Raw genomic sequence first — 281,749 nt, forward strand, 5'->3', positions numbered from 1 at the left:
ACACTGAGGACCCCTCTACCCTGTACGTCAGAATACCTGCTGAAGGGCATTTTGAATCCACATAGAAGAATTAGAAACATATAACTGATCACATGAATTGGCATTAGCAGAAACGTCCATCTACTGGAACCCAGTTTCTTATAGTTGAACTTTAGAGTTATTACAGGCTATTGTAATGATCGAAACTGTAGAAAATCTTAATACCTCCACCCTACAGCTCCTATAGCTGCAAGTCTGCAGACTCCTGGCCAGTCTTTATATTAGATTTCATAATGCAAAGTGAGGCAATAGATCATCATGTGACACCAGCAGGATTCACATATCTGCCACTGCTTATATCCCTGAAGAGCAAGTGGCCAAAACTTCTAATTACTTCTAATATTTAGACTGGTCAGTTTAATTAGTGTTATCATGACACTACAGTTACACAACCATATTTGTTGTCCAGGTACGTATCGTACTTGTTTGATTAGATATGGAAATAACTGCCAAAAATGTTTGTTTTTTTTTGTTTCTTCTTTAGAGCAAATTAGAGATAGCAGCAACTACAATGAGCTGCTGGGTCATGAGGTCATCCAAAAAATCAATCAAACTCAAAATATCTGAGCAATGGCACTCTGAACTCCTGTGAACGATTGCAAATATCACAAAAACGTAAGGGGAGGTTAAAAAACATGTCATCTGAATCTACTTGTCCTTTACAAGAGACAGTTTAAAGGAATGCTATCCAGTGTTTTTAAGATCCCCTTTCTTACCTGTAATTAGCATTAGCAGTATTAGCATCGGTCCCCTTTTTTTCTCCTATTCTGAAACAACCCTTTTATCTGCAATTCGCTCATTTGCATTTTATTGTGGGTATGTGTTACTTCTGGCTACAGCCCAGGACTAAAAGCCATCAGATCCTGGGTTTATGCCACTGACCCAATCACCGTCACTTGACATACTTGTGCTTCAGTTGCACCCCAGCTGTAAAACAGACTACAGGAACCCCCGCCCCACCCCCAGTGGGGTAACCTTGGCTGTGGTTTTAAAGTGCAACCATATGTCATATGTGAAATGCATCATTTTAGCAACTAGTTGTTACAGTGAATGTGATGTTGGTGTCAACATACATTACCATGATTAATCAATACAATATAACATATTACTATTTTAAACTATGGGCCATAACCTCAAAAACCTCAAGTTCTTAATCTTGAATTTTAATTGTATCCTTACCAAGTAACGTTCTGGTGCAATGCAGGGATTGTAGGGTGTAATTGTAGCACATTACCATGAACAGACACACCATATCAAAACCACTGTGTAGGCCATTGCTGGCGGTCGGCTAACAGTTTCTGCAGGGTAATATGTTGCAGTAATAATTGTATTGTAATCTTATTATTGAAAATATTATTTAGAAACTCAATCAGAAATTATTTTAAATTCCCACAGGACTGTTTAATTATGTAGTAATGCTAAAAGACAAAGACAAACGTTTAGACTAGAAGCCTTTCTTAATGTCTTCTAGTCAAACCGTTAATTTTCTAATTTTCTTTATTACTATATGTTCTACCATTGTTTTATAATCCGGGACACATTTTATTGATCTGTAGACACCATTGTGTAAAGTATGTGGTGTGACATCTCCAAAATGAAAATCCTGGCTATGCCCCACAGTCAGATTATTTTTAAAAGTTGTAACAATATATATTTATTTAATACAGTAATATAGTCAAGACACAAAACAGCAGAGACGTGCATATATATTGAAGTTTTTTATTAGAAATATGCTATCAGATACAGTAGTTAGTTACACCAAAAACATCCCCATTTCTGAGGCATTCACAGCAAAAATTCTCTTTGCAGGGATCACCATCTCCCTGCTAAGAAAGAAGGCATCTTCCATTTATAGCCATACATTAACAGTGCATACATCCAGAGCTTCCAAGCTGTCCCCTCACACCAGGTACCCTTCTCCCCAGCTACACTTGGTAGCTGGCAGCTGCCAAATGACTCCCTCTTCCATATTTGAATGAAACCAAAACCCCTTCCCTCTAATTACGCAGCCCCATCCTCCTGTCCCTTACTGGCTTAGCACAGATTAGAAATATTAAGAATGGGTTAATAGTCTTTTTTTACACAAGTGCTAAAAAAAAACAATACAAAAAAAATATCAAAATATTTCATATATTTTTTTTTTTACATTTTCCAAAATGACCCGGTTGTTACAATATGCTCGCCAACACTCGGCTGGCATGCCTGCAATTAATAACAAGCAAATATTTTGAAATGATTTTCACATAGAATATTTACCTCGTTTTTTTTTATTTTTATTTTTTTTTAATTCAGGTCAATATAACTCTGAGTCAGCCAGCTGTCCCAGTTTGGAATTTCAAAATTTTAAAACTGCATTTATCCTCAGGAGTTCAGTCTTTTTCTAGTCCCAGGATTCTCCTATAGTCTTTATAGTCTCTCTCCCAGCTCTACACCTTAGTTGCCAGTGACTGAACCTCTGATTTCTGGGTCTGTGCGCTCATAGTGGATGAGAGGGAGCTCACCTGGCCATGGACTGCCTTCTTGAGGTTCAGCAGACATAGGCATTGCGAACGAAAGCGCAGGTCAAAGAAGGCGTAGAGGAACGGGTTGAGGCAGCTGTTGACATACGCCAGGCAGGTGGCGTAGGGGTGGGCGAGCAGGATGAAGCGCATAAAGCCGCAGGAATCGGGCACCAGGTTCAGGTAGGCCAACGCGTCGACGCTCTTGAGCACGTGGAAGGGGGTCCAGCAGAGGGCGAAGACCACCACCAGGGTTGTGATGATCTTGAGCAGCCGCCGCTTCTTCTGGTCGTCCTTGCGCAGGTTCTGGAAGTGCTGAGTGACGGTGGTGCCGATGAAGCAGTAGAAGACGATCATGAGGAGGAAGGGAAGGAGGAAGCCCAGCAGAGAGGAGGAGAGGCTGAGCCCTGCGATCCACAGGGTCTCGTGCCGCTCATGGGACACCAGGCTGAAGTCCATGGCACAGGTGGTCTTGTTGGTCATGTCGTCAAAGACGGTGGTCCTGAAGACCAGGGTGGGCATTGCCAGCAGCCCTGACAGCATCCAGATGATCAGCAGCGATACCAGCATGGTCCCCCGGGATCGCAGTCGGCTGCTGGACAGGGAGTGGACGATGGCCAGGTAGCGGTCGAAGCTGAGGCAGGTCAAGCAGAACACGCTGGCATACATGTTGACCAGCACCAGGTAGCTGCTGATCTTGCACAGGGCCACTCCGAATGGCCAGTGGTAGCCCAGGGCTGTGTAAACAGCCCAGAGCGGCAGGGTAGCTACAAAAGCCAGGTCTGCCAGAGCCAGGTTGCCGATGTATATGTCTGCAGCCCTGCGCTTGGACTTGGACTGCCACACTGTAAAGATGACTACCCCGTTGCCAGAGAGTCCCAGAATGAAAACCAGCATGTAAAGAACAGGGATGAGAGAATAAGAAGGCCCCCATTCAGAATAATCGCACCCTGTTGCATTCTCGTCATAATAGTACTCATCGTAATTGTCCTCCTTGTATTCCATCCTTGATAAATCCGCACTGCTCAGTTTCTCAGTAAAGCTAGTAGTGAGCTCAAGTTGCCGTCACTATATGTGTGTGTCTCTGCCTCGGAGTGTGGGCTGCTATTTAAACCCTCAGCTCCCCCCTCCCTCTGGTGTATACATACCACCTCCTCCATCAGTCACACAACCCCAAGCCCCGTTATCCAGCTCCCACCCAGATTCGTTCAGTGGGGGGGAGTGGGGGCTGCTACATGGTTCCCGCCCCCCTGTGAACAGAAGGGTTAGTTCCTCACACATTAACTGAGTTTCTCAGCCGAAACTACCCTAGCCGAAACAAAACCACACACAAAAAAAGTATTTTAACACACACTTAGCTCTTTGGTTTGGTATCAGGAACAATCGATACAGATTTGCAGATTTAAAAACTATGTTACCTAATTCTTGAAATCCATCCGGACCCATAAGTACCCGGAGGACAGTATCCAATTTAGTTAGCCATAGCAAATACCAGTGTGTTTTTTTTTTATAAAGTTATCCAGCTCTGCCCGTCTTCTTCGGTGGTATAAAATTGCATTTCAACATATACCGTAAGCATAGAGTTTAACAAATTAAATGAATATTTTCCTGTGTAGCCTACAGTATGCAACCATGCTTTGCATTTTAGCTGTAATATGTAAATTACCTTAAGCTTTTTCATAAAACACCTAACCATACATTTCTTTATAAATTTACAACGGATAAGAGTTCAGCGACCTGGTAATAAATAAATAAATAAAAACGCCTTTACGAACAGACTTTGATCGTTGCGTTTAGCTCGGCGGTAGTTTAGTTAAGTCTGCCTCACACCTTATGCAATTGATTTACACCTCTCACAACAAAATGCTTCAAAAAGACACCACGTTAAAAGAATACTTTGCACTTTACAGAACCGTAATTAACCGTATTACCTGCTGCGCGGCAAAAAGGTGACAATAATCCATAAAGCTCTATTATATTGTGCCTGAAAAATAACCGTGTTAGGGGGCGAGCTAATTAACAGATCCTATTGCATGAAAGTAGATGCGGGCGCCGTGATTTCTACTTTTTATAATAGAAAATAATGGAAAGACAGTGCCGCCAAGTAGCCGCGTAGTGCAACTGTAAACGGTAAATCTTAAAACAAAAAGATTCAGGAAAATGCATTAGTTACTTAATAAAGTGTAAGAATTAAACTTTATTGTTCATTCTCAACATCCGACGAACCAAAAAATGTGTTATTGTGGTTTGCAGTCCAGGTGCAATATGTCAAGAATAACACCGTCAGAACTACAGTCAAGATATAACACTAGCCGTGTATTTCATGTTTAGTATTTTGTCTGTATCGTTGCTCCGAAATGTAGTTTATGTTATGACATGGCATTCAACTCTGTCTTTTGAAAAGAAAACTCTCTTAAAAGTAAGAGGGTAGTGGCCCCTAACTGATGCTGTTCTGGGAAAATTAGACTTTTACTTATTAAAACTCTGTCAGCTTGCTTCACTTTGTTCACCTGTTGTTTTGGCTAATGTCTGTGATTGCGACGTCCTGCCTTCCTAACTTTCATAGTGTAGAGTTCACACACACTGTCCGTAAAGCTTCGCTAGAGTTTTGAGAATAGGGGTGAGGGTGTCTGTTTTTTCAGGATATTAAGTAACAAGATTATGTTTCTAGTGTCAAGTTGAAAGGAATGTGTATGAATTCCACATTTATATTACCATTCTTATTAATTTGAAATGCCACTATAAATTGTCACCAAATTAAATCTGTGACTATTCCTCACCATGTGTTCTTCAAAACTGTAACCGTTAAAATAGACCACAAGAGGGAGCTAGGGAGCAATTACCTTAGTAGACAATGCTCGACTTCTGGGTCAGCTGCTTTTGTAGTGGAGTTGACCTTGCAGGATGTAGCGGGCGCCAGTATCATCCAGCATGGATGAGATGACTTAGTTTGTAGATCTTTTGTTGTACTTTTAGCAGTGTAGCTAAATAACATCAACCATTTATGTCTATATAGGTTTACAATACAATACAGAAAACCTGCTAAGATTTTAGAATCAGGTCGATTGTAAAACATTTGACCCACACTATGTAGCACAAACTTTTATATAAAATGGGTGTTTTTCAAGTGACTGATTATTATTCTTAAAATTCTGTGATATTTAAAAGTTGCATCTCCCTGTTGGAAGCCAGTTTCAGTCACATTGAAGAAACAGATCTGATTTGCAAGATCAGCTGTGAAAGAATATCAGTAGACTGGTACCGCAGTGGTAGCATGCACAACATTTGACATAGCAATGGCATCAGAATGGTATGACACTGCTCCTGATCCATTGCAGTACCACTGAACAGACAGTATGATGTGTAATATCTTTAAAAACACTCCATGATAAATTGAGTGTTACAAAAAAGTAAATCCAAACATTTCAGCAGGCTGTTTTGTCTTGACCGACTTTAAATCTGACCCTAATTGTTTTGCCCGGGCATTCCAACAATAGGCCAGTTTTTCTATTATCCAGTAGGTGTGTGTGTGTAAGTGTGTAAGACAGTGGGAGAGTGCGTGTCAAGCCGGTTGAGTGTGTCCTGTTTTTGTGTGTATTTATAAATGTCTGTGTTTTTGTTGGGGGGTGTTGACTATCAAAATGAAATAATATTCTCGTCAATTTTAAATTACTCAGCAAACAAGTCGTTCCTTCCTCACCAAATTGTATTCTGGCGTTTCCCCAGCAGGACATCCTCTTTTCTGAAGAGAGCACGTTGAAGAGAGTCACACTCAGCTCTTTGTGTAGCAGTGAGGGATTCTAATCTAGTAAAAAAAAAAACTGTTCATGTTGCCACAGCTCTGCTGTTGCTAGTTCACACTCTTGGGGATTGCGAATGCTGGGGTGAAGCAAATAATTTCCAGCCTCCTTCTCGCTTACTGCCCTGTCACCTATTTATTTTTCACTACTAAAAGTTCACTGCGGTGGACCATGGTAACAGTATGGTAAAACACAGTAAAGACGTAGTACAAGCAGAGGACAAGCATGGTAAACTGCAAAAATACTGTTCCCATTTATTTGTATAAGGGTCCTCATACTGAGCACAGGGCAACTCAAACTGAACCTGCCATTTATAGTACATACTTTTGTGTAGATCGGCTCACATGACTGATGCTATTGGTGCTTCATTTGTTCACCTTTCCCTTGTCTCTTTATGATGTTTGCAATCATTGTGGGTGGTTCTGGTTTTCTATTGCTATAATACTGAGCTTTCTTTTTGAAATTGCTTTGAGCTTGTCTGGGGAAGCCCAGCACTGAGCCCTATTAACTTCTACAGTCTTTAAGATATCTGCGTATTCCAAGTATAAAATACAAATCACTTTCCAAAATGGCTTTAACAGATGAATAGGGGCTGTGATACTATTGTCAGTGTTAATAAGAGGTAAGGAAATGGATTTCAAATCCTTAGTTAGCACCCCTATAATGGGTTCCAAAGGGAACAGCAGGCATTGTGGTTTCATAATGGGCAGTGAGAGGAGAGTCTGGAGAAAGCAGGAAAGCAGAAATAAGGAAATGAACCAGAAAGGAGTAGCACCGCTGCTAAACAGCCTTTTTCCTGTTCCGAACATGTCTTCTGTTCTTATGAGATAAATAAAGAGGCCAGATGCATCCAGTTTCTGCTTCTGTAGTACAGTGAGGAAAAACAAACAGCTGTAAATGTGGTCTGAAACTACAGCAGTGTGCCCACAGCTTCTCTGAGTGGGACACTAAAGAAACACTGTTGTCTTTATGTCTCCTAAACACAGAAGTTATGTTTGTTTTGCTCAGATTTAATGATTTAAGTGAGGAATGAAAGGCGGTATATAAAAAAACAATAGTATTGTATTGTATGCTGATATACAGTCCAGAATCACCCAGTATAGTTTATTTTTTAATATCACTTCAAATAAGAAGCGTTTGATTCATTAGGAGTGCCAGTAACCTGGAAAACTACAACTAGAACATAATCCCAGGTATCACATTGGATACAGGGCTGCTGTTTATTCCAATTATCTTTACTATACACTACATATAACAATGTAATAAATAAAACCAGGAAAGCTGTAAACATACACATGGTAATGTTCTGTATGCTATGCTGTGCTATTGTACTTAATGTGTGGAGCATTTGAACTGCTTCCCAACATGTGCATCTTCTGTAGGCTTGTATTTCCCAAAGCGATATGAAATGATTAAATTAGAGTGATATTAACTGGAGTGTGATTATAACCACAGGGATATTATCAGGAGCTTGTCCACATTCACTGCCATTATATTCTATCTGTGATAAAGCATATTAAAAAACATGGCAAACCATGGTAAATTGCGCTCAAAGCCTAGTGACAAGCATGGGAAACTTGCAGAATTACTGTGGTAACCTTTTATAAGGAATTGGTATAACAGCCATTTACACAACCTTAGTCCTAATGCACCATACACGTTCGGGATTAGAAAGCATGAATCCATTAAAAGGATCTTACTTGACCTTTCTTGACCAACAAAAATCATTACAATTGTACATGATGCAATTTGATGATCCTCTATATGAATCATAATCAATCCTGATTCCCCATTATTTAAAATCATGATTAAACATGATCAATCAACACCTCTTAACATTGACATCAATATTCTTTGCATCAACACATCAATGCACCGTCTCCATGCAGTCCTCTTTTGTTTGCAGTGTACCCTGTAGTTTGGATTTCCATCACTACAGGCCATTATTTGCTCACTTCCTGTTCAAAGTTATTGGTTATCTGCTCAGCAGATGGTTGTTGGAGTTTGATCTTACGTCCTGATTCAAAGACAGTATTTACTGAACGCAGTAACTCACCCTTGAATATCAAAGCCAATTCCCAGAGGGGATACTGCTCAATCCCTCTCTTTCACTTCTCTGACAAGCTCTTTATCATCTCTTATGTATCAGAGAGGCTTCTTAACTATTTCTCCTAAAAACACTATTTGAGAAAAAAAGGGGGAAAACATACAAAGAATTCAAAACCAGCAAACCGCTCTATATCCAAGGACAATCAGGATCCAAATGATACTCATCAATCACTAGAAATTATTAATGAAGAAGAAAAGTAATCGATTAACTGATAACTCGCTATCTGAACTATTAGATAGAATGGTTGAAAAAGGCATTGTTGTTCTTTAAGTTTGCGCAGTGACTTACAGATAAAATGTCACAGCGCAGGTATGTCTCCTTTGTGTCTTGTTTGTTTCATGTTGCAGCTCAGATGTATTTATCTTTTAAAGCAGGTTTTTGAATGTTACATAGAGCTAGATTATCAAAGCTATCGTCATTAGCGCAGTCTTTTCTGTCAGGAAGAAAACTGGAAATGAAAAAATAGTTGAGACTACTTCCTACTACTTCAATTTGAATATATTTGAGTTCTGAGTGAGGTACACTTCTTTTGCAGTGAATTGAAACGCTTTTCTTTGGAAGAGACGACACTGGGGACACTGCTGCTGTACCCTTGAGCAAGGTACTTTACCTAGATTGCTCCAGTGAAAACCCAACTGTATAAATGGGTAATTGTATGTAAAAATAATGTGATATCTTGTAAGTCGCCCTGGATAAGGGCGTCTGCTAAGAAAGAAATTATTATTATTATTATTATTATTTTAAAACTTAATTTCAGCCCCAAAACATGACACTCTCTCATTGAACCAGGACATTTGAAGTATAAACCAGTTACATTCACCCTCGATTACAATCTCCAACCTTGCCCACCTTTAATCTCATGAAACTAAACTGCAGTAACCCTGTGCCCATGACCAATACCAAATCAGCTGTATTTGAGTTATCTCTCTAGTCATTCTTGTAAGTAAGAGGCTTAAACATTTGGCACAGAACCACAGTTTCATTTGTTAAAGCATCAAACCCCACTGAGCAAACTGGATGGGCCCGAGGCCAGAATCAAATCAAAGCTTACAGCACCACCATACTTTCTAATGGCTATGACACCTTCATCAGTTTGATTGAATCCAGGCCGCAGTCAGGGCAGGAACCGGTTTTCTTAACTATCTGAAGCCGTGGTAGTCCTGATAATAATTAGTGCTTCATATTTTCACCATGCATGGTCACCTTTTTTGGAATGTGTGTTTGTAACTTGTGTAGTTTGAGTTGCCTTTGATTGGGTGGATACTTTTTATACTCAATATGCTGGTTCACTCTTCAGCCTCATATATGGGTTATTAGTTGAGAACTAGTTCAGAATTAGTTAACCTATTTTTATATCATCTTGTCAAAGTATTGCTTATATATTCTTTAGATGATCTCCTTTTACAATAACTGAATGTGGAGGAGAAGCTATGGGTGTCCACAGTGGATGCTGTGTGCGTTGTATGCATGTCTATGGACCTCAGGAAGAGGGCCTCTGTCTGTGTGTTGTGTGGCTTTGCTGATACCCAGGCAGCTCTCCCTGTAACCTGACCTCCCCAGACCTCCAGACCCCCTGGAGACCAGACTTAGCTCCTGCTGGGCCATTCCCCGGAAATCCTTTAAACAAATAAATAAACAGATAAACAAACAGACAGCATAATAGACAGATGGTCACAAGACTGACGTTTTCAAAATAACTTTCCCAGATAATCAAACTGGTAACCATTAGCTGCAGTGCCCCATACAATTCTAAATATATTTGTATTAACATGTTTACTTTTTTCTCGGCTGTCCTGCAGTTAAAACTACCTCAGTAAATATAAACAGATACCGAGTTTATTATTGTGTAGTAGAAGTTTATTGTGGGGATTTGTCTCTGTGGTTTCCTATGCTTTTACCATGCTTTTGATATGTATTCCATTTTACAATGCTTTTACCACATCACACTACACTTCACTGCTCTGCTTTAACATAGTAAACACATGGTTAACTTTAATAATAAGAGGAGCAATACATAGCCTAGAAACAAGAGAACAGTGTCTTTCAAGTTGGAAGAGAATTATGGCTGCTGAGGTCATTCAGACAGTAGGAGCGAAGGGCAGGGCTACTGTGGAGAAGTTCAAGTTCCTCAGCTATCTGCTCCATTGTCTCAGAGACAATGGAACGTCATAGAGCTGGATACAGTAGATCTTTACCAAGAAGGGCAGGGTCTACATCAATAAAGACTAGGAAACACACAAGGCAACTTACAGGAAACCTTTTGGGGTATGATTCAAACCCGATACGGGCAACTCAAGTTGAGAATTATTAATATGTGTTGCAGTGGAGCCCTGAAGTGCCTGCTAACACTGAAAGAGACAAGAACGAAACAGAAATCAGGGTTCATCAATAAAACCATGGTGCTAATTGAGGTGCTTGGGATAAAGGTTTTCAGGCTATGTGAGTTTTTTGCAAATAAAAATCGATATGATATCTTATAAATTTCCCCTACAACAGGTTGCTTGAAAAGTTGCCAGAGGGAATTGCCTGAAATGTACATCGGCTAAAGAGGGAAACAAATTAAAGTCTCCAGGCTCATTAGAGTGTCTTTGAAGACAACGTCAGTCATAATCTTTTTAAATCATGCATAGGAAGATTTTCAAACAGGAACCAAATTATTTTAAGAATTATCAAGAAACAACTGCGCTTTCCTGTAAATAGGTTGTAGCTAGTTGTATTCAAACTCTGGGGTATGGGTGATGTTAGTGCTCGTAGATTTGGCCTCTGGTCCCACATCACAAAGGGAGAAGGAAGCCTTCAGAGGAACTGATCTGAAGAGACCAGGTCAGCAGGGAGGACCGTGACAAAGCCACACATCCCCCCCATCAAGCGGACTGCCACCAAATAAAGGGGATGGTGGGGAGTTGGAGGATGAAATGGGATTTTGCTTCAACAGCCAGGTGAGTTTCCTTGAGGTTTCAATAATTTAGAGAGGAGGGATTGATCTCACCCCCCAATTTCAGACTAGGCTTAGAAAAAGGATTTTATCCCTTGCAGACTTTGTTACTTTCTTCAAAATAGAGCTCTGTGGATAAGAAGGACACCAGCAAAAGAGAAAGGTCTGGACAAGTGTAAAAAGAAATCAGTCAGAAGAAGAAAGGTGGCACAACAAAGAAGGAGCATTTGATGTTGAATGTGCTGCTGCGCTGTCTATTGGCATGCAACAGAGTTCACACCTTGGCGCACACACAGGCCTGACAAGCCAAAGTGCTCTCACAAAGATGTATAGAGCCAGCCAGGGTTAACCTGGACCCTCACAGAAAAGTTTGAGATAAAACCAGTGCATTAACCTGAATCCATTAGCAGAGCACACTATAACCAGTGAAGAAAACACAGTGAATTCTCTGCTGTTATCGATTACCAGTGTGTACTGTGATACCATTGGTATGGAAACATGTGAAAACGTTAGCCATTGCCATTATAGTGTATTTTACCAAACATTATTTTTAGGGCCCTCCTTCAAAAAATGTCATACTGTTGAACACAATAACAGCCTTGGTATTCACCAAACCTTTACCATACACTCCTATTACTCTACAGGCATTCGGATTGCATGTGGCCATAATCCGATAAAATATAACCTTTCAGGCACTGTGTGATTATTATGTGATAATGAGCGCCCTGTGTCTATGAGCGAACTGGTTTTCCTTTTCCTTAAAGGGCTTAGAGATCCTGATCTCTGAAATGCCTGCTGCTTAACGGGTTTACAAAATAAACCTCATATATTCTTTATTTATTCAGGTGTTGTGGTCAAAACAGTCACATCATTGAACAGATGTGTTGAAGCCAGATTCGCAGGATAACGGGCAGGGATGATTAGCTGGGGACCCCGTGCTTCCTTTACAGCAGGACTGGGAATGTGAACCAGGGAAGAGCTAGAGTCACTCAGCATGCTCCTAAAGGAGTCGTGTGCTGTAGCATGGGATGATTTAGAGTCCAGGGTGTTAGTTTGGGGTTGAGTTACCGGGTTTCAGTGATTATGTTATCAAATTACTTTTTTTTCTTCTCTTGTTGCAGACATACCTACAGAACATGTGACATGCTACCGGATCTGCCCCTGTCAATGCAAGGCTGAAAACTGACCCCTGCCAATTAGCGTTTCCCATGGCAGTATTTTGCGCTTCTAAATGCCAGATATTGTGCCCAGTTAAACCGTATCTCCCTGTAATTTAATCACCAGTCTGAACATATTTATGTATATGAGAATAAAAGATGTGTAATGATGTGATATCTATAAAAAAAAAGTTTAAAAAATGGATCAGCCATCAAACAAGATCTACAAAGAGAGAGAAATTACCTAATTGAGGACAAAAATGGATCAGCCATCAAACAAGATCTACAAAGAGAGAGAGATTACCTAATTGAGGAATGGCCACACCTGTGATAGCTGGCAGGGATAGATTTAACCCCATCCCTGCAAACCTTACATTCCCACACACACCATTTACAGAAGCAGGAATTCTGCCCTGCTAAAATCCTGAAAACAGCTAACGGCGGATTCTGTAATTTTACTAAGTCATGCAATGCCATCCAAGTCTAAAGAGAGAATACTGTCTTTAGCTCTCTTTCTTCCTCCCTTTCTCGCTCCATCTTTTCATCTCTCTCCCTTTTCTTCATTTGCCCTTTTGAATGCATCCACTCATTTCATTCTAAGCAAAGGCAAGCCTTTATGGTTTCAATGGCAATGCAACAGCAACTTGCTCTTTTTTTAAAATTATAGCACAGAGGCCAAAGAAGTACAAAGAAGATGTGACAGTCGGTACACTCTGGGTGGTGCAGGGAAGAGGAAGCATTTGATGTTAAATGTGATGATGCGCTGGCCATTGAAAGTGAGTTCACACCTTGGCATTTTGCATTTTTTTCCACTTGCCCACCCAAAAGTGTCACAAGAAGATATATGCCTTTGAGGCAGCTGGTGTCAGCTGTATACAGTTTTCCTTACAAAGAAGTTTGTACAATATAATTGGGATACTTTTATATTACCAGTGTATTGAAAAAACTATTAACAGACCACAGTATTACCAGCAATGGCAGTGGGTTTGATACTGCAATGGATTATCAGTGTATATTCGCCATTGTGATCCCATCAATATGGAAATCATACTATTATAACTACCTATGTGCTCCCATTAACACAGTGTAGTGTTTTTAATTTTCCAATGACCCTCCAAACGTCCGAGGCAAACAAAATTGGAATTGTTTCTAAAAGTTTACCTCATGCTGTCTTATTGCTCACAATGCATTGCTTCTAAACACTACCCACTCATAAACACACAGAGACAGTGAGACTCTCGTGTTACGTGTTAAAAGACCATTTTCAAAGACAGTGCTCTCAGAGGAACTTGGAGTCACAAGGTGTTTCCCGTCCCATCCTCAGGAGACCCCAAGAGGAACCCCAATCCCACACAAGCAGCCTCCCCACCCCCTGCCAGCAATGGAGAAAACAGCAGCAGGGCCAGGATGTGATATATTTGGAGTGCTTTGTTGTTTGGCCTAATTTTTCTTGTTTATGTTTACAGTTCAGCTGTATTGGACGTTTGTTTGGAGACAAGTTTGTCTTTTCTTTTTTTTTCAGTGTTGTAAATATTTTGTTTGTTTAAAATTAGTTTTTGACATCCTGACCTGATCTTGAGCAGTGACAAATATAGCCAGGCTTTTGTGGCCTACGCACTCAGGGTTCAGGGGATTCGCCTGAGCTCAAACCCCTGGATCAGATTGCCTTGCTGGGGTCTTCCTTTACATAACCGTACAATGAAAATACTGAACTTTTCAGTATTTGAAAGAAAAAAAAATAACTTTGATCACTGTAAAAGTTACAGCCATTCTCTGGTTAAAGTTTTCATACAGTTGTATACAACATATGAACAAGAAACATGCATCTGGTACTCATTTCTTAATTGCCTTTACTAGATTATTTAAAGACAATGTAAATTAATTTGGGCACAACTGGGAAGATGTGCAGAATGGAGAAAGCAGTTTCCCTGCTGTGTTCAGTGAGAGAGGATTGGGGCAGTGAAGCAGGATTAATCTGTCCCATCCCTCTGCCTTCCAATCTGGCTGATTGAAAAGGTTAAGAAAACAGAAGATTGTCCGGCCAGCTCACTGATAAACACACTGAAAGAGGGATTCTTGTTTTTCCTGGGAGGTAGATAATAACCTCTGACTCCCAGGAAATCTCTTGAAAAACACAACAGAGAGAGCCTTTACTTAAATAAACTACATCACTTCAACAGTCGTCATGTTTAATCCACCTATTGTTGTGCAAAGCCTGTCATCTGCGACAGGAGAATATTCAACAGTTTCAGCCTGCTGTTACTTGCCTTTTCTCCCTAGATGTCTGTCAAGTTATTTGTATCTGCTTTGGGTCTGATTAGTTTCTATAGGGTGTCCACATGGTAATGAGAATATAACTCCTGTAGGATTCTATTGAGCAACACAGACAACTTGTCTATATTCTTTCATGCTGCATAGGTTCATCCATAATTTCAAGGCAAAACTATTAAGAAACCAGGAGGCTGATTTGATCAAACTATACACTGTCTAGATAAGAAACAGCATTTTACAACACCACATTGCGATCCCATTATAACCCCAAATAAAAGCATTGAAGACATGGAGACACGACACTGGACCTGATAAAATACCACATTTGTTCTAAAATGGTACCAAGGTACTACCCTAGGGTGATTGGTGTGTATTACAGTGCCATACTGTTGTGCTACCATTGATATGTATTACAAAATAATATGAAACTCTTACCACAAATAGCTTGTATGAATGTTGTTGGCCATTTCCCATTAGCAGTTTACGGAACCATTACACTATTAATTCGTCATTTAGCAGATGCTTTTATCCAAAGCGACTTACAGAGACTAGGGGGTGAACTGTGTGTCAACAACTGCTGCTGCAGTCACTTACATTAGGACCTCAGTTTTATGTCTCATCCGAAGGACAGAGCACCAGGAAGTGACTTGCTCAGGGTCACAACAGAGTGTCAGTTGCTGAGCCGGGATCTGCTATCAAGCCCGTTTCTTTAACCACTGGACCACCAAGCCTCCGTTGACATAGTAGTGCCACTGTATCCCTGTTGTAGATGACTAGGCAGTGAAAGGCGAGTGTCCCATTCCATTGTGCCTCCTACCCAGTCCTCCATGTTATTGCCCTCTTTGAAAACGAGCAGTCAGTGATTCAGTACAGTGCTCCTGTTACGGGTGAGTGTCTCCACAGCTCTCCCGGCCCTTGATCCTTCACTTCTCGACTGGGCTGCACCCGTCTGCTCTCAGGATCCCTTTGAAGCCAGACCTCAGCCAGTGGGAACATTCACACTTTGCAGCTGTCAGGCATAGGGCTACAAGCCACACAGAGACAAAGGCTGACTTCAATAGTACACCAGCTTACATTATCCAGACATTCCTAAAATATTCTCATGTTTATCACTTCATGATCAAACAGTTTCAACGATACTTAGTAAAATGGTGATCCATGAGAACCCATATTGCACCGTTCAAGGCCAAAGGCATCTTAAAAACTATTTGGAAAAGTTATCTGTTGAGAACATTTCTGGGTAGAGATTCTGTTCATTGTAATACTGTACATTGTAATGACTTGTTCAAAACATCTTAGTAAATAATACATGTAGCGGCTTAATTGACCTAAAAGAAATGATTTAACAATACTCACAATCACTGCTCAGAAAACAGCCAGGCATGTAGAAAAACAAATGACAACCCATATATTTTTTATAAGGCAACACAGACAGATAAAGACACACGCCTACACAGACAGGTATGTACATCTGTCATTACAGACTTTGACTCCCATTAGGTACAGTCCTGTCAGTTCCAGCAGTGACCCACACAGGTCTATTCTGTCAGAGCTGGTCGTGTACTGGTTTGTACTGGTCATGCTGGTTCAAGAGATTTTCCATTGGATTGAATTTGAATTATGGCATCCTTACATTTAAAAACCACCAAATAACAAAACAGACAACAATTGTGATAATGATAACTGGCTTTAGATGCAGTGTTACCAATTAATAAATTAATACATCATCATTTTTATAATTTGGTAAAGGATCTATAACAATACAAGACAATTTAATCTTAGTGGATGAAGAGCTGATCAATTGATTGTACATTCTCAAATTATTCCGATTTCTGTAAACCTTTTTTTATATACAGTAATAAACAAAAAAATATTTGTTCCAATTCCTTTCCCAAATATTCCAACGCCAGCCGATCACCAGCTTGCCAGCAGTAGCTGGAATTTTCAGCAGGGTTTAGATTTACTATCCCAAACACCACAATCCTGGTCAGGGATCACCACAGTATTAATCATTGGAGCTAAACTAAACAGATTAGACTCTGGACTACATAAACCATGTTTTCTCTAGATACAAGCTAATGTCTGAGTTATGATCCTTGTGCTGACCAATTGGTCTACACAATGCAGGCTATACATGCAGACTTTTATAGATATACCACACACACACACACACACACATTGCTAGTGAACGCAATGTCCTGAGACAGTGCTAGATGTTGTGGTGTGTTCTGTCAGCTCCTGTATGCCAGGGTGATAATTTTAGACAGACAGCCCACCTCACTGATGTTAAAAGCAACCCTCCCCTTTCTGATGGTACTCAGCAGCAGACCTACCATGGGCAGCCCCAGCCGATCCCCCTGGTACTCCTTCAATATGATCCCCCCTGGTACTCGATCAATATGATCCCCCCTGGTACTCGATCAATATGATCCCCCCTGGCACTCCTTCAATACGATCCCCCCTGGCACTCCTTCAATACGAACCTTCACCAATAGAAAGGGAGCCAGAAGAAACGTTGTTCCTAATGATGGTTAATCAAGTTTACAACAAAATCCATTATTAAGCCAATTATTTATATTTCTGTACAGATCCTTGTAAGATTTTATAAACTGACCCTTTCATAAATTATGTCATGGTAGTTTTATATATAACTGTCACACATATATCACACCCCACATTAATACACCTCTGTGTACTTTGTATATGGTAATAACAAATTGTGTATTTATTATATATGTTATTTCCACTGATAGAGGAGGCACACCTGTTAAATATGCTGCTAAGTGCTTCTGAGTGATTTTGTCCATATGGAAACATAGCCCTCATTGCTGCCCTGTGCGAGGCTTATTGGACCTGTTGTCTGGACCCCTCCGCTCCACATTGTAAATCTCTCCCTGTAATCAGGTCATTTCATGCTCTGTTACCCCTGAGACATAGGGGCTGTTTTGTCTGTTTTTGGCCTGCAGAGGGGCAGCTGTGAATCAGCAGGAGGGAGGGGGAGTCGAGGGGCAGGCAGACGGAGCAAAACACCGAGCCGAGCTGAGAGTGTGAGATAGAGAGGGAGAGAGACAGCAGAGACCAGGTTGAGCCCCCAGGGCACCTCCTCACTGACGCTGCTGTCTCATGAAGACTGACAGCCTGTCTGCTGCTCTTCTGCCTGGATGGTCCCGGATCGACAGAGTTCTCCCGAGTGTCTAAAAGCCCCTCTTCCTCAAAATCACACTGAAGCTGAAATAGGACTGAAATCGACGAGAAGGAGGGGATCAGCCCATTAGGGCAGCAGTGTGGAGTAGTGGTTAGGGCTCTGGACTCTTAACTGGAGGGTCGTGGGTTCAATCCCAGGTGGGGGACATTGCTGCTGTACCCTTGAGCAAGGTACTTTACCTAGATTGCTCCAGTAAAAACCCAACTGTATAAATGAGTAAATGTATGTAAAAATAATGTGATATCTTGTAATAATTGTAAGTTGCCCTGGATAAGGGTGTCTGCTAAGAAATAACTAATAATAATAATAATTAATGTTTGTCCATTTCCTAGTAGCTGATTGATCCCAGAACTTTGTTTAGTTGGTTCTGAGCAGCAACAACATGGCTTGACATCACTCTCTGTGTAAAAAAGGATGTACTGGAGGGGCCAAAAAAGAGTCGCAAGACTTTTCCTGATGTCACAAGAAAAAAGAGTGACAGTCCAAGATAACCAGCAAAGGTTGGGCCGAAGTTGATGTTGGTGTTGTTGGGCGTTGATTGCAGTCAACCAGCTACAGTGAGGTCAATCATTTTTAAAAAACAGCCATCCTTTTTCTGTGGATGTTTTCTCTATTTTACTCCAATCTACTTCTATTAGTCTCTGTTTCATACCTTCGTAGTTTGCTTTTCTAAAATTGTAAACCTTAGCTTTAGTCATTACTTTTGGGGTTTTAAAAAATATTTCAAATGAGACCATGTTGTGGTCTGAGTTTGCCAATGGCTCTCTGACCTCTGTTTTAGTTATTCTGTCTTCATTATTTGAAAAGACTAAGTCAAGGCATGCCTCCCCTCTAGTCGGTGCCTTGACAAATTGCGTTAGGAAGCAGTCATTTGTCATTTCCACCATTTCAATTTCGTCCGTCGTGCCCCCCATCGGGTTTTCCCATTTTATACAGGGGAAGTTGAATTCCCCCATTAGTATGGCTTCTCCTTTTCTACACGCATTTCGAATGTCATTGTACAACAGATTATTTTGCTCAGCATCTGAATTTGGCGGTCTATAGCATGATCCTATTATTATGCCCTTTGAATTTGTGTCCATTATTCTGACCCATATTGATTCTGCATTGTTTTCTTTGTCCTGATTTAACACCTGGGCTTCAAGACTATTTCTTATGTATAGCGCTACCCCTCCGCCTCTTCTGTCCTGCCTGTCTTTCCTATATAGTGTGTACCCACTAATATTATATTCGTCTCCATCACTCTCAGACAACCAAGTTTCTGTAACACCTATCACATCGTAGTTACTTGTTAGTCTGCTAAGAAATAAATAATAATAATAGTGCAGTAGCTTCAAGTTCTAACATTTTGTTTCTGAGACTTCTAGCATTAAGATAAATACATTTAATAGTGGTCTTACCTGAGTTGTTGCCCTTGTTTTGATGTGGTCTCCCTTCTGTTTTTTTGTTTTCTCCCCCCTTCCTTTCTAGTTTAAATGCTGTTAATAGTTTACATCCAAGCCTTGCATCTATGCTTGTAAAAATAACACATGTTTTATTCAACGCAACCTAACTATGTTATGCCACTGCTGGTGGTTCGATGCCACCTGTTCTGTTGGATCACTATATTATTTCCATTACCATTAATCCAACATTATGAACCAAACATCCCAGGCAACCTAATGATGTTGGGCTACAGTTGGCTCAACGTCACCATGACCAACTAAGAGTTTCTAATGTCATGTACCTTATTGGGATTATGTTAGCTTTATAACATTGTTGTAAATGTACTGTTACTTATTAAAAAATGACAGGCATTGCAGTGTGCAATACTCACAAAAATAATACTGTAACCCAGCAGATCATTAACAAAGGCCAACTTAATCCCAATGAGCAAAAGGACTTTGGTCAACGGTTGCATCCCTTTGTTGGTCAAACAGAATTGGTGACATTGAGCCAGCAATGGCCCAAAATAGTTTATCTGGGAAGAGGCTCCGCAAACTCTTGGTCATATGACCGTGCACTCCACAATGGAGTGCCTTTACTGGATGAACAACTTTTGCTTGCGTATAGCTTGTTTTGAAGAAATAACCTCTTGGTTTTTGTGTGTGATTCCTGCCGTCCTGCTCGACCACTCCGCCACTCTATCACGCTCATATGCAGTGTGGTGCACATATGACAGTTCCGTAAAGGCTTCTGTCACCACAAGAAGGAAACAACCCCAATATAAGGAAACATTAAAACGCAGGTTTGAGTTGAGCTCGCTTTCATTTTGAAAAGCTCCCTTTTGATTTGTGGATTTTCAGATGACACGGCTGGAAAGGTTTCCAGACAGCTGTGGCGGCCTGCTTTGATCTCTGTCACAGGCATCAAAGAAAGCTGTAATTCGGATGACAAATTGTTATAATGCCCATGGAAACAACAGTCTCTAGCTATTAGTTTCAAAGGTATATTTTCTATGTAATGACAGGCACCTGAGAACAAGGCTCCAGGGCAGTAACCCATTCTTATTGTTGATGTTTGCGGGTTATGAAGACAAGTCCATAACTTTAAATATCATTAAATCTGAATAAAAGGTTTTGATCCAGTAGACAAACGTCTCAGCTTTTGGTCTTTGTTGAAATGTTACTAAGGAAGCCAAAATTGTCAGGAGTGAGAATTTACTGAAACCATGTAACAGAATGTGTTTTTGGATTATCAGAAATGTCCTTACCTAATGATAGTCAATGGCAATGTAATTGTTTTTCTACACTAATATAATGACAGCACTGAGGCACCTAAGAGCCATTGGTAGAATGGTCCTACATATTAAACATTTTGAAATAGCAATGGTATGAACCAGTATACACTGGCAGCCCCACTGATGTACCACAATATCAGTGTGCTACTGTATCAGGACCACTGTTTAATGTCTCTACCAGTCATTATTACTTGTTTATTTAGTAGACACCTTTATCCAAGGCGACTTACATCAGCTGCAGAGTCACTTAAAACAATGTCTCGCCTGAAAGACGGAGCACAAGGCGGTTAAGTGACACGCTCAGGGTCACACAATGAGTCAGTGGCTGAGCTGGGATTTGAACCGGGGATCTCCTGGTTACAAGCCCTTTTCTTTAACCACTGGACCACCAAGCCCCCTGTTATACTAGTTTTTTATTTATTCTTCTGTCGTCGTCCCCCTCCACATTCCTCAGGATGCTGCTCTAGAGCTCTTTCTCTTAGAGTAGCTCTTAGAAGGCGAGGGAGGAAGAGGTGCTGACAGGAAAAACAATTGTTTACTTGCACTAGTGAATTTTCTACAGCCGGTTTTATACAATATGTGAAAAAACTGAAAAGAAAAGATGGGCAAAACTCAGCCCATCCTGTGATTGTGCATCTCGGCTGGAGGTGGTGCCACCGATCTGGGACACCTCAAAGACTCTGGGCAGCCCAGTCCTACCTTACCGGCACTGCCTGAATGCTGGGAACCTAAGACATTGTAGTCCATATGGAAGGAAGGGGCATATCTGTATAATTGTAGCACCGGTATGGTATTTTTAAACTAAAGGTGGTTAGGATTGGCTTTAAATGCTGGTGCTACTCTAAGAAACATTTGTTTCTCTGGACTTGGTGCTTTATTACTCTCTTCTGCCTGCACGAAAGTCCTTTTTAGTGTTGTCTGTGTTTGAGAGTATATCAACCTAAGTAGAAGGGACTGCCTATTCATGCACTGCAGGTGTCAATATAACCCATACACAGACGCTTAACATCCTATAACTCTGTTACATGCTGTACTGCTTTACTGTAATATATAAGTGACAAAATCCAACAAGAAGTGTTTCTAATCATAATACACCTTCATTTAGTGCACTGGATTGCAAACCATTCGTCATATTTAGACTTGATTATGTTTTGTAAATGAAATTAGGTATGCAACTGATTGTGATGACTAAATGTAAAGTGTGTAAGGTGTGTAACGATTTTTCAGGCAGGTGACCAGATCAACAGTAACACTATTGAGAATGAAGTACAGGAAAATCAAACTGGTACAGCTTATGTCATGATATGTTGTTTGCGATGTGTAATATAATGTACGGTATACTACAGGAATAAAGATTGAGGTGTGATACTGTTTCTTGGCGTGATTCCTCAGAAGTGCTTTACCAGAGGTTTATGCGGCCTGTGGTTTGGAATGACCTGAATCAGTGGCAGTCAAAGGCCTTTGTTTTGGTTCTGTATCGATATGGTTTAAGAAATGCTTGAATTTATGAAGACTCCCGATCTGTTTGGTCTGGGTGGTAAAGAAGATGGGTGTGTTCCTTAAAGAAGGTTGTTTTTGAAACTCCCAAGGCTTCTTGTTTTTTTTAGCCCAGATCTGCTCAGGGCTGTGGTGAGAGTTCTGGTTTCCTGAGCTGCCGAGATATTTCCTCCTCGGGTCTGTTCGCCACTGATTACTGCCCTGCGTCCATCCATCAGCACGCTTTCTCCAGGGAAACTGGGGCTGCGGCTCATATCATCAACTGCAGACCAGATAACCTGGAGATACTGACTACTGGTGCTGTGAGCTGGGTCCAATTAAAACCCAAGAGCTTGGTTTAATCACAGAGAAACAGCTGTGGAACCAATTTCTAAAAACACAGTTTTTGAAAACTCATGGGTATTCTTATAAATACAAGTACATGTTTACCTAATTAAATGACATCCTTTAGAAACTGTAAATGTGAAAAAGATCCCATTGGGATACCATAAAAATACCAATGTGTTACCCTGAAGAACTACATCCAAATCACAGCATTATCAGCAATGGCCACACAATGGATTTGGAACAAACCCTGATATGGTAGCTCATTGGTAGAAATAAAGTACCATGTTACTGCAAAGGTTATGTATAGGTTTATTCCACTGTGATACCATTGTCTCTTCCCATTTTAGCTGCCTTTCTATGGCCTTTGTATGACACTGAAGATGGTATTTGATGCTATCTCTGCACACTACTTAATACTGTACCTTTGTAAACTGAGTAAAACTACACAAACAGCAGACAAACATGTGAAACACTGAGATATTTAGTAATGATAAACATAATGTTATTTTTTCACACAAAGTCTTTGTCAATGTCCTTCAGTTAATAATGTTTCAAAATAAAGTAGACTAAAGTTTGTTTTTCATGACAAAGTTAGGAAAGATCAGTATTTTCACACCATGTTAAACTAAAGACCACAGCATTTTACGATGATCAGGCGAAATATGAATAATTTCAAATAACATGCTACAGAAAGCTACTCCAGTATTATCAATGCACTTTCACTGCCTGTGACAGGATGGACCGAGGTTTGAGACTCAGAGACAGTTTTAAATTCAAAAATAAAGTTTTTAATAAACAAAAATAATCAAATAAATAGGCACAAGGGCCAAACAAAAAGATTTAAACATAAAATAAACACACAAAACAAAAACTTACAAAAATAAAGGTTTCCAGGCTGGGCGTTGCCTTCACTGGATCAAAACACAGCACAAACAGAAAACACTCTCCTTCCAGAACTCTCTACCAACTCTCTCCCAGCCAGGGCCTCTCCCCTGGCTTTTATCCCCTGTGGCTGGAGCCCAATGAATCAATAATTGCTAATTAGTCAATTAGGGCTCCAGCCACATTCTCACATGTTTTCCTGGCAGGGAGGAATTTTAACCCCCTCCCTGCCAGTCCCAACATTGATCATAAAGACGGGGCAGTACCCCGTCACATATCCCCCCCCTTGTGCCAAGCACAACATGGCCTAAATGGCCACCTCCCCCCTCAGTCTCAGTCCCAGAAGAGGGGGAAGCACAGTGTCCATGGGGGTGGCCATGGTGGGACGTCCGGCACCACCCAATTCTTCGTGGCCAGCAGCTCCCTCTTCCGGGGCTCCGGCCACACACCATCTTGCCGCGAAAGTGCAGCTGGGGGAGCTGGTCTCCTGACCTCCCTCCCCCTCTTCATGGTCAGCAACTCCCCTCCGTGGGGCTCCGACCACAGTGTAGCGACCCCAGGCGACGCAGGATCCCCGAAGACCCCAAGCAACGGCAGCAGCAGCGGAATAACAGCGGCAACTCGTCTCCCTCTAGTGGCGGAGGCGGGAACGGCAACTCGTCTCCCTCTGCTGGCGGAGGCGGGAACGGCGGCTCGTCTCCCTCTGCTGGCGGAGGCGGGAACGGCGGCTCGTCTCCCTCTGCTGGCGGAGGCGGGAACGGCGGCTCGTCTCCCTCTGCTGGCGGAGGCGGGAACGGCAACTCGTCTCCCTCTGCTGGCGGAGGCGGGAACGGCAACTCGTCTCCCTCTGCTGGCGGAGGCGGGAACGGCAACTCGTCTCCCTCTGCTGGCGGAGGCGGGAACGGCAACTCGTCTCCCTCTGCTGGCGGAGGCGGGAACGGCAACTCGTCTCCCTCTGCTGGCGGAGGCGGGAACGGCAACTCGTCTCCCTCTGCTGGCGGAGGCGGGAACGGCAACTCGTCTCCCTCTGCTGGCGGAGGCGGGAACGGCAACTCGTCTCCCTCTGCTGGCGGAGGCGGGAACGGCAACTCGTCTCCCTCTGCTGGCGGAGGCGGGAACAGCAGCTCGTCTCCCTCTGCTGGCGGAGGCGGGAACAGCAGCTCGTCTCCCTCTGCTGGCGGAGGCGGGAACAGCAGCTCGTCTCCCTCTGCTGGCGGAGGCGGGAACAGCAGCTCGTCTCCCTCTGCTGGCGGAGGCGGGAACAGCAGCTCGTCTCCCTCTGCTGGCGGAGGCGGGAACAGCAGCTCGTCTCCCTCTACAGGTCCCTTCAGCCCTAGGCCTGTGGGCTTCCCCTTCTCGGGCCGTGGACGCACCGACTCCTCCCGCTCGGGCCGTGGACGCACCGACTCCTCCCGCTCGGGCCGTGGACGCACCGACTCCTCCCGCTCGGGCCGTGGACGCACCGACTCCTCCCGCTCGGGCCGTGGACGTTCGGGCTCCTCCCTCTCGGGCCGTGGACGTTCGGGCTCCTCCCTCTCGGGCCGTGGACGTTCGGGCTCCTCCCTCTCGGGCTGTGGACGTTCGGGCTCCTCCCTCTCGGGCTGTGGACGTTCGGGCTCCTCCTGTTTGCGATGTGTAATATAATGTACGGTATACTACAGGAATAAAGATTGAGGTGTGATACTGTTTCTTGGCGTGATTCCTCAGAAGTGCTTTACCAGAGGTTTATGCGGCCTGTGGTTTGGAATGACCTGAATCAGTGGCAGTCAAAGGCCTTTGTTTTGGTTCTGTATCGATATGGTTTAAAAAATGCTTGAATTTATGAAGACTCCCGATCTGTTTGGTCTGGGTGGTAAAGAAGATGGGTGTGTTCCTTAAAGAAGGTTGTTTTTGAAACTCCCAAGGCTTCTTGTTTTTTTTAGCCCAGATCTGCTCAGGGCTGTGGTGAGAGTTCTGGTTTCCTGAGCTGCCGAGATATTTCCTCCTCGGGTCTGTTCGCCACTGATTACTGCCCTGCGTCCATCCATCAGCACGCTTTCTCCAGGGAAACTGGGGCTGCGGCTCATATCATCAACTGCAGACCAGATAACCTGGAGATACTGACTACTGGTGCTGTGAGCTGGGTCCAATTAAAACCCAAGAGCTTGGTTTAATCACAGAGAAACAGCTGTGGAACCAATTTCTAAAAACACAGTTTTTGAAAACTCATGGGTATTCTTATAAATACAAGTACATGTTTACCTAATTAAATGACATCCTTTAGAAACTGTAAATGTGAAAAAGATCCCATTGGGATACCATAAAAATACCAATGTGTTACCCTGAAGAACTACATCCAAATCACAGCATTATCAGCAATGGCCACACAATGGATTTGGAACAAACCCTGATATGGTAGCTCATTGGTAGAAATAAAGTACCATGTTACTGCAAAGGTTATGTATAGGTTTATTCCACTGTGATACCATTGTCTCTTCCCATTTTAGCTGCCTTTCTATGGCCTTTGTATGACACTGAAGATGGTATTTGATGCTATCTCTGCACACTACTTAATACTGTACCTTTGTAAACTGAGTAAAACTACACAAACAGCAGACAAACATGTGAAACACTGAGATATTTAGTAATGATAAACATAATGTTATTTTTTCACACAAAGTCTTTGTCAATGTCCTTCAGTTAATAATGTTTCAAAATAAAGTAGACTAAAGTTTGTTTTTCATGACAAAGTTAGGAAAGATCAGTATTTTCACACCATGTTAAACTAAAGACCACAGCATTTTACGATGATCAGGCGAAATATGAATAATTTCAAATAACATGCTACAGAAAGCTACTCCAGTATTATCAATGCACTTTCACTGCCTGTGACAGGATGGACCGAGGTTTGAGACTCAGAGACAGTTTTAAATTCAAAAATAAAGTTTTTAATAAACAAAAATAATCAAATAAATAGGCACAAGGGCCAAACAAAAAGATTTAAACATAAAATAAACACACAAAACAAAAACTTACAAAAATAAAGGTTTCCAGGCTGGGCGTTGCCTTCACTGGATCAAAACACAGCACAAACAGAAAACACTCTCCTTCCAGAACTCTCTACCAACTCTCTCCCAGCCAGGGCCTCTCCCCTGGCTTTTATCCCCTGTGGCTGGAGCCCAATGAATCAATAATTGCTAATTAGTCAATTAGGGCTCCAGCCACATTCTCACATGTTTTCCTGGCAGGGAGGAATTTTAACCCCCTCCCTGCCAGTCCCAACATTGATCATAAAGACGGGGCAGTACCCCGTCACATATCCCCCCCCTTGTGCCAAGCACAACATGGCCTAAATGGCCACCTCCCCCCTCAGTCTCAGTCCCAGAAGAGGGGGAAGCACAGTGTCCATGGGGGTGGCCATGGTGGGACGTCCGGCACCACCCAATTCTTCGTGGCCAGCAGCTCCCTCTTCCGGGGCTCCGGCCACACACCATCTTGCCGCGAAAGTGCAGCTGGGGGAGCTGGTCTCCTGACCTCCCTCCCCCTCTTCATGGTCAGCAACTCCCCTCCGTGGGGCTCCGACCACAGTGTAGCGACCCCAGGCGACGCAGGATCCCCGAAGACCCCAAGCAACGGCAGCAGCAGCGGACCCTCGGAAGGCGACGGCAGCAGCAGCGGACCCTCGGGAGGCGACGGCAGCAGCAGCGGACCCTCGGGAGGCGACGGCAGCAGCAGCGGACCCTCGGGAGGCGACGGCAGCAGCAGCGGACCCTCGGGAGGCGACGGCAGCAGCAGCGGACCCTCGGGAGGCGGAGACGGGAACGGCGGCCCGGCTCCCTCTGCTGGCGGAGACGGGAACGGCGGCCCGGCTCCCTCTGCTGGCGGAGACGGGAACGGCGGCCCGGCTCCCTCTGCTGGCGGAGGCGGGAACGGCGGCCCGGCTCCCTCTGCTGGCGGAGGCGGGAACGGCGGCCCGGCTCCCTCTGCTGGCGGAGGCGGGAACGGCGGCCCAGCTCCCTCTGCTGGCGGAGACGGGAACGGCGGCCCGTCTCCCTCTGCTGGCGGAGGCGGGAACGGCGGCCCCTCTCCCTCTAGTGGCGGAGGCGGGAACGGCAACTCGTCTCCCTCTAGTGGCGGAGGCGGGAACGGCAACTCGTCTCCCTCTGCTGGCGGAGGCGGGAACGGCGGCTCGTCTCCCTCTGCTGGCGGAGGCGGGAACGGCGGCTCGTCTCCCTCTGCTGGCGGAGGCGGGAACGGCGGCTCGTCTCCCTCTGCTGGCGGAGGCGGGAACGGCAACTCGTCTCCCTCTGCTGGCGGAGGCGGGAACGGCAACTCGTCTCCCTCTGCTGGCGGAGGCGGGAACGGCAACTCGTCTCCCTCTGCTGGCGGAGGCGGGAACGGCAACTCGTCTCCCTCTGCTGGCGGAGGCGGGAACGGCAACTCGTCTCCCTCTGCTGGCGGAGGCGGGAACGGCAACTCGTCTCCCTCTGCTGGCGGAGGCGGGAACGGCAACTCGTCTCCCTCTGCTGGCGGAGGCGGGAACGGCAACTCGTCTCCCTCTGCTGGCGGAGGCGGGAACGGCAACTCGTCTCCCTCTGCTGGCGGAGGCGGGAACAGCAGCTCGTCTCCCTCTGCTGGCGGAGGCGGGAACAGCAGCTCGTCTCCCTCTGCTGGCGGAGGCGGGAACAGCAGCTCGTCTCCCTCTGCTGGCGGAGGCGGGAACAGCAGCTCGTCTCCCTCTGCTGGCGGAGGCGGGAACAGCAGCTCGTCTCCCTCTGCTGGCGGAGGCGGGAACAGCAGCTCGTCTCCCTCTACAGGTCCCTTCAGCCCTAGGCCTGTGGGCTTCCCCTTCTCGGGCCGTGGACGCACCGACTCCTCCCGCTCGGGCCGTGGACGCACCGACTCCTCCCGCTCGGGCCGTGGACGCACCGACTCCTCCCGCTCGGGCCGTGGACGCACCGACTCCTCCCGCTCGGGCCGTGGACGTTCGGGCTCCTCCCTCTCGGGCCGTGGACGTTCGGGCTCCTCCCTCTCGGGCCGTGGACGTTCGGGCTCCTCCCTCTCGGGCTGTGGACGTTCGGGCTCCTCCCTCTCGGGCTGTGGACGTTCGGGCTCCTCCCTCTCGGGCTGTGGACGTTCGGGCTCCCCCTCTCTGGGCGACGGCTCCCCCTCCCTGGGCGACGGCAGCGGCCCCCATTCTGGCTCTCGGGACGGCAGCTCCTCCCCTTCTGGCTCTCGGGACGGCGGCTCCTCCCCTTCTGGCTCTCGGGACGACGGCTCTCCCCTCTCTGGCTCTCGGGACGGCAGCTCCTCCCCTTCTGGCTCTCGGGACGGCAGCTCCTCCCCTTCTGGCTCTCGGGACGGCGGCTCCTCCCCTTCTGGCTCTCGGGACAGCGGCTCACCCCTCTCTGGCTCTCGGGACGACAACTCACCCCTCTCTGGCTCTCGGGACGACAGCTCACCCCTCTCTGGCTCTCGGGACGACAGCTCACCCCTCTCTGGCTCTCGGGACGACAGCTCACCCCTCTCTGGCTCTCGGGACGACAGCTCACCCCTCTCTGGCTCTCGGGACGACAGCTCACCCCTCTCTGGCTCTCGGGACGACAGCTCACCCCTCTCTGGCTCTCGGGACGACAGCTCACCCCTCTCTGGCTCTCGGGACGATGGCTCACCCCTCTCTGGCTCTCGGGACGACAGCTCCACCTTCTTTATTGGAATGATTGGGGCGTCTCCCATATCTACCGCCAGGTAATTAACGACCATCAGGGCCAGCTCTGCGAAGGACGTCGGGTGATGCTGTTCCTCCCACTTTTCCCACCTCCCCCCATCTCTACGCCACAGCGTGTTGATAACTATGGGGAGGTCGTGGAAGAGGTCCGCCTCAGGGTGCATCAACCAGTCCCATATTTCCTGGGATGGTGGTGAAGGCGGTGATGTAGGAAGTGGTGGGGTGGCTGCCGAGGACGGGGTTTGCAGCTGCTCCTGGTCCCGATTGTGGGGGCATCCTGCCCAGTTGTGGCCATCCACCTCACAGTACCCACACCAGTCAGCTGGTAGCCCATCTGGACAGGACCTCCACTGATGATCCTCCTTCCCGCACCAGGAGCACCAGGGGAAAAGACTGGCTGGGTCCTCCAGCTGGGGTGGCTGTTGTTGCAGTAGCCCACATTTCTTCGGCTGCTGCTTCTCCTGCCTTTGCCGCTGTCTGCTCTTCTTCCCCATTTATCAAAAAAAAAAATAAAATAACTGCTCTGAGCCTCCAGGTGGCGCTCTCCCGTTTCTGACACCAAATGTGACAGGATGGACCGAGGTTTGAGACTCAGAGACAGTTTTAAATTCAAAAATAAAGTTTTTAATAAACAAAAATAATCAAATAAATAGGCACAAGGGCCAAACAAAAAGATTTAAACATAAAATAAACACACAAAACAAAAACTTACAAAAATAAAGGTTTCCAGGCTGGGCGTTGCCTTCACTGGATCAAAACACAGCACAAACAGAAAACACTCTCCTTCCAGAACTCTCTACCAACTCTCTCCCAGCCAGGGCCTCTCCCCTGGCTTTTATCCCCTGTGGCTGGAGCCCAATGAATCAATAATTGCTAATTAGTCAATTAGGGCTCCAGCCACATTCTCACATGTTTTCCTGGCAGGGAGGAATTTTAACCCCCTCCCTGCCAGTCCCAACATTGATCATAAAGACGGGGCAGTACCCCGTCACACTGCCATATGGCATTCCAGCCTTCAACAGCCATCAGATGCCCAGTCTGCTTCATCACACCTGTCTTTTGCTTTTATTGAGCTCCAATGCCACTCTGCTGGGGGGCCCTCTGGTCTAGACAGCTGTGTGCCATTTCTGCAGCGTCTTCTTTGTATGGGAAACCATTATAACATTAACCGAAGAAACCCAGGCAGAACCAATAGCAGACCAGAGCACTACCAGCAATGGCAACACAATAGATATTGCACAGTAGTCCTTATACGGGAGCACACGTCTGCTACTGACATGGTACTGCAATAGATTAGCAGCGTGAATGGGTTCATCCCATTTTGATTCAATCAAATTGACAGCGAAATCTCCAGACCACAGGCAGTATTTAAATGAAGGAAGATCTTCTTTGCAGTTAAATTGTATTACAATGTGAATGGTGCTGTATGAAGAAGCCTCCCCTTTTCCTTCAGGAAAAGCCTCCAGGCAGGATGACAGTTGCCCTTGCTATAGCAGAGAGCCACCAAAAGACATCTTTACTGCCTTTCCTGCGGGCCTCTGTTGCCTGGCTTTGCTGAGATTTGTGGGGGCTCTAAAACGTGTCATTACAGGATGTTAACTGGCAACGGCACAACTTGATGATAAGAGGAAACAGATGTCACTGTCGAAATTCACCTGGGCTGTGCCAATTCACCAAACCCAACTGAGAGCGCATTTTGGTGAAGATTTTTTTTCTTTATACATTTTGTGTGTTACATTTACTATAAGCGATTTCAGGCCGTAATATAATTAGATAATTATATTGGACTCTCAACAGCGTCACATCAGACTGTTGCTCTTCACAAGCATGTCAGTGTATCTCATAGCAATTATATAGCTCCTTCTGATAAAATACTGGACATTTGTTTATCATTACCATTAGCTCCTGTTTCCATGAATTATTCAAAGAGTATTATGATTTAGTGAACTGTTCTGTGGCTATATCTCCAAACTGATTGCATTAATAAAATGTTCTGGTCAACAATACACCGTCTGGACCGGGTGAGCTTAGAGATACAAGACCACTTGGGATCCACAGAGCTCAGAACCTTCTGGAAACTTCTCTTTTCAACCAACTAAAAAACAGCTTTGTAAGAGAATTTGCGTTTTATTGCTAAAGTAATGTGATATGTTAGAGCTATTTTCAAAGTATAAAATTACTCTCTTTTAATCAAAAGGTAAAACAACTCCTTTTTCAGTTACAAAATGCAGCAAATACTACCTAACTGTAAATAACATCAATGGGTAACGGTAACAGTTCTAATTTCTCTCACCAAAACAAGTGTAAACTTTAATAGAAACAGCAAGACTCTGGTCTTACACGAAGGAACACATTTTGAAACAAGTGCAAAGGCAAATTTTCTGAGAAATAAAACAACAAAAAATAATGGTAGAAAACAAGCAGGGACTAAACACTTTTGTTACAGGAAGGAGAGGGTCACTTAATGGAGTAGTTTCTAGTTTCATATCACTAAAATGGTTTAGATTTATAATAAATAAAAACAATTATACTCTTCTCAGGAAACCTTTTTTATTGTCACAGTACATCAAAGTCCAGTGTATAGGACACCATGTAACACAGAGCTAAAACAAAATGTTGTTTTTAACTTGTCAAAATGCTTGTTATCATTGACACTACTCAGATAGTGGGTGAGGATCTGGCCTGGGAGCCCTGCCTTCAGCAAGAATCAGTGTGTCACACTGGGCTCTGGGCAAGTCTTGACCTGCCTCCTGTCAGTTAAGCACTTTCACTGCTGGTCATTGTGTCAGCATAGTGCACTGTTCTTCTCAATAGTGCTGTAATTACCAGGACAATGAGGCGCCCTCAGCAGACAAGGAAGGGGCTTCCACTGAATAAACACAATGTGCTTAAACTGGGATTAAAAGCAATATAACGGATAACATGCGCATTAACAGGACAATATGATGACAATATGGTAGTAATATGAAAACATCCCCTCAGATAAAGGAACCGTTCTCCACTGAATAGAGAGACGCTAATGTGAGTGGAGCTGGAGGACTGGGCTGGAGGACAAGTCAGAACATGCACCAGTTATCATTTCACTGCGTAGCCATTACCTGCAGAAACACACTAGACTGTGTCTGAATGTGTGAGAAGTGCACGTTCTACTGTATACTTATAAGAGAATGCCTAGATAGCACACAAAACAAAATCTTAATACTTCAAAGCACAGCATAGTACTTAGAGGAGAGAGGGAACAGAACTATATAGTAGTGGCTGTGTAACGGGCAGTGTTGTGTGATTCACTGCCGTTATGGATTCTGTCCAGTCCCCTGTCGGTGAGATGAGATGAGGTTAAAAAAGCTCTATAACTACGGATGCAAAAGAGCCCGGCTTATTAAAAGGACAGTAAGAGCTTTCCCTTACTAAGAGCATGTCAATCCTGGACTGATCACCCTGTGATATTCAAACTAAGGCAGATACTGCTAATAAATGATGTAGTAGCTTTGCGATGTGGACTACTGCCCACTAGTCACCTAGCGCATGTCTTTCTGTTCTGTATAATCAAAAAATGACTTGGTGCCTGTGCAGAATTCTTAGAACTATAAACGACTGAAGCCAGGAAAACAATGTGTTAGCATTCTAGAACCAGGGATGTCACCAGCTGTGTTCTGTAAGTTCACAAAATGTAATAGGAGTAAGAGTCGTTTGAGGTAAGAACCCTACACCCCAGCTGAGCCAGGCCCATAATGGACATAATGCCTCCGAAATCAATCAATCAATCGATCAAGCAATCGCTTATAACTGCACTGCAGATGTCAGTCTATAATGGTGCTGCTAATTTCTGAAACAGAGTGCCGTATTGATATCCTTGCACAATAATTACAAATCCATTAGAGTCAAGGGTAGCCCATTACACCTTTCACCACATGGATCAGGGGTCCCCTATGCATTTTACAGTGGTGGAGATGAGGGCTAGACATTATCCAGGAGCCCAGGTGAGGGCTGCACAGTGAGGGGGTTGCAGCTGCAGGTTCTGAAATTGATTGTCTTGTTTTACAGTGGTGGAGATGAGGGCTAGACATTATCCAGGAGCCCAGGTGAGGGCTGCACAGTGAGGTGGTTGCAGCTGCAGGTTCTGAAATGGGTTGTCTTGTTTTACAGTGGTGGAGATGAGGGCTAGACATTATCCAGGAGCCCAGGTGAGGGCTGCACAGTGAGGGGGTTGCAGCTGCAGGTTCTGAAATGGATTGTCTTGTTTTACAGTGGTGGAGATGAGGGCTAGACATTATCCAGGAGTCCAGGTGAGGGCTGCACAATGAGGGGGTTGCAGCTGCAGGTTCTGAAATGGGTTGTCTTGTTTTACAGTGGTGGAGATGAGGGTTAGACATTATCCAGGAGCCCAGGTGAGGGCTGCACAGTGAGGGGGTTGCAGCTGCAGGTTCTGAAATGGATTGTCTTGTTTTACAGTGGTGGAGATGAGGGCTAGACATTATCCAGGAGCCCAGGTGAGGGCTGCACAGTGAGGGGGTTGCAGCTGCAGGTTCTGAAATGGATTGTCTTGTTTTACAGTGGTGGAGATGAGGGCTAGACATTATCCAGGAGTCCAGGTGAGGGCTGCACAGTGAGGGGGTTTCAGCTGCAGGTTCTGAAATGGATTGTCTTGTTTTACAGTGGTGGATATGAGGGCTAGACATTATCTAGGAGCCCAGGTGAGGGCTGCACAGTGAGGGGGTTGCAGCTGCAGGTTCTGAAATGGATTGTCTTGTTTTACAGTGGTGGATATGAGGGCTAGACATTATCCAGGAGTCCAGGTGAGGGCTGCACAGTGAAGAGGGTTGCAGCTGCAGGTTCAGGCTTGTCCTCTAGTCTGGCCCCTCAGTCACTCACACTCACGCCTCACTATTCAGAGGAGAATGGCTCCTTATCTGCCGGGATGTGTTCATATTAGTGCCTGATTGCTCTGCTAACGTGCATGTTATCCCTTACATGGCTTGTAAACCCAGTTTGAGCGTAGAGTTTACACAATGCATCGCCCTTCCTTCATAGCATCAAACACTTAACACAGTTTGAATCCTGTTGTCCCATGCAAAATATATTCATTTCTTGACTGGTATAAATTCATTTGTGAATTGAACAAACTTTAATTTGGCTAACTTTAACTTTAATTTTTTTATATATATATATATATATATATATATATATATATATATATATATATATATATATATATATTTATTTTATTTTATTTTAAGTACCTTTTTGTACTCTTCAAGCAGAAATGTTTTACATTTGAATCCATTTGGCATCCATTTTGAATCCAATTTGAATATAAATCTGAAATCTGGAATAATAGAATTTGCATTGAAATTAGCATTTTTACTTTAGTGAAGGATGTTGAAGAACAATACATCAATTGCGTGAATGTAAACTGTACTCGTGTCATTGCCTTTCTCTTCTATGGACAGGATTTTTTTTATGCAGTGGTGGACCTGTGTATATCTGGCTTATCTTTTCAATTATATTGTAATATTCATTCCACAAAGATTCAGGTGGCTTGCAGTCACTTACAGCTCTTATTTTCCCACAAAAAGAAATACCCAACAAAATCAATGTTCAGATGTCTAATGTTCCCTACTGAAAATACCATTGGGATTCTATTACAGATAATCCTGTTGTGTTACGCTGAAGAACCTCTTCATGATTAATATGCGTTCACACCATTGTGATGTCATTATATGCAACCACTAGGGTACCATTCTTCCATAGGATATTCTTATACCCATGTAGCTGCCCTTGTGCTACGTTGTTGTAGTAGTGCCACTGCATTGCCATTGAAGATCTTTTTGGCAGAGCGCCTACCTGTGATTAACCCAGGTGGAATTAACCAACACAGTGACTGAATGCCCTTCTCTGTAGTTGGAACAGCTTCACATCCTGCCTAAATAGACACATCAAAGCTAGACAAGATAACCTCTAAAAAACCTGACAGAGGTCTAAGCAATTCAATTTACAAGGCTGAACCTTAATAGCAGAATTCCCAATAGATGTCCGGGAATAATGGCTGGAAGCATATCCAAACTATATTACAAAACTGAACTGGTGGAAAGGGCAGTGATTTGCTGGCATGCCCTCGCAGGGTTTGATGCTGTTGGTTTTGGATTAGTTCCAGTCTTCAATTAAGCATCATTTCCCCTGTCTGAACCCTGACCTGAAAGCTTAGCAAGGGCACAGTTCCAGTGCTAAGGGTTGAATGGCTAGTAAATCATTGGTTTGTTTAGTGATTGCCCTCCAGCCCAGCTCACTATAAGGAAACCTGTCATAGTTCTGGGGCAATCCATGTTCAGCATTCCCTCGATGTTCTGGGTTCAGTGTTCCTCTGGTGCTGGTGTGTAATGTAGTTTGAATTATCCTTTTTAATTAAAAAAATATATATATTACCGCATGGATCAGGGGTCCCCTATGCATTGGGCTACAAAAAGCAATGTGGAAGGCCAATCAGATTTTATGTTTTTTATCAACGATGGTGCTGCATTGATGCTAGTCTGGAAATAGCAAACTGTATAATGGTATTATGCCCCAGCTCCAGTAGTGCACTAACTCTGGTGTATGGAAAAGGACAGTGCTCCACTGTCAGTGGTGTGTGTATCATGTGCAATGTCAGTCTGTGGCACTGATGAGGTGAACTATGCCTTTCTGCCTCCTAACCTGGAGGAGCAAAAAGGCCAGTGTAGTGCTCCCTGTGGATCTCCCAGTGAAGATCAGCAACTCAGCGCTACCGGTATTCAAACAAGGAAGCTCCTGATCACATGACTCATGCTCCATGCAGAAGTGCCTTTACTGGGGAACGTGGCTGTATTTTTGTGTTAAAATATGTTTAGAATGATCTTTAACATATTTAAAATGTATTACAAGGAAGGAAAGCTTTAGGTTTGTTACTAGAGTTTACTGTCACATTTACCATCAAAAGACATTCCCAGTTAAGTGAACAGCATTTTAAACTGCTATATACATAAGCAGATTAGCAGACATGGGGTGAGCTGTGCATCTTCAGCTTCTAGGCTTTCCTTGGGATCCTGAGAAAAGGGTTTTTGACTCGAGAAGAGTCCTCTTGGTAATGTCAAACTGTGTGTGAAACTCTGCTGGAGAAACTGCCTGTGGAGAATAGGATGAGGGGGTGTGGAGGGGAGGAAATTCTAAGAAAACAAGAAAAAAAGACTTTTCACTGCACTAGAAGTTGCAGAAATATAAACAAAATCTTAAACTGAGTCTCTTCTTGCTATGAAAGGCAGTTCAAAAATACAAATCTAAACCACCGCATTTAAAAGCCTTACTGCTAACTAACAGGGAAACTGTTTTGTTGCAGTACTATACTGTTGGAAAAACTACACAGTTTAAATATTTTTGTAAAAAAAAAAGTCTTCACAAAAATAAATGTTTAAACTTATTACTGGAGAAAATTTTTTTTGAATATGGTGTTAAATATGGTGTTAAAAAAGTTAAAGTAAAGTTTAATGTATTACATCACAGTACATGATATTTCAGAAAAGCTATTTTCTGAATTGCATATTTCAGTTTAAAATACTCTTGGAATGCACATGTTTGGGGGGGGGGGACGTCCTTCAGACAAAACTTATGTTTTTAGTGCGATATTTAAACTGGCTACATCTCCTGACTACTCTTTTCTTGACAAACCTTGTAATTCAGGAAGGGGTGGTGGAACGGCTGTCATTTTTAAATCCTGCTACACTGCTACTGCCCTGTCTTTTGATAACTATTCTTTTTTTGAATATCTTGCAGTAAAATTTGCATTTTCATTATGTTTTATTCTTGTGGTACTTTAACGTTCACCTAAAGCTAATTCTACTTTTTATCCTGAATTCTCAAATATTTTAACTGTGCTTTATTTGCTTACCACTAGACTCATCATCGTGGGTGACTTCAATCTTCATATGGACTCCCCCGCTTATCCACCTGTTGCTTCTTTTCTCAGCGTCATTGATTGTTTTGGACTCTATCAACATTTTCGATCCTCAACTCACAATCGTGGCCATATTTTAGATCTTGTACTAACCTCTGGTTTTCAGGTTCTTGACCTCCACATCAGTGACATTGCTGTATCTGACCACTATCTTGTTTCAACTGATCTTAACTTACTAAGTACATCTACTCCCGAGAAACAACAACTTCTCTATATCATACCGCTCTAAGCATTGTCTTGATGATGATATGACTAATCTGATCTCTACATCTCCTCTAGTCAGACCTCTTCCTGTAATTGGGGGATGATGCAGTTGATCTTTATAACAATTCTCTTACAAACATCTTAGACACTGTGGCAGCTTTACAATCTAGATGAATTCGTTCTGATAATTACTCCCCCTGGTTTACTTCTCAGCTTTCTGGAACTTACGCTTGTCCTCTGTCTCAGTATTGCCCAATACACCAAAGCTTATCCATTTCTCCTGTACTAACCCAGAAGAGATTCTTGACTTGATTACTAAATCTAAGCCCACAACCTGTTCCCTTGACCCATGGCCTTCAAAATTGACTCAGCGCTATGGGAAGGATCTTGCTCCAGCCATACCTTATTAATCTTTCTTTATCTCAAGACCAATAGTTACCCTTGTTCTAAAAAAGCCTTCCCTTGATGCCTCATTACATTAGAATGTATTTTGGCCAAACAACTACAAGACCATCTTACCACTAACGTCATATCTGAGCTTTTCCAATCTGGCTTTAAGCCTAATCACAGCACTGAGACAGCTTTAGTTTGTGTTTTAAATGACCTTTTGTTAAATTCTGACTTGGGTGCACCCTCTCTGTTGCTGTCTTTGAACCTATCAGCTGCATTCGATACTGTCAACCCACTCGATACTCTTGTACAGACTAAAATCTGTTGTTGGGATAGATGCTGTTTTTCTTGATTGGTTTGTGTCTTATCTGTCGGGACGAACACAATATGTTAAATTTGGTGAATCTCCACTAGCTCACTTGGATGTTAATTCTGGTGTCCCCCAGGGCTTGGTTTTGGGCCCACTGCTCTTTGACATCTACATGTTGCCCCTGGGTGAGATCATTTGTAAACACAGTGTTCAGTTTCATTCATATGCAGATGACACACACCTATATCTGAAATTGAATACTAACATTTCTTCTGGTGAAACAATATGATGTTGTGACACTAAATTAGTTTAATAAGAAATATAATATAAGCAATAATAATAATAATAATAATAATAATAATAATAATAATAATAATAATAATAATAATAATAATAATAAACAGATTTTGTTTTGTATTGTTTGTTTTAAACTATTGGAGGTCGTACTTTTGGAGCTAGGAGCTTGTTTGAGCGAAATGTTCAATATGCAATGTGCATGTAAATAAAAAAATAAAAAAATGTAATCAATATATTTTCATTTATTAGTAGGGGAAAAGTCATGATTGTCTCGATAATTTCTGGCCACAGAAAATGTAGTTATTTTCACAGCATTAGAATGCATGTGGCAGGTCTGAGTGGAGCTCTGCATGCAGTTTATTAAATTGAGGCCTATCTGGCAATTCATCAAATCCTGGGTTCCCACTCTCTCCTGTTTACACACCATTGCGACCACAACAGCCAGGGGGCTTCTGGATCCAAGCAGTTGTTTTTTCCCTGTGATCACGAGGACCCCTCTATTGATGTAAGGAGGTTGTTTTGTATGCTGTATGTTTGTTCTTGGGGAATAAAAGCAAGACGTTCAAAAAATAACTTTATAATCACAATACAAATAAAAAGATCACACAGGCCATGGCTTTTTCATTTCCTTCAGCAAAGCCTGTGAACAAGAAGGAAACTATTGGACCTCTGAGCGTACAGACTGAAAAAGTACTGCACTTGTTGTATTTGGATGTGGATGTTTCACATAGACAGGAAATTAAATCAGGGTCATTTTGCAGTTGCTGAGAAATCTTCAGAATAAATCATTTTGGTTAATTGAAGAGCTTCTCAATGCGCACTAAGTTCTGTAACATTAATAGTACCGGTAGTAAGTGCAAGGTGAGTCATACCATCAGAAGCGTACTGGCTTGAATCCTGGTCATGCTGAGTTGGCGATGTTGGCTTGAGCCCTGTGGGGAGTGTTGCATTGCCCTTTGTGTTCCCGTGGGTTGGGGTGGGAAATCGTTTTGGGGACAGAGACTTCACACCCTTGAGTCCATCTTTTACATTGGTTGGCTCTTGAGCCACATCTGGCTCTTCAAGCTCCAAAATATGCCTCTCTTGATTTAGAGACTTGCCATTCACTCATCAAAGTGCAGAAACAAGTTGTGTAAGTGTTTAATGCACAAATACTCATGCAGTGTGTAGGCCACTTAAACATATTTTTTACTTATGTTATTTTTTTATTTTTTATGGTTCTTTAAGCTCTCTCTGGTCCTCCATATGGCTCTTTCTATCAAAAAATTTGGAAAGCTCTAGTTGAAAATGTTTTTTTGCAAGTTAAAAAGCCAGAGGGGTTCACCAAGTTGTATAATCTGTGGGAAAAGTTCAATTTCATGCAGGTTTCTTTGGTTCCTGCTGTTTATTTGGTGTTTGTTTCCATGGAGACCGCTGCTTGGTTCTGATCCTGACTCGACCTGGAGTGCTTCACTTCCCAATGTGAATCCTGAGTAAGCAGGGCCAAGGATCATAATGGAATAATAACCGATTGAGCTATTACTCATTCACAGTACATAAAACTAGGGAACTGTCTGAGTAGGTTGTTGGTGTCGCTGTATTGTTTAGGATGAACACAGTAGGAAACTGTTTCCTGTCTGGCAAGGCCCCAAGCAGGAAGTGGGCCATGCGGGACCCTGAGGAACCCCGAATAGTGAAGGAACTGATTTCAGCACACTCTAGTAGCCCCCCGAGACCACCACGGGAGGGGAAATGAGGCCCTGTCTTGAACAGATTTAGAGTAACACTGAAGCAATAAAGCATACATAATGAGAGTTTGGTGCAGTGTAAACGTGGCAGCATAACTGCTACTGTTATTATTTTTAATTTCTTACATAAAACCCTCCTCTCACACAGGAGAAGGAACTCTATTTGGCAAACTCTCCTTTTCCTGTCCAACCGCTTCCAGCTGGAATAGTCTGCCATTACATCCTTTTAAACTGTAAGCAGTGATCCAGCCAATACCTAGGGACTCATTGATTCAGCTTGCACACCCATTGCAAAGTGTACTACATTTTGATGAGGTAAAAAAACAGACTGGGACATTTTCAACAAACAAAATCTAAAATCAGAACCATTAGTAGACCGCAGCATTACCAGCAGTAACCCGCTAGATTTGGAACAGATTAGTGGTCTTGATACAGTAGCACACAATGAAGCCAAATTCATGATCTTTTTCCTTAAACTTACCTTCAATGTATTATTACTTTCTTAATTGTCCCTCATAATAATTTTAAGTTGAAAGTAATGTATTTTCCCCTTAATTTCACCATAATTTCCCTTTACATTTTGTGCACGTTTTACTAGGCAATTACCCCTTAAGTGTGGGTTCAGGGGGTGTTTAAGAAGGTTATTAGGTGGTTAGCATATTTCCATGCCTTAAGTGGTTTAACACCCAAGCCCCTTCCCATCACAACACCTAGTGTCTTTCCATTTGAAAGTTTCCTATAGTAAAAGCATAGCTAAGTGATTAAGCATAGTAAAATCACGTTGACTCATAGGTAAGCACTGTTATGCTCAGATAGGTATGGTGAAACATATTTAAAAAAAAAAAAAAACATGGCAAAACCATGGTAGACTATGGCAAATGCATAGTATAAAAAAATGAGAAAACTGCAAAATTGCATAGCATAAATAACATGGTAAACTTTTTAAAAGGTTTAAACATTTTCACCTCACTTTAAATACATTTAAAAGCAAATTGTGGGAAAGAAATTCGATTTTAAGGGATTTTCATCTCATAGAGATTATCTCCAAACAATCTGTCTACTTTGTTTCTTCTGGTTATTCATCAAAGTTATGAGACAATCAAAACTTGACAAACCAAACCTTGCTAGCCATCACTGACTCCTCAGGTGTAGCCAGGAATCGGCTGCTGTCCAATCCCCAAGTTGGATTAATGGATTTGAACCTTTAATCCACTCTACCTTTCCCAGTAAATAACTGAGGCGTGAGAGAACCTTGGAATGCATGTCATTCCTTGGCTTGGTATGTTTGCAGAATCCAAGACATTCTTAACTTAATGAAAAACAGATTGCTTGGAGGCTGATGTCAGTGGAGAGAGATGACCACCTATCTTAATAAACACATCGCCCGTGGAGTACGTGGCTGAGCCTGTGATCGCTCTCATCGCCGCGGCAACCCAAGCTCCCCACAGCCACTTACCACGCTCCACTTCAAGATATTCAGATTATGAGCTGTTTTAAAAAACATATTAAATTCGTCTTCAGCCATGTCTGTAATTGGAATTGTGGAAATGGAAGACTTTTTACCTCAGGTGTATTCTTGGCCTACTAACATCAATATATTACTGTATATTTATTTTCTTTAATCTTCATTGTTTAATTTTTTAATTTGAAGTGTATTCAACTTTTAAACACAGTCTCTAATTCTTACTATTTGACAAGTAAAAAGTCGTACTATCCCTGGCAAACTTACATCTTTGTGGAAGGAGTAATGAAATAACTAAATACTCTTCCTCTTTGAAAAGTTGCCTTAGCGTTTGCTTCAGGCCGAAAAAACAATAACTCTCAGAATATGAAACTCTATTTTTTTTAAACTAAAAAGGAATAAAAACATGTAATGGTATAAAACTACAGGTAACAAAAAACAACTAGAGGCAGGTACATTTCTGTTGTGAGCAATTCCTTGCAAGTTTTATACTGTTAAATGTTTTTGTATTAATTTCAGAAACTTGGCCTTTGGCCCTGAGTTTATTGATAATAGATGTGAATTGCTCATTCAAAAATAACATATCTTTTCAGACACACTGTACTGAATTGCCACTGGTTTCACTTTAACTTTTATGATAGTGATGCCAAATTTTACAGTATCAGTCATTTTATTTAGTCTCTTATTTTTCTTGCTGGAAGTTGTTGTTTTCTGACACACCCAGGAAGGTGCCAAGGCCCATCTTTGGACCCCGGCCCACAGTTTGGGAACCACTGATTTAAAGGACTCTAAAGCCCTGCAACAGTACAGCTTGCAGTTCTGAACAATAAACAGAAAATCATCAATATCTCAATTAGAACCATTTAAAACAAACTGAGCTAATTATTTAATGATTTGACACAACCAAGATAAAATGTCAAGATTTTGAAATAATTATCATCATAACACATACATCATTGTATTTATGTATTCCTAAAATAGCCATAGTTATACGAGTACAATATTCAGGTAATATCAAGCACTGGGTAAAATTCTATCCAAAAGTAAATTAAGCAATAATTGCACATGAGTGTAGGATAACAGTTCACCAAATGGATAAAATGTGAGAAATGAATGATTTGCTAGCGACGGAGACTGTTGCATTCTATACAACAGTTATAGCTATTATGTGATAAGTGCATTGATCTTTCCTTGATTTAATTTAATTTAATCCTCATTTTTTATTAATTAAGGGGTGACAGGCTGCTGTTGCTAATCTATTAATGGAGTCTTCATGATGTTTGTTTATCCAGACTAGATCGTATCTTTTTTATCGCTGAATATCCCAATGAAAATGATTAGCAGAGAGGTTAAACTAATAAAAAATAAGTAGACAAGTGTTATGGCTAATGTCTTCCACAGTATGAGCGTCGATAAAGGTATTAGCTCTAACATTTATCTGCTTGACCAAGTTTTACCTCAATATTTGAATATGAACAAGGGATTTCTAATTAAAGGATGAGGCTGGGGGGTCCCCGCGGGTCAAGTGAAACTCGCTTCAAGGCCAGCGATTGTGGACACCTGATAAGATGGCTACACTGTGAGGATTGGCAGGTCTCGGGTTTCGGAGGACTCTGACGGGTGAAGCACACTCATTTATCAGAGGCGAGCGCACTGCGGGGCAGGGGAGGTGAGAGGTCACAAACCTTCTGAAAGCAATTAGCTGAGTGGAAGATAAACACATTCGCTGGAAACCTGTCCCTGGTAGAGAGCCTTGCAAGAGCAGGACGGACTCCCCAAGCCAAGGATTTACATCCACACCCGCTTCCTGTTTTCTCTAGCTCGAGTTCAGAGCTAACCTCAGGAGGACTGGGAAGGAGATGGGGGAGTCAGGGAGAGAGAGGAGAAGGTGGTCAGTCAAGGAGAGAGAAAGGGAGGATTGAGAGGTGAATGGAGCGAGGGAGGGAGAGAAGTGGTGAAAGAAGGAAGTGAAGGATAGAGGGAAAGAGATGAGAGTTGAGGGTGCAGGAGAGAGGTGGAGGAGAAGGGGTGAGGGAGAAAAAGTGGGGGGGTGGAAGGAATGAATGGTGAAGGAAAAAGGTTGAAGAAGAGAGAGAAATGAGGGAAGGAAAAACATCATAAACAATCCCATTGGGATACCATTATAATACCAGTGCATTACCCTGAGAATACCCCAGTAAAACCATTAGCAGATCACAGCATTACCAGCAATGGCAACACTAAAGAGTCTGAATAATGTTATGGTCCTGATATGGTACGCTGGTACTGTGGTACAGCAATGGATTACCAGTGTGTATTGGTTAATACCATTTGAACAAATATTGCACATTGGTAAAAAAATGGTACCCAGCAAGCAATATCATATCATTATATATGGATTCATACTGTTGCAAAATGTTCCCACTGTGGTATCCTTCTGCCCTTGTGCTGCCATTATTCAAGGTTCCTAACCTGTGCTCCAGAGACCACTTTATGAGCAAATCCTAGGTGGTTCCTGAAAAATTCCTCAAATCTACCATTTCCACACACTTGACCCGACACACTACATATAGCACAGTATCTCAGCAAACAAGCTCTCTGTCTCTTAACATCAAAGTAGTTTCTATGATGCTCCAGTCCATTCGGAAGATAAATATTAAATATTTCTCTTCTGGAGTTAATTAGTTGCAGCTGAAAGGCACCACTTTTAGAGAACCACTGCACTGCCACACTCTAACCAGCATTACCGCTGTAATTTGCAAATATATGTTATTGGACGGATTTCTGTGCATGCTAACAAAGTGTTACAGGGTCACTGTGGCTTGAAAATGAGCTGAGCAAAGTGTTTCTCTTTGATATTTATTTCCTTTGATATATGAAGGTTCCTTCCCTCTCGCATATGTATAGGAAACACAGAGAGTGCTCCCTCAGGAAAGATGTGCTTCTCCCTAGGATTCCAATGTGTTTCTAAGGACTTGAAAATACTAGGCTGTTACCATTAAACTAACTAAATAACCCCAGTAAATTTGACCTGATACGAATTACCGTCACTCTTAGATTTTTCTATAAGAAAGACGCACACATTAGGGTAAACGTGAAATTTGCAAGATGAATTCAGAGACACTGAAAACATTTGACTCACAGGAAAAGCAGTGGTTGGTTTCTGAGAAGGAGAGCGTGATGTTTCCCCGCTCCCTGCGCCTCGGTTTGTCTCCCCTTCTCACTCCTATTGCTGCTTTTCCTATGACTCACATATTATGTCTTTGTGTTCCTTCGTGCAACCTCTCCAGGGACTTAAAAATGTACAAAAGCACTTGACTTGTTCATTAATCACTATGAGGACAGCAGTGTGGAGTAGTGGTTAGGGCTCTGGACTCTTGACCGGAGGGTTGTGGGTTTAATCCCAGGTGGGGGACACTGCTGCTGTACCCTTGAGCAAGGTACTTTACCTAGATTGCTCCAGTAAAAACCCAACTGTGTAAACGGGTAATTGTATGTAACAAAAATAATGTGTAAAAAATAATGTAATTGTATGTAAAAATAATGTGATATATTGTAACAATTGTAAGTCACCCTAAATAAGGGTGTCTGCTAAGAAATAAATAATAATAATATGAAAAAATGTGCGTTTACCATAATATGTGCATCTTTCATACAGAAAAATGTGAGAACTATGAAGTGACGCTAATTTATATTAGTTATTTGCCATTTACTGATAATGACAATGACAATGGTTCTGTACTATCTAAGACCAACAGAAATGCATGATATGAGGCTGCCGTTGGGAGAATGCTAAACCTTTTTCACACTTTGAAATCCTGTCATCAATAGTATGAACCAATAACTAGCAATCCTGGGGTACAATTAAATCAGTAGTGCCATTGTGCAATATTTCTTCCAAATTCTCTGTGTTACCATTGATGGTAATCCTTTCCTATAATTTACTACACATTTACCACAGTGTCCGACCTTTTCAAGGGTTACCATGCGTGTGAGTAAAACGCATAACAATCGTGAGATGAAGTGCCAGGTGGATCGTGACTTTTCTCACACAAATTGGTCAGTTGGCCTTCTCAGAGCACAGTTTAGGCAGACAGGCTTTTTTGTCGTCTGTCAACAAGGGTTTAATGCGAGCCACACAGCAATGGTGCCCAAGCTTGTGCAGAATCCAGTGGAGCAACATCAAGGGCCTGTTTGTGGCCTCTAGAGACTGGCTAAGCTATTGCTTGCTCTGTATGTGGTGTACAGCACTCCCATGTAGACAACCCATACTTGTTGCATATACTGGTGTGTACAAATGTTCAGCCACCCCTGTGGTCTGTGACCATTCTACCATTCAGATTACCAAGGCTTGTCATGATAGTCTCCATTGCAGAAACCCATTTTCCGTGGGTAAATTAAAGAACAAATATCCCAACCAGTCATTCTGCCCTGAGAGTAAATTTGAGATATTGGACTTCCTTATTAAAATATTTGATCTATTCTATGACAATGATCTATTCAGGGACACCAATACATTTATTAACAGGCATGCAGTCTGAGAGCAGTAAGACAGGTAACACATTCCTATAGACCTCCTCCATTTCTGCTGTCAAGCCAATGGCCTGTTTTCCCCAACAACGGATATTACAAAGCTACTGAACCCTGGAGGCAATGGTCTCCTCCAGGACTCAGTATGTGGTTACGAATGCTCCATGATCTGAACTATTAGCACAGGATCACAAAGCCCAATGCAGCACTCCCTATAGGACCTCAGCCAAGATCGGCAACAGGATTCGAACTTTGCTTGACAAACACTGCAATCCAAGCGGCAGTACTTTCACTGAGTGAGCCAATGGGGACTTGATGTAATGCTTTGAATTATGTGTTGTGCAGCGCAAGAAAATCTCACAAGGCTATCCCGTAGAGCAAAATGTGTAATAAGCAAAGTTATATATATACAATGAAAGTTCCCAGACTATAAAAGATCAATGCTAATAACTAAAGACTCTTCCCCAAGGACGGGGAGTTCACACAAAACTGCAACCACATACTTGCCCAATATCTGTCAAAACCGGAAGCGTGCGGACAGTTTAGTAACAGACAGAACTCTCCCTTCCAGGTACTGTTACTGTTAAAGCTCAAGCAGTGGCGATGTTTTAAATGCTCCAAATGGCTATCTCGTGCTGTACTCCCATTACATCACACGCAGCAGGAGAAACAGCTGCAGTTACTCCAGCACATGGGGCCCTAAGCTTCCACAGCTGGATCTTCAATGCAAACACACTGGAGGGTGTGGTGTACAATGTGACCACAACAGGGGCTAGCTGAAAAACAAACCGAAATGGAACAGTCTATGAAATATGAAGACATACTGTACAGTGGTGCCTATAAGTATTGAGTCTACAAAAAGAATGCATTGCAGCTGAGTGAAACTGGCATAGTCTTTAAGAAAGGGGGATTTCTGGGACATGCCCCTTCTTTAATTTGTTTAAAATAAACACCTAGCCTGCTTGTAGGAATGATTTTGCAACTGTCTTTGTTTTAGTACTTACACAGTATCAAGGCTTGTATTGTCTTTAATTGTATTCATGCACGTTTATCGATAGTTGGCTGAAGACCTTGCACTAACCTGTCTGTCTATAAAAGTGGATTTATAGCTGGATAACTATAGGGTTTAAACATCAAAATAAAAACGACTTGAATGCTGTCTGGTCTGATTTTATTTGCTAAAAAATTCAAACCACCACTTGAATGCAAAAACAGGATGCTTGTAAACCAATCATCTCACGCCTCTGTGTGTGATTTATAGCATGTTTACAGTATTGTTGCTAGCACGCACAGTAATCCAGCAAATATATTATACTTGTCTGAATTAGGGTAGACAGGCGTACAACAACAAAAATGATTACCCGTGACATGACCTTCCACTGCTGAACTGCACTTCACTCGTCAAAGTAACTCTCGCACACAAACACAGAATTCCAAGAAAAGACATGCAGCCACAGACAGTACCACACCCACGACATTAAGCAACAGAATTTGTTTTCAAGGTTCATTTAGAGGGACAGAAAAAACAATACTCTGTCATTATTTTAACTGCTGTTGTTGAATGCACGTTATATATACAGTAACATATATGCACTAGTAAAAGCACTGTTGTTTTTTTTAATATGCATGTAACCCATTGTCAGTAGCATACTTCAGTGTGACAAAAAGTAGGTGCCCATAACATATATCAGCTGTACAGAATAGTATAGAATTAGAATTAGAGATGCTAATGGATTGAAATGAATATTTAAAGCAAAAATGTCATTCGGTAAGCACATGAGGTGTTGGTATCATGGTAAAGTATTTTTAAATGACTCATACAGTGTGTGGAATAACTTCTTGTGTTCTCAAGATGCATGTAGACATACAGAACTATTGCCTGTACTGCACTGATTTGATCAATCTATACCTTGCACGGGTAAGCCATAAGCTTTTTAGAGCATTTTATTGCACCAAGAAATCCACCAGGATTGCATACACTACTTAGTTTTAGTGCTAATCCTGGGTTACATTCACATTGTTTCCCCAGTGCTATAAAATGCTCTAAAGAAATTATTTTCTGTCTCTTGATAAAGTGCAGGCAATGTCTCAGTGCTTTTAAGATGCTAGTTCATGGTCCACACATGTAGCTGAAACAACTTTTGATATTTAACTTAAACCATATGTTCTTCCGAACTGAAGCCAATGTATCTCAGGGAGAAGACCAACTGTACTGTAATTGTGGCACCATCAGTAACCCTGTCCTTCGAAGGGAGTCCTTTGATTTAATGCCAGGGGTCCTTTGATTGAATGAATCCACTTGCATTGCCATCATTGACCCTTTATAGGGGCAGACTTCTCTAGCATTCTGACTTAAGGGGTGTGTCACCTATATTTTACTGTTATGTGTGTTCTATATAATTCAGAAATGATTTACCATAGTTTACTATGGTTTGCTGTGGTTTTTAATATGCTTCACCATACCTCTCTGGGTTTTACAATGCTTACCTAAGTTTTACTCTGCTTTCGCTATGCTTTATTACACTTTTCTATGCTGTTACTAGGCTAAACTTTTTGTCAGGTAAAATAACTTTGCTCTGATAATTGTGTCTGGTGTAGGAGGGGCAATTGCAGCACAAAGGCAGCTCAAATGGTCAAAAGAATCCCAACACATGAGTGTTACCAGCCCCCCTGATTACTGTGTAACGTGTTAATCGTGCTGCTGGGGTTTATACATAACAGCATATGAGTGGCTTTTCAGTTATACACAAAGTGAATGTGTGAAATGCTAATGTGTGTCAGCGTGTTTTATTTATAGCCAATACATCTCTGCTTCACCACATAGCCAGAACACAGCGCTCCAGTTTCACACAATGTTCACACACATTTCTCACAATCAGTGGCACCTCTCATATCTACAGCCTTTCAGAGCCGCACACCAGTCTCATGTATCACCAGAAGCTCTGTCGTCTATTTCCAAATCATATTACCAGGCTGTTCAATACCTTCAGCAACTTCACATAGTTAAGAAAATACCTTTAAAAATAGTACATGAACTACTTGCAGAGCAGACAAATTCACAGTAATTCAAAGTTTTTTAAGTAATTATTCATCATTTTTATTAGTAAGTAATTACATTTTTTATCTGGACTAACTAATTCTGGAGCCAAGTCACATATTTTTTAATCTTATTTTTTAATGAGTTGTGTTAGTTTATGTTGTGTTTCTCACATCCATGGGAGGACAGGTTATTGGTTACACTGTGGTGTACCTGATATACTTAAAGCTGCTTATATAAGAAAATATTACTGAAGATCATTCATACCTGTACCACGAGGTACAATTAGCAACACATTTCTGAATCAAATATCAGACAGGTAGCAAGCAGCAATAATCGCTGCCTCTCTACTAGTTGCATTTGCACTGAAGATTATTATTCAAGGATGTTTGTAACAGCGGGCGCTGAAGAGTTAACATGGTCAGAGAAACCCAGTGAAATGTGTGTGTATATATATATATATATATATATATATATATATATATATATATATATATATATATATATATATATCCTGCTTTTCATTTGGGGGGTGCTGCCCCTGCGAACACAATGACAGGAACTCAAATGTTTATCTGGGTGAGATAAATTAAAACACTCTGCTTTAACAAGATCTCATTAGGGGTTCTGAGTGCTGTCGCAGATTGCGTCTGAAAACGGGCTTCCTGTTTGTCAGTGATCTCTCTGCACTCTGTGCTGACTGCCCTCCACATGCCAAGGAATAGAACTCATTATAAATGTTTACTGTGTGGTATAGCATGGTTAGAGCCTAACAAACTGTAGATAGTAATGTTAATGAGTCTGCAAGTCACCTCTGGAGGAAAACCCCAGCTGTCTTAATACAGAGTTAAAGTGCACTCATTAATGCTACCCTTTCTTTGGTTCTAACACCAGTCTTCAAGAGCGCTTGTTGACTCAACCTGACCAATGTTCATTTTAAAAACATAGATGCATGTTTAATTTGAAAAAGATCTATGGAATAATCAGGCAACAGCGCCTGGTTACCGGGGGAATGCTTACACTGCATTTCAGCTTGTGTTCTGCCCAGGCCAAGTGTAATAATTCCTGAGGCTTGCTGTTCAATTATTTCATTCATGCAATGCTGTGGATTTTAAAGTCTGCAGTTCTTTCTATCTGCACGGTTACAGAGAGGACAAATGTGGTGAGCTGAGGTTGAAGGAGGCTGTGGGGGGTATGGAACTGTATTAACTAAACCGACATGTGCTGTGTTGAACTGAACCAGGGCATATAAGCGATGTCTTGTTCAATGTCAATGGCTGCAGTATAACTGCATGGCTATAATCTTCAGTTTAGCAGTATAAGTGCACGATCGAGGATATATCCACATGGCTTGCATTGGATTTGTGCTGTTATTGCATAATAAATCGATGGCTATCTGTGCTTCCATTGGCTGAAACGACCTTGAGTGTTGCATAAGCATTTCTAAGGTTGTGCAGATTGTAACTGATAACATCAAAAGCATGAAACCCTGCACCACTGCAGTCAGAATCTAGCATGATATTGGTATGGTTAGAAATGTATTCTTTCATCTGCTAAGGGATGAGGCTGGGGGGGGGGGGGTGTCTGTCGATGTTTCTGGAGCACAGATCAGGAACTCTCCCAGCTGGTGCACATCAGCACATTGGGGTTGGTTTGAGTCTCTTGCTGGTTTGGGTTGGAGTGTCGGTTTTCTGTAACATTACTCAGCTTGCAGCTAGGTGTAGAGAGAGGGGGAACACTGGGAGCCTCGCGGCCCCTGGAGACCGTCTTATCTGCCTTTCCTGTCTCTGGGATGGATGGGCCCCCCTGGAGGTTGCAACACTGTCCAGCGTGCCAATCTCTGCAAGACCTCAACATTGTGTCATCTCTGATTCCTAAAGGGTGGCTTAGCTCTCTTTGATTGAAGAGATTTACCATGTTTTCACTGTGCTTTATTACACTTTGCTATGCTTTTACTATGGGAAACTTTCTGTAATGGTACAATGACTTTGTGCTGATAATTTTGTCTTCTGTGCAATGGCAGCTACAATGAGGTGCAATGGCAGCTACAATGGTAAATATGTTTTACATGTATCCCAATATATCAGTGTTACCAGGACCACTGGTATTCTGTGACGTGTTAATCATTCAGTGGAACCCTCGTGGCAGTGGAGACATACATGTGCTTGGTCCATGATATGAACTGTGGAGAAAGCTTTTTCAGAAAGGAATCATATTGTAACAGTATACAACTAGCAGGAAGGAGCAGCTAAATTTTTGTTCTGAGTAGTTTCTTGCTGGTTTTACACCTTTCAAATGATTTTATTCCTCTGTGAATTTGTATTTGCCTGGCATTCAAAACAGTTAAATTATAAGCGAGTCACAAGCAACTCATTATCGTTGGAGTTAATATCTATACTAACAAGTTAAACAGTTGACATTAATTAGCATTATTATAAATCACGTATGAGAAATCAACCAATCACCGTTCAGGAATTGTCAAAATTCCAGAACATCTTTTCCCGTGCATAGAACATACAGCACATTCTGGAAGGTGTGTAGGGTGCTTCTTATTAAACAGTAGTCTCCGCGTATAGGAAGACCTCCTAAGAGAACACTTCGCCTAAGGGAACACCCTTGTGGTGAAATGGATTTTTCCAATTGTAAATGCTCTGACTGAAGGAACAGGAACTTCGCTTAAAAGAACACTTTTTTGGCACCGATAGCGATTTGTTCACAATTGATACAGTTCTGTTTTGTTAAAAAAAAAAGCGCCATCGCGAGAGTGTCTTGAGAGACACTGATTAGTTTATTAAATCTTTCCAGAACTGCCGTCATATCATTGAATTGTTTTGTATTCTGATTTCCACAAGTGCACCGCTATAAAGCTGGAAATTACCTGAATCAAACACAAGTCGCCGAGTAATTTGGTGTTTCCCGTTCTGGTGAGTTGCTTCACCATTCTGTTCAATAATGTGCATGGCTTGTATATTGCTGCTGCATTTTGTAACGTGTGTAGGGGTGCTGTGTTAATTTTGTTGGACAGTTAGTTTATTAACTGTGAACTGACGCTCGCCACACAGGCTCGCATCAGGTTTTTTCTCAGCACTTAGAGACTGACACACACCAGAAATGGATTTTCAAAAAAATATGCAAAAAAATAAAACAAAAACAAACACATAACTCCTTTCGGAGCACTAACTAAACCTTGTCACGAACACCCTAAGTATAAAACAGGACAGCTAGACTGTTTATCTGTTCAAATAAAAACAACCAGAAAGGTTCACAGTCAGGGCTCCTCACCCAGCAGAGTCCTCGAGCACACTGACTGCTCTCCTTAAATATTGGCAGTTGGCTCTAATTTACAATAATGAGCCAACTGCCAAAACAATAAAACAATTAAATAAACATTCATTTGCATGTGTTCTGGCAAGGAGTCTTTTAACCCCCTCCCTGCCGTTACATAACCCTAAGAAACGGCCATTATTTTTGCCTCTGCCCTTGTGATGGCCCGAAACAGGACAAGTAAGACACACATGTATTGTTGATTCATATTGTGACTGGTGGCTAACTCCATCTTCGAGAACACTTTGCTTGCTTCCCAGGGGGTGTTCTCTTAGCCAGAGATGACTGTACATCATTAAGCACAGTTTGGGTAGTCAGAACCGCTCCTCAGCATGATATCACATACTGTGTATTAACTTCAAACAGTAATTCGATTGCAATGTATAATCCATGTATACACACTGCCAACATCTACTCATGTTGAGTCAATGAAATATGTTCCTTCTCTTTTGGAGAGTCCACCTCATCCTTGTCCTGAAGACCCAGACCTGGGCCTCCCTCAAGCAGAGCCTGGCAGTTGTGCTGTATTATATTACTGTCATAGAGACGTAGAGACCACCGCTTGAGCCAGAGATTCAGGCCTCCAGAGGCATGACAGGCTTATTAAGCCAGGTGTGCCATAGTGTTAATGTTCTTAAAAATAGCTCAAGGTAATTCCTTATACAATGAAGGAAACATGCTGGTAACAGCATCATTATAACAAAACTTGGCATTATTATCATTTGAGGCATATTCTTTGGACTAATTAGGCTTCCTCCCCTAGCTGAAATGCTGATAACAGATCCTGAATCTGTGTCTCTGTGCGCTCACAATGGGAGCTGTACCGTGACGTCCTGTTCTGCTGTGGTATCAAAGAGTCTATGAATCTTACTCAAGTGTGCAGGACAGGAAACACTGTCAGCGCTGTAGGTCAAACGCCAACCAGATGCATGTTTCTGGGAATGTTTTTCAAAAAGTGTTATTTGTTTTACAAACAGTGGGCCAGTAGCTGATCTTTTACACAGCCATATGGGCCAGGCATGGGGGCATAGGGGATTCATACCATACAACAGACATGAATTAATGCAGAACGACTTGGGTTGGGCCATCCCACTCACACTCATGAAGTATGTTTGTATCCCTGAATATAACTGAAATTCAAAGACATGCGAAAGATTTTAATGAGCAATCCATTCAACAATGGTATTTGTTTTCCTAATGCAAAACAACTGGTTGGGACATTTGCTATTCATTTTACCCCCCCCCCCCAATGGGTTTCTGCAGTGCCGATTGCCAAGACCAATGTCGAATTATATCAGAAAAGCAACTGTACTGTTGTTTTACCAAGCTACCATTGCCCCTTTATATAGAATCATTGTATTGTGCCACTGTGCCACTGAAGATCATTTGGTAAGGTGAGGGGAAGCAGCCTGGGGAAGGAAGGCAGTAGACACTGTAGCAGCTGGAATTGGGCTGGGGGTTGAGAGGGAAGGAGACAGGCTCTCATATAACAAAGACAGGTAATAATCCCAGCCCTTCCTTCAGCCTGACTGACGGATAAATAGGCCCAGGTGTGCGCAGGCCTGGCCAACCTCCCTCTCTCCCTCGCCCAGGCAGGTACCCTCAGGCTCCGAGCACACACGCAATTACTGAAACTATTTACAGTTTCATTTCACAGAGGACTTCCAGTTCATTAACAACGCTTCTTTGTTGTCAGAAATTCACACCTGCAGGTCGTATGGATTACCTGAGCGCTAAACCAGCAAGAATTGGGAGAGATTTCTAGATAATGAAATAACACCAGTTTGAAGACCCAGCCCATACCTGATCTGATAGTGGGGTGATCCCATTTTGAAAAGTAGCATTTGCCCAAAGGACAACTTTAGACGGTTTGTGACTAGTCTCCTCCCATCACCAGACACTACAAAGTGAAGTCAGTAGTGCGCTCTTTGCTTTGAGAACTGGGAGAAAGAAAGGGCTTCCTAAGTAGTGCCTTGGGCATTTCATTCCAGGCAGGGTTGTTGTAACTGTTACCTGCTTGATATCATATTAAAGGAATTATAGCGAACTAAATAACTCCATAAATCCGTTTTGCACTTCCATTAGCTACAGCTATCACAAACGTGTAGTTTTGAAAGAAACACGTTATAGCACATATGTCCAGGATATCTAGCACAAGGTAAGTTTACCCTCCCCAGCAGTCACGTCTAAGCTTACTCTACTCATAAGCAATGGACACCAGTACTCTAATGTACGGTGGAACAGTGTAGGCTACATGCTACAAGACAGATATTTCATTCTTAAGTTTTCATGAAACGCCTTGTTTATACTGTATGCAGCCTGATATCTCCACCCCATTTACTCAGAAGGAAGTACACATTCCTAAACATACAAATAATCCGAATTTCTTATCTTCATTGTTCACAATTCATGACGAAAGCTTTTACAGCACAGTTACTCTGTATTTTATTTTACTTGCATGTCGTTTGGTGGTTCTCAGCACTCGTTTCATAATGGGGGTGCTCAATAGATAGTGAATATCTATGGCAAAAAGTCTAACCAACCGTTCAGTAAGAAAACACCTTCATATGCAGGGACAATCATGGAGCTGCTACAATAAAATGTTGTACTCAGAATAAAATGATCACAGGTACATCTGCCACCCGAAGGCCAGCAGCTCACAGACATCTGCTGGTGAAGCTTCGGCAGGTAAAGAGTCAGCTGGCTTGGTCGTGGGATCAGAGGACACCCGCTGAGCTTCAGTTCTCCAGAGCTGTTGTGGGGATTGCTGTGGTGAGGGAGCATTCTAAATTATGAAACACAACGGGGGTAAAATAATTGGGCACAATAAATTATTAAAAAATAAAACGTTATTAAATTGTGGGCAGTAGCTAAGCAAATCAATACTGGAAGACTGAGGAAGTCCATGTTCTTTTAAACTAAACATCACAGCGCCACCACCCGCCATCCCAGGTACTGCATGTTACATCACAGGCAGAAATTGAACCTGTGACCCTCTCATTGGGAGGTAACCCTCTTGTCCTTCGTTCTGCACCCCAAATAATAATGAACCTTGAGGCTGCCCTTGTGAGAGATGTGTGACCTGGGGATGTAAATTGCCCCCCAATAAATACCCAGCACATTCTTTGAGGTGATAGATGAGTTTGACCTTTTCGTCACTCCCCATCTATAAACAGCACCCCAGCAGAGTGTGTGTCTGTGGTGTACCCAGGATCTGCTCCATTATGGAGCTTGGGTTTCTGATACGGGCCTGATATATGATACAGTGCTTCCATGTTATCTTTGTGAGATTGTGAACTATTGTGGCCATGAATAAGTGAAGGGTCAACATGATCTAAATGTGCATTAACTGAACCTGCTGTCTTGGTGCATAATGAAGAGATTTTGGTTGGAGATTTTCCATGTATTAACTCACAGTTGCAGAAGGTGCAGAAATTACAGGTTCACACTCCTAAACTTCTAAACCAATCGTTAGTAAGCCTGATAAATACTGAACCATGCAGTAACCACCATGGAGGATGATACAGAACACACTAAACTGGATATTAAGCAGGTAAGACATCTACTGAATAGATGAACTTGAATTAGTCTCAGGTGTCTTGGAACAGTTTGCATCAATGTTGTCTAATTAATTTTCATTTGTGATATATATATATATATATATATATATATATATATATATATATATATATATATATATGTATATATATTGTATGGATTTATAAGATCAAAGTTGGACTGCTCTGCATGATCTTGGAAGACTGCTAGGTTTCAAATACATTACAGAACGTCAATTTAAAAAAAAAGATCAAAACAAGAAAATGAAAATTTCTTGTAGGGACAAACTAGACTTTTTTTTGTCTCCCATTTTGTAGGCCAGGAAACGGCTGCCAAAGGTCTTCCATCTGAACGGAGGGTCTGAACATTGAAGGAGCCATAACTCACTGTGAGGGTGCTGAGTGGGGCACTGTGGATCTGTTTCCTGTGGATTGTCCGAGAGATACAGGGTCACTCAGAGGCAGACAGGGCTAGAGCAGAGAGCTTCAGAGGGCAGAAAGGAAAAAACAAGCAGACACAGCAACTCACGACATGGCAGTAAATAACACAACTCCATTTTATTACCTTGTTCCTGGAGCCCCACTGACAGAAAAACTAAACCTGTGCTAAACTGATGAAACACCTCATCCATCCACTGTGATGCATGCCGGAGCTCCGACGGTACAGGGGAGCCAAGTCAGATATCCTGTTTAAGAAGCAGTGCCATTGCACTCATCAGTGGGATTTCCTTGCACACCGCAAGGATCTGTTGCACTGATTGATAACAGTCTGCCTCCCCTGTCCTGCTGGAGATTAGATCATCTACTGTACATCTGGCTTTCAAAGCACCACAAGGTAAACTGCTTGATTATCTTCTGGCTCCAGTTATAACAGTTTCAGCAGCCCTGGGGAGGGTAATATGCTTTGTATCTGTGAGATACAGCACCTGCATTACTTCACTGCTCGTTAGCTTCACTCCAACTGTTCAGAGTTGCATGGCACACACACATATACTGTATATAGGTGGGAATAGTTACCAAACTGTGTGATTGTCTCTCCACACAGAAGAGGATTATTTCATGAGTGAAATAACCACAACACTCCATGAATGAATTTTTCTGTCTTTAGAACAAGTACAATGTAAGGACAGGAAAGCATGCTAAAATCTAATTTAGCAGCTCCGTTTGGAGATATGCTTTCCTTCGATCAAGCTCTGCATCTGCTTAGCAACACTGCATAATTTGAAACAGTCTGTTTCACCCGATCCTTCTGTCGTTGGATTCCAAAATGCATGCAAAACACATTTTACCTGCAACTTCACCTCTCTGCAGCAGGCTCTGCCCCTAAGCAATCATGATGCTCAGCTTGCTGGGAGAAAGGTTACTCAACCATGCTGTCTGCAAATCCTTCACCTCATTGCACACGATGGGCAGTTAAAATCCATAACAACCTGGAGACTGACATCAGGGGCGGGACGCACACAAGATCTTCAACTGAAGAAACCTGCTCTGTTCTACTGAGCAGGCACTTCTTTACTGAGGGGTCAGCGCTGACACCGGGTCATTTGTGTACATGGGGCTCCTAAGCCTGTTTAATTTGCTTTAGTTATTAAATAGCATTCTTTGAATGGAATCCTAGAATGAAGTCCTGACTCATAACCTGAGCTGATGCTGTCCTCATTGTGTTCAGAGTGTTTTTGCCCTTTTCAAATTGTTTTTGTTTCGAGAACTTGGTTACTCAGCCTCTATTGTGACTAGTCAAGCGCTGTTGACTCATTAAGAAATGGTCACAAATTGCAAAACAAATAAATACATGTCTTCTAATTCAAGATATTTATCTACGTCCATTACAAAACACAGAAGGCCATTAAAATCCCTGTGTATTACCCTGAAGAACCCCCTAGCAGAACACAACATTACCAAAAATTGCAACATAATAGACTTGAAACACATATTAAACTGTATTTTACTGTATAAACAGATCAATCTATGAGACTATGCTCATAAAAACATTCAATTCCATGTAATGCAAACTTTAACTGGAGCTTCATCAATCAAGCCCAGTCACTGAGCACTTCCATCTGACAAAACAATACCCCAACAATCATGGAACCTAATATTACAACAATATTTATATTACATAAAGCAGGCGTCTAACTGCAATACCTCATAATAATCCTGGATGACCCCTGATGCAAATCTAAATGAATATTGTGATAACTGCAAAATCAGGGCTGTGTATGGGTAGGAAGCTAGAAAACAAGACATTCTGAACAATAGGTAGCGAGAAAGCATGTGGTAAAGTAGTCTCTGCTTGCACGCCATGTTTTTAGATTATCTTGCACTTCCTGGGTGATTTCATGTGGAGAGTAGAATTGTCCCCACCCCTCAGGACCTGCTTCCCCTAATGACTGACATAGTTTGCAGCCAATAACATGCTTTGAACCCATAAACACTACTGTGGTGAAATGACCTAGCATATAAAGCAGTAACACCTTCTGGAAGGCAAGGCTAGCAAACTGAGAACTTTCTTTAACCTGGTGTAGTACCAACTGTCATGACCTAAAATGAAAATGCACATTTGCTGTAATATGTGTTTCTTTCAAAAAGTGGGTCCGGGTTCAATTGATCCCATTGTGATTTATTCTAAGTTTTCTCTAGATCTGACTTTCCTGTCTGGAAATATTCTAATGCTTAGGACTCAACAAACTTTTTAATGTCATTCCACTCATCTGACAAAATGACCTTTCAACTTGGCTGGCCCCATCTACTCACCCTCTCTCTCTCTATATATATAGAATAGAGCTGGGCCAGCCCAGCAGAGTTGAAAGGTCACATTGTCACATGCTTTGAATGGAATGTCAGTTCAGTCAAAGGGAGTTACAATTTCAAAACCAGGTAAAGACAGAGCAAACTGATAACTTAATATTAGATCAATAGAATTCAGAACCACTCACAATGAAAAGTAAAGGCAAGATAAAGAAAGAAAGACAAAGACTAACCCTCTAATTTAGTGTGCAACCCACTATTCACACCTCCTGAGGCTGATGTTGGTGTAAGCTTTGCTCCCCTACTTGGTTTTATTTTGAAGCTGTTAAAGATACAAACAGACAAACATGAGCAAATGCCAGCAAGCACCCCTTGCTGAGCTGAACTGAGACTGGGTAGAGCCCGGGCAGAGACATACCCAGTGACAGAGACTGCTGGACTGCAAGCAAGAGGGGGTCACACAGCACAGAGAGCACAGAGGGAGCTGTGCCTTAGTGCTGCAGTACAGTAACTATGGAGCTTTTAGAATTGATTCAAGGTGATTTCTTACAAACACAAGACTTAAATAACTCTTTAGTTAACTTATGTTAAATCAATAAACTGATGCCTACGCCTGTAAATCTGAGAGTGCTTGGTTTGCGAGTCTTATCAGTGCTATTTCCTAGTCTTCAAGGCCTCTGCCTTGTTGTTCTGAGATTTATAGTCTTGAGGAGATGTATTGGTTAACTAGAGGATTTGTAACAATGTCAAAGTGCGGTATACATGTTTGGGGAAGTTATTCTAAGATTATGTAATTCTCTAGTTAGACCCCTTCTAGAACACTGTGTCTGTTTTTGGTCGCCTCACTGCAAAAAACATATTATTGCATTGGTACAGAGAACTAGACTGATTCCAAGAGCTATGAGGAAAGGTTAAAATAATAAGTCTTTACAGCCTAGGAGAGAGACATGAAAGAGGGGATTGAAGTTTATAGAATCCTAAATGGTGTTAATAACCCAATTCACCACTTCAAGATTCACAGAGAGCAGGACGAGAGCGCAGAAGTGTAAAAGCTAGTTTAGAACAGAAGGTAGGAAGCACTTTTTTACACAGAGAGTTAGACATGCATGGAATAGCCTACCAGGTATAGCAACGTCTAAAAACACGAGGAACATAAAAGAAAAAAAAATAGATTCTGTCCAATAAAATCAGATCAAAAGCCTGCCATTAGGAGGGGGCAAAAGACATCTCCTCTCACTCCCAAACGTATCTACACTTGTAAAACACCTAGTTTCCCTTGATGAGAAAAATACAAACATGCATGCAGACTTACCTGCTTTTATTCTTTGAAGCACAGTTCATGTTCTATAGAGTGGAAGGTTGTCTGTGGGCATGGGAATCACACGTAGGTCTTCAAAAACCAGCCCAGGATCTTCTTCTAACCCTGTCCTAATAGCTGAAGGGAGCAGTCCGTAGTCTAAGTCTAATTGTTTAATTGTTCATGAAAGCAATTAAGGACCTGGCTGGAACAAGGTCCTGGTTTGGAATGGACTGTAAAAGAGTCTCAAGCGATACCTCCACCTCAGGGAGTTTATTAGGGGCGTCAACACCCTGCCAGAATCAGGATTAGGGGGTGTCAGCTGGATAGATTTACCGCTGCACAAAAGCCAGTTCAATAACAAGCAGGTTTTGAATCTTTTTTTTTTTTTTAATGGTAAAGCAGGGTAAAGTCTAGATTAGCGTGTGATATGGTGTCTATAGACTAGGCTGGTAAAATGGCGTGTTCAGATAGAACAGGTTCATACTTCTGCCATTGACAGCGCTTCTCCATAGGAAAGAGTTCAATGAAGCTGCCTTGGGACCGGAGGCAGACCAGTGCAAGAACCTCACCCCCTGAACAGAGACCAGCTGTGGGGTGTGAGGGGCTATCAAAAATAAACGTAGGGCCGTCAGCTGAGATAAAGCAGGTTTAGATAAAGCAGGGGGACTAATTGATACTAATTAAGAGTTAAACATTCCTGCATGGATTGAGAGGAGATAGGCATTTCACTTGTGTTTGGAGACATCATCTGTAGAAGCAGCAGCCACAGTAAAGGGTTTCAGCCCCTCCAGCCCCCAGCGAATACTCTCTCATCATTTTATCTGCTTCAGAAACATTAGAGCCTTTCCCAGGCAGGTGTTAATTAGACAGTCTCTCCTGTCCCTTCCCGCATGTTGAAAAGCCCTTTGGATTGGACTGCAGCTGGTTTATGGGAAGCTAGACTGCACTGGGAACAGACAGCTCGAGCGTACTGTTTCATGGCTGCTACTTGACGTGCTGCTGCTGTACCAGCTCTGTAATCTCCCTGCGTCTCAGGGCACCCAGGCCTCGTTCTTCTGGCCACTTTGACCTTCCCAGTGGCTAGTCCTTCTCTGAAACACCATTCCACCAGCCAGGCTCTATCTTTCCCATAGGGATCATTCTGCCCCGGGATAGAAGGTGCTGAACTTATTTCAAGACTAAATCAAAGACTTTTACATCTGGTTTCAAAGACCCCCTGTTATCTTTAATATTGGACTACTTTAGGTAACATTAGTGCGAATAAGGGTGTGTGAAAACAGATGTTAATATTTTTAATTCTCTCGCTTCTCGTATTTGGTTTTCTCTGCCTGTTTAGCAGTTATTTTGCAATAACTTACATTATGTGTACGTGTCAGTAAGTAAGTCTACAGCATGTTGGTCTTATAAGAGAGGTTAACAGAGGTTTGGTATGTTTGGGCAGCAGATGGTCTTAATACTGATTACAGCCTTAATATTGAAGGTGACTTTAAGTGCAGCATAAAAGCCCCATTAAACTTCAATTTTTTAAAACAATTCATATATTTAATGAGCAGTAAGCACTTAGTCAAATTGTTGGCCTTACTCAGGCAGAATCTTATCAGTCAGGGTTACTGCACGCAGCCCCTACCGCTACACTGGTGACCACTTCACAAGCACTTTAACGCAATATCGCCCTCTGCTGTCAAACTGGTCCTATTGCATTGAAAAAAACCCAAACAAAGTGACTTAATGGTGAAATTAATGAATTGTATAAAAAAGGTAAAGCTTAACAGAAAACATTTTAATTGTTCAACATTTATAATCCTCCATCCATCTGTCTGCACGTGATACTTTTTTCATATATCTAGAGAACCACTTATCAAATTGTGAATAGACATTTCATTGGCATTTCTTATACTATACATATTGTTGATATTTGTCACAGTCATCAATCTTCTTATCGTACTCTTTCCAGCTGTGGTGGGGGATGTATAGTACTGGCATACTTAAGAGGACTAGGCCTCTCTCTCTCTCTCTCTCTCTCTCTCTCTCTCTCTCTCTCTCTCTCTCTCTCTATATATATATATATATATTCTGAAATAAATTCCAGCAAGCTCTAAAGATAACAATCATATCTGACGTCTTTCAACAGGGATAAACATTTTAAGCACAGGCTGTGACAACGTGCTTCAACAGCACCTCAACCAGGAGATTATACTTCCAAACACTGCCAGCCGTCGCAAAGTGACATGAGGTGTACACAGAAGCTCAAGGAATTCCATCCCATTCTTCTTGTAAAACTCTAATAACAGAAACATGTCTCTCAAAGTAAATATTACACACAGTGTAGTGTCTGCTTGGTTTGAAACAAGAACTTCATGAGTAGGTCTTTCGACTCTCTTAAAGACTCTCTTTGGGGTTTCTTTGCAGGCTGTGGCACGTTTGCCTGGGTTATTAAATGAAAGCCGGGCATTTTTGGAATGTTTTTAAATGGCGGGGGGCGAATTGGCTTTTGATGAGAACCTGCATGATCTTGTATTGGTTCTTTGTGATTTATTTTTCCTCTGAAAAAAAAGAAGCCTTTCAAAACTTAATAGGTGGTGTAGCAAGTGTTTAAAAAACCCCTTCACTCCTTTTTCTTCAATATCCCTTTTCACTTAATTGAATAATTAATCGGTTATGGAACACCATTGCTTTCATTTTGAGAGCCTCAGTTAAATACGTGCTGTCCTTAACTTTGCTAGATTAAAGACCTTTCATTTTGTAATATTTTTTCAATATATACAGTGGTGTACGCATTGCTTCTGCAGTTTTGTTGTGCGTATGAAATCAAACCACTGGAAGTGAAAAGGAAGTGAAGGTTTTCATGCAGGGAGGTATATAAAGGATATGCATGACAGATCTTGGGGTGTTCTTCCACATTTGCACACTAGATATAAATATTATATTATTAGGTTAATATGTTTTCAGTAGAATTTGCAGGCTTTTGCAAGGGATCTCCATGTTGGACTGCAGCTATTATTCTCATCCATCGAAAGTATAATCTCAAACAGTTCAAATAAACACCAACATCAGCCGCAAATGTAAGTTCAATTGTATAACATTCTTGATTTTAATGTATCACTTAGTTTAAGCACAGTAATTCTTGGTCTAGGTGTAACATTCATTACTTGTTTGTAGAACAATTACTGGCTGACAATACAGTTATATAGACCCCACAATATGCTCTAATAGACAGAACACAGACAGATATTAAGTCTCATTTCAGGACTGGCTAATGAAAAATTCATGAACTCTAAACCACAACCAGTAACTGTATCCAGTCAGAATTTTTTTTAATTTTTATTTTATATATATATATCACTGTACTCTAATAACAGAGTAACATAATTTGTAGTTCGCCGAGTAGATACATTAAAGTGGTAGAAAGACGCCTGAATTTAATAAAGTCTATATTTGTCTTGCTCCATTAGGCTTTGTTTTGGCTACTCCCTCAGTATAATGAATGATGGATCACAAACGGTGCCTCGTGTCTTCGCTGTATAAATCTGAAGCGTGCAGGAGTTCCAGGAATGAGGCTAATGATTTCTAATTGTTAAGTCTAGAAATAAGAGAACTATTGTTGTACTAAAACAAGAGGAAACTGGAATGACAATAGAGCAAATGTAGCACCTGCTTAATTATATAGTTACTGTGCCACTTGTGGAAAAAAACCATTCACCACAAGCAATGGAACTTGCCAGGTGAAGGACCCAAATGATGCCAACAAGGTTCTAGGCCAACCAGCACAATCTTATTTTTTGAACTACTGAGTAATGTGACTCAAGGTCTCCGGAGCACTGGCCAGCTGTTTCTCTTCCTCAGTTTGTAAGATGAACGTGTCATTTTCTCCTTTCAAATAATTGGACTGGAGAAAACATGCAATCAACCAAGACCTGAAAACTTCTGGTCAAAACGTTCATCTGCTTGCCTTAGCAGTTTACTCTGGGTTGGGGAGGCAAAACGGTCAGGGTGTGTCACAGCAACCCCTACAGGCCAGTGAGCTCAAGCAGACACCTGCAGGGCTGGCCTCTGTCCTCCAGGGGCTGGCTGCTCACCAACCTCTGCTCTTGAATTTGTGGGTGTAAAGAAAGAATTCGCTTGGGAATCAGAGGATGCCCGCTGATCTTCAGCGCTCCTGAACTGCTGTGAGGGAACATAATTCACATTCGAACTTAGGGAGAAAAATGGGGGGAAAATATATTTATATAGTGGGCCCTGATATTACAGTTTGAATTTCACCAACTCAAGGTCAGAGAGGTCAGCAAGTGAAGTGGATATCAGCTGTATCTTACAGCACTCTATATGGTAATATTTATACATACACCTTGACAACAATGCAATGAATGTAATGTAAATCGTTTTGAAGTAAATCTGTAATTGAAATTATATATATATATATATATATATATATATATATATATATATATATATATATATATATATATATATATATATATATACATACATACATACATACATACACACACACACACACACACACACTTTTTCTGTTTATTAATAAGAATAAGTACTACAAAATAAAAACGAATTTATAAAGCCGAGCATAGTATCAAATTTATTTCAGGTAAATGGAGTTTGTACAGAAACAGTATTAAATACAACAGGACTGATTTCTGAATACACTATATATAAAATCACCCCCTCCCATTGCCCAAAAGAAGCAGCTGCTGGGCGTGTCGGGGGCTCTCTGGTATTTCATCGACAGGGAAACTCAGGTATGCACCGCGGTCTCTTAGAAACAAAGGCAGACTCGCTGGAACCAACCCAGCAGTCTGATTTATGAGGGTCTTGGTTTTGAACAGCGTTCGTGCAGTAATATGTACTGTTCTGTGCCTAGATCAGTGGTACTCAACTCCGGCCCTCGAGATCTAATCCAGTTCAGGTTTTTACTCCAAGCAGGTAATGTAGTTAATTTTAGCTGCTAAGGGGTAATTAACTCATTTAGGACAAGGACTGGAATAGATCTCAAGTACCACTGGCCTAAATGGTCCCATAATTTACTGCATGTGCAGTATAAAATTAATTTTGTACAACTCAATCTAAACTTTCCTCTCTATCACTGGTTATTGTTGTTCAGGTGATCTTCTTTGTTAACTCTGTGGATATGCCCTCTCACTTCCTGGCTGAAGGTCAAGAACACTGTCCAGCTCCTATGGTCCTCATGACTCAGTCGTTTATGTCTGTCGAGTTTGTGATTTTCATTGGTACTGCAAGAAGTAGCTTTGGATGCAGTCAAAAACCAACACAAGAAGTGATGATACCAGGAAGCAGTGGTTTAGACTTTTTAAATCTATAGTATATAGTTTGTATAATCCAATACCTCACTCAGCACAACAAGGAGGACTAGTGATAATGAGGCTATTGAGCACAATGGATGACAGAGCTTGGTTATCATTTATTTAAGAAAATCTGGATTTACCGCTCAACAGACTGTAGAGCTAGCAAACAATACAGCTGGAGTGAATGGTTTATAGTCGTGTCGGTTTCCAGTTTGATAAAGCCGCTATACAAAAAAACAACAAAATACAATACCTGGAGTCTCCATTTAAAAAAAAAAAGCTTATACATTTCTTATAAAAGTGCTAGAAAAGTCATATATTCATTAGTGTCATCATGGCATTCACGTCCAAGCATTACAACGTGAGAACTTTTTAAGTTCCTTTTATTTTGTTGTTTTAGGTATTGCCCATACATCTGTAATAAATCGAGTCTTTCGAATAAGCCAGCAGTCTGAAATTTGGGAGGTCAAAGTGTCTTCCAAAGCACTTGATGGAAAAAGGAATGATTGCATCGTGTGTTTTTGTAATTGAAACATGAAACAGACAAAAAAGGAATGGAAGCAAACTCTTTAAAAATCACCCTTCATTTTCATTTACCACAATAATCAATAAAAGTTAAGACTGTACAGTTTAGTGCACATGTTTACAAACATCTGAGACAATTACTGTGTCACCACCCCATCAGCTCATTCCCTAGTAGCTTCAAACGTATTTTCCTTGTATGATATTTGCAATCATTCCGAGTTGCTCTTCAGTTCTAGTTTTAGTCAAAGAAATACGTAACCTAGGCTAGATTTTGTCATGACAGAAGTTAGAACCAGCGAAGAAAAAGGAAGTGGACAGTAAAGAAAATAAAGAACATTTATTTGAAAGCTACTTTACTGAATTATAACTCGGCCTGTCTGTATTGAAGGAATGGTTACCGAGAACATGAATCTACTTCTGTTGGTTTAAAATGTAACCCTTGCTGTAAAAGCCCTTGTACCATAAACATATCTGAACAATTACAAATCGACTCCACTCAGCTACGGTCACTTTAAAGACATTAAATACTTTCTCTTTCGAAAAACAAAATGGTTTAGTGATGGCGTTTGGAATGTGAACATTTGAATAATTCAACACTGATTGGTCCGTCCACCACAGATAAAGACACACCCTGTGTTTGCTAGAGAATTTCGATCATGCAGCTTCTTTAATAAGGCATCTATTTCTTTGGTCCAGAACTTCCACTTGCACATTATGAGGCCTGTTCTCAAGCTCTTAACTTCTGTTACAAAACCAGGAATACAAATGATGTGGTACTTTATAAACACAGGTTTTAAATTTAATTTTAATATTCTCACTCAATACTATATATGACAATTTGCTACTGCTGGTCAAGATCCCTTCCAGTGGTCTAGTTGCAAACAGACTGAGTGACTTACAGCAAATTCTGAACTGACAAAAAAAAAGGAACCAAAAGATTCTCAGCACCATAAGAATGCTCTGTAAATAGAAGATAAAGCCTGGAGTTCAATGCTTTGAGATCAGACCCCCAGGGGTAACATACAGATACAGTGTGACAAGTAAATGACTGCATGTCACATGTCTGCGGATCTAAATAAACGTTTTGAAAAGCTGCAGTTGTTCCCAGCCCTGAGTGACTGCAGGTAAGAGGAGCCCGCTGTTTAGATCATCATGCGTTGAACAGTGTTCTATACAAATGTGTATATGGTGGCTGCTGAGATCACAAAAACAGAACACTGTGCTAATGCTATGGAAATTATTTTCCTGGCCATTATTTAATTCAATTGATGAGACAACCCCTCTCAGGATAGGAGTTTATCCTATTTTGGTTGTGTGTTTTATTTAGACTTGTTTGTTTTTCAGAGGCTCACAAAATACCATAATAAAGTCAACAAGAGTCTGGTATGACGGACACCTGTTTTATTTGTTGGGGTTTTTCTTAAGTTGGAAATCTCCGCCTGGCCACATTTGATCAGACAATGAGATCACTGGTCAGACTGAATATTATGTTTCAATAAAAGAACACGATTCTGTGAACCCCTGAAAAATAAATGTTGAAAGTCTTGTTTTATTTCACTTTAGAAAAGCAGTCATACCCCACTTCAACCACTAGGGGGAACCAACCTAAAAAATTCCTTTCATCCACTGGATACTTTGTGTAAAGAGACCAGTTCAGATTCCACTGGAAATAATTACATGGAGCTGAAGTTTGCTTGAAGTAGTGACAGGCTGAACTTGAAAACAAGCCACATCCAGATTGTGTCTGTCACTCTTTCATGCACCTAACACATTAAATATACATGCGCATGACCATTTTCAAAGAACTCTCGTCACGGGTTTCTTTTGTTGCTTGTGCATTGAATCATACATCCAGTATCAAAGTGCATGAGCTTATGTTTTAATTCTATACCATGTATTTGAAGAAACAAAACAAAAAAATCTATATAGTTCAGAAAGCTATAACATATACGACTGGGTATCTGACAGCCTTGATCCAATTCACACCCTTACTACCACCTCTTCAACCACGCACACACACACACACACACACACAAAAACAACAGTTTCCATTGCTATTTTTGAGATGCTAAAATACAGTCTTTCCTCATAGGTTAAAAACCTTTCTAGATTGAGTTAATAAAGCAAGTATCTTCTCTAAACACTCAAAAGCCTGTGTTTGTTTGGGGAGTGTGTGTGTGTCTGTGGGTGTGGGTGTGAATGTGCATGTGTGTGTCTGTGTGTGAGGTTGTGTGTGTGTGTGAGGGCGTGTGGGTGTGGGAAAATACCAATTACAACCAACTACCATGGAGAAAAATCCTTTCAAGTTCCCAAAAGAGTACGAGATACGGATCTGGGTAAACACCAAAATGGGGGCATTTGTGGCTGCTTATTGGAGGTGCGTCTGCCATTCACAACATGTGTTCTGTGGGCTACTTCCATCACTGTGGGATAGCTACACACGATTCCATTTAAAGAACGTGGCAGAAAAGGAGATACCCAGCTACTTCCATCACTGTGGGATAGCTACACACGATTCCATTTAAAGAACGTGGCAGAAAAGGAGATAGCCAGCTACTTCCATCACTGTGGGATAGCTACACACGACTCCATTTAAAGAACGTGGCAGAAAAGGAGATACCCAGGTACTTCCATCACTGTGGGATAGCTACACACGATTCCATTTAAAGAACGTGGCAGAAAAGGTCAGGTGCTGGTACCTGGTATTTTACACCTATACAAGCCATCAGGAGACACTTTGTCAAGACACCCTGAGCTTAACCACATCCAGGTAGCAGCTTCATTCCCTCCTGTTCCACCAGAGGCACACAAACTGCAGACAAGCGAATGCTGCACGAGATGCCCAGAACCTCTGTTACATTCAAAATCAGCTATTGTTTCAAATACCTGTATACCTGGATCATTTTTAAATGTCACCATATCATGGGTTTATTGGCACCTTGACAGGGAGCTATTCCATATATGAGCAGGTGTTGGCATTCTTATTCACTACGAGTGGAAAGATCCCCAGCGTACAGATGAACAGACTTCAGAGTTGTTAAATACTAAATGAACTAAATCTCTCGCAGCACTAGGTGACAAAGCCACGCAGGCAGCAATATGCCCCAAGGCTGGTAGGAAATGAGAAGCAGAAGTTTCTAATTAATGGACAGTTAATTAGTGGGGATACCCTGATGGAACAGGGAGTATAATATAAAATAATCGATAGAATACAGGGAGTCCTGAGGGATTCCATAACAGTGGCGTCAGTTGGGGGCGATCCTGCCCCTTTTGATGAAACCTTTGAATGGGAACAGGATGTGGTAACACGGCTCACAATAGAAGGGCTACAGGTAGGTGTCCTGCTCAGTGCTGCTGGAGCTTAGGCTCTGGTTGGACTGCTGCAGGGGAGTGTCTTTCTGGAGGGTGGGGCTTGGAGGGTGGGCAGGGCTCAGGGTCTCTGTGGTGGGATTGCTGGGGGGCTCTCGTTTGTTCTTCCCTTTCTTCTTCTGTTTAGAGCTGGCGTCTTCCAGGGGGGGCTCCACGATGATAGTGGGAGCCTGGAGCAGGTCTTTGTGGGTGGGTGGATCGGCGATCATGATGGCCCGGGCACCATGCATTCTGGGAGGGGACTTGCAGCGCAGCTCTCCGTGCGTCTCCTTCCAGCGCTTCAGCTGCACCAGGTGCTCCTTCTCAATGTCGCGCTCCGACACCTGCAGCTCGATTATCTGAGGACAAACAGCACACACAGCGTTTTAGGCCGGCAGACCACTACTTATTTCCTATAATTTTACTCAAAACTGCTCTCATTTAGAGAGAGTGCCCCCTACTGGCCAACCAACACCACCATGGCTATTCCCCCATCCTATAACAGTACTCCGCCTTTATAACGCTGTAGTGAGAAGCCATTAGTCACGAGACGTAGCTATTTGTGTTCTGCCTTCTAACAAGTATGAAAGTGCTAGTGGAATGGCATTATGGGGCACATGGGAGCCATGACCATATAAAGGGGAGTATTGTGCTAACCAGGCCCAGCCCTGCTTCTAGATCAGACAAGACACACGAGGGAAAGAGTCTCTCCAGACTCCAGATCCTATTTAAAAAGCACCTTAAAGTACATGGAGCTAACATAATAAATCCTAGAAAGCAGACATTGAAAGCACATCATTAGCAAAAGAAAGTGACTGGGTCCTGAGAAGCTAAAAAAAAATAAAAAAATAACACTAGTTATTTTAAGGCCTAATGTTTGCCTCCCAGAATTATAACCAATCGCTGTTTTTCCCCCCCCCATGACAAAGTATCTGTGCTCCTGAATGTGACCTCTTGAATGCAAGGACACAGCTGAAGGGCAGCACTGAGGAGCAGATCAATTTGGTTAATTAAAACTAATACACATTTGCCATCTTTTGAGACCTACGATGTGATGGCAATACATATTACTTAAGGTTCACTGGAATTAATTTGCCAGCTCCATGATCCAGTAAATTATTTTTACAAGGAGACAGACATCATCCGAAAGCATTAGCACACCAATAAAAGCCCAGCGGCTGATAATTAATGCACAGTAAATGTGGCTTTTCTGAGGAGTCAGCAAGAAGGGATGACTGCAGGCCCCTCCTGGAATATCACCAGCAAATGAAATCACAGGTGCTGTGCATGTCCACAGCGAGGGCAGACATAGGAAAGTCCAGGAGGAATCTACAGCGCACAGAGAAATCAGGTTTGGTGTCATTTCCACTGAAATTGAAAACAATTGTAATTGAAGTTACTTTTAGTATTTCTAAATGGTGTTTGTAAAGATTGGTTTATTCATTCATAACTGAAGAACAACAATAAAATGGGAGTTCAAATTATAGAAACTTCACCTATGTTTATTGTCCTTTTAATCTCTATAGCTTTATTTGCTACATTGAACATACAAACCAAAAAAATTGGGGATTTCTACTCAACTGAAGACCATCATCAGCCTTGTGTCAAACGGGTTACATCACTGTGTTCGCATTTTAAACGTAAGCTTTCAGTTTGTAATACCAACCAGTAGATGGCAGTAAACTCATCTATATGGCTTTTCCAGCATGTTCTTACACTGGATTACTCTGACCACCTCCCTCACACACAGGCTCTCTGCTCCAACAGTCTTTGAAATAATACAGCATTCAGCTGCTAATATGCCTCTGGTTCAACAGTTTAAATGTATCTGGGGCCTTTTTACAAAAAGCGATTTACTGATTTCCACATGAAATTTGGACCAAAGCAATAGTGGGCTGTATCAAGAAATCCAGGAATATGGTAGATACGTAACAAATGTTTTTACATGAAACAATAATAATGTGCACCCTTTTAAATGAAAATAGGACCTTCAATGTAATACAAGGCTGCTAATAGGCATGGTGTTTGGACAGTATAACCCAGCCCTCTTATCCACTCCTTCAGCCCCCTCTGGTACCTCTCTCATCAGGAAGCCCTCCTGCATGTATCTGGGCTCCACGGTTCTCAGCAGCTCCATGGTCTCGTACAGGCCCTGGCAAACCTTCAGCTTGTCAGAGGAGCCCAGCATGTTCTTCAGCAGGACCAGCCCCACCCTGAATATGATCTTCACTCCTGTGCGGAGCAGAGAGAGCGAGAGGAGTTACACAACACATCTCGGCGCGTACGCTTTACTTAAGCGGTGTATTAGCAACCGACATCTGCACCTGCATACAAATATAGAACGTGAAAAGGTACATCAGCATGACATACATCCACTAAACAAAATGGTGTACTGGGCGTTGGTTTCTCCAAATACAAAGGATTCTCTCAAGAACAGGTTTTGTCACAATTGGAAAAGTGGTTCTCTAGAAAAAAGTAAAAAAAAAAATACTGACGCACTGACAGATTACCGGACGCACCTCCTACCATCCTCAAATGAATTCTCGAAATGTCTTGTGCTAAAGAATGTCCTGTTCCATCACAATTAGGATACACAGCTCTCCATATACGTGTAAAACTTTGAAGAGTGACATACAGGGATATGCAACCCTAGTGCTAATAAAAACCACAAATGACACAGAAACAGAAGTTTGTAACGCAAGGCTAGTGAAGTGGACGAGGGCGTGGTTACCTTCACAGAAGAACATGTCCCAGACGCGCAGCACGGAGGCCCAGGGCAGGGTGCGGGAGAAGGCACACATGAACCACTCTGTCATGTACAGGACGGGGTCGATCTTGTGCTTCTTCAGGTGCTTGTAGGCCACTGTGGAGACCCTGCGGAGGAGGGCAAACAGGATCTCCCCATCCAGCTGAATCGCCTCCTGCAGGGGAGCAAGGAAACACAACAAAATCCAGCACCCCAATACATTTGTGCTAAAGAATATCCTTGGATAGTTTCATCACCCATATTCTGTCAATAAGCTGCTGAATTAGCGATTCACCAAAAAGTGCTTCTCTAGCTAGAAAATGTATTTAAAGTATTGTTTAAATTTACAAGAAACAATGTACACATTTTGTTGACTCTTACCACATTTTTAATCAAACATCATGGATCATAAATCAACTAGGCAATACATTTGAGTTTGCCAGGTTTGGGGGGGGGGGGGGTACGACAACTTTTCTAAGAAAATTGCAGCGTATCGCGTATCTAGATCACATTCCCTCCTGCAACACTGCTGGTTTCCTGTTCCCACAATACACCACTCATTTCAATCAGAGCACCAGCATTGTTGCAGTAGGGAGCATGAAAAGGATACACTGGAGAATGTTCTTGAGCAGAAGTTAAAAAAAAAAAAAAAAAAAGTAATTCCCTAGTTGATTTGGCTACTAAGTGGGAATACAAATTATATATTAAATCGGAAATATTGTGAAATAAAAAATTGCTGCGATATGGACAGCACAGGATACAAAGTAATGTGTTTCTTGTCCACACTGCAGGGGGTTCTGTAACAGGGTAATAACTGCTTCAATCTGCACTTCAGTGCACTGCTATAAAAAGGGAAACTAATACATTGTGGCAAACATGGAAAGTTTAATGTTAATGTTTAATGCGGTCAGCTATTTCAGTTCCTGGGAACCCTTTTCTGGGGTCATTCTGCATTACCAAGGAGTTCTAGATTTAACATGGCAGTGTCTAATCCTTACTTCTGACATGTTATTAAAACAAAATAAAATGCAATGGAATACAGCCGAATCTCTGTTGTGCGGATAACACAGTGTATAAAACTTTGCTGCGATTTATAATGGGATACTTCTTGGGGGTCCCCAGTGGGCTAGTGAAAGCGCTACAGTGTAAAAATAACCAGACTTCTCTGAAATTGTTTTCTGAAAATGAAAACAAAGACAAAACAGCAACTAGCCACTGTGCATTCAACGCAAAAGACGTTTGGGAGGATCACCAATTCCCCCGGGAGTTTGGTTTTCACGTCCTTGAGCACACAAAGTTCAGCACGAGCTGCTAAAGTTCTTTCATGCAGAAAGAGGCCGTTGGATATGACCGTCCGGGAACGAGAAGCCTGCAAATCCCACGACTCTTCCAATAAACAAATATTTGTAAAGGCACTCCCCGTAAAACTGGCCTTTCTAAAAAAGCACTCCTACGGCTAATTTCCATGAGTAGGATTGGATAATGGCTTCCCTGTCCAGTCACGCTTCCCCTGCTCTGAAAGGCAGTAAGAGAGAGTGTCTGTCCGAGTGCCAGAGGAAATGAACTACCCCAGACACTAACAGAGCTGTTACTGCGAGTCAGAGACAGAGAGAGAGAGAGAGAGAGAGAGAGAGAGAGAGAGAGAGAGAGAGAGAGAGAGAGAGAGAGAGGAGAGAGAGAGAGAGAGAGGAGAGAGAGAGAGAGAGGAGAGAGAGAGAGAGAGAGAGAGAGAGGAGAGAGAGAGAGGAGAGAGAGAGAGAGAGGCTGTCATCTCGTCTAATAAAGCAGCCACTCTCTCCAACGACCAGATACACAGACAACTGAGTCAACTGTGACTGGGCAGTCCTAGAGACCTGAGGTCGTGGAGATAAGACTTGATATACACAGACGGAAGGAAAATGTTTTCCAACAAGCTATAAAAGCAGCTGACTGGTTTTAACCCTTGGTGCCGTCCCACTTTTCTCTGAAGGATTACGGATAGTAAAAGCTTATTGATATTCAGGTTCACTACTGCAGCAGTTTCAATCCCCATCATCACCCATCAGATTGAACATGACACTATACAGTGTGTGCTTGGGGAAGGGACTGCCTTACCAATCCAGCACTATAGTATCCAGGGAGGTACTTCTCACAGATCTGAACCAGGCCCCAGAATGCTTCCTGTTGAATGAGAGAACAATGAAGAACATTACTGGAGAGCTCAATAAAATTACACTACTTTCCACACTGCAGCCCAGTGCTTTTCTTTTTCTTCCACTAACATACTATCACACTCTAACCATTATTCTCAAAATGAAAAGTCGAGCTACATAAGGATTAAGCGTTGCTGAAGACTTTCTCCACTTGGGTGTTGATGCTGCATTCCTGCAAGCGGTCTCTCCCCCTCTCCTCACCTCCGCAGGCATGTGCATGAGCAGCACTGCTGCAATGGGAGCCTGGGCCTGGCAATAGCCCTCCTCCGGACGGTACAGTGTGTAGGCCTTCAGCACCCGGTACAGGTCTTGTTGTCTGGAGTGAGACACAAAAAACAGAGGCACATTTCACATACAGTCACAGTTTAGGGACTAGGAGGCAAGCTGGCATGGCACTTTAAAACCTGCAGATTTTGATGTGGTTTTCTTCAACCACAGTAAGCTGGAATTGGTGTCATTTTACCTTTAAGGAGTCTTTTCAGAAGCATACCCCATAATTGAATAAAAGTTAGTAAGCCTGTCAAATAAGTATCTAAGCTGAAACAAGAATATAAAAGTATACAATATACACAACAGGATATTAAACTGGTAAGGAATTATTCCAAAAATGTACCCCTTTAACTACCTTCAGAAAATTATAATCAAAATTTAAAATCGAGACCCAAATCATCATCCAATCTGCATTTGGAGTGTTAAAAGAATCCAAGCAGTTTCATGCTTTTTGAATTTTTTTTATTTTTTTTTAATAAAAATTTAGTCGTTGCCAATTATTTTTATTATTTTCTCCCAATTTGGAATGGCCAATTGTGATTTGAAGCTCAGCTCACCACTACCACCCCTGCGCTGACTCGGGACGGCAAAGACAAACACACACTGTCCTCCGAAGGGTGTGCCGTCAGCTGACCGCTTTTTTTCACACTGCGGACTCACGATGCAGCCACCCAAGAGCTACAGCGTCGGAGGGTAACGCAGCTCTTGGGCAGCTTACAGGCAAGCCTGCAGGCGCCCGGCCAGACTACAGGTGCGCAGTGAGCCGAGGACACCCTGGCCGACCTAACCCTCCCTCCCCCTGGGCGACGCTCGGCCAATTGTGCGCCGCCCCCTAGGAGCTCCCATCCACGGTCGGCTGTGGAATAGCCTGGACTCGAACTCGCGACGTCCAGACTATAGAGCGCATCCTGCACTCCACGTGGAGCACCTTTACTGGATGCGCCACTCAGGAGCCCCTATGCTTTTTGAATTTAAACTCACCCATGGCCCCCTCGCGACACAAACATCTCGTGGAATGGGAACTGTCGGTGAAGGTCCTTCTCAATGACGTCCAGCCACTTGGGATCCCCTGGCTTACTGTCCAGCTCCTGGGAAACAAGCACACAGCGTTACAGAGACGCCGCACCTCCAAACACTGAGGATCTAACCTTTACAAAAACATTCACACCTGTGTTCTGATCAGAAAAACACCCCACACATTAAAATCAATGGTATTTATTGAGAAGATTTTGCGAATGTCATTACACACACATTTTGGGCTTGAACTTGCTTGGCAGATTCATGACTGCCTAGCCATCAGGTTGGGAGAGGAGGAGGGATGTGAAATAGAACACAAAAGATTGTTATTATCAGTTGCTCAATTAGGTAAGCGACATACAGGTAGGGTCCTATTCAGAAAGCTTAAACTTAAATTAGTTGTTTATTATCTTCCAAAGGGTGTTCTGTTGAAGGTTAAAGAGGCTTAAAAGAGATAATGAAGCACTAATGACAGACTGGCAGGTAATGGCCTGCAGGGGTGGTTGGGTATGATGCACAGTATAGAAATGTTTTCAGCTAACTTCATGAATAAAATGTCTCAACTTTGCAATCCAGCATCCTTGCTTTGTGTTTCAAATACATAAGCTAATGTTGTTCTTCGAATTTAATCAAAGTGTTTTTATGTTTAAACAATCTTTACTGCTGGATAATGACCTGAAATGCTGCACATTGATTGACAAAAATTCAGAGCTCTAGCAAAAGTGTGTCACCATGGCCTCAATTCTAATATCTGCAAGAAATTGCATGAAGGACTGCCTGTATCAAGTTTGGAGCGGCTCTCAAACCATGCAAGGTGTACAGATTCAGCTAATCCATCTCCTGCAGTCATAATCCTGGTTACTACTAAATACAGGATCTGGTTGACCCAAAACTCTGGACTGGATTTGCTTCCCACAAACCGGAGGGGAACAACATGCTTTAGTTTGCAAACCAAAGCTTTTCAGAATGGAGGGAGCAGCAGGTCAGCACATTGTTTTCATGCCAGCGTCAGCAGTTTTATTTTTGGGTTGAGGAAATGAGACATGCCACTAGAGTGCTGGATATGGGACAACAGCGTAATAGCAGGCTCAGAGAGACTGATTAGTGGGGAGCTGTCATGATCCACATATGAAGGAAGCAGAACTGAAGCCAAGTAGTACTTAAAAAGGGACTGTAGCTAACAAAATAACTCCAGAAACATGGCTTGTCGTGCACTTCCATGTGCTGTATACTGCACGTCTCAAATGTGCACTTGTGATCTACAAATGATCTGGTCCTTCACAAGTTAAAGCTCTGTTTGCAAACCTTACTTTCAGGTAGTCTCGCACTTCCTTGGTTATTTCACCTGGAGGGAGAACTAACCAGCTCTTATTTCTTGTCATTAACCAGCCCGCTGCTTCCCTTAAATGACTGGCATGCTCTGCAGCCAGTGACCTGATTGACCCTAAAGACACATAGTTGAACTGACCTAAGAAGTAAGGCAAGGAAACTGGAAACCTAACATCTAGGTTTCAATTTTAAAGGGGCTCTGGATCATTAAAGAAAGCAAACCAAGTTACAGTGTAATAGAATTTAAGTGCATATACACATGCATCTGTGTGTACGAGTTAGTCTATACAATAGCAGCCATTTACAGAAAGTACTTGACTGCAATGTGCATACCACATGGCTGCTAATGCACTACAATCTTAATAGAGCCATACAGTACATAGAAAGCAATTATAATGAAGAGGACAATATGGCTGGCACGCTATAATCCATCGGACACACACATGCAGCAAGTTCTGACCTGGAACTTGCCGTGGTTCTGCTCCAATTTGACCTTCCCCCCAGACAGGTAGAGCCAGGCCCGGCCGCGCAGCGAGGGTGGGATCCCCTTCTGACACCGCAGCTTGATCTGCAGCACATGCAGAAAGAGAGGGGGAGGAGAATGGGGTTACACAGAACTGCTCCTGATAGGACTGTCTCACTGGAACTTTAAAAAGCTAGGCCGCGACACACTTTTTAGAGCATCCACTGTTTCGTTTCATTACAAGGAACTAGTTTGAATGTATAACATTTATTCAAATGTAGTTTCTATTCTAGTACCGCCTGTCAAACTGTAAACCGCACCGTGAACACAACATAAGTAGCTGGTGTTCCTTCAGTGTTTATGGGATATAAACCGGTTTCATTTTGTTATTTTGTGGGGGTGTTACTGTATATCAGCGTTTATTGGTTACCACCTAAAACCAGAAACCTGAATTATAATTATTGCAGGTGTACTGTCGAGTTCATGCTCAACTGTGTTTAGGCCTTTCAGAAATAACCTCTATTCAACAGAAAACATGAACAAAAGCAAATACTTGTATACATAACCTTCTGTTCTCTATGAATGGGTGGAGGAGGCTGTCGCTACGGAAACACTCTGAATAAACAAAAGACATAAGGAAACTGCCGAGAGGCTCAGCGCAGCAAACACAGTAAGCGCAGTGCTCCAGGAAGCTTTGGCCCTGAAATCACACTGCTCAAAAGACAGGGGCCACCCCAGTGACACACCCCAAAAACCACAGGGGCACCAGAGACAGCACAGCTCTTAACTTTTGATGTCACAGCAGTCTTTATTCCAGCCAGTCATTATCCTGGGAAAGAAGTCAAAATGTTATAAGAGAAAAAAAAAAACACAGTGGTTTATAGAATGCTAGCAGATGGCAGTTTCTGGATTGGGCAAGATATGAAATAGTACACACCTACCATATGTAGGACTGGAGGACAATGAAATTGTCAATTTTCGGCTAAACATGATCACAATAACCACAATTATGTTAGATCTTGTTTTAACACCCATTAATTCCCCTGGTTAATAGTTCTCTCTTACACATGCCTTTTTTTCTGCATGCCTTTCTCATGATGGCTTTTTAAAATAATTTCTTACCACTGCTTTCTTGCACAACAGACTATGCAGAAGAAGTTATGGTCATGGATCCCTTCAGAACCCTGCAGACTCATTTCATCAAGCGAGAGCTGTCCCAGCGCCATGGCCCCACACCTTATTGACAGCGCTTTGTCCTTTAAGGTAGGCAGTTCCCCTTTTTAATTTCTGACTTCCTTTGAGAAATAACGAAGCTTTGAGATATCATTTATAACTTCCTACTGTTGCAGTTGGCTTAGTTACATAGTAATATGCAGGTTTTAAAGAGAGAGGAGTGGTCCTACAACTAAACTTTTGGGACATGTAAAGAAACAGGATGGTCAATATTTTGATAATGAGGAAGAATGCGCACAAGTCTTTTTGATTTGCTGAAAATGGAATGCGAGTTTGAATTTGAATTTTGAGTAGCATGTTCTGTGCTTACTTCTGTTTTTTTATCTTATTTGTTGCACCTGGTGATTTTCACTAGCATTCAGTGTTTTATGTATGTAATGATTCTCAGAATACAACTACATTTTGACATGTAACAGAATACAAAAATCAAGTTTAAAGGTTTAAACAAATAAAAATAAAAACCTGGAACAGCATGGTATTTTAGTAAACTGTACTGTACTCCAATACTGTGGGAGAATTGTCAAATACAAAAAAGTCAAATATAAAAGAACACTTATTCCAAATCATGTCAGCATTTTCATTGAACACATGAATGAAGGGTTAAACTACCGTTTACACAAAAGGGTTAAAACGTATATAGCTATAAAACTCAGATTAACAGCATTAGCAAACACCAAGGTATTTGAACACAAAACACGACACTGTGAAATGCAGAATTCCATGTGGTTCGTGGGTGCCAGCTCTCAGAAACAAAACAGAATCAAACCCACTAGCTGCCCACTGTCTTAGGAACGAGGTGGGCTGACAGCACGATGCAGAGCTGTGTGGGATTGCCCAGGCTCCAGCAAGAGAAATGTAACTAATCTTATAAACTGCCATGCCTCTCTATGGATTACAAGTCTTCATTCACGTACATGGCAGTGAAACTAGTCTCCCACTTGAGGTTACACTCATCCTGGGACTAGTAAACTGAATGTTTACATTGCCCTGATAAAGGATTATAAATGTATGATAAGAGTGTGAAGCACAAGCTTGGCTTCTCCCTAAAGGGTATTTCCCGCCCCATTATATGATGTGCTTCAGCCTAACAGCTCTTCGGTTTAAATCATGTGTTCACACATTATGAATAGATTTTTCATTGACCACTTTGTTCCATTGCTTTTTATGAAGAAAACATGGCACCACTTATATGAGGTCATCAGACAACAAAGGTAACACACTATCTCCTAGCCTCGTATACGAGGCTATCACACATCTGCACATTCCATATGTCCCCATAAGATAGAAGAGAGTTTTTATTTTGATCTGTCCCCATATGAGATCACCATGCGCGAGAGGGTTAAAGACAGTGGAATCCTTTATAAAAACTGACAAATAAAATTAAACAATACACTTGGATGTTTTGTTAGTGATTTCTGCACAAGTCCCAGCCTGTCGCAGTCTTTAAACACACACTCCCACTCGCAGATATCAAACTGACTGCTTGACAGCAATGTTACAGGTACTGTCGTCATATGAATATGAGAAGTTCGCTCTCAAAACTGCAGGGATGGGGAGCAATTTAGACAAATGCTTGGATATGTTTGTTATTTAACAGTATCTTATATTTTTACCCTGTTTACAACAACTAGGCATACATCTTACAACATCTCAAGATACACGCGATACAAGACTAAACATACACTCACAATATCAAAATATAATGACACAATTTTGACATGGTTTTGTTTTTGAAACTAGTACACACCATACTAAAACTTTTTTTATTTTTTTTTAACATTACACATAAATGGTCAGCTAGGCCTGTAACAAAACCATACTTTAAATTCCCAAGTGAAGACATTTACTGCGCTAGTTAAAACCCAAGACTAATATAAACATGGTCATTGTGGGTCTATGATGATACAAATGAAATAGGCGACTTCAGAATGATTTCATATCAACATTATAAAAAGGGGCCAGTACATAAAATAAAACAATACCTCCTAATGTCTTGTGACATTATTTACTTCAAAATAAAAACAGCAACTTCACTACAAAAGCAGCTCAGCACAATACAGGCTATCTTCTCAGCTGAGCTTTGGTCTCAGGGATGGAAATAAGACTCCTATTGCATAGCAGTTTTACCCATTCCAGGTTTTAATGCAAGCTTGATCAGACCCAGTGTATAGGTAACAAGCTCAGGTGTGTCTTATTAAACTCATAGTAAAATTGGAATGGATCAAACTGCAATGGCAGTCTTATTTCCATCCCTGCGGTCTGCAGTGTTTGGCACTGGCTGTAACCTTGGATATCTCCACAGGAAACAAGTTGGATCACTCTGAAGCACAACACTAGTCTGATACCCGTAGATAAGGGTGTCCTGGCACTGCTCTGAAGGTCATCGATAGAGCTGCATGACACACTATAGGCAAGGCGTGCTGACTTAACTGAATGACATTTTTATTTATTTATTAATCAATTATTCTTCAGCAAAGTAAGGTCAAGTTTCAAACTGCATTAGTGGTTTCCCCCACAGTCATATACACACTATATCTATCTATCTATATCTATATCTAGATCTATATATTTTGGGGTAGAGTTACATAGCACCGCGGAGCCTATACCCTCTAACCACTGGATGAGACAGTGTAGTCCAATAGCCCATGGACAGGGTAAAAACCACACTTCCCAGCAGGCTTTGCGAGTTTCAGGGAATCCTGGGCACCTGTGGTTGATTGGCAGGTATATTTAGACCCTGAATCCGCTCGCTAGCTGTCTTAAGGTCGTGGAGTGTGGCAGACAGACTGACTGAGTGAAGGTCAGAATAAAGGGGTATTAAATCATTGCATTTAACATTGCAATTGTGTTCAACCGGAAAGGAGCTTAGCTGCCCGGTTATTAGTTAGTAATCTGCTGTTTATTTCGTACTCCGTGAGGGAGTTAAGATTTTGTTTTGGTGTGTTTATATTGTGAATCCTTTTTATTTAAATAATTCAACTTGCATCCTCTGAACAAGGAGTGCAGTATATAAATAAGCATACAGGTACCGTCCTGTTTTGAATTCCACTCTGTTGTCTGAGTATTATTCTTGTTACTAAAAGACTGTGGTATTCATCTGGCTAAACAGCGGTAATCAGGACATGTCAATATATATACACATAAATAAATGAAAGATTTGTAGGCAGTTCCTGTAAAGCATTATCAGTGAATAATATGACATACAGGAGGAGAAATAATATACATTGTGGTTTGCTTCCCGGAGCTGCAGTACAGCTTGTAGATGTTCATAACCTTTTATTGCAGACTGCTGTGCAAGAAGAAAACAAATGGATAAAGCCTTCAAATATATAACTGAAAACATACCAGTGATATAATATATAAGTGAGCCTCCAAATAGGGCACCAGGACTATCAAAGGATTGTTTAATCAGTCAAGCAATGATTAATTGAGGCTTGCAAGCCAATCGATATATTGATCTCCAAATCGTATTTAGAAACTTCATAATTGTGAATGCCCAGATCTGCTGAGTGCACAAAGCTGGACTGCAGATCTTCTGGAGATTTCCCTTTTGTTAGTACAGTGGAATTGGTCCCCAAGCCCCCATGATATCCGCGATTCTGAAATGAGTCTCAAATTGGACAACGAGCTCCGGAAGGAAGCCCAATTAAAGAGGATTCCTGCACAATTGAACTAATCTGACTTCAATCACTGTCCAGCTGTGTGAAAAGCCAAACTGCAGCCAGGCAGTTTACATACAGAGCTGTATCTGCTGCTTCACTCAAACCAGGAAAGCACCGCCCTCCTTTAAACAAAGTGTCTGGAATCAAAGAGCGATTGTCGTCAAGCAGCCACATGCACACAGGAGCAAAACTCCACAATGCTGCTGCCTTCGGGCAACTTATTCTGGCAAGCATTGTTGACGCGACAGGAAGCAAATCCAGCTACTGATTTTGTAGCTTTACATGTGCAAATCTCTTGTAGTTGACCAGCATCATTCAATCATGAGCTACAACTTGTTAAAAAATTCTACTAAAAAAAAGGGATTACAGCTAATGAATAATTTCATAAATCACACCATGTGATTTTATCATATATAGTGTGGTTTTAGAAGAAGCACTTGCTATAGCAATATATATATTTTTATTTAAAAAGAATGACATCTGGTACCATATTGGGTTACATAAAGCTCTCTGTGTGCCTTACTATCAGGTAGTCTGGTACTGTAGCACTCCCTCCAACTCTGTGTCAAAGCTTGACAGCCATAAGACGGTTAACGGTAAGAAAGAAGATGTTAAAGATGGGGACAATAACCTAGGAACTGAAAGACTACTGAAAGTCATGCAAACAGTTTTTTTTTTTTAAAGCTACTATGATACCAGATATAATTTTAATTAAACGTTAGTTTCGTTCAAAACTGCACGTGGGACCAGCATAGCGAATGAAAGTGCATGACAGGCAATGGATTTTATTCATTAGCTTTAACATCAATATAAATTATTACTTAAACCAATTTTTACGCAAAAATGAAGGGAACAAAATGTTGAAGTCCCTTAATGTAAATCTTATGAAGAATATGTGCTTAGGCAATGATTGTGATCCTTTTTCATTTTTGTGAAGCGCATTGAAAAATGGCAGTATAAATAAAGCATGGAACTGCTATTTCTTTGTCACAGAGTAAGATAAAAACAGAAAAAAGTGTTACGTGCAGATTTATGAATGCCCAGTTGCAGTAATCCAACAATATGTACGTGTATGTGTGTTGAAACAACTTTCAGTATCTATTGGGACCACCCTACACAAATATTAAACAAATATATTCAGAAGCTGCAGGTCGAATACTGACCTTCTTGTGTCTCTTTGCCATCCACTTGTCCCAGCTGTTGAGCATGTCCAGCCACTTGACTTCCCTCTCTCTCACCACCTCCGGGGGGACATCCTGAGCTCTGCAAAGACCACAAGGATGTCAGGAACACATTATACACACACACACACCATACATACATACACACACTGCTAAAAAATCTAGATGCTAGAAGTTTCATGAAAGAGCAGATCACCATGGCCTACATCCACAGTATGTAATAAACATGGACATTACAGAGAAGCCTTCACACTGTATACAGTACCCATGGATTAAGATAACAATAAAGAATGTCCTTACCAAGTTCTATAGCAATACATTGGCAGTCAAGATTATGGTGTCATAACAGAAACACAACTAATCAGATCCTTTAATTACTAAACACCTTGGTATTTCTGAATAGATAATTATCTCCTCTTAATGTAAAAGATTATAATGAAACAATCCCACAATGGTGACTGCCAAGAATGACATTCATTTCATTTTGAACCAGTGCAAAGCTGCTTCTATGATTATTGCAGAATTAACCTTCAAAACATACTAGGAATTGTGTTTCTGGGTTGTCCTTCCACCAGCAAACACACAATACTAACACCTGTAGCATACATGCCAACAGTCCCGATTTCCTAGCGAATGTCCCGCGTCCCGATATTTACCCATAGAAAATAAATCATTTATTCTGCACAGTAGCGTTAGTGAAAACCACACGCTGTGCTCTTCGTGCGGCTGACACATCTGCTGATCACTAACTTATACAAAGGTAAGAATGCTTCATTAGGTCTATTTTTACTGTCATGATGGTCATGTTGTGTTGAGTTGGGTGGGGAGATATGTCTCTTATATGATAATGAGTGCCTTTTACGTATGAACCCTCCCATGTGTATGAGGCGTATGATGCGTATGAACCACACCCCACCCCCTGGACGAGCGTCCTGCTGAACAGTTTCCAAATGTTGGCAAGCATGCTGTAGTCACAACGTGTTTTCTACAAGGAATTAATAGAATGTAGTGTACCTTCATATCCCTGCTGTATAAACACAGCTGGCAGACTTACAGCTTTGTCATTCCCCTAATTACATCATAATAGAAGGCATCCTGGATCACATGACTGGAGGCACTGTTTAAACGCTGATGGCGAGGCTGGGCTTCCTAAACTATAATTATAACATAATGGCCAGACTGTATGGATTATCCTATAAGGAACCACAACTGAAGGATGCACCAAGTTCTTCTTTTATTACATGTCCAGAAGATCTTTAACTTCTCCTCCTTAGCCTGTCGTTGTACCACCTGACTGGGGGATGGGCCACTAATCTTATTTTAAGCTGGCAGGTGGGATGGTTCTGTCTCGTTGTAGTCAACAAGGCTGGCATTTACACAAAACATTTTCTTATTGTTTAACAATGGTAATGGTTCTCATTATTACTGATATGATATGCTGTAACCTTAGTAGGTATTGTGCGAAAGAGAATGTGTAACGAAGGGAAATGCTTTTTAAAAAAGCACACTATGTATATTATTAATGTTATAAGAAGGATTCTGGGCCTACAGATTTGACAAGGCCTGAAAGCCTTTCCAGTATTCACAGGGGTGGTATAAAAGCAGCTCTGCTTGCTGGTAAAGAGCTGGTAAAATGGGCGGCTTCTAGAATGGCTTTACAGTACTAGAGAACTCCAGCAAACATTTAGCACTGTATTTGCAGTACTACAGTATATAAACCATTGCTTATTGACATCTACAGCAGGAGTCAGCGTGCAGAAACCCACTACGGACGTTGGTTTATTTTTAAGAAATGATTCTCAAGCGTAGAGTCCTAAAGAATGCGAAAAATTGAAGTTCAAACGGAAGTTTTTTTTCTCCTTAACTCTAGCTTTGTGTCAACCAGGTCTATCTGCAATACAATCTGACATCCTTCATTATCTCATCAGTCACCTGCTATCTATTACTGTTACCTGATCATTGTTGAATGCTTCTTTTTTAAATCAGAAATTACAGTTTTGATTATTCTTTTTTTTTTTTTTTATCAAAATGAGGAACTTGACAGATAGGGCCCGACACCCTGACCTGCTCATTTTTACTGAAAATTTTCCCCTTGGTCACTGAGAGCACAATTGTACCATGCTAGGTTCCCATTTGTGGATATATTTTATAATGCACAGATGTTTTTCAAAGTTTTGGCAGGGCAACTTCTTAAACCCCATAGAGCTCCCACAACTGTGAAAAAAAATATAATTCAATTAAAAACCATGACTGAAGGGGATTTAATCAAACTAGCAGCACTGTTGTAAAGCTGAATTTTCTCTGTGCAAATGCTGGCTAGCACACAGACGGACGGACAGACATAAGTCTCTTTTCTCACTCAGTGGGAGGAGCTCATAGGGGAAGTGCTGGTTTAACACAGGATACCACCTGATAAGACAAGGCAGGAAAAATACAAGCTGTTTCCTCCACCCCGATAACACAGCCTCACTCTCTCAGAGAACAGTTATTATTCAAACTATTGAAGCTACTTGGCTTGTCTAGTGTATAATCTATGACTGTTTAGTTTACACTGGTCCAAAAATCTGAGAATGTACATATAGAAAAAAAACCCTAGACTGCATGTCATCCATTCAAACTATATTAGTGTGCAACTATTCAGCAACAACTTTGGACTTCGGAAAAGCAGAAGGATGTCCAGCAGTCCAAAATCACAGAACTCTAGGCAAGACACACCTCTTTCCATGAGAACAATGCACCAGCTGGCCAGTCAGTGTATAATGGCTGTATTTAGCTTTGGTCCCTTCTCAATTCCCTACTTTGCGTTTACACTCCTAGCCAGAAGCAGTCCAGTATTCATGGTAACAGGGCAGACTTCAGCTGGTATGCTCCCATACCTGCTGCATGAGAACTTGTGTCTATCAGAGTTTCTGAGAACCTAAACTTTTACAAATCAACCTGAGAAACCAATTGATTTTAGGCGTGTGAAAAAAATAGAAACATGACGTGTGTGAGCAAGACATTTTAAGTACTAGCACTGTTGTGCAGGACAGTAGTTAGTCTCTCTTGATGGCAGCAAAATACACAAGAACAAGGGATAGACCACTGCAGAGCCTGCACAGTTTCTGTGTAATTTATATTGTACTGTAGATCTACAATGTATTAAATGAAACACACTGGTGTTTTTCCATTATTTCTGTTTATACTGTATGCATTACGCACTTTAAATAAAATAAATTCATTTATGAAGCAAAATACAATAAGTGACCTGATTTCAACAAACACCACATAAAAACAATTTTTTGTAAGGATTCTATGACAAGCTCTTCCCTCAAAGATACGAATGCTGGGTTTAAAAAAAAAAAAAAAAAGACACTTTTTGTATGACTGCTGCTGTATTAAATACTTTTGAGAGCTTTGTGGACGACAAGTGTACTGTATTTATTTTAAAATGGATTACAGTAAGAGACGTAAGAAATGCAAAAATAATATTAATTTTAGACCTGCAATATTTAAACATGCATTCTCTAGTGTAGCGCCAACACTCCAATTTTATAAAAAGATTCATTCATCTGAATAAGGTCGTTTGGCACGAGCGATATTCCATGCCATACAAAACTCGCTTGAGTCGTTACATGAACTTCTTTACTGAACGTTGAAAGGAGCATCTGCTGACTGCTTGGGCGTGATTTTAAAGAGGCCAGCTTGTTTCTCCTGAAGTCTGGTCCAGGAGCATAATCAGATGAAAATGTGTTGTGATTTGTTTCATAATGACATTTGAGGTTGCTGTACAGACTACAGTGTGTAAGCGATTTGTTGCAGATGAGACACAGGTTTACCACTCCTTTCAGTGAAAGCAATCTTTCTCCCAGTCTGGTTTAAAGCCTCATATGTTCGTTTATTACTTGTGGAAGGTTTGCTAAATGCCATTGTCTCCACGAAACGAATGTGCACTTATTTTATCAAAACAATTATGAAATTTACTTTCAACGGCACATCCGGCTTTCACTCGCTGATCGAAATATTCATGTGCCAGCGAGCGGTGTACAAAGTCAACAAGTGACGAAATATCCTTGCAGTGAACATGCAAGCTCAAGAGCAATAACGAGAGAGAAGAAAGAATAATTAACACAAATGAATACAGCGAACAAAAATAATAAACATGTTGTGTTTATTTGTACTTTCTCTCTCGATTTATTATTCTTTCTTCAGTTCATTCGAGCCGCAAAATGTGCGTCACCCAGCATTTCACCGTGAGCCGCCCTCAAACTGCCCCTAGAGCCTCTGGTATACAAGGAGGTCAAGTTGTAATATCAAATCTGTGTGTGTTTCCAGTACATTACAAAATGCATTAAAACAAAAGCTGATTATAAATGCTGCTTTGTGTGCTATTTAGAGCTTGAATATGTATAGCCTGATACTCCAATTCAAGAAGTTTTAAAAGCCAATTAGAAGTGAACTTTACTCTCACCCAGGGTGCTGACATTTTTACTACCTTACCGAGGCCTTACAACCTCTGTGGAACTGGGATAGGTATTTATTTGTTGAGTTTGATCCGAGATAACAACCTCACTACAATTCACTGCAGAGGTGACGCACTTCTAATGGAAAGTGAAGAAAAAAACAAACAAACAATCACTTATAAAATACGAGTTTTAGTAAACCTGAATTATATTTGAGTGTAGGACTGAACCAGGATGTGGAACTAAAACAGCATTGTTAACATGTGGCACAGTACACTTTCTGGCTTTCATTTAACTTCCCCAGCCTCTTGTGAAAAGGTGCTTGATACAAAGCAAGACTGTGGTTGTTGCCCGAGTCTCATTAACAATGCGGAACGCTTCCCTATTCAGCTCAAACACCAGACCAGAACAGGTCAGGCTGTAGATTCCATACTGAAGGTCTCCCTTATGCTGTGGTTTATACAGTAATTTATACAAAAATCACTTTAGCAGGACTTCAGCTTGACCAAAGGTGGCTTATTGTGTTACTTGCTATTTGATAAGCATGTGATTTTCAGTGGGTCATTAATGACTGCTTAAAAATGACAGCAACCTGTGAATTCTCTTTAATCAAACCACTAAAAATCACGTACTGTATGAGAAATCAACCAACCACTGTTACGGTGAGGATTTTTGAGGTTCCAGTACATCTTACCCTGTTAATCATCCTGTTATGTATAATAAGATACTAAGTCGTGTATAGGGTGTCACTTAATATACTATAAGAGGTGTCATTTGACACAGCTCAGCTACACCTAATCTACAAGAGATGACATTTCTTATAAGGAGACACCTACGACAAATTAACTTGTGTCTTTTTTCCCTTTAAAAATTAAATAAACATTAGAACATTTCAATGGTTTATATTAGAATCCTAGATGACTAATTCAAAGAATCAGCAGAGAATGACAGTGAACTTTAAGGTACACAAGGAATTGAGTGGTTGTTCAAATGGTTTCTTCTTAAAATACATTATAGAGCAACTCAAGTATCACCATTTGGAAGAACCAGATCCAGCCTGTCAGTATATTTTAAACTGTTTCGTGCACCTCATTGCAAAAATAAGAAAGTTAGCATCACTCTTAAAAGGACACATCTCTCTTGTACCTTAAATTAAACATTTTGAACAAACTTCAGCTTCATTGAAAAGTTGAAGATTTGTATCCTCACAAGTCCGATTGCTGGATTGTTGTCCATGAGTCAGTCACATACACGAATGAATTAACATGAGGATTTTCATAAGGATTAGAATTGTGGTGGCTGTACTTTTATACCCGGACAGGATGTCCACTACGCTCAGATTTCTGAATGCAGCTACCCAGTGTGAGCGTAACGGACATTAGGACTGGCCATTAGAAAGTAGTTGAGAATTAGTATGCAAGCCCAGACCAGCAGCACTGACATGAATGAAAAACGCATACTGGTCAGAGTTTAACACATTTGAAAGGTTTTGCTGGTTGTCCACAGAGGGTCAGCTGAACTGCACAAAGTCACGCTGGTGGCCGGATCTGAGAAACACTGGTCAGAACTGTGTTCCTCTGAAAGGAATTAAAACAATGTTACAAAACCAGAAAAGCGCATAATTATTGTAGAGAATGCTCAAGCCCCCAAGCTTCCTAAACTAACTCAGGTATGGAATCAGACCATCGTGGCTGTCGGTTTTATCACAAAGTACTCTCATCCTAAAATGAATACACCCGATCTTCAGATGACCTCATTTTACTGTATCTGGATTGTCTAGGAGATGTTAAAGTAAGTAGCTCCACAGGCTATTTGAATTGCTTTAGTATCTACTGGTATTTATAATCCTTCCAAGTCATTCTGCGCTCTTGCTCCCATACCGAGTTTCACTTTAATTTCTGCCATTGACTTTTCTTTTGAGTCTGTCCGGAGTGGTCCAACCACCTTTCTCTTTCCTTATTCCTTTCTAATCATGTGACCATGTTCAACTCTGCTATCCCCATCTACTCTACATGGATAGACATAGGAATGTGGGGCTGAGAGTTGAAGGGTTACATTGTCACATGATTTCAATGGAATGAGGAAGGCTGTTGGTTTCAGCATTTCTGATTACACAGACTGGCTTCATCACAATAGGACAGTAAAGAAAATCTAAAAAAGCAATAATATATATAATACATGTGAAGCGATTTATTTCATAGTAAATCACCCCAGGTTAAAACAATATAAGGGGTGGTAGTATTTACAGTAGATCCATCTCTGTTTAGATGTGTATTACACATCTGTACTGTTAGTGTACATGTACCGAGTCAATATATTTAACACAATTAACAGCTTGTTTTTATATTTTTATTCACATACTTCAACTTTTAACCAAGAGCATGCAACATGAAAATGAGGATTTGATTTACAAGCAACACAACGTATCCAAATCAAACTCCCACTCACAAAAACACTGATGCTTTAGAAAAATGACTGCATCCCTTTACTGAGTCCAATAGACTAGATAGAAATCCAAGACAGGTGACTGAAATGCAAGTGCTTAGAAACTCTCAAATCCTGATCACATAGGATTGAAAAAACAAACACTCTCTTGTTCAGGTAGGGATTTCTTTGCCACTTTGTTTAGGAAAATTCCAGAATGCAAAATTGTAGGTTAATATATTCTGACACTTCTAACACAGTTCAAAATATACTGGATACCCAGCAAGTACCAACCTAGCACCTACAGCCCTCTATTAAAGACCTTACCCACCATGACAAACTGACCCGCAACAGGGTGATGCAGCTTTTATATATCACACAGTTATCAGGGATTCCATTCCACGTTAATCATTAGGTTCTTATTACAACACTACTGTATGTTAAAGTCTGTTGTTACAATGAGACGGAATTAAACTCCTCTGAAGTCATACCGCAGCTTGACCGTTCAAGTGAAATCCAAAACCTAAAATGTGTCTATCCCTGTCTCTGTCTCACGCGTGCTGTAATAGTGTTACTCCATCCCAGTATTTATAGCTTTCCTGTCTACCCTCAATATAATCTCCTTACTGCTCACTGGCTATAAATGCTGTAAATGTGCTTTCTTCAGTGCTGTAGTTTGTCCCTGGTGTTCACTGCTATAGGTTAGGGACCTGCACAATCACTATAGTCAAATACATTCTGACTGAAACAGGAACACAGCACAGGAATAGAATTTCATTTCCTCTTACAACCTGCTATCAATCTGAGTATTCCCTGTGATGCCACAGCGACACACAGGCAACCTTTGAGCCGGTTTAACATGGTTAAAAATGCAGGGCTTTAAATTCTTACTAGCCCTGCACCCCTACATGAACAACTCCTACTGGTATACCTGCAGACTCACATGTGATCCATGCGATGATGAGTGTGATCAGTTTACAGTAGATTTGCCAGGGGCCTGGCTGTTCAAACTCCTGGTACTAGTTGCACGGCTAGTGCAAGTTCGACTAGTGCCCTAAAAATTATTAGGATACGAAACTAGGGGAATATGAAGGAACTGGTCGTGCAGTCATAACTGTTGATGTGACGTACACAGTGAAAAGGTCCAAAATCGTAGGCTCAGACACGTCACTTTACAGGAGTCATTAAAAAGTAGGTCACCATTCCCCCCTTCCACAGTGCACAATAAATGCCTTTCTATAGCTGAATCAAAGCAATCATTCCCATGCACTGCTCTGCTGTTTTGAATGAAGTTCTCTTTCCAAGTACTCTATATTGATCTGCAGTGAGTAAATGAAATCCGCCTGTGAGAATTAAGTTTTGATTTGTTTTTTTGGTTATGACGGAATCCCTGTTTCAAAGATGAAAATAAGGTCCGAGATGTTTTCAGTATAGAACCAAACACCCAGCTTCATACTAGAAATTTATGTTTATGTCTAAAAAGTATGTGTGCTGCAAACTCCTGGACAAAGTTAACCCTAACCAGAGAACACAGTTGAAAATGAATTAAATGGAGACAGGACTTGGGACAGAGGGTAGAAGCAACTTCATCACACAGAGAGTGGTGAGTGTATAGAATGGGAATACTAGCACATTGATGCTGTATCACTGGGACCCTTTAATCAGATATCAATCTGATATCAATCAGCTACCAGCAACACAAGCATACTGTAGATGGGCTGAATGGCCTCCTCTCATCTGTAAACTTCCTTATGATGTAAATGTGCACTGTTCCTAAAATTAAAGATGAAACATTAACTTACTAATGTATTAAACCTGCTGATAACTACAGAAACATCATCTTTAAAGGGAGTGGTTTTCCCAGTGCAACTGTAGTCAATTGCCTGTCTACAATGTGCTATTAGAACTGAACTGGGATTGCAGGGGCAGCCAACTCAGCAGGGCTCTGTAAATGAGTCTCTCTCGGGGGATTCAAATAGCTGCAAGCATGACAGTAAATAATGAACTCTGTACTGCAGCACAAAGAAAACTACTCAGCCTCCTCTTTGTGGCTTGTATCGTAAGCCCTGTAAACTTGCAGCACACTGTTGGTTAAATCTAAAAATAATATGGAAAAACTATTAGGACTATACACCATTTATAGTCTCCCTGATATGTGTACGATGGGGGGAAATGTGATACAGTACTAAAGGGAATTCATAAAAAAATAAAGAAATCAACAATGATTTTGTGATCAATTATTCATCCATTACCATTCACAAGGACTGCAGTACCACGAGTGGTTTCAGTCACTATGGTTTCAGTCATTGGGTCAAGACCTGGGTGTAGTTTCTATGGCAGATGCAGATTATCTCCTTTATAAAACAGCATTTAACTGCCAAACTACAAACAGTGTGTGTATCATCTGCTGGGACTTGAAAATCAATTTTCACCACATTCAGTTTAGCTAACTTCACCACCAGATCTACACCAATGTAATTACTTTCTTTTTCCATCTCTTTTTGTTTTCTCCAACAGCATTGAAAATCCGTGTTTTTCCGCAGCAAACGGATTCCTAGGATCCCTGGTTATGACTGAGCTGAATAGTGCAGAAAACCTCTTTACACTAACAAAGATTAAGAATGCCGAACTGTTTACACACCTGATAGGAAAGCAACAGTTTCAGAGAACCTCAATGGATGTATAAACAGCTCCAGGCTCCCTGTCTGCCTTCTCCCCAGCCCTGGAGTGCATATCCCAGGGATAAGAGCAGCCTTTCCACTCCCTCAGGATGGAGATTAAATTAGTTACGGAAACAAAGCCTGCCAAGGGACCCTAGAAAACAGGAACTTCCCAATGTTTGGCAGTACATTCTGTGATTTATACTGTAACAGAGGATGGATAGGAAAATACACGATACAAAATCCTTTAATGTTTGAAACTATGCAGTTTCTTGGGTCTTTAGTTTTTTGGGTCCTCATAAATAAGAAAGAATAAATAAAAATCAGGTCCCTTATGCACGGATTGTGTCTGTCCGTCAGTCACACTAGATGGTGAATACGATAACTGCCTTGATTTTACACCAACCTTCACCAAACTTACACACTCCTACAGATGTTTCAGATTGCAATTGGTTATAACCTTTCTGGTACTGTGCAATTACGAGGTCTCTACGTGCATGCACTGTTTTTAACATGTTTAGTTTTATTTTGTTGTGAAAATATTAGTACTGTATTACCAACCAAAAACACATTTGGAAAGGTCCCCATTCTTTGCTTTCTTTTACTACAGTAGATGTAATGTACTGTATAACCTCCTATTGCTGCAAGTAGTAGTAGCAGCAGAATTCTGTCTCATGGTGGCAAACAGTTTTCAATAGAGACAGGAAGCTTGTAGAGCTAAAACTGCAATGTAAACAAACTGGACAACGCTTTGTGTTAAACAATGCTGCATTGAAGGCTAAAGGAAGTGTGAAACCAAGTGTGATTGTGGGACACCGTGTAACTGAAACAGCACCTGTATATTTTCATCTCTTTTCCAGTGTTTATCAAAAGCAAATGTTTGTAAAATGAGGCAAAACAGATGTGCTGTGAATCTATCAAATGCTACTCATCAGGATGGCGTTCACAGTTTTGTTCTTGTACAGCACTGATCTCTGAGCGCCATATAAATCCTCTTTTGTTCATTGCATTCGTGCCTTTGCAGCATTTCCTTGAATCAGAGATTCTCACATTATTTTGTGTGGGGGAACATTTTCAAAATCAATTTTCACTGCAGAGCAACTTGGTTATGAAATGATAACACTACCTCCTGTAATATTGTTGTTTAAGTTCACGCTATCATTTTCTGTTTCAGTCGTCACATCCTGGTGCCTTTTTCAGAAGTTTAACGCACCTCTGTTGCCTACAGCCCTAAGATTCACGTCAAAAATGACATTTAAAAGGGTTATAGCTGATGAAAGTTTGGAGTGAAATGAAGAGAAAAATTGTGGGTTTATGGTTTTGTTCCATCTGCATTTTCTAAATGTATTTTTGTTATCTTAAAATTTGCTACAGACTGAATATAACCTCAAGTTCAGGTTCTAAGTTTAAAGACGCACGAGAGGTAAGAGGTATACGATCATTTAATTAGCATTAACCTCTTTAACTAGATTCAAGTGAATATGTGATGGCTAGAACTGCAAGTGTGTTGAATATTTTTAGGCCTGTCTAATAAAATAAATGCAGTACAAACTGAAGCAGAAGAAAATGTGGTTAAAAACAGGAATACACTACAAGCACAAAGAGAGAAGGCGGTCTTTTCAATTGATCTAAACAGTGAGGGATCTACAAACCAACGCAGTTTAAATATTACATCAGGGCCAAATCTTATTTTACTTTAAAATCAGAATTCCACTGAAGCCTCAGTCACATGGTTTGAGATCTTGGTTTTCCTTTCTTGATTTGGTGGTATTTAAATACTCTTTAGATCTATTGAATAGACCCCAATGCCTTAGTTAAGATTTTTCCACGCCAAAGGCAATAAAAATTGCTTGGCACCAAACTTTTACAATCTGGAGCTGGAACAATGCACAAACACATAATAAAAAAAGATTAATATACAGCCTATATCACATTCCAACAGCATTGTGTCATAACCTCATTTTCACAGTGTTTACATTATGGAATACTGACCAGCACAGACAGCGTGCACAGTACCATGCTTCGACTGTTTAATAGTGCTGAAGGTACAGCACTATTAAACACACTCCATATTGGTGCAATGTTGTCTGTGGGTTTCTTTCAAATCAAATGTAACATGCATCCCTTTGTGAAGTCCTATCTGGCTAGAAGTTTACTTAAGCGATAACTACAGGATACATTAAGTGTAAGAGGAGACACAATCAAAGACAGAATTCAGATTTCCGCATCTGCTAGCAAGATAATTGTTCTCAAAGAACACTTGATTCACCCTGCAATATTACGATTAGCAATTTGGACTTTCTTTCTTTCATTTAAAAAGTTAGACTTCAACAGAATTCAGCGGCAGTGCTGTGAAGGGAAGCCTTTGTGAGGTTTCTTTATTCAAACAGGCTGCAGGGTTTGGAAAGTCCATGGCAGAAGTAATCGTATTTTGCTGGAATTTGTGTTTGTTCTTAATTCTGCTGAAGAATATAAAATGTTTGCAGTATGTTCTTGTTTAGGTTGAAGTAGTTCAATGTTTCCTATCCAGGTAGCAGTAGATGAGGTTGCTTTTCTGGGGGCCTTCAGTTTCCATGGTGGGCAATCCTAATGTGTCTGTTTACTGTTACTTTGACCACAGCACAGTGAAACTTGAGAAAGGCCTTGTGTGAAGTTGTAAGTGCATACTAATTCTGGTCCCTATGTTTATTTTTGTAGCTCGTCAGGTACATGACTTGAGAAGCACAAGCATTTGGCTGACACTCCCCCTCCCCCTTCTCCCAAATATACTGTAGCCTATAATTATACTTAAAATACGCCGTCAGTTGTCTTAGGGGGGTTACTTTTAGACAAAGGGGTCGATTTGATCAAACCGATATAACAGTATATTGTATGGAGGCGTTTACAGTCCTGGGGGAATCACCTTAGATTTCATCAACCATGTTTAGTGACAATCCTGCAATAACTTCTGACTAATGCAATTCTTCAGTGCTGTAAAATGCTTCAATACAATCCAACTGTGGCTTTTCCTTGAGGTATAGGTATCTCCTAAAAGAAAACGAAACACTGCTAAGGCTGTGTGTTGCAAAATAATGTTCCTTATTGTACACCACATGCACTTCGTGCCAGAAATACATTATTCCAAAGACTTTGGTAATACTTAACATACCTAACATAGCTGTAACCTGATGGTCACTACAGCATTCCAAAACAATTGTACTTTTTTTCCTATTACTAAGTAGTATACTGCTTTTAAACCAGTTGATTTTTTAAATACAAAAATCAAGCCAATGACGCTAAAAAAATTCGGTTCTGACACTCACGATTCCTCAGTGTGCTGCTGCGCCCCTCCGATGAACCCGTATTTATCAGTCTGTTTCTCTGTGGTGAAACCGTTGATCTCCGAATCGGATCCGATGGAGCTGCTCTCTCGTTCCGAAAGGTTTTCACTGGTCCCTCTCAAATTCTGTGAGTCGGCCCGCAGTCCGTTTCGGGCCATTGTATTACCAAATGAACCAATGTATTGTAAAAGAAAATGGACAGTCTTTATGTAGTCTATATGTACAGAAAGAACAACAACAAAAAACTTCAGCTATTTAAGTTTTCAAATCTCCTTTCCAGCACGGTTTACACATTTTCACTTCGGTTTTTGACGTTCAATCACTTTGTTGTGTTTCGCTTAGGTAAAGCAGACACATACGATTTGGTAGAAAATAAAACGTTAATATTTTTTATAACGCCTTAATTGTTTCGCCTCAAATTGAAAGCCGACACCGTCTCACTTCAGACATTATTCCCCGGCTTCCTGGGGAATCCCAAACACATCACTAAACAATCAAGCCTATGTTAAATATGACTAACTAAACTGATGTTATGCCTAATAGATATTTAAATCACAATAAATTCCATATTTATGGTGTTCTGTGTGCGAACACCTCGCGGAACGAGTCCCAGCTCCAGGAAAGGGCGATTGCATTTATTAATTAAATAATGTCAAGTTTAATGTTCTCTCAGCTATTGCAAGTGTCGCCTATTCCAATGAAAGTATGTATCAGTGTTGGCATGAACAACAGTACACAGCTCCTTTGAAACGGCTGACTGTCTGTCTTAGCACTGTACTTATGATAAGTTTGTGTATATCCAGTAGCAGCTTGGTTATTATCAGTTGCGTTTCCAGGCCGCTTGTTGTTTCTCGGATGAAAATTCTGCTGTAACTCAGCTAGCTTCACACAGTCAATTCGGGTACGAAGTCCACATTGGTTATAAACATGACTACTGTGTCAGACTGCCCGCAGTTGCTCCTTGTATTTACGACATGTAGGTTTTCCTGTTTCTGCAGACAGGTCGTGTGGCTTCTCCAGATTCTTTCTCGCTAGTTTTAATTCCGGAACTCGTCTCTGGTATCCGTGGTATTTTCACTATCGTCCATTTTCCACTCAAACAGCCATATTGCTTTATTTATTTTCAAAACGTTTTAATGTTTCCAGTGTTTCAAATGTATTTTCTTTCGATGCTTTTCTACAACGCTCGCTACAGATTGTGTTTCGTGCTTTAGAACGGAGCTGACTGTGCACATGCGCATTGAGGCCATCCCTGTCCGGACCCATGAGACCCGCCCCGGGCAGCGTTGAATCGTTCAAATTGCAATCAAAATGAGGTTTAAAAAGAAAGAAAAAAAAAACCCGGAGACACAGCGAGTGGCTCTACTTTGTAGCAAAGCCACGTCTGTCTTGCCCAAAATATCTTGTATTTTAACGCGTCGCTGATAGAAGAACACCACCACACCTTATTGAACTCGGAATTGTTCAACGTTGATGCAATGCCTGGCAAATCAAAACGTTTTCGCAATGGGTAGCACCACCGCTCTGCTGAAATACAACACAAGTAACTTTTAAAAGTTTGCATCAATAGTATGTGTTGGTTTGTGCATTCTCTGTTGTGCCAAAAAAAGTCGTTATAATGCTGTAGATTAGAACATTACCGGCTACAAATTCCATCAACTGCTGGTGACCAGCTTCGCTTTGGAAATTGAAACAAGCAACTGTTTACTTGTCTGTTACTGAGCTCCCAGCTGCTATATAAAATCCCAGACCAGGTTTGCAAAATTAGATTAATTTAGGACTGTAGAAAGAAACAGCTGACTGTAGAAAGAAACAGCTTGGAAACTGCATCCCAGGGGAGACTGGCTGCACAAATTGTGATTGCACACAGCTATATGCACTATCAAAAACATGCAGGTACCTTAATGTAAAAGAAAGTGATCAGAATAAAACTAACCAGGTTCTGTGAAACTAGCCATTAGACTCGCAGATTCAGTTTACATTTACAGCTGGTTTCACAAGCGCTGGTTAGCACTAATTCTGGGCTACCTTACCTAAGGTAACATTAGGTACTCCCAAGATTATAAATAATAATCCGATTGATGCATCAGCAAGCTAAAACTTGCAAAACACAACTGCAAGTTGGAACAATTACATTAAAGATGTTTCCAACTGGAGAACTGGGGAGCAGCTTTTTTTTTTTTCTTTCAATTATATATATTAGGATGGCAACAAAACCAAATACAAGAAGATAAACTGTGGGAAAAGTAGTAAAAATTACAGTGATTAGTTCAATGTAGTCATTTTTTATTGTTTTGGAAATATTGTAATTATGTCAATGTGAATAATAATGAAAAGGCTGTATTAGATTTCATGTTTGAGTGCAGGCCATTTGTCCATTTTATAATTGTTTGTTCATTGCACCAAACTGCTTCACAATTCAAACCCTAAAAAACAAGGTAGAAGAGAAATACAAAATGAAATGTGAATAATGCAGATTCTTTTAAGTACGATTTAGTTTTCTTCAAATCAGGATGTGTTACCACTTTTGTAGCACTGTGGCCTGGATTCACATTGGGTATTGGGGCAGGCCTTCATAGCAGAGAAGCTACAGGAGCTGAATTATTAGGTCTAATAAGCTTCCTTGAATTATTTACCAGAAACCACAAAGGCTACCCTGTAGGATGTAGTATAAAGAGCTCTAAGAGGGGCCTGGATTAATTCATTAATTCATACAGCCTTGCTCTCTCATTCAGCAGCCTTCTACTGGAAAAATAATTGGCAATTAAAACAAACAAACAAAAAATGCATGCAGCTGTTTGAAAGTGGAGTGTTTTTCTATTTCATCTGTATGCTGTTGCCAGCTAACCAGAACAACACCCGTCATCTCCCTAGTATTCAGAAGTTTAAATAAATGAATGGATTAGATTATTTTGCATTTTGTATTATGAAAGGTAAAATGTGCTGCTTGGTGACAAGAATCAGCAGCTGTTCTGCTGTTTTTCAAGTTGTACCGTGGAACACCAAATTAGAGTTACTGCAGGAGGCTGAAGGAAATACAACTTTTATTTAAATGTTTCTGGACAAAAAAAAAAAAAAAGACATTTATTTCAGGGACAGTGTAAATGTGATTAGTTTCTTTCAAAAATGTATCTCCTAATCAAAACTAAAATGTTCAAAGCCACCAAGGTCCCACAGTTTGCTTTCCATGTGTTCCAGCACCACCCCAGCAAAGTAACTTTATCTGTCTTGTCAGGACTGCTAATGACTGGTTTAAGCTGGTCTGGCCCTAAACTCTGCAGCTTTTACAAATCAATATTTCAATATAGTCTATTCACAACACAGGAAGGGTGTGCGGCACTATATAAATGTAAAGCACATAAAACAGTGCATCTTTTGAAGCAACAAGCCACTGGCTGTTTACAGATTCTGGCACTAAACTGAATTAAACACAGCAACCATGCAACTCAAATAAGATATTATGCATGTTTTTCATTTTCCTTCATTACAAACAGATAATAAAATGATCCATACGATATAAAAAGAGGCATAAGGTCCATTGACTTTCTTCCATGGTAATTGAAACGGACAGCTTTGATGTTGCTTTCAGTCTGAGTTGTTGTATTGCGTTGCTCAGCCTAGCTTCCTGCTGCGGCTCTGTGTGGATGGACCCCCAGAGCAGTTGCCCCTGGGGCAGGGCTCACTTTTTCCTGCCGCCTCTTTCCTTCAGGGCCAGGTGTATCATTGAGCTGTTGACCATGTTGTAGTAAGCCAGCGAGTTGGAGTCTTTGATGAAGATACCCTGAAAAAGGAAGCAGAAAAAAAGGTGCCATCAGCTCTCCTCTTCATTACATAACTGCATGGGACCATTGATATTGACTAGAGGTGCGCCCCTGGTGGTTCAATTGCTTTGTTTACACTCAAATTCTATCAGATGTCAAAAAGAAACCAGAATAAACTCTACCAAATGCCAGATTTTCAAGTTAACATTTGTTTCCTGAAACGTTATCAAACAAAATTTAAATTAACATCTGTCGACAGGCTGATCTCTATATAGTGGCACTGGGGATTGCAGTCTGGAGACACCTAGTGGCGGAAAGTCACTATTGAACCATTTGGCTTAATATGCAATATTTCTATAACAAGTGTCCCACATAATCTACGATATAAAAATACTGCACAAGTAAGCATTTGTGAACCAGTTTCACGGCTTAGCTCTAACATTGCATATAATGGTTTTTCATTTCAACAATTATAAATCAACAGCGTGCAAAACTGTAGTGTGTGATATACCAGTACACACAAGCCTCTCACTATTTCACCAGCAGTGGGGTAATAAATGTGTTGCTGCTACAAAGCGATAACCAAGAGGTTTCTTTAGTTTTACTCGCAAGGTCGAAATTATTGATGATGTACCAAATATCCTTAATCGAATGCTTACCTCATACTGCAACTTCTGTTTACCAGCTGGCATGCCGGTGGCTTCGTGGATTTTAACCTTTATAACGGATACCTGGGAACAGAAAGATGATACACTTAGCGTTTGTCTGCAGGTTTGTGTATTCAGCCCTGATTTGACCAATCAAAACCACAAGTCCATATTTCACGTTGAGCCTTAACTCAAGAACGATCTGTCTTGAGAGTTCCAGAAAATAAGAATGATCCACCTCTACCTCATTAGCAGAGCTAATCTCGGCTGCATTAACCCTTTGCAGTCCATTTATTAAGTGCGTGTCAGGCGCGTCAGGTCCAATTTGTTTTCACACGCGCAGTTAATTTTAGACGTGCTGTTTAAAAGTATTTTTTTTCCCCCACAGTCAAACGGGTTTAAAAGGCCCTGCATATCAACAAAGCACTCACTAGGCATCTCCAGCCCCGCCCCACCCTTTTGTTCGCTATCGCTTTCACATATGCTAAGAAATAAAAATAATAATAATAATAATAATAATAATAATAATAATAGTCGTACATACCGATCAATCATCTCCTGATCACTCGTTTTATCACCAAACTCCTCAATAATGCGATCCAAGTTATTATTTTATTACTATAACATCTCAAAAAAGCTCTGCAAATGTCCGCGATATTCTCTGTGCGCTGATGCAGTATCAGCCAGCTTGTTTCCTTATGGCCGCCCCTATCTGATGCCAGGGGCAAGTATGACTATTCATGAGATATGCCCTTTTTTTTTTTTTTTCGGCTTGTCTCGGCTCCTGTCGCTCCCACTCGGCCATTGAATGGTTTTCTCGGCTTTTTCCAGGAAAAAAAAACCGACAAGAAACCCGTTTTTTGGACCGGATAGGAATAATTGCAACGTCGGACCAGGTCTGACATAGGACTGCAAAGGGTTAAGTTTAAAGGCCATCTTTTAATAACGGACAATCTCTTTGGAAGAGTGGTGGTGTTTGTGCTTTACCTGGTCTGTCAGCGGGAGTGTGAAAGTGAGGAGCTGCCCGTTTAGCTTCCATTCTGTTTTGTCCTGCATGTTGGGAACTTGCACCTTCACCGTTACTGGTGCCTGGAAGAGACACAGAAAGTTACATAGAACCAGATAAATATATACATTAAAAATGAAAAGTTCAGCTAGAATCATGTATTCATGCACAGCATACATTATGTTGACAACTTCAAAAAGATACTTTTAGTAAATGGCTAAATGAAGTATTAAACTTAATAAATAGGGATTTCAGGTTCAGGATTAAACTTGACACCCCTAATTTAATGCCTAATGGAATCTTTTTGTTCCTAGTAGATTAGGGTGTAAGGGGGCACCTTGTTTCTGCGCAGGAACTCCTCCTCTGGGATGAGGTTGTCCTCTGACTTCATCTTCTTGCTGGCAGGCTCGTCGTCATGTGGAGGAGGGGGGCGTGCGGGGGGCATGGGCGCTGGGGCCGAGCTGGGGGGCTGAGGCACAGGAGGCGCTGGCACGAATGCTGGGGAGAAGTACGAGAGAGGTCAGGCAGAGTGACACACAGAAACCTAGTCCTGTCAAACATGCAGTTCAGAACAATGCACAGTCTAACAAAATATTTATTGAGGACTAGATCTGAGAGCCTTCATCTATATACATCTGTGTCAAGTACAGGACAACACTAAAATCCTTATCAAAGAACTTGTATTGATGCCTTAAACTAAAGTGAAAGAAACTAGTCTTGTGCAGGTCTTTACACGTCACAAGAGATCTGTGTATTGTACCCACTGGAAATAAGCCCTTACCTGCTGGAACCACCATAGGGGGTGGACGAGGTGCCATGAGGTGTCCCGAGGGAGACATGGGCACCACATTGATACGAGGCGCGTGGATCATAGGTGGCATGGAAGCCAGCACCTGACCTGGGCCCAAACGCACCATTGAGGGACGCTGCATCACTGGCAAAGTCGAGACCAGCGTAGTTCGAACCGGGGGAGGAATCTAGAACAGATTGAAAAAGTCTTAATTTCAGAGGGCAACAAGTGGCAAACAGAGGGAGGTCATTTCGGCGAGATACAACAGACTGTGGCTGGTCAAGGCAGAGTTAAGACAGTATATGCTGCTGCAAAAACAGGGTCTATTTATTTTTACATAAATGATGACAAATCTAAACACTGCTGATGATCAAAGCAGGGACTTTGCTGGCATTTCAAACACTTTTAAAGATTACACTAAAACTACTTATAATTAAGCATGCAGAAATGTAAAACCAAATTACATTAAAATACAAATGTAAAAAATTGCTCCAAAGCAGCGATTGAGAGCAGAGTAGACTGTAATGACTTTAGGTCACAGTCACAGATATGATTTAGATTAAAAGAACTTAAAAGGATTTTTTTTAACTAGGAAAGGAAAATCAAACAACCAAGACAAGGAAACAATTCATCAGTTCAGAACACATTTAACTTTCACCCGATTGCTCAGCCTAACCATTATTTCAACCATTAAGGACACCCGACTGGGTGCAGGGCAAGTGAACGTGCCCACCCCTGTGTTCAATGCCTGGGTGGAGGTTAGTGTTACTCACCAGTGGCGGGCGGGGCACTGAGACAGGGGGTGCAGAGCTGGGCATGCTGGGTGCAGAGGAGGACATGGGCGGCTGAGGCTTGTCGGTGGGCTTGCTGGGTCCGATCTTCTCTTTGCTGTCGTCCTCGGGGACCAGCCCCTTGGCCTTGTGGATGGCCTCGATCTGCTCCTGCAGTGTGATGTTGGCCTGGGCCGCCTGCTGGGTGCGCGCCATGCTGCCAGAGTGACCGTCCCACGTGACCTGCCAAGGGAAAGAGAAGCAATCAGCAACACACTAAGAATACAGTCTACCCAGCAAAGTCAAATCACACCCAGAGCCTAACAAGACCTACCAAGTTTGAGATGGTACAGTCATGACTTTATAGATACTCAATTGGTAGAATTATTAAATAAAATGTAATGTTGTAATGCTCTCATTGCTTAACTCAAGGAGAACAACCCTCACCTTCTCCTCTGGTTTCTGGATCTCCTCCTCCCCGATCTTCTTGCCGATAGCCGTCTCCTCCACACCGAAGATATCGGTACGGCGCTCGGCAAGCTGCTTCAGGCTGCTCTCGATGTCCAGGCCAGGGGCGTACACCTCGTCCTCGATCTGCCTCTCCCGGATGCTGCGGTCTCGTTGCTCCAGCCAGCGCGGGTCCAGCAGCCCAATGCGCATGTGCTCCTGCATCTTGCTGGCTGGGATCTTCTCTCCAGTGATGGGGGAGATGAGGTACTCGTCTGAGACCGGAGCTGGGGGCTGGGGCTTGGAGGCTGCAACACAGAACAGCTGCTTTTACAGGGGTCCTCACCATCTCTCAAACTTAACCTTTTATAACAGTATGTGAAGTTAAAGTCTAGGTCTGTTCAAAAACATTAGATAATAGTAATCCTAATGCTAAGAAATAAATAATAATAATAATAATAAAGTAATCCAAGTTTTATGGTCATCTGTGCAGTTTATTAGCAGAGGTAGATCATATCAGTGAAAATGGGTTAACTCAAAGTCAAGTAACTCTTTAGACCGAGAGTGGACTAGCCCACACAAATCACAGCAAACCACTGTCAGATTCTCATGGCATTCACCAGATGCTCAGCTAGAGGCAAAACAATCCAATAGTTATGGCTAAGGTTTGACAAATAAAGGTTAGCTTTTCCTACTAGGTAAGGGATTAAATTGTAATCCTAATAGCAGACTTAAAGTAGGGCCAAATAAATACTGTGATAAAAACAATTACAATCTGCCATGTTAAAACTGTTCAATTGCAAAAAAATCATCAGGGAGAATGCGACCAGAAATACATAATCCCATCCTGTTTCCAGGGTCATTTACCTTTGGGGTCGTAGTCCTTGCGGATGATGACCTGGTCAGGGGTGGGGGGCAGTGGTGGGGGCATGGGGTTATCTGGGGGCGGCGGGGCCTTCATACTGTCCTCTTCATCATCAGAACCCTGCAGGGGAACAAGACACACAGGGTTAGAGCATTACAATAGGACAGGCTTGCTAGGATTTATTGGAAGGCACATGGAGAAAGTCATATATTTAATAAAAGGGTTAACTAAACATCTGCCAATGCCTTTCACCTCTGAAGGACTGGTTTCAAATCTGACAGCAACATATAAAAAATGAATTGATGTGGTCAGTGACTTCAGATTTGTACATTTTCTGCAAGCCATTGTTCATCTGCCAAGAAGAACCTACCCCAGATGCTCCACCAAGAAAGTGGAGGAAAGTAAAATCCTGGCCACTTCTTTTAACTAGCAGCTCTTCGGAGAACACAAACCCAGGCCAGAACACTTGTGCTGCAGCAGCAAGGTTTCCTAAGCCTGCACGCTACTCCACCCCACTGTACCTCGTCCATGTCTTGGAGCTGAGTGTCCTGGTCCAGGTGTGTCGGTGGAGGCTCGCGCCTCTCCTCAGGTTCATCGTCCTCATCTTCAGACTCCACCTCCATCTCCACCTCCTCACTCTCCCCGAACTTCTCATAGCGCTCCTGGATCAGGATTCGGGCGCCCAGCTCCTCTGGGGTGGTGGGAGGAGGGAAGTGACCTGCAGCAAAAACAAAACAGCAGTTTTAAAACAAGGTTGTTGAGACCAACCTGGCTCCCCATTTTAAATAAATCCGAGGTGCCGTGTGGAGTTTGTTGGCAGGAAGACCTTTTTTGCACATTAATCAAGTTCAGTATACAACTTCTCTCCAGGCTTCTCCCCTTACCTTGCTCATTGGGCTGGAAGTCCACAGTTTCCACAACAACAAAGTCATGCCAGTCAATCTGTGCGTAGGATACCCGCTCCTTCTCCCTCTCCTCCTCCTCTTTCTTTCTCTCGCGCTCCTGAAACTTTGCCCACTCCACTCGATACCTCACCTGCAAGAGGGAATGAGAACGAGGTTTCAGAATGCATGCAGCACACCGCTACTCCCATGCCTCAATGATTTGGAAACAAAATAAGGACAGTGGCGTTAGGTGGCACAGCAGGTCTATAATAGCTCCTTCCCTTGTGATCCCAATCTTCCAGATGTGAAAGACAAGTGTAGTCCACATCACAAAACTATCAGACAATTTGGCACAACTAGCAGGCTCTGCATAAGAGGCCCAAGATTAAATGGCAGAGAGGTGTGCAGTACCCCTTTCAAGAGAATGAAATACAAAAAAAAAAAAAAAAAAAATCTGCTGCCTCACCTGATCAAGCACCTCTCGTGGATTCTCTGCCTCCCTCTTCATTTTCTGCAGCAATCCTTTGGGTGGGATAAGGACCTGAAACACAAGGAGGGAAGTGTAACTAGGCATCTACCATATTCGCGAATTTCACGAAAATTAGGATACCGGATTAGTATGGAGAGAAAAAATAAATAAATACTGCATGCCGCAAGCGACACAAACTACGTATCTTAATTCTGTAGATAGGCTTCTTTTTATCTCCTTCGCTGTCCTGCGTGCATTGCACTTAGGCAAATAAAAATAAAATAAAAAAGTCCTCAGACAAATTTCAAAAAATACTCCAAAGCTGTTAACTTGCATGCATGACAACAATGTTTTAATCAGCCTATCAGTGCGTCTGTACTGGCTTTACTGTGACCTGTCCTGTACAGTCGGAGGCGGGACAAAGTCAGTGTTGCATTGTTATTTTGGATTAGCTTGATAAAACCGTGTCACACAATTTCCCAAAGATACTTTACATGCAGATTGAGGTCAACTGTTTTGCACATCTTGTAATGTGCCTTTGGATTTTTTCAGAAAAAATACTATCAATCACTATTTACCTTGAGAATCACACATTAAAAACAAAAGGCTACTAAACAGAATGTAAAACAAACAGCTTTCAGAAAACCAAATTGAAAGTCAGCACAGACGAAAAGTATTCCTTTCGGTTGTAACCAGGTTAAATCACTACAGGTACAATTCAGCACAGCCACCTCGGTTCAAACAACCTGCTGCTCAAGGATGAGCAACACTTGAAGATAAAATCCTTAAGGAATACAAGGACGACAAGTGTTGAATTGACAACAGAACTGGTAGAAGGCACAGGTGTCGTTAGCCATATATATGGATAACGTAACAGCAGGTGAAAATCTTATGAAAAGTGCATTGTGACATAAGAAGTGAAGTGACTTTTTGCAGCTGGCAGCGTATTAGTTAAATAACTATTTATCTGGTTGTTTCCTACCTTGGTGTACTGCTCCACGAGCTTGGTGAAGTAGTTAAAAAGGCTGTGCTGGGGCCGCAGGAAGTCAAACTGGTAATTGCGCTGCTCTTTCTGCATTAGCTGGGTGAGGAACTGCCTGCCGTTGCGAGCCACAAACTGGGCAGTGAGCTTCACCACATCCAGGTCGAAAGCGGAGATAGAGGGGGGGTCCGCGATGAACTCAAACTCAGGGGGAGGCTCCTTGGGCACCACAGTCTCGTGGATCACCTGGGCCTGAACCTGGAGAGAAGCACAGTGTCAGCCAGGCAGAGAACAAGGAAAAAAAAGAATCTAACAAGATCACAAGCTAAGGAAAAACTAAGGAATGGCCCAGTTTTATAAAAAAAACAAAAAGCCATTTTCTATCATGACCTTCATACTATGCAACTCTACATGAATCCTGCACATGGCTTGGTACCTGGGTCAGTCCACTCTGCTGCAAGCTGTAAAAATTAAAGAACAAACTAAAATGTATACTTTTTAATTTTAAATACTTTTTCATTTTAAATACTTGGCAGTAATGTTGTAGACAGAGAAACACCACAGACTGACCATCTACAGGGCTGTGTGCAAAACCCATGCTGGGAATATTTAATAAAAGGTTTTTGGTTAAGTTACTGTGGATCAATGTAATCCTTCAGATGTTAGTTACCAAATCAACCTATACTGTCTTATGATTTATGGATTAAAATTAGCCATATATAAAAACTACACACCCTTATTTCATGTACACAGGAACAAGCATCAACCTTTAAAACAGAAGTGGACTATGTTAAGCAACTACAAAGGAATTATTAGTTCCAGCCCTAAAACTTGGAGGACTAATCCGTAAGAGAAACTTAATTAGGTTCTAGCCCAAACATGAGGCTGTTTAATAGCTCGGCAAAAGCATTAGACCTGGCCCAACATGTTTAAAGGATGAGGGAGGGCACCAAACCAAACTCACCTTCTGTGGCAGCTGCTGTTGGGATGCGTTTTGCAGTGCCTGTTGTTGCATGACCTTGGGCACGGCCGCCGAGGGCTCCAGCGCCTTCCCCTCCTTGAACTCATTCACCTTGTGCCGGTAGTAGGCATGGTACGGGTCATTGGGGTTCAGGAAATTGAATTTGGGATTGTTAATTTCATTCTGACGGATCCTGGCTTCAAATTCTGGTCCGTTCCTGAAAAAAAGAAAATAATAAACAATTTTAGTTAAGGGAAATGCCAGACTAGTGTAAATTAAATTTGGGGCACATGCAATCTACATTCATTCAAAGTTATCAATAAAAACATTCCTGCCAATAAATCACTATAAAAGGGTGTTTCAGCTGATTAACGTGTGCTACTGCTCACTCTTAGGGTGCCTATGCACCTGTTAACCCAAGGAATACTTATGGTTATGTATTAAACGAGTCAAACTTACCTGGCCACAAAGCTGGCTGTCTTATCCACAATATTCCGGACCTCTGGCGGGGGATAAATGATCCCAACAATGGTTTTCGACACTGCAGGCTCATCCTTTGTTTCCTCAACCTGGGAAAAAAATAAAATCACAAATCCATTCATACAGTTTTCACCCCAGATTCCAATCACTATCAATGAATGTTGAGACAAAGTTGAATCATTTGAATGCTAAACAAGCAAACAGACTCGTTTATTGAATATCCACTGTCACTTTTTTCATCTGTATACAACTCATGAAAAGCAATAAAACCCTATGAGTAGAATAACTACTGAGTAGTAATGTTAAAGTTTACACACAACACGCATTTATAAAGTGGTCCAACATTAGCGGGAATCGGGGTCTGTGAAACCTGACTATTCACACATCCGAACCAAGTGTCCCTGTTTCCAATCACAATCTGTAAACTAAAGCTTTGCATTAAAAACACACACACTGTACTTTACATTACAAACAGCACGCACTACATCATTGAGCTCAGAGAAAAACATACCTGGGTTACCTCAAAGTCAAGGTAAAGGTAAAATCCCTGGTCTAATGTCTACAAAGTTCATTTTCCAAACTTTTAAAGACTGGAAAAGAATGCCAGTAGCACTGGGGTCAACAAGAGCGGACAGAAGGATGTACAGCACTGTTATTTAACTGTGGGCGAACTATTAGACTAAATCACAAAAGGCAGAATAAACTGAACTAAAGCCTCATGCGCTCTCAATGCCTCAATAACGGCTGCCCATACAGTCGAGCACCACGACTATCAGTGCCCATGATCACCCAGACACCCAATAAATAACCTGTTGACCACCCCGAACCAGAGACGGTCCTCGCTCGACTTTAACACCACTCTTATCCCGACTCCCCGTACCTTGTTGTTGCTGTCCGGCAGGACGATCTGCACAGGCCCTGGCGGCATCCTGCTGGTTGGATACGGAGCAGATCAGATACACGACACCGGGCTTCCCTCGCTCGCTCGCACCAGCTGAAGCCCCTTGCTTGTTTTTCTTTAGATTTTTGTCCAATTCCCCGTTTTCCACACTTTTTACGGCGTGCGGTAATTTCAAAATATATAAATACGCCCCGCTTACTATACTTGTTCAAGAACCGACCGCGCTTCAGCTACGCTTCCATTCCATCAAAATGGCGAACAGCACTGATCATTATCAAGATAGGGGGTAGAGATAGCATCAGCTCTGGTTAAAACACGCTTACTGAAGGTAAATAGTTACTATTTCTGTTCCTGTACACAAATATCGATGCAAACACAAAACAAAGATTTAAGAGAAATCGTATGTCTTTAAATATTGTATTTAAAAAGATTTCTGAGCCATTGTATCACCCGGTTCCAAACGGTGGTACTGCCCAAAGTGGCGCGTAGGTGACGTTATCGAAAAGGGACCGTTCGGTGTATGCGTGGCGACGACTTCTGTACGTGGTTCCCATAGAAACCAACGTGTAAACGAGGAAAGAAAGTCATCTGTGAAGAGTTGAGGGGTAAGAAATTGCAAACATGAATACCAAGTAAAAACATCGATTAGGAATTGTAACACGCAGTCAGTTACAGTTGAATTAGCTTTACGAGAGGACACGGGTGTCAGTGAGTGCAACAATAGCGATTCTGTAATCCCAGCATTACGAAATTCACTTTCAACTTTCCCTCGGTATAGTAAGGTCCAAGTAGCTTTGATTTTTATTTCGCTATTTATTCACCAATTAGTAATTATTATACTTTTCTAATGGCGATGCGGCTCCAAAAAGATATTGTGCCGATACATCACCCAGAATTATTGACAAGGTTTAATATATTATTTTTATTTTTATTTTTTTAACTAATGCAAAAAGTGCAGATCATTGAAGAAGTTCACCCAGCAGCCTTTGGAACTCCCTTCCAATCACTGTGTCTCTCGTGGGTCACATGACTACATGTCACTCATCAAAGATAACAACAAAGAAACCAGAGGCAGAGCATGGGTTGTAAACCTGAACATCGCTCTTCAAATTAATCAGCTGATTTTCTAAAAAGGTACATATTAGTGTGTTTCATAGCCAATACTTTGAGCCAGTCTTATAGCATAGGATTAAATTCAAGATAAAATGTGTGTATTAGCATTAGTACTTCAACCATGAATGTGAGCAGTCATATTCCTGATAGACTGGATTTAAACTGAAATTGCTTCAGGAGTGTTAATACAGAAATCTCTCACCTCTCTATAGATTGCCTGTTGGGAGTTTCCAACACAGCTGTCATGGAGAAACAATTTATTTAGCCTGTACATGACATAATCATGAAATAGTTTAGGCCTGAATGATGCCTGGTTAATGTTCATCTCTGTTATATGAATCAGCATTGGTCTACAGAGAAGCAAGGCAAAGCTGGATTTTGAGAGATGACCCACCTGCTGGGCAGACAGGACTGTGTGGACAGCCTGCGGAAGGATGTGACTGACCTCCAGGGCACCATCCTGGACGTGATGTCCAGAGTGGGCCCGGCTCGGTTCCCCTCCTGGAAGTTTCCTGACAAGGTGTCCTGTGATCTGGACCTGGTGACGCTGCTGGAGCACTACGACTTCGTGGAGGGTGATGAGGAGTTCAGCCAGCATTCCCATATTGCGTTGTTAGAGCTGGTCGTGGACAGGTAAAATAGTCAGATGTGATGTGGTCTTGCTGGATTGAAGATGCTGTCAGGAATCAAAGTCCTCTCTCCACAGTGCAGGTATCACCACCCTAATGTGCCCAAACCCTTTCCTTTAGAGACCATCCACTTTGACTGCTGGATCCCGTTAAACTCTCCTGATAGACTACCTACTAAGAAGCATTAACAAAATAACTTACCAGAAAATGTCAGCTATCTTTGATGGCACAGCATTACTGTCAGTGTTATCAGGTGACAGATTTTCTGAATCTTTTTTGTTACTTCTGTCCCTTGGTTATTATTGTGTCACTGCTTGTAGTATTGTTCCTGTGTTCTGAATGGATTGGGGTTGTTTTGGTTCCCTGCAGGCTCCTGTTGCTGCTGCAGTCTTTTACACGCTACACTGAAATCCTGCTAGCAGAAGCGAAAGGATCCTCCCAGTCCAGGGTTATTGGGCCCTCCATGTCCATAGAACTGGTAGTGAAGAGGTACTGGAACAGCCTTCTCAAAGTGGGAAACTTGTACCAGCACACGCTCAGAGAGGTGGGGGTAGATACAGTACTTGTCAATATGGTCTACATTTTTCACTGAGGTCCTAACCTTCTCACATAATCCTTGCTGTTTAGTTTTCCAGGCTTTATTTTCACTTTAACTTTGGCCAGTTTACCCTGCACCCACACTGTAAATTCACTTCCTGTGTAACAGGTATTAGGAACCCATCCGTACTAGTGTGAGGCTTGAGCAAAATGTGACAATGTCAGAATGTTGAATTGTAATAAGAGGTAAAAGATGGGTTATAGCCTTGGTTATTACACCTCAAAGCTGTTATAAACAAAAAATCAGTGACATATAATAAAATAACATAATCTTTTATGTCCAGAGAAAATCTGCAGATAAAGAGGCATCTAAACTTCAAATGAAGGCTGCCGAGCAGGAGTCTTTGAGGGACAAGGCAAATAGCTCTACCGCCTCTTTAATCAGAGCTAAGGATCAGACCAGCACACTGGTACCAGATTCCTGCGCTAGAGACTCTCGCACTGTTGGCTGCCAGACTCTGGAGTCATCACTGGTGCCCTGCGATGCCTGTGCCCACTCACAGGCCAGCCTGAAGGAGGTCAGCAATACCATCATCAACATCTGCCAGAGCCAGAATCTGCCCTCCTCCCTGTGTCGCTTCAGGGAGGCAGTGCAGGGGACACTGGGAGAGAAGCCGCTCTCCTCTACAGATATGGCGTACTGGGCATCCGAGCAGAGCAAGGACTTGGCACGCATCAATAAACACTTCGGCGACCTCCTTAACTTGGTCAGTCCTTTGAAGGAGAACCTGGCAGCCTCGGAGAAGAAGCAGGTTGAGCTGAAGCAAAGCGTGGAGAGCTTCAAGGGGATCCTGCACAAGGAAAAGGGGGAGCACCAGATAAGGATTCAGGAGTTTCAGAGCAGGATGGAGGAGATGAGCATGAAGAATGAATGGGCTGTGAAAAAACTGGAGGGGGAACGAGAGGAGCTGAGGAAAGGTAAGAGGGACCAGGGGGACAGATTAGGGATCTTTTGTCTTTCCTTCAATTATTATTATTATTTGTTTATTTAGCAGACGCCTTTATCCAAGGCGACTTACAGAGACTAGGGTGTGTGAACTATGCAACAGCTGCAGAGTCACTTACAACTACATCTCACCTGAAAGACGGAGCACAAGGAGGTTAAGTGACTTCCTCGGGGTCACACAATGAGTCAGTGGTTGAGGTGGGATTTGAACCGGGGACCTCCTGGTTACAAGCCCTTTTCTTTAACCACTGGACCACACAGCCTCCTTTAGAAGCAATTTCATTTAAGCATGGCAATCTTTTTTTTCATGTGTCAACCAACTAAAAAAAAACCTTTTCTCTTGTTATCAGGTCAAATGTCTCGCTTTGTATTATTAACTTGACTTTTGGTTTCAGGTACCTTGTCTCTGGAGGAGAGAAACTCCAGACTGAAGGAAGAGCTAACATCGCAGCAGGCCAGCATCGATGATCTTGGTAAGAGACATGTTTGATGTAAAAATACATACTTAGATTGTGTGCATTTATAAAATGAATTGAACAAACCCGTCGGTCTGGTTGGCCAAGACTCATGCAAAAATCCCACTACAGCTGCACCCATTGGATGTCATGACCTCATTTCACTGGAAATACAGTAACTCTGTTGTATTTACACCCTTCAAGTGATATTTTAGTTGTACTTGCATACAATAAGTAGAAGTTGAACAAGACATCCTTTTAAATTGTAGAACATGAAACCATGTTAAATTCAGCCACAATCTATTTGGATATCCATAAATCCTATTGATCTGCAAACTGTAGGATGCACTATAATTCCATACTAAAAGCAAGTTTCCTATTTTGTTCATTAACCAGTAAAAACTGGAGCAGGCAGTTCAGATGTTCGAACCATGTGTTCTTACTTGTAACTGTGACGTCACATGCACCAAACCTCTCTGCGTTTTGCTCAGAGCGGAAGCGAGAGGCGCTGCTGGAGGAGATGAGGACTCAGCTGGTGGATAAGGGTGTAGTGCTGGCCCTGGAAGAGAGAGTCCGAGGGCTCCGCACTCAGCTAGACAGCAGCTCCACACAGCTCTCCAGCACCATCACAGAGCTGGACAAAGAGAAGGCCAAGTTCCACAGCATGTGCAGGCAGCAGGAGGTAACCTTGCTTATCAGACAAAGTAGCCTTTGCCAGTATCACACTGATAATTTTAGGGAGTGCCGCACTGCTCCAGTGTTTAGTGATTGCAATCCTGTGTCTCCCCTCTTGCTCAGTCCCTGCAGCTCAAGCAGAGGGCCCTGCTGCAGCGAGTGGATGCTCTGGATCAGGAGTGTGAGGAGCTCAAGAGCAGCCTGGGGGACCAGGAGGAGCACCTCAGCCAGCTTAGTGAAGAGAGGGCGGTGCTGCAGAGCCAGCTCGCACAGCAACAGGTCAGTACAGTGGGGCACCCGGCACTTTCACGCATACATGGTCATTCACTCTACTCCACAGTTAATGTCAAGCAGCAGCACACCTCGCACATGACAAAAACAGCAACCTATAGACTGATAGCAAAGTATCAACAGCTGGACACTCCCTGTGCATTCATGTTTCAGGTGGGATCCTAATACTTGTTGCACAGGGAGTCAATTTACAATGTGGTAGTGACAGGTTAAACGAACTGCAGATGTTAGTAAAGTCTGACAAATTGAACATTGTACAGAATTATGATAAGGTTTGCAAGGTTATGCTAATGAGAGCCATGATGTAACTGCCTAGGACAGAGCTGTTAAGCTGTTTCGCTCTGTCCCAGGTCTTGACAGAAGAGCTGCAGCAGGAGAAGCAGAGGCTGGAGCAGTCTGTGAGTGAGCTGCAGAGGAGCATCTCCCAGCTGGAAGGACAGGTCCAGGAGCAGAAGGAAAGGGAGAAGCTGCTGGTGTCCTTCCCAGACCTCTGCGATACATCCCAGTGTCCGCTCGAAAGTAAGACAAACATCCTTAAACACTACTGCCTGGCAGGGCTAGATACAGGCAGTGAGGGGCAGGACCACTAGGGACAGCCAACACTCATTTGCCGTGACAAGTCAGCAAGGTGTTTGAATGTGAGGGAAAAGTGATCACTGTCTGCAGTACAGTCTGTTCACCCAAAGAATTGCTATAGTAAGCCTAGCTCATAAACTGTGAAACTTTCAACACAAGTGCACAGTTTGGAAAAACAACATCAGTATTATAAAACTAGGAAGAGACAGCTTTGTTTGTAAGTAGGATCTATTTAACTTTTAGCTTACTTTGCTTACTTTAAATCTGTAGTTACAGTGCCTTGCGAAAGTATTCGGCCCCCTTGAACTTTGCGACCTTTTGCCACATTTCAGGCTTCAAACATAAAGATATGAAACTGTAATTTTTTGTGAAGAATCAACAACAAGTGGGACACAATCATGAAGTGGAACGAAATTTATTGGATATTTCAAACTTTTTTAACAAATAAAAAACTGAAAAATTGGGCGTGCAAAATTATTCAGCCCCTTTACTTTCAGTGCAGCAAACTCTCTCCAGAAGTTCAGTGAGGATCTCTGAATGATCCAATGTTGACCTAAATGACTAATGATGATAAATAGAATCCACCTGTGTGTAATCAAGTCTCCGTATAAATGCACCTGCACTGTGATAGTCTCAGAGGTCCGTTTAAAGCGCAGAGAGCATCATGAAGAACAAGGAACACACCAGGCAGGTCCGAGATACTGTTGTGGAGAAGTTTAAAGCCGGATTTGGATACAAAAAGATTTCCCAAGCTTTACACATCCCAAGGAGCACTGTGCAAGCGATAATATTGAAATGGAAGGAGTATCAGACCACTGCAAATCTACCAAGACCTGGCCGTCCCTCTAAACTTTCAGCTCATACAAGGAGAATACTGATCAGAGATGCAGCCAAGAGGCCCATGATCACTCTGGATGAACTGCAGAGATCTACAGCTGAGGTGGGAGACTGTCCATAGGACAACAATCAGTCGTATACTGCACAAATCTGGCCTTTATGGAAGAGTGGCAAGAAGAAAGCCATTTCTTAAAGATATCCATAAAAAGTGTCGTTTACAGTTTGCCACAAGCCACCTGGGAGACACACCAAACATGTGGAAGAAGGTGCTCTGGTCAGATGAAACCAAAATCGAACTTTTTGGCAACAATGCAAAACGTTATGTTTGGCGTAAAAGCAACACAGCTCATCACCCTGAACACACCATCCCCACTGTCAAACATGGTGGTGGCAGCATCATGGTTTGGGCCTGCTTTTCTTCAGCAGGGACAGGGAAGATGGTTAAAATTGATGGGAAGATGGATGGAGCCAAATACAGGACCATTCTGGAAGAAAACCTGATGGAGTCTGCAAAAGACCTGAGACTGGGACGGAGATTTGTCTTCCAACAAGACAATGATCCAAAACATAAAGCAAAATCTACAATGGAATGGTTCACAAATAAACATATCCAGGTGTTAGAATGGCCAAGTCAAAGTCCAGACCTGAATCCAATCGAGAATCTGTGGAAAGAACTGAAAACTGCTGTTCACAAATGCTCTCCATCCAACCTCACTGAGCTCGAGCTGTTTTGCAAGGAGGAATGGGCAAAAATTTCAGTCTCTCGATGTGCAAAACTGATAGAGACATACCCCAAGCGACTTACAGCTGTAATCGCAGCAAAAGGTGGCGCTACAAAGTATTAACTTAAGGGGGCTGAATAATTTTGCACGCCCAATTTTTCAGTTTTTTATTTGTTAAAAAAGTTTGAAATATCCAATAAATTTTGTTCCACTTCATGATTGTGTCCCACTTGTTGTTGATTCTTCACAAAAAATTACAGTTTCATATCTTTATGTTTGAAGCCTGAAATGTGGCAAAAGGTCGCAAAGTTCAAGGGGGCCGAATACTTTCGCAGGGCACTGTATGTGCTACAGTGGGCCAAGTATATTTGTATTAGCAGTAACTGACTGTAACTATTGCTTCACTTTCGTATTGCATTGGCAGGTACAGGCGATGTCGTTACAGACATGCAGAAGCAGCTGCAGGCTAACTCTCTCCGCATTAGTGTTCTGGAGGAGGATAACTCCAGGCTTCGAAACAGCCTGAGCAAGCTGAGAGAGAGTACTCCGCACAGGGAGTACCAGGTGAGTTAGCAGTTATGGTAGCTTCTTGTGAGCAGTTGAACATGTTGGCCCTCATGCTTTCTGTGCTGGATAGAGAGTCCCGTTCTATGAGCAAATGATGTGCCAACCTGCTTTTTGCAAGGCGAATGACACAAAATTAAGAACGCTTATTAAAAATTTAATATTAAAGAGAAAGTATCTTCTGATTACAGTTTCTTAGTTTTATATTGTTCCCTTACCATTCTGCAATTACTCAAATACTGATTTTTCTATGCTAAGGTCTGTGAGTTCAGGCACTGCTCTTCATGTGTAGACATGTGTAATGTAGACTAGATCAAACTGTCTTTATATTAGTATGTGTCAGCACCATGTCGTACACAGCAGTGTATTGCCAGAAAAACAAAAGGAAACCTGATCCGAGGGGCAGATCACTAGCCGGCAGTGGCTCTTACTTCTATAAAGACTTTTTGACTGATCTAGCTATGTTACATATATCTATAGCAGCCAGCTAGAATGGAAGAGCAGCTTCTGAAGTGAGGTGAAAGTACTTTAAAACATAGTGACAGAGAAAGAGCAACTCAGAATGATTGGAAACATAATAGAAAAAAATGAGATTTTCTTCAAATGAAACAACCATAACAACATTAGGATTCAGTTGAAACTGCCTTCAATCAAAAGGTGTAATAATTCCTGTTGTGCTGATTTCATTCCTTTCTGACATCCAGTTGGTAGGTAACAATGTACTGTAGTCTGACTGTGAATGTGCAAGCCTCAGCTAGGGGCTGGTTCATTTAATAGCAGTCGGAGGGAAATTGGATTGTAATTACTGTGAACTAAAATAAAATGTAACTCATTAAATGAATCAAACTTTTGATTAGCGATTTGATTCAAAACGATTTAGTACCTCCTAACCATATAATAGTTAGCTGGAATGAACTGGCCAGAATTTCAACTCATTTCTGGTTCAGTTTATATAGCCAGTCTTTAATAGTTTTCTGTATAGCTGGAGCTTTGGGAATTCAGAGTGTTACATTTTAACATACTGTAGCTGATCTTCCTTGCTTTTTGTGATCCTGCAGCTAATTCCCAAGAAACAACTCTGGTCACATTCAAGTGCCAGCCAGAAGCAAGACAGTCTGGAGAATACAGAGCGCAGCGCAAAGTAAGGATAGGTTTTGAACTGTTGTTTATTTTTGTGACCATTGTTTCTGTGCAATATTCTCATATAATGTAACCTTATAAGTTGTTGTTCCTCATTTGGGGTTTCTAGTTCTTTTTAGAAGATATACAATTCATGTCATGTTTGTAGTAGGGAAGGTACTTTTCCAATACCCACACGACAATTATATAGATAATATTCAGCAAATGGGTTTAGATTTTTACTCATTCAGTTAGTAGCCTTTTTTTGTGAACTAGTAACAATGAATTCTGAAGGTTAATTTAAAGACTAATAATGTGCCTAACTGGTACAATTCAGTTTTCTCAATCGCCCCAATATATCATAGTTGTTCACTCATGCGCACTTTTACAAACTTGTAAGACGTGGAATTTAGTGCCCTTTAATTAATCGTTCTTGGTTGCTTTTCCATTGTTTTGTGGCAGTTTTATTTTCACTTCAAGGACATTGTGAAAATTGCCCATTGGAGCTGAACCTGCCATTGAATCTTCTAATGTAGTCATTGACTTTGTGTCCATAGAGACTCCAGCTCATCCATCATCAGTTGGGAAAATGAAGGCACTGTAAAGATGAGTGCCTCTGCAGGACCCCTAGCTGAACGCTGGGAGAATAGGACTCCTGCAGCAGCAGGGGGATACAGACTGGCCCCTACAGTGTCTTTCCCTGCACATTCACTACTCAAGGGAGCTGCACTTCAGGGCAGGAGGAAATAGCACACCACCACCTGAAACCAAAGTAACAGATGGATTTACACAGTGGCAGGAGTGTCAAACTGCTTTCCTGGAGGACTGCAGTGTCTTCTGGCTTTCATTCCACCCACGCTCTCAGTTACTTAAATGGGCTAATTATTTGATGAACTGAACACCTCTTTCCAGGCCTCAAAATGTTTTATAGGTAGTGTACCTTGAATCAAGTACAATTTTGAAATAACTGTAAAAGGCCTTGAAAAAATATTAAATAGGTCCAATTGAACAAATAATTAAATCAATTAAGTTAATTGCAAGCTTAAGTTGGAATGAAAACCAGAAGACCCTGCAGCCCTCAAGGACTGGAATTTGCCACCCCTGGCTCATAGCGATTCCTTTCGGTATTTTCAGTGGTCTGCAGTTCCCAGTATTCTCACTAGGTGTCACACTAAGGATAACATTGGCAAACCTGATGGTACAGTAGCATTATGCATGAATTCTAAGACACCTATGGTGTCTCAGCAACTATTTGGACTGCATTTTAAAATGATCAGTGAACTATAATAGTCGGCATCTTTGTTTAAAGCTGCATGCTTCTAGTACTTACCTTGCAGATTATAGCTATTGCTCTTTACCACGTTTGAGATTTTGAAGTGCTGTTGTACACTATATGGGAACTGCTGATACTGCAGACTGTGACCACTTTAGTAGGAAATGGATGTTCTGAAAACATTTACACTGGATAAAATATTCACACTACCTATATAGTGCACATTCATTTTGAAAACATGATTGTGAAATAAGTGAATGGAAATCGTAGTCAAGGCATGTTGACCATGCATTAATTAAGTAGTGTTAATATGTTCTATTTATACTCCAAAACCAAGCATGAATTCAGTGAGCTACAACATTGTTACCAGGTTGGTCAACCAAATAAGAATCGTATTGATGTTTCCGTCATATTAATTCAATATGAATAAAAAATAAAAAATGGGTCAATTCTTAAGCAATCATGTTGTGATAAATGGAACTTACAGCTTTACCCTATTTTTAAAAGGGTGTGGCATTGCTAGCCAGTCTATGCCTGGGTGCGTTCATTGCAGCTGTAACGCAGTTTCAGGCAGGCTTGCAAACAGCTATTTGATTGGTCCCTCCCAGTAGGTTAGCCTTTTCAATTTTTCAGAGGACTCTGCATTACAGGCCAGGTCTGCTGACATTAGTTTTCAGTTTTCTCAATCGCCCCAATATATCAATAAAGGCATTAGCAGTATAGAGAGATGTAATCAATCCCCCACTTGCTGCAAGCGTCAGCGCATTCTGTGTAGGGGAGGTTTACTGGTTGAGGAGACAGGCACAGTATTTCAATTCAGCAGATGGTGAACATTGAATTTCTAAGTAATACAAATTTAGGCTATGCTGGGTATATTGAGGGACGACATATTAGGGTTTTCAAAAGTACATTATTACAATTTGATTCTAGTTAGTTTGTAACTAAGATTTTAAATTTAGGTGCCCTTTTTAGTGTCTATTTGTGGCTATCTTATCCGTTGCTGTTGTGTGGGTACACTCATACCCTATTCAGACATCCTGTGTAATGCGTGGTCATCACTGTTTGGATATTGTGGATGAAGTGAATCGCATGCTTCTCACATGATCGCTCTTCATTTAGGGAGTAGGAATAGGATATCAATTGAATCCAGGAATCCTCAATTGAGGAAAATAGCCTCAATCGAATTAAACGTAGAGTGCAGATGGTCAGAAGGTGAGATTTTTGTCAGGTTCGATCGAGCAGTAATTATAATGAATTCCCTGATAAAATGGCCTTAGTGGACCACAGGTCCTGATTGAGGGAGATCTTCAGTGGTCTCAAGTTAAAAGGGAATGGTGAGTCACAAAGAGAGAGCGATCCTTCCTCATTAAAATCACTGAGTACCTGCAACATGCCACAGTCCAGGGTTCAGTATTACATTTCCATGCCTTTTTTATTTTAGAAACCTAGTTCAGCATTAGCGTAATAAAGTCTGTATGTGCAACAAAATCCAGATCACAACTAACCCACTGAAAATCTGCTTGGCGTTGTCCAATTTTTATCACGAAATGGTTTCTATGTGGTCTGTAATTGCTTACAAACAGAATTGAACAAATGCCTGTCTCTTGATAATTTAATGATTACTTGATATAACTGGTTCTTAATGCTGTATGCTGAAAATATCTACAATTAGCATACAACATTACCAAGAAACAGAAAGAGTTTAAGTGGCTATTGCAAAAACAATCAATGAATTGGGACATAAACACAGAGGGACCACAGTCCCGAGTTACCCTAAAAAAAAACACTTTTCTGTTTATACCGTTAATCATTTACTCATTATGATAAATTTGATTTAGCAAATATTTTAGTTTTATGTATTAAACATTGCTGCGGGGAGCTCTGAATGTGACGTCAATGCTCCAAGCTAGCCATTGAAATATGAACAATAAATGTGCTTTGGAGCTCCCACATGTAGTATAAAGGCCCAGGCTGATTGTGTGATGGCTATTGTATTCTGTTTTCAGAGCTGCTGTGAATTAAATTGAATTAAAGCTGCAAGTGTAAGTACCTGAGAAGTCCCACTTATCTGGAAAGAGAGAAGCGTATCTCAAGCATTGGACAGGCTGTGATTGCACTAGAACTAACATCTTCAATACCATAAGTGCATGGATTGGCTTATAAGACAAGTTCTGTGTCTATAGCTTAAGACACAGACCTTGGTGTCCCAATGACATTTTCTTTCTGATAGCTATGTATTAATAGAATGTATTCTTTATGCTCAAAAGCACCTGTAAAAACCATTCTAGATGATTATAAATAGAAGAGATGGTGAGTCAATGCCTTGACAAGGAGGGTTTGTTTTTCGGGCTAATAGTGATAACATCATCTCCATTACTACTCAGGAGATCGATATTCCAAGACTGACGGCTGGGTTTCACCTGTCAATAGGACTCAATAGCAGGCATGGGGGTTTAGTTTTGCGTTGTCAACAGGGCAAGCTACGATTCAACAGACAGTATAACTAGAAATTGTGTAACATCTTCAACAACATTACGCATCATTCATTTGAGCTTAGACTGTGTTTTTTACATTTCTGACAATGTTAGTGTGTTGGTTCAGGAGAAACTTGTTGCTCGCAGCTGCAGCAACCTTGCAGACTGAAAGCATCCTGTATTTTATAAAGCACTCTGCTGTGTATAATAACTGATTGAATTTCAGTGACATGACTAACACAGGCAGGGGTTTCAAAGGGCCTTGGAGTTTCCATGGCAACAGGCAGAATGAGCAGACCAGGTTTCTCATCGAGGAGGAAATGATTTTCAATCCTTCTTGTTTACATTTGCCAGCCGCCTACAGGCCTTTATTTGCAAAGCGCTGCATAAATGTTTACAGCTTGCTGTGGAAATAACACTGGTTAAAGGGAGACCTTACACCATTTGCATTGTCACTGTATTTATCTTCTAGCCTGTAAGAATATGTGTGTGCTCGTGTTCCTGCTTTATGATTTACCATGCTTACTGACTATTACTATGCTTGTTAATATAAATAAATAAATGTTTTCAATTACTGGGTCTGGCTTCTGAGAAGATTCTTGAAAGCTTAATTGCTGAAGTGAGCTGGTTTGAAAAATGACCACCAGGGGTGTGCAACTGTAATTTCTGTCCCTGATGTTACTGTGATTTTGAATTGAGATTTTCCATTTACAAACGATTGTTGCCAAGTTATTTCATCAAACGAAAGCCCTTTTCTTAATACCACAGATTGCTTAGACTGTATAAAACAGTTCTCCTTGGCTCAAGCACTTCTTTTTTTTGTTCAAAAGATCATTAAAACATATGATAGAACCAAAGTTTGTCATAATAGAATAACAAGGAAATAGTACATTTTCTGTTCCTCAACTGGCAGTTAATGGAAATTCATAAATGTTATTTTAAATTAAAACAAATAAAAACTGTATTTTAAACATCACAAACCTACCTTTGAGACCCAATTACGCATACATTACTTGAGAGTACTGCACTCTATTTACTAAAACAGAGGCTCTATGTGTCCTTAGAGCTGCTTTTCAGAAGCTTTAATTACAGCACTAAACACTGTGATCTTGTCTTTATTTGATTACGGCAATGTGCTTCTCAGCAGTGTCACTTTCCCCTCCTCGTAAACATTTAGCATTGTTACAAAGCTAGTACTGAGCCTGATGGCAATTAAAACCCCTCTGGAATCAACATGAGGTTATACTGCTATTATACTGCTAATGCCTTTATTGATGTCGACACAAAACCTCTGCCTTATAGATTGCACTTGTGTTCATCAGTGCATTCTCTGGGACAATTTAAAACAATGCCTCATGTAATCATCTAAAATATAAACTAATTAGACTGTAAATGTAAAGGTATGGCTTTGATCAAATATAACGCACAGAAGGCTAACCTATAGATGAATGTGGCTAAAAAATGCATAGGAATTTCACCAACAGATCATTGAAAAGTAACCAACCAGTTGCTTCCCTAATGACGGACACGCTTTGCAGCCAGTAAGATGCTTTGACCCCGAAGACACTGCTGGGGCGAAATGACCTAGAAAGAGAAGCAGTAACAGACTTCCTAGAAGGCAAAGCAAGCAGACTGAGAACTTTCTTTAACCTAGCGCAGTAGCAGATACCATGTTTTAAAATGAAAATACATGTCTGCAATAATGTGTTTCTTTCAAAACTACACACCTGAGACCTCTAGAGTGAATGAAAGTGCATTCCTGGTAAGATTTGTGAAATGATTTTGTTAACTACAACTACTTTAAGATGTGGTATGGCCTCCTCTGGATTGATCACAGCTGCAAGATGACTTGCCAAAGCATGACAAGCTTTGTGTGCAAGTCACTCTTTATAACAGATCACATTCAACCACTCAATACGGTACTTGATGACTTAATTTCACCAACCTCTTCACCTCAATCCAGCAATGCTCGATTGGACTCAGAACTGGGCTCTGGACCACAGACTTTAAAGCTTCCATCTCAGTATTGAAACACTATTTTTTAAAATGTATTTAAACATGGAATACACAAGTTATATGTCAAGACAATAAAATGTTACTAGCTTAGTGAAAACACCAATTACAGCTATGCCCTGTAGCACAGTACTATATATCAGAGCTATAGATTAAACCAAACAATGAAAGCTATAAACTTGTTCAGTTTTTAGTAAGTAGTATATTCAGCCTTAAGCTACCGTACCTTGTAATTTTTGTACTTATGAGCAGCACTATATACACTACCATGCACTCCGTGTCACAATATTTGTTGGAGGTGTATTCAATATTCTAGAGTTCTAAAGAGGTGGCAGTATTTAAATAAGGCTGGGTGAACAATACAATTAAAAGCACTCAAGCCCTAATTGTGCTTTATTCTGCACAATGACTTCCCTTGGTTACGCTCTTCTAGTACCACGGTGCACATTAAAAACGAATCGCAGGCTCATTCATATTTACAGCCATGTTGTGATGGATATTATACAAGGATTCCTGGCCCCCGTCCAACACGTGGAAGACTTACCTGTCAGCTGTGGGTTCCAGGAATACAGGAGTGTGTGTCAGGGGAGCAGGGGTGCCAGTAGCCCTGCTCACAGTGACACCTGCTGGCCTCTGCTGCTTTCTGTGGAGCTCCAGGGTTGGGAGGAGTGATCGTAGCCAACTCACAACCTCTCCATACTCTTCACCTCTGGAGGCCTAGGTTCAATTCGACTCAGGTCCATTGATTTTGATGGTATCAAGTTAGACCCCTTTGGGGAATAGACCACCTCCCAATTTGATCAGAACAAAAATAATGAAATGAATTAATTCACCTGAAACTGCATTGCATAATGAACTGTATTACATTCTGCATTATTATTTGTATTTAATTATATCCTGATGTAACTATCACTGACACTTATTATTGAATTGTATTTTGTCACACTTGTACTTGCTTGAACCAAAGTCATTGTATTCATCATTGTATTTATCTTGCTCTTAATTGTATTAGTACTTGCACTGTGATTCTTGAAATGTATTTGTTTATGACTGTAAGTCGCCCTGGATAAGGGCGTCTGCTAAGAAATAAATAATATTATTATTACTATTACTATTATTATTATTGTTATTGTTATTATTGATTTTTCTTTCCAGTTCCTAAAAGTCAATTTGCTTAGAGCTTATAAAATACTGAATGCAAATTGCAAAAAATATGTGCATTATTGAACACTTATATACAGGTGCCAGAAAGATATTTTAAATGAAGTTAGTGTAAATATCATATAGGTGGCCATACAATACAAGCGGATATCCTTGAGTTCTGATACAAAGACGTTTGGCTGTATCACATCAATATCAGGGTCTGCTATACTATACATCTGCCTGGAAAGTTTACTTATGGCACTGCTTTCAATAAAGCAGCTTTTAAACACGAACATATAACAAAAACTATGATAGTTGTATGCTGGAAAGATTGCATTGTCGTAATTAAGAGAGAAGGAAACATTAATAAAGTCCTTGGCTTGTATATTCTGTTCCATAAAGTTGTGATCTGTTACAATGGTTACATGTTATTGAAGTGTAGGGAGGTAGGTACAGGTATAAGCTGGGGACGTTTGCAGTAAAACATTGCAGCTTAATTCCAAAAGGGGCTCATTTGACTTTGTGTCTTGGCCAGGGAGTTTGGTAATCAACCTGCTGCTGTTAATCGAGAAGCTCCCAAGCCTTGTACTTGTCATTGATAATTGGGATTGTATTTATGGACAAAAAATAGGAACACCAGTAATAGAAAGCTCATGATGAGCTCATGTATAAGCTAAACTATACAGGTCTACATATGCTAATTAAAAAAAGCATACAAACTATTTTAAAAACATATGAAAAGAAAGATTTTTGAACATGAAATGCTATTGTCTTATAGCACTAAACACTCATTGTCATGTTTATATGTATAACATATTCTTTAATGGATAAAGAAGAGAGATTAATAATAAATGCGATCAACACATTACAGGTGTCAGCAGTACAATCCACTTCAAAAGCTCAGCTAATCAGAAGTAAAGGTGCTGTGCTAAATATAGGTCACTGTGTGAAATAGCTGTCCCCCTGTCCCCCCCATCCCCCCCCCATCAAATTTAGGCAAGGAGCTTTACAGAGAAACCCAGAGTGCCTGGGTGAGCACTAATGTTACCTTGGGTAAGATAGTCCAAGACTAGTGCTAATCCGGTCCTTCTCGTTCCCCAAAACATCTATTGATTCTGTGACCTGTTGTGTGTCCACTCTCCACCTGCTCAAAGGTGAATGAATATCCACAGTACTAATGAAGAAGTCAACCACAATGAGCAGGCAGGTGAATGTGCTCAGTGAAAGCGCAAGGGTAAAAAGAAGGAAAGTGGAGCAACACACCATCACTATGACTGCAAACCTCAGAAAAAAGGGAAGGAAATAAATCATTTACATTTGAAACAGGAAACTACCACATACAGTTGATAGGTGTCTAGGGTTGTATAGCGGTGTATATTAGCTGAATGCTAAACACAAAAGACAGACCTAGTGTTTTCTGAATTGCACTGCATGGAGACCAATGTCACTATTTAAACATGATTACAACACGTCCTTTCCTTTGGTGCTTTCAGCTAACCTTGGTTTCAGTGTTGTGACCCTTATGGGAAAGAAAAAATCAAACCCAGCACGTAAGAGGCAGAATGGGAAGGATTTGAAAGGAGGCCTGTGCTGGAGCCCAATCATCTCGTTGCTTTTTCCTCTTTGGACCCCTTCCCCAGCCCCGTGCCCTCCTGGGGGTCCGGCTGCACGGTCTGGACAGTCTCTACCAGGCTGCCGCTGGGCAGGACCACATAGTGGGCAGCGACGCTGTGGGGCTTGGGCTCACGCAGGTTCTCCTTGCTGTGCCAGATACCGTAGCCAAAATACACCAGGAGACCTGCAAGAAAGACATTTCAACAGAGTTACAGAACAGTATTATACAAGGTGTGGCAACTAAGCTTTCAAATACATTTACCCCGCCATTAGCAATTAACATAGTAGAGATCTGAAATAGCACAGTTGTTATCTTAACTAATGTATCCTTGTTGAAAAACTTTGTAAAGCTCTCAAATATATATTCTCTTTAACTTTAGCTGTAACCAATAACCTGTCCCCATGCAACACTCTGCCCCTAGTGGATCCTGGTAATTAATGATCTAATTCACAATTCAAAATGTATTTAGAAGCACCACAATATTCACATTAATCTTTACAAAAAGTGTAATTGCAAATAAGGAAGAAAATGGGGGTGTCATTGTTATTAGTTTCTGAATGACAGAATGATACTGTTCTGCTGCTGGCTTTATGTTTATTTTCTACTTCTTTGCCTACAGACAGTAATGTTAGCATCACCCTTCATGCGGGATGTAAAGCTTACAGGAAGTAGTGATTCACTCTCTGCAATGAGTCAAGCCAGAGGACAACATCCTTAGTTTTTTCAGTATTAAAAGCGACCCAATATGTTTTACCTTGGAGTGCCTATTTGCCTATCATGTGTACATACACCAAACATCAGCCCCCCACAAAGGCTTAAAGAACCAATATTTAACCTAAAGGACAAACACAAAAATGAATTATCAAAACCATGGCATCCCTGAATATATACATTGTATCCAATCAAATCATTTTCTCCATTTTCCAGGAAAGGACAGTGGCTGGGAAACGGCCCATTAACCCCACTCAGTCCCCTCATATATCCTGGTATTACCTAATAGTCAATTACTACCAATTACTACTGGGTGATAAATCAGATGTGTGGTTTCTGCAATGGTGCTGGCCAACACAAGCACAGGATTCACTGTGATACATTGACTGACAGTTACCATTTAACACCCTTTTGATTCTAACCAGTCATATTCTCTTACCTACTAGAAGCCAGACTGAGAAGCGGATCCAAGTCATTGCGCTCAGCTTCAGCATGAGGAATACATTCATCAAGATGCTCAGCCCTGGAATTAGAGGCACCAGTGGCACCTAAGAGAGGGTAGAGCAGGTAAACAGTTAACAAGGGAACAACTATTAGGGGGGTGGGGGGCTCAAAGTTTCATGTTTTAATAAATGCACACTAAATGCAGAACAATCTCACTTAAGGCTACTTCAGTAAAAAGAGCATCTTGCAATTAAGGCAACAAAGTGACATATTAAGCCCACCCCTCTATTCAGTATCAGGGCCAGGGTCTGCAGTTCAAAATTGTCAAGCCTCTGTTAAATTACTTCTCTAATAACACCTGCATGCTGAAAACTACTTTATTTATTATTAAACTCTGAAAATGTGGTTTCAGCATGACTGAATGGATATACCATTTTGATTCAATAAAATAAGCTAAAACAAGATAAAGTTCTCAATTGATCTTAAAGAAGAAGGATATAAATACTGTTTAAATAATTAATAAAGGACCCATGAACATCACATAGTATATATTATGTATATAGTATTGTCACAAAGACGGCCGGAGTGGGTGGCGTCAGACCAGAAACAGGAACACAAACGACAGAGAGATGGGGTTTTGGTGAGGCTGAACGCGTGATCGCGTTCAGCATTTAATAAACAGAACAGAAAATAAAAGGTTGGAACAGACAAAAACACTGGACACGGCACTTGTAGCCAAAAGAAACATATAAACAAAACGGACTACCACTAAACAAACGGTGCACGGACAGACAAACAGACAAACACGGTGAGTGAAAACAACTACTAATTCTTACTCTTTTCATTAACATTTACCTCCGCTCCAATCCCGTTCTCCACTCACCGAACACCTAACCCTGACTGACTAAAAATGTGCCTATTTATACTGTTGTGCTGGGATTCAATTACTAATTAATTATTCACTTGAATCCCAGCACGTGAATTAATTCTGTGCAACCCCGTGCTCACATATTACATTTAACCAGCACGTGAAGTGATTTGTGCTCTCCTCGTGCCTAAATACAAATCTACACTTTAAATACACGTGAAACACAGACCCGTTTATATCCCGTGTACCAATCTATACACCAACATTTACACACGCAACATACAACACATAACACAAATGCACACAGGGGCGGGGCGCTTTGCCACAAGTATATATTATGTTTTTTCTGCCTGTAAAACTATGACTCTTGAAGGGTTATATTAAAAAGATTTAAAGTAGTGGTGGTATTTAGACCCTACTTTTAATTTACATATATCTGTAATTTTGAAACTGCATCTACCAGAGCCAGCAATGGCGCTACACAGATCTGGTTTCCTTCCACGAAGGAGTATCTTCAGCCACTTAAATGGACCTTGGGGAGTTAGAAGAAGGTGTGAATGCACTTGCATAAGCTTGTGAGCTCACATGACAGGCTTAAGTAAATGAGTTTATAACAGTACCCAGGCCTGATTGAGAGATCCGTTGCCTCTTATTAAAGAGTGTGAGAGGGGTAAGACCGAGAGTATAATACCCTCAAGAACTGAGGAACGTTCCATCGGAATTGGAGGAGCGGTCATCACATTCTAGCAAACAATGTAGAAGCAAAGTATGTACATACTGATGCCTCTACATGAGGCATGGGGAGACATTTCTCATCAGAACCAAAAAAGAAAACTAAATCCAGGTTAGATTTAAGCTCACAAACTTTTACCTAATAATTATTTTTAATACGCAGCAGAGCACACAAGTATTGACAACCCTTTGTATTCTGATAATCAATCATTTACTGGCATGAGTGTGCCATTACTAGTTTATATACTTTCAATGAGAATACATTTACACCTAGGAGCTCAAGAGATGTCCATCAGCTACCACACCCTTGAGGACAAAGGCCAGCTGGGCAATTGGCCAGTAGGGGCCACAGTAACACGGTGAGGTGATTGACAAATCTTCTTCCCTAATGCAGGTGTACCAAAGCCAATGCAGTGTTCGCTGTGAAATCCCTGGTAAAGAAGGGCAACTTCACACAGCCAGGATGTGAACCTGCACTCTCCTGACTGTATAACTCACCTGGAACGCCACACAGTCATGCCTTTACCAGGTGTGCTGTTTGAACCCCGATAATACATATTTTTAATTATCAGACCAAGTACTGAGACCCATCTTTTTTTAAATGTGGTATTTATCACAGCTCCTGCATGACTTGTAAAAATGTACAAGCATTTTGCTCAAGTCTGGGGTGTCTATGCTGTCCCTCTCCTCAATAGATACGTTTCAACTGCCCAATACTTGAACAGTCTTCTTGTTAACATCCTCTAATGCTCTATTAGATTCAGATTTGGAGATGGGCCCAAGTACCTTGATGTTTTCACTCCAGTGTAAAATCACTTAATCAAAAACAACATTTATTGCCTTCTACTGTGAGGAGTAACATGGACATTCACAGAAGGTGCCAATTATTTTGGGCAGCACTATACATTGATTGCATTGTAATTTATGATTTTGCTTTGCAGTCGACTGCCTTCAACAACCCCTCAATGTGAGTGAGTGAGGAATGACCGTATGGTGTGGATTGTGCATGCCTCAAACTCGCTAAACTGAGGAGCTGTCATCAGCTCATGACCAAGGCAGTGAGACACTATTCACAGGTAGTGCTTGATCAGTAGGTGTGTTGGGGTGCTGTCTGAACCTTGGGTCCTTGTTAACTACAGCGCTAAGATTCAATAGAATTAGGGCTTCTATATCATTCAGTGTTCATTTTAATCCACATATACATGTTTATTTTTCAAACTGTTCATAGTTTTTGTAGATGGCAAAAAGTCTGTGTTTGTTGGGCCTTTACTTCTCCATCTGAAAAGGGAATTGTTTATTTTGGTACTGCCCAACAGTACAAATTCTAGGTGATGCAAAACTGTTGGCCATAGCTGTAGCAAGAGAGTCTCCTACCTGAAAGGTCTTGATGATATGCTGCTGCTCGTGGACCCAAATGAAGAAGAGACTGAGGAGATACACGGTTCCACACAGGACAGCCAGCAGACAAACACTCCAGAGGGGCAGCTGCAGCTGGTTTGTCCCAAACACCAGGATGATACACATGCAAATAGCACAGACCACCATGGACACAACAGAGATGGTCACTACCTCCCCAGGCTCAAAGGCATTGAGGAACTTCAGGTAGGGGTCAAAGACAGTCCTGAGCTGGCCTGGCTCCCTCCGCTCCTTGGCTTTCTTCTGCATCTCCACCAGCTGGAGTTTTTCAGAGAAGGACTCGTACTCCTTCAGTTCCCCGCTGTCCTGGGCTGGGGAGCTGGGTTGGGGTGCAGGGGGTTGGGTGGCAGAGGGGGAAGAGTTGGGTTTGTTGGGCTGGAACCTCAAGACGATGACACTGGCAGCCACGAAGGTGTAGGCCAGCAGGGTGCCGATGGAGAGGAACTGGACCAAAGCCTCCAGGTCAAAGATGAGAGCCAGGATGGCCATAAGGATCCCGAATACCACGATGGCGATCACCGGAACCTTGGTTACCGGGTGGACCCGGGCAAAGACCTGGAAGAACAAGCCGTCTTCAGCCATGGCGTAGACAATGCGGGGCAGCGAGAAGAGGCTACTCAGGAGAACTGTGTTCATTGCTGAAAAAGGGAGGAAGAAGACAATTAAAAAACAGAAACCAGCCAAGAAGTCTGGCGACTTGACACAACTCTTTAGCGTGTTATTTAACAACCGATCACAACAGGCTATCTAATAAATAATAGACAGACTGTTATTGATACTCAATAATTATGTAAACAAGGGAAACCAAGGGGCTGCATTGTTTTCTGTTGAATACTCAACAAGTTTTATTCCATTTATTTAATACCTAACTTCAAATATCTTAAAGATAATTACTTGGAAAATATGAGATTCGGCACACCCTTAATAGCTAGTACACGAATCTCACCTTCCAACTGGAAAGTCCAGTAAACTGTAACAAACAAACCCTGTACATCAGGTGCCCCCCGCATTAGACATTAAAATGAACCCTTTACTGCACTACCACCTTGATCCCTTAACAACCTTGTATTGTGATATAATCCTGACATACAATTAAATTCAGTTTTGACTGTGAGCCAGACCATTTTGGCAGTGTTTAGGCTTAGTGTCCTTTGTCTGTGTTTCTATACCTTGGTGGGATTTCATACATTGACGTGTGAAGCTTCAGTTCCATTGAAGACTTTGCGTGCCAGGGCCTATAGCCCCCCCACCACCACCAAATACTAGTATATAAAGCACTAGCCCTTTAGTAACCTACATGTGCTTCTTCCAGTCAAATGTTCCAGGAATATCCATACTAAACCTTGAACTCCAGCCTTAAATACAGATGCTAACTCCTCTATCAGATCAAACTGTGGCTTTACAGTCCCCTGGAGAATGTACTACCGGATACATAGAAAGCCTGCAGTATACCCCACCATGACTGGAAATAAAGAATAAGAGCTATCAGTGTCACAGACCTACGTCCACTGTGTGTGATATCCGCAGATTCTGAGAATCTCAATAACTTCTGGTAATATTATAATGAATGCTATCCCAATTGCATAAGTATAACTAGATGCCTCCACTATATCCCAGGGTAAATATGACAGCTGGAGATGGCTTGCAGTGTAATACCTACCACAGATGGAGCCGATGGCCACTATGAAGCCTGCCCAGCTGTAACCCCGGCGGTAGAAGGCATCAGACAGAGCAGACTCAGGGTCCAGGGTGTGCCAGGGCACCATTAGAGTGAGCACCGTAGAGACCAGGATGTAGGCCCCGGTTGCAATGCCGAGGGAGACAGCGGTTGCTATGGGGATAGCCTTCTGAGGGTCCTTGGTCTCCTCGCTGGATGCCGCGATCACGTCAAAGCCAACGAAGGCATAGAAACAGGTGGCAGTGCCAGCCAGGATCCCAGACATGCCATAGGGAGCAAAGCCCCCTTCCTGCATGCTCCAGTTGACTGGTTTGGCCAAAACGAACCCAAAAATGAGGATGAAAAGGATGACAACCATGCTGACGGCTGAGAACACGTGGTTGAGCCAGGAAGAGACCCGGACTCCAAAGGAGACAAAGACCGTAACTACTAAAAGGATCCCTGCTGCCAGGAGATCGGGGTAATGGGCTATAAAGGGCACGTGCCAGCTCACAATGTGGGTCTCTGTGAAATTTTTAATGGTGTGATTACAAATTGAGTCTAGATAACCGCTCCAGGCCCGGGCCACTGCCGCTCCTCCAATCATACACTGCAGAATAACATTCCAGCCAATCAAGAAGGCCCAAATTTCCCCAACGGAGATGTAGGTGAACATGTAGGCCGAGCCGGTCTTTGGCACCCGGGCTCCAAACTCAGCGTAGCAGAAGGCTGAAAGCAGGGAGGCCAGCCCGGCGATCAGGAAGGATATGACCACAGCCGGCCCCGCTGTTTCTTTTGCCACAGTTCCCGTCAGTACATACAAGCCGGAGCCCACCATGCCCCCGATGCCTAGCAGGGTCAGGTCCACCGTGGTGAGGCACCTCTTCAGCGAGGTCTCCATCATGTCATCCTCTAAGGTCTTGACCCGGTTCAGCTTCTGGCAGAAGCGGATGACCGGGGCGCAGCTCCTGAGTCGGCTCACCATGGTTCTGGTTTCAGATGAGGTCCGATCGCCGTGGGAAACCGCACCACACTCAGATCACTCCAGCCACTTCATGGTCAGGTCAATTGAACGCAGCTGTGGAAAAAAGACACTGAGGCATGAGCTCTTACTGTGGCTCTTACTGTGTTACATACTGTATGTCTATGGCAGGAAACCACAGCTGAAGAGCAAATCCAGAAATCAGGTCAAACACCCTTAACACAGACTTACGAATTTAAAAAAAAAATAATAATTTAACTAAAAACCACTTTGAATTATTACAAACATAATATATGCGGACTGTAAAACAATACTAATGGACTCTAGTTCTGTTTCGTGGTCTATCCCCAGCTCTTTGCATGTGCCAATGTCATTGCTGATACTGTGACAGGATACCTGGGCGCAGCGCATCTGATAAAGTACCAGCTCATTCAGTTTTACTGTACATGTAAATGTGACACCAGATATCAGGAAAACGAAAAATGTTCTTCTAAACGTTGCGTCTTAATTCAAAACATTTAAATACGTGCAAGAGATATGAATGAGCACCCTGTCCCCAGCGGTCACACGAATGATATCCATTTACAGTCAAACCCGCTTCCACTCATTATCACCACATTGAAATTTCCCAGACAGAATAAATTGGGGACAACACAATTGGGGAAACACCTCAAAGCGCTGTACATATAATAAATAAAAAATAAATAAATAAAATGCCTTGTCAAACAAATAGGTCATCAGTCTTGATTTAAAATTGGCGCTGATGCCAAGTCCCCGATATGTTTCGGCAGAGAATTCCTTAAACAGGGAGCGTGGTACCTGAATGCCCTCCCTGCCTCCCACAGTTTGGAGCCGAGCCATCTGGACGGTCAATAGCCACTGCATTAGACTAGAGGATGGGCTGCAAAGTATTCAACCTCCTGATAATATCATTGTGGTTTGTATAACACACCAGTTCACATTCATCAGTCATACAGCTAATTTCTACCCCACTTACTATTACAAATAAAAGAATAAGCTTAGAAGATGTACATGTAAGAAAGGTAGCCTGCTAATTTCACCAGGTTACTGGCGAAGCAGATGGTGCTGATCTTCATTCTGTATGTGAGAGTTTAGATGGAACTTTTGTGTGAAAATCATAGAATACGAATAATAATAAACTGCTGCTTCTTGGAATCTGTGCACAAAGAAGGGGAGAGCCAGTGTGTTCATAACAGCTAGCACGCCTTTAAATAACTCAGGAGTTAAAGCGTTCTGCAGAGGACCCTCTGAGCTCTAAGCACTAGGTACTGTATACAAACAGAACATCTGTACTGCACTGAAATGAACTGGGTAAGCTCATTATATATTATGAAAAGATATGTAGGGCAACACAGACAGATACATTATCAACAGCCCCTCTTTTCTTGTGCTGAAGATTTTTGTTCTCTGATGTTTTGTGTGGCTCCCCAGTCAGCTTTATTGATATCGTCAGACAGCAAATAAGCACAGGTCACAGCTTCATTAAGCACATTTTTTTTTTGTTTACATTTATGCTGTTTTATAAATACAACAAAACTGTGTGTGCAGTCTGTTACTTTATTATGTCCTGTGATCTAGGGCAGTATAGATCACATGAAATAATTGTTCACTAGTATACCATCTGCAAACAGACCATGACCTACAGCAAAGGAAGCCAGCAGGTACCAGGATGGCATGAATTAATTCTGAATCTGTTTGGATGTTTGCACCCCTGGGTCCTGCATAGAAACCGTTTTAACTCGAGGACACAGTATCCTGTATATTTGTGAGTGACTGTTATTGAGCTAGCTGGACAAATTAGGGTTTGCCCTAGAAGACCCTTACAAACTATAACAGGTTACATTCAGCTGCTTAGTAATAAGTAGTTAGCTACTTCTTCTTCTTTGTAGAGTTTGAAAAACACAGGGAGCATGTGCTACCTTTAGGGTACACAAACTGGATAGCCAACAAAGTCTGCTGAAGAGCAGTGCACAGAAATGGAACTGATGTAATATCCCCGTCATCCAGGATGACTAACAAAGAAGTAGATTGCAAGACGCTGCAGCTTGAATATTCAGTGAGAGCACAGGGAGAAAGCGTTTGCCTTCACTATAAAACACCTGCTGTGGGGACAGATATTCTCTAGGCTGTTCCAGGTTTGCAGTGAACATGAAAAGGACCTGCCCCACCCCCAGGTAAGTGCTACAACAATGCCCTTCAGTAGTAACAGGTACATACAGTGCACACTTTCAGCACAACTGGAAACACCCTAAAGCTTTACTTAATTGAACCGATTCTTTTGTTCTTTTGTCAACACATTTTTGTCAGGTCTTCAGCCATTGAGGATTTAAAGAGTATACAAATGGCTTAAACTTTACAAGGTGCATTTTAAAATAAATGTTCATTAGTCAGTATAAACTGCTTCTGAAGCAGTTGTTATTTTCAGGTATAGTCTTTTCCAAGACAGCATGACTTTAAAAAAAAAAAAACTGTTTTTGCTCTTGTGCAAAAAATGATCTTCTAAAAGATAAACATCTGGTTTCATAGACCAATCTTGCACCCTAATCACACTTCCAACAATTAACAAGTGTGGAAAACCAATTGCTCTTTTAAAATAAACAGCTCTCCTGCCCACACATGTGCTCAATAGAAGACAGTAATGGGCTTCTGAAAAAAACTTATGGTTACCAGTACTACTTGCAAATTGTTAGAGGTGTGATAACCACTGCTTTAAAGTCTTTTCAATGTAATATTCCATTATAGTTTTGCTCAAGATTGAAACTGACCTGCCCCAGGGAGATGCAACTTGGGGATTGATTTTGCACAACATCTCTGTGCAGCTGGTGCAAAGCACCTGTACAAAAGTATGTGCTATTTATGGCAGGTATTTATATCACTGGCGTCGGGTTTATTGATTGTACTGCCAATTGGGTAGACAAACCGGGATATCTTGTCAGGTGGGCAGATATGCCTTCTCCCAAATAACTGATAAAGCTGCCTTTTTACATAACAATAACACCGTTTGTCTCAAAACGTACTCTTAGTTTCATGTAGCAAAACCCCTATCAAAAAACGTATTTTATTTCCTGTATTTTGTCTATGAATGTCGGATTAAATGTCTGCTTAACTTTATTGGTTTCCATACAGTAGAATTACAAGCATTTAACTAATCATGTTGTACATAGCTGTAATTAGCCTCGACGTTATAGTGGCCGCTTATCTGACACGTCTTTTCCATATGTGTGAGGTAAGTCCGATACCAGTGTAAACTCTAATTATGATAAACTATTTTCTTCACAATCACTTTGATCCTAAGGATTTAAACCTTCATGTTCGATCCAGCCGGCATGCTGCTCGTTCAAGTACTGTGACATTCTGAACAGAAGGCGAGTGCATCACAACCTAAAAAAGCCCTATAAAATACTACAGTATTAGTAATACTGTTATGCAATGTTTTAGCGCACTGCCCTAGACTGAACGTTAACGCAAATAAGCACCATTTTATTATTTCGTTTAATAAAGAAAACACAAAAAGAAAAAAACAATAGCATCATTAATTATTAAAATCACACCAAAAAAAAAAAAACTGAAATACGTCATAATAATTATCATAGGAAGGAGAAAAAAATAACACACAAGCTTCGGTACCAAGTATAACATATGCGTATCATGTCGTCTATGCTATATAAATAAAAACAGACTAGCTTCGCTTCTTTAACTGCATTGTACATAAGAAAACAACATTTGTTCCTCCGTCAGAGATATTATTTCACCATGAACAAGCGCATAAACATCCTGGAATCAATGGAAAATAAACAACCATGTTACCTCATTTTTCTCCAGGTTGGGTGACGTTTAGTGTTCTCAGTATTTGATTGTCACGACTGCAAAATGCAATCCTGGCTTCTCGGCTGAACAGAAGGTGGAGTGAGTCAAGGATAGCTCTAAAGGAACATGCGCACTGTTCAGTTTGAGGAGGTGATGAAAGAATTCCTATATGGATAGTTCATGGCTGCGACAGGTAGATGTACACACCCTCGACTTTCAAAGGCGGAATTTCGAGTTTTTTTGTTTTGTTTTGTTTTTTGTCTGTTTTTTACCGCATGGTCCTAAGGCAACACAACAGAGCGGCGTCAATGATCATCAAAAGTGCAGACCATCCCTCATGCTGATTTATCGGACCCTTTATGAAAGTTTTCCATAGTAAAAGTGTAGTAAACCACAGTGAAAACATGGTAAAGCATAGGTAAGCTTTGTAAAGCCCAGTGGGGTATGGTCAAGAATATTACAAAAACATGGCAAGCCAGAGTAAACTATGGTAAATGCATGGTGTAACAATGGGGAAAGCATGGCAAAAGAGCAAACAATACCGTGGGAAACTTTTATAAGAGACTAACTCCTTACCAGTTAAAGCGTTTGTGGTGGAATATATAAACCAAACAGATCCACAAGAAGACTGTGAATACTAAATACATGTTAAATAATAATAATAATAATAATAATAATAATAATAATAATAATAATAATAATAATAAATTAGAGCTATCCGGAACATTAAAAAGTAGATCATTCTGACCAAAATCCTCGGTATCCATATGTAAGTGTGACATACAGATGGACACACCTCCATATATGATACTCGTAATAAAGAATGTCCAAACCAAGTTTATTAACAATTGAATAAGAACTTCTCTAGATGTATGTAAAGTGTGACACAAAGAAGTACAGGGCACTTTAAATCTCCAGATACAAATATCTTAAGAATGCCTTTTGTATCATAATTGGATAACCCGTTCTCCACAGATGAGACATAGGTGTAACACAATGTACAAACAGGTAGTCGGACAGGACATATTCCCCCACATTATTGGTTATTGCTTCAGTGTTCAGGACAGTTGCCATGCCATTGGCCTAGAGCACATTGTTGTCTCTTATTGTTGTATGTAGGATAGGAATGTATTACATCTGTCATTGATCTGTGAGAGGAGGGAGGTGACAATGTCTGCATTGCCATGGGACTCCCCTCTCTCCATATGCCACCTCATTCTCTGATCCTGGAAGGCCAATTACAAGGTCAGAGCTTGCATCCATCCTTGAAACAAAGCAAAGCATTGCACGAGCTTCGAGTTTTCAATGCAAGGTAATTGGCCAGTTGTCTAAAGGTTTCTACACTTTAAATGTGGTTTCAGGTAATGGGTGTCCATTTCAATATTTTCTTTCTTTAGTTACTCTTTGAATATTTCAATAAGTAAATGAAAACCAGTCTTCACATGACTCCATTGTAAACTGCAGAATGTGTCAAATCAAAGAAGCAGTCTAATAATGCCTGCCAATGTAAGGCTGCTTGCCTTGAGGTCACAATAACCTAGCACACAGTGCTAGTATTGCAAGACAAAAGGTATAGTAAATAAAAAGATAGGATCTAAAAATATCTGGACAGCCACCAATCCCTAGGAATTAAGACAGGCAGTCTGAGCTATAAGCTTGTCATGTGATGCTGCTTGACTTTCCCAGCTAATCTAATTGAGGATGGGAGTGTATGAAATGCGGCTGATGCAGAAACAGGAAAAATAAAATACTGACATTTGGCAATAACTACTGCATTAACCCATTTTTGTTTATATGTATCTGTAGGCATTTATTAGGCTTCTTGAAGAAATAGATTTTTTTTTTTTAAACAGGGGTGTCATAGATAATGAAATCAAATGAGAAAATGTAAGAAATAAAAGCCCCCACCCCATAACTGGAGCAATAATTCTCTGCATCACTGAACAGTACGCAAACAGCTTTCACAACCAAATTACGTCTTGCTATAGCTCAGAACTCAATACCCAGCTGACCTGATCGTCCGCTCATCAGAAACTCCCCTGCCTGCAGCAGATCATTTGACGCACATGTGATTGCATTTTCTTTTCTTCTAACTGCTTGTTGATACCAATGATTTTCCATTTCCAGTTATCCACACTAGTGATATCTTAAAGTGCCAGATGCTAGAAGTGCTGTATTCAGCTCAGCCTGTGTATGTATGTACTATATAATTACTCTTAGATGTTCTTCTGAAAATCAACAATGAAAATATTTATTCCATATGGTGTTTCAACATAGTAGCCAAAACAGACTACTAGGTCACATTTACTGTTTCTCATTACAATGAATAAATGAACAAAAAAAAACCATGTGCATGATAATCTAAATGAGCAACACAAACATTGCAGAAGCTTTCATAGCCCTATATTAAATCTATGATCTGCTGTACACTATGTGCTTTGGGGGGAGAACTCAGATTAACAACAGCTATCCAACTAAATTAAACAATTTTATTTATAAACATTGAGTAGATCTGTTTGCAAAATTGTGTGATCAGACACTGCACATCATATTACAAATTAAATTCGCAACAATTCTATATATCACAATCAATGGCTAAGTCACACAAATGCATTCAAGGCATTGATATACACGAGGCAGCGTCCTTGGTAAGGTTTTGGATTTCTTCATGGCCCTGATTTGCACCCACTGACACTGTACTCACTGAGATCTAACAAATATGAAAGGAAGAGTCAGTCCACAGGGTTAAAACACAAAATTAAATACAACTACATTTTCTTCAGCACAAAAGTCTGAGTAAGTACTAAACTCAAATTAAACTGGGACAGTTTTCTTTCAAAGTAATGCAGTTTTTTGGATCTGGAATGGATTTGAAAAATGATTTGAGGACTGTCAGTAAGACCTTTGTTTAAGATCAACCTGTAAAATAAATGTAACCAGTGGCAGCCTCAATTTGATTTTAAACAAGACCTATTTTCACTTCCCCATTTCATAGTGCAAATAGAATAGTACCATTAGTCTCATCCGTTGAAAGTTCCTTTTAGGCAGATGACTAAATGTTCAAGTATTTAAATTGTATATAGTTATATACAACAACTTCCTAGAACATGTGAAACCAGAGTCCAGTGAAATCCTTGGATCCATGGACTAGACCAATCTTGATGGGTCTGCCTCTTTCAAACATTACAAGCCTGAGGAGTCACTTTCAGATCCAGAAACACGTTTTTCAATAACCGTGTGGGATTTCAAAGATCTGGAGAGTCCGAAGGTTCAGTGCTTCAAAAGACCTCCGGATTGAGATTCCTTCTGTTGCAGTTTTAGAATCAATTCAAACAAGTTCATCTGTAAGGTCAGCTCCTGAAACAAAGTATTAAAATAAAAAGGAGATGTAATAATGATAGAAATTACCCATGCAATTTTAGCACAAGTAGCTAATGTGCTATTGAGTTTTGTGCGCTGTGTATATCTGCAACACAAGCAACACCTTACAGGTGTCAGCATCATAAAAAGGTATGGTAAGCCAGTAGGTCACCGTGTCTATAAATTTTTGCACTCGGGAGAAGTGGTTCCCATGTACGTTCATATTTAGGAGGGTAATGGAATATAGCCAGGGATCAGGTAATTACTGAAAAGTGAGTGAAAATAATTTTACAGCAGTCTGAAAGTTGCAAGAATCTACTCAGTACAATATTGTATCTTCTTCCTGATATTACAGTTGTAGCAGAAGATTTTTTAGTTGACTTTGCATGCAAACAGGGCCCATTATCTTAACAAATATTGTATGCAAAACCTTTTACCTAGTATTAGGAAAACTATTTATGCAAACTAAAGCTTTGCATTAACCTTATCTGATGCCATTTATATCAGAATAACTTCAGACAAACCAACCTCATTTACAAAGAAAGTTGCTATGAACGCCAACATATTTTGAGTGTACCTGAACAGGAACATTTGACCAAACCAATAACAGTTGGTTTGATAAAGTCATATTCAAAAAGTAGTGATGTTAGATTCTGTTTCATTTTCTAAATGTTTAAACTGTAACATACTTGGAATGTTTGTAGCCAATCACAACCCTAACGAGAAGCCCTCCATTAGAGTGCCATGACTTCATGATGCACTGCTACAATAATGCGTGCGAGGCATGTTAACATTTCTGTGTATGAGGAAAGATCTTTAAACACATTAAATTAATAACTCAAACTGTGCATCTTACTGTATAAACACTAAAACTGGCCGCTATTCTTAACATGCATATCTCTGACAATACTTTTAGGGAAAAAAATTAACTGTTTAAATGCTAAACTATTAACAACTCTAACAAAATGGTGAAAAAATTGAAGGCATCATCCCTAGGGTTTAATATCTATTTTCCTGTTGGTTCTTAACTTTTGAAACATTTAGCTAAATAATCAAAGAGCCAGTTGAATCCAGGCTACCTGGGGGTTAGTTGTTATGTAGAATCCAGGAACCCCAGCCTTCTCTAGGGTATTCTGCTGGTCAACCACTTTCTGATCCAGCTCTAGGACGATCTTTTCATCCATCATCCTTTGTTCATCTTTAACACGCAGTTCCAGAGCCTGTTAAATACACACAAACCAAATCAAAGCAGCAGTCTATACCTGGGCTGTATTCTAAAGCACTAGGAAACAAGCTAAAGTACACGGACTGCAACACAGTTGTATGTTACTGAATAGGCAACTACTGTACATTATATGAAGCCTAAAGTAGTTATTTACCATTAACATTAGTTGAATCAAAGATTAATCTGATTCTGATAATCAACATTATAAATCATGGAATGCTATACGATAGTAGATTTGACAAAGTTCATATTACCTATTAAATGTTGTCAATACTTTTCATTCTTTATGTACGAACTGTAGAAACTGGACAAACGTGTTTTTTGACTGTAGAAAGTCGGAAATTGAAATTGAAGCCACTCAAAGAAAGCTTTACCTCTAGCTCCCTCTGCTGGGCTGCTCTAAGAACAGACAGGTTGTGTGTCTTGCATGACTGCAGGGCTTCCTTGTGTTTTCGAACCAGTTCTTGCTTGAGTCCTTCAAGAAAGAAAGATTTTACATTTTGTGTATACTCCAGAAGTGTCCTTTTTTCCCCCACTCAAGACCAAATAGCTTCCATTATTATCTCTCATGATGGGAGTGTCCAATAGTTTCATCTCTATAACTGTATCAGAGGAATTGAGAAACAGTTCTCATTCTAAATTGGAGCAACGGAACTAAGAAATACATAACAATAACAATTATCACTATAAATTTATACAAAGTAAGAACGAACAGTTTTTTCTAAGCATTTGTAAGCTTCTCTAGATGGATCTAAAGCAGAACAATAGCCTTGAATTACACTGTACACTAGGCAGGTCACAGAGATGAACAGTGATGGATGGGGTAGCTATTTGATCAGCATTGTATGAACATTATGAGGTATATACACATGGTCTTATACCACAGTAAACTAATGTTAATAAATAGGATTTGGAGAAAATGTGATTACTGTTTTTGCTGTTCATCAATGTGTTGTACATAGCTTAAAACCAACAACTTTTGACTTAATTCTGACATGACCATCCGTATTATTATTATTATTATTATTATTATTAGCACCTAGACTGACTAAGCCCTTATCTCGTCTTTGCTGGTCCTACCTCTGTGCTCGCCATGCAGTTTCTGCCTCTGGTTGTACAGGTTTTTCTCTGTCAGGTGTTGGATATCCAGCAGACCATGGGCAATCTCAAATACTGTCCCATCAATCAGTGCCAATGCCAGATCACTTAGCATGGTGTACGACAGGCGTTGCTGGAATGAACTGAAGGGAGAGAAGAAAAAAAAAAGAACGGCAATTTAAAAACACTTACTGAAATGATTTGCATTTATTTATTTATGTGACCACAGCAATTATTTGTATTACTTTTAATTCATTCAATTTGTAAACGTGGTCTACTCCCTCTACCGAAACTGTGGTTCTGAACTGCTAACAATCCTTGAGATAACTTTCAATTCTAAACACAATACATAAATAAATGGTCATTAGAAACAGTTTTGTTACCTACAAGGGCAGTGATTATGCAATATTTTGGACATTTACAAATTAACATGCATAATACATCTATTTATTTGTATCTAATTTATGTTCAGTAAATCAAGGTTGATTTATGTTCTACAATAAACATCAAACTATCAAAATGTTGTCAAAAACTTCCCTGCATGGTGTTTACAGATGCAGTGGCCACCACAATGTAAAGCTAGCACATCTTAGTGGTACCGATTCCTTGTTTGAACAACAGGCATAGCGAGGGTGCGTTTACCTGGGCAAGTCTTTAACAAGGTTCTGGAGCTCCGACAGGAGATAGTAATGCCTTTCCTGCTGTTTCGTTGAATCGGCTGGTTCTTCATACATGCCCAGGAAGTTATCCATCATTAAAAGGGTTCTATGTACAAAAACGGTTGCCCTTCACGCATCACTTGTTTTCAATAGAAGATGATTCACGTGTAAAAGGTGCAGAATTGAAATGTCCATATGATCCTAAACTAGAAAAACATTGCAACAGACTAACTGGGGATGATCCTGTGGTTAGTACGGAGGGGCAGCACTAATGACAGTGTGCAGTATAGTTTCAATTGCAATGAATCTAGCGCTGTAGATTGTCTGCAGGTAGGTTTTGATATAGTACGTGAATACAGGATGCCACTCTGCGTACCGCATATCTCTTTTGGGAAGTCAGCCACGTCTGTTGAAAGTTTAAACATTCGTACAAATTATTCTGAGTGGTATTTGATGTTAACAACAACATGCATTCGTATATTCTTCTTTAAGAACCGGCATTTGTAAAAAACGTCTAGTAGTTGTATAACAATCGTTAATTTGTCGGGTTATGATAAATAAACCCGCGCGTTAAAAGCTAAAGCACTTATAATAATTCCGTATTTTTTTATTTTCTTACCATGTCAGTTTTGCAAACAGGCAGCCCCTAGTTCACTACCCTGCTTTCCTCTGTTTTTAACCACATTTGACAGGCTGAAGAAGGACCCATATAGAGCTGGCGCAAACAATGTACGTACTACTAGGACTGTCAGTGTGCCTGCCTGTATATAAGTGGTTCGTAGCATAGCAAGATGCGTTACGATGTTTTCATCAATTTATTCCAGTAAATGAGTCGTTATTTTATATATTAATTAACAAATAAATAATGTTTTAATCCTTCGTGTTATTCATTTAGCGCGCGAGAATAATCAAAATAAGTCCCAAAATAAATGTTAACAATTGAGGAATATTTCAGAGACCAAAAGTAAGCAAGTAGCGCAAGTCAGAATGCATTTTAAATTTGAGATTATGCGTCTTGTGTTTACTTTAATAGTGACATCTCAACAGCAACCTTAAATTCAAATAACAAATCAAGGACATGCATTTCGTAAACGACTTTTTAATCAAACAAAAATAAAAATACACAATTTCTACCAATTTAAATAATAATCTTCATAAAAAAAACAGACACACTTATTTAATTTAAAGTATTTGTTCATGACAAAAGTATTGGCATGCCGCATTAGTATTTCATGTGTCCTCGTTTTGTTTTTATCATGGCTTTCAGACGTTTATGATAATTCTTAACCAGTATGTTACACCGTGTTGGTGAAATTGCGCTCATTCTGTCTGCCATGTTTCCTTCAGCTCATACAATTGGATACACAATGCTTGACTTCAGCTTTTTTCTCATCATTCCAAAGGCCATTCGAGATGTTTTATCTTCGTGCTCTTAAAGGATTCAATCTGACTTAGCCGCATGATTTGGTTCGTTGTCTTGTTCGAAAATAAACTGTCTGCAAGCAGATGGTATAGTTGTACTTTGTTGAATGTTTTGATATATGGCTGCATTCATTCGATCTTCAGTCACTTAAATGTCTCCAGGCCCTGATCTGCTAAAGCACCCCTATGTTTAAGGCACAAGGTTTTCTTCTGAAGGTGTTCCCTTTTTTTCTCCAAACACACCGTGGTCTCATTTTTGGAGAAAATTTATATTTTAGTCTCACTGGGCCACTTCATGTTATTGAAGAATTCTCATATTCCTGTTCATATTTCTTAGCACTTTTTAGATGTTTTTAAAACTATTTTTCTTTAAAAGCGATTTGCAGCCAGGTATACAACTCTTCCTTGTTATAGCAATAGGTTAAAAAAAAAAAACTGTAATGTCAAATAGTATGTATTATGATTTTAAATAGATTTATTATTATTATTATTATTATTATTATTATTATTATTATTATTGCGTCTTTACTGTGACAATGTGAAATCATATATTGAAGTGCAGTGAAGCATAGTAAAATCAACTTGAACTCACAGTCCATTAGAGAAAGCTATGGGTCGTGGAATAAAAACACACGTTTATTCACAGGAGCACGCTAAATGCATGCTATTGAAGCGCAGTTACCCTTTGCAAATGCACTGTGGTAAGAGAGTTTTCAGCATTGAGGAACGTATGACTTGTTCATGTGGGTTTAGTCAGTGACAATCAATATGTCTTACAACAAACAGTCGATCACAAAGTCTTTATTTATCAATTCTCAACAAGTCAGAAATCAACTGAAATGCTAAATGCGTAATTTCAGCCAGTCAAAGCTGACCATTGTCCCTTAGCATTTTAAATGGCTTTAAATACAGTGTTTATTAATGTTATTATCTTAATTCCTGTAAAGGTTTGTCAGCACAACACAACCTTATACCCTTACAGCTGAAATGACCTTGTTCAGTATACACACTCTGGACCATCACCGCGGTCTGTTTTATGAGCACAAGAGACTAAACATATAGAACAAGGGATTTAAAAGAGTCCAAGAACAGTGGTCTAGTGCTAGAAGTGAGGGGTCGCTATCTCTTTCGTTTCAGGAAGCAATTTTATTTGTGGTTTGAAACTTACAAACAATGAGTGCATTGCTAGCTCAAAACTAACTCGAGACTTATTGTGTGGTAATAGATTTGTGACCCATACATTCTCTCTCTCTCTCTCTCTCTCTCTCTCTCTCTCTCTCTCTCTCTCTCTCAATACACCTATTCAAGCTAGGTAGTAGCAAAACTAAAACGTAGTAGCAAATCAAATACCAAAACCAGTCCAATATATGTTTACTGTAAATGTTAGCTGTCCCTTTTTTATGATACTTGAATGTGTAAGTTGATAACCTTCTGACATTGTGGTTCTAGAAAAAAAAAAGTCAGTTTACAGTTAACATATTTTAGTTGTTTGTCTTAATAAATATATTGTTAGTGTGTCACGTATTTTCACATAGAGTGACGGCCCATACCGTTACTATTTACTGGGGCACAACATAGGCTACTAGTACAGAACTGAGAAAGTATCAGCCAAAAACACTGAACCTAATGTATAACATGCACACGGGACTTATTAAACGTCAAGTTCCTATAGGATAATATTATCTCAACGGGGGACATATGAAACAATACATTTTTTGAGATGGGGATCATGAGCGGCGGATCCCTTGCTTTCACCATAACTGCACAGAAGACGAGTAATGACTGTACTATCAAACTAGCTAATACTCCCTGGAACGACTTTACGCGCTCTGGTCTGAAGGGGGCACAAAAACCCCAGCAATGAATAGAAGCTTATTCTTGCAGTCTCGGTTACGCGTAGCTCCACTCGGTGTTACCTGTCATTTCATCAAAGTGCCTCCAGCAAACACTGCACGAGAGGCCGTCTTCATCTTTTGATAGGGACCTTTAATTTGCACCGCAGAATGTCGCTCGCCCCGTCTGCAAAATCTGCACCACGTGCAGAAAAGTGCACTTTTCAACAAGCTCGTGGATGTTTCAACAAGTCCATGGCTGGTTTGCGTTGGTAACTGGTGTCAGGTTGAGATTGAGAGGTTTTGCGCTTTTTCTCAGTACATCATAACACTGCGTTTTTAATTGATTTTGCAAGAAGGGAAAATTACGATTTTTGATGCAGTGCCCAGATTTTTTTTTTAACTGAGCCAATACAGCAAAAGCGCAGTATGTCTCTGTGTGCAGCTCACCATCATAGAGGGCAACTAGCTGTGCAGCAGCACCACCTGGATTAACGCTGAGAAATTTCGATGTCAGTACGATTTGATTAAAGGAAAGTGCATTCATCGAACAAAAAGAAGTAGAAAAAAAATCATAATGGCCAAAAACACTTCTTTGTATTTTCGAATTGTAGAAGGAAGAAATCTACCTGCTAAAGACGTGTAAGTTTGTTATTATTATTATTATTATTATTATTATTATTATTATTATTATTATTATTATTATTATTATTATTATTATTTAAATCTTTTTAGAATTCTAGTTATAGTCTACAATCCAGTCGCTTAAACAATTCCAACCATTTTCCCGTTATTTCAAAATACAATATTTAAAAAGTCAGATATTACAACTTTGAAAATATGTTGATTTTATTTTGAATAGGTGTAGGCAGGTTTAGGTTATAGTCACAACAGAGTAATTCATACTTTTAAGAAATGGATTGCAGTCAATGCGTGCAGTGTTTTGGACACTGCATATCTATGCATGAATTTTACAGGCAATTCAACAGTTAGCAACAGGTTTCCAGTTAGCTAAATATAACGGTACAAAAAACAAACAAACAAACAAAAAAAACGCGTAACACTTAAATGCTGCCATGTTTTGCAAAACGAAGATGTTGGCAAATGTGAAATATTATGTATTATGATTTTAAATTGTGTTTTTTTGTTATCTCTTCTGTGGTAATGTAAAATCATACAATGAAGTGCAATGAAGGATAGTGCAACTTGAACTCCATTAGAGAAAGCTCGGGGTCGTGGATTAAAAACACCGGTTTATTCACAGCAGCACGCTAAGTGCATGCTATTGAAGCGCAGTTACCCTTTGCAAATGCGCACCGTGGTAAGAGAGTTTGCAGCATTGAGGAACATATGACTTGTTCATGTGGGTTTAGTCAGTGACAATCATGCTGTCGTGCAAGAAGTCGATCACCAAGTCTTATTTCTCAGTTCTTGTGGGAAATCAGCGGAGGTACATGTAAAAACCCCAAGTGATGTGAAGTTTCGAGTTGCCTTTACAAAACCCACAGAAATGACTATGTTTTCTGCACCATTTTCTGTCTTCACAAACGACGGGGATGTAATAGGTAAAGCTGACCTCAATGTGTTTATTCTGAAATAGGAATTCTGATAACTGGCTAACAAAACAGACTCGTTGACTCTCCAGTTTGTTTACATTCTCTACAGGTACATCTGTAGGCACACAAACTGCATCCCTCTTGCAGCCTTCTTTTCGCTCTTGTGTCATTCCTCAAATATCCCTGTGTCGATATCATCAAGGCTTGTCTTTTAGTGCAATATACTTGAATCCCCCAAATCACAGTTTCCAGCATTATTTTCAGGGTATGTGGTTTTCGCAGAACTTTTGCAAGTGCATAAAGACTTATTCAGATAACCTGTGAATGGTCTTAAGCATGGAGACCGTAGCTGCACAATGACTGAATGCAATGGCACAGGATGAGGTCTGAGGTGTCTCAATCCCATGCAATGCAATAGGCATGTGTACCCAATGAGGCTGCGTTATGAGATATGTGTAGCTCACATTAACAATGGCTTGTGTTTGTGTCGTTTTCATAATGGCAGCTCCGGTACTAGTGATCCTTACTGCATAGTGAAAGTGGATAATGAAGTTGTGGCCAGGTAAGTCTTTATTTTCTTCTTTCACTTGAACTGTTATTGCATGTCTTTGAGCTTGTGAAAGGTTTAGCTTGCAATGCACTGGACTCTGTATTCCTATGTGTATTAACACAGGCATTTGAAATGGGTTTAAAATGACTTACAAAGCTACTTTTATGTAAGCCACATGCTGTGTCACAGTCCCAGCCTCCACCCTGTTACACTGCTCAAATAAACAAAATGAGACAAAGTTGCTTTCTCTACTGATAATTCTATTTGTTTACAGGGAATCATATCCTGGTGAGCTATGCATGCAAGTTGTACAGGCTTCACAGAAGTCATTACAGCTGTAACCTGGCTGCTATTTGAACCTATTTACAGGATAATCACATTTCCATTTTTCACAAAGTGGGATTCTTCAAAGCTTCATGCTCTATGGCTCTTTTAGCCTAGCATATTAGTCTAACACCTAGAGCTTATTGTCAGTGTTTTTTGTTTTTTTTCTAAAGAAATTAATAGAGTCGACATGGTTTCCAGCCCATTAAAAAGTATGCTATCTACCATGTGTAATTATCCCTTGAAGGGATGGAAATCCACTGTTACAGGGGTACAGTGTTGTACATGTTACGCACATCACTTTAGATAGATCTGGAAAAAAAGGTATCCAGTAGCCTGGCCATTTCATTAGGCACTGTCTACATGATTTAGCAGTGCTCTGGTGTTTGTCCAGAGCATGTTTTCCTGGCATGCCCTGGGTCCCTTGATTACACCAGAAGGCTGAACGAATGCTGTAGTTTACTTACGCGTCATGGCGAATCAGTTGTACCCAGACGGTAATGCACCCATTCACCAGACCAGAACAGTGTGTGAATGGTTTGAGAACTCAATGCACTGAATTTGAATGATGGATTCTTAATCACCCTCCTCTTCCTACCTCTCTAGAGTAATTGCATGAAATATTAACAATGGATTAATACCTCTCCAGCAGCTTGTGGAGTCTGTGCCACATTGTGTCAATGCTGTGATCAGGGCAAGCAGTGGCCTAACCCGATATTAGCAGGTTCTAATAAATTGTCAGAAAGAATTTCATGTTGACCTGCTGATGGATCATTCTGGGCTTGTAATTGGTCACGGTAATGTAGGCTATATCTTGATAACGGTTCGCTTAAGACAAAACTCAGCATGAATATTTGATACAGTAAATTAACATACAGTCATGCAGATCACACCACAGGAGAAAACAGTTCAGGGTCACTTATTTCAAGAATGCCTTTTTTATATCCTTCATAGTTGATTTACACACATTGTCTAGTCGACTTATGCCATTTCTGAGAACTAGAAGAACGCACCAAGACTATCTGCAATACAGTGCTTTGAAACAATCAAACTGCAATTTCTGTAAATACAAAAACACCATCATGGATATGCAGTATGTCCCATCCCCACTTGAGACAGAGCAAGGTGAATATAAAGTGGATCAATATAGGGTTAAAGAGTGACCCGTATAGATGTGTATTACAGACCCACTGTGCTAACTGGTCAGTTGAGATTTCATTCCATTCAGCTCTGCACTGCTTCCCCATCTAATACAGGTTTTGTTTTGTGTTGTCCCAGCCGTACTGGACTCTGGTTCTGACTGGTCTGAGAAGATCATTGAAGCGTAATCACGCAAGACTAGCACATGTGCTTGTATGTGGGACTCTTACAAAAAAAAAAACAGTAGAAGAAAATCTAAATCATGTATAGCATTACAAAGTTAAGCAGATTAAAAAAAAACTTCTTAGCCCAACCCAGGTGCAGGGGCTAATATATGAAAAAGTTTAAGTCCACGTGGCAATTTGTGCAACTATCTGTAGATTTAAATATGTCGATTCATAACCTCAGATATTATAAAGTATTACAATTCAACAGTATTATATCCGAAAGGCTTGTACGCGTCTAAAGTTTAGTGTTTTATTTTCTATTGAGAATTTTGCTTCGTAATTGAAACTGTTTTCTTTAGAAAACTATCGAGGTGTTGCCAGCAGTTTCAGAGAAGCAATGCCCTAGACAGCCCTGGAGGTGTTGTGTGAATTGCCTGGTAGAATACTGCTGCAGAGTGGCTTGCCTGCCTCTGTTGCACCTGTTTCGTGTTGCCCCTGTGATCTGAGTGTCTGTGCTAAGCCTGCCTCTATCACAAGAACAGCAGCGTGGGCTTGCTTTGAGAACCCGATCCAGTGCTGCCCTTTAAGGCCTGAGCAAGTAACCATAGCAAAGTGCATAAATTATTACAGCAGGAGAAAGCTCAGTGAATCTGCACACTACCAGCTATGGCGTGTGCTGCTCTCTCTCTCTCTCTCTCTCTCTCTCTCTCTCTCTCTCTCTCTCTCTCTCTCCATCTCTCTCTCTCTCTCTCTCTCTCTCTCTCTCTCTCTCTCTCTCTCTGCAATAGTCAAACTAAGGGACTAACTGAAGCCTTCATTAATAAGCAATGGTCATGGTCCTAGGGGTAATAGTTTACAAGAAGCTACAATGGTGTAACCCATTTTCAATGCAATGTCTATACCAATGGTACTGCAATGGTCTGAACCGTCCAATACACATTATTGGTAATCCAGTGTGATGTTTCATTAGGGCCAGAACAATAATTGGTGAGTTTTGGTTATTTATTGTACTGAAACATTTTATTGTATTTTATAGTTTTTTAAAACATTTTCCCCAAAAGTTAAAGAGTAAGTAGAATGTATCTTTAATTTTTTTCTTTACATTTATTATTTTATGGTGTTTGCAAGCATTCTGAGTGGTTTTGGGTCCTGGGGCTCTGATATTGAATAAGTAACATTCAAACGTTTGCATCCAACAAACAGGTGCGTAAGTCTGAAAAAGTCTCACAAAATAGATAGAAAGCAGATAGAAATAAACTCTCGCTCTATAATGCTGGAGGAAAAAAACAACAAAAAGCCATTCATGCAAAAACATAAAAGGGCTTTTTTTTTTTGCACCGAATGTTCAGGACAAAGTGCAAATACAGTTAAAAGTGCAAGTAAGTGCAGACGCTTCAATCACAACCATGGCAATCCTCAGTGCAATGAGACTGAACCACAATTAATGTGCTGCACCCCAGCTAAAAATAACGAGGGATCAGTCAATGCACCTGAAATCATACTAAATACTTTATACACAATGTAACCATAAAGCATTTAAGACACTTACAATGCTGAAATAGTCAGAACTGAGAAGAACAAACCACAGCCTATGATACCTACAGACATACAGCAGTGTGCACATTTAATAGAACACCTCAAGAGTGGTTATTTATATCCTTTATATACCTGCCAGCGTGAAGACTGGGTGTGAGAATTTCAATTAGCGTTCAGTAATCAGAGATATAGAAACAATAGGCACTCGTGTGTGAAAATGTTAGACCACTTTGTGCTTTAATTAGGCATCTTAAACAGCTTCTAAAACATTTCATGCATTTTACCATTTGTGGATGTGTTCCTTTTCTCTTACTACTTTAAATGAATTGCAGGTGTGGCCTATTAAGTCATCAGTTAAATTAGGCAATCACTAATTTGCCTATTTTGACAGTAGTTTGATTTCATATGCTCAACAATTCAAAACTACAGAAGGAATGGGATGTTCTAATACATTTGATCACTGCTGTACAATAATATCTATCAATTGAAAATACAGAGAAGGAGAGATAACATTCTGCAATATAATCATTTTTCTCTTAAGTCTTCCTTTATACCTGCCTTTGAGCTGCTTCAAGCTTGTCTGGAAGATGCTAAGTGAAAAGTTATTCCTCAATCCATTCAAATCATGAGACAGTGCGAAGAGAGAAGCTGAAATGATTATTTTCATAACTACGATGCTTTTTCATGCTGTAGATCTGCATTTTATCATGTGCTTATGGGTGAAGCACATTTGTCTTCATGCTGTCTATTTATACCGACAACCAAGAAATAAATACTAACAGAAACTCACATGTTTTGAAGACATTGAAAAACACTTCTAGTCAAAACATTTGTCATTGGATTTGAGTTTTAGTATTTATAAATTCAGCACTATTGAGTGTTTCATACTGTAGTTATGGATGACAAGTAATGAAAAATGAAACTCCACAGCACCTTTATTACAGCGTATGGATTTTTTTTCATTAAGTATTTACCTTATTAAATATGCATACAGTAGTACAGATTAAAATGCAATTCAGTTGATTAGGTTGTAGTTCTATTGGCATGTTCATGAGCGTTCTATTGCACTGTGTATAAATCAATTTGATCAACCTGTTTCTGGCTGGGCAAACCACACTGGATTTTATTCGGCATTTTACATGGGAATCACCCTGGATTGCATCAACCACCTATTTCTAGGTATAATCCCGGGATAACCACAGATAGGTGGCTGATGTAATCCAGGAATCCAACTGGTATCAGTTGATCAAATTCCCTAGCTGTGTAGCATTGGGTAGATATACTAAAGGTAGATGAACTACAGAGTATGTATAACTTTGTCTTGTGTGGTTAACATTGTTTTTACACATTTCAACAGCCTAGTACTTTTAAACCAATGTGAAAACGCTGTTGGTTTCCTATAAACAAATATTTTTGGTGTCATACAAGCCCACAGATAAACACATAGGCTGGTGCTTGGGGATAGTCTGTGTTCTGTGAAAATGTAATGAATCCTTTGCATTTTTTATGTATTAGCCCATGCACCTGAGAATAAGGTCCAGGCTGAATTTAAGTGCAAATGCATGGTGTGACTATGATGTTTGTAAATCTGTGTTACTTGACCCTAGCAGGCTGGTTTTGGTAGTAACATTAGCCATAGTAAATCATTGTTGTGGGGCGTCTAATAGATTTTCACTTTTCTCTTCAACTCCTTTAGAAGATGTCCTGCGATATATAATAAATCTCACAATTATAATCTGCGCAGTTATATCCTGTTGATTCCTACTACATGGGACAGGACCATGCACACTTTGAATAGCATCTGTTCTGTAGAGAATATCATTATCCCACGCTGGGGATGAAATCACCTGGGAAGAGGATGTAGTCGAGGCACACTTCACATGTGTCCGCTTGTCATTAAACTTCTGAGCAACATTTATAGTTAAAAGGTTTGGATTTCATAGGGAAAAAAAATCCATTCCAAGTATAGTTGATTGAATAATTAACTGTTTAAGGATATACACAAGACACTAGCAAAGAAGTTATTTCTTATACAACATTCATTAGAAACTATCTAACGTGCAACAAAGAGTAAATTCCTTCAAATGTAATTTCTGTTATTTTTTAAACATTTTTATACTGTTCTAGGGACTTTTCAATCAACATTGGAATAAATCCACGCGAATGATTGCAAACACCGTCAAATAATATCGGACATGTAAAAAACAACTTACTGTGTTTAATAACTGGTCTCATCAATAACCATTTACCTGGCTATCAGAGTATTTAAAGTGATGAGGAGTCAATATCAATAATGTGTAGTGGCAGCAATATGCTCACTTGACGAGGGAGACTCTCTTGTGCCTAATTGGCTTGAGGTCATCTTCTTCACTACAAGGAATTGATTGTGACTGCAGAACTATTGAAGGATTTTGATGAATGATGAATAAAGTTTGATATAACAACATAAGAACATTTTGTTGAATACTGTAGGTTGAATGAATCATGTATTTGATAATGTAAACTGCATGGAATTTTTCCAAAATGTTTTATTAATGTCATTAATGTTATTGATATGGGAATGAATTGCAGCCGCAACCGCACTTCTGTCTGTCTAAAACTGCACTCCCCACAATGACTTCACAGTCACGTGACGTGCGGTTCGTCGGCTACCTGTTTTTGAGGTCGGCTGACACTTTTCTATCCAACTAGATGACTATTCGGTTCTACCCTTGGTTATGGCATCAAATAATAATTTTCTATGAAGGGCAAACACTGTTCCAGGAATGTAATGTGCCATAAACACGTTCATCCTTAACCTTTTCTGAAGGATCTCTATAGTGAGTAATGTATTTGTGGTGGAAACCTGCCTGCTCGGAGCTTGCACTTAGCCAGTGCATGTAATAATGTTACTGCTTCTTTTCCTATCCCAGGACAGCGACAGTGTGGAAGAATCTGAACCCGTTTTGGGGAGAGGAGTACACCCTCCACCTGCCCATGGGGTTCCACAGCCTGTCCTTCTATGTCATGGATGAGGACACGATTGGGTAAGGGACCCTGAACGATCTTCAGTGCAGGGATGGAAATAAGACTGTGATTGCACAGCAGCTTCACCCATGCCAGGTTTTAATACGAGTTTGATTAGCCACAGTGTATAGGTAGCAAGCAGCGAAACACAGCGAATGATAAACACCTTGGTGAAAACCAACCTTCACAACCCTTCTCCGTCCCTCTCAGCAGGGAGGGCTGCTTTGTGTTGCAGTGTTTGCAGGTCCCATCTGCCCGCCAGTGATCTTTAAGCTAATGATCCTTGCGGATTGCCTGTCTTTATGACTGGAAATCATTGTTGGCTGTGAACGGATTGAGACTTAAACTCTCCAGCTCATTGATAGAAATGAATTCATGCATAATAGCCAGGTGGTTATACATGGTAATATTATAGCCTGGTGCTTATTGAGATCCAGCAGTATTTATTATTAAGAAACAGATACAGTATGTTTTCCATGCAGTCCTTGATAAGACTGTAGAATAATGCTAACCCATAATAATAGAACTGTTCTTATGTATATATTGATATTGTAGCCCTATTTTTTGTGCCAAAACACATTTTCATGGTGAAATGTGGGGAGTAATGTTATAAAACTAGTACAATAAATGAACTATTCAGAACTACTCAGGTTGTGTCTTATCAGTATTCGACCCTTTAAACTGTTTTATTCCTTTGAGAAGATGTGCCTGGATTGTACAATGTAAGAAAGTGACTTTTCATTTCTGGTGTTTAAATTGCCTGCAGCTCACAGAGTAATCCCCAGATTTCCCACACCATGCACATCCATTCACTGTATGAGTCTCAAATGTCTCTTTTAGAACATGACACCTGGAACTACACTATGTCAAAGTAATCTCTGTTTGCAGGCCTTGATTTCAGATAGTGTTGCACTTTCTTGGTCATTTCACCTGGAGAGTGAAATTGTCCCCACCCCTTTAGGGCTTTCTTTCCTGGCTGGCTGCTTCCTCTAATGACTGACATGCTTTGCAGCCAGTAAGGTAATTGACCCCATAGACACTGCTGAGATGAAATAGCCTATGCTGTGCAATTGTAACAGATTTCCTGGAAGGGAAGACGAGCAAACTGATCACTTTCTTTTACCCAGTGTAGGACCAGATGCCCTGTTTTAAACTGAAAATACATGTGAGGCCTTTATAGTCAGTGGAATAGCATGACAGATTTATGTGTATGTTGTTATCTACAACACTTTAACAAAAGAGGGAACCTCATTTCCGTACCTCTTAATCACACTGGCAACCTTATCAAGCTCCAATTTTTATTGTGCTGAACATCTTGTGGTTCTAAATATGACACCATAGATTCAAAACTGTTGTTGCTTCCTTGTATCTGGTCACTTCCTGTAGCACTGATCAGTCACTCCAATTACTGCAACCGACCATGCGGCTGCACAGGAAGTGATCAGTTACCAGGAAGCAGGAGGAACCTGGTATGGGGGTAAAATATCACTTATCTTTACTAATATATTCTACTTATTGCTTCGTTTGTATCATTTTCTGTAAGTAAAAAGCACCCCTGTAACCTCAATAGAGCTTTGTGAAGCTAGCGATTTATGAAGATAAAAAATATATTTTATTCCTGCACCAACTTGCTCTTTAGTCTTTGAGTCCACAGTGTTTTAAATATCAAAATCAAAAACATTCACAAGATGGGGGCCAGTGGTAATGTTGTTGGTAAATGAATTCTCTTTAACAAGCAAGTCTAACTGAGGGTGTACAGTTAGAGCTGGACAGCTTGAAGACAGTTCTGGCCAGTGCTGAAATTCCAGAAGTGTGGTTAGACCCTAGGCAAATGCTTTCTGACCTCTGGCAGAAGATTGTGCAGAACATGATATTCAGTTTCAGGTACTATTGACAAAACACTAACTCACTCGTTGTGGTCCCTCGCAGGTGTAATATAATGGATAATCAATGGTTTATAGTCCTTTTTTAGAGAACAATAAAAGAGCTGTTTCATAGGCACCATAAACCACTAGACAAACAGGGATATAGTGGAGGCCCTTACACAGACAAACCGCTTATCACTCCTGTTAATGTCACCCTCCCTTTATTATCACCACATGGAAATTGTCATAGCCAGAATATAATGGGAGTCAATGGAGCTATGCCTCTGATAGTATCACTTTATTATCACTCTGTGTTTTAATATCAGTTACATTTATCAGTAAACTGATTCCCACCCCAACATAATAAAACAATAAGATGAGAAGGTTTACATGGAAGTAAATTGCTGTATTGTACAGTGTTTACAGCTTTCTCATGTTTTAATGATTACAATGTGCTGTACATGTGCAGTCTAGTAAGATCTGTTTTTGGTATTTCTTGTTCTTACTTTCCTTTCTTCCTGATTTCCAGCCATGATGATGTCATCGGAAAAATCTCTTTAAACAAAGAAGCGATTGGTTCCCAAGGCAAAGGTAAGAGGAGTGTAAAAAGCATCCATTTAATGTACTGAAAAAATATTTGATATAGATTTCAAACGGTCTGACGCAGATGAATGAAATGTCTTTCACCTCTGGAGGAACAGGTTTTGTCTGGGGTCACATTAGTCTACTTCACAAAAACAGTTTGCTCGCTCTCATGGTGTCTGCTGTAGCCAGTTCCGTTGTCCCTCAAATATAGTACTTCAGCATTCAAAATACCTTCATGTAGAATTGTGACAGGTGGAATGTCTTTTCAATTCATTTTCTATGAGATTCCAAATCCTGCTATCCTGTGACGCGGTACAGTTCGGATGAACAAACGTCACAAAGGGTCTCATTCCTAGCAACACACAACCTGCAACTAAATGAATAATTCTGTCAGACACAGAACGGAAGCAGCACAGTTGGTATCGTCAGGCACCTGATGAGTTTTCTTATCATCACCTAATCATATCTATGTTAATAATAAATTTAGTGTGAAACTTATTTGTGAAAAACAGACCACATCCTGCAGAACTATTCTGCTGTGGTTTGCCTTTTGTTCGGGGGGTAGTAGGATGGGGGACAGAGGAGAAAGGGGGGGGGGGGGGGGTTGTGACAGCCAGCACTGAATATCCTAAACCCAGATGATTTATGCCAGATGGGTTATGAACAATTCCCATGACCCCAGAGCCCAATTTCCCAAAGTAGATTCAAATGACATTCCATAAGGCTGTATTAAGATGCTTTGAGTGAATTCAGAATCTGCTCCTTTAAAGTATTGCTAGCCAAGGCTTTAAGATCTATTTTTTAGCCTCTTATTAGCACTGGCAACATTATCACTGTTCCCCTTTACAGGAGTGCTAACCATTGCTTTCACATGCTTTAAGATGGACTCCTTTAATGTTGAGCTGGGCTGGGTATTAAGAGGCAAGGCTCAGGAATATGTCCCTCAAGCAAATCATGTGACTGCAGAATGAACTAAACCAGGCCTTTGAATGGATTTTTAGATTTGGGGATTCTTTTTGAATCTGTTCGATGTATAGGATAAAGAAAAATATACCTGCTTTATTTAAATCTATATTTATATGTGCTGCATATTTAGACAGAGTAGCGTGTCTTTGAGCATACACATTTGTTTGAAGACGAGGGGAAGAACCATACAGATCCTTCAACAACATGCTATTGACACTAGTTTCCAAATTCACCCTATTCCAAAGTGAGGGCTGGAAAGGAAACACTGTTTGCTTGAGCGGGGTGATGGTGCAGCTGCACCTATTTGTTTATATCGGTCTGTAAACTACCATGCGCAAGGAAGTAGCAATAATAAATGCTGTAAAACTTGAAAGAGAGAAATGAGTTACAGGAAGGAGCATTTAAGCTTCCTCAGTAGTTCATTGCCAGTTTTTCGCTGTTAAAATTTCGTCTCTGAAAACGTTGCCCCTGTGCCCTATACTGAATTTGTCACTGGAAAATGTCATCACTCAAAACTGCTACCTGACATGGTTTGTACCACTTCTGTTGTGAATTTTGGGAATATCACATGTCTTGAAAGAGTAATTCCTCTTTCTGTACTGGTAGTTTGACAGTTTCCCACAGTAGTCCATATTTAACATCACCAGCAAGTCTGTTTCTAGTTTTCTTGCGCTAGTCTGTCAAAGTACCACCGGATTGCTAAGGTCTGGTTTATATCGCACTGAACTTCATTCATTTTGAAAACAAAACTCTTATGACTTGCCCCACCCCCTCCCCCCCCAAAAATAGAAATATTTTGGTAAAATCAATTGAAATCATGGGTGTCAATTGAGGTTGGATATTGTTCTGAAGAAAACAAATTGCAATTTTAAACACAAGGCCAGTTATTTTATAAAGCAAAGTAGATTAATTTCATGATGACCTTAACTCACTCCAGCCTTGCTTCAAATGAATTGTTATTTATTATATAGTTGTATAATAAATCCCGGACTTGATGTCAAAATCGAAGCATTTACTGTGAGTAATAATGACGTTGAATTAATATGATATAAATTAAATGGAATGTTCTGTACTGTAGTCTGGAATACGGCTGCTATTGTAAAATGAAATGGATAGAACTAAAATTACAATAAGCATGGTTTATTAGAGATAATCAGATACCTAAAATACTAAAAAAATACATAGGTAGCCCACTGATCAAGACAATACTGACACAGACCCCCGTACTGGAAATGCTGCAGATGCAGCTGTGAAATCTGTAGTGCCATAAAGGGGTTGTAATGGCCCAATGCCGTAGAGTCAGCAGGTGTGTGAACTAACTAAACTCCAAACCATCTCCTTTCATCAAAGATGCAACTCTGTATTTCAGATGTATGGATGGGCTTGGTCACACTAATGGGGATAAAGAATGGGACATAAGTGTAGAAATGTAATTGCCATCCCCTCCTACTCCCTGTAACTAGAAATGTAGAAAAGGTGCATTCAGCGGAGTTGCACGGTTGCTTCAGTTGTATTTACTGGCTTTTGTGAAGAATCTACATATGGTCTTGCTTTTGTTGTTGTCGATTATTATCTGTCTGGTACTCGATTAGGAAATTAATTGACGATTACACCTCTTTTGCCAACTAATCAGATTCATTTCCCAGAAAAATGATCAACACGCACTGATAAAAAAAAAAAAGCCAACAGGCAAATCAGGAAACTACAGGAGAAATGAGAAGGATGTATTTGCGGCCTACTTCAGAATCATTTCTGTATCTGAAATCACTGAGTGAGTGCACTTCAGATAGTTGGTGGCTGTGTTGCTTTTGGTAGGGTAATTTATTTAAAATGATTTAAGCAGGAAAAGGCTCTTGGGAAAAGCTCTTCACGAGGGCCCGGTGAGGACAGCAGGTAAATATCTGTTGTTCTGAGGACAGGGATTCTATATTAGATACATACTGTACACATCTTGTGTTTGGTGAATTCATGCTCACAAACAGGTGAGGGACAAGAACACAGCCCTGAAACAGGACACCCTAGATATTATTATTATTTATTTCTTAGCAGACGCCCTTATCCAGGGCGACTTACAATCGTAAGCAAATAGGAATCTATTTCAGTAACACTGTGCTACCATACCAGGACCATTTGCAATGTTTGTCCCAATCCATTCTACTGCCCTTGATGTTTCTTGTAGGAATACCCAATGGTATGTTTATATAAAGACAGGAAGGAAGGGAAGAAAGCACCCAATAAAGTTACCAAACCAGAAATCGATGTTTCATTTAGAGGTCATTTTCTATTCATTCACATGTCTTATTCTATACTATACTGTACATACTGTTGATATACCCCTATAAAAGTTTACCACAGTATTTATGCACTGTACTGTGTTCTTAGCATGCATTTCCCATGGTTATACTGTGCATTTACCATAGATTGCCATGCTTTTAAATATGCTTTCCCACACCCCACTATCAGTTACGATGTTTGCCTTTGTTTTATCATGCTTTTATTCTGCGTTATTACACTTTGCTATGCTTTTACTATGGGAAACTTAAGGGACATGGTTGTCATACAGCAAGCACTAAGTTGTGGTCCTAAATACATAAATGAATAAACGACTGGTGTAAAACGCTTTGGTTTAAAGTCTGTCTGTGGTAGAAGTGTTCAGGGATAAATAAGAGCCGTGCTTCTTGACAGGGCTGGATAACTGGATGAACCTGACGAGAGTGGACCCAGACGAGGAGGTGCAGGGTGAGATTCACCTGGGGCTGGAGCTGCTCAGAGACCCCCCCAGGACAGGACTGCGCTGCCATGTCATCGAGGCCAGGTAGAGGGGCAGAGGCTGGGCCGGGGCAGGGGTGGGAGGTGACAAATAATAAAAGTCTTATTTCCCAATGCAACAAAGTAGTGTGCCCTGGTTTCTTGATGGGAAATTGCCAAAGCAAAGCCCAGGATGTAAATAGATACACAGGCCTGGCCTTGTTGTAGATATAGCCTCACAGAGAAGGGAGGATATGTTTGTTTAGCAAATGTTTTGTGTGTGTATGTGTGGATATTTGCTACGGTAGTTCAATAGAATGTGGTTTTTAAAAGAAGAGATGTAGGCTTATGGTCGAATGGTATTGTTGTGTTTTAAGAAACAGGTGTATCTGTATCCTGTTTGTGTCCCTTTACAGTAATCTGACCCTTAATCCTATAGTGCAGACCTTTAAAAAAAAAAAAGTTTTGATTTGTATTTTTAGTTCTTATAAGGTTCTGATAGGATTGCTTTAAACTAATTAACAGCAGCAGCTGTTTTCTTTTCTTTTTTTTTAATTTAGTAGTCGCCAATTATTATTATTATTTTTTTCTCTCTCCAATTTAATAGTGTCCAATTATTTTTGTTTAGCTCAGCTCACCACTACCACCCCCACGCTGACTCGGGAGCGGCGAAGACGAGCACACGCTGTCCTCCGAAGCGTGTGCTGTCAGCCGACCGCTTCTTTACACACTGCAGACTCACCATGCAGCCGCCCAGAGCTACAGTATCGGAGGACAACGCAGCTCTGGGCAGTTTACAGGCAAGCCCGCAGGCGCCCAGCCAAACTACAGGGGTCGCTGGTGCGCGGTGAGCCGAGAACATCCTGTCCGTTCTAACCCTCCCTCCCCCGGGAGGCGCTCGGCCAATAGTGCACCGCCCCCTGGGAGCTCCTGTCATCAGTCGGCAAAGGAATAGCCTGGACTCGAACCGACGACATCCAGACTATAGGGCGCATCCTGCATTCTACGCGAGTGCCTTTACTGGATGCGCCACTCGGGAGCCCCCCTAGCAGCTGTTTTCCAACTGCACATCCTACTCCATTCACTGGAACATCACACCCACAATGTATATCCTCCGCTGGGAAGTAGGGATAGACGTCAGTCTCCAAAAAGCATAAACCTTGAAGGTGCAGAGCTTGAATATATATAAGAGATCGTAACAGCACCTTAACACAGGCTGTCAAAAAATAATATTGCAATAAGAGTAACGGACATCATAGTTGAATTTCAGTTACTTTTGAGAAACAGTTGGTCGGTACAGAGTTAATGTCTCAGTGGCTGAGCTCAAACCCATTCTGCTGTGTATGCTTGACCAATTCGACCTTCACTACATGTTAGATTTGGCATGCAGGAATCACACTTTACTAACGACCCAGTCCATGCCTAGCAGGACAGAACAGGAGTCCTTGTTCTAATCCATGACATTAGATTCCACAAATTATTACCCTGGACCTCTGCAAACATACCTTAGTTATTAATAAAGCACATGTGTTCAGCAGGGGTATTTCATAATTCATCTGGGTTGTGAAGTATTGCATTATTATTGTGCTGCAACTTGACAAACGTAATCACTCTGTAGGTCAGCAAGATTCATTTTTTATCTTATTACAACATCCATCACTGCTTCAGAGATGACAGCGCTGTTCTCCAGAATTCATTTCTCTGAATTTCTGTGCTTTCATCCTGAGCTACCTGCTACACGTGAAGCTGGTATTTATGACCTCCTGCTGCTGCGAGTAGCTGCAAGATCTGTCTCCCAGATGTATCTGTCTCACAGATTTATGTAGTGGCATTCAGGTTTTAATTAAAAGAAGTGTGTGTTCCCACAGCTAATGCTAGATGAATGTAAATAAACTGAACTGTAAACAGGTTACTCCTACCAGCCCTGCCCCTAGTCCTGTGTTTCAGAACATGGGATAAGTACAATATATTAATAGTGTGTTTGTGCAATCAGGCCACCTAGAGCTGCATGAACAACTCCTAATAACAAACCTACAGACTCAGGTGAGGCGTTCAGCATCATGATAAGTGTGATCAATTCAGGAGCGCATTTAGCAGAGGCCCGATTGCTCAAATTCCTGGCACTGTCCTGGTCGTTTCAATTAAATACCTAAACAAGGTGGTTATGAAATGCAATTCTGGGTGCAGGACTAGTGTGAGTTTCTAACTCTGACTTTAAATAATGTCTGTACAGAATGCCAAAATATGGAGGTAAAGCTAAAGTTGACACTGCAGTTTTTGGTCAGGTTTCTGTATCAGCTATTAATGTGGCAGTGGCTACGTGCCCAATGGTTGTGTGTGTGTCCTGGGTTTACAATGTTAAGAACAAGGATTTTAAATGTGCTGTTTAAATGTCATTGTTTTCGTGTTTAATAAAGTCACCAGCATGTTGGGTCTCATTTTCTGTAATGAGTTAAGAATGACAATGGCAACTTGGGGTGTGCACCTGTCATTTCATCCCCCCTGAAACAGGGAGTTTGTTAATAATTTGCATTTGAGAATCTCAGACAGACTCCTTGTTTCAGGAGGGAAGGAATTGCAAGTGCACACCAAGGTAATGTTTATAATTGCCTCATACAGAAATTCCACCTTGCTCAGGCTTGCTCAAAGACTGACCCCAAAGTATAATTGCTTGGTAACTTATAAAACATACCAAATATAAATGAATACAGAAACAGTTGATGAATATCAACTAAGTATGATGGGGGTGTATTCCTTCAACTGGGAATAGTCATGTCTGCATCATGTTTTGGTTTATAAAGTTAAAAAACATCTTCTCCAAAGTCTGCATTGGTTGATGAAGTTTCAAGCCTGTCAACTTTCTTTGCACTGGATTCACAAGAGATCCAAACACACATGAATACATTACCGCAGTATGGCTCACCAGAGGGGGAGAGGGTTGTATTTATAGACCCAAACTTCTTTGTGTTTTTCTTGATGAAAAAGGTTTGTTGCAAACATTGGATGCGCGACGTCTATTTCAGTCCCTGTCAGTGAGTAACACAGTCTTGTAATTTCATTATGTGGTACTTTGGGCTAGTTCCAGGCTTCTCGCACAATGCGTCTGAGTTCTGGAGACTAACCAGTGGCTGAATATTAGTTGGTGTAAAAAGGTTATTCAAACTGAGCAGGGATGAGGGCACAGCCTGACTGTTTTGTTTTCTCTGTCAGTCTGGTTTTGAATCATACATTTCGTTTCCCTTCTGTGGTTCTTCCAAGTAAGTTCTGTTTTTCATTTGCATCTTTATTTAAACTCACTGAGTCAGTTCCTAAACAGAGAAGCCTGATGAAATCATGGGTTTAAAAAGCACATAGATATAAGCATTGCATTGGTTGATAAACCAGTGCATGTGACATTGCTATGCCTGCTATGTCATTTTTCTTTTATCAGTCAGGTTTTTGTGGATGTATGTATGCAACACGTATATTTCATGGGAATGCGTTTATTATTCAGTGACACTGATCCCTCTAGATGCTCTGTGGTATTAGAATAAAGATGCTGTGACAATCGTCCAGTTTTGTTGTGTATTTCATATTCCAAAGCCCTTATAAAAACTTACAATAATAATAATTTAGCAGTTTGCCCATGCTTTTCTCATGGTTATTCTATGCATTTACCATAGTTTGTCATGTTTTTTAATATGCTTTACCATACCTCTCTGGGCTTTACAATGTTAAAATATGCTTTACTATGCTATCGTACTTTGCTATGCTTTTATCATAGAATACACATTTATCAAATGCAGTAGTACTTCACACTGAAGACATTGACAAGGACTTCTTGTCAAAATGTTTGCAGTTTTACAGATAAAATACGTACAGCATCACAAGATCTACTCGAAAGAAGAAAAAACAATACATTTATCAAATGAGACAAAGCCGCTATTGTGAGCACAGAGTACCAACAACCTAACAGATGAGAGAAATGTAGACTCCAGGAAAGCTGGAAAATAAGTCTTAGTAATCATTTTAAGTAGGAAATAGTTTCTGGTCTGTTTTGTTTATTACAAATCTTTTATTATTTGTGCTATCAATTTGGTAGGGTTTTAGTCACGTTGTTTGTCAGTGAATGTTATTTTTTTGTATTGCTACATATTCTACCATTGAGTGTTTAATAGCTATGGATGAAAAACATTTTTTTTTATTCAGCTGCCAATGTATCCGAACACATTCCACTGACTGAATCACCAGAGCTGAGAATAACTTGGACCCATTCCCGTTATATTTTTTATTGTATTTAATGATGTCAATAAATCACCAATGCGGTTGGAAAAAAACTCCTTACTAAATTAATACAAAATGAATTTTGTAAAACGTAAAAAGAGGGCTCGAACAGTATTTGCATTTGTTTTCTCTAAGGAATCTGTTCAGAATTCATACCAAGCAGAAGTCCTCTCCTTCTGATATCTACATTAAGATGTTATATCTGGTGGTGAGGTTATTACTTCTCCGTAACCATGGAGACTAAAGATCTCTGTGGGACGGGTCAATTCAAAAGGCCAGGATTAATGAAAGATACCATGTTTTTGTTTTTTACATATTGGATAACCATTAAAGTCATTGGTAACTAAATATAACTTAAGAGTCTGGAGTTACAGTACAAATTCAGTCAAGCTGACAAGGCTTTAAGTAATGGCTTACTCATGACCACTTAAATATATTAAGCACAGGGAACTGTGGTAGGAGGTAAGAAAATTAATTTTAAATAGGAGTTCTTATTTAGGCATTTTACTTGCTATTTAGGCAGAATTTTACCCCTTAAAAAAAACAAAAACATTTTAAATGTAAGAGAGTGTCCTGAATGTTGGATGAAAGTTTACATATTTAAAAAATATTTGATATAGTATTTAAACTTTACCTTTCCCTATGCACATGTCATGTACTGTAATGCAGTTAAACCCTATTACAATATGCTATTACTGTTCCTTCATTCACCCTGACTGTGGCATTATGATTGTCTCCATAGAGACCTGGCCCCTCGGGATATCTCTGGGTCCTCCGACCCCTTCGCCAGGATACTGTTCAACAACAGGACGGCCGAGACCTCAGTGAGTGCACAGACAAACAGACGGACAGATAGCACCCCCTGCAGATTCTAGCTCTGCCTTCCGCACTGCAGCCCAGAGCTTATTATAACCACTGAGCTGTGCAAACCCACCACCTTCTACACTGCAGCCTAGTGCTGGCTTTCTATCTTTCTTACTTTAACCACTGACCTGCGCAAACCCACTACCTTTTACACTGCGGCCCAGCACTTTCTCAAACCACTGAGATATTCAAATCCACTGCCGTCCACACTGCAGCCCAGTACTTTATTTCTTTCTCTAACCACTGAGATACTCAAACCCACTACTTTACCTTCCACACTGCAGCCCAGTGCTTTTCTGTGTGATCACAAACACATAAACTGCCTATTCCCCAGGTACCGCTTCTGTGCTAATCAGCTGTGAACAAGTGTTAGTATTATCTGTTGACAGATAGCCAGCTAACTGCCTTGTAAGTATACCTCACACACACACACACACACATGCATGCACGCACGCACGCACGCATGCACGCACACACAGACACACGCACACACACTGGTGTTTTATGCTTATTAGCCCCTGTGAAATGTCATATAAAACACCCTCAATTTTTGCAGTGCTAGTCCCCTGAGTAGCATGTAAATACATGCTGATTTAGATGAAATGTTCTATCACTCAGGTTTTAGGTCCATAGCCACCGGTTGAATCCAATTGAACTTTGCTGTTGGAGACAGTTAGTGGAAAGAAGGCTTAAAGTATTAAGCCGTTAAAAGAGAAAAAAATATATCATGTGATTGAAAGTGAGTGAAGTATTTACCAAGTAATAGTACACTCAAACAGATAAACAACAGACTGATTATATGAAAGCACAGCGTCAGTACTATAAGTTAATATGCTGTGTGTAGGGTGTCTCTTATTGTGTGCAATATGTCATCGCGTGCAGTTTGGACGAGACAACTACAAGCAACATGTCATATTCACTTATTATAAATCATATAATCATATTCGACTCAAACTGCTATTCAACGTAAAAGTGTTGTTTTCTGAATTGCACAATAAATACTATGCAGCACAGAATGATGTCTTTAGAAAAGCTGAAAGAAACTAAAATTTAAAGACAAACGTTTTTGAACAGAAGTCTTTTTCACATGAGTTAATTTGAAGACTTGTAGTGGAAATGTTTGTCATTGTATTTTATTTTATTATTTCTAAATCCAGCACTATTGAGTGTTTCATAGTTAAGGGTGATAATTATTACATAGGATGTACCGGAATATTGGCAAATAGTGATTTCTTATAATATGTGATTTATAATTATGGGTACGATGATATATAAATGTATACATACAGAAACACACACATTTGTGATCCCCCACTTGATAATTTAGATTTTTTTAAAAGATATTAGTCAGTTTTTTTATAACCCTAACCCTTGCCTCAACCCTCTCCTTCTCTATAGCAACAAGAGCTCTCTAAAGTCTGAAGCAATGAGAGCTTCATTTACGTATTGGATAGGCCTATTTTAGGAACTCGAGAAAAACAACTGGAATTTAAACCATTTGCGTTATATTTACATTCCTCTACCATGCTATCACCTACAGCTCCCTACAGTCTGAATATAGACAATCTAGATTAACCAGCACTTAATATAGAACTAGCCATTATTAAAATAGTGAACTTCTACTGTATAGTGGTACAAACTTGGATTGACATCATGATAAAAATACAAAACTGTGTCATTTCACTATTAGTTCAAAATAAACTTGAATAAAAATAGGGTAAGAAAAAAAAGGATTTTCATACTAATACCCATTCAGTGTTATCTTTGGATTTATCAAAGCTTCTAGAGAACTTGTTATTGAATAAAATAGGGTGGTGCCGAGGCTCTGATTATCCAGATTATTCCCTTTAACATGTTTTAAGTCTGTGGGTATTAAATAAAAATGAAAGAAACATGTGACAAAAATTACAATGACAAATTAATGAAGTTAATCAAAACGTCCACTCCAGAAAGCACTTATACAGCAGTTAACTGCTTTGCATTCATTGTGCATCTGTAGTAGAAGATTGTGCTCGCATATCTTTCTGTACTTACACGTTTCATATTTTCCTTTTAATCTTAAATGATATTTATCATCTTATTGCCTGTACCTTAAAGAGTAAGTAGATTAATCGAATCGAGATGTCAGGGTTACCATAGAGACAACAACTAGGGGCGATTAACCTCAGTTCATTAGTTTTTTATAAAACAAACACGAAGATGACTCAGTCGGACCTCTTTACACGTTTGGAAAACTGCCACAAACCTACTGCACACACCTCCAGGCTAAATAATACTTTTAACATTTAAACTTCTATTATTCCAGACAGGAATAAAAATGTGAAAGAGGTTTTTGTTCCAAAAAGTGCTGATACTGAAAGGATACTATCTTTTTAAAATAAGTTAATATCAATTAGTTTATTATTCAGAAAGTTCTAGAGCTTGGTCTCAGAAAAGTAATGCATTTGTTTAATTAATCTTCAAACACACTTTCTTTTCCATACATGTATATTGTATATCATGTATATTGTTATATAAACAGAATGCTCCTTGACCGTTCATGGAGTGCTGTTGTCATTTCACTCATGGGGATGGCCATATTTAATATAGAATTTCTTACCTGAAATGTTTTAAATATTTTGTTTGTATAACACCAAAAGGCACTACAACGTTCAAATTCCCAAGTACATCTCAGTCTCTACAAGCATGCCTCGTATCAAGTGATTTTGTTTTGCACATGTTTAGAGAGTAGGGATCTGGTTAATCTGTGTGCTTGTTACTCAGATCATCAAGAAGACACGCTTCCCTCACTGGGATGAGGTGCTGGAGCTGGAGCTGGAAGGCTCAGAGGAGGCGGAGGGGCGCAGCCTCACTCTGGAGGTGTGGGACTGGGACTTGGTGGGAAAGAACGACTTCCTGGGAAAGGTGAGCCATCTTACCATACACTGCTAGCAACCTAGCAACAAGAACCCCAGTGAGGGTCACATACAGTACAGCATGATGAACCCTACATGTAGTCAGTTCTGCACAGGAGCAGAGAGGCAGACATAGCACTGTGACAACCAGTATACCGGTAAGTGAGCTTTTCAGGGGAGTAGTGCAAAGAGAAATCTGATTGATGCTTGATGTATACGTTATCACTGTCTTAGGAACTGTTGATGTATTGACTAGAAACTTGGAAGGTTTAACAACCACCAATGGGGAATATGTTGAGCCACCTTGACTTTGAATGCCATCTAATATGGCAGTTTTGATACTGCTCCAAAACAGCTGAATGAATTCCAAATCTCATAAAGGGACACTGGTACTAATACGGTACTGCAATTGAAAACCACCATGTATTGGAGACATCTTTGCTATTTCAGAATATAAAAATGTTACCACTGTAGTACTAGTCTACCAATGGCTTCTACCAGTGTAGCTGCCCTAGTGCTACCAATGGACTTTTAGTACTGAACCATTGCATTCCCACTGAAGAAGGGTAAGTGAAGGTCACCCTGTCTTGTGTAATCCAGCGGTCACCCTGTCTTGTGTAATCCTGCAGATCTCTTGTGTGTGGTGCTGACAGCCTATCTGTGTGCTTTGGCCCGGTGTGTAGGTGCAGATCCCCCTGGAATGCCTGCAGAGGTCCCCCCAGGTCCGGGGCTGGTTTCGGCTGCTGCCCCTAGGAAACATGGAGGATGATGCAGGGTGAGAAACTGCCAGGCCTGCACTGCTGGTGGCTTGTTGACTTCGAATTATTTTATAATAAAACTGTTGTAGGTTTTTATGAAAACATCTTCTTTAACACAGTTTAGATGCCGAGTTCTGTATATTGTAGTTAGCCAGCTCTTTCTTCTAGGGGTAAACTGGGAGCCCTGAGATTGACAGTCCGTCTGGCGGAGGACCGCATCCTGCCTTCAATGTACTATCAGCCCCTGATTGACCTGCTGGTGGAGTCTGTGATCTGTCCTGCTGAGGTGAGTTTCTTCTGACCATCAGCAGGGTGTTAATGTCTTGGTCCTTTGACTACTTTTGAACGCCTAACAAAGGAGTTTACTTAAGCATCATTGCTACTTGATGGCTACTTTCAAGACGATAATGCACCCATGCATGTATTAGGTTTACTTTACTATTTCTAAATTTAGCTACACGGAAGGTGTATTTTTGCCCAGCATTCCACAAACAAATGGCATGATTGCAATTCAAGAAAGCAAGGTTTTGGAGAGGATTGCAGCTGCACCTCAATGCAGGTGGTTGTTGGTATAATATTATAAAACTGTATTGTAAGCAACTTGTATTCAAGCAGTTGTAACAAGTAATATTCAAATATTCAAAGCAGCAACACAAAAATGCAAACCAAAAGAAAAAAAGGAGATACCCTTTGTATTTTTCAGTACCAGAATACACCCCAAGAAACTGTATTTTTGTCCTGTATTTTCACAATGGGCAGTGTTGGTCTGGTCGTGGCTGTCTGTCTGTCTGCCTGCCTGCCTGCCTGTCTGTCTGTCTGTCTGTCTGTCTGTCTGTCTGTCTGTCTGTCTGTCCCTCTGTGTCACTCAGCAGTATCCCTCCCTCCAGGTGGAGGACACAACCCCACTAACCATGCTAGAGGAAGTGACAACAGTGGAGAGCCGCCAGGATGTTGCCATGACGCTGGTCAAGATCTACTTGGGCCAGGGGCTGGTGGTGCCCTTTCTGGACTACCTCAACATGAGAGAGGTCAACCAGACCTGTAAGTGACATCACTGGATTGCCAGGAAGAAAGCCGTTAGTCTGAAGTGTTTCATTTTAAGTTCTGTGTACCGGCTGATTAAATATTCTGAATTCTAATAAGAACGTTTTCAACACTGCAGACTTCCAAAGAGATTTAAGAGAAATAACTCCACTCAACACTGCAATTCTCCATATCAGACACTGAAGCTTTTAAATCGTTATTGCAGGGTTGTCTTTTTGCTGTTTCCTTGTGCTAACGGGTTTCATGCCACTAATGTTCTAAAACAATGTTCTGTTTTAATTTAGGGTTAAACATACTGTCTTTTCCATACATTGTACTTGTATTATAAATAGAATACTCCATGAACGATACAGTCACTGCCACCTCGTGAATGTTCTTTGTGTATTTCAAAGTTTTGTTTTTTTATGTGTATGTCAGATAATGATATAATAAGGGTGCATGGTAATAATGGCTACCAGTCATCAATGGCAAACCTGCAGACTATCCCCATAGCTTCAGTGCCCCCACCTTCCTAATCCCAGTCCCTGGTATTTCAGGGGGCTGTGGAGTCTTGGAGCAGAGCTGGGCTGCCGCAGGAGCATCGGTGTCAGTCTGAGGGCTGTGCCAAGTCCCCGGGCAAGAGTAAATCAAACCTAGGAAGCGGTTTGAGCTCTAAAACTGGGAAGCAGCATCACTCTAAAAGCTTTTCCACTAATTAAAATTCTGGCTCTCGATAGAGAAGGTGACGGCCTCTTAAATCTAAGGCTGTCGAAGTCAGTTTGAATGACGAAGCAGACAGGGCTGAACTAAACAGCAAATCCCTTTGCGTGACTTTTAAAGAGTCTCTTTCCATTTGCAAAACATTTTGTTTAATTCATGTACTATAGCCTTTTTTGAGCTGACTTCAGGGTTCAATGTTCAGTAACTACCTTTCTCTTTCATTTGCTTATGCTACAACCACCTTTGACTCTATTTATAAAACTTGAAGGAACGTTAGAACACTAACACAGAACTCTGTGCTTGTTGCATTATAGTAAATTCAGGTCTTAGTGTGTGGGAACTAACATTCATTCGTACAGAACTCAGTACATTTAATACAATGACACAATTCTTCACTGCGTCACCAAGAGGAAAAAAATGTGACTGTACTCAAGTGGAAAAGCTAATAAGAAACCATATCTCCTGATTAGTTTCCATCAATGCTAATGAGCTTTCATAAATGTGAGAGCCCTCTTTTGAAACCATTGAGGAGATGAGGTCCAGCTGATTGTATTAGCATATCCTGAGAATGAGCCTGGAGGAATTGGCAGCACACAGTTTGTAGAGTTGAAAAGAGATTGATGTCATGCATTAAAACCAGCTCTGGCTGCAGTGAGCGAGGTGCAATAGGCTCACAAAAGAGCATGTTATACGACAGTGGAATTGACTGTCACACTTAGTTACAATAAAGAATGGAGGAAAACTACCTATGCAGGAAGACACTAGGGCATTGCCACAGCTATCTCAATTGTTTCAGCGCTATTCAAATGATGTTTCTGGACAGCTCAACAAACTGGAAAATTACAACCAAAACAATATTACCTGAGGATAGATTAGGAGAGGGAGGGATTCAAAGTGGAAAAAATCTTCTTCTTGTTTTCCTTGTTGAAGAGGCAAAACATAAAGTAAATGAAAAGGGATCTTCATGAAAATCAGCATGCTTGTAGGGATTGATTTGAACTCGAGGATGCCATTTGTTAGCTACTAGTTTGTAGTTCAAAAAATGGGGGTCCAAGTTTGCCCAAATTGTGTCATTTACAGTACATCTTGGCGGACTCTTTTGTAGATCTCCCATCTTTATAAGGCTGGTCCTTTTATTCTGATTTGGCTGTTTCTGTGCATGTGAGATGTTTTTTTGACAGATAAAGTCTTTACTTTTTACACATCAGCACAGCTCAGCCTGCAGCCACTGAATGAAACTGACACAGCCTATACTTTCAAAGGACCTGTCTATCATTTTAATGAAACTGACGCAGCCTGTACTTGCAAAGGACCATTTCAATGAAACTGACGCAAGTACCGCTACTTAGATCTGACACTCATCTTCACCTGTTCGAACATAACGTTGTCTTTCTTTTAAATATTTCAAAGCACAAATGGACTTTTTAAAAGATACCGGTACTTTTAAAACACTTGTCTCGTAATTGCTGTAACTTTAGTGCTGGGTGTGTGTATCTCAGCAGCCTGTCTCCCTCACTAGTACAGCCTTCGACCAGTGTGGTATTTCTGACATGTACCATACAGCTCCAGCTGTACCAGCTATAAGACATGTTTATAAGAGATCTATGAGATAATATACAAAGTGATTCTGAAAGAAGAACACGTTAGTTAAGATAACTGTGATACCTGTACCAACCCTTCTAGACATTTTTTCCATGCATTTCTCATGCTAATACTGTGCATTTACCATAGTTTACCCAGGTTTGCCGTGTTTATTGATAGGCTTTCCCATACCTCACTATTTATTTTACAATGCCTGCCTATGCTTTACCATGCTTTTACTATGCTTTATTACATTATGGTAAACTTGCATAAGGGAACCTACACTTTAAATGGCTGCAAATTGTTTTTCTGTTTGTCTTTAATTGTTAAAAATAAGTGTATGTTTCTTGACAATATATACAGATATTTATAGTAGTTTGGTTATTGATACAGTAACTTATAAAATGGACTGTTCCCATCTAGCCCCCAGCATAATGTATATAATATGTATTTGGTGGTTCGGTACAGAATCATTTTGATTCTGTCAACTCTACCGGTAACACAGTCTGGTTTGGGAGTAGACGCAGTACTGCTCTTGATAATATATTTACCAATACCCACGCAGGAGTTCATACAATTTAAACACAATTAGATTAAATATATATTTTCTTCCCATCTATCTTGCAGATGGAAAGTTTAGTGCGTAGATGAGTGTTTCCATAGCAACACTATGGGGCTCTGATTAAATAGCATTCTGCTTGAGAAAAAGCCTGCGTGTTACTGTAGACTTGTTATAAGTTGTTAAATGTCAGCTATTTAACTCCAGAATAACCAAAGCCTCTCCATACTGCTGTTAGCACGTAGTATGAGCTAAGAAAAATGATTTCAGTACACCACGGCAGTCCAACCTTTTAAAAGAGCCGGCTAAAAATATTTATTACTAAAAGACTGTAACATAAAATAAGGTTAAATAGCTGACTGAAAACAAAGAAATAAAAAAATAAAAAGTAATAATGTAAGGTTTAACCGGACTGCGCTAAGACACAGCTTCATTATATTTGGGCTTGTGTCATTTTCAAACACAACATCCATTTTGCTGCATTTTGAATGTCCTTCTTATACAAAGGCTACCGATTCCCCTGTTGTATTTTTAAAAGAACCTTAAAAGCACACTGCTGTTAGCTTGCTGTGCTGTGAAGGGAAGCACCAAAAAAATAAAACAGCCAATATATAAAAAAACTAAAAAAAAAACCACCACAAACAAAAAAAAACATTAGTGTCTGCAATCTCACTTTTTTAATAAGCTGCACAAAACAAATCATTTGCCGTAAACTAAAAATGATACATATTCCTTGCCTTGGAATATAAGCATCCTTAATTGAGAGTTTAATTATGAGTGCTTTACTACTGTCGCTATGGCAATAGGATAAGTAGGTAAATGCGGACATGGTGGCTTTGGGCCTTGTTACAAGTGGCTGAATTGGGGGGGGCGGGGGGGAGGCGAATGTTTTCTTCCCATACTCTGTTTCCAAGGTGATGGTATGTGCGTCTCAGGGAAGGCAAACACATAGTGTGGATGGGTTCAACTTGAGTTACCGTGGCAACATGGAAGCCAATCACTGTATACCACATTGATTTCTGGGATGAGGTCAAAATGACCCGAATACCTACCTCCACTCAGCAAGAACATTTGAGATTGCCCAAGACTTTTTATTAATACAGAAATACACTACATAAAGAGTCCAGTCTTTCAACAGTATTTATACCTGTAACTTATTAACCCCCCCGAGAAACAGGTTACAGGTATCAGGATATCAGGAAAATGTGTCACAAATGATATTCAAACAAATTCAATTTAAGTTCAGTTGAACATGATGGATGCTTATTATACATTGTGAACAATATTTCTAAATGTTGTGTTCTTTTGAAGTGTAGATTATTTTTTCTCTTATTCCCAGCCGATCCCAACACTCTGTTCAGATCCAACTCCCTTGCGTCAAAGGCCATGGAGCAGTTTATGAAGGTATGTTCATGTTTACATTTGTACAGGCAGGGCGCACCTGAAAACACTTCACCGTCAACAGGATGTGATGACTGAAATGTATTCTAAAAAAGAAGAACAATACATTAGTTAGGATAACTAACATTTCACCAGAACTATTACCCTGCACTGCTCTTAACCCTCCATTCTCAGCACTCCAACCTTCCCCCTTAACAATGAGCACTGAAACACTCCATTCTCAGCTCTGCAGCACTGTCATTGCCCTGCACAATACTGAGAACCAGTCTAAACACTCCATTCTCAGCTCTGCAGCACTGCCATTGCCCTGCACAATACTGAGAACCAGTCTAAACACTCCATTCTCAGCTCTGCAGCACTGCCATTGCCCTGCACAATACTGAGAACCAGTTTAAACACTCCATTCTCAGCTCTCCTGCACCACAATACTGAGAACAAGTCATTCTCAGCTCTCCAGCACTGTCATTGTCCTACACCTTAAGAATGCACCCTAACAGATCACTCCATTCTCAGCTCTCCTGCACTGCCACCTTCTGTCTTACTAAATATAAAACCCCAGCTAGGAACTCCTGTTCTGAACTCTTGCTGTTTGGGCGCAGGCAGTGGGAATGCCGTACCTCCATGAAGTCTTAAAGCCCATTGTGAACAGGATCTTCGACGAGAAGAAATACATTGAGCTGGACCCGTGTAAGATTGAACTGAATCGAACCAGGTAACCCTGGCGTTTTTCTTAGTGTCGTTCTCATCATCCTTACAGTTTCTATAAAGAAATACTAAATAACAAATACAGTGCTAAAGATCGCTGCAGCTATGTTATGCTATGCTGAAACTGCGAGTTTAACATTATTTGAGATGCTGGTGAAGATTTGCAGTAAGTCTGAAATGAAGCAGACTTTTGCAACAACTTTCCAGTAAATTAAAAACAGTTTTAACAACTGAAAATCAAGCCAAGTTTTATACGCCATTTCAGAATTTTTCTGTTGGGTTTCTATCAGGGTGATACACCAGGGTGCTAATCCTAGTGGCGTTCCTCCCCAGGCGCATCCCGTTCAAGGGCTCGGCGTCAGAGGCCGAGGTGCGGGAGAGCAGCCTGGAGCTCCTACAGGCCTACCTGTCCGACATCATGGACTCCATTGTGGGCTCCGTGTTCCAGTGTCCCCCTGTCATGAGAGTGGCCTTCAAGCAGCTTCACAAAAGAGTGGAGGAGCAGTTCCCTGAGGCAGAGAATGAGGTGCAGGAAGGGGGTGAACACGGACACAGAATTTTACAGGGCATGTCATAGCACCGCATGTCCGAATGCAATAGGTCATGTTGATTAGGGCCTGAACGTTTCTGTGTTTAGTTTTATGTACTGCCTGAAAGAGTAATGTGTCTTTCAATCTGCTAATTGTGCAACAGGTTTCAGAGGCTTTGCTGATTAATGTGGAAGCTTTCCATTTATTCTTTATTTCCGACCAGCTGCAACCAAAAATAAGCACAGAAAATGTCAAGCCCCAATCCTAAAATAGGTTTATGTGATGGAAATGGTCACATATTACGAATGATTTTTTTGATGCAGTTCACTCCTGCACCATTTAAAGCAATAGTGCCTGCTTTGTGAAGAGGGACACTGCCTCTGTAATTAGCTCCCGGCATTGTGCTCACTACCAGGAGAGGAAGGCAGTAGGCAGTGGCACTCAATGCTACCAGGACACCTTAAATAGCATATGAAAAGACCCCATTATCTCCTCAGACCCTTTGAGGAAGCAGCTCTATGCCACAGATTCTCATTCACAGAGGAATAGGAATGAGGTGTGTTTCCATTAACCCTGTAGCCCTCCAGAGCTGCTAAGAAGGGATTTCACTGCAGGCACACGCTCCCAGGTCACAGGGGCTGTTTCACTGGTCTCCACGCTGTGTTGGTTTTGAGATGAGCTTCCTGCTTATTTCAGATCTGAGAAAGGTGGAAAATGAGAGGCCAAAAAAAATATTCAGGGGTTGTAAAAACAACATGCTAATGGTGAATAATTGTGCATGCATGTTTTTTTTGTGTGACCGGTATAACAATATGTGTCATATCAAATTTTAAATAGTTTAAATAATAATAATTTGTTATAGTAAATTAATAATAAAACAAAACACCTAATTTCTACCATAATCACAATTATTAGTGTGACCATTATATATATCATAGCATAGATCACATTTGTTTTTAAGGTTTTTTCATGTACACCTTCTTTATATATCACACTTCAATAATCTTTGTAGTTTGTGTTACAGGGATGGAAATAAGACTCCATTGCATAGCAGTTTGATTCATTTCTGGTTTTACTGTGAGTTTAATATGACACATCTGAGCTTGTTACCTATACAGTGTGGCTAATCAAGCTTGTATTAAAACCTGGACCGGGCGAAACTGCTAAGCAATAGGAGTTTACGCAAAAGGTTTACTAAAAAAAAAAAAAAAAAACTCTATTCAATTAGACATCAACTTCCTACAGTGCTAGAACCAGATTGTCAACTTTCAAAGTTACCAGTTGCATTGAAGTTTTATATTGGGAACCCCCTGACCCGCCTCTGCTCCTGTCCCACTCTGCAGGATGTGAAGTACCTGGCCATCAGTGGATTCTTCTTCCTGCGATTCTTTGCCCCTGCGATCCTGACTCCGAAGCTGTTCAACCTGAGAGACCACCACGCAGACACACGCACAAGCCGCACGCTGCTGCTGCTGGCCAAGGTGAGGGCGTGGAAATCCATTCCTCTCAGTGTCACGTAAGCTTTCAGCAGGGACCAGCCGAGAGTGGGTTATGCAGCCCCACCCTTTCACGTCAAAGGAACTGGGAAATGGTTCTATTCAAATCATGTGACACTATGACCTTTCAACCCTACTAGCCCCATCTACTGTAAATATATAGACACAGAGATAAAATGTAACTCTTGGTCAATAGAACCCGGAATGATTGCAAACACAAATTAGTAAGAACAAAAAAAGCAATTAATACTGCAAGTGAAGCTGGCTACTTTTTTACTGTGTTGCTCTCCTGTTGCTGTCTGCCCCCCCTCCTCCAGTGTGTTATTTCAAAGCAGGGCCGGTGAATATGAAATGGAAATGGGCTGTGATGCTCTCTGCCAGCGGCTGCCCAGGTGTGGGGAGGACAATGGGCTTGTGTCCCTTTCTCAGGGGTCTGGAGAGTTACATGTATCAAGGGCTCTGCTTTGATATGCAGAAGGGATAGAGAGGGGAGGGAGACATATATATATATATATATATATATACAGCTCTGGAAAAAATTAAGAGACCACTGCAAAATTATAAGTTTCTCTGGTTTTACTATTTATAGGTATGTGTTTGGGTAAAATGAACATTTTTGTTTTATTCTATAAACTACTGACAACATTTCTCCCAAATTCCAAATAAAAATATTGTCATTTAGAGCATTTATTTGCTGAAGCACCCCCAGATGAGTCCAATTTTCAGCTGGTCGTCTAATGGTTAGACGGACACCTGGAGAGGCCTACAAGCCACAGTGTCTCGCACCCACTGTGAAATGTGGTGGAGGATCGGTGATGATCTGGGGGTGCTTCAGCAAGGCTGGAATCGGGCAGCTTTGGCATGAATCAAGCCAAGTACAAGGTTGTCCTGGAAGAACACTTGCTTCCTTCTGCTCTGACAATGTTCCCCAACTCTGAGGATTGGTTTTTCCAGCAGGACAATGCTCCATGCCACACAGCCAGGTCAATCAAGGTGTGGATGGAGGACCACCAGATCAAGACCCTGTCATGGCCAGCCCAATGTCCAGACCTGAACCCCATTGAAAACCTCTGGAATGTGATCAAAAGGAAGATGGATGGTCACAAGCCATCAAACAAAGCCGAGCTGCTTGAATTTTTGCGCCAGGAGTGGCATAAAGTCACACAACATCAATGTGAAAGACTGGTGTAGAGCATGCCAAGACGCATGAAAGCTGTGTGGCATGGAGCATTGTCCTGCTGGAAAAACCAATCCTCAGAGTTGGGGAACATTGTCAGAGCAGAAGGAAGCAAGTGTTCTTCCAGGACAACCTTGTACTTGGCTTGATTCATGCCAAAGCTGCCCGATTCCAGCCTTGCTGAAGCACCCCCAGATCATCACCGATCCTCCACCACATTTCACAGTGGGTGCGAGACACTGTGGCTTGTAGGCCTCTCCAGGTGTCCATCTAACCATTAGACGACCAGCTGAAAATTGGACTCATCTGGGGGTGCTTCAGCAAATAAATGCTCTAAATGGCAATATTTTTATTTGGAATTTGGGAGAAATGTTGTCAGTAGTTTATAGAATAAAACAAAAATGTTCATTTTACCCAAACACATACCTATAAATAGTAAAACCAGAGAAACTTATAATTTTGCAGTGGTCTCTTAATTTTTCCCAGAGCTGTATATATATATATATATAGATATATATATATAGATAGATAGATAGATAGATAGATAGATAGATAGATAGATAGATAGATAGATAGATATTTTTAAGTTTGTACCTCCAAACCCTCGGGTATAGATACAGCATTCATTTACAGCACACTCTGGCTTATCCAAATTGATCCATAATGCGAACTAGGCTGATAACAGCTGTATGAGCCAAGCTTTAATATCTATAATCCTATGAGAAGGGGTTTTATTCTAAATGCAATTACTGATAGCAAATGAAATTCATGTATGAAAAATCTTACAACAAAAGGATTATGTTTTTGTGGTTTTGGTGGGAATAATATATGAAAAGAAACACCTATAAAGTAAATTTTCAGCACAGGCTTGTGAGATTAAAACCTTCCAAACTAAGTGCAGCTAACAAAATAACTCTTTATTAGATGTCAAATTGTGAAAGAAGCACATGTTATAAAGTATAGATGTATGATAGAAATCAGTTTGCAAGCCATGCTCAGTTAGTGTTGCACTTGCTTGGTCAGTCCACCTGAAGGGTGAAGTTGCCCCACATCTTTTAATGGCTTCTTTAACAAACCAGCTGCAGTAATATGTGTGTGTGTGTCCCTCCCCCCAGGCTGTGCAGAGCATTGGGAACCTGGGCCTGCAGCTGGGCCATGGGAAGGAGCAGTGGATGGCTCCCCTGCACCCCTTCATCCTTCAGAGTGTCAGCTGTGTGAAGGACTTCCTGGACAAGCTCATAGACATCGACAATGAGAATGGTGAGCACACTGCAGCCAGCTTCATCTCAGATCACACTGCTGCTTCTGTCTGACCCATCCCAAATCATAGTGAAACACACTGCAGCCAGCTTCATCTCACATCACACTGCTGCTTCTGTCTGACCCATCCCAAATCATAGTGAAACACACTGCAGCCAGCTTCATCTCAGATCACGCTGCTGCTTCTGTCTGACCCATCCCAAATCATAGTGAAACACACTGCAGCCAGCTTCATCTCAGATCACACTGCTGCTTCTGTCTGACCCATCCCAAATCATAGTGAAACACACTGCAGCCAGCTTCATCTCAGATCACACTGCTGCTTCTGTCTGACCCATCCCAAATCATAGTCAAACACACCGCAGCCAGCTTCATCTCAGATCACACTGCTGCTTCTGTCTGACCAATCCCAAATCATAGTCAAACACACTGCACTGATTTTTATTGGGACCCATACCGCCCCAGTTAGGATTGCGGGCTGGCAGAACCCGATCTCCCCACACTGATGGGAAGTTACCCAGTGAGTGACCCAGCAAAGGACACAAGAGGCGGGGTTTTAAATGGATTTCAGGTTAATTTCAATTGAGACTCTGTCAGTGAGCCCCAGTTAGGATTGCGGGCTGGCAGAACTGTCTCAACTTGTACTGATGGTGCAAGTTAGCTAATGAGAGCCCACTGTGAAGACGTGAGAGATTTAAATATCCAACTGCAGATAATAAAAGTATGTAGGGAAGCTGACACCAAAAACAATATACTGCACCGTGAAAAATGGGAATGAACACAAAATATATATATATATAAAATAAGGGGAAGTGTTCTGAGGTTTCATTTTTGTAGTCTAAGACTTTTAAAATCTGTATTTATAGACATTAAATCAGAAACCTCAAATAAAACCTTACATCACAGCTCAGTTAATTGTAATCGTTAATAATGTTTGCAATCTTGCATATTGATCTTGATCATATCGATAGGCCAGACTACTGCACCTAGTAGGCCAAATTTAACTTTTTATTTAACATCATGTAATCAAAGAAACTACAAAATTGTATCACAAAAGTCTACCGGAAGCCATAATAGTAGTACAGCAATTCATGTTAGATTTTGAAATGTCACATTTTTAAATTTTTGTCAGTTTTTCCTTAAGTATATGGAAAACTACAAAGCGGTATGTAATTCAGTATGTTAACGTAACAGGTTTTAATAGACTTAATGTTAATTCCATTGGGTATGCTAAACTTTTGGCCATAGCTATATATTAACCTGCCTAGTCACTTAAATTGCAGTTACTCTCTTTACAGGTGCTTTCTGTGTTTGACCTTATAACATGTTTCCATACCTGTTTATTTCCATGCTCTCTTTCTTTTATAACCTGGTTTGAGATATAAAAATGCCCCAGTGTTCAGTGTCAACTTTGACTGCTGATAACAGTAAGTGACATTTATAAAGAGTCTTGCAATCAATACCCCAGGCGCTTAGCAAATTGCAGATCCAGAGTTAAACAAATACTGATTTCACAGCTCCACCCGCCAGGTTAAAAGTAACGCAGTAAGTAGGCGAGTCTCTAATCAAACATTTGGCACTGCTCAGGTAGAATAAAACACCAGAGGAAAAGACCACCTGCTTCATAAGCGTGTTTTCACAAAGGCTGAGTGCACTCCCTGCTACAGAACATTACGTCTTTTTTTTATAAATAACCCTGCCATATGTCCCTCACATTATCATGGCTTCAAACTGACACTAGCCCTACACCCAGGTTTTCAGATCTACCCTCAATTAAGTATATTATTTAAATGATGTTAAATACATTGCTTGTGACTGCATGTAACTCCTGACCATCATTCCAATAATATACTAAAACAAGGGAAGTTCTGAAATCCAACAATGCTTGCAGAATGAGTACGAGACCCAATCAAATGTTGAAAAATGCCGTGGAAAACATTGGAGTGAAATTGACCTGCAGAACAGGATATGGTTCGGTGCCTGAAGCTGCAGCAGCGGTAACTTTGTACGATGTTTGCATATCCCAAAAGCTGCTAGACTTAGACACCAGGTGCTTTATGAACAGTACATTAAGACAGTTCACACGTATCAGTAATAAGAGAAAATGTAAAGATTTAACTCAAGGGTCATCTATTCAAACATAGACTGACACTTTTGTAGACTTTCTTTCATTAAGATATTACAGTAGAAACAGTAAGGCCATGCATTATAAAGTCCTTTTTTTGTTCCCTTCGCTTGTCTTAATATAGAGTTTTCATTGTACAAGAAACCCATTTCCAGGTTCTTTATTTCTAATCATGAGTGTTGCTGCTTGGGATTGTACTCGGGTTCCTCCTGCTTCAAAACTCCTAGTAATCTGAGACGGTTTGGTGAGAATCATTGATCCATTTTGTTTGGAGTCACATATCTTCAAATCATAGTAATACTGGGATCGGATTGCTTGTTAACTGACTGTCTGGCATGAGCACTTGCTTTGGACTCTGGTGACGGGACAAGAGCCAAGTTAATATTCAGAGCCCAACAAAGGCTGCCTGTAAAATATTTATGACAAGCAAGTAGCTGCTACCTTTATTTCAGGGAGCTGCGGCAACTTTTGCATTGACTTCAGGACTATTAATTAGCAGGCTTACAACATAGATAATAGTCTATTCTTCCCTGGCTTGTATCGAGTGTCCATTTGGTTTGGGAAGGAATCTGTTCAAGAGGTTGAAATGAGTCTTTATTAAATATTTCATACTAATCCCGGCTGCCATCTGCAATGCTAATTATTACTGTAAGGCAGGTGAATGGAAGATGTATTTAACAATTGGCTCTTCTTATTATAGGGAACTTTAGTTTGACCTTGTCAGTAAAGAGATGCAGAAAATTAACTTTCGATGTGTGAAATAGAAACTTGGTACGGGTAGAAAATATCTTCTTCGTTTCCTGTTTGTTGTCACATCCTGGTGACTTTTTAAAGCACCAATGAAGCCTCAGTATACGCTGTCTGGTGACTTTATTTTATTAGAACCTTTCTATGCGACTGGCTTTTTCATCTCACTGGTGTGGGGCGTGTTCTCCTGATATACCCTGGTGTGGGGCATGTTCTCCTGATATACCCTGGTGTGGGTGTGTTCTCCTGATATACCCTGGTGTGGGGTGTGTTCTCCTGATATGCCCTGGTGTGGGTGTGTTCTCCTGATATACCCTGGTGTGGGGTGTGTTCTCCTGATATACCCTGGTGTGGGGTGTGTTCTCCTGATATACCCTGGTGTGGGGCATGTTCTCCTGATATACCCTGGTGTGGGGCATGTTCTCCTGATATACCCTGGTGTGGGGCATGTTCTCCTGATATGCCCTGGTGTGGGGCATGTTCTCCTGATATACCCTGGTGTGGGGCGTGTTCTCCTGATATACCCTGGTGTGGGGTGTGTTCTCCTGATATACCCTGGTGTGGGTGTGTTCTCCTGATATGCCCTGGTGTGGGGCGTGTTCTCCTGATATGCCCTGGTGTGGGTGTGTTCTCCTGATATGCCCTGGTGTGGGGCATGTTCTCCTGATATACCCTGGTGTGGGGCATGTTCTCCTGATATACCCTGGTGTGGGGCATGTTCTCCTGATATACCCTGGTGTGGGGCATGTTCTCCTGATATACCCTGGTGTGGGGCATGTTCTCCTGATATACCCTGGTGTGGGGCGTGTTCTCCTGATATGCCCTGGTGTGGGGTGTGTTCTCCTGATATACCCTGGTGTGGGTGTGTTCTCCTGATATGCCCTGGTGTGGGTGTGTTCTCCTGATATACCCTGGTGTGGGGCATGTTCTCCTGATATACCCTGGTGTGGGGCGTGTTCTCCTGATATACCCTGGTGTGGGGCATGTTCTCCTGATATACCCTGGTGTGGGGCATGTTCTCCTGATATACCCTGGTGTGGGGCATGTTCTCCTGATATACCCTGGTGTGGGGCATGTTCTCCTGATATACCCTGGTGTGGGGCATGTTCTCCTGATATGCCCTGGTGTGGGTGTGTTCTCCTGATATACCCTGGTGTGGGTGTGTTCTCCTGATATACCCTGGTGTGGGTGTGTTCTCCTGATATGCCCTGGTGTGGGTGTGTTCTCCTGATATACCCTGGTGTGGGGTGTGTTCTCCTGATATACCCTGGTGTGGGGCATGTTCTCCTGATATACCCTGGTGTGGGGCGTGTTCTCCTGATATACCCTGGTGTGGGGCATGTTCTCCTGATATACCCTGGTGTGGGGCATGTTCTCCTGTTATACCCTGGTGTGGGGCATGTTCTCCTGATATACCCTGGTGTGGGGCATGTTCTCCTGATATACCCTGGTGTGGGTGTGTTCTCCTGATATACCCTGGTGTGGGGTGTGTTCTCCTGATATACCCTGGTGTGGGGCATGTTCTCCTGATATACCCTGGTGTGGGGCATGTTCTCCTGATATACCCTGGTGTGGGGCATGTTCTCCTGATATACCCTGGTGTGGGGCATGTTCTCCTGATATGCCCTGGTGTGGGTGTGTTCTCCTGATATACCCTGGTGTGGGGTGTGTTCTCCTGATATACCCTGGTGTGGGTGTGTTCTCCTGATATGCCCTGGTGTGGGGCATGTTCTCCTGATATACCCTGGTGTGGGGCATGTTCTCCTGATATACCCTGGTGTGGGGCATGTTCTCCTGATATACCCTGGTGTGGGGCATGTTCTCCTGATATGCCCTGGTGTGGGTGTGTTCTCCTGATATACCCTGGTGTGGGTGTGTTCTCCTGATATACCCTGGTGTGGGTGTGTTCTCCTGATATGCCCTGGTGTGGGGCGTGTTCTCCTGATATGCCCTGGTGTGGGTGTGTTCTCCTGATATGCCCTGGTGTGGGGCATGTTCTCCTGATATACCCTGGTGTGGGGCATGTTCTCCTGATATACCCTGGTGTGGGTGTGTTCTCCTGATATGCCCTGGTGTGGGGCGTGTTCTCCTGATATACCCTGGTGTGGGGCATGTTCTCCTGATATACCCTGGTGTGGGGCATGTTCTCCTGATATACCCTGGTGTGGGGCATGTTCTCCTGATATACCCTGGTGTGGGGCATGTTCTCCTGATATGCCCTGGTGTGGGTGTGTTCTCCTGATATACCCTGGTGTGGGGCATGTTCTCCTGATATACCCTGGTGTGGGGCATGTTCTCCTGATATACCCTGGTGTGGGGCATGTTCTCCTGATATACCCTGGTGTGGGGCATGTTCTCCTGATATACCCTGGTGTGGGGCATGTTCTCCTGATATACCCTGGTGTGGGGCATGTTCTCCTGATATGCCCTGGTGTGGGTGTGTTCTCCTGATATACCCTGGTGTGGGGCGTGTTCTCCTGATATACCCTGGTGTGGGGCGTGTTCTCCTGATATGCCCTGGTGTGGGGCGTGTTCTCCTGATATACCCTGGTGTGGGGCGTGTTCTCCTGATATACCCTGGTGTGGGGCGTGTTCTCCTGATATGCCCTGGTGTGGGGTGTGTTCTCCTGATATACCCTGGTGTGGGGCGTGTTCTCCTGATATGCCCTGGTGTGGGGCGTGTTCTCCTGATATGCCCTGGTGTGGGGCGTGTTCTGCTGGTATGCCCTGGTGTGGGGCATGTTCTGCTGATATACCCTGGTGTGGGGCGTGTTCTGCTGGTATGCCCTGGTGTGGGGCGTGTTCTGCTGGTATACCCTGGTGTGGGGCATGTTCTCCTGATATACCCTGGTGTGGGGTGTGTTCTCCTGGTATGCCCTGGTGTGGGGCATGTTCTCCTGGTATGCCCTGGGTTCCTTGATTACTCTGGAAGGCTGAACAAATATCATAGTTTACTTAAGCATTTTTCTATCCAGTCAACCAAGTGTTGCACATGATAAAAAAAAGCACCCATCCACCGTTCCAGAATTGTGCCAGGGGTTTGAGGAGCATGACAGAGACACCATGAAGTTTGTGTTTTTAGAAAAAATTAGATAATGTACAGTATAAATAGACTAGATACCATGATGCCTGAAGGTTTAAATAGAAAGGAACAGTAGATCATTACATCATTAGCTATATAGTGAATGACATCACAAAGACATTAGATTGAAAGGGAAATAAATGTGTGGTTGCCATGGCATCAGAAGCCTGTAAATACCTCCAATGTTTGTTTTCAAAACGTTGGGAAGTTGGCTCTTTGAGCAAAAACACATACATACATACGCTGCCCCTACACTTGACACATGCACTTTAAATGTATTTGAGTAAATGTAATAAGAACCACGCAAAATGATTGCAAACATCATAAAAAAGCAAAGGGAAGTTGTGATAGGGTGTTACGTCACTTGCACGGATAGCCGCTGTGTTTAGCAAATCAGAGAGACAACTTGGGGGTGGGGTGGAGTTGAAACGCCGGCACAGGCGTGCAGGATTTATTAACACAAACAGAAATGAAAGTATAGGTGGTCATGTCGCACAGAGGACACATACAGCAAGCTGTACAAAAACTACAAATAAAAGGTGCCCCAGACGGCGAGCGCTAGCCTTATAAACGAGGCGTCCCGCTCCAGGAATCGGCTACACTACGTAACCCTCACATGGGATCACAATCCCCTAATTAACCTACTGATGAGTATTCATACAACGGTATTCATACAACGACTCCTGCTGCTTCATACGGCCTTGGCTGGGCATTGCCTTCACAAGCACCGCTTGCAGTCTCAGGGTTGCGTAGCTGTCGTTCCTGTAGAGCTGACCCTCTCCTCCCGAGTATACGCCGCTCCCCTCTGGCATGGCGTTGCAGTCGCCTCGAACCATCTCCCACGGATGCTTTTGAACTGACGGACACTCGGTCAAGACCCGCCCACCTGCTGATTGAGGTCCAGCACAGCCAATCACTTGCTGCCCTTCCCCTCAACCAAGCCTAGCAGGCAGCAAGTCTCAATCGAGCGCACGTCTGTAAAACAATAATTCAATTAAACAAATCAACTCCAAAACGACATACAATACCCATTTCCCCATACAAATGATATCAACACTAGATACACATATGCAGGGCAATCACCCTGCTACAGAAGTAAAAACACAAAACAAAATAAAAACAAAACAAGAATTATTTGAAGCAACTTAGTCTTAAATTTCATAGTGAAGAACTTTGATTTGGTAGAACAAATCAACAACCTTCAGGCTTGTGCTTACTGACAAGTACAGGAAAGAAAGAAAGGAACAAAAGCAAACAAATGGAAAGATTGCAGTGTAGCATGACAGTGTGGGCGTTGGGAGTCTACACTGGTGCAACACGCAAATGTGACATTTGAATATTGTTTGAATGGTAGGACAACATGTTGACACATTCAGTGAAAGACATGCTTGATTGGGTTTCTGCAACAGGTCAGCTGTGACTATCTGTGATACAATAAACTTGCAGAAGTGTTACAGGATGGCCTTAAAATTGGGTAGGACTGCGTGCATCCTGGATTGAAAGGGGCTTGGGCCACTGTAGCATGCCTGTTGCCCATCACAAATTCAAATCTTTAAAATCTTAAAAGAAGTTGACAAAGTTAACCCCAGCCAATACTCTAAACACAGCACTGAATCCAGGACCAGAGGACACCAGAGCTTCGTCACACAGAGAGGGGTGAGGGGATGGAATGGGTTACCTAGCCATGTTGATGGGTATCACTGGGTATCTTTAAGACCCAACTTGACAACTTTTTTAGATCAATCAGCTATTAGGAACTAGACGTGCATAGATGGTCCTTAATGAATGTTTTTTTTGACCGCTATGGAATCTATGTTGCATTCATTCAAATCCGTGCACAGAATCACTGGGCGAATCGCACGGTTCCATCGTACACCACATTGCTAAGCATTGCTAAGCAGGTGCAGAGGTTGATCTGAGGAAATTCTCAGATTTCAGCTGCTGAATGTGGGTTTAAACTTTCCAAACATTGTGCTTGTTGTATAAACAGAATACTCCAATGTTCATTGGTTATTTCACTCCCTTCGGGGGCTTGTGTGTTATTCGGCTACAGCAATCTATGAACGTTCACGGAGTATCCTCTATGTATCATTAAAACAAAGAATGCAGTGCACCTTAATGTAAAAATGTTACATCTACACTCTAGGATATTTAAATATACTGTATATATGGATGTTTCTTATAAGATGATATTCTACTGTACAGACTTTGTTAAGACTTGGCATACCTAATTCTGCCATCTACCACAAATGCACACCAACCATGCAAATACACATAAAGATTGACAATCAATATTGATTTAGGAGGAGAAAAGCACAGAAACACAGCTTGTTAAATTGCAGTACAGCTCTATCTTGTGGAGGATTCTTTGCAGTGCAACGCTGTGTACAGTACACCCCCGATAATATTTTACCATTAAAATGGATGTTTCTCCTTTCAGCTTTTTTTTAATGTAAGAAACTTACAGAGCGACTTGGAGTGGGTCTAAAATACCACAGTTATCTGACAGGATGTATTCTTCATCTTGTTTAGAATCACTTTGTTTATTATTTTGTGTTTCAGTCGTCACATCAAGTTAACGGTTACATGTTGATGTACTTGGAGAGAAAACATGTTTGAGGATTCTATTGAGGGTGTGTTAGGAAACAAACAGAAAATGTTATACAAAGTGAATCTAAAACACAAAATCAACCTACTTTTTAAGATAACTGTGATATTAGCTAGCCATAAAGCTAGTAGACAAACATTTCAGCAACTGTTTCCCAAATCTAGCCTTGCCTCATAACAGTCAGAATCGCGTGGTAAATTAACAGAATTAATACAATGAGTTTGCCAGGAGGCCTACTGGCTTTAAAACAGAAATGCATTCAATAACCAGTATGTGTGCATTCTGAATCTGAACCCCCTCTTCTCTCCGGCAGTGTCGGAGGTGCACCAGCGCGCTGTGTTCCTGCCCTCGGTCACGGTGAAGGAAGGCTACCTGCACAAGCGCAAGGCCGAGGGCCCACAGCTCTTGACACGCTTTGCCTTCAAGAAGCGTTACTTCTGGCTGAGCAGCGAGACGCTGTCCTACGCCAAGTCGCCAGACTGGCAGGTGAGTCCCATTCAAGGGGAATCCAGTTCAATTCAGTCGAGTTTTTTAAGAACTATTCGAAAAGAAAAAAAAAACACAAACTACAGATCTGTCTCACCCGCAGCTTGGAAAATAAGGCTGATGTTCCCTTAAACACAGAGGTTTGTTGTCCTGTAGCCCTATAATATTGTATACTGGCAGTACATTTTAGGCTGCTTCACACTCGTTTTCTTACACTGATAGGTTTCTTTGTATTTTAAATTAGATGTTCATTAGCGGAAGGGCAGCCCTTTGAACTACAAGAAGCCTCATTTGTAAAGGAACCCGTACTTGGGAAGAGAAGCTACATACAAAGGAAAGTTCTTTCAGCATGCATGCTCTTTAGACTGCATTAGAAATTAATTGATGTTTTTTACAAGCCAAAAGATATTAATATAATTTTAAATTAAAACCGCAAGCCTAGGTGCTAAGACCCTCTCTCTGTGTGTATGAGATGTGCTTATTTGCACATTAAAAGCCCTCTTTTTCTCACCCTGTGCTGTGTGAAAGTGGCTCTGTTTCAGCATGGATTTCCAGCTCTTTAAATTGCTTGAGGGATATGTGACCATTCCTCATAAAACATTTGTGCAGTCTTGGATATGGACACACCTGCCAATGATGCTGCTATCAGTCCTCTGTGAAAATTGGTCCAGTCTTGCTCATTGGAACTGAATTTGACTTGAATCAGGGAGATGCATCTTTTATATAATACAGGATACATCACTGCCCCGGTGGCCAACACAGCAGATCAAACAGACCGGATTGCATTGTCAGTGCTTCCGCCATGTATGCAAAAGTGTGTTCTACATATGGCACTGTTTTAATCTATTTCCCAATATAACATTTGTTTGTTAAGGACAAGGTTCAACAATCACCAAGAAAATGTTACCTCCCATGACATGCCAAGACGACATTGGTGGTGTTACATGTGTCTGTCTGTCTGTCTGTCTCTGTCTGTCCAAGGTGCGCTCCTCGATCCCTGTCCAGCGGATCTGTGCCGTGGAGAGGGTGGATGAAAACGCCTTCCAGCAGCAGAACATGATGCAGGTGGTCACTCAGGACAATGACGGGCAGCTTCACACCATGTACATCCTGTGCAAGGTACCCAGCCAAGCCTCACTGATTCTCAAGACTGCTTTGCAAGAATAATGGTCTGTAGTAAGAAATGGTTATAGAGTACAGCAAGTTGCATGTCTTGTTTTTGCTGTTCCATTATCTTTTTGCACTGTTTGATATTCTTACTGGTTCTTATTGCAATGATCAGAATCATTTTTATACATGTGCTGTAATGTAGGCTTTACATTAACAATAGCCAGCAAAGGAAATAGATTACTCTTACCTCTATAGACACTGGCTGCTCAAGCCTTTGTAACATGCAGCTGTGACGGTTAGCTAGAACTGGCTCCTGAACTCTGGTGCAAGCACCTGCACCTAGTAGTACCCTGAATTAACGCAAAGGGGAACTGAGTTTCAAACTATTTGAACAGCAGTAGAGAAACCCTGAAATCTGCCACAGTGTTTGTTTCCTTGCAGAACGTGAATGCGCTGAACCAGTGGCTGTCCTCAATCAGGAAGGCCAGTATCTACAATGAGAGGATGCTACCCTCCTTCCACCCAGGGGCTTATAGGAGTGGAAAGTGGAGCTGCTGTCTGCAGTCAAACAGGACTGGTCAGTCTTATTAGGAGTGTCAAGTTCAAAAACCATTAACTAAACATTTAAACACAGATTTAAAAGGTATTCATTTGATGTGTGGTTTGTTTAAGTCAATTCTGTTTTTTGCACACCAAATCGAGACTGTGATGTTTTTATTTGTTTTTCATTTGTATTTTATTTTTTTCTAGGGTCCTCATTCAAAAAATGGGGACCCTTCTAAGCTAATCGTGTCTGTCTGTCTGTCACCCTATACCGGGTGAATACGGTAACTGCCTTAGTTTTGCAACAAACTTCATACACTCCTAGTCTCCTGTAGACATTTTGGGTTGCATTTGGCTTGAACTTTCGATTTGATAGAAATAGTTCAAATCTGTACATGCTTTTTATGTACTGTGTGTTAATTCATTTTTGGCACAAACAGTAATATAGCTTTGGAGCATTTCACAGCACTGGGGATTCACCCTGGATTGAAGCCAGATTTATTGTAGATGTGAAACGATTTCACTGTGTACAAGTGAATCACTGATACATTACCAGGGAAGTATCTCAATACAACAGATACAAGGTAACACCTTTAAGAAATCATGCTTATACCTTGAGAGAGATTTTGAATATTTTTCAAGACTGTTAACTTTGCTGACCCATTACAGTTGATAAACATTTCAGCTAATGCCTTCTCACGGATCAAAATTGTGAATTTGTTGCAAGAACTTTTTAACCTTAACCTTGATTTGGGGGTTTTACCCAGATCTATTTTTTAAATTAAGGGCTCAACCGATTTTAAAATGAAGTTATTAACCGTGATAAAGACAACTAACCCCCCCCCCCCACAGCATATTCTCCAGAGCTTATTAAATGTTTATTTCGTACATCAAATCTGTATTAGATGGTTACCAAAGTACCTGGACATTGTGACTGCATATATAAAAAAACATCTGTACTGAGTTTCCTTGCTTGAAAGAGCATGCAAAAGATTCAAATGTTGTACTGTATTTAGCTGTAGACAATGTCTAGTGAGCCAGGTACATGGTTCTCTCCCCACAGTCCTGGGCTGCAGCCGCACACACTCTGCCGTGACACTCGGGGACTGGAGTGACCCGCTAGACCCTGATGCAGAGACCCAGACCATCTACAGACAGCTGCTGCAGGGTCGGGACAGGCTCAGGTCAGTGTCTGCAAGGATCTTGTCAAATCTCTCTCTTATTGGTTTGTATGAGGCTGGTGTTTATTCTGCTGATAATTTAGAATGCAGGGCAAGGCTAAGTTTAAATGTAATCTGTTGATCCGCGCCGAAGAAACTGGTGAAGATGTAATTCTGGTGGTCACCACTAGAGGTCAGTGTCTCACCATGGTTTAATTTCTCGATGCTGCAGTTGGTTTGATTTGTGTGTACAGAACATGTTACCAAGGAGAAGTTACCCAAGCGCCCATGGAATTAATCTTTCCATTTCATCCAGTGATGTCACGAGGGCCTGCCCTCATTTAAACTCAATTAATCTCTGATTTATATGACAAAGGTTGCCGTTTAATTAAACACAGTTAAATTGCTATGCAGTTTAAACCTGTGTGGCACCCAGCACACAATTTGATGGTCTAGAAAGAATATACAAAATAAGATGTGCTTGAATTTGTTTATCATTAATATGACCCATTTTTTGTATTTGTGGATATTGTGTCTGTAGGAAGAAGTACCTGGAGTCTGCTGATGCAGAAACTGCCATGGACCAGGAGGAGAGGAAACACAGCCCCAGAATTCGATCAGGTATGAGGGTTAATAAACAGGTCCTGCCAGCCTGCCAGCCTGGTCCCTTAAAATCATAAGGCCTTTCTCTCACCACAACTGTCAAAGACAATACAATAACGTGAAAGAAAAGAGTCTCAAGATTAATTTCAACCTTTAATCTCAACCTTTACTGACCCCAGTTTGAGAAACAGTGGTCTAAACAGTGCTGCCCTCAATACCCCACACCCTGTTGACAGTGTTATTGCAGGTGCTCGTAAAGCTTTTGAGTATAAAACAGAACAGGATTGCAGCTTTAAGAATCCCAGAGGTGAAAAGCTGGTATCCTCATTACCGCACGTTCCTCTCAACTCCCAGCCCCCTGCCTCTTTGATTCACAGCCTTGGCTCTGATCTCTAACGTAATGAGGACAGCCGTTAACAATCCCTGGGGAGGGATTGCCTGCAGGTACACACTGATCCTGCTCTAGAGAGAGAGAGGCGAGCCGTTCCACTGAAATTAAACAGATACCATACTAAGATGAGCGGCCCCCTGTGCTACTGGATATCCTGGGGAATATCTCTGGTTGACTAAAATGTAATCTTTTTAAGTAATAATGTATGCAGGCATGTGTCTGCATATTGAGGCTGGTTGACTGAGGGATGAGACCAAAGCTTGAGTCTTTCAACCAACAGCAACCGTCCTAAATTTGAGATCAGCCTGGGTCCCTAAGTAAAAGCGTAGCTACATGGCGTGCAGGGTGCATCACACTCAGGGGAGCGTCCTGACTGTGTAAAGTCTTCACTAAGGATCCCTGAGGAAGCGTTGCATTGGCTCTGGATCTTCTGCAGGTTAGGGAGACAAAAAATGCCCCATTGCTCTACAGTCAACCCTACTGGCCAGGTGCCTGGTGAGCTCAAGCGGGCACCTGCAGGGCTGGCCTTTGTCCTTCAGTGGCCGGTAGCTCGCCGACATCCACTCTCTTGAGTTCCTGGGTGCAAGGAGGCAATTGACTTGGTCGTGCGATCGGACCTTCAGTGCTTCTGAGCTGTTGTGGGGAATTTCAGCGGTGTGGGAATGTAATTGGACATTCTAAATTAAATAAATAAATACAAAACCATGACGATGTCTCATCCTTTACTCTGGCAGACGGGGTGGAGCGGAGCAGAAACTTCCACGAGCAGAGGATGGCAGCAGCAGCGCGTCTCCTCGACGTGGTTCAGGATCTGGAGCGTGCTCACCAGGCCTTCGAACGACGGGAGAAAGAGGAGGCGGCCAATGAGATCCTGCCTCCTTAAGCCACGCCCCTCAAGGGGGTGGGGCAAGAGATAGAACACAAATTAACACCTCCCATTCCCATTGTGTTTTGTTTTGGTGGATGTCTGTCAAACCTTGTCGCTAACGCTGTTTGTGTTTTATTGGCTGGGTGAGGATAATTGGTCAGAAAGTCATACAGGTTCGTACGTTACTTTGCAGGAAGTTACAAGGAAGAAACAGGAGCTTTTAAATAAATGTGTTACTGCAAGAAACAGGATAAAAAGGTCTGTCAACTATGGACTCAGTAACATAAAATATCTAAGATATTCAGACATTTACAGCGATAGAGCTTGCCACAATTTCATCTAAGAGCAAACTATGAACATTCTTTAAGTTCTTCTTAAATAATCTATAGCCTGTTTTCTTACAATACCGATACTTGATTGTATGAGCTATTGAAGACCATATCTTTGGATCCGTTGCATTGAATTCACATGGACATTTGTTACAAGCAGTTTTCTGCACTTCGAATGTATAAGCTTTTTTTCTCTCGATACTAACAAGCAGGTATTCCTCATTCGGTGTAGCACATTGCAGCTGCTGGTGGAGTAGTACTACAGTGCTCACATTTTTATAATGATATCGCAATGGTATGAACTAAAACACACTGGTAATCCATTGCAGTACCATATCAGTATCACTGTTCCAAACCTGTTGGCATTGCTTCTAATGCTGTGTTCTGCTAATGGTTTAGCCTGGGCTTCTCCTGGATAATACACTGCCCCTAAAGTTATATTAACTAATGTCTTCTTCTGCTTGTTTTTTTTTTCTTGGCAGTATTTTTTACGGATGCATTTCTTACATCCACAAGTGTTGCAGAGCTTAATGGTTCAGTTGTGATCTACCAGATGTAGAGTCTAGAGCTCTACTGAGAGCACTGTTGATTGTGGTCTACCAGGTGTAGAGTCTAGAGCTCTACTGAGAGCACTGTTGATTGTGATCTACCAGATGTAGAGTCTAGAGCTCTACTGAGAGCACTGTTGATTGTGGTCTACCAGGTGTAGAGTCTAGAGCTCTACTGAGAGCACTGTTGATTGTGGTCTACCAGATGTAGAGTCTAGAGCTCTACTGAGAGCACTGTTGATTGTGGTCTACCAGGTGTAGAGTCTAGAGCTCTACTGAGAGCACTGTTGATTGTGGTCTACCAGATGTAGAGTCTAGAGCTCTACTGAGAGCACTGTTGATTGTGGTCTACCAGGTGTAGAGTCTAGAGCTCTACTGAGAGCACTGTTGATTGTGGTCTACCAGGTGTAGAGTCTAGAGCTCTACTGAGAGCACTGTTGATTGTGGTCTACCAGATGTAGAGTCTAGAGCTCTACTGAGAGCACTGTTGATTGTGGTCTACCAGGTGTAGAGTCTAGAGCTCTACTGAGAGCACTGTTGATTGTGGTCTACCAGATATAGAGTCTAGAGCTCTACTGAGAGCACTGTTGATTGTGGTCTACCAGGTGTAGAGTCTAGAGCTCTACTGATAGCACTGTTGATTGTGGTCTACCAGATGTAGAGTCTAGAGCTCAACTGAGAGCACTATTGCTAAGTCACCAGGGTGTGATGACTGAAACAGAAAATTATACAAAGTAAATCCAAACAAGAAAAGGACATTAGTCAAGATAACTAATATTACACACCCACAATGCACTGCTCTTAAACCCTTGTATAAAATGGGACAGAGCGCTTTGTGTGGGTACTAGTGTCCCTTTATCTCTCCCTCAGGGGGGAGACCCTTAGAAATGTAAAAACCACATTTGTGAAATCGTCTTTCTTACAATATTGTTTGTTATATACATGTTGGGATTTGACATCACAGTTTATGGAACCGACGATACACTTCAGCTACAGGCTTTTCAATGCTGTGCTTTTTCTTTATAGAAATCATTAGATTTTACGCAGCTCCAAAATGCTTAAGCAAAGATTTTAATAGAACGATGTGAAGCTGCCATTTGTACAGTGGCAGCTCAGGGGAGACATCTTTCTATGTAGCTAACGGCAGTGAAAAGGTTCATATTGTTGTGCTGATTCATAAAGGGTTGAAGTCAGTCTGCTGGTGCCACCACGTATTGTGAAAGTGTTGTCTTTTTTAACATTGCAACTGGATAAGCTTATTAGGGATAAATAGGTTTTCTAATGTATCAGGACCAACGTGCAGTATTGGTTCCATCCACTGTGTTGCTAGTGAACAGCCTGTGCTTCAATGGGAGCTACACCACAGCTAGCCTTAAGTGTCTCAGGATGGGGGTGGCGGGGTGCATGCTGGGAAATGTAGTTTTCACCCATCAGTAGTGGCAGTGTGTAAGTACAGTATGTGAAAGGAAAGTGTGTACTGGTTTCTATGCATGGTGATTGCTCATTGCATTCAGTCGTGTTTGTGTACAGACACTTAATGGCTGCCCAGTAAAGTATAGTATTTACAATAGCTTTGTCAATGGGATTTTACTCATCGTTTTATGATATTTTTTATGAATGGTGATGTTGTTGCAATATTTTTTACTAACATACTGTTTAGTATGGAACATGGGGAGCCAACAAACCTGATAGATCAAAGCATCTTAAAAGATCAAAAGAAGAAATTACCATTACCAGCAATGGATTGAGTTCAGAACATTGTTTAGAAATGGTTCAAAGTGAAATTAGAATGGTATTTTAAGTCAGTGACCAGTAAATTTAGTTAAATATATATTCATATTCATTCATATTTTCCCACATTTTGTTGTTGAGAAATGAATTACAACACCCAACTTTGCAGTAAGCTGAATACACAGACACTGGTATCCCAGTGCCATTCAATTTGATCTCATTTCACTGGCAATTTAAACAGTGCAGTGCCCTGTGCTGTTAGTCCTTCATCCTTCATGAAGGTGTCTAGCTTTAAGTTGAAAACAGACGATATAAAGAGATTTACATCAGCCCAATATCTGGTAGCTGCATATCACATTGTACATACAAGACAGTCACAATTATGCTTCTAGGAAGGGTAAGGAATAGGATACCTAGACATGTTGTTGATGCTGAAATGACTGGGATCCTTTAAAACCCGACTTGACAGTTTTGAGATCAGCCACTAGGACAAGCATTGATGGGCCAAATAGCCTCCTCTCGTTCGTACATTTTCTTATGTTTTGTCTTATGCTTTCATGTGGGACAATATTCTTCATTATGCTAAACTACTGTATGTTACTGGCAGCCATTTGTAAATATATATTTATACACTGTATATATAAATATTGGAAGATATCAATGTTTTACAGTTGTTGCTATATGTGCCAATATATATTTCTGAAAAGTTATTGATGGCCAAATTATAATTGCCAAAATATATTTCTAACACAAAGATTTGCATATGCCTTGATGTAATTAAATGTATGGCTTTGTTGAACTGAAAAACTGCCGGTGGTGTTGTTTTTCAACAAGTAGCTACATACCTACCCTACACAACCAAGTTAACCAACCTAACATTCTTTTTTTTGCATTAGTTTTCAAAATGCTTTGTTTTACATTTGCCTTTCAATTTGATGATGTTTATAAGTCATTCTCAGTGGTTCTGGGTTCTTTTGGGTTTCTATATTAAGTCATCATCATTTTATTCTGCCTTACCCTGACTTTGAGCTTGCACTGAGAATCTTAAGTGCCAGCACTAAGCAGCCCTGCTCATTCCATTGAAAGTGTGAGTAACTGCATACCCCACCTACTATACATGTATGTATACAGAGAGAGTAAGTTGGGCTGGTAGGGTTCAAAGGTTATGTTGTCAGATGGTTGGATTCCCTTAGTATTGTTCTTTGAGCTTGTCTGGGGAATCCCAAGTGCCAGATGGAACAGCCTTCCTCATTCCATTCAAATCATGTGACAATGCGATCTTTCCTCTTCCAGCCCCACCTACTCTACATATTTACAGACAGAGTAGGCGGGGCTGGCACAGTTGAGAGGTGAGATGATTGTAATTGAATGAGGAAGGCTGTTTGATCCCAACCCGGATGAATAATAGAAAAATAATTTACTCCCTTATGCTACGAAATGGTTAATACCTAATCCTTTAAGAGGCTTTTTTTACAGATTCCCACCACTATCTGTGATTGGTGCACAGAAAGGTCAGCCTCGGGGGGGGAAAAAAATTTAAAGAAAGAAAAAGAGACAAGCAAGTTTTGGGTCCAGCCACAGTGTCCTTCCTCATCTCACTGAGCAGAGACAGACTGCATTGCCTACATGAGCAGAATGGGATGCAATGACACAGGCAATACTTCAGTCAGTACAAACCTATCCTCCGAGTATTACAGGATTTAATTATTTATTCATTTATTAAAGCATTCTGACCCCGCGGTCACTGCCTTCTAGATAATTGACTACAGTTAGGTGTCCCAGGTCAAAGGAGGCACACGTAACAAATGACAAGCTCAGTTATCTAATGATAACGACATCTGTGGAGGATATTAACATTGTTTTAATCACGCAACAGTTCTGAAATAGCACACTTATCTTAACCAATCCATTATCGTTATTTAGAATCACTTTGTATATCATTTTCTGTTTTAAAAAAAAAACTATATTGAGGTCACAGGGGTGCTTTAAACTTTGTGTTTTAGGGGTCCTGAGTGGCTCCCCTGATAAAAGCACAGCCATGTGGTGTGCAAGGTGAGTCATACAGCACAGATTCGCATCCTGTCTGTGTGGAGTTGCCGGTCTTCGCTGGGGATTCTGAAGCATTGACTCTGGCGCTTCTGTGGGTTTGGGTGGTAAAACCGGCAGGGACTGTTTCTCATCGAACCCTGGTTCCTGGCCCAGGCGCCCGGTGAGCTCAGAGCGGACACATTTGTCCTCCAGAGGCCGGTAGCTCGCTGACATCCACTCTCAAGTTCCTGGGTGTAAAAGAGGAAGCTGGCTTGGTCCTGGGATCGGAGGACGCCCACTGAACCTTTGAGTCTCCTGAGCCATGTGGGGAATTGATGTGGTGAGGGGAAGAAGCGATTGGGCATTCCAAATTGGTAAAAAATAATACCAGCAATTGGACACAGTAAATGTAATAAATGAATCAAATAAAGTAAATAAATAACTGAAAACCCTACAGTATGTACAGTCCCTGGGCAGCAGTGTGGAGTAGTGGTTAGGGCTTTGGACTCTTGATCGGAGGGCCGTGGGTTCAATCCCTGGTAGGGGACGCTGCTGCTGTACCCTTGAGCAAGGTACTTTACCTAGATTGCTCCAGTAAAAAAAACCCAACTGTATAAATGGGTAATTGTATGTAAAAAATAATTGATATCTTGTAACAATTGTAAATCGCCCTGGATAAGGGCGTTTGCTAAGAAATAAATAATAATAATAATAATAATATGTTTGTATTAATCATTTGAAAATGTCATTTAGTAGTAGGGATGCAACGGTTCATCACAGAGCTCACTGTAGTTCACCAAGTGGTTCTTGAATGATGAATAAGTGTGTTTCATCATTGGTATGAATACATACTCTCCTGATCTCATTGCATTTTTGTTATTTAACAGTAGCCCATTGTTAAATGACTATTTGCGCTTATTGTGCAGCATACAAGTAGCCCATCATCATGATACATATTGTATCGCAATATGTATCGTATCGTGACGTTAGTATATCATTGCACTCCCTATTCAGTAGATATTCCTGGTGTTGATATGCAGAGGAATACCCCACCAGTCCCTGGCCTCTATAAGCCTGCCAGTATATATGAAACGCCTGTGCATAGAGATGCATTCATACAGTAAGGGCACAACACATTTCATGATACATGTTCCCATCCTGACAAATTCAAATGATCAATATCGACATACCATTTTGTCGTAAGTGACAAATGAAATGAGACCAGCATTCGTACCAACAATCAATCTCATTCGTTTGTCATTGCTGTGAGGGTACAGGTATCTACACAAAGCTCAGATAAACATCTGGTGATCTTAAACACGATCTGTCAAACTATTACCTCTGTCAAGACACTGCCCCAAGCCCCACCCCTATTCCCAAAGGAGCCAGGCTGATTAACCTTTCACTGCTCTTGCAGTCTTTTAAAATATATTGAGTCGCAGAATCCATTTCATTTGTTCACATCACTATTGGCAGCACACCTCACTTTGTCATATTTCAGAAACTTGAAAAAGTGCGGCAGTACTTTCTGCACCCTCTATCTCACGCTCTCGTTCCCCCGGGTCTCTGCACCTTTCAGCTGTAGTGTCAGACGTCACCTGCACCAGAGGGAAGCATGAAGTTCTGCATCCCTTGCTTCATATAATCATGTATAAGATATAAACTTTTACAGGTTTGTCAAAATTCCACTACTTCTTATCATGAGAAGAGTGATGTCACAATTCTAAAGGTAAAAAAAGTTTTACAGAATCAGAGTTTCAATAACATATGACAATTAATGTTAATAAAAAGTTTCATGACAATTGGATACGCGGTTCTCCAGATATATGGAGAAATCTGAGAAGTGTGACATAAGGAAGTACGCACAACCGCCTACACTATATCCTCTTCACAGAGGATTTAATCCCCAAAGGGGGTAATTATAACCAAAAAAAAAATGTGCTCAGAAGGGGTCCAAAGGAAGTGAATGGGGAGAGGAAACCAATGTTGCGGTTGCCTTCACCCGAGTCGAAGAGAAAGTTATGAAAGCTTTAACAAAGTACTAAGAATAATTGTTATACCACTGAGTGGTTAGAAAATGGATCTTTGGTTATTATTCTACTTTGGTTATCAACCCTACAATGGCCCTGTGTTTGCCTCTTGTTATGATCTCTACTGGGACAAATTAACAGTGATAACTCTTCCGCCTGCAGTGGAGGTCAGTGGATCTGAAGCCTCCAGATCTTGGCTCAAGAAAACAAACAGTCTACAGGAAGACATTAAACACACCAGTACACACACTCTCTCATCTCAGAGCCAACAGCTGCCCCTCCCCCCCTTAGTCTCCCACGTCCCTCTTCCTTCCCACTTTCTTGACATCCTTCATTGAATTGCACCGGATTTAAGGAGCAACTCAATGTGGTTTTCTTCTACTTGTTTAGATTAACTTTGTATATAATTTTCTGTTCCAGTCATCACATCCTGGTGGCTTTTTAAAAAGTTTAAAGCAGCCCTGTGCATTATTGCTTCCAAAGACATCTTCACCATCTACAACTGGTAGACCAGAGTGTAACCGTTAACCTGTCCCCCCTGCATCATTCTGCAGAACTCTATAGAGCAATGTGGTATTTCTTACATCTATGGGGCCAGGGTGTTGCAGGGGGACAGCATGGTAACACTCTGGTGTACCAGCTTTACACAGAGAGAAGACATTGAGAGATCTACGAGGGCCACAGGGGTGCTTTACATTCATGAAAAGTCACCAGGGTGTGATGACTGAAAAACAAAATTATACGCACAAAGTGAATCTAAACAACAAGAGGAATACATTACGTAAGATAACTGGCATTTGAAACCCATACAACCATCCACCTCTTATTAGCAACATTGTTTGGTTCTTTGCATAAGACCTTAAAGACTACTGCGGCACCCTAGTTACGTATCACTTCCTCTGCTGTGGGTCAATCTACTCCAATGGTCACTAGGAAGCAGGAGGTTCAACTTTCAGCAGTGATAATGTTGCTAATGGTCAGAAAATGGAAGTAAAATCTTGCACTTCTTTAACCAGCTCAAACCTGCAGTTCACTAATATTCTGCCCCCTAGGTGGCCAGGCCACCTGAAGTTAGTTCCTGTCTCTGCCCTGGTTCCTGTTGCATGCAAGCAGAAGGAAACAGTTCCAGATGAACTCAGCTCACTATTCCTGTAAGACAAAGGCTGTTTCATCCTTCCTGAGTCCAGATGGATACTGGGATGATTGAGATACAGGAATCAATAAACCTGCACACTTTCACCAGGAAAAACACATGAACAGAACTGCCATCCCTGACCAAATGAACCTCCAGTGTGAGTCAATCAGTGAAAGGAACTTGGAATCACTAAGCTTATGAATGTCAAGGTTGTCATTTTATGAACAGTGTCTGTAAAGTCTTGGAACTACACAGTTAACTATGCCACATTTTTTCATAAATTTATAACGGAGATAGACTTAGAACAAAGAGAGGGAGACACTTCTTCGCACAGAAAGTTGTCAGGGTATGGAAAGCTATATTTTTGATCCGACTTGACAAAGTTTTGAGATCAATCGGCTACTAAGAACCGGATGCATTGCCAAGCTGAATGTTCTTTTGTTCTTGTATCTTAGAGCAGCTCCTGGACTCAAGTGAAAGCATAGACAAAAACATTGAACACAGTTTTTGAGTAATTGCTGTAGGAACCACTCCGAATAATTGCAAGGAAGGGCACAATCACAACAACTCTAAAAATGTCATTTAAAGCTGCTTGTGTTTTATGATAACTCCGCATACCACGTTGTTCTTTAAACAGCACTGGGAGTCTTGCACAGTCGACGCGGTGAATGAGTTAATATTCCTGCGAGAGTGTCACAGTGTGGGTTTTGTCGGCCGGGGCCTGGGTGGGAAGGTTCATTTTTAATTACATTACTTAGGATTTTATGTTTATCAAACAGAATGTCTCCAGCTGTATTGAAAGCTAAGGGAATAAAGAATCCATCCGCAAGCGCAATGTTCCTTTGAAAGGACCTGGCTCAGCAGTCTTGCTTACAGCATTCTTGATTCATGGATCCGGAGAGTTTAAAAAGCTGTCCCTCCTGTTAATAGCTGCATTCCGACGCTGCTGAAATCACCCGTAGTGGGGCAAGGCCTAGAGTGCTGCAGAGCAGGACTGGGGTCATTTCCAATTCCAGTTCAAATTCCTTTTTATAATCAATTCCCAATTCCTTTGAAGGAATTGGAATTTGACTTGATATTTTATAGACATAATAATCGGTGTGGTTGTTCAGCTGCTTTCATTTGAAGCCAATTTAATTGACTAACAGTGACTTCAATTTAAGCAATGTGTTGCCACAGCGAGCAGCTCATTTTAACAGAATACTGCTAATTGCAATTTAGATCAATGATGTGTTGGAATTGATTAAAAGAGAATGGGAATTGGAATTGGGTATTGATTTTAAAAAGGAATTGGAAATGAAATACAGGAATTTCCCCTAACCCTGCTGCAGCGCAATCTTAGACTTCAGATTTTGGGAAGCCCAAAAAAAGTAAAACAAAACTAGTATTACCGTCCACTACATTCAAAATACTTCAGTATTTCCAAAAATTATGATTCAGTATATTTATACCAGCTCCCTTCTTACTGTGAAGCCTCAATGTTATAGTGTTTGTAGCAAACATAATTTGTATTTAATACAGACATGCTCAAATTTGTTGGTACCCTTACAGCTCATTGATATAATGCTTCATTCCTCCTGAAAAGTGATGAAATTAAAAGCTATTTTATCATGTATACTTGCATGCCTTTGGTATGTCATAGAATAAAGCAAAGAAGCTGTGAAAAGAGATGAATTATTGCTTATTCTACAAAGATATTCTAAAATGGCCTGGACACATTTGTTGGTACCCCTTAGAAAAGATAATAAATAATTGGATTATAGTGATATTTCAAACTATTTAGTTTCTTTAATTAGTATCACACATGTCTCCAATCTTGTAATCAGTCATTCAGCCTATTTAAATGGAGAAAAGTAGTCACTGTGCTGTTTGGTATCATTGTGTGCACCACACTGAACATGGACCAGAGAAAGCAAAGGAGAGAGTTGTCTGAGGAGATCAGAAACAAAATAAGAGACAAGCATGGTAAAGGTAAAGGCTGCAAGACCATCTCCAAGCAGCTTGATGTTCCTGTGCAAATATTATTAAGAAGTTTAAGGTCCATGGAACTGTAACCAACCTCCCTGGGCGCGGCTGCAAGAGGAAAATCGACCCCAGATTGAACAGAAGGATAGTGCGAATGGTAGAAAAAGAACCAAGGATAACTGCCAAAGAGATACAAGCTGAACTCCAAGGTGAAGGTACGTCAGTTTCTGATCGCACCATCCGTCACTTTTTGAGCGAAAGTGGGCTCCATGGAAGAAGACCCAGGGGGACTCCACTTTTGAAAGAAAAACATAAAAAAGCCAGACTGGAATTTGCTAAAATGCATATTGACAAGCCACAATCCTTCTGGGAGAATGTCCTTTGGACAGATGAGTCAAAACTGGAGCTTTTTGGCAAGTCACATCAGCTCTATGTTCACAGATGAAAAAATGAAGCTTTCAAAGAAAAGAACACCATACCTATAGTGAAACATGGAGGAGGCTCGGTTATGTTTTGGGGCTGCTTTGCTGCGCCTGGCACAGGGTGCCTTGAATCTGTGCAGGGCACAATGAAATCTCAAGACTATCAAGGCATTCTGGAGCGAAACGTACTGCCCAGTGTCAGAAAGCTCTGTCTCAGTCGCAGGTCATGGGTCCTAAAACAGGATAATGACCCAAAACACACAGCTAAAAGCACCCAAGAATGGATAAGAACAAAACATTGGACTATTCTGAAGTGGCCTTCTATGAGTCCTGATCTGAATCCTATCGAACATCTATGGAAAGAGCTGAAACTTGCAGTCTGGAGAAGGCACCCATCAAACCTGAGACAGCTGGAGCAGTTTGCTCAGGAAGAGTGGGCCAAACTACCTGTTAACAGGTGCAGAAGTCTCATTGAGAGCTACAGAAAACGTTTGATTGCAGTGATTGCCTCTAAAGGTTGTGCAACAAAATATTAGGTTAGCGGCCCCATCATTTTTGTCCATGCCATTTTCATTTGTTTTCTTATTTACAATATTATGTTGAATAAAAAATCAAAAGCAAAGTCTGATTTCTATTAAATATGGAATAAACAATGGTGGATGCCAATTACTTTTGTCAGTTTCAAGTTATTTCAGAGAAAATTGTGCATTCTTCGTTTTTTGTGGAGGGGTACCAACAAATTTGAGCACGTCTGTATATTGGTCTCAAATATGTAGCTTTGAAAGAAACACATAATAGTAAATATGTATTTTCATAAAAAAAAAAAAGATCTGTTACAATATTTGCTCAAGTTCTCTCTGTTTGCAAGCCATGCTTTCAGAAGGTCTTGCACTTCCTAGGTCATTTCAACTGGACAGTGAAATTGTCCCCGCCCCTCCTATGCCTTCTTTACTGTCATTTAACAATCAGCTGCTTCCCCTGTTGACTGACATGATTTCAGCCAATAACAAGCTTTCACCCTGAAGACACTGCTGAAATGACTTAAAACTTAAAACAGTAAAACAAAGCATACATGCGTCACTATGTTTTGATAGTTTAATTGTTTTTGCAACTTTCCCTTGCTCTGGTATTCTTAGAACATTTTAATATATGCAAAACAATGTAAAGATATGCAAATATATTCTAAATATTTCAGAAGAAATAACCATTCAAACACAGCCAAGATTTAGAGCTCAATTTGAGTGCTAATGCTTTGGGATTCAAATTAAAGGTGCAGTGCCCCATAGAACTGAAGTTTCACTGTCAAAGAATGAACTCCCCACTGAGCAGTATTTACGGTGTCAAGTCAAATCACGGACATGTTAACTCCTATATTACAATAAAAAAAAAAAATCACAGGAACTTTAAAACACACTTTTCTAAATGTAAAAAGTAGGACGTATCAAGTACTTGGGGGGGGGGGGGGACTTCAGTTGTGCGACACTGTGTGTACATGGGTGGATCACTTTGATTTAACAAGAGAATAGATGTAATATAACGGCAATGTAACAGATCATCACAAGGGCAGCTACAATAGCATTATCGATTAAAATGGACTTAGTTGACATACTAATGGTATCACAATGATATGGACACACATTATATAGACTAATCCATTGCAGTGCCATACCAGTACCTGGATTGTGGTTCTGCCTGGTTTTCTTTGTGGTAATGCATAGTATTTGAATGGCATACTATATATATATATATATATATATATATATATATATATATATATATATATATATATATATATATATATACACATACTGTATACATAGATTTAAAAAAAAAACAGAGACTCAAGTGTAAACAAACAAGTAAATAAAGCCGGCTCAGCCAGGTCACAGTGAGAACTAATTAAATTATTAATGAGAACCACCTGCTTAAGGGCAGGCGAGACTCCTTAATTAACAAACTAATTACCAGTCGCTGGGAGAGAGGCGGGCAGAGAGCATTTGCTGAACATGGAGAAAGAAAGGCCGCCCAAAGAGGTATGCACAGTGATGCTCAACCCTCTGCTGATGCAAACAGTTCATCGCAGGACAGCATTGAATATTTCAGGATGGGTATACAGTACAATGATGGCACCACAAATCCATTTTTCAAAGTGCAGCAAGTTAAGCATGAATAAGACCTGGCTGAAAATGACTGTAAGCCTGAGCCATGCTGATGTTCAAATAACTTCTCTGTACTCCCTCACTGACTTCAAATTCAAGTTACTGATGCTTTTACATTGACCAGAAAGAAAAGTTACCTTATAATAGTTCACCAGGGTATACCAGAGTAAATTCATAAACTGCTTCCCAATTCAAAGTGATTACGTATAGGTATACCCTAGTTAAATAACACAATGGCCTGTATTTTTTTAATATGGGTAAGTTGCAGGCAAATTGGTCCCTCCATAGCAGACGTGTGAAGTAGGCAATTTGCCCAAGTGGCAGATCAAACACATTGGGAATGAAGGCTATAGGAAATGTCTGTACTTATTGATTTAATGCATGCTGTGCTAATTAATGGTCTACGTGTTTCACCCGAGGAAGAAGAAAAAAAAAACAACAATAACAAAGCCAAAGGAGTGTTTACCTAGTAAAATGTGCAGTGTTTGAACCTCATGTCTTTTACAGTAGTCAAGAGCCCTGTCTCTGGTTTCATGGGGGGAGTTTGGTTGACAGTTCATATGTGTGGGGTTGGTATCTTTGAGGATCTACTGTTCATTACAGAGAAACTACATCGAAGAACACCAGCGACAGCAAATTAGCAAATAACATTTTAGACTGTAGATGAAGATTCCTCTGCTTTATCAGAAGTTATATGTGGCATCCCAGAAGGTTCTGTTCTTGTGCCAATTTTGTTCTCCCTCGACATGCTGCTTTTGGGTGATGTTATCTGTAGACATGAGGCCAGTTTTCATTGCTAAGCAGATGATACCCAATTATATTTATCAGTTAACCCAGGTGACATCTCAGTCGCAAATATCCTTACTATCTGCTTGGCTGACATTAAGCAATGGATGTCAAAAACTATTTATTGTTAAACTATTTATTGTCTTATTGTATTACTTGTATTGTAACACTTGAAATGTATTTGCTTGCGATTGTAAGTCGCCCTGGATAAGGGCGTCTGCTAAGAAATAAATAATAATAATAATAATAAAATAATAATAAACTCTGATAAAACAGGTAATTCTATTGGGATCAAAAAATCAATTTTAAACAACACAAATTCAGATGTTCTGGCAGTTGACAGCTTCCCATTAAGTTGAGTTCTGAAACGAGAAATCTGGTTGTCATTTTTGACCCAGATCTCTCATTCAAACCTCATATTAGAAAAATAACTAAAGTGTCTTTTTTTTCATTTAAGAAATATCGCTAAACTAAGACGCTTCCTTTCCATGGAAGATGCAGAGACTGATGCATGCTTTCATAACATCCAGACTGGATTATTGCAAGGCTCTGTTTTCTGGTATTCCCAGATCTATGTATTATCCCGACTGCAGCTTGTGCAAAACACTGCTGCCTAGGTTTTAACAAGAAGTAGAACACATGATCACATTACGTCAGTATTGGCAGCTCTACATTGGCTTCCTGTAAGGTTTAGGGTGGATTTTAAGGTCATGCTTATTACTTGCAAAGCATTAAACGGTTCGGCTCCTTCATATTTAAATGATATTTTAATCACATAGATGACCACTGCGATCCCAGGATGCAGGATTGCTTACTGTCCCTAAGGTGTCAAAAAAGAACACAGGTGGTAGAGCATTTGGATTTAGGCCCCACGAATTATGGAATTGGCTGCCTGTTCCTGGAAGGGAAGCAGTTTTTAAAACACACTTTTATAATCTATCGTTCACATCTTAATATGAAGTAATGTTTTTACCCTGTATTGTATTGCATATTTGCATGTTTTAATGTTTGCTATAGCTTGTATAGTATTAATAATTACTGTTACATTGTACCTGTGAATCGCCTAGCGACAATTTATTGTAAAGGGTGCTATATCAAATAAAGATTGATTGATTTTAAAAATAAAGAACAGGACGGCTTGTGGTGACGTCAGACCCGGAAGAGAACGGACACACAGTCAGTACTGCAGGGTATAAAAGCACTGCTTGCGTATTTTAATAATAAATAAACAAAACAAAGGTTTGAACAAACAAAACACTGGTACAAAAAAAATGTCACAATGGCCAAAACAGACGGGCAAAACACAAAACGAGCACTAAATCAAACAAGTATCGCGCTGTGGGTTTGTACATGTGACCATCTCCAGATTAGTAATAAATTAATCAATCTGGAGACGGTCACATTCTGCACGAGTTTAGCATGGATGGGGAAGTTTAACCACATCCATGCTGCAAAACAATTAACAATAATGTGTTTTTACACACCTAAATAAAACATTTTAAATAATAAAACAACAAATGATATAATACATACAGGGGCGGGGTATACCCCGTCACACCCCTCAAATGTAAAGATCATGCGAAGCTATCGTCCAATCAATGCAATCCTGGCTGCCATGCACCAGCATAACCAGGCTTAGATACTGAACTCCCGGTTCAGTCCTGACTCAGCACAGCGCTGCTTACTGCTGGACTTGCTAATGAACTCCCTATTCATTCTCCTTTAATGTCACTGTTGCACATTGAGAAATTAAGTTCCTCATCCCTGAGTTCAGCCAGCTCAGCAAGAACAGACTGACAGTTCGAATGAATTGGCAAAAATTCCCAGTTTCAAAAAGGACCTTATTATTGTCTTCAGAAACTGAACTGGATGAAAGCCATTATCAACCTGTTCAAGCTGTCAAAGTTCCTACAGACTAGCAATTCTACTAAAAGCAAATGGAAACTTTGTTAGAATACAGAATATTTGACAAACAGTTGGATATCTACAGTAGTATGAAAACATACTCCTCCCTATTATCACTCCCCCTTCATTATCTTTCTCATCAAGACCTACAAACATACATAACAGACCCCATTTTAAATCTGTACTACAGCTTTAAAACTTAAGTTGAAACCACTGCACACAAAGAGCAGTGTAATACTGTAGTTGAAATGGAGAAGGTGACTGGGCAGGATGGAGCGAGAGGGAGTAGAGCAGAAGTGTGAGACTTCTAGGAAAGGGTTCTGTGTAAATAGTATGTGTTTGTGTAACAGGCAGTGCTGTGTGATACGCTGCCATTGCATTCTGTCCCGTTGGTGAGACGAGCCCGGCTTTTTTGTATTGTGCTTTTGAAGCTTGCTTTCAGTGACAAAGTCGCCGGTTCACGCCCAGCCTCTGCCCTGTTATATGTGCTTAAAATTAACCTGCTTAGAGTTCTGTTTGATCAAAGGATCTTAGAGATTCTAGAAATGTCCCCTCCAAGTACAACCCTAACAATATATATAGACCAACTGACAGGCTCCTCCATATGTTCCCAGATTCTGACTCTCTCAATAACTTGGGGTAAAGAATGTCTAGGTGCATTACAATTGGATAAGAAGTTCTTGAGACATGTGTAATAATATGAGCGTGACATACTGTATGTATGTGGGTCTGTACCTGTAAAATGAAAAGAGAGGAAAGAAGTGCATGAAAGCAATAATCCCAGGAGCCAGAGATGAAATCAAACAGCCCTCTGTTTGAGGGAACATTTATTTATTCACAAATAACACACAACCATGCAACATGTTCAAATTTATAGTCAAGACTAATAAAATGACAAGCCCTTTATTGTGTTTAATGGTGTGCTAAGCTTCTCAAAGCTGTTGTTTTTTTTCATTCTTGTGCTCCTTTAATATCCGTACTTTCTGTTAACAAAAGTCTGTGATGGTGTCTTCAGAACATCTTGGTTCCAAATGGGCACTTTTGAGCACATCAAAAACAAAGAAACAACATGCCCACTTCCTCCCCACCTGTGACATTAAAACAATGAATGGACTCCAGACAATCAGATCCAAACAACCTGACCTGCATACGACTGTCTAGAACTTCAGCATTCAACAGCAAGGTTTGTCATGCGTTGACCTAACTCAAAGAATGTTAGGTCTGTTTCACATAGGATGGGCAATGGTTTCCTAAACGGTAGCACACTCCTGTTTAGACTGCAGTTACAGGCTCACATTAAATAGCATTGTGGAGTGCTGGAGTTAATGTGATGTTTCCTTTCAGTTCCACCGTTGTGGTCTCGGATCTGAAGTAGGTTTGCATAAATCCTACTTGCTTTAAGCAATCAAAATTAGCTGCCCGGTCCCAAATGTCCTGTCAGTACTGTAATCCTGTCAGGACGTGCATTACCGCACAGAACTAGGAAAGTTATTGCATGTCCACATCATAGTTGTTATTGGAATGGATCTTTGATAGCAACAAGTCTTCTGTAGGTTCAAGGCTTGTGCTTCACCCAAGTATCTTCATGGTATTCTCCAAAGCATGTGGTTGCATCTGTTATTTACTTCCCACCTCCCCTGCCTAAAGGGACCAATATATAACCTAAAGTAACTTCTGCTAATGGAAACCATTGGGCAAGAAGAATCAGTACATTCCCATCGAATTTCCATTAGATGTACTCACTTTCCTTGGGTGCTGTATTGAATCGGCTTTAGGGCACGCGTGGAAATCAATGGTGTTTTCAGTTGGAAATGTGTAGGGGAGATTCAGTGTTGCAATGTGCTCAATACTTCTGGATATTACAGTTCCATCAGTCCCTGTATTCTACAGATGTTAGGATTTATATGCATTCTGGGTCCCACAGTCAATCTAAGAGGGTATGATTCAAAGGGTCCTGTTTTAATTATGTAAACCGTGTCAGGTCTTAATGCTGCCATTTTGAAATTCATAAACATAATCTTTAACTGCGGTCCCATTTTCACTGTATTCATATTGCATTACTGATGTTAATAAGGGGGTCATTAAATCACCAGGAAAACATTAGCATTAATTAGAATCTGCCGCTGTTCAGATCATTAAGTAAATAGACAATATATTAAAAAAAACATATGTCCACTTGGACATATTGGAAGCAGTGAGGCTATGTGAGGACTGAGGGGTGATTAAGGAAGTGTGGTCAAGTGGTTAGAGCTGTGGGACAAGGAGACAGTGTGGCCTTGTGGTTAGAGCTGAGAGACTGAAAGGCAATGTGGCCTTATGCTTAGAGCTGAGGGACTGGGAGACAGTGTGGTCTAATGGTTAGAGCTGATGGACTAGGAGACAGGGTGGCCTAGTGATTAGACTTGAGGGACCAAAAGGATGGAGGAGAGGACTGAGTGCTATCCTGTTCAAACTCTGCTACTTTCATTGGATTCCTTCTTGACAATATATATTTAAATGCATATATTTATTGCATTCATAATGTAGGTTTTTTATTTATGAAAAAAACACTGAACACTTTAGTTTAGGTATCCGTTATAAGTGATTATAAACTATAGCAAAAAAAACAAAAACAATGTCAAAAGTGTATAATAACTGCATTGCAAAAGCAAAGCAGCTCCATATAATTGGTGAGACTAACATACAGGTAGTGAAAAAAAATGGAAACACTTGGGTAAATGAGGGACACCAAGTATATTTAAAGCAAGAGCTTCCACACAGGTGTGGCTCATGCGTTAATTAAGCAAATAACATCCCAGCATGCTTAGGGTCATGTATAAAAATGCTGGACAGGCCTGGTTGTCTATAATTATGGCTAGCATGGCTGCAAGAGGAGACCTCAGTGACTTTGAAAGAGGGGTGATTGTTGGGGCGTGTTTGGCAGGAGCTTCAGTGACCAAGACAGCTGAACTTGCTGATGTTTCACGAGCAACGGTGTCTAAGGTGATGTCGGCATGGAACTCCGAGGGAAAGACATCATCAGCAAAGGGCAACAGTGGGCGGAAGCGCATACTCCACGATCGTGATATCCGTGCATTAATTCGAAGTGCAAGGCAAAACAGACGAGCAACTGCAGATCAATTGACTGCAAATTTCAACCTGGGGCGCAAGCAGCCAGTTTCATCAAAAACGGTCCGCCGAGAACTCCACAGAGCGGGGAGCGGGATACCATAGTGGCCCAACACCCTATTAAGTGACTTTACATTGGTGTTTCCATTTTTTTTGTTCACTACCTGTATAAAGACAGACAGACAGGCAGGGATAGAAAGACAAACAGACCTGAAAAGACAGGCAGACAGACTATATTCATTATACCTGATTATAAACAATAGCAAAAAAAATGGCAAAAGTGTATACCAGGCTTGTTATTTCTATACATATTCTATAATTGTTAATAGCATAATTAATAACATGTTTATAGACTGTTTATAACCACTTATAACAGATACCTAAACTAAAGGGTTACATGAAATTCATTCAATTTTTTTTAACATGAAACATTTAAAAAGTGCCTCGTTCTTAGGGGGTTAAAACTGCAATGTTCAGATTTATACTAACTAAATATTTCCTTGTTGTCTGTTTACTCTTCAACTGTTTCCACTGTTATGAAGTTAGAAGGGCTGGTGTTTCTTTTATACTAAATGCATTTCACAGTAAACACTTATAAAGCTCATACTTTTAGCATGGACTTGTGAAGTAACAGCCTTCTTACAATATAATGTACTTGTTTGTAAAAAAATATTTTTAAACATGCAAGGGACACCGAATGGGACACAAATAGACCACTATGTAAGAAATTCAATTTAAGGATTTATTTTAAATCTTGGGAGGACTGGTTGAGGAAATATGTTTATAAATGGTCTAAATACATCTACATTATTATACTAATACATATATTCTGAACATGTATTGGCAAGCTAATTGAAAAGGAGGTTAAATCTCATGAAGTTGCTGGAACCATTGTCTTTAAACTCCTTTTCTTAATGCATTTGCTATAAAGAAACAACTGCAAGGTCATTAGAATCAGCTTTTCTTTGAAATTCTTCACCAGAAGTGGCTACCATAAGCAGAACTTAAAGTATAAGCTGTGCTAAGGTCATACATCTTACCACAGTGCAGTTTCTAGGTTTTTTTGGTAGCACGCAAACTATAGTATATAGAATATAACGACTTGACAAGCAAAAACAGAAAATTGTAATGTTAAAAAAGGGGAAATAGGGAGTAAAAATGAAAATATAAATCTATACTAAGGTAAGTTAAACATTTCTCCATTTTTGCATGTAGAAGTGACAAAAGCTTCCAATCTGCAGGTTCTTGACAAACTAAACTGGAGTAAGTTTTGTGTGTTTAGCTACTTTGTAGGACAAATATACATTTTAACAGTTAGATTACATATAGATTCTCCATTCCAAAGGTTAGTTGAGAATACTAAAATATTCAGACACTCCTTTAACTAATAGGGCTTATTCGTAAACTTATTTAAAAAAAATATATATATGCTGAAACCATAGTCTTTCTGAGCTCCATAACAACAGCAAGGTATGTTAATGAATCCATTAATATATTCCTATATTTGATCTATTTATTCAAGACAAAGAAAACGGTTAACATTAAATTGGCGACTTTGCCCTTTCCTGACAATCTACCATCTGTAAGTGGAAGAGCCTCCCTACTCTGCCCCACCCCCACAGACACAGTGACCAATACAAATACAGCAGTCCCAGCCTCCCTCTAAGCTCCTCCCAGAGGGCAGGCTCAGAACTTTGTTCCTCCATTTTAGTTTTCATTTTTTGGCAAGATAATGCAAGCCCAAGGCAAAAGGAGCTAAAGCAGAAGAAATAGTGGTTATTTATTTTTTTAGCAAGTCACTAAGTTAAAGAAGATTCCTTTTGCTTTCCTTTTGCGTGAAGTAAAGAAGTTCCTTCTTCGTCACAAGTTGCTCCTCTCTCTCACTGTGCCTCAGTCTTTCAGCCCCTCTTCGGTCACTCCCTGAGCGGAGAGTTCTGCCAGGACATTGCTCAGGTATTTGGGATCTGGGTAGCCGTGTCCTGTCAAGTTGGAGCCAAATTCTGTCTTGTGGTGGATCTCGTTCCAGACCACCGTGTCCGACTCCCCAGTGGTGTTGGACGTGCCGATGGTAAAGATCAAGCGACGGTCCCAGGCAACTATCAACAGCTTTAGGACCTGCATCGGGAAACCGAAAGAAAGAGACTTTCCTATGATGTACTGTTATCTGAATACAGTGTTTAACGATAATCCTCCTAGCAGCTGAGGAGTTAATAATGCTGACATCATGTTTTGATTTTTAATGGTAGATTTTTCATAGCTATTAGTAAATAAGTAAATGTCAATGCGGCACATCAAGAATGATAGCAGTCAACACCAAAAATGTCAACTACGCTCCTTCATGCGACCTCCTGAAGTAGAATAAGGTCAATTAAAAGGTCAAGCGGAAGTGCATTATTGAAATATCTGCTTGGAGTGAGCCATACATTTTTAGCACTAATAGCTTAGAAAAAATACCATAAAAAAAATCCAATTCACATTTACAGTCACCTTTTCACATTGAGAAATTTGAGGCCTCAGACAAACAATAACCACAGCATAAAACTAGTACGAAACAAATTAGTTGCAGAAAGAGCAGTTATATTTCTGCCCCAGAGACATTCTTGTTAGTTTTAATTTGTTTCTCTCTGAAAATATGCTTTTGAATAGGCCCATAGCTTCCAATCCATCACTGTGTAATCACTAGGCAGCAGATAGGTCAGAATGTGTGGTAAATACCTACAGTACAGTGCACCATTTCACCATAATAGGTCATAGCAAAGAAACGCAGGCATGACATACAGACGGACGTATCACATGACCTACATTCACAGTATGTCAGGAAAGTTTCATGGAATTGAGACAACCAGTTCATAAAAGGGTAATATGTCAAGTAGTTCTGTACTTTGGAAGCTAATATGGTAATGCTCTCTGCAATAAGATGTTGAAATATTCCGATTGTAAACACAGGTGTGAATAATGGAATAGAAGCCGTACCTTCCTTCCCTTTTCTAAGTCTGGCAGGTAGCAGTGCCGGGGGAATCCTCTGGCGCTGAACTTCTTCCCTGGATTTGGGTGCTCGGTGCCCTGGGAAGACATGAGGAACATCTCAGCCACGCAACCAAGCAAACCCCTGGCTTGGGAACCGGCCTCCCATATTCACTGCCACCAGCACCAGCCTTGAACTGCTGGCTTTTTGCAGGACAATTGACCAACCACATGGTAAATCATCCATAGCTTCAAACGAGAATCAGCAACTACTCTAGTATGTTAACAAAGGGTTTGATAAATCACAGCTGCAATTTTTAAGGCATTTTACAGTTCCAGGGAATCCACCTGGATTGAATCAACCATTTCATTTTAGGGATAATCCCCGGAAGCCTCAGGTGGTTAATGCAATCCAGAGTTCTAAATCCTATTAGAACTATATCTGTAAAAACAAACACATTCAGAATTCCAAGATTGTTGGTGTGTTGCTATCAATATGCAGTATGCATTGCTATTAGTTTTATTTGTTAAAGAAATAACAGTAATAGTAGTCCCTGGTGAGCTTGGTATGGATCCATTGTGCACACATACAGAGGGTCCTCATTATCGTGTAATAATCACACAGTACCTGAAAGGGTACAAATATTTGTATAAAATGACGAGTTTATTGGATTGTTGCCAAATGCAATGTGAAACATCTATAGGGGGCCAGGAGTGTATGATACAAGTTAGGGGAAGATGCAGAATCAAGGCAGTTATCCTGTTTCCCATGCACAGTGTAACAAACAGACGAACAACCTAGAAAAACCTATCAGGATACCATTACAGAACCAGTTACCATGCAAAAACCCAAACGTTAACATTACTAGCAAGGGCTACATAACAGATTGATTGCATTGAGCACACTGGCACGACAGTATCTCTAAATCAACTCATTTCCTTAGGTTTCCCTATGTACGCTGTATGACGGATGAACACAGGAACCCTTCTCCGTTTCTCCTCAGGTCACGTATTCCTGGCGTTGCGGAGTCCCAGGAAGCCTAGGAGTGACACGCTGCCTGCAGGGAAGGGCTAGAGCTGGAGTCAGGCCTCGGAATCACTGGCCTGGATTCCATGGCTGGCCTAGTTTCTATGCAGGGTATATTCAAACACGGCAGCTGCCTCCTGTGATTAATAATAGCCCTAAGTGTTGTACAGACTCCAGGTGTCCCAGGGGTATCCTGTCTGAAACGTGGCTCAATGTATTGTTCGTATCAGCTTGGGGGCTGGGTGACTCAGCTTCCTCACAATGGGAGTCATTGTAATTTCAAGCATTGCAAGGCACTTGTCATGTGTTCATTTGTATATATACACTGCCTTGTCACTTTATAGCTCATTGGATAATGCATCGCCATGGGGTTGTTCTCCTGGTATACCCTTGATTATTCTGGAAGGTGGTAAGAATGTAGTTGAAAATCAAGTCCACCCAACATGCACTTAAATCCTGATAGCGATGGCCAATTTCAAGAAGTAATGCACCCATCCGCCGAGCCAGAACTGTGCGTGAATGGGACTTCAGGCAACTTCCATACACAGAGTGATTAATAGATAACGGACCATAGGAAAAAAAACATAACAGAACTATTTTATATATATATATATATATATATATATATATATATATATATATATATATATATATATATATATATATATATCGTTTTCATATTGTAAAATATATTTTCTTTCTGTGCCATGTCTGGAAAGGCAAGCGTACATTGGAACAGAGAGACTCACCTGGATGCCGGCAGGGATATCGTAGACAATGCGGATGGTTTTGAATTCGGGGTATCCGGGCAGGCAGTGGGGGATGACGTGAAACTCCATCTTCCCAGGGGGCTGTGTGCCTGTCTTTTCACCATAGATAGCCTTGCAGGTGGGGCACTGCAGGCTGCCGTCCTGGAGAAGAAATCAAACCACAAACTCAACAGGCATGGAGGGTGAGGGGCGTTTCTGTTTTCTGTGATGGTTACCGATATATTTCACTGGTTTATCAAACGTTAAAATTCAGGTTTTTAGATTTTCAACCACAATTTGTCCCACAAAATATAGTTTTATCAATGAAGTTAGGAGGACACAGTATAGCGGTAGGCCTAAATAATAAGATGTGAATTCAATTAGAGGTATAACAATAAATCTATTAATCGACTACTGATTGCCATGGTTTTTATTTTGTAAGCCACAATAATTGATCGATTACCTGTAGCTAACATGCTTTTTCTTTTTCTGATGAGAAAAAAACGTATGGCTTCTTGTTTTTTAATAATAGAATTAATAGTTATAATAGTTTTTTTTAATGCATTATTATTGATTATTACACCTCTAGCTTAAATGCTGTATTATAAGAACATAAAACTGCAAATACCACTTAAAATGTTTGTTTACTTCTACATTACCTTTTCATGATGCTTGCAATGGTTATGTTGTTCTATTACTGAGATTGTTACCATCTGCCATGTTGCTTTGCTTGTCTCCTGGTTCTTGAGTAATCATACTGTATGCTGTGACTTTTGCACTGCTGAGAGTCTGCCTCTCTAATTGCCATTTGCAGTATTCTTTTTTAATACAATAAAAAAATAAAAAGAATAACTAATCTCTTTCCATTAAAAATACTTAGCTGGAAAAAAGAAATAAATCATATACAGTGCATATGATTATATTGAACCAAATAAGTAGCTCACAGCTAGCCTACCCCCTGTGAGAGGAGATGGCTACTTCATGTCTTTATAATGAGCTGCTGATGTCCCTGGCAGCTACACTAACCAGCAGAGGGATCCTGAGCTTGTAGCACAGTGCTTACAAGGTTTATAAGCAACCATACTCAGCAGAAATGGCTTGTAGCTGTCACAACTGTATTCGCCTGTCAACAAAACTGTCACACATTCCCAGGCTGAAATATCAGCACTAGGAGGTGTCAAAAACCAAACACAAAGACCAGCTCAGAGGTGCTCCAGTTGTTTGCCTTGCAAAAGAATATTCTAAACCAGGATCTACAGTTACTTTATCTAAACATGGCCAACAGCCACAACTGGGCCCTATCCTACGACAACGGTAACCATGGTGATGACATGACTTGTTAAAGGGCAGCAAAAGGCACTTACACTTTACTGTTGATGTAATTACATACTCTCTTTATGTAATTATAGAATTATCTGACTAGCCAGTAAGACTTAACATAAGCTGCATTTATTACACTACAACTATACACAAGATTACATAGTAATAATTATATTGTAAATAAAATACAGTATTTACAAGAGGTGTTAGCAAATTCAACTTTAATGTTTCTAGTTATTGTAGAATTACAGTGTAATTAGGGTATACTGTATCTAATATTCCTACAGCTGAAAGCAGGGAAATGCAAACAAACTGGACTGTCAACAGCTGGTTTTAGTGGTACACAGAAGGATAAACTAACTATGGAACAAAGCAGTACACAACAGAATCTTTTTTTTTTAAATAAACTAAATATGAAATTAGATAGTAACCAAGGAACGTATTGTATGCACTTGCTCCTTTAGAATATTATCCCAGAGAAAGACCTTTACTGCCCTTTTAGTGTTGTTATACTCCCCATGTTATGACGTGCAGAAACGATAAGCATAGGGTTGGATGTATAGATGCAATTCAAGTAGGTGAGTAGAAAACCTTCTTATTACATGTAGTTATAAACAGTTTCATACATGCTCACATTCGGAGAATTAGATATTGTTAAATACTGAACACTTGACTTGTTCTATGCTTGTTAAGTGTTGGAGGGGCCCACAATAAGGTCCTGCGAATGGGCCCCTTTCTCTTCCTCCACTGGTTTAGCTTCAGTCGCTCACCTTGTTGCCGTTGTTGTACATGGCTACCAGACACAGCAGGTGGTAGATGTGGCCACACTTGCTCAGCTTGCCCACCAGGTCCGACTTGATCCCTTTGTGGCTGAGCACCCCCTCGTAGCCGGACGAGGTGGTCAGTCTCTCCATACAGATAGTGCAGTCCTGGCAACGGGAGGTCACAGTTAGGACACAGAACTAGACACTGCCTTTATAGCAGAATCCTCTTATTTTGGATATAATTAAGAAGAGGTACATTGACTACACTGTAGTTAAGCTGTACTTACATTTAGTTATATTATTAAATACATGTTGTAATGTAAGGAGTTAAATCCTCCCAGTTACAGAAGTGCATGTAATAAATAACTGATCAGTACGGTGGACGGTGTAGTCAATGTATTAAATACAGAAGAACCTATCACATCCGATCCTGTAAGAGACGATCCCCTCTATTAACATTTACACATCCTGCTACCAACTGGTACTGATGGAAACAGATCAATGCACATTTTATTATCTTCTCCTCACATTTTATTACCTTCTCCTCCCTCCTAAACCCTCCCCCCCCTCCTCCTCCCTCCTCTATCTCCCCTGATGACTTTGCCTCCTTCTTCTCTTCTAAAATTTCAGATATCCGCAAACTCTTTAACACCTCTCCCTCCCCCGCAGAATGGATTCAGTTGTAGATTTAAAAAAAAAAAACAGTTTCACTTTTTAGATGCTGACACTTCACAATAAAACAAACTGCTCAGTTTAACGGTTCAGTAAAAGAAAACCAGAAAACAAGTGATTCACACACTTACTGTACAATTAAAAACATAAACAACAAGTTTTTTTCAACGTCAAACAACGGCAGTTTGTATTTGTGTGCGTGCTTTTTTGTAAGTTGTCGCGGTTGTTTTTTTAAACAGCATTTCTGTCTTACCACACTTGCAGTTTCGGACTGAGAAAGCATGGTAAGAACTGTTTGTGGAATGCTGTTTTGTAAATGGACAAATACTGTATTACAGCTTTGTTTTGCACTCATTTGTACAGCTTTTCTTTGTATAGTAGGCCTATACGTGCAATACCGTACTTTGGTGTTTTAGACACACTGCTGTACCTCAATTTGTTAATTTATAAAGCCCTGATGTCAATAACGCAACTGTAATGTAGTGTAACGAGTCCCTGTGAAATACGGTATTTTCACATATCCGATGGACCCCTGGAACTTGGATATGACAGCTTCTACTGTATACATCAGCTTAAAAAAAATAGGTAAATAAAAACACAAACAGACAAACTGTTTGGAAAAAATGAAGTCATTTACAGTATTTATTCATGTTTAAATATTTTGTTTAAAAGTGTAATATGAACACAGGATGGTGGTAGATCCTTCTATGGCTACGAGTCACATACATACACTTTTCAATTCCAGTACATTGACTTTGAAACCATTATAATGATAACATGTTATGAATATATCATGTTTCAAGTTATGAATTTTCCATGCTGTTGCGTCCAATTCAAACAAGCCATATACTGAGAATAACATTTGTTTGGGGGTGCTAAAAAAACTATACTAAAATGCACCAGGAACACAGACCAAATCCACAAAAGAGGAAGCTATATTTGGACAGTACATGGCAACAGCACAGAAAAGGCCTTACCAACTGTTTAATGTTATAATTATGTACAGTATGTTGTTTAATAGGATCAACATTGGAACTACAAAACTGCATTTACAGCTCAATTAAAAACAAATGTCACTGATTATTCCTGCCACCGAGAAGAAAACCTCTGAATTCTGTAGTATCTGTAGGACTGCAGAGCACAGTCTAGCATAGTAAAGCACACGTATCTGTAGGACTGCAGAGCACAGTCCAGCATAGTAAAGCACACAGCAGTAAGCTTTTGGATTGATCCATGAGCTTAGGCAATTAGCAAGAGTTGCATGGTCCAGGGAAAATATCCCTGCAACTTACTGCGTCAAGCACTGCACATTAACCTGAGCTGTTACCCTGCACTTAAATTGACATAGATCTGGACATGACAAATACTTCCTTCTCACAGCCACAGGGGACTAATAAGGAACCAGCGTGTCATTTTACAGGGCGAATACAAATCAATTCTTCATTTGTCAAGATTATATTCATGAACGGGAACCCTGAAGTGGGCCTTCTCTATAGTGGAAAGGACACAGATTGAGAGAGATAACACACAGCGCAGGTTCCCAACACACTCAGCAGTTCCATACCTGAATAACGTATTTCGTCCGGTGGGAAGATTAAATACATGCAGTCTTCTACTCGTGCGAAGTCTTTAACCCTTTGCCTCCACTGTAAATAATGCAACTCTACACTGTTCTTTGAAAGGAGGGCAGACCAATGCTTTAAAATTCACTTGATCTAAACAGTAGGGGATATAAATACAGCAGGGATGGAAATAAGACTCCCATTGCATAGCAGTTTGATCCATTCTTGGTTTTACTATGGGTTTAATAGGACACAACTGAGCTTGATACACAATGGGGCTAATAAAGCACATATTAAAAACATGCAATGGGTGAAACTGCTGTACTGTCACCAATTCAATATTAAAATGGAACCAAACCATTTTACTTTCACACTAGAATACTCACACACACTAACGATTCTTAATCATCCAGAAAACCCTCGACAAAAAGCGAGACTTTCTATACCAAGGCCAGATGTGCCGAGAGCATACAGGAGCTGGACAGAAAATTAGACACCACCTTTGTACTGAAAACTTTCACGAGAGCTTTTATGAAAAGCAGAGCTTGAATGAAACCAAATTCTCTGTGGAAAGCAGTGTTATTGTCTTCAGTGCTGCTACTAGTGATAGAAATGCAGCATGCTAACGGCTAGTGATCCTTCCACTTGCTCTGTTTTACTTTTACATTACATTTTGAATTGCACACATTCTGAATGGCCTGGACGCCTCGATATGCATGGTCCTCTAAATCTGCCTTTACCTGGCTTTGTGCTTGTCAGAAGAAACCTATTTGCCTCCTCTGAACAGACTTCCTCATTGCATTCAATTCACATCGCAATGTGACCGTCAACTCTCCAGTCCCACTTACTCTACTCCAAATATATATATATATATATATATATATATATATATATATATATATATATATACACACACATGCAGAGCTGTTGAAAGGTGACATTGTTACATGCTGCAGGCACTTTGTGGCCACCCACATTTTTGGCTGATGTAAGTCAACCATGGGCAGCGAGGGCAGCACTGGTTCAATGTGACAAGGCTGTATGACCGTTCATCAATGATTCAGACCTTAAATAAATGAATGAGTCGCCCAGGGCATCCTATTTACCCATGTAAACGTTCATTTATTCATTTATTGTCCAGCTCCTCCATAGAAAACTGAGGCCCTTTCGCTCGCTGGCAGAACTGGAAAGGGATGCTGTCTTGGCACCTGCGCCTGTAGCCAGTGCACCACACTACCACGTTAGGTTGAGCTCTCCCCTTACCTCATCGGGAACCATCTTCACTTTTTCCATGTACCTCTTCACCACATCCTCTGGGTTCTTCCCTGTTAAAATCAACCACAAATAAAATGAATTGTGAAACTGGCCAAATACAAATGAAACAAAATTACTCATTGCTTGACTCAGCACTTCACTGACAGATGTGACTGATTAGTCAAGGGCCAGCAGGGAATATCAAGGGCCACTATGTCACAACATGAAAGGGACACTTCATACGTTTTCTAAATATTTGACTTCTTAGCTGTTAAACATTCTATTACGTGTGTTATTTATCCTTCTGTATTGTTGTTTCTTTATTTGCCATGCTCATTAACGGAGGCTGATTGTGTTGCACATGCTTCAGTGCTCAATGCATCACCTACAGGCTTCGATGCACAGCCCACAGAAGAAATGCTTCTGTAATAGTATACCCATATAAATATACACTTGGAAGAGGCCCATGTTTATAGGATTAGGATTTTTAACGCAGTGGTATTTAGGTGTCTGTGAGCTGCATAGAAATTAGAATCAGGGAGCAGGGAATGATGGATTTCAACACCAAGGAATGGGAATTTTACTGTGGAAGTGGGGATCAGAGATTTACATCGAGCACATTCAATTGGAGAGCTATCTTGTTCAGAGAAAGCACGTTAAACTATGTTCTTAAGAAACGTCAAATAAAGGGCATAAAAAAACAGAGAGGCTGTGTCACCTAGTAAAGTGAGGATCTTGTTAAACTATCACGGTGTCAGCTGCTACTGGTGTAAACTGGTACCAGTGATTTCCATAAACCCTGTTATAAATAAGAATTTAACCGTATATCTGTAACTATTTACCTATTTAAAAAAAGAACATGAACAAGGAAATGAACAAGGAAACATTTTCCACATCGTGATCCCATGTACAGTAACAATTTTCCCAGTATTGAAAGTCCCTATTCAGAGCTTCTAAACCCTGATCCCCAATTCCAGCTTCTAAAAATCCCTGATTCGGAATCCCTAATCCAAGGTGGAGTTGGCTAATGTGAAGTTGTTTCTTCAACTACATAATTTATCATCTAGAGCCATGGTTCCCAACCTTTTTCAATGTAACCTTAGTGTTTGGATTTTTTCTACGGACCACTTGCCACACATTTTTTCACAACAGCATTTTGAAACTAATTTGTATATGTATATGTATTAGAATGTAGAAAGTAATGTATTTACTGTATATAACATAACTTTATGCGGTTCCTGGGCTTGAATCTTCGCTACCAGTTCATCAAGGAATGTTGTCATTTTGCACATTGAAAGTTCCTGATGCCAAAGTGCCCTGTTTCGTTGTTTAAACAGTCCACAAGTCAAGCAGCAAATATAGCCTTTTTTTGTTTCACATTAAATTGTGTAACTATACGCAGCTAACCGCTTAACTATACGCAGCTAACCGCTCTAAAAACGTATAATATAGAAATAGTGATATCCCTATACCCCTGGCAACACTGTAGCACATCTTTTATATTATTGAAAATGAGAAGTACTAAAACTGTGGTTAATAGGTTTTTGTTTGTTTATTTGTTTTAATTTAGTAATTCCAACCAAGGAACATTCAATGGGACAGCCAGATTACTTGCTTTTTTCCTTGAACAGTAAAAGCAAGCAGTAGAATGAGCACAGATTTTTTTTTTAAATAATGCTGGCTAAAACAAAATAAGTCTGTAATTTTGACAAGACAAATGTGCCTTTATAATGTGTAACAGTTATTTAGTTAGTATTTGTTTTGCATAGAAAGCTGTTTCAGTTAATGGCGGCTTTGAAGGCAACGCTTGGTATTGCATCAAAGGGAGCTGTAATATTAATTTATAAACACACCCATAATAACAGAAAACAGATAAAGGAGAGCAATGCAGACTACATACATATGTTATAGTTATATTGAATGTGGTTAAAGCTGTTTGCTGTGCTGCTTAGTAACACATATTGTAGTTGCACAACATGTGACTGTCTAGAAATGTTTTTTTTTGCAAAGTGAATTTTGGGAGTTGTTTGCGGACCACGTAGAGTTTACTCACAGCCCACAAGCTGGGAACCACTGATCTGGAGGATCAAAGACTGGTGTACTGGACTTGCTTTAATCTGAATGTTAACTGAGAATCACATTCTGGGAATGAATGTCAAACACAATCCCTGCCAAGCGTTTTCCAGCCAGCCGCTTCTAATTGTCATTCTGCAAGCATGGCAGACACACACAGACACAAAAGAGCTCCTGAGAATACAGAACTGAAACCAAAGCAAGTGCCTGCTCAGCTCAGTCTGGAAAGAGGCACAACCTGTGCGCTTTCAACCTGTGCTCGTCTGGAACCAGCATATGAAAAGCTCACTAAATAGGAAACTGTTTTTATATTGATTTAAAAAATGTTAACAAAAACTATTTAACACCAAAAAAAATTACTTTAGAAATATTCACAATGGAAAACACAAATGAATGAAAAATATGCATTCATCCATTAATGTTATTCAACTGCTGGGCTAATAAATTTCCCTGAGCTAAAACCAAAAGCTTGTCTAAATTATTTAGGTTAATCTTTCATTTGATTTCTCTGTCCTGTTGTGTGGCTTTCACTGTTGTCTATATATACATCTGTCTGGTTGCATGTCCTAACATCAGTTCTAATCAGAAAACTTCAAATCTCCTCCTGATGCATCTTTTGCCAGGTTATTTTCGAACTCGTGATGAAGTCAACTCGGATTATCGTGACCATTTTGCTCAAAGGATTTGACACTTTTAAAGTGTGACCTATATTCATATCAACTGCTTCTGTTATGTGTGAGCTGGCCTTGTTACTTTCAGAACCAAACATTTCAAGTGCAAATAAAATCAACGCCAGCGTTTCCATTTCAGACCCTCAAACACTAACCTTAAAAATAACCGGGTAATAAAATACTGAAAATGTCAAAACGCATTATAATAAAACAGAAACTACAAAGGACATTGAAGGTTCAGTATGTTTTCTACTTAACAGAACATGAGTTAAAAGTAATTTTAGATTGGGCACGCACGTCAATTTTAATCAGTTTGATTGCTTTGGAGTCATTGGATTAATGTCTGTGTTTGTTATTTATTTGTTAACTTTGTGGTGGAATCAGACATTACAGAGATAAGTGAAACCAGGGCATGAAATTCAGCTGCTAAGCTAAATGAACATCAAGATAATAACCTACCCACATAAAATATTATACCACTGTACTTTAAAAGCTCTCAGTATTAAAGCAGTGTTTAATTAAATACAATTATCTGACTTCCTTGGTTTCCATACTGTACATTTCTTCTCTTGTTGAATTACTACATAAAATGCTTTCTAAACAACCCAATTATATAATGCAGTGACCTATGATTATATACACCGTACAGTACACAACCTTTCATTCAGACTCAGACCAGACTTGTCCTGGACTGCACCTCTGATATGAATGCAGCCATTAACCATATAAGAAATTACTGCATTGTGTGAGACTAAGCAATGCACTGGGGACCAAAACTGACTCCTCAGTGGGCCCACAACTGCCCGGTAATGTTCTAGCTTTGAAAACTGAAACCAAAACTACACAATTACATCCGAGAGGTTTAGAAGAGACATGTGTGGAGGAGGAGGGGGTTCAATTATTTATACTACCGCGGTGTGCAGAAGCTTCATTACTGTGTCCTGAAGCCTCCCTGAAGTACTTTAGATAATAACCTTTCTTTTTAACATGAAACCGTTATCCCGCAGTCCAAGTGCCTGCTTGTCAGATGTTTTGGACGCTCCGTGTTGTGTTGTCTGTCAGTTTATTGATCACCCTTTCCCAGTCCCAGACCCCCCCAGAGTCTCCTGGCGGTTTGAGTGCTCTGGAAAAATGAGAGCCTGATAGCAATAAAATTAAAAGGCTGAGGAATCAATTTGGACTAACAAGCCTTGGGGGGGTTGGCAGTTGTCAGCTTCTGGTTCTGTACTTTCTTTTTTTATACTCCATCACTACCCCTTCATCAACAATAAAAACACCACACTGGTCACTCTGAAAAGTTATATTTGACCTTGGTTCGCATTTCTCAAACAGCATTTCTTTTGCCTGCACACAACCCCTACCCTGGAACCCATTTCTGTATCAACAACCCCACATGGAGGAAACTCCAACCCTGGAGCCCACTTGAGCTGGAATGACCCTTTAAGAATTAAACATTAATACTAGAAAATGCAACCTTTTTTTATAGCAGCCACTGTTCATAATGAATTCATGTTAAGTTTGGGTTATGAGAGGAATTAAGTGCGGCATGTAGCATACTGTTTACAATGACTGTGTGTTAGAATGCCAATGAAAAGTTGACACAAATATATCAGAAACAGGGAACAATTATAAGTATAATGAACTGTATGAATGGCAGCTGTTGATAACAGCAAGACCATTACCAAATTGACTGCTTTTATACTAAGGGTAGCAGGGAGGCTGACATTGGTAGAATAGTACATTCTTTTGACATATACTGTAGGGTGATGGAAATAAGATTCCTTTTGCATAGCTGTTTCACCCATTCCAGATTTTATTATGCCACAGTGTATAGATAACAAGTTCAAGCCCTTACCTTTCTTCAGGTGCTTCTTCTTGGTTTTGCGGCAGGTGCCGTTCACCCCCGGGACGGGCTTCATGTCGCTCTTGTTGATGGGCGGGGGGTGCAGGATGGGTTTGGGAGCCCTGGTCAGACACACAGGGAGGCCCGCCGCACACATCAGGATCCCGGTCATGCCTGCTCGAGACACGGTCAACACTAGGCACTCAATACACTGGACACTTCACACTTTATCCTGCAAGTTCAGCTGCTCGATTTTTCAATTAGGAAACAGGGACAGTTTGTCATAGTTCTAACTTTTTTGTTCATTGATTATCTATGGGACTCTATGAGTAGAGCCGTATCCTTAAAAGAACCAACAAACATTCTTAAAACGTATTTTATAGAGGATGGATGCGCAATGGTTCAAAGTGGCTTCTGGAAAATTAACCAATGAGGGAGGAAGACACAAAGGTACTAGGTCCTGAGTTGTTTATGTATGTCTCCCTTCTCTCACTGATTATTTTTGACCCACGAAGAGCCATTATGTTTTCTAATTCAACATTTGCTCATTAAGATTTAATGAAGTCATTTATTTTTGTTTTACAGATTGAGGACTGCAGGTGCTTTTGGGAGCTCTGATTTCAAAGCTTGGCAAAGCTGTTATTGTGACATTGCTGGCCATTGAAAGGAAAACAAAATAAACTTTGGTACACCCACACGCATAGTATAAATACAATTTCCTCCGATACTGTTAAAAGTAACAAAATGACTGTATACAGTATGTGGACAAGCACAGCTTATCCTACTCACTTAAAAGTAGTAATTCATTCTTAGTAATTTAAATAAATGAACTGTAATCAACAGTGAATCAGTTCATTTTCACTAAGATTCAAGCAATGACTTTAAGTAACTTTTGGCAACACAGCAGTCAGTATTCAATCAAACTGATCAAAGGAGCAGTGTTCATGTGTTCTCAGTTTGTTTTTGCTAACAGCTCCCGTGTCTGGAAGGCTGATTGAAGAGTGCCCTGGGACAGGGAAATAACGGTACTTCATCCCACATCTGTGCCTGTTTCAAACAGCTAACCTGAGTTTAACCTGTTTCAAGGGACAATCCGAGTGAAACCAGTACAGCCTCTTACCTGCCAGTGCTGGGTGAACTGGGCCAGAGCCAGTGAGGTTCTTCACAGGAAGTGCAGGGACCCTGAAAAACACAGTGACACTGGTTATAGGGGTGTAACCGATACCTCCACACCCCATCAACAGGAGAAGCAGCTCAGACACCGAGAAATAACCTCTTGTGTACAATATATATCCTTACCCCTTCTATTGACATTTTGACAAATCCTTAATAATGAATGGTTGATTTCTCTTATGTGATTCATAATGATACTTTAATCGCATTGCACGTCATATAAAACAACCCATCATGACCAACACAGGTATTGCCATACGTGACTTTAACGTTACATCCCTTGGGTGAGGCTGGTGATCTTGCAGGTATGGTGAACAATACCAAATGCAAGGCCCTTGGCGTCTAAAGGATATTGTTCTGGATTGTTCTTTTTGCGTGGTTTACACATTGGAAATCGAGGTGGCAATCTAATAGAACAGCACTGTAGGTAATTCCCCCTCCCCTTGTTACTATACTTTATCAGATCTGGCCTGGCTCCAGAGCTGATGTCCTGATTTGTTTCACATTTTGCTCAATAGCAGTTTTCCCCTGTGTATACAGCACCGTGCCTGTTAATCTGGAGGCTCTTTGTTGTGGGATAACCTCCTTGTCCTTTCTTGACTGTCTTATCCTTGATTAGCAGCTCACGTGTATGGGATCAACCTTCTCAATGAATCATTCAAGGGGCTACGTGCTCCAGAGCACTGAAAACAGCATCGCTGCTGTACTGGGCAGAAGCAGCAACACAGAACAGTGACATCTTGCCTTTTTTTCATGCACAGCGTATTCAAGCTCTTGTGAATAGCACGTGCACTGGACACTGTTCAGTTAATAAAGTCCAAGACTATGATATTCAATGGCAATGCAGTGTGTTGCAAGGGTAGCTACAATATGAGGCTGCCACTAGAATGGGACTGCAGTGGTAATATTTTCAATTTAACACATACCAACCACAAAGAATACACTGTACACCATAATCTGTTGCAGTGCCATGTACCATTTCAGGACCAGATATTTGTTCCAGATCCTGGTAATGTTGTGATCTGCTAATGGTTCTTCACAGTAACACACTGGGATTATAATGGTATATTTTCTGTAAGGAGAAGTTCTAGCACTGCCATAGCAGCGTCAACTCTAATGTTCTAGATGCATGTTCCCGTACCCATCTAATTAGTGACCTTGCTTTGACTAATGGTACGTTTAAATTTGCACCATGCAAGCTGGTTATAAAAGTAGCTGTCATCTAGTTCAGATATCAAGCTGGGGCCCCCACTAATTCCATCTGTTCTGCAGAGACCACAAGCACAGGTCAGAAATCAACAGAGAAATAAAGAGATTGGATATAAACTTGGTCCCCTGCTAACTGTTTGCTTTCTTCATCACGCCATTTGTTGATTTGGATTTTTACTGCAGTCTGAATTTCAGCCCATATTGGTTTACATGAACAATAGGTGAACAGTCTGAGGATCTTGTAGCCTCATCCACAACTTCAATACTCAATCAGGTACAACCATAAGAAACTAAGTCAATTAGACAGACGTTTCAGATAGTGCCTTCTTCAGTGTGCTAACTCTCTTAGCCCCATGTGAGCATGATCGCCAGCGCTGAAGCTAACAAGAGCACTGTGGGTTAGCTAGATGTTAGAAGTACAGTAGAAAAAGGTATGGTTCACATTTTGAGGCACAGGAATAATAAATCAATTCTGTGATACAGGCAACTTTTATTATTAAAATAAAAAATGAACAGAGGATTCTGTCTGCTGTTCTGTTAAGTATATATTCCTCTAATTTAACCACACTTAGAATAATCCATATCAGCCACATTTGCTTTTTGTTTCAAAGAAAAATGCAACATTATAGGTTACTACAGCAAGTTTTTTATGTTACAGCCCCTCACAATGTCCTTCTTAAATCTAGTTTTCTATCCAGCACTGTGCGCAACATTTAAATAATGTATCTTTATTAGTCGTTTTATTATTTAGCATTTACAGCCACAGCGACATTTTAATATCTAAACGCAACAGTGTTTACTGCAGTCATAATGTGGTATTTTATTAATATACAGAAAATCACTGCACAACCGCACATTAGTATATTAATTCTATATATATATATATATATATATATATATATATATATATATATATATATATATATATATATATATATATTGTTTTTAAAGTGCTTGGTTATGTGTGCTAAAATGCACTGTAAAGTTATTTTTGTTCTTCCAGTGAGCCACTCATATTATCCAAAACTTCAAACACAGACACTGACCCATTTGTTTTCTAGAGTGTAAAACTCAAAACCAAGCCCCTTACCTCTGGTACAAGGTGATCTTCATTGTGTATCGCACCTGGTTGCTTTATTTGCCCTTGTAATAAGCATGAAACAGCATGTTGCTTAGGGAGAGCCTGGTGTGTTGTGAGTCAAGGCTCGGTGGTGACTCACGTCTAGGAAGCTATTTAGGGAGACTCTAATCTCTTCTGGGACCATCAGAAATCCTGTGACATCAAGGCAGTCCTGCGTAACCAAGGAGATCAGTGCACTTCCTGTCTGGGATTAGCAGGTTCCGATTTACTACTCAGCCTCTCTCAATCTCCTCTCCCATGGGCACACACTCCGCCTTCCCCTACGCTTTCTTTGTTATAATTAGTTGTACACTAGTCTCTAGTTTCTCACATTCATATAACATTTTTATATATCACTCCAAGTTTTGGTTACATTTTTCATAAATCAAAATAATTTCAAATCTGGACGTCATTTTGGTCTTCTGATTTTGCCAGTTGGTTTGTACAGATGTTCTGTTTTTTTTATTTACAGACTGAAAGCACAGTCTTGTTATCTAACAGGAGATGCAGAAAGACTGGTAAATAAGAATATTTGCACCAGTTTGTGTTGTTTTTAGTTTTCAAGAAGCTGGCTCTTGGTCCTTTGTGACTTGTGATTATGTTTGCCTGTGTTGTCGACATTCCTTGTGTTGCTTCCTGTTCCGACCCTCATCTCACCTCAGAGCTTCTTCCCTCTGGAGTAAAGAGCCCATCTATGTCAAGTACTGGCTATGAAGACGTGTGAACCATTACTATGGTAGCTGAGTCTCTGAAGTGCAGGAGGTTTCTTAATCTCTACAGTAATGGGATATGATCTTGAACGCTACCTGAACAGCTTTGTCTAGCCAGCTAGGCAGCACAGGTACCAGTAGCTGGGTTCTATCTTGTGCTGTATAGCATGCTGAACCATTTACAGTAGCTAGCCCTGCCTCTACTAACCACTGATGATGTTTATAATGGGTCGTGCCAGCTCAACTGGACCACATTCTTGGGCCATAATTTCAAAGAGTTTACTCCTGTCTTTAATTAACTCCAGAGATAGCGTCCATGAGTAAAGTGTAAGTGCTTTCCCATGCTATAGCCCCTGGCTTCTGCAATCAATGGCAAATGCTTTGTACTGAGAATTCACAACAGCCTTAGGGAGAACATTAAGTCAGTGTGTGATGTAATGGACCAGGAATTACATGGTACAGTATCTAAGTCCCAAATACACTAAGTAACTACAGGTTAATTATAAGCAGCAATTGATCTGGAATTGCCTATTTGATCAATGTCCTGAAGTATACTGTATTACTGTACCTACCCATCTTCGGATCTACTGGGGACGAGTTATTAATACTTTTAAATGCCTAGCTTTTACTAGAGGAATAAAGACACATATACAGTATGAGATGACACTATAGAAGCAATACAATAGCAAGCTGAGTTAAATGATCATTTAGCAACGGGCTTTTTTTCCCCAATTATATATCGATATGGATCTAACTGTTAACATTTTTAATGGAGAATCATTTACTGTATCTAAACAGTGATCTAAATATAGCCATTGTTAAAGCATGACATCAAGTCTTTCAATGGAATAGTTCAGTCCCTGCACAGTACAGTAGTTTGCTGTTACCGCCTTTTTACACCGGAACGGTATAATAGGAACTGTGAAATCCCGAATTCTCATTGGCTTTGAACTGTGATGCTACTTTTGCAGAACATGTTTAAAATTCTGGGCAAACATAAGTTATCATATCACCTTTCTGACTGAAAGTGTCAGCTTACTGTATTAGCAAACTACAGCACACCGTTTCTAGCTTTCTTTCTTTACTAAATCTACTATGTCTCTACTAACAAACTACCTTTATGATTTTATTTCCAAAGCATTTCCAAAGTGTTACTTTACATACTCTCACTACAGCTCGGCTCTCCTGTGAAGACCAATGATACAGCATCCACAGCATCTACACATCAAATTGTATTGAACTACAGTGCAGCGGAGGTGAGACAACACACTTCTAAGAGATCTGAGTTCTGATCCATGTGACTGAACAGCAGTGTGAGACATCTGGTGGGAAATCGGGACCAGCGATATGTCATCTATGACATAGGAGTTAATCTTAGCACTGCATTAAATGAACAGACCCTGGTGAAACCGACAAGCAGGGACAGACAGACAGACAGACAGATCTCCTGGGATGGGGTTGAGGGAGATTGAATCTAAGAAGTCAAGCTGGGGGGAGGGGGGGTTACATGAGCAGGTACTGTTGAGTTGATCACAGGCTAAATATAAACTGCAGGCTTTTTGCTGCGGATCAGGGAAGCTACAGTTTTAACTGCTTACATTTACTATTTCCCTGACAAACAATCCTATTGTGATCAAAGGGCACCAGATGTTGGGTTATGTAAGAGGCCCCAGGACCAGGAGCCTGCATTGAAGGAGCCTGGTCCATTTATTTCTTACAGCAGATACACTGGCAGTCAAAGGGATGGGTTCACCAGTCTCGAGACAGGAGGTATTACCCCTTACCCCACTCAGACCCCTTACTTACTGCTTCTTGTCTTAATGTCTTAATGATCTTAATTATCAAGCCATCTCAGGTGCATTGGTACTCCAAACTGTTAGCCATTTTCAAGAAATCTAAGGGCTAGAGTTTTCAATTTCAATGAACAATGAACAATGACAACTACAGTGTCCCTGGTGGAACTGTCCAACAACATGCTCCGGTTTGGACATACCCATGGTATCACAACGCAGTATCCATTGCACTACCAACAGCACCATATCAATCTCAGACAATGTGCTACTGTATCTGGACCACAGTGCAATATTTGTTCCAAATCAGTGCTGTCATCTGCTAATGGGTTTGCTAGGGTTTCTCAGGATAATGCACTAGGATAAAATAGAATGGTATATCAAAGGCATTTTCCTAAGTAAGTCAGAAGAGAGAAGTTCAGAAAAGTGTGCTCTTTAGAAGTATTCATTTCCTACATGTCCTGCATTTGCACTTGTCATTTCTTATGTATTTGCACATCTCAATATGCATAATGATGCTATAAACAACCCTTGACCCCTATGATTATTCTCATTCATGGAACAGCTACAGTACTCTAGGAACATTTGCGTTCTATCCTCTATTTATGCATAACATTAAAATGTGCGACAGTACAGCAATGTACTGACCAATATCTAGGTACCTTTGATTTTGTCTATACTGCTTTCACACACATCTGGCTCATTCAGAATTCCCAACAATTCTAACGTGAACCGATTTAAGAGACTATACTGACACTGAGTTTTGATGGTGTTGACAAGAACACTAAACTAGGAAGTTTGAAAAAGCTTGTTGGAATAGAGAACCTAACTACAGTAACTGTAAATGTAAAATGGTTATGAAAAAGAATACACATTTTCCCAACAGTGTCTGTAAAAGAGTTAAATCACAGGCATGTTTTTCAAGCCAAGCCTGTGTATTATACAATAAGTAAATACATTGTGTGTAGAGAGAGGCATGAATGATGACTCAAGCTTTTAAAAATAAGAATGTGTTCTTTTCTGTAGAATTGTGCTGTTGAGTTCCATGCAGGGGATGACATCTGTAAACAGGATAAGATGTACTGGATTTTTGTCAAACCTCTAACTGTGATTGGTAGATTTCTTATAAATGATTTATAATCCACTCTAATCTTGTCTTGTACACAGACACACACACAACAGAATACAAAGAAGCATACAGCTCTGTCGAGGCTGACTGCTGCATTTCATATTACACATTGATTGCAACAGCTTAAAACAAGGAACTACTGCTCAATGTTTGCAACATTAAGCACCACAAACGCCATTCTGTTTAACTGCTTAAACCCCCAACCTACCGACTAAATTTACACCAGCCTAAACTATGCAGAAATATTCCCTGCAATTTTAACCAAATTAGGAACAGTTAGTTTATGCTGAGTACAGAGTTATCAGCTAATACATTCATTATGCAAAAAAAAGATGAATTGCAAATTCTTACTGAAATAGTGAACCCTGCTTAAGGCCAGACTAACAGGAAATCTAATTATCTCTGTACCTGTCCAGCACTGAATTCATTACACAGATAGACAGACAGAGAGCGGAAATCAGTCTCCAGTGTAGTCCCTCCCCTTTCACAGGAACTGAACGCAACACAGACAGACAGTCTCGAATGCTGTTTGCCCCTCACCTTTTACAGGCATTGAATTAATTGTAGACACACAGACAGACAGACAGACAGAGGGGCTTAAGTCTCCTGTGCAATTCCTTGCATCCACCAGTTCAGCAGATCAGTCGCCACAAAAACAGGAAAGGAAAACAAAGGGCACAAAATAAGAGCCATAAATCTTTCCCTGGCCATGAAAGACCCCCTCGCCGGACCGCTGAAAGACAATCCCTGCAGTCTGAGCTCCACCACAGGTCAGGAATATTAAATATCTTACCCTTCCTCCATTGCCACAGAGCTGCACGGATGGCTTTATTTCCTGATATTAAATTCTGTCGCAGCTTTTTAACAGCTTACTGCTTGAAGAGAACTGAAATGAGGAAGTGACCTTTTAGAAGTCACACAAAATACACCCCCTCCTCTCCCCTCAAAGTACTGTATAACCTGCTGGGGGTTTTTTTTGTTGAGAAAATGTAATACTGGTCTCAGCTAAAACAGTATATCTGAGATCCATTTAATTCTACAGTTGATTGACTGTAGTTTTACTGTTAAATAATTTTAAAACAGAGGCAGCTTGGAATGTATTTGCTTAAAAAGGAAAGTTGACATTTTTTAACTAAAGCCAAAAGAAAAGGAAGGCAACAGTTAAGCAAGCTTAAAAATAATCTATAAAGTAATAAAATTGTCAGCATACAGTAAGTGGTGGCAAAGTCACTGTTCTCACCCAAATGCTAATGGACATTACATGATCATGCAATACATTTTGCTGCATCCTAAAATTGGCAACGAGTGTCATCCAGGGCAGCAGTGTGGAGTAGTGGTTAGGGCTCTGGACTCTTGACCGGAGGGTTGTGGGTTCAATCCCCAGTGGGGGACACTGCTGTTGTACCCTTGAGCAAGGTACTTTACCTAGATTGCTCCAGTAAAAACCCAACTGTATAAATGAGTAATTGTATGTAAAATAATGTGATATCTGTATAATGTGAAATAATGTATAATGTGATATCTTGTAACAATTGTAAGTCGCCCTGGATAAGGGTGTCTGCTAAGAAATAAATAATAATAATAATAATAATCTGTACATCCTTACTTCAGCACCCTGGAGACTGGAGTGAACTTAAGTCGCAATTAATGAGCAAAATAGCACTCACCTTGACTCTCCAAGTTAATACAGTGCTCGACCTTTGATGGGAGGAATCATTATTTTATTTTATACTATGCATCTGTGTGTTACAAAGCATGTGTATTTTGAATATTTCAATGGCCAGCTGGTAGCAGTGATGTCACAAAAGGGGCATCTCCAAGCTTTGAAATCAGAGCCCCCCCCCCCCCCCCCCCCCACAGTAACGTAAAAAATAAAACATAAATTACTTAATTAATCATAATGACTAAATGGTTAATGGTATATACAGAAAACACACTGGTTCTTCCTGGGTAACTCAAATAACCAATCGAGAGGAAAGACAACTCAGGTCCCTGTGCTTATGTCTTCCTGTGCTCATTGATTATTTTTGCGTTACCCAATTAGAAGCATTCTGTATCCTCTCCTAGTGTATCCTCGAATAAAAGTTGTGACATTTGTCTTTGTATTAAATGCACTGCATCTTTCCGGGATCCAGTTATGATCTCTATGGGTAATCTTGTAGCAGACTGAGTTAAACAGAGTTGGGTTTAAAATACATGATTTTTTTTCTCATGAACTAGAAAAATCTAGAACTCACTAATTTGGGCTCTTAACCATGTTGTGTTTTCTTTTGTCCACCACATGTATCCTTCATCAACCACAATGGGAGGAGCCTCCGCAGAACGTGATCCACTTGAGCTGGAATGACCCATATCAATATTACCAGTAAGCGCACATAGTGAAGGGGTTCCGGTAGGTTGGAACCAAGTATTCTGCTTTTTTACTTGGTTGTCAAGATGAGCGATACTTACATAAGAAACGGCAGGGTATTAGAACAAAGATTGACGGGATTATTTTGTTTTGAGAACTTTAACCGCAAGACCAACCCTTCTCCCAGTCCCGTAAACACTAGGCCCTACAGCCTACATTTTCCTGCAGTAACGTATGTACGCTGTGTTGTGTGCCGCTCTCCTGACAGCGCACCTGCCGCAGTTAGTTTCTGTTTTGTATTTATGGTTGTCTGACTGAAGCTGAGAGAAGTGAGTGGGTGGGGAAGTGAGCCTGGCGCATTGTTGTTTATACTCTGCGGGAGGGGGTTGCTGCTCTAATTATTCAGTGCAACTCGAGCACTCCTGTAACCACGCGACTACATTCTGGTGAGAGCTGCGGCTTCCTGTTCATAGACCCACTCGCCTGGGAACTGCATCTTGACACCTCTCTCTCTCTCTCTCCCTCTCTTAGATTTACTAAGCTTTTATGTTGTTATCAGATTAAGTACGAAAAATAAACTCACTATAATATTGGACAAAAGTTTAGAAAAGTCTTTATCAACACAATATTTTTTAATTTTCTTTGTGGTATCCTTTATATTCAAAAACTACAGAATATGTCTAGGGGGAATTGTTGTGCTGGGGTTGCTGCAATCTGCTGCACTGGGATTATAATGGCATCCCGTGCTGTACAACTGGGAACTTTTATTTGTCTTCCACTTTGGTAGAGATGCTCTCTTTCTCTATCCTGTTTATTCTGTCATTCCCTTTCTCTCCATCCTGTCTCTTCCACTGCATTGGATTCAATTCAATTAAAAACTGCTCTATTGGACTGACAGGATACAGTTACGCCAACGCCGGTCCACCAAAACACATCCCATCACGGACACATGAGCTGGAATAAAGTCCATACCCTTTCTGCAGACAGTTCATTCTCCATATATGACATTGATCTGAAAAAATGATCCAATGTATTTAGGAAAACAAGCTGATATTTACAAAACCAAGTTTGATTATTAATAAACCTCAATCCCGACCATTATTTCCCAATACAGAATGCTCATTATTTATGTCCTTTGTGTGTAATGGTGAAATAAACCAGTTTCATGTGCAGTGTTACCGTGGCAACTGAGAAGCTGATACTGATAACAGAGCAAGCTTTTTACTCAGAATTCTGAAAGGAAAAACACCAATTACAATTGTAAACGTAACACTACTGTATGGTCCTTCAATGAAATGTCTGAGTTGTTTATTTCTGATTTGGTAACTCTTTCTTAAAAAAATGTCCCCCAGACAAGAGCGGCAAGTCATGGATTCTAACCATGCTTGACTGACTCAACCTGCACTCCAAGCATGTGCTTTTACTAGGGGAGCCATAGGGGTCCCCAACGTGTGTTTAACTTAGAACAACACATTCATCAAACTCAGACAGTACTGTGCCAGGAATCAGCCTACACACAAGCCCCTCCCTAGAGGAGTCTGACCGCTTCTCTCATGTAAAATATCACACTGCCTTACACTGTTGTCTGTGAAAATGCAGATAGTCTTCTTTTAGTTTTAATACACAGCCCATGTGCCTGTGCGCCCCCCATGGCTGAAGATAAGAGCATTCGCAAAAACATGGGGGTGGAGATGTTTATAAGTATGCATTACAGCACAACGGCATGGTAACCTGTGACAATAGTAAAATGGATAATAGACCTTATTAAAACCTTGTAGGTGGATTTGTAATAGATTTTCTTCCAGCTCTTTTCTTAGATAATCTCATGCAGTCTCAGTATTCACACCATTATAAGGTACAGTCATAGTTTCTGCTAATTGAAGATCCTGCACAAATAAATGACTGATTCTTCAACACTACAAGGAAGACTATTGTGGTAGTTCCACGCCTAATAGAACTGCCCTGAAGCAATCAGAGACAGCCATCATTAAGGGACAGTCCTGTATCCCTCCAGAACAATTCAATCATCCTTAGCACCTCACATACTGACAATCACTTCTATCCTGGTGTGGTAGGAGTAGTTTCTCCTATTCTGGAAGCCCAGTCAGGGACCTTCATTCATCCATGTCTCTCTTTCTCCCAGCAGGTGCCAAGACTGCCAGGCTTACTGTAATCTGCTTTCCAACACTTCCTAATTCTAATTCCGCACAAAAGCCTCAGCCCTCAGCCTCTGCTCATCTCCAGAGGAGGCTGGAAACACTGGCTCAGCGATCCCCCCTCCTCCCTTTCTCTGCCTTCCTCCTTCTCTCTCCTTCTCTTCTGTGCTCATGACAGCTCTGCAGCCTGGCACACTCCTGCCACGACTGATATGTCATTGAAAGGGCACTAAATAACAGCCGAGTAAGCGGTTTTAAAATTCAGTCCCTGATCTGTGAAGTCAACATGGTAGCGGCGTTCTTTCATGGTATCAACCAGGATATGAAAATACACCATTACACACAAAGGGCATAAATAAACCATTATTAAAACCTTTCCTGCTGTGCTGTGATTTGCATGCAAAGTATGTCCAATAAATAATTGTAATAAATGTCCAGGCAAAGTATAATCATATTCCGGCGACCCCAATCAAACACAAATAGGTTATCATTTTAAGAAGCTCCTTACATTGCTCAATACAATAATTATCCAGCAAATTCTAATAGTTAATGCTAATCTATTTCACAGTAACAAATAACTAACCTCCTTACTATCACAGTCTCTGTAAAGGATAGCTGGCTCCAGTGCAGCACCCCATCACTGCCAGGTCTCTGTAAGGGATAGCAGCTAACCCCAGTGCAGCACCCCATCACTGCCAGGTCTCTGTAAGGGATGGCAGCTAACTCCAGTGCAGCACCCCATCACTGCCAGGTCTGTAAGGGATAGCAGCTAACCCCAGTGCAGCACCCCATCACTGCCAGGTCTCTGTAAGGGATAGCAGCTAACCCCACTGCAGCACCCCATCACTGCCAGGTCTCTGTAAGGGACAGCAGCTAACCCCAGTGCAGCACCCCATCATTGCTCTACTGGGGGCCAGGCTCATATCACTGGCAGTTTCTTTCAGCTCCATAGTCTCTGATATATTATTAAATCATGCTCAGGTCAGATGATAGCTTCCAAGCATGCTCTGTGATTTATTATGCATCAGTCCTGGGCTTTCCTGTGATCTGGTAGAGAGGACATGATTTCACTCTGCCAGAGATACACAGCCATTTCACAGTGCAGGGCTTTGGGGAAAGGCTTGCAAACTGCCACTACAACTTGTAAAGGTTACGAACGGACAAGCTAACTTTAAAAAAATATATATATACCATTGTGTGTTTTTTTCACACTTATTTATGATGTTTGTAATCATTCTGAGTGGTTCTGATTGCAAGGTTGATTTATTTTTTGATAATGCAAGGTGCTTTCACCTGAGTTCAAGCTGCCTGCCATAGATTCATGTAACATAGCCTTGATCAGCCAAACTGCCTTGATAAGAGCGAGCCAGCGCAATCTAGTGATCTGACACTTTTGATTAATGTTCTTTTTGTTTTGCTGGCAATACACAGCTCTGCACTAGATGATGCAAGGGCTTATTCATATGAAGACACTTTGGATGATCTAGCCTATGTTACATATGTCTATGGCAGGAAACTAGAACAGAAGACTAGCACCTGAACCCCAAAACATACCCAATATAATACAGTAATTACAATAAAAACACTGAGTGATATCAAATAGCATAAAAAGATAAGGGGCAAAAACTACGGAAATGTCATTTAACTTGTTTGTTATGCATTTTACATGTATCAGCTGGAGCTTTTCATTATCTTTAGTTTCAGTACCAGTGAAATCCTGATAGGTCACAAATGAGTATTTATTGTAAGAATGTAGTGTCTTAACAATTGGACAAGCGGCTCTCTAATACATGTGACACTCTAAGGTGTGACGTGGATACTGTAAGTAAGGACTCCACCACTAAAGTATATCCCTGTTGCCAGGGCATTCCCACCGGTATATAGGTAACAACATGGAAACCTTGATTACTTCAACTGTCAGCAAGGACAGCTAAACAAAATCTGGTGCTGTATAAGCCCTCCCTGGTGCCCTTATTGAATATCGCAATGTGAACTCCATCCCAGCTCTGGCACGCTTGCTTCTTTACTGTGGTGGGCCTTTGGTCTCTTCAGTATCACGTACACCCACACACCCTCCTGGGATGGGCAATCACTCCTGGCCTGTCCATCTGCGACAGATTCCAACTGGACAGGGACCGGAGGTCGGCACTTCTCTACTCTTTTCCCTGCAGAGCCATTGATCAGCCTGCTAATAAGGCATGCAGTAAATCGGGAAGGAGACGGGGCTTTTAAAACTGGTGCTGCAAACTGCATATTGGCTCCAACAGCCTTTGTGTTGCGATTCATTCTTTCTACTGTATTTCTACAGGTTCCATACTTTTACATGAGAAGGGCTCATTTCAGAAACAGACTACGGAGAAAATGTCATTTATAACCTCCATCTGCTTAAAGTGTAGCAGGTTTAAGGACAGAGCGAATATAAAATCAGTATCAGATTATACCCAAATGCAACCAGAAAGGTCTATAGGAGGTCTATGATAAAAGTTTGGAGAATATCTGTGCACATTTTGAGTTCCCTAAACAGCTTTTTGGGAGATAAATCGTAATTTTTAAGATTTATAATTGGCTTTTTTTGGGATATAACCTGAACTAGAACATGTCATTGATAACCTGCAACTGCTGCAGGTGTAGCAAGCACATATTATTTTCCACTGTAAATTTGCATGGTATTTTTGCAGCTTTTCCCATGTTTCTCCCATGGTTACACTGCCTTTGCAATAGTTCTTCATGTTTATGAATATGCTTTACTACTGTGTGCCTCGCTGGGCTTTACAATACTTACCTATGCTTTACCATGCTTTAACTGTGCTTTATACACGTTAGTAGGCTTTTACTATAGCATATAAGTGTAACTCCCTAGAGCCAAACTACCATAGAAGAGCGTAAACCAACAAGGTCTGTGTTCTTTCTGAACAGAAAGCTGGCAGTAAAAATACAGCAATGAATTATGATTAAAATGTATCCCGAGCGTGGGCCAGCTTTGAAGGAAAATGTGTAAAAGTACCATCCACAAGGTAAAGGCTGTTCATTGTGATTAGTTACAAATGCAACCCAGGGCTGAAATGTGCTTGATCATCGTGTTAGACTCACAGTCTTGACAAGATGGATTAAGATTATTCCATGAGTCAGGGACGATGCGTGGAAATGACAGGGCTCCATATGCTGTTCAAACTTTTTTTTTGCATAAAAAGCTTTACAGAGTGCATGTAGCTAACAAATGTATGGATTTTTGTTTTTAGCTATAATTACTTTAAACATAAAATGCAAAAAAGAATTACTGCTTAGTTGAGTTCCCCTATAAAACAACTTACTTTCAAATAAAACATTTTCTTTCCTGTTGACATTTATCTTAGTATTTCAGAAGCTATAAGTAAATAATTTGTGTTCTACTGTCTATGTTTTGATGTTGTTGTTTGATTTTACAAGCATGAGTGCTTGGTCCTCGTTTGGTTGTTAATAATTACAGACATGCAAAATCAAAATCACTGTGCCGTCTCTTGTCATTGGACTGCATCCAGTAGAGCTTTATTTACAAATTACTATGATGTGCATTGTAATTACAATTAAGCATGATCCTCCCCGCCAGTCTGGTACAGGCAGTTCAGAGCTTTGAAGCATGTCTGCAAATTAGATCAGCTTAATCAATAACGGGAAGCAGACAGGTATTCTTAATTCTGAGGCATTAGCTATAATATATTATACTATATAGAGTTTCCTCCTCTGACCACAACTCTGTGCCTGACTTGAGTTGAGAGGTAAACATGCTGACACGTAAGCTGAATCTCAAACATATCATACGACCCACTGTATTGGGACAATTCTCAGTAAGGACCTAGACTTAAAAGACTAATCTGATTCGCTAGAAGCAAGCACTCTACTGTAGGTCCTGAGAAGTTGTAACATATGTGTTGTATACCACTGCCCAGTCAGTCAGGCAGTGCTAACGAATGATGCTTCAAAACAAGTCTGTTCTTCTACAAGGTGAGTGCTTTATTACCCTGGGTAAGGGGCTGGCTTACCCTGGTGGGATGGATCCTCTCGTGCTCACCAAGGCAGAGCGCTGGGGGCCCGGTCGGTTCAGGTTGTTCTGCCCAGAGGCGGGGGTGGGGGCAGGGAGAGCAGGGACCCTGGGGTAGGTGGTTCCCGTAGCTGGGGACTGGACCTGCTCTGGCTTGGCTGAGCCGCTGCTGACCGAAGAAGTGGGGGACCAGAGGGTGGTGCCGGCAAAGGTGTTGCTCTGTCTGACCAGAGTGAGGGTCCCGGGGGCCCCGTTGGCCCCGGTGTAGACTTTGCGGCGCTGGGAGGCCAGAATGGCGTTGGAAGCGGCCCGGGTGCTGTTGACCAGGATGCACTGCTGGCAGGAGCAGGGCTGGCCGGAGCTGGTGCCGACAGGCCAGGACTGGGACTTGGGGATGGAGCCCGTGGTGAGCGGGTAGGCCAGGTCCATCCTGCGGCGTAGCCTCCTCTTGCGCTGGCTCTGCCGGTTGGTCTGGGTCATGCTGTTGAAGTCGATGAGGTAGCAGAAGCCCAGCGAGGTGAGGTCCAGCCAGGGGTGCTGCTTCTCATAGGCATTCTGGATAGTCACACAGATCTCCATGTCATAGGGGGTCCAGAAGCCGCTGTCGTTCTCCCACTCCCACACCACCCCCTTCCCCGGGGCCGAGGAGGGCTCGTAGAAGTTACGCTGCGCGGGCCGCATGGTGCCTGCGGGAAGAGAAGAACACAATGACATCTCCATTAGCAGTTTCTAACACAAAATTCAAATCACTGTGTCATTGGACTGTACCGAGTGGATCTTAATTTGCAAATCACTATGATGTGCATCGTAATTACAATTTAGCATGACCCTCCCTAGGTCTCAAATGTTCAGTTTTGAAAATGCAGGTAAAGCAAACGTATTATTTCATTTGAAAACATGCGGTTCTACAATAGGTTAAAGAAAGGTTCCATAGCTAACTCACAGGAACTCTGTTACACTTGCACTCCATGGATTATTTCACCTCTACAGATATACTACAGACAGAAAGCAGGTGGGACTGGCAGAGCTGAAAGGTCACATTGTCAAATGATTTCAATAGAATGAGGAAGCCTATTCATTGCCACAAGAGGACACAGAACAACTCAGAACAAGGGCAAACCATAAAATAGTAAGTGGGATACAACAAATGTTATTTAGATTTGAAGACAGATACTTAACAGTTAAATGGTTTCCGAGATTATATGATCATGTTTCTTTGGTTTTGTTTCTATATTCTAGAGCTTGAGTCAAATTTTTCTCAAAGTTACAGAATATATATTTTTTTTATAATTTAGTCGTTGCCAATTAGTTTTTATTATTTTCTCCCCAATTTGAAATGCCCAATTATTTTTTTAGGCTCAGCTCACCGCTACCACCCCTGTGCTGACTCGGGAGGGGCGAAGATGAACACACGCTGTCCTCCGAACACACTGCGAACTCACCGTGCAGCCTCAGAGCTACAGCGTCGGAGGACAACGCAGCTCTGGGCAGCTTACAGGCAAGCCCGCAGGCGCCCGGCCAGACTACAGGGGTTGCTGCTGCGCGGTGAGCCGAGGACACCCATGCCGACCTAACCCTCCCTCCCCCCGGGCGACGCTTGGCCAATTGAGCGCCGCCCCCTGGGAGCTCCCATCCACGATCGGCTGTGGAATAGCCTGGACTCGAACCGGCGACGTCCAGGCTATAGAGCGCATCCTGCACTCTAGCGAGTGCTTTTACTGGATGCGCCACTCGGGAGCCCCCCTACAGAATATTTTTTTAAGTACATTCTTTATAAAGTGTCGTCACTTCGGCTGTGCTGCTGGTAGATGCTATCATGTGTCTGAGAGGAAGCTCCCAGTCCCTGTGCTGCAGTGTGCCCTACCACAACAGCTGCCTGCCACTTCACTGCCGCCCTGCGGAACCTGGCATCACAGCATGTTCTGGGCATTCAGGGTACAATGGCATTCTGTGCAATGTTATGTTAAAATCAGATGGCCTGAAATGAACCACACACAGAAACGGATATTTGAGATGAACAAAAGAAAAGACAGAGCTAAGCTATTCAATCTCTGCTATTGGATATGATGGTTTAGAAGATCATTTAAAGGACTAGGTCTATGAGATGGGAATTTCGCCTACAAGTGATGACTAAAACTGAAATATTTGCTCTGGAAGTTGTTTCACCTTTAACCTTTAACCACCTTTTTGCTGAAGGTCCGTCTTTGCATCACTTTTTAATGTGAGCACCATCTTTAAACAACTTTAGTCTTCAGTATGTTGATGTTTAGCATTATGAGACATGATACATACTAAAAGATGCTATTGTTTAAATATGTAAAGTTTGGAAAACAACTGTAAAATGGGCCTACGTGGATTCCAGTCCAATAATAATGTGGCAATAGACAAACATACCACATGGAAGTTCCATAAAGGTGAAACAACTCACACAGTAAATATTTCATTTGTGTCCCTGTCTTATAGGTAAAATTTACATCTAATAGATCCTTGTCCTTTGACTTCTGTGGTTTGACTAACCTGCAAGCTAAAACTGACACTGTTTTCATTTGTCCTCGTTGTTAACACACCGTTTTATAAACTACGTTTTTCACAAATTCAATTCAAACACTGGCATTTCTGGAAAAAATATTCTGTTGAGTTAATGACATGCCCTTCATAGCTTGTCTACAGCTCATTCCTTTGGTGCTTGAAACTTAGATTCAGGCAACCTTGCTGTAACATTGGTTCTATGGGGAAAACAGCAAAACACAGCTTCTTCTAACGGACATTTCTACACAGAATATCATCTGTGCTTTTCACAGACGACATCCTCAGCTCAAAGCTATGCTGTTTTTCCCAAAGAACCAATGTTAAAGCAAGGTTGCACAGCCAAGCTTCAAATACAATGCAAATTATTATTTTCTATGAAGGTCAGAGCATCCAAATGTTAACAGGAACATGTAGTTCTGAGTACAGTCTCACATTCTTATAATCAAAACAGCAGCACTTTGTTTCATAGATACAGTAGATGAGTAAAACGCATACACTCCCAGGCAGAATCACTGGACCAGAGGGAGTCATTATGCTTAAAGTTGTTGTACTATTAAAAAGTGCACTTCCATCACTATATAGGTTCAAAATGTGCAGTTAAATTATTTTTAATAAAACATGTCATTTTATTTTAATACGTTACATCTGGAACTACATTAGGTCAAAGACAACATTGCGAGACTTGCTTTCTGATAGTGTTGCACTTCCTAGGTCATTCATCTGGAGGGTGACACTGTCCCCTCCCCTTCTATTTCTTCTTTCCCGTCATTAAACAACCAGCTGATTGCTCTATTGACTGATGTGCTTTGTAACAGGCTTTTACCCAGAAGGCACTGCAGAGGTGAAATGACCTCTAAATGGAAACAGAACTTTCTTGATCAGGAAAATGCATGTTTACTGTAACGTGTGCTTCGTTCGTACATTTGAGACTTACGTAGCCAATGGAAGTACAAAACAGGTACGATCTATGAAATTATTTTGTTGGCTACAATCACTTTAATGATGCTGCCATCTAGTAAGTGCCAAGGGAATTACACTTGACGTCTTTGTGTGAAACAGGTATGTGTTAAATGGTACGGTTGATAGATGGGAATGTAACAGTTAACAGCACAATTCTGACAAACACAGCTGTTTCTGTGTCACTCTCTCTTTCAGGAAGCTGGAGAGCAGGAATGGAAAGTGACCCCCCTGTGCTGGCAGGACAGGAGCTGCACTCATTTCCTCTGTGGGCCCCCAAGGCAATAGGCCAACTGTGAGTCCTTTCATCAACAAAAGATGAACTCATAATGTCTTTGTTTTTAACAGTGGTGCTCTTTTAGAAAAACACATAATGAAAAAACTCGCCTTCCTCTAGTTGGGACTATTATGTCAGAGTGACAACAGTTGTAAAACACTCAAAGGGTAGTAAAGGACCATTGCCATTTTGAGCTGTTTATTATACTGTTATAGGTACTGCTACACATAAATGTCAAGCCACTTCAGAAAGAAACTTACTGCCCCACAAAATACCCTGTTAAAATGCCAATGAATTTCCCTAACTGGGGGTGTGTTGAATACAGAGAAAAGTGTCCCACACAAACTCCAGTTCTGGTACTTGCAGACCCAACTGTTGGTGTTTACGGTATTTTGGGGAAACTTTGAAGCATGGACACCTCTTAAAAAAATACAATAATACCATCCATTAAACTACTGTACACTCACCAAACTATTATTAAAATACTATAATACCATCCATTAAACTACTGTATACTCAAACTATTATTAAAATATTATAATACCGTGCAGAAAAAGATTTTTAGGATGGTACTATAGCAGTATAATTTTTCCGCAGAACATCTCACACACTCCCTTATAAAAGTTTACCACAGTATTTTTGCAGTTTTCCCATGATTTTCCCATAGTTATACTATGCATAATTATAGTTTGCCCTGGTTTGCCACGTTTATTAATATGCTTTACCATGCCCGGGTATTCTTTACAATGCTTACCCATGCTTCACCTTGCTTTTACTATACTTTATTACACTTTGCTATGCTTTTACTATGGGGAAACTTTTATAAGGGACTGTTTGGTCTACATGTACCCGAAGTGTTGTTTGTGTGAGGCCCAACACTTGAGAAATCTCTCTTCTTATCTCTTCGGGTTTCTCATATTGGTAATTAAGTTGAAAAATTGCTGCAGTGGCTAATTCAAAATAATCTGAAATGTGGACAGCACACACACGCTATTATTATCTTACACAACTGCAAAAAAATAAGGTAGTAAATTCTTGTAGTGTACACAGAGGTAAACCTTTACTCCAACTCCTACTACAGTACTACTACTAATAAGAATCACACAGACCCATGGAACCATTGTTGTGTAGATCAAATGCACAGGACTTTTGATGAAAGCTCTCCCACATCCCTACTCCTTACTCGTTTCATGCTATTTCTGTACCATTACCAGCAAGTAAGCTTTGCGCTGGAGTAGAGTATCAGCTGAATGAATCTGACCCAGTGTTGTGCCTTGCTTTCGGCTGACCGACACTGGAAAGACAGTCTGGAAGACTGCATGGCATGGGAACCAGTTGGCAGGTTGGTTTGCACAATAGATTGATTCAGTGCCAGGGCCTTCTGACCTGGCGTGGAGGACGGGGGAAAACAGGCTCACTTTTATTGGTTTTATCCCACGGGCTGTGCAATAAATATCAAAACAGTATTGTGGAAATTGCTACTTATAATTACACTACTCAACTTGAACACTGATAATGGTACCATTACATGTGCATAGTTGCAGCCTCTGTGCTGTACAGTTAGTGCAGCAACACTACACTCCACAGTACATTTTTCCACATGAAAAATCTCCTTCTCTGACCTCCTTGCTCCTTGCCGAATGGCAAATGCATTTGAACGTGCTTCTTTTCTGATCTTGTTCATCTACTTTGAACAGGAGAAAGCAATTAAACTAAACAAAGTGCGCATTACTGTACTGGTTTCACCTAACACTCAAAATAAAGGTTTCTGAAACAGTTTGTTCCCATCATTGTACTGTAATTGTACACACTGGGCCAAACAATGAAGGTCTAGTCAGTGATGTGCACACGCCTGTGCTGAAATAATGTCTAGCGCCTCTTTAGAACAATTGAGGGATGGCCATTTCAATACGTGATTTGGTTTATAACACTTCCATACACGCCTCTGAATATGCTTTGATTGTCTGGAGCAGCGTTTGCTTCAACTACATTCATCCATTGTTTAGCCTTCTGTGCAATCTACTGTACAGAGCTCATAATTGCTACTGACAGGGACCCAGATGTTATTATGCATGTTTCAGATTGCGATTGCACAACAAGCCCACGGGTAACTGTAGGTGTATCCCGTTAACCAGCTGATGTAACAAAAACATCATGCTGGAAATAGACCCCTTGTGTTATCTGTTTAGCTGCCACAGCAACAACATCACTGATAGATAACACTAATATCTAGCTGGTAGGAGCGTGAGATGTTTAGGAGCTCTATAAAGGCCACATGGACGATTTAAAAAGTCACCAGTATGTGATAAATTAAAACAGAAAATGATTTACAAAGCGAATCTCAAAAGAGATAAATGCATTATTTTAGATGACAACTAACAATCAAATGGACAGAAGAGCAGTTGAGATTCATTAACATACAGTACAAGTACATTTTATAACATTAATAAATAGTTTACAAAAATACAAGCAGCTTTAAAATATAGTTCACAAACATCTGGTTCACAAACAAGCACCAGGCATTATCACATACAGGAAATATGAATATATTCTTTAAAGTAGCCACTAGTTGACCTCAGTGACAATTGTTACCTATTTTAACTATTCAAATTAGTAGTCGTACCACCCCTGCACATATAACTTGATATTACGAAAAGTATAACAGTATGGACAGAAACCTAACAGAAAAGGTACTGTAGTGTGCAGACACCATCATAACTAATTCAAAACGACAGTGGGACACTGGAGTCTAAACCCTTGGTTAAAAAAATCTTAGGTGATTAGATTGCTAGACTGAAGACATCAGATTTTCAATTGAGACAGCAAACTTATTCCTTCTTGTCAGTACTAGCCTCCGGGCATCAAACACTGCATTGAAGGAGTCCAGAGAAGGTAGTTTGCTTTCAGTTCTGAATCCGGGAATGGTGCCAAAGCCAATTGAATTTCAAATTCACCTTGCAGTTTTTTAGTGGTGTTTTCTTCTCTCCAAATGACACCGTTAAAAAAAAAAAAAAAAAGGCAGAGAAAACGTCCTCCGAATTAATTTGTTAATTTTGCCATTTATACAAAGAGCAAGCCAAACACTAGAGCTTAGGAATTCATAGATTCTTTGCTAGCACAATATACAAGTAAGAGAATGTATTTGAAATGGTGGTTTCGAAGGGAATGGAATCATAACAAAAAATCCATGGTAAGAATAGATCATGGTCTGTGCTGCTGTACCGTTCGCTGATATAAAAGGATGTCTGACATACAGACAGAAGCCCTCAGATTCTGATACATTCAATACCTAAAGAAGGTATTTAGAAAGCTGCATCCTAGTCAGACAATCCATTCTCTATCTTAATTGGAAAAATGTCTCTCTCTCTCTCTCTCTCTCTCTCTCTCTCTCTCTCTCTCTCTCTCTCTCTCTCTCTATATATATATATATATATATATATATATATATATATATATGTAAGTGTGAGATACAGACAGCTGGAAGGACAGAGGACAGCCTCTTTATATCATGTACACACAATACTACCATCTCCTCTATATCCCTATTGATTGGGACATGCACCCCCAGCAGGGGATAATGCAATGTGATGCCATTCAAAAAGGAAATCATCTGTTAATCTCTTTCATTTCTGATTATTACAATGGGCTCGTACACGGAATCGTACACACATGGAGACCAGAGTGCGCTGGTATCTAGTCATTAGAAATCAGTGAGCTATAGGACTGGGATGCAGTGTGGTATAGTGGTTAAGGTTGAGGGACTGGGCGAATTATGGCCTAGTGGCAAGAGTTGAGGGACTTGCAGGACAGTGGCAGGGTGGTGTAATGTTGGTAATGAGGGACTGGGATGCATATGGCTTAATGGTTAGTGCTGAAGAACTGTAAAGCAGTGTGGCCTAGTGGCTAGAGCTGAGGGACTGGGAGGCAGTGTGGTCCAGTGGTTAGAGCTGAGGGACTGGGAGGCAGTGTGATCCAGTGGTTAGAGCTGAGGGAGTGGTGCTTTGTTCAGCTTGCTGGGATTCTTAATGACCAATGTTCAATTAAGCACAAAGCCTTTTGAGTTTGGACGCCACCTTATTTCTTTAGCATGCTTAAGCAAGACATTTGTAGCTCAACCTTTTCAAGTCATTCTGGGTTCACACAGTTTGACAAACAGCAGACGTGGGGCTTGTGCGTGCGGGTCTGGCAGTGCTTATACTGAGAGTCAAGGACTTCCTTCGAAACAAACAAGTTATACAGCTGAAGCACAGCTGTGCCTGGCTTGAAGGCATCTCTATAAACGCACATACTGTACAGTGGAAGAAAATGTAATTAAATGAATGTGTTGATCGCAACTGCATAGCTGTTACCAAAGCTGTCTAGGCTTAAAGATCTATTTGATTGTTAGTTGTTAGATACGAGGAGCAGCCCTGCCCTTCAGACTGGTCTGCAGGTATTATAGTTCTCTCAAAGGAAAATGACATTCACAGTATGCTAATTAAGTGAAGGTGTTGATGTATGTATGAGATCCGGGTAACAAGGTGGAGGCTGGGCAGGAACTGGCGACCGCGCACACCGCCAGCGGGCAACCACTGCACAAATGCATGCAGAGCTCTGAACATCTCAGAACAACACTGCCCGCTTGAAAATTAAAACAATCTCTTTCTCTTGTTTTTCTTAAGTTATATTGGGAAAACTTTTCACGAGACTAGATAAACACTGCGTTACTTAAACAATATTGACATGTTGCATAATCATTATCTCTGAACAAAAACCTTCTCTTAATATTATTGACTCCTCTTAGCATGAATGAACTTCAATATTAGTGTTTGTTGATACAGGGATATAGGACAGCGAACTTCTGTGAGAATATCAGCACAAAAATTGGTATTGTTATACGAGTGTTGATATAAAACTCATACCCATACACAGATTCAAGTCGTTGTATAACTCTGCTATATACTGCTTTACTTTTAATATACAAGGTGTATATTATGCTGATTAGGATCTCTGTTAAACTGGGCAGCCACACCTCATTTGCTATATGCAAAACTATCTGAATCTGTTCCTCTTTGCTTAAAGACCTTCACAACCGAATTAAACAGAGACACAACCAGTATTAACACACACGCCTCTCATTAACAAATTGTGTTTTTAATCTGGGCGGTTGGCTGTGAATTCATACATTTGAAATGCAATTGAATGATTTCGCAGCGTGGCTCTTTTTAATGCCAGAGAAGCAGCCGTACTCGAGCGGCTGAAAACAATTTCTATTGAAATCCTGCAGATATAACGGTTTGCGCGTGTGCAGGCTAAATAACTGACGAGTCCCTCGGGGTGCAGCAAGCTGAAGCAGTTACTTTGTGAATCGCAGCAGGGAGGCTGCCTTTGCCAATGCTTTGTATCTAATGCTTGTTTCGTTTGTATCAAAGGTATTGGATTGCCAAGAGCAATGACTCAGGAGCTGTCCAATTTGCAATGCAGCAGTGGCACTACAATAGCAATGCAGTGGTTCTGAACTAAGGGACAATGATAAAACAAGAGCAGCTACAATAGCATAAGGCTAGAACTGAACGGTACAACAAGTCTTTCACATTTTGACATACCAATGGTATTGACGGATACATACGCATGATCCATTGCAGTACTATATGGTAATATATCAGTACCAGACATTGTTCTACCTTATCTACTGTGCAATATTTCTTTTGAAATGCATTGTTGTATCACTGCTGAGTAATAGCATGGTATGCAAATGGTTCTGTTTTGAAGTATTGATTTATAGAATAGGATTTACAGTATGCATAACCACAGGAAGGAAACCTGTGCGTACCTTCATGACTTGCTGCATTGAAATAAGTTCAACACATTTACTGTCCTGTATCTTGCATGTAGGAAATTGTGAGCTCTGCAAAGCAATGGTTTCTGCTGCACTGATAAGTCAGCTTGACATGTTCTACACACAAGGTGCTGTCAGAAGGCTGCAGCCTGTAGTTGTCAGATCGCACTTGTCGAAGCAGACCTTACGTTTTTTTGGCAGAGGACTGAAAGCTTGTGAATAGCTGCTCAGCTCCTGGTCTGTCAGGGGTCTGGTGCTACAGGAGATTTAGTGTTTATGAAAGGGTGACAGTCCTGTGAGAGTGATGTCAACCACTGAGAGCATTTGAGTGAGTTTGAACTACACAAAGCATATTAATTAAAAGCAGCAAAAACTTTTCATTTAAAGCAGGACTCTCCAACAGATGGCTCTTGAGTTATACATGGCTCACTGAGATCAACACTATGGCTCTTTGGTTATGTAGTATCCCATTTAAGGCACGAAATGGCCTTTATAAAAGTTTACCACAGTACAAGCAACATAACGTGTAATAAAAGATAATGAAACCATGGTAAAGCCCAGATAGGTATGATAAAGCATATTAAAAAAAAATGTCAAACCATGGTAAACTATGGTAAATGCATAGTACACCATGGGAAAACGGCAAAATAAACTTTCATAAGGGGTGTTTGAAAGACTGCAGGGCAATTGCTAGTTTTTGGTTGAAGCAGGTAAAGTAAAAATGCAGCTAAATGTTTTCCTTATAGATAGTACTAACATATTGAAGCTGTGTCTTAGTGTAGTCTGGTAAAATTATGGATTTTTTACTATAATAATTTAGAATGACCACGCGCTTTAATAAGTGCAACAGCTGTGCTATTATTAACCAGAGACCTAAAAACTTGACTTTGAAGGCTGTCTTTGCAAAGCATAATTGGGAACTCATTATCACTGAACTTATAAAAAAAAGGCTTCAGTGTAGTATTCTCTCTTGCAAGACAGAATGCATTATCTGTAGCACTTGGCTGTGAATTTTAATTGAGTTTCATTGGACTGCAAAGGAATAACATCTGACTAACAAATGTTTTGTTGTTATTTTGTAATGACTTTTCTAGCCCTGAAGATGATATAAAAAGGACACCACTGGAACAGCAGCGACTGGATTATACAGGCCATTATTTTAACATGTACCGGGCTGCACATTATCATGCGGTAAGTCCTTTGTATCACCTGGTAAGATCAGTGAGTACTGGCATGATTTTCATTACTGTCACTGAAAATCTCGGCCTAAACAGGGCGAAACTCTCAAAAAGGTACTTACTTCAAATTGTCATTGGCACAATCTTTCTAACAATAGGCCAGTTTACATGTGTGATTATTTCACATTAATCGACAATACACGTGAAACTTGGCAGGGAAAGCTTGTGAAAGTGTCCCAAAAAACGGTCTCAGTATTTTACCGTGAAAGTCTCCATTTCTTGTGAGATTCCAGGAAAAGCTTGTGAAATCAACGCCCACTTGTAAACACAAGTTTCTCATGAAAATGTTAATTAGCTTGTTCAAGTCCTTTCCTAAAGCTGCTATAAAAGTCACATGGGAATACGTAAGTTACCATGGTCCAAGATGGCAGCAGGGAAGTTCATGTTTTGTTTGCAGTACTTCCTTTTATCAGAATTATGTTGCGATAGCAGCATAATGCTAATCATACACGGATCACGGATGTTTGTATAGTACCATACAGATTGTATTTACCAAGTTTCTGTTTAAAACTATTACTAAAAATGTTTGATAAACTGCATCGTGGGCTTGTGAATTCAGGTGGTTACAGTTACTGTACAGTACTTCAGAATACACTTGCAAATAGCTTTCCAAACAACTGTCAAAACGTCTTTATTGTAAAGTACTACTAAGTACTATGTTTAAATGTGTATAACTATACTCCAATGCAATTTCTCCCAGTTACTTATGTCTGAGCAAACCCTGTGTCCATCCTCCACTTGGAGGATTGGAGCGATGAAGAGGCTTGGGTGTTAATATCCATAAGGGAAGAGGATATGATGAGTAAGCTTGATACAATGCATAACACGAACATTGTTTAACCCACTCTCAAAATAAAATGTGGTGTGGAGTTTTTGCAACTTATTTCTTGGGAATCAACAATACTACTCAATATTCCAATTCTTTATAAAGCAGAAGCAGTCATACAAGTACAGTGCAAATGAGGATGTTATATTTGGTATAAAGAGATACAAAATAAGCTAATGAAACAAAAATGTGATGCAAAATAAAAGTACACCGTCGGGTTACAAAAATAAAGATAGCCGTGTATCTCTAATAGCAGGACCCTCTTCATATCTCTAACAGCAGGACCCTCTTCATATCGCTGTTTTATAATTCTTGCTGGAGGCTGAGGTAGCTGTTCCTCTGCTTGCCTGAGCACCTCCTTACAGTCCTGGCACAGATTGTGCAGGACACAGCAGGCTGTAATAATTTGGGGAACAAGCTCCTGGTTCACTTCAGTACGCTTCAGTAGCATCAACGCCTGTTCAACGACCATTTGGATTTTGCCCAGTTTATTATGGAAATAATGTGAAAAGCAGTGTGGGCGACAACACTAAAACATAGTATTAAAAAAGCAGGCACTATCAATCAGCAAATTAGATCTTTAATAACCATTTACGTCAAACATGATGACACGTGGATTCTTTCTCGTGAAACTGTGCGTTCAAGGAGATCATTCTGCGCAGATTCTGACCAATTTAGCCAATGATCATCTAAGAATGATCTCTGTGAACGCACCCATTGGCTGAATTGGTCAGAATCTGCACAGAATGACCTCTGTGAACACACCCAGTATTTTGGGGACTTTCACGGTTAACAGCACGAGAATCTAAGCGGGCCGTCAGCATGGCTAATTCATTTGCACAGCGTTAGGGGAAAAGTAGGCATTCCAAAGGGAAATGAGAGGTTTTACTTGTAAACACAAAAAGGCACCATGCCCACATGTATTTCACAAGAAACAGATTTCTTGAGAAAAGCAAACACTCATGTAAAGGGGCCTATTGTTGTAAGTAAGGTACATCCCCCGCCACAGCTGTAAATACAAAACTAGCGCTGCCAGGACCATGACACATATCAACGGTATGCACAGAATAGTATAGAAAGGTTTACTGAAAAGCGGATACGCGTTCATTAGGTAATCAAAGGGCAAATGATGGCCAAAGCTGATACTAGGGTTGTGTCCTAATAAAGTGGCCAGCCAGTGTATAAAACACTATTTGTATTTTAATTTACTTATTTGTATTTGATACTAATGTGAGACCTCAATTTCAAGCAGGTTTGTGCAGCACCATGTAGGGACAATAATTAAGGCTAACTGACTGCTTCTCCACTGTGGAGCCAGTGTTGAACAAAGAACAGAGTTCTGCTTCTTCACTGCAGTGTGTGGTGTCTGCAGTAACTTGTTAGAAACATGGTCTATCTTCTCTCTCGGACTCTCTCCGTCTTCCTCCCTCTTCCCATACTTTGCTGTTCCTCATACCATTCTGTCAATCTCTAGTTTCTTTATTCCAATGTGCCTGTTTGCTTTGTTGTCAACCGTGATGAACTTAAATGTACAGTGTTATCAATTTGCTGTATAAACAGCTGTATATTAACTGTTAAGGTTAAGCGAGACGTACTTGTCTGTGTTTCTTGTTTAAACAGAGGAGGTACACAGTGGCAGTTTACTTTTTTTCCTCTTCAAATGACATCAGTGTTTACTTCCGAATCTACCACTTTGAAGGGCAGAGGTGAGCTCCAGTATTTTAAACAGGAATATGACCTGCCTGCTGTCTATTTCTGTGCACCCATAGGGACCTGTTGCTAGGAAGACATCTTTGCGAGTCTGCCATAGCAACCTTTAAAAAAAACAACTATTAACTACCTAGCAACTGGAAAGTTCTGGAACCAATCGAATCGGAGCTGCAGACAGAGTCACTGCAGCCCTATTGACTTGTGAGAGGCCATTCACCCACAAAGACTGTTTACCTGTTTAAACCTTTGTTTCTATGCGTTTCAAAAATCAATTTGTTCTGAAGACATATGACCAACAAATAACCCTTTGCAGAGTACTGTAGTTTTACCAAGAACAAGGCTATCCTCATGAGTATTGCATGCGGGCAATAAAAATGTGCATTATAAATATCATATGGGAGATAGTAAAATTGAAGAAGGGAACTATGAAAAAGACCTAGGAGTTTATGTTGACTCAGAAATGTCTTCATGTAGACAATGTGGGGAAGCTATAAAAAAGGCTAACAAGATGCTCGGATATATTGTGAGAAGTGTTGAATTTAAATCAAGGGAAGTAATGTTAAAACTCTACAATGCATTAGTAAGAATATTGTTTTCAGTTCTGGTCACCCAGTTACAAAAAGGATATTGCTGCTCTAGAAATAGTGCAAAGAAGAGCAACCAGAATTATCCCGGGTTTAAAAGGCATGTCGTATGCAGACAGGCTAAAAGAATTGAATATATTCAGTCTTGAACAAAGAAGACTACGCGGCGATCTGAGTCAAACATTCAAAATCCTAAAAGGTATAGACAATGTCAACCCAGGGGACTTCTTTGACCTGAAAAAAGAAACAAGGACCAGGGGTCACAAATGGAGATTAGATAAAGGGGCATTCAGAACAGAAAATAGGAGGCACTTTTTTACACAGAGAATTGTGAGGGTTTGGAACCAACTCCCCAGTAATGTTGTTGAAGCTGACACCCTGGGATCCTTTAAGAAGCTGCTTGATGAGATTCTGGGATCAATAAGCTACTAACAACCAAACGAGCAAGATGGGCTGAATGGCCTCCTCTCGTTTGTAAACTTTCTTATGTTCTTATGTTCTTATGTTCTAACCACAACACTCTACAAACGTGTGCTGTATTCTGTTTCTATATCAAGTAGACATTATACAAATGGAAGTAGGTTTAAATTTAGTATTTTTCTCAAGTTGAGAGTGGCTTCTTGTGCATTCTGTGAGTATGCAGTTTGATTCTTTTTTACTGACTGATTCAGTTCAGTGTATCAGTTTAAGAGAAATCAATGAATCTGGGCTGAACTTTTTCAACTCCTCCATTTAAGTGAGACAACCGAGACATTGGAGACAGGAGAGACGCTGCAGCATAAACAAATCGAACCCTCTGGACTGCGGAACGAAATACACTGTAAAGGCTGCAATGAACTGGCATCTCAGCCCATTGAATTGAATGGAAAGGCAAGGGCTTGATGCTAACCGCAAACCATTCGGTTCAGAGACTAACGTCTTACCATTCAGCTAAAGAGCAAGCTCTTAGTGAGAGGTGAGTACAGGTCTTATGCTGACGTCAGTATTACTAACTCATCAGCCGCTAGGAGGAGATTCATTACAAGGTAAGCTGACATTCTGATAGTGGGTAGTATTTTTTATATGAAGCTTTGTTAAATGTAGTCATTTTTGAGTTGGTTCACGACTTGTGGCTTGTTTGGGAAACTGTGTTGAGATCTGTACCAGTGTATCAAGGGAAGCGATTAACCTGAGAACTCTGAATTGGTTTCAATGATTCGTCTGAATGATTCATTCAAAAGATCGAAATCACAGATGAGAAATCAGCCAAGCGTTGTTAAGGATAGGTCTCAATTCCCCTGTTCAGAATCACTTTTATATGTTTAATCAGTACAATCTTCTGCTGTTGAGCGTGTTAATACGTTTGGTAAAGGGCGTCTCTTATTAGAACAGAAATCACTTTTCACAGTCTGACCTTCACTTTGAGATCCAAACTGCACAAGATGACGGCCCTTGTGAGAATAAAAGACAGGCTACACACACCATATTTACTTACAGACTATTCTGTGAGGTAAGGCCTGCTAGGAGACAGTATTAATATAAATAGCCTAGTAGACAGCCCAATAAAAGGACAGGTTTTTTGTTGATACTGTATGTCTAAGAAAGGTATAAATGTAGAATACTGTTGTACCTTGAGATAACGTAGATCCAGACATGGTTGCCATCGGAAACCCATAATTGTTTTAAAAAACACGCCCCCTTTGAGAAAGGTTGGAAGCTGTCTCAATAGTGCAAAGTACGAACTGGTTCATAATTGCTACCACTTGTGTTACTGATAAAACAACTGTAAACCTGCAATGCCTGTGCCCAGTACCATTGAGGCTGGGGTTTACATTTAGTCTATTCATCCCACCAGGCCACCAGGAATAAAGCAAGGAAAATTGTAATAAACTCCAGTGCACTACAGACTGATCGAGTTATTGCTGTATCGGCAGATCTGTTGCCAAGGCAACACAGAGCTTAAGCTGCAAGCAGCAAAAAACGTTCTCCACCTCGCTTCACTCCCTGACAGGGCTTCTATTTTTTATATTTTTAGTTTTTATTCTTTGTGTCTGTTTGCTAAAGAACTGGAAGCTCATAATAAAGCTTTTTCTATCGACCAGGTATTGCATTTCAACAAACAGCAGCCAATGCAAAAGCTTCCCAAACACATACACTCACAATCTATGAAAAACCTTTGAGGAGGTCGTACGTACATCACAATCTACATTACTGAGAGTATCAATTCTGGAGATGTATGGAGGTGTCTTTATTCCAGTACATCCGTCCACATGTACAGTGTGTCACACTCAATACCATTTATCCAATTCTAAACTTTTTCAATGGCATTTCTTATTCTATACTATTCTGTGCATTGTAGATATACGTCATGGTCATCCACTCTTTCGTCATGCGGTTATTTCTAATTTTGAATTTACTGCCGTGGCAGGGATGTTACTAACATGCTTGTTTTAACAGGTGCTGGGGTTTGCCATCTATTCTATATTAAGGAACTGCTCCTTATTTGAAGAAAGATTCCAGCGTTCCTTAGCAACTGTCGCACAGTTGTCTGAAGGAAAATCCTCCAGGAACATGAATGTTTCCAGGAACATCTAGACATAAATCTTATGGCAATTTCACTCCAAACCTTTAACTTAAACCTAACCTGCAGTCACTATCTATCAGAACGCAACATTGCTATCTCCTAATAGGATCGATTGAACATTACCTTCTATACTACAAATACTACAAATGCTATTCAAAGGATGGATGTGCCTGTAGCATTTAGACAACCTATAGACAACCTGCACCACAGTCACAGGCAAGCAGGGAGGAGCAGTCCTTCTGCAGGTTCGTGTTTTTTACTCAGTTTCTTTGGTTTAGTGCCTTGTAACACTGTCAGCTTGGTTGAAGAGGCCTTCCTTTAGGAGACCAGTTTGCACACACATGTGGAACACCCTGTATGTTTCAATGCCAAATTTGATGATTTACAAAACAATGTTTGTCCCTGTTAAAATGTTTCCCGCTACAATCCTGTAAAATGTGGCCTAGGTACGTTAGGGATCAGTTTGTCTCACCCCTAACAACACATTTAACCCCTAATTAACCCACTTCCTGCTGCAGTTCAGTACAGTCAGGTGCAGTTGTCATGACTACTGTAAACCTCTGAGTTGCAAACACTGTGTGAGAAACCCACCCTATTCTGGTCACTTCACAGGAAGCTCTTACAGAACCGAAACAAGATAATCCCCAGGCTTTAGTAAGAAACAGAAAGCAAGCCCACACTGTCTCTACAAGCTTCTGCAGTAAGACAGACCACAGCAGCAGATAGAGAGTGCAAGTGCAGCCTTCTCATCCAGCTACATGTCTCCACACATGGTTCCCTCTGACACATTACAGTAAACTTTACCACAGAGATTAACCTCCCCCTGCTCCGCTCCCCTTCTGGGTTGTATAACCCCATCTCCGCAATCTTTCTTCCTAGAACTTGAGAGGCTTTGAGGCTTTTTAAGACCGTGTGAACTGAAATTAACCTTTTCGTATTTGTATGTTCACCCTGCCAGATTTGACCTTAAAAGTGCAACTACGTATGGGTGTGAAAAGTCCTGCTTATCTTAACTAATGCATTCTTTTGTTTTACATTCATTGGTATATCATTTTCAGTCATCATATCTTTGCTTTGGACTAGTAATTAGCTCTAAATTCCATTTGAATATATAGTTTTACATTTCCTCTTATTGTTTTAAGGTGTCTGCAATCATTCTAAGTGGTTCTGCGTTCCTTTGCTCCCATATTTAGTTATTACCACTTTTCTCTCAATCTTCCTTGCTTTGACTGTCTTTGAGCGTCTCTGGAGGGTCCTAAGTGCTGAGTCTGAACAGATTTCCTCAAATCATGTGACAATCCTGCTGAAGATTTATCAGTGCTGGGAATGAGACACGTATGCACAATCGTACAGTGAGACAGGGACAGCAGATCACGTGTATTGACTGAATGAAAGCTAGCTTGTTATATACAGTTGTAACAAAATGAATATTGAATGGAGTGCAGTGACGAGTGAAGAGGAATCCTATCCAGTGAGACTGAAGCTCTCTCCAGGGAGGGGGAAGGATCGATCTCTCTGGCCTCGCGCCTGCTACACTTTCAGAGTAAGAAGTGTCTCTGCGCAAACCCACTACTCCCCATCTCTCCCCAATTCTCCACATCACAATTCTTATCTTGAACTGCAGCGTTTGACAACCTGTCTCAGCCCCCCAAAGAGAACAAATAACAAACTTATTTTTTATTTTTTCATTTTAGAGTGCCCAATTATTTTACCCCTGATTTTCTCCTCAATTTATAATGTCCAATTATTTTTTTTCCCTCATCGCTGCAATTCCTCACACAGCTTAGGGGAACTGAAGGTTCAGTGGGCGTCCTCTGATCCCATGACCGAGCCAGCTTCCTGTTCAACACCCAAGAACTCAAAAGCAGCGCCTAGCCGGTAGGTGAGCCATTCACGGACCCTGAAGAACTTCTTTTTAACTACTTTCCTACAGCATAAATACAGAATAAAAGCAGAAATAAAATATTTGTATCTACATTGTATATAATCGCAATACTAGCCCACATCTGTATTTGACACAGACCAGTAGCCTTCTGTTCAGTCTAATTACTGCCAAAAACTGGTCTGTAATCTCAGGTGTATCAGATTTCATTGCTAAATTCTTGTCTCAAATTCTTAGTTTTGAAAGAACAGCATACTCTTTCATTAGATCATGGAACACATCACATAATCACATGACTAAGAGGAGACAGAGCGATTGCAAGATCTCCCAGCAGCCTTTTCACTTCTTTGTAAAAAAGAACATTACTTCAGCTACAGATTTCCCCATGAAGTGAATGAGAATCAAAATGTTCCAGGCCCCCTGCAGTGTTTACAAATAATATCTTAGTTGAACTTTTCAGTATCCCATGTTGACTGTATTGTGGCATTCATTTTGCAACGTAATGCCGACTGTTTTGATTTCTTTATTCACACATTCACCAAGAGAAATAATGTCAAAGCATCATAGTGAATCCAGATCATCACCCCTCCTGCAACAATGCTGGTGCTGTTTAAAATGAGAAGCTTACTGCAGGAACAGAAAACTTGTTTGTTGCAGGAGGGAACATGATCTGGATACACAACGATCCTTATAATAAAAAATAATCTTTCTCTTGGCGAATGCTGGCGAGTAAAAGTTAATAACAAATATCAAAGCAATCAGGATTATGTTGAAAAATATATTGTTACGAAACGGACAGCACAGGTAAAGTCGTTTGTTTCTTGTAAACACTGCAGGGGGTTCTGGAACAGCAGACATTGACACAAATCATGCAGCATTTCAAAGCAAGTCTTATTAGAGTAAGACAATTTGATGGTTTTAAGTTTTATTCCAACGCTGCCCTGATTCATAATTCCCTTCTCTTTCCCTAAGCTGGCCTCTAATTACACCCTTACCCCAGTAAATTAAAGAGGACCTCAAATTAAAACAGTGCTTACATCACTTTAAAACAGAAGTGACCCCACCCATGAATGGCTTCGACCTAAACCAGAGCACAGCAAAACAGGCCACATCAAACTGAACTATCGTCATGAGAACTCACACCACCACAGAAACTGTGTCATAAACAACAGACACATAACCACGCCTTCTCTTAAAGAGACAGAGGTACACAGGTACTGTAGTCAAATCTGTTCTGGGTCAGCTTAGCATTAATGGCATCTATAGCAGTTGCTAAAGGGTTACAGAACACCCTGCGGTATTTACAATCATGCTCTATTTCGTACTGTCCGTATCATGGAAATATATTTTCTGATTGGTTTGATATTTTTCACCTGGGGACATTTTTACTTAGGAGCATTCACTAGCAGAAATGTGTTGTTGTTTTTTTTTTTTTATTAGCAGACTCCTTTATCCAAGGTGACTTACAGAGACTAGGGTGTGTGAACTATGCATCAGCTGCAGAGTCACTTACAACAACATCATATCCAAAAAACAGAGCACAAGGAGGTTAAGTGACTTGCTCAGAGTGACACAGGGAGTCAGTCGCTGAGCTGGGATTTGAACCGGGGACCTCCTGGTTACAAGCCCTTTTCTTTAACCACTGGACCACACAGTCTCTCTTACTATTTTATATATCCATGCTTCCTCCTGCTACAGCTTGTTTCACATTCCCTCTATAATAGATGTATTTCAGTCACTGAACCAGCACTGTTGCGGGAGGGATTGAGATCAAAGTGGAAACTGAGTAATGTATTCCAAGGTTCATTTATGACTCATGATGTCTGAATAAAAAATGTAAATGAATCAGGCTCATGTTTAAAAAATATATTGCTGTGACACTTGGCCTCAGAACAGCTGTACAAAACAACCGGCAAAACCAACAGATGAAAGTGACGCCCAGAATTGAAATGATTTTGCAATATACAAATTTAATACGAATGAGAGAAACCAGAGAGATTAGAGAAATTCATCAAATCGTTTACAATTCTTACAAATAAAGTTGGGTGCGTGGTATTTCTTATGTAAAGGTAGCAGCAGCAAGCAACAACTTAGTTCCAAGAAACCTCTAAACAAAGTGTCCTTTTTCTTTACAAAAAGCACTTTTTCCCCTCTCACAGTCACACAGGTTCGCAAATTAAACAGTAGTACCTCAAACTTCACTTGGTACAGGGGACAAAATTCAGCCCTAACTGACCCCCATTGTTTGCAGTTATTTAGGTAGAATTCCATCCTGAAGGTACTAAGCAGATTGCAGTGCAGTCACTGCGGATTAGCTTTAGGATACCTGGTATGTGATTGCACAACTCCTGCACTGCACTGAGGAAGCCCCACTTTCTCATTTAAAAACACAGGCAGGTAGTAAGTAGCTTTGTGCTCAGCGTGTTAGAAGTTGTATTAGAAATAAAAGGTTCAGCCATCTCCGCTTACAGATTTTAAACCCTGTAGTTACTAAAGCTTGAAGGGATAACACAGGTATTGTAGAGGTTATTTCATTTCGATTTCCGGGGAAGTGAGCAGACTGTTTGAAATGCTCGTCACTGAAGCAGTTTGTAATGAGAGGAAGCAAGCTGGGATTGTAACACAACATTACTGTATGTTTCGGGGACTTGACAAGTTGAAGCAAATATATGTTTACTGTACTTGTTATCAAATTCACAGGTAGCAGTGATGATATTGTACTATGCAGCATCTTGTATCATATAAACGACATACTGCGACTGAACTTGAGAAAGCTAACAGTACAGAATACCACGCATTCAGAAAACGCAGGCAGCTGGACATGTGAGAGCAAGAACGAGAGGACTGGAAAGGGATGAGAAAAGGGTATTTGTTATTGAGACGAGTGGGGCACACTAACACGATGCTAACATTTTGAAAAGGCAGAGCAGTGCTGATATTTTATTTTAGAAATGATACAGCTGGACAACCTCTGAAAAAAGGGAGCAACTCAAATTGAGATAAGATGAAAAAACCAGCTCTAATTCTTCAGGTAGCGCTATCTTACGCACATGCTTGACAAGCTATTTTCCAATGATAAGATACAACTATAAGAAATCAATTCAATTAATGGTGCACTACAACACTAAAGATTATTTTGCTAGAAGGCAAAACTTACTGTAAAAAGGGCAACTTGGTATGGGTAGGAACTAATGCATTCTTCATCTTGTTGAGATTCACTTTGCATATTCTGTTTCAGTCATTCACCCTTTTTAAAACCTGGAATTTTAAAGCACCCTTGTGGTCTTAATAGAGCTCTCAAAATCATGTCTAACCTCCATGTAAATCTGGTACACCAGAGTGTAACCATTAACCTCTCCCCTAGGGACAAAGTGTTGCAGGGAGGACAGGTAAGTGGTTACCCACGGGTGTTCCAGAAGGACTTAGGTTAGACATAATTCTGAAAGCTCTGAGTGGTTCCTTATACAATTACTCAAATACTTTGTTTTCTTTATACTTGATAAGTGTATGTTAAGTGCTTTCACCTGAGTTCAGGAACTGCTCTTTAGTTTCAGTTGCCTGCCATAGATACATGTAATCTAGTACTTCCATTCTAGGGACCAAGTCATGCTAAAGCTAAAATGTTACGTAAATACAGCTGTGGCCAAAAGTTTTACATCACCCTATAAGCTTGCTTCATAGTCAAATGAAACCTGCTAAATAATTTTACGTTAGCATATTGAATTCAGGGGCGGATCCAGACTAGTGTGCCCCCTTCAATAACTCAAAAGACCTGACAGTGTTGTTGTACTCATTTGTTTCTCTTCTGCACTTTTAATGCAGTTCCTGACTCTTCTTCAAAAGACAATTGTCTCCAGATTAGACTGTTCAGAACTGGAGCGCATGGGAGCTGAGCTCACCGACCTGAGAACACTGGACTCAGCATGTTTGCATTACTCAACTGATTCTCAGTGAAGCCCAGAATCCATTTTAAAATCTTGTCTGTGACCTACAGCCCAGGACCCAGTAGATTTCCTTCCTTCTCACCAGTAATTCCCTTTTCATTGTGAGAATCACCTTTACTTTCAACTTGGGGCAACTGAAGTGGGCATTACCAGTCAAATAATCCTCGATTTTGGATTAAGTATTTTTAATAAAATCCAATAATTCCGATTGTCATTCACACACCATTATGATCTTAACAAACAAAATGCATTTCATTTAGTACACTTTCAATGTGGTATTGAAAGAACCACACTAGGAAACTATATTTGATTTGGGAAAGTAATATTACTTAAAACTCATGAGTACGTGTTTGAATTGAGTTATACCAGGTGAATCTAATAACCATACCAAGTTAATCTTTGCATTTGAGTTTTAAGAATTGATGCAATCTACGGCACTCCTGAGAATATAACCATAAAATATATTTAAATATATGCCAAAACCCCAGTATTTATTACAGCATTAGGGACTGATAGGGTCTAATTTAGTTGAGTGATGGACAGAGAAGTGTGTGTCTCCACATTTTGTCGGCTGGTAGTGTCCTTGACATTGAAGCATGCAGTCTGGATAAAAGGCATTTTCCCCGGGTTTAACACCAACATGACCAACAGCCCTGCTTAAATCTACAAAACTGTAACATTCACCTTGATTTATAACCATACAGAAATAAATAACCTCCAGCAACCAAACATTCAGAAAGTTTTCCAGTGGACGTTTAATATACAGAAAAAAAATGTTTAAAAGAGAATGTTTCTTCTCCAAACAAAAGCTTTCTGCATTTTATATTTTGACCAGTACTATATATTTCTTATAAGTAATTTGCATTGACACTTTATATTACTTAGCCCTTAGGGTGGGAAGATAATAACATTTTAAATTATTGATTATCATTAGAAAATCATCACTATAATCACAATCTTTAATCATGTTTACCACTTAAAGTTTACCACTGTAATTGTGCAGTTTGCCCACGCTTTTCTCATGGTTATTCTATGCATTTACCATAGTTTGCCATGTTTTTAATATGCTTTACCACACCTGTCCTGGCGTTACAATGCTTCCCCAGGTGTTTTTTATACTTTGCTGTGCTTTTACTGTAGTAACTTTGTAACTCTCTCTCCAGTAGCAGTTCTTTCAGCCTAACATGCTTTTTCTTTTTTCTCTGTCTGCTTTTTGCTTGTTGGCTTTTTTCAAAGACAACCACTGTTCCTTCCCACAACAGAGGGGACAGCTGAGTCGGGAAACTTGTTTTTAAAATTAGCACTACTTCTGCAATATGTAAAATATTCAAAGACTGTGGGAAATATTAAGTAATCTCGTATGATCTTCACCACAATGACCGACTTCTTTATTTTAACACACTTCCATGTTCTGAAATGATGCAGGCCCCAAAACATTATGGAAATAACAAAGATAGAGCAACAGGCTTTTATCAGAATTACAAAACAATGTATTATCAACGGCTTCCTCCTCTCAGAAAAGTTTACCCTGGTAAATCTGCATGATAATTGGTCAGTTTTACATTGAAATGTTTTTGAATATGCTTTCTCATACTATGGGCTTCACAGTGCTTACCTATGCCTTATCATGCTTTATAACGTTTTCTATACTTTTATAGGGGTTTTAAATTATTGCACACATGAATATTTTTTGTGCAAGTGATATATTGTTATGAGTTTATCTTTAAAATTAATAAAACATTTATAAAAAGTACCTACACAGCTATTTAAAATGTGTATTATTATTATTATTATTATTATTATTATTTTTTATTTTGTATGCCTATGAAATATGAATTTTGGCACAGGTTCAATCTGAACAGCACTAAAAGTAACCCATTAGCATTTAAATGAAACAAAATGCAAATAAGATCTATTTTCCAAGGATATGAATATGACATTATAAAAAAGACCCCCCAGAGAGGTTGTGCCCTTTGATTTACATCTAGCAATGCTAAAAGAAACTTAATAAATTAATGGCAAAGTCTTTTTCAGTGTCGAAACGTTTTCCATTGAATTGATTGCGTTTTTTATAGTTTAGTAAAAATAATTAAACATTACAGCTAATCTCAATGTGACATAATTTCAAACGAATGCAAACTATCTGATAGAAAGAATCTTCCAAAGGCTTTATCACACAATATCAGGGTTTAATATGCATTTTATAATGATATACATACAGCTATAACGCTCTGGCCAAAAGTTTAGGATTGAGACATCATTTAAAAAACAAACTATATGAACATAATTTAGATCTTTTATGCAATCAAAGAAACTAAAGAAACTACAAAATGATATTGCAGTATTTCATGTTAGATTTTGAAATGTCACATCTTTCCATTTTTGTCACTTTTTCCTGAAGTATATGGAAAACTACAAAGTGGTATGTAATTCCATGGGCGGATCCGGTCCCCCCCCCCTTTCTTAAAAATGTCAAAATATTGTTTACTTTAACAATATGTTTTGTATCAGGTATCCCCCCTTCATGACAGTCTTGACCCCCCCCCCCCCCCCCCCCCCTTCATGGAAGTCTGGATCTGCCCCTGAATTCAATATGCTAACGTAACATTATTTAGCAGGTTTCATTTGAAGTTTAAATGGTACAGTGTTAGCTTTAATGCTGATAGTGGGTCAAGGTTATCCATAAACTGCAAAATTCATTGCACTACATGCTAAGTCGCCTATGGAGCATTTCTACGTACCAATAGCACACAAGCTTGGGTCCAGGTTAGTGGATATTGAGACAAGCCAGGATACACACAGAAACACCAGCTCTCTAGCATGTAAAGGAATTATACACACATATAGAATGTGCTCACAATCTCTGACTTTATTCGTGTATGGGTTCAAAATGTGGATAAAATCAAGTTAATCGTATTATACCCCAAGCTTGTAGATGGAAATGATATCTTTGTTACACTAATAAACCATCTATATCAGATTAATGGCATGTCCAAGAGTATATTGGTTGATCATCAGAAAGTCTTGCCAGTAGTCTGATATTGATGAACAAACAAACATGTCATCAGTCATGACTAATTTAATGCTTTATAGTAATAGCTATTAAAGACAACTAGGAATCTTATAGAAACAGTGGTTTTTGTAAGCCTGTGTAACGATCAAGATCTGCCATCACAACATTTGGACACCAGGTGGCACTGTGTGCAATGCATGTTTCGGGTTCACTGCATTACCACAATTATATGTATTTCAAGTTTTAGTGCCCGGCTAAAGAGAAACATCCTTACCTGTGTCCTGTCGAAACTGGTGCATTGATTGCAGGTCTATGATGTAAGGGGCCAACTGTGGCTCCACCTGGCCCAGCACCACCGTGCCCCGCGAGTCCCCCTTCAACACATTCTCAATGTGGTGGCACACAGCAGCACTGTAGGGCCTCCACCGACCGTGTTCGTTCAGCCATTCCCACACCACCACCCGGGCCAGGTTCTGGGGTGCATACCCCAGTCCGTTCACGTGGATCATCATTGCAGAGCCAGGACGCAACATCATTGCAAATCAAAACTTTTTTTTTTTTTTTTTTCTTTCAGTCTCTCCCAAACAGATGAGATTAGGTTGTCATATTGTAATAGTCAACTTCTTTGGCGTGGTGCACCGAATACAGATAAAAGTAGTTTTTAGGCAACGATTTCCTTTAGATGCTGGTTTTGTCTGGTTTTGTTTTTGTTTTTTTCCAGTTGACATCCCAGAGAGATCCGAATCCAGATGTGTAACAGCAATCTCTGACTTTCAACTTCATGCACAGTCGGTTACCTTCTTTACAGTTTGTAACCCGCCCCCTCCCCCCGGTTTACCCCGCTTGGTATTGGTGCACTCCTCCCTGTATGGAGCGCAGTTTTGCAAGCTACTTTCCTAGTAGATGACGGATATTCCAAGCTAATACGACATTTCCAGTTAATTAAAGTTCAGCACAGTTTACCAAAAAGATTCCCGCACATGCAATATAATTTGTCCTTCATTTCTTCAGGTTGGGTTGTTTCGAATTCCCGCAGAACTTCATCCTACACAGGCAGGTCGCTTTAATTCTGGCAAAATAAAACAATATATAAAAAACGTGCTTTAATTAAATATAACCGAATGCACAGACACAATGACCAACTAGTGCAATGCGTATACATACACGACAGCGCAGTAATTCTGAAAATAATGCTTTTAATTTAAAATGTTCTGCTTTTCATGCCCACAATCCAGAAGCATCTATTCTCCTCGAGTATGAAGCCGTTTTGTTTACAGACAGTGACAGCGCGCGGACTACGCTGTCCTTGCACTGGGTACGCAATTCAACAAGCTGCTTCAGTTTAAACCCTCCCCAGATACTAAAACAATCACTTGAGAAAGGTATTTTATAGAATAGGGTACAGTACTTTTAATTGTCGCAACACAATGGCTCGTTCTCATTGCCCTGCACCCCAAATGCATTTCAGTAATTTCAATCCCCTCGTTATTGTTTTTCTAATGTCAGGTTACTGTACGTTATCCGCAGGTGTATATTATAAATCAACGATTGTTGTTTGTTCCGTTTTTAATGTAAAAAAAAAGTTATCGTCCAAAATACGCCCTAATTCGGCTAAATGATCCCAGTGTATATGATTAAAAAGAGATCACTTACAAATAAATAGGCTATCCTCTTTCCTCTTCAAGCTCGTTTTTCCTCGCTCTCTCACACACTCTCTTTCTCCCCCGTTTCTTAGTTACTGACGGAGATGAAAAATGGATGTTCAATGCAAATTGCTGAATTATTGTTTTTACTGTCAATAATCGAACACCCCTCGGCGTCTCCTGCAGGTTTATTATACCTGTATTTGCAGCGGTCTTTTGATATAAAAAGGAAGCTCTACAGCGTTTTTCACGATCTTTTCAAACGTTGCCAATATGCAGCAATATTCAGTAGCCTGTTTTTTTTATGGCCAAAATGTAATTCCAGGATTGTGGTGGTGCCTTCGTGTCCTTATGTGTCGCCGCTCGCTGGGGTCTTCAAAAACATACAGCGTATCGATTTCTCTGCATCTATTGTCGTTTCCATCTGATGAGGTTACAATTCGCACACATGCATATTTTCACTGAGCTTAGTGGTTTAAGAAGTAAGCATTTTGCATAATGTAACAATCGGTGCGCTTGGTTGCAATCGTGCGACGCAGACAGCCCAGTTGAGCAAGAAAACAAAACAACAAAACAAGGCAAGACAAATTGTACATTTGATTTCCCAGGCGTCTTAAAAAAACGTATGTCTCACCTTTTTGCGGCAATGTTGAATTTTATTTTAATGCAAAAATATGTATATATACATTGTATCATTAATATTGTGTTAAATTATTCAATGAAAGGGAGAATAAATGAATACTAAAATACAGTACGTACACTGTTGTATAACGCAATAAGCTGTTGCTCCAGATCTTTGCTTCTGCACTAGTTCATACAAAATCACATATTATCCCACAGTGAGGAAAAGAAATGCTGATGAACAGAAGTAATGTGGAATTCAAAAATACAATTAAAATAGACTTTTGGTTTTTCAGTCTGAAATCGCTGGGGTTTGTTGCTAGCTTGTGCCCAATAGAAGCCAGTCGAATGGTTTCATCGTAGAGGCACAGCATACACAACCCATGCTAATAATAATTATAACTATTACACACAATAATACATAGTATTGAAGTATTATTATATAATATAGATTTGAGTTTTCAAAACAAAGCAAGCATTTACACAACCCTATTCTTCGGATACGCCGCTGCAGCAAGCAGCACAGCACGAGTCGCTCACATCATCACAGTGCACATCTGCTGGCACACAGATCGAAATTTGCCAGAAAATAAATGTGTCCATAAATCAGGTTTATGATCTCGTATTACGAATGTATAACCATCCGCCGCATTCCACAAGGTAAAAAAAAAACCTGTAGAAGAATAAATGAATGAACAAGTGAAACCGTTATAGCTAGAATATACAACCCTGTCTTCAATTGTTCGGGTCAAAACGTGTTAATTAAAATGAACACGCCACACCGCGTTTTAAACATCAAACCTCACACGGTGCACCTGTTTCTAGCACGCCCACTTGTAGTTCTGTACATGCGTATTTTGGATACGTAAGGTAAACAAGTTAACATAGTTACAAAAAATAGGAAGTCGTTTTTTCTGTGGTTTTGGGGCAGATGATGGATAGGCCTATCATTATGAATCACGGACCGTACCTATTGTAAAGACTCAGATATTTGGTTTTTACTGGTGGTTTCCCATTTGAAAAACAAAGCGACATCTGTCTTTCTATGCACACTCGCTTGGTTTTAACCTGGATACTGCAACGCTCAGGGGCCCGTTAAAAAAAAAAAACAAAAAAAAAAACAAAACTTGGTATTCAACAGATTCTCTCTGCAACAAATGCAGCCTGCAATTGCTTGTCAATTATGCAGAGCTGCGTTCGCCTACTCATACAAAAATGTCGCATCCGCACCAGGGCAACAGAAGGGTTTTGTCACGTCCCCAGATTGCAGTTAGTGCGTTAGTTTTGTTAGCTTGGGGAGGATGTCCAGGGGTGACGCTTCACCGTCCCCTCAGTTTTGCAGATTGCAAAAGAGAGGCAGACAACCAGCGTGTTGCTTCCCTCTTGCATCGAGGCTCAGCGTTGCCGTGTCAGTAGTACAGTTTAAACAGTATCCAATCCCTCTGGCATCGAGGCTCGGCGTTGCCGTGTCAGTAGTACAGTTTAAACAGTATCTAACCTGCTCAATCAGACTGAGATCCAGGATTGTGGTGGTCATGGAAGATGCCTGAAGTCTCTGTCATGCTAACCACACAGTTCTGGTGGGTGGGTGCATTACCGTCTTGAAAGTAGCCATCGCCATCTAGGTGCAAGTACAGCATTGTTGGGTGCACTTCATCCAGAACAATGCTTACGCTACGACATTCGTTCTGGAGTAATCAAGGGACCCAGGGTATCCCTGGACAACACGCCCCACACCAGGACATACCAGGAGAACATGCCCCACACCAGGGCATACCAGGATAACATGACAAATCCAAATGGATAGATATGTCCTGATAAAGGTTTCAGGTAGTGTATATTACCATCTATAACAAAGACTTTGCATCCCTAAAGAGCTCACTGCAGCTGTTTGGGCTAGCTTGTTACAATATGATGCACATGCCTTTTGAATACAGCAGGGTACTTGACTGTTGCTTATTCTGAAGGAGATATCCTTGATTTTAGGCAATCTGATGCTAAGTAGATTAGACAGTGTCCTTTAGGCTCCAATGCCCCTCTCTACTGCTGCATTGAAGAGAATACAAACTTCAAAGGGGTCCTGGTTTTAGTGTTATCACCATTCTATATCTGCTTGCCTCTTATTTTCACTTCTCTACCAGAAATACATGGATGAAAGAATCTGAATCAATGCCTCTTTCTTGAGTTGTGGAAGCCATTAAAGATGAAAGCAACATCAGCAGCATCCCATTGTTTGATCTGCAGACCCCTCACAAAACAGAACGAGGCAGTCTGTCTCTACAGGGAAGAATATCTTCCACATACATTTTTAAAATGTTTTGGGTCTGTGATCATATAGTTGGTCTATTTTAAGGTGAACGGTTTTTCTTTTATCGTTTATTAACTGGTAATAACTAGCTTAATAACATGTTAACAATTTTTTTATTTTTTGGGGGTAGTTAATATATAACAACCTATTCATGAACTACTGAAAAAAGGCCACTACATGGTTATCAAACCAGTGTAGCCCAGGACTGTATTAGGCATCATGATTCGAATTATTGTCTTATGCCCCGGTGTTAATAACATGTATATATTATTAGATGTCACTTGACACTGCCAGGGAGGGGGGTGGATAGGTTACCCATTTACAGCATGGGGGCTCGCAGTATTAGTATATAATAAATACCTATTAACATAAAATGAATAGCATGTGTCTTAGTCTTAGTCAGGAAGTTGATAACAGTGAGTAAGTAGCATCACATTTCATTTACTGTCCCTTATCTATTTATGTTGTTTTCAATCATTATTTATGCAATTATGCAGATAAACCTAAAATCAAGCCTGACCATGCAGCATTGTAAAGCATAGGGTTAGCATTATAATGTCCATAGAGGTATGGTGAAGCATATAAAAAAAACAAGGCAAGCCATGGTAAACCATGTAGTAAAAGTAGTGTATAACCATGGGAAAAGCATGAAAACTGCACAATTACAGTGATAAACTTGTTAAACACTTTCGAAAATCTTATAGGAGATAACAGATCATCCCTCGCCCCCCTGCCCTCCCCTCCCCACCCCCTCAATGGGTTTACACAGATGTTTGTTGTCGATGCCGCTCCCTCCTCTCTCCCTCAGTTCTTGGCTCGCTATGAAAAGTTACTTTGTGACTGGAGGACTGTGAAGGTTAAACCCTTCAATTAGGGGGAGCGTTCCCTTGGGAAAAGCCAGAGCTTGATGCGATGCTCCTCGCCTGAGCGTACCCTGCGCTATCACAGCTGCAGCTCAGCATTAAACCACTTGGATTCGCTGGATTGCAGTGTATCAGCAAGCTCCGTAGCCTGCAATTGCTTTCTCAGAGTACACCTTTTCAGTACAGCTTCATCTGAATTGGACTCAGCATTCATAACACATTTATATAGGCTGCAGTGTAACTACATACCTTCAGAATCCCTTTGAAATCCAACATGCATTGTCCATGCCTGCCCACTTCATTAGGTCCAGGACCCGATTGGACCTGGGATAACCCTGGTTTGGGGCATGTTCCCCTGATATACTCTGGGCCCATTCATTATTCTGGAAGACTGAACGAATGCTGCAGATCAAGTCTACCGAACATCGCTGCACCTGCACCCTGATGGTGATGGCTACTTTCAAGACCACAATACAGTCATCCACCATGCAGAACTGTGCTTCAGGAGCATGGCAGAGGCTCCAGACACACTCTGTGGTTGCACAAGACAATATTATTGACTGAATGGATCCCTCAAGACACCTTCCAGCACCTTGTGGAGTCTATGCCACGTTGTGTCAAGGCTGTGCAATGGGAAAGTGTGTCACTGGCTGCAAAGCAGATCAGCCATTAGGGGATCCTTATAAAAGTTTACAGTAGTTAAACCATCCAAATTGTAATAAAGCACAGTGAAAGCATGGTAAAGCATTGGTGGGCATTTTAAAGACTAGCGTGATATGGTAAAGTATTTTTTTATTCAAATATAGTCTTTTTTCTTTTAAGCAAATGAAAATGCATAGTAAGATTTGTGGAATGGTCAATATAAATGTACCCAGTTTCACCTTATTCGTTTTTAACATACAAACGTGTTGGGGATTCTCTGAATCAGTAACACATCATTTTTTTCAGATTAACAGCACAATATTTAGTCACTGAAATAATGTCTATACAAGCATACATACTTCCTGACAGGCGCAGGAATGCAGTGTAATCTCCCAAGTGTTGCGAGAATGCGAAAGATGTATTGTTTTGAAGCCTTGGTTATTACACCTTTTAAGGTTATTCTAAACCGTTGCTGCCATCTTGTGGCTGCAATATGCTACGACAGCTCTTTTTTAGCATGTACTGTACTGTGTCCATTATTTGCGAATTATTGTAGATTACATGGCGATTTCACACCTAATAATGTGATGTACATTGGTAACCATAATTTAGACTCATTAATAATTACTTTTACGTAGGCACTATTTTACATAACAGCATCGTAGCCTGTTGTTATTGCAGTATTAACGATCTCGTTCTTTCAGGAAATCAGCAAATCAATTTTCAGGTCTGCTGTAATACCATTGTACCACAAGATGGCAGCACCGTGCAGGTTTAGCTTGACGTGCAGAATCTATTGCGCTGTCAACACCGCAACCACAAAGCAAAATTAATATATTTAAATTCAATTTAATGGCCCTTCGCTGTAAAATCCTCATTGTTGTCTAAAACTAGTTTCAAATGTCATCCTTGCTTTTTTTCTCTTGCTATTGTATGGTGTTTGCAATCATTCTGATTCGTTCTTGATTCTGTTGTTCCATTGCCATTGGTAATACATTAAATAAATACGTTTTATACACCTTTTACAGATATACACGCTGCGTGGTAGATGCAATTGTGTGAAAATGTATTAGAACACCTCAAGATTTGTCATTCGTATCCTTTGTTTACCTACCTGCATGAAAACCTCGGTGTGAGAATTTCAGTTTTCGGTCAGTAATCGTGTGAAAATGTTACACCACTTTGTGTTTTAATTAGGCGTCTTAAACAACTTCTAAAACGTCTCTTGCATTTTACAATTTGTGGCTGTGTTTTCCTCATATATATATATATAACAACAGCATCCAGATGCATTATAAAATAATAAGGGAAATGATACAAAGTAATTGATATGACATTTGAAGCAAATAATATAATTGTTGTAAACCTGTGCACCTGTGTTATATACGGACTGGATATGCAATAGAAAACCATCAAATATCTGTTTCAGTCACCAGCAGGGAATAGCTCAATCCCTATAAAGCTATGACTGAGAGCTCTTCTGTTACACTGCTTGAGGGCTGTAAGCCCCACTGCTTTTTGCCCTTCACCTTTCACAAGCATCACTCCCCAGTACTCTATTGCAATCTGTCAGCAACGGGAGAACCACGAGTGAAAGACAGCGTCTAATATTGCAGCTTTAATATGGTCTGTGTGTGTAATGTGGTTCTGGGCAGGCTGATGCGCTGACACGTCTGGATCCCAGGCCTGTCTGAGTGTCCTCCTGTAGGAGCTTGACTTGGAGGGACTGTCAACATGCAGGTTATGAGTCCCAGAGCGGCCTGCAAGCCCCACGCTCACCATTCACACACAGCTGAGCACAGGTGCACAAGACAAGGACAGAGGGAGCTGTGTGTCGGGGTCTCGTTAAGAATGGGAAATATATATATATATATATAACTATGAAACAATAGTGCTAAAGTAATAAAATGAACTTATTAAAGCCAGTGACTTTTCAGCTAGAGTCTTTGTCAGTATCTTCAGTACCAGCTCATTGTCTGGAACAGGTGAGGGACTGACAGGTGCCTATCTGTCTGTCTGCAGGGCAGGATAAAAGGAACAATCTAGTGATAACCGTATTTCATAGTATAGTCTATACTCCTATATCACAGTTATCTTAACTAATGTTTTTGCCGCCTTCTTTAGATTCACTTTGTTTCTCGTTTTCTGTTTCATCTTCATACTGGAAATCTAGAGGCTGCCTGGTGATGTGTGCAGGGTGTGGATGTAGAAACCAGATCTTAGTTGACAAATGAGTTCCAGGTTGAGAATATGGGCAAAAACATGGATTTGGCAAATGAACTGATTCCAATCGCCTTCCATTGTTTCCTGTGTCAATTGCTGGTTTCCTTGTGCATACCTCAAGATACCCAATATCTGCTTCCCTCTCACTCAGAGAAACACTTTCATTCTTCTGCCAGCTTGCACCAGCTGTACCTTCAGACAGTGGAGTCCTCCCCCGCCCCGGTCCCCCTCCATGATTGTACTGCACAGCCACACATGACTTATTACAGTCAGGACCCAGGCCAAATGAGATCTCTGCCAGGCAGCCAAAGAGCATTAGGAGGCTAAATCTTTCAGATCTAACACAAGGAATCTGAGTCTGAAAGCAGCTTTGTACAACATTCCCCCCTCTCTCCCTCCCCCTCACTAACTAGTGAGGAGACAGGCTGCGTATGTGACCTGAGGACTGGAAGGGAGGGTCAGCTGGTAGCCAGGGCCTTAAAATGATTGGAGCTAACAAAATCATTCCATGAATGATACATATGTAGTTCTGAAAGACAGCTGTGTTTTAGAAAACATTTTCATTTTAAAGCATTACATCTGGTACTGCACTAGGTTCAAGAAACCTCAGTTTGTGTGAAACTGAATAGTGCCCAAGACTCTTTATTCAGCTCAGAAGTTAAAGACTAGTGAACCAGTGTTACTGCAATAACATGAACTGTTTTGCAGCTGTGTAGGATGTTTTGCGTCCTTGCTGTGACACCCTTCAGAGGGATTGCACCTCCCACATGCTGCACCCACCCGCTCGCGAGGAGAGACGCGGAGAAGCGCGGCTGGATCACCTGGACCCCCAGTTACTCATTGACAGCCAGGCACAGTCAGGAGAGCACAGGTCACTGAGAACAGAAGAACAGGAACAAACCAGGCCGGCTTTCATTTCCATGCCACCTGCCATCCACACAGCTGCATGGGGGAGTATTGAAGGGAGCTGCCTTGTTATGATGCTGGTAGGTTTAAAGTAACCTGCCAATAGTGAGCAGCTTCAAATTACATCTGTAATGATGTTTGAAACCGAGTGGTACTGATTGCAACGACTCAGATAGTGTGTTTGTTTTACATTTCTGTGGTGCTCTTCAGGTCTAGATGGTTGCTATTGATATATGTAATGTAGGCTGAATCAGCCATGCAATTTCCCTCTCCTGCAAAGAGGGTATAGTGGAGGCGGTCATACGTATGCCACACATTTTTTCCATATATCTGGATAACCGTCATGAAACTTATTAACATTATTTAGTATAAGTGTGGCAGAGCAGGGCTCTGCCCTTGTAAATATTGGCAGGGATGGGGTTAAATTCCCCTCCCTGGCCAGGTTTATTGTGTCAGGTGACTGGGGGTTGATTGGAGTAATTAACAATCAATCAGCACCTAGCCACCTGACATAAAAGGAGGCCTCAGCTCCTCGTTAGAGAGGTAGCTGAGGAAGCAAGCGTGTTTTTTGTTGCTTGCTGGGGTTTTTTGTTTTTTTGTTTTTTAATTTGTGCAGTCCAGTGAAGGCAAAGCTCAGTCTGGAAGGTTTATTTTCTGTAAGTTTTACTTTGTGTTTATTGTTTGTGTTTTAAAAACCTTTTGTTTGGCCCTCGTGCCTGTTTATTTTGTGTCTTTTATTTAATAAAAGTCTTTTGTTTGAACTGCAGTCTGTCTCTGGGCCTCATCCCTTGCGCCATCCTGTCACAATAAGTTATTGAGAATGTCAGATTGTGAGGAGATAGGGGGTGTCTGCCTGTCTGTACATCCAATGAAAGCACCTTTACACTAAAAAGAATGATTCCCTTATGAACCTTTACATACAAATTGGCACCACAATCATCTAAACCAATACAAACTGGTTACCATGGTACCGTATCAGCACCAGACAGGGTGGTACTGCGTCAGGTTCTGTTTCAAGTCCATTGTGTTGCCATTGCTGGCAATGCTGTGGTCTGTTAATGGCTCTGGGTTTCTTCAGGGTAACACACTGGGGTTGGAATGGTATTCCAACAGCAATTTGTTTTTGCGGATGCTACTGTACTCTCGATTTTTCTCTGCATTCTTGAAGTCAAGGAAACGGTTTCCAGAGACCTTGGTCTCACTTTCTCTTACTCTGAGAACCTCTATTACACAGAAGCTCCCACAGAGACGAGGCCAATGGGGAAAACAATTAAACACGAGCTGGGAGTTATTTCTGCGACAGTTTTGCTGAGGAGGAGAAGATTCTTCTGACCGCTTTGTGTGCTACACGAAGCAGAACATTCATATTTTGGGTTCCAGTTTAAAGTTTAGTTCCATAAGAATTTTACTTTACAAGATCTGTGTCAGTTGTTTTATGTGCATGACCATAACCACTAGGCCACCCTGCCTCCCTCCCAGTCCCTTATCTATAACCACTAGGCCACCCTGCCTCCTCCCAGTCCCTTATCTATAACCACTAGGCCACCCTGCCTCCCTCCCAGTCCCTTATCTATAACCACTAGGCCACCCTGCCTCCTCCCAGTCCTTTATCTATAACCACTAGGCCACCCTGCCTCCTCCCAGTCCTTTATCTATAACCACTAGGCCACCCTGCCTCCCTCCCAGTCCCTTATCTATAACCACTAGGTCACCCTGCCTCCCTCCCAGTCCCTTATCTATAACCACTAGGCCACCCTGTCTCCCTCCCAGTCCCTTATCTATAACCACTAGGCCACCCTGCCTCCTCCCAGTCCTTTATCTATAACCACTAGGCCCTGCCTCCTCCCAGTCCTTTATCTATAACCACTAGGCCACCCTGCCTCCCTCCCTGTCCCTTATCTATAACCACTAGGTCACCCTGCCTCCCTCCCAGTCCCTTATCTATAACCACTAGGCCACCCTGCCTCCTCCCAGTCCTTTATCTATAACCACTAGGCCACCCTGCCTCCTCCCAGTCCTTTATCTATAACCACTAGGCCACCCTGCCTCCCTCCCAGTCCCTTATCTATAACCACTAGGCCACCCTGCCTCCCTCCCAGTCCCTTACTAACCACTGGACATCACTGCCTCTCTCCCATTCCCTCAGTATCAAATGCTGTTTTACACTTCTTTCTCCCCAGTTCCTCAGCTCCAGTTGTGTTTTATAGTGAAGAGCCACACAATTCTCAGCACAATAAAAGTGGGGCATGTTACTAAAGCTAGTAAGCAATGCCTTTTAAAACCTTGGTTACCACTTGTACAGGGCTCTTGCTTGGAGTTTTAGTAATACTGCTGGTGACCCCTAGAGGGCACTGCTGGCACCCAGACTGGTGTAAGTAGAACACAGAACACACTTGTTCTCATCTTGCCTGCTTTGGGAGCATTCCCAGACAGCCATAACCATGTTCCCGAGCCAACTGGTCCTATTTACATCTGTGAAGACAAGCTTCTTACTGATTCTTTATTACTTCTGACATTGGAAACTCCTAACATCTGTACACATAGACGAAGAGAGACCCTCAAGTGGACCAGGGAGTGGGGGCTGGGTTTGATTCATTGACATCAGAATCCTTACCTCATAAATGCAGGTGTCTTTTGTGGAAGAATTCAAATACATATTTCAGCTGTAGTGTGCAGCATTATGGGTAACTATTATGTTTTAGTTCTTTTGCAGCATTGGTCGGGAACCAGACTATTCAGTGACTCATTGTTTTCGTAACACTTAATTATCTGTATCAGTTTTAGTAAAAGATACATTTAAATCCCAACTTGAAGCACAGTGGGTCCTTTGGCATATCACAGGAGATGCAGTCATTGTGACAGAGAGTAGTACAGTTACATGGGGTTGTAAATCGAGGGCAAAAGTTAAGCAGCTCAGAGGAAATGTCTTGCCTTTAAACAATACCTACTCCACAGTGAGGGTTCCCCAGCCCAGCAGGCTTACTGTATTACAATAGAAAAAATAAGCCTTTGATATTTGATTGCGCACACACAAGATTCCAAGACTACCCTGGATTACATTTACATTAACCCCTGATTTATAAATCCTGTTCAGCATACTATTCAACGAATATTGACAACCTATAATTGTTCTATATAATATCACAGCTATCTTAATTATTATATTCTTCTTGCTGTTTAGATTCACTTTCTGTACCACTTAGCATTTCAGCCATCACATCCTGTTGCAGCCACTGTTGCAGGGGGACAGGTTAATGGTTGCACTCTGGTGTACCAGCTGTACCTAGGGAGAAGACATGTTTGAGAGTTCCGCAGTCCCACTGTTTTGGACGTGACTGAAACAGAAAACCCAAATGCACAGTGATTGTAAGCAATGAGAAGAACACATTAGTTAAGGTAACTGTGAAACTTCAAACCTGTGCCAAGACTGTGTTTTATAGCTAATGAAATAAAGATACTACCTGACACATGCACTTCCATCCACTACATTGGCCTGTGCAGTTTTGAATAAAGCTATAGCAAATGTATGTTTATTTCTATAAAATGATGTCTGGTACCATACTGGGTTAAGGAAAATTCTCTGTTTCCATGCCTTACTTTCAGGTAGTCTGGTACACTTGCCTTCTTTCCTATTGCGTCCCCTAATGACTGGGGTGTTTTGCAGCCAGTAAAAGCTTTGAACCCAAAGATGCTGCTGAGGTGAAATGGAGGGTAAAAGACAGGTGGATTAAAAATACCGCATCCGGTATTTTTTTCTTACATCCACTAGAGGGAGACTGATGCTGGGGGGCAGGTTAGCGGAGGTTAGACGTGATTCTGAGAGCTATATTGAAGCTAAAGGGGTGCTTTTAAATACCCGGATGATTGAAACAGAAAATGATACAATCTGTTTGCTACAAGACAGTTTGCTTCAAACTTCCATAGCTAAACAATGCATCACAGTACTTAATTAGAACGCAGGTCTGGTTGTTCCTCCAGTTAGACGCCTTCACTCTATTAACTAAACTAAAATCACCTCCGACAGAAGGTGTTTATGAATATCAGGGAAGAAAAATAATAAAAATACTTGTTTTCCACATTCTGTTTTAATCTAAACAGATTATTTTTTTGTGCTAATAGCTGCACAGTTCCATATAGACCACTTTATCTTCAATTGTGCGTTGCAGCTTTTAAAACGACATTCTAGTTTATTTTGTATTTATTTATTGGCTTCCTTTCAATTTGAACTAAGTTTACAGTGAAGGAAAGGGTCATTAACATGGCACAAAAATAAAAGGGTGAAAAAATCTCACAAAACGCGCCTTGTATCAGCGGGACAATCTGATACACCACGGGCCATTAGGAATAGAGGTTGGATTACAGACTTCACGTCTTAGATACTGATTTACTGACGCTTTTGTTACACAATAAAATTTGCACCAAAACCAAAACTTACATATTAAACTGTAGCAGAAAATGTGTAAAACCGGAACCTTATGTTAGGACGCTGGGGGATAGAACACATTAAACGAGGCATCAATCAATCTGTATTTTAGTAGGCTAGCATCTGGTTTTAAGGGTTACAAATGAGGAACGTTCTTCTTAGATATGAAACAGAAAACGAATTAGACAGGGCAATCCTAAACTACTAACATTGAATGTCTAACGAATTTCCCACTTGGAATAGACAAAAAAGTTAATGCTAAAATAAACAAACAAAGCATACTTTGTTTTACTGAACTGGTTTTAAGTGAGTAATACAATTATGATAACTTGTAG

At 40.9% G+C, this 281,749-nt stretch overlaps 8 protein-coding genes across 16 annotated transcripts; 2 read left to right on the top strand and 6 right to left on the bottom strand.

The window, feature by feature from the left end:
* Positions 1–1,744: 1,744 nt before the first annotated feature.
* On the bottom strand, positions 1,745–3,628 carry LOC117427942 (apelin receptor A). The gene has a single exon (XM_034046348.3). It carries the CDS (start codon positions 3,540–3,542, stop codon positions 2,466–2,468), a length of 1,077 nt encoding a protein of 358 aa, XP_033902239.1. The 5' UTR covers positions 3,543–3,628; the 3' UTR covers positions 1,745–2,465.
* Positions 3,629–64,545: 60,917 nt separating this feature from the next.
* On the bottom strand, positions 64,546–97,804 carry LOC117427989 (TBC1 domain family member 10A-like). Its single transcript, XM_034046466.3, has 9 exons — positions 96,091–97,804; positions 83,245–83,344; positions 77,184–77,291; positions 75,359–75,465; positions 74,309–74,423; positions 74,010–74,075; positions 71,901–72,090; positions 71,247–71,401; positions 64,546–69,528 (listed from the first exon to the last, which is right to left on the bottom strand). Exons 1-9 carry the CDS (start codon positions 96,264–96,266, stop codon positions 69,148–69,150), a joined length of 1,398 nt encoding a protein of 465 aa, XP_033902357.2. The 5' UTR covers positions 96,267–97,804; the 3' UTR covers positions 64,546–69,147.
* A 573-nt stretch (positions 97,805–98,377) lies between these two features.
* LOC117973366 (splicing factor 3A subunit 1-like) lies at positions 98,378–109,532 on the bottom strand. The gene is made up of 15 exons (XM_058994738.1): positions 109,051–109,532; positions 108,150–108,259; positions 107,694–107,907; positions 106,730–106,987; positions 105,745–105,819; positions 105,279–105,429; positions 104,916–105,112; positions 104,397–104,514; positions 103,530–103,837; positions 103,086–103,325; positions 102,304–102,499; positions 101,860–102,020; positions 101,504–101,605; positions 100,529–100,600; positions 98,378–99,889 (listed from the first exon to the last, which is right to left on the bottom strand). Exons 1-15 carry the CDS (start codon positions 109,096–109,098, stop codon positions 99,788–99,790), a joined length of 2,352 nt encoding a protein of 783 aa, XP_058850721.1. The 5' UTR covers positions 109,099–109,532; the 3' UTR covers positions 98,378–99,787.
* A 14-nt stretch (positions 109,533–109,546) lies between these two features.
* Positions 109,547–121,916, top strand: LOC117427840 (coiled-coil domain-containing protein 157-like). Of its 5 annotated transcripts, XM_058994741.1 has the most exons (13): positions 109,565–109,676; positions 110,025–110,205; positions 110,528–110,817; positions 111,183–111,357; positions 111,695–112,328; positions 112,752–112,829; positions 113,303–113,493; positions 113,610–113,765; positions 114,128–114,296; positions 116,337–116,476; positions 117,535–117,617; positions 118,153–118,367; positions 120,875–121,916. In XM_058994741.1, the coding sequence occupies exons 3-12, from the start codon at positions 110,570–110,572 to the stop codon at positions 118,343–118,345; spliced, it is 2,067 nt and encodes a 688-aa protein (XP_058850724.1). In that variant the 5' UTR covers positions 109,565–109,676; positions 110,025–110,205; positions 110,528–110,569; the 3' UTR covers positions 118,346–118,367; positions 120,875–121,916. The 5 variants fall into 5 exon arrangements, with proteins under 5 accessions (XP_058850726.1, XP_058850724.1, XP_058850722.1 ...); XM_058994739.1 differs by having other exon boundaries at positions 118,153–121,916; XM_058994740.1 differs by having other exon boundaries at positions 109,566–109,676; positions 110,030–110,205; positions 118,153–121,916.
* Positions 121,917–124,883: 2,967 nt separating this feature from the next.
* LOC117427869 (cationic amino acid transporter 4-like) lies at positions 124,884–136,950 on the bottom strand. The gene is made up of 5 exons (XM_034046219.3): positions 136,752–136,950; positions 131,945–133,019; positions 130,243–130,922; positions 127,264–127,372; positions 124,884–126,296 (listed from the first exon to the last, which is right to left on the bottom strand). The coding sequence occupies exons 2-5, from the start codon at positions 132,924–132,926 to the stop codon at positions 126,100–126,102; spliced, it is 1,968 nt and encodes a 655-aa protein (XP_033902110.3). The 5' UTR covers positions 132,927–133,019; positions 136,752–136,950; the 3' UTR covers positions 124,884–126,099.
* A 2,276-nt stretch (positions 136,951–139,226) lies between these two features.
* Positions 139,227–143,835, bottom strand: LOC117427933 (protein DGCR6-like). 4 transcript variants are annotated; one of them, XM_034046329.3, is made up of 6 exons: positions 143,713–143,835; positions 143,077–143,199; positions 142,417–142,577; positions 141,711–141,811; positions 141,191–141,331; positions 139,227–140,108 (listed from the first exon to the last, which is right to left on the bottom strand). In XM_034046329.3, the coding sequence occupies exons 2-6, from the start codon at positions 143,187–143,189 to the stop codon at positions 140,022–140,024; spliced, it is 603 nt and encodes a 200-aa protein (XP_033902220.1). In that variant the 5' UTR covers positions 143,190–143,199; positions 143,713–143,835; the 3' UTR covers positions 139,227–140,021. The 4 variants fall into 4 exon arrangements, with proteins under 4 accessions (XP_033902220.1, XP_058850728.1, XP_058850727.1 ...); XM_058994745.1 differs by having other exon boundaries at positions 143,077–143,299; XM_058994744.1 differs by having other exon boundaries at positions 143,077–143,499.
* Positions 143,836–146,437: 2,602 nt separating this feature from the next.
* LOC117427723 (rasGAP-activating-like protein 1) lies at positions 146,438–197,532 on the top strand. The gene is made up of 21 exons (XM_058994746.1): positions 146,438–146,989; positions 148,409–148,465; positions 154,533–154,646; positions 157,021–157,082; positions 160,728–160,857; positions 165,796–165,877; positions 168,681–168,821; positions 169,495–169,586; positions 169,738–169,855; positions 170,457–170,610; positions 174,792–174,856; positions 175,453–175,565; positions 175,892–176,084; positions 177,432–177,569; positions 179,877–180,021; positions 188,897–189,069; positions 190,051–190,188; positions 190,621–190,756; positions 191,786–191,906; positions 192,424–192,503; positions 193,611–197,532. Exons 1-21 carry the CDS (start codon positions 146,925–146,927, stop codon positions 193,757–193,759), a joined length of 2,466 nt encoding a protein of 821 aa, XP_058850729.1. The 5' UTR covers positions 146,438–146,924; the 3' UTR covers positions 193,760–197,532.
* Positions 197,533–209,576: 12,044 nt separating this feature from the next.
* Positions 209,577–270,795, bottom strand: LOC117963186 (E3 ubiquitin-protein ligase DTX1-like). 2 transcript variants are annotated; one of them, XM_058994748.1, is made up of 10 exons: positions 270,188–270,795; positions 268,060–268,854; positions 242,446–243,130; positions 227,910–227,971; positions 226,802–226,963; positions 222,212–222,273; positions 218,721–218,879; positions 216,631–216,792; positions 214,864–214,953; positions 209,577–214,005 (listed from the first exon to the last, which is right to left on the bottom strand). In XM_058994748.1, the coding sequence occupies exons 2-10, from the start codon at positions 268,319–268,321 to the stop codon at positions 213,781–213,783; spliced, it is 1,869 nt and encodes a 622-aa protein (XP_058850731.1). In that variant the 5' UTR covers positions 268,322–268,854; positions 270,188–270,795; the 3' UTR covers positions 209,577–213,780. The 2 variants fall into 2 exon arrangements, with proteins under 2 accessions (XP_058850731.1, XP_058850730.1); XM_058994747.1 differs by lacking the exon at positions 270,188–270,795 and adding an exon at positions 269,439–270,042.
* Between the last annotated feature and the right edge of the window lie 10,954 nt (positions 270,796–281,749).

Source organism: Acipenser ruthenus, chromosome 21 (genome assembly GCF_902713425.1).
Source record: "Acipenser ruthenus chromosome 21, fAciRut3.2 maternal haplotype, whole genome shotgun sequence".
In the NCBI taxonomy this organism is placed as follows: domain Eukaryota; kingdom Metazoa; phylum Chordata; class Actinopteri; order Acipenseriformes; family Acipenseridae; genus Acipenser; species Acipenser ruthenus.

Excerpts from the sequence above, each read along its gene's own strand:
- LOC117973366 (XM_058994738.1), bottom strand. The coding sequence starts at position 109,098 with ATGCCGCCAGGGCCTGTGCAGATCGTCCTGCCGGACAGCAACAACAAG. Across the intron at positions 108,260-109,050 it reads TGCCGGACAGCAACAACAAG|GTTGAGGAAACAAAGGATGA; the intron begins GTACGGGGAGTC and ends TTTTTTTCCCAG. Across the intron at positions 102,021-102,303 it reads CCCTATGGTGGTTCCAGCAG|CATTCGTGCCAGCGCCTCCT; the intron begins GTAAGGGCTTAT and ends ACTTCTCCCCAG.
- LOC117427723 (XM_058994746.1), top strand. The coding sequence starts at position 146,925 with ATGGCCAAAAACACTTCTTTGTATTTTCGAATTGTAGAAGGAAGAAAT. Across the intron at positions 160,858-165,795 it reads TGCCATGTCATCGAGGCCAG|AGACCTGGCCCCTCGGGATA; the intron begins GTAGAGGGGCAG and ends TTGTCTCCATAG. Across the intron at positions 169,856-170,456 it reads CTGTGATCTGTCCTGCTGAG|GTGGAGGACACAACCCCACT; the intron begins GTGAGTTTCTTC and ends CCCTCCCTCCAG.
- LOC117427989 (XM_034046466.3), bottom strand. The coding sequence starts at position 96,266 with ATGGCCCGAAACGGACTGCGGGCCGACTCACAGAATTTGAGAGGGACC. Across the intron at positions 74,424-75,358 it reads GTGTCGCGAGGGGGCCATGG|ACAACAAGACCTGTACCGGG; the intron begins GTGAGTTTAAAT and ends GTCTCACTCCAG. Across the intron at positions 71,402-71,900 it reads GGACATGTTCTTCTGTGAAG|GAGTGAAGATCATATTCAGG; the intron begins GTAACCACGCCC and ends TGCTCCGCACAG.
- LOC117963186 (XM_058994748.1), bottom strand. The coding sequence starts at position 268,321 with ATGATGTTGCGTCCTGGCTCTGCAATGATGATCCACGTGAACGGACTG. Across the intron at positions 216,793-218,720 it reads TGTACAACAACGGCAACAAG|GACGGCAGCCTGCAGTGCCC; the intron begins GTGAGCGACTGA and ends TTTCTTCTCCAG. Across the intron at positions 214,954-216,630 it reads ATATCCCTGCCGGCATCCAG|GGCACCGAGCACCCAAATCC; the intron begins GTGAGTCTCTCT and ends ATGTCTTCCCAG.
- LOC117427933 (XM_034046329.3), bottom strand. The coding sequence starts at position 143,189 with ATGATGGATAACTTCCTGGGCATGTATGAAGAACCAGCCGATTCAACG. Across the intron at positions 142,578-143,076 it reads CTTGTTAAAGACTTGCCCAG|TTCATTCCAGCAACGCCTGT; the intron begins GTAAACGCACCC and ends CTCTCCCTTCAG. Across the intron at positions 141,812-142,416 it reads ACTGCATGGCGAGCACAGAG|GACTCAAGCAAGAACTGGTT; the intron begins GTAGGACCAGCA and ends TCTTTCTTGAAG.
- LOC117427840 (XM_058994739.1), top strand. The coding sequence starts at position 110,570 with ATGACCCACCTGCTGGGCAGACAGGACTGTGTGGACAGCCTGCGGAAG. Across the intron at positions 113,494-113,609 it reads GCATGTGCAGGCAGCAGGAG|TCCCTGCAGCTCAAGCAGAG; the intron begins GTAACCTTGCTT and ends CCTCTTGCTCAG. Across the intron at positions 113,766-114,127 it reads GCCAGCTCGCACAGCAACAG|GTCTTGACAGAAGAGCTGCA; the intron begins GTCAGTACAGTG and ends GCTCTGTCCCAG.
- LOC117427942 (XM_034046348.3), bottom strand. The coding sequence starts at position 3,542 with ATGGAATACAAGGAGGACAATTACGATGAGTACTATTATGACGAGAAT.
- LOC117427869 (XM_034046219.3), bottom strand. The coding sequence starts at position 132,926 with ATGGTGAGCCGACTCAGGAGCTGCGCCCCGGTCATCCGCTTCTGCCAG. Across the intron at positions 130,923-131,944 it reads GGCCATCGGCTCCATCTGTG|CAATGAACACAGTTCTCCTG; the intron begins GTAGGTATTACA and ends TCCCTTTTTCAG. Across the intron at positions 126,297-127,263 it reads CTCAGTCTGGCTTCTAGTAG|GTCTCCTGGTGTATTTTGGC; the intron begins GTAAGAGAATAT and ends TCTTTCTTGCAG.